Source organism: Pyrenophora tritici-repentis, chromosome 6 (assembly GCF_003171515.1).
Source record: "Pyrenophora tritici-repentis strain M4 chromosome 6, whole genome shotgun sequence".
In the NCBI taxonomy this organism is placed as follows: Eukaryota; Fungi; Ascomycota; class Dothideomycetes; order Pleosporales; family Pleosporaceae; genus Pyrenophora; species Pyrenophora tritici-repentis.
In genome coordinates this window covers 1380783-1600854 of record NC_089395.1, presented here as the reverse complement: position 1 = coordinate 1600854, position 220072 = coordinate 1380783, and the positions used below count along the sequence as shown (strand labels likewise).

The following is a 220072-nucleotide window of genomic DNA, read 5'->3' as shown; positions in this document are numbered from 1 at the left end:
TACATGTATCAACAACTATACCGCTGGTCGGACTGAGCCGCGAAGTTTTCATCTCCTTGACGGTGCAATGATACCCATCCCCGGCGTACCAAACTGAAGGACCGTCGGCTAACCTCCCCCGCACAGATGTCAATGAGCAAGCTGAGCGAGCTCAGCCAATTGGCTTGCTCAGCCAATTGAGCGGAGGCCAGCAGCTCGCTCGGCTCGCTCGGATTGGCTGAAACAGGGCTGTCAGCTCGCTCGGCTTGATGGGCTCAGTCCCGATTAGGAAAGTTATATAGAAACCTTGGTGTTGAGTTTCTCAGCTAATATCCCACTTATGTACACCGTATTTCGCGTCCATCTCCTCATCGCTGATAACCCCCTTTACAGGCACCTCACCACTGCCAAATCCAGCTCTTATCCATCGTCGATCGCACTGTATTGCTGCTAGAAGTTGCGGAGAAATGCTGCGCCGACGGGGCTCGAGGAGGTCACCCAGCTCGCTGAATAAGCGCTCACACTCACAGCTTGAGCCTGGGATTGATAGCATGTCGATAGCAAATTTGCTAAGGCTAGGGTGGCGATCGCGGAGTTCTACCCAGTATTTTATAGGGTCGACGCCCTCGCCAGCGATCGGTTCGCTGCGTTTCCAAGCCTCATATTCATCTTCCTCGTTCTCCGTAAGCCCTGCAGGCTCAATAAAGTTGTTGATAAAGTTGCCGCGATTTCTGGAGCATTAACGCGTGTTCTTTTTGCTGGCATTATAGCAACGGCGAGGTAGATAGTAGCTGCAAATAGAGACGCGTTGATGGAGTATAGATGAGTGTGGTGGGTGATAAGTAGTAAGTGAAGTGTCGCAAAAGGAGAATATTGTTGCCAGGCGGTTAGCCGGAAATTTAGTAGCTTATTTGCTAGAAATATAGCAAAAAAGAGTGTATTTTATGTTATAACTAGGTTTCGAACTTACGCACTACACCTAAAAATCATCGTGAGATTGCCCCTCCACCAAGTCCTTCAGCCCCAAGTTTCCAACCGCCCCATCTAACCAAGCTAAGCAAGCTGACTGAGCGAGCGCCTATCCCTAAGCTCGCTCGGCTTGCAAGCGCGCATTGCGCGCTCAGCTCATTCGGCTTGGTCAAAACGTCCAAGCCGAGCGAGCTGAGCGAGCCGGCTCGCTCGTTGACAAGTATGCTCCCCCGGACCAAGCAAATCGACACCCCGCACGCCCAGCCATAGTGCCTAGATATTTGTGTCGTATGGACAGATTGCTCAGGTGGGCGGTCAAGTAGCTGACCGCCGCCTTCGGGAAATCTGTCTCGGCCAACAAAGGGACCCCCCTGGAGCTGCGATCATACACTGACTAAAGGATAAAGCTATAATAGCCCCTTAAGTATCCGTTTCAAAAACAGCACTACTAAGATTGTTCTTGCTTATATCATACAATTCCACGAGAATCCTCTATATTTTTACCGTCATATCCTCCTAATACATCACAACCTTCACTTAGCTCGCAATAACTATTACAACTATGAAGCTATTTATCGCAATTATCGCGACAGCACTTGCGATACTCCCTGGCTCGAAAGCTCAGGCTACCCAGGAAATATGTGGCATATGTTACCAAGAGGGAAACAAGCTCATTGGGTGGACGTGTTTTCAAGGCAATATTAAAAGGAGCTGCAATGCCCAATGTTACAAGGAACATGTTGATGCCGGTAAAGAAGTCTGCTGCGTATGTCGTGTTATTTCTAAAGTTAGATATTTGGTTATACTAATACATGAATACAGGATATTCCGCTTTGCACCTAAGCGTATGCCCCTGAACCACTACTATAGGTAGCGACGCCAAGAGATCAGAATCCAAACCCAGTCCTTCCCCCCATCTCGCCTCTCCACGCCCATGTTTATCAAGAAATCCGACTTCTTAGAACATCACACAGTCAAAAGCGGGAAAACAAAAGCGTATTGGTGGTTTATCAAGTAATAGATTCCGATCAGCTAATCTACCATCTACAAGAAAACCCTTTTCTAATCACTCACACTCTCTCCCATCAAATCTATCTTTCGTGTATCTATCTCGTGTACAAAAAAGCCGAAAATCTCTAAACTCTAAACGCTATCAAAGAAAAAAGATTGGACCCGACCAAAAGACAGCCAAAAAAGCAAACAAGCAAACAAACAAACAAAACCAGAAGAGATGGAAAAGCTCCAGTAGAACCAGCTAACTCAAGGCCTGATGTCCCAGCTCACAGAGGTTGAAGATCTGCTTTTCTGAAAACATTGCTAACCCGCATGGAGAGAAGAAACCCCCATGTTCCGCTCTAAGATTTCGTGTGTATGTATGTGTGTGTGTTGTTTTTGATGCCGGATGGAAAGGTCGAGAAGACAACGACCCGTTTACGGGGCGCACTTTCCCTTGCAGACCTGGAGGCACTTGGTCTGTGCGAGAGCGAGGACGGTGGAGTTGCAGGCAACATCGCAAGCGATGTTGCAGACCTGCTGGCCAGTGACGCGGGCAACGAGCATGTCGACGTGAGCCTCAGGGTCGGCTTCAGCCTCGGCCATGCGGCGGGCGAGGTCGGCTTCAGGCTCGGCGGAGCGGGCGGCGATGCTGTAGATGTCCTCCTCGTCGCCAGCCTCGAGGTCGCGCTTGAGGGGACCCGCTGTGCAGGCCGCGTTGCAGAGTGTGGAGGCAATGCCCGCGGTGGCAACGGTGCAGGTGGCTTTGCAGGCTGTCTGGCAGACCTTGAGGGGAGTGCCGGTGAGGGTACCGCAGGTACGCTTGGTCATCATGGCACCCGGGTTGGGGGTGGCAGCGGCGAAGGTAGCGGCGAAGACAATGGCGATGATGGAGAACTGCATGTTTGCGGTGGAGTTGGTTGGTTGAGTTGGTTTGTTGGTTTGGTGAAAAGTGTTTAGAGTGAAAGTAAAGACTTGGAGATTATCAAAATCTGAAGACTTGAGTGATCGAAGTGATGATTGTTGAGTGGAGGAGTGAAGTGAGAAGCTGATGATTGTGATGCTCTTCAAACTGAGGAGAATACTTGTTCTCTTATACAACTCTGCCTCTCTCTCGATGCAGTGAGCATCGTCAGTGGCTTTGCGTCCAAGTGACATTTGGTCCCTGAACAGAGTGGAGTCCGGCATGGCCCCAAAGTGGTCCCCGTCATCTGCTCCATCCTCCCTCATGGTTGCAGTTTCATGCGTTCCTGTGTAGCGCCGAAGAACTAGAAACTTGTGCGTGGTTTGGATGGTTCGTTGCCCGAATGCATGTAGGCTGAGGCTACCGTTTCTCGGGCTGGGACCACCAGATGGACTGAGCGTCTAAGGCGTTCGGTAGTGCCTGGGCGCTAATCACTCCCGCAATATTAGCTGATGGCGGTATTCAGGTGTTGCATTAGGCCGACGAATGGTAGTGAAACAGTTAGGGCATTGTGAGGTAAAGCCTTAGGGAAAAATTGTGCTCGAGCACTCTAGCACATGCAGTTATGCGACCCCAGACACAGGCTCGTGATGTTCAATGTAAGCCAACAAGAATTTTGGCAATATTCCTGTTGTTGTCCGGGTCCAAATTGATAGTCTTACTGAGCGCATGTTTCGTCATGCTATGAATAGAGAGGCGTCGCCATTATGTAAAAACTTCGGGCTTCTACAACTATCAACATGTCAGACTACGTAGATACTTTCGGAGGTCAGTATAATTGGAGCTGTATCTGAAGACACGGAGAGCAAATGCTCCCGCTACGATCAGATGCGGCAGGAATCTTCGGCCTTTCCCCACATATCCACCGAGGCGGCCATAGGCGCCCGACATCTAATCATTGTCAGGGACATTGGTAGCTTGAACCTGGGCTTGTGCGTGCACCTGATGGTATTTCCATTTACAAGGCGTCCTGCTTGACACTGCCGTTACGTGCCGTGACGTACCTGGTGTACCTAGCCCAGCATGGATTCCAAAAGTGTAGCGTGTAGCAGTCGACGTGTGCTAGGGTAAACCACCTGGGTACGCCAGTGATAACAGCAATGTTTGTCGGTTTGGCCTAGATGAAAACAATGCACAAAAGTCGGTACCTCTCCCAATCTTCCAGCCCAATGGTGCGAGCAGCACGTGGATGATAGCTGGGGGTTTCCAAGGGGGAAAAGTTGAGACAAAATGAAACCCCAGGGTTGACAATTGATAGTTGACAATTGGTGTGAGGGGGTCCTACAACGGCCAATTGCCCGAGACAAGCGTTTATTCCTCTTCCGAATTAGCTGGACCCTTTTTCTCGTTGCGGCCCCTTAGTCACCGAGATTCGCGGGTCCAGCGCGCCTCGAGATGGCAGCGGGTAAGTGTCAAACCGCGCCAGATCCGCATGGATGACAGCATCGCAATCGCAGTCGGGGGGTTCCCTGCAGGACAACGTGAAAGCACACAATTGGAAACCGACGGCGGCACGTGCGTCTTGAGCCTCACGGTGCGAAACTCCAGCATTAAGGTCCCGGCTAGTCAGTTTCCAAGCGCTAAACTCACGGAAAGGAAAAGGCTCAACTGTTCTTGGGCAAGTCTCAAAATGCAGGCACAGAAGCGCATGCTCGCACTCGCCTCTTGGAACAGATGCTTGGGGTTGTGGCATGGGTGGTGGTTGATTGATAGTTACATGGACCGGAAGTTCGGCACGTGGATCAGCACAGGCCACCGATGGTTGTGCGACGCCGTTGACGACTACCAACGTGATCGCCATCTTTCGGAAGCCGAAGCCCATTTTTCTGCCATCCTACCTATTTTACTTGTTACCCCGCCAAGCCTAGTGCTTATACATTCCCCACAATCCTCTTGAACATGTATGCATTTAGCATGTTACCAGATTGGCGATCCTAATTTGGTAGTGCTTTCCACTTTTGGTGGCGCAGCAGCATAGTGTAGGAAGTGGATTCAGAAAAGAAGAAAAAAGTGGCTTGTCGCCCCCCCGGCTGGTGAAAGCGGTCGTTCGTGCAAAAGCCGCCGTGATGATACGATGCATAATGCGAATAAACCGCTCTACCTTCTTGTTTTAGTTTTCCGGCACGTTTCCAGAACAATGACAAGCCACACAGTGCATCACGCCGGTGTCATATCCCATTAACGTTCGTTTCAACAACCGGCCGGGCTACGAAACCAGCGACGAGAAAATTCCAAGCTTCGCAAAATTACCAACCACAAGAGGTAAGCTACGCAGTCGAGAGAAGCTTTTGCGGCTCTAACCTTAGGCCACCCTTTAGGGAAAGCTTAGCAGGTAGTACAGACCAGTCACACGATGTGGGGGGGGGACCTCCCTTTTCTGAGGCATTATCACTAGCCACCTGCACGGCTAAAACCAGCTGAAACTGACCATTGGACGACGACAGACATCTCGCCTCCCGCTCATGAGTAAGCCCATGGAATCCCTGGTTTGCGGCTGTGCACTTGCGCCCGGGGTTCGGGAAGCTCACATGCATGTTGACGCGTTTGAGATGCTTTCCCCCCTTATGTATGTGGCACAGATCACACATCCGCCCTAGGAAAGAACATGGCCCCCATCCCGAGATCTACCTGCAAGGCCTAAAAGGGATCCACTCTGTTTTGAAAAGTCGCATATGCGGCATCGCAAGTCCGCCCCAAGGCTGACAGCGCTGACAATCTGGATGTAACGTCATTGTGCTGGAGGTTTGAGAGATGGGCAGCCTTGCGCGCACAAATATTTGAGCGCCCCGTCTTTGCGTCTGCATAAGTTTTGTTACCTTCCAGCCACTATATCTCTTACTCGCTCTCGCTCTCGCTCTGTCAGCTTCTTCATCGCACCACTTCTTGAAACTGCTGCTTACTGCGTCGCTTTCTACTCCCTTTCATCTCTTTGCACGCAAGCGAAAATGTCACACGTTGAGGCTATTCAGTCGCTGCGGGTTTCCCAGGGTATCTTCACGGTTGTTAATCTTGCACTTGCAAGCTATCGTAAGTCCATCCTCCACCACCCTTCTTACGTGGGATGAGCAGAGTTCTAACCCGATGCCGATTCAGTCTTCAACTACTGTACCCCTACAACACACCCCTCAGCTCAAGTCGCCATCTCTCTCTTCGCAGCCTGCGTATCCACCATCGGCGTATGCTGTGCGCCTGTCCAGGGAACCACCCTATGGCGATGTACGTTCTAACCCTCCCCCATCGCACAACTCGTCGTCAACATACTAACTCCCCCGTAGCACCCAAACTCTTCTTCGCCTTCGGCATTGACTGGCTCGTTGCATTCGTCAACCTAGCCGCTCTTATTGCCTTGGCAGTACTCACAACAAAGTCAAAGTACTGCGATGCCAGCACATGCACCATAGTCAAAGTCAACGCTGCCTTCACCGGCTTCAACTTTGTTAACTGGGCAGCTACAGCGACGTTTCTGGGCATGCAGTTGTCGAAGCCGGTCAAGTGTGTGTATCAAGTTGTGCCGACGACTGAGAAGGGTAGTTTTGTGTGAGGGGAGCGGATGTGTGGAAATGATGTGATGCATTTAGCGAACTTGGGATTTGGGATTTGAAGACTGGGTAGATGGTCAAGCTATGGATTAGATAACGATGTACATGATGGATGGCTGATCGGGATACGTAGACTGTGTCGGGTTTCTCTCTAGTGTTTAAGACATGATTATGATATTTTTTGAATATGTTGGAGAATGCGTGCGATATGAATTTGACCAATATAGTGAGCTGCTGTATTCTAGTGACGTCTCCTAGCCTGGTGATGCAAAGGTATTTTCCTTATACCACACTGTCAGGACATGTCCGCCACATCATGACTATATAGCACGAAGTCACACAATGTATCGTCCCATCCCCAAGCCCAGCATCTCAACACTCAGACTCCAGTCAAAATCATCATCTCTACCCTTTGACCACAGCATTGTGTTACTACCCAAGTGTTAACAAGATTCCGTAATAAATCCCTAGCTCTTCTACTTTACCATCCCAAGCTTACAGTGTCTCCGCCGCGTGAACGCACAACCCCTACGAAAACCCCTCTTTGTCCCTTCACAAAGCTAACAACCCTTCCTACAAAACATACCCCTTTCTTTTCCCCTGTAAAATCCTTAGACCCAGCGAGTATCTCTCACACAACCACACCTACAACAACAACAATGTCTCCCTTACCCCTCCCCCTCACCCTATCTACCCTCACCCACGCCCTCCCCCTCCCCCCCCAAACCGTCCTCCCCCATCCTCCACCTACCCCACCCCCCACCCCCAATCCAAATCCAGCAAAGAATACCTCGCCTTCTTCTACCTCCTCACCAGCTTCTCCACTGCCGGCGCCCTCCTACTCATCTGGGTAGTCTGGGTAGCGCTATCGTCTTGGCTGGCTGAGCGCGCGACACCGTTTCATTCTGAAGAGACGGTCGATCGCATGCGTGGGGAGCGGGATGAGCGTATGGAGAACGGCGAGGTTCGGGTGGATGGGAGGTGGCGGATAAAGGGGGCGGAGGTTGATCTGGTCTCGTGAATACCATTGCGTACATTAAGCTTCCAATAATCTGTGAATATTGTGTGGAGTCGATTCTGGCGTCTTCAGGAGTAGCAGGCTTTAGGTGTTCGTAGTCTGCAGCAGGGATCTTCTTTGACTTGTACTTTGCTGAGGTGATACCGTACTTATCTAGGACTGTCTCTAGGTACTGCTGTTGATCGAGGTAAATAGCTTTGTTATCTCTATCGCGGGTGACTCTAACTCCAAGGATCTTTCGAATCTCCCCCAGGTTCTTGGAGTTGAATCTCGTAAGGAGCATTTCGTCGAACCAGGCTAAGTCTGAAGTGAGTTTCGCGGCAGCAGCAATGTCGTCAACATAAACCAGTAGTGAAATACCTCTGCCTTTATGCGTGAATAGGCAGGGGTCTGCAAGGCTCTGTGTAAAACCGATCTCAGTTAAGAACCCCTTAAGTAGCAGGTTCCAATCTCGTCCAGCTTGCTTAAGTCCGTAAAGACTCCTCAAAACCTTCAGAACGTTGCCTTTCTTAACTTTTACCCCAGCTGGTGTTGTGAGGTAGATGTCTTCTTTTAAGTATGACTCAGTGAATGCGTTCTTGATGTCCCACTGCCAGCATTCCATGCCCTGTTTGGCAACAGTAGCAAGGAATAACCTTAAGGTGTCCATTCGTACTGTCGGGGCGAAAGTCTCGGTGTAGTCAATCCCGTGTTGTTGACTGAACCCTCGAGCAACAAGTCTGGCCTTGAACCTCTCAATCGTACCATCAACTTTAAGCTTGACAGTAAACACACATTTTGTGGTGACGAGGTTTGCACCCTGGGGTGGAATAAGCTCTTCCCAAGTTCCGTTCCCCACAAGAGTCCTGATCTCTTCCTCAATTGCCTCTTTCCACTTCAGTGCGTTCTCTGGGTCGCTTATAGCTTGTTTATAGGTCTGAGGGATTCTAATGCCTTTAACTTCTGTTGCTGCGAAAGCTTTGCCGCTAAGTTCTGCTCGTCCCGTGACATCGAGGTTTCCACTTACAATCACCGTATAGAAGGCTTTAACAATCGTCTCGTGTGCAGACTCTTCATGGTGGTGCGTAGATGTCGGGATTTCAGTTGTGGGGTCTTCGTCAGCTCGGCTCTCTCGTAGGACAGCTAGCATAGCTTTGACAATTTTGGCTTGGCGATGTTCATCCTCCATGTCGTCAAATGTATCTCGCTTTCTCTTTTGGGTCCGAGTCCTGAAGTGATACCTAGCTGATGGTTCGGCTGCTACTGGGTTGGTAACTTCGTCTACCTCCATTTCTTCGCTCTCATCCTCTACTGTTGGCGCGGGTGGAGTGATGGTAGGTGATGGGTGCGCAGGTGCTGGCGTAGGCGGCGATGGTGGCGGCGGTGATGGCGGCGATGGTGGCGGCGATGATGGCGGCGGCAATGGCGGCGATGATGGCGGCAGTTCAATATCAACATCCAGGGCGTCGGGTTTAGTTAGTTGATTTAGGTTCTTCTTTGGTCTTCCTCTGGCTTTCCGTGGGATGAGCTCATTAGATGTGCCCATTGGACCTGATTTGACTCTCAAGTTCAGGTCTATCTTTCCCCCTGGCACCTTCTCATTAGTTTGGATGACGCTAACTCTATGCGTATATCCAAGGTCAGGAGAGTAGACTTTGAACTGCTTGTCTGTAGTTTCAGAATATCCCATAAAGACGCCTGCTCGACCACGGTGCACTAACTTGTCTAATCTCCCTTTCGCTGGCAGCGTCTTTGGATTGAGATAGGTGTAACACTTGCTCCCCCAGACTCGTACGTGGTCTACGCCTGGGCGTTTCCCTGAGAATACCTGCTCTGGAGACGTGGGTTTTCCCTCGACCAGCGGTCCTGTTGGCAGTCTATTGCGGATGTAGGCGTCAGCCTCAGCGGCCTCGTCCCAGAACTCAATAGGAAGTTGTGCATCATCGAGCATTGCCCTCATTGCGTGTTCGGCAGTCTGGATGCTTCGCTCCACTGGTCCATTTTGATTCGAGCTCGCAATTACGGTGTAGTCGGCCTGAACCCCGTCTTCAGTTTCCCACTGGTTTATCACAAGCTTTAGTTCTGGCGCATTGTCTGATCTGCAGGCCTTCACCTTCTTCCCAGTCTGGAGCTCTACCTTTGCCTTCCATCTGCGTAGCTCTAGGATAGCCTGGTCCTTGGTTTTCAGTGGTATCGACCAGTTCTTTCGGGAGTGGTTGCAGATTATTTGCATAAGGTAGTTATTTCCGCGGAGTGATGTAGGGAACGGTCCAGCTAAGTCAAGAGATACTAGTGCTAGTACCTCCTTTTTGTGTTCTGCTAGGATTTTGTTCATCTTATTCCTCATCTTGCCTTTAAGGCATGGGTCACAGAAGCGCCTGTGGGCTGGGGGTACTTTAATCTTTTCAATTGTCGTTACCTTATACAGGTTTCGTAGCATTGCTGGGCCGTAGTGAGCAAACCGTCTGTGCATTAGCCTGTAGTTCCGGCGATCTTTCTTCGTGGACTTGTCTGGGTCCTGGTCGGATTGTGTCTCGGGTTGTGTCTCCTGACTTTCCTCCGCAGTGCTTTGATCGTTGCTGTCGGTCCGAGTCTTGCCTGCAATAAACGCCTTTCCTGAGTACTTGCTTGCAATGTGGCTTACGATGTACAGACCGTCCTTCTGTGCTGCTTGTACTGCGATTCTTGATTTGTCCTTAAAATACATGTTCTTGTCATCAAAAGTGCCTTGAAGTCCCTCCCTACACAACCGTCTTGCTGCGATTAGATTCACGCCGAGCTTAGGTACGTAGAGAACCTTTCGGAGTAATCCTGTTGTCCCATCCAGTGCCTTCATCATAACAGTACCACGTTGGGTAGAATGAAGAAATCCTCCCCCAACCTGGATAGTGGTGAGCGGCGTGCGCTTTAGCGGTCCTCTAAACAGGTTTCTCTTGTCAGTCATGTGTGATGAAGCACCAGTATCAGCAATCCAGTTCGCCGGTGTGCTTTTACTAGCTTGTTCCGCAGAGATATGGCAGTGTTGCGTACATTCTGTTTCCACGGATGTAGACTCGTGGCTGGTCTCGCTGTCCGTGCCTGAGGAGCCATTGTCCGTTCCAGAGTCAGAATCCTGATTCTTGGCTGCGTACCCATGCTTGCGCCTCGAGGTTGTCTTGACTGTAGGCTTGACAGGTTTGTCAGATCGCTTCTTGTTCTCATTTCTAGAAGGTCTCTTCGACTTGGCTGCGCGTCTCTCAGCTCTTTCGTCTTTCTCTCGAAGTTTTCTTCCGAATTCCTGAATTTCACCCTTGTATTTGCAGTCTCGGGCCCAGTGTTCTCCCTTACAATGGAGGCATCCTGTGGATGGGCCTAATTCAGGCGATGTAGAACGGGGGCGGTCGCGCATCGAGGAGTCCGAGCTTCTATGGTCATTCGGGTGACGGTACTTCGGGAATGCTACATTTGCATGCTCAGCCGTGTCGTTCAGTCGCAGCTCCTTCGTGCGGAGTGCAGCAATCTTTTCGTCAACCGTGAGAGAGGTCTGGACATCGAGATAGTCGATTACTGATCCGTAGCTTTCTGGAAGAGCGCGTAGCATGATCTGGAGAAGTGCCTCATCATTGTAGAGTCCCTTGGCAGCAGGCTTAGCTGCAATAATCTTGCGGCGGTATTCTTTTAGCTTTGCCCACGTGTAGTCGACATCCTTCTCGTCTTTCCAGGTGAAGTTCTGAAGCTTGGTCATGATGTTGTTGGCTGTCAACTGATCAGTCTTTGAGTACTTGACCTTCAGTGCGGTCCAGAGGGCAGATGCAGTCTCGTACTCGTCTGCGAGAGCGTCGTCATCATCAAGGAGACTGTTTGTGATGTAGAACAGTGCCTTAGCCTCATCCTTGTCGTATTCCTTTGCCTTTTCAGCGTTCCATGTACCTCCCAGTCGTTCGAAGTCGCTTGTCAGGCCTAGGACGCTTGCTTGTTCTGTAGGGTTGACAGTGCCGGCCGGGTCTTGAGAGGTGTTGGCAGTTGATGTGGAGGTGCCAGCTCCATGTCGTGCAATCCAGGCGTACGCGTGCTTCGTGACTTCGATAGTGTAGAAGATTCCCTTTCCCTTCAGCTTCAGTTTGTTATTGCGGAACCATTTCTCGTGATTCTCCTTCGTCAGCTTTGGGATCTTAGGCTCCTTATCGTATCTGTCGTCGCTGCCCATCTTCGCGGTTGTGCTTTTGACTGTCTGTGACGCGTCAAATGCCGTAGTTGTGTGTGGTTTCGAGGTGTAGGGGGTGTTTAGTGGGTTTGTAAACGTTTTGGCGTCTGCGCCCTTCAGCTTTCTCTAGCTGGAACCGTATGCTCGTTTTCGGTGTGCGAGAAGCTCGTCTCGTCTTCCGTGTGCGAGAAGCCCGTCTCGTCTTTCGTATGCGAGAAGCCCGTCTCGTCTTTCGTATGCGAGAAGCTCGTCTCGTCTTCCGTGTGCGAGAAGCTCGTCTCGTCTTCCGTGTGCGAGAAGCTCGTCTCGACTTTCGTGGCTTCAGATCACCTTGATCTGGTGGGTCGCCGAATCGTAGAGCACCGAGCAACCGGGCTCATAACCTATTGAGAAGCTGGCACTATTAGTAGTAGTATGACTACCTAATAGAGCGCTCTCTAAGGCACAACGGTAGTGGTGGTACAGATTCGTATTGTATTGACTAAGGAGCTATTCACACGTTCGTAGATCCGTGTTGCGTGCAGCTGCGTCCAAGCTCCCCGCTAGGACCCACCTGCACGTGTCACCAATCATGTGACTACTCCTCCGCTTGATACCACCAAGTCACTTACGGACTGTATTCTCAACAAAAAGTATGTTTTTTTGCAAATTAGAGAATACACACCAAACAAAGAAAAGAAAAAGGATGCAAAAGGGTTTACACGTTCGAATTCTGCAAAAGCTCACCTAACATTACATGGACACTAAACATTGTGAAGTGAAACTTACCATATATTTACATGTTGTTAAGAATATGTTAGGTTCAGTCCAGGTCGGCGAGGTGAGGTTCGTGGAGTAAGCCCGAGCAGAAGGACCGACGCGGAATGATGATCTGTCATGTACGTCCTAAGATCATCATAACAACAAGTAGATAGAACAATAGCTCTTAGTGAAGTTCAATCCAATACAGGGTTACCTTTCGTACCTCTACTCGGTCGCCTATGGTAGTCATACCACCAGAGGAGACCTTGTTCTAACACATGTTATATTATCTAATTGTTGTCACTTTGAATCCAACATCCCACTACTGTGACTGACTGTCAACACGGTTGAATCCACCAACACACATGATCGATTCGGATTATCGTATGCAACATAACGATGAGTCTAACTCTCAACGTACTCGTAACACTCGATCAAATTTTAAAATACCTAAGAAGCGCCATTGGCTCACAACGTCGCGTTCTGTGGTAGTATGAAACCACCAAAATCGCATCTCACTGTTTGCATAAAAACCACTTCATCACAACCGTAGTCCGCCCGTTGGATCTCCACAATCACCCCAGACTATTTCGCTTGCATCCGCTCCGCTGTCCACAATCAGCTGGAGGACCGTGTACATAAACCGACATGGTTGTGTTTCGCCTTCGATCCTCTCCGGTAAACCTTCCATCATCTACAATATAACACAAGCATCTCCACTATCCAACATGCCTCTCAAGTCAGATGGTGCCATTGTTGCATTATTCATGAGCAGCGTTCTAGGCACGATGGTAGTCATGCACACATGTACCCCCACGCTGGCTGTGAATATCAGAAAACATCTTGACGAGGAAAAGTGTCGACGGGTGTTGCAAGAAGTTCGCGAGGGAAATAAGTTGATGGCGCGCAGGGAGAAGACTAGGCTGCGAAGACAGAGACAATATGAGCAAGAGTGTCGAATATCTAATGGCGAGTATTTTGGCTGGATGTGAGGCTCAACTCAGCTCAGCCATGGTGGGGTGCCAAGCCAGCGCAAATCTGGAGGGGAAAACAAGAAACGCCCACAGGACCGTTGTTGCATGAGAATCTCAAGACGAGACGTCTAAATCTGGTGAAGCAAGGTGAAGTAAGTAGTGACATTTGGCCGATGGATGAAACTTGGTTGATAGCCGAGGAATGGCAGTGTGGATGCGGGTGCGATCGGTTTGTCGCACGAAGACGCCCGCGGCCGGTGGAGCTTTCTTTTTCTGTATCCGAGCTTTGCGCAACACCTCCGCCGTTCGATTACCAGCCTCAACCTACCTGCTACAACCAAAGCGCAGTCCAATTGGGTAGCACTTGCACTCTTACACCCTCACCATGTTGGCTGCTCGCTCCTTCGCCGCACCGTCGCGGCAATGTCTGCGCCAGGCGACCCGAGCAAGGTGGGCGCCCGCGCTGTCACAGGTGAGCTTGCAGGGACCATCTGATAACACGGCCAGCGTGCTCTATGCTGTCAGACAGATTGTACCAGGCAACATGACTAATGCCGTCTAGGTCTCTGCCCGCACCTACGCCTCGGAAGTTGCCAAGTTCCACGGCACAAAGGGCAGCGATGGCAAGTACTCGGTCACGCTCATTGAGGGCGACGGTATCGGTCCCGAGATTGCGCAATCGGTAAAGGACATTTACTCTGCTGCCAATGTGCCAATCAAGTGGGAGTCGGTCGATGTGACGCCGCGCCTCAACGAGGACGGCAAGACGGTGATTCCCGACGAGTCGATTACCAGCGTCAAGAAGAACTTGGTTGCCCTCAAGGGCCCGCTTGCGACACCCATTGGAAAGGGTCACGTCTCGCTCAACCTGACGCTCCGCCGTACTTTCAACCTCTTCGCCAACGTCCGACCCTGCAGATCCATCGCCGGTTACAAGACGCCCTACGACGACGTCGACACTGTCCTGATCCGTGAGAACACCGAGGGTGAATACTCTGGCATTGAGCACATTGTGGTGGACGGTGTTGTGCAGAGCATCAAGCTCATCACCCGCGAGGCCTCTGAGCGCGTGCTGCGATATGCCTTCCAGCACGCCCGCGACATTGGCCGCAAGAAGGTCCGCGCCGTGCACAAGGCCACCATCATGAAGATGTCCGACGGTCTCTTCCTCAGCACCGCCCGCGAAATCTCAAAGGAGTTCCCCGACATTGAGTTTGACGCCGAACTCCTGGACAACACCTGCTTGAAGATGGTCACCGACCCCGTCCCATACAACGACAAGGTGCTCGTCATGCCCAACTTGTACGGAGACATCCTCTCCGACATGTGCGCTGGTCTCATCGGTGGTCTTGGTCTCACTCCCTCGGGCAACATTGGTGACAACTGCTCCATCTTCGAGGCTGTCCACGGTTCCGCGCCCGACATTGCTGGAAAGCAGCTCGCTAACCCCACGGCGCTCCTTCTCAGCTCCATCATGATGTTGCGACACATGGGCTTGACCGCCGAGGCCAGCAACATTGAGCAGGCTATCTTCAAGGTGCTCGCAGAGGGCAAGGTACGTCAGATTTTCCAGACATTGAAGCGTCTGCTAACCCCACTACAGACCATCACCGGCGATCTCGGCGGAAAGGCCAAGACGTATGAGTATGCCGATGCTGTCATCAAGGCGCTCAAGTAGATTCCCCAAGTAGATTAGCTTATGGATTTGACGAGCATTGAAACCATGTATGGTAGCGATTGCATATTGTGGATATGTCCCTGTACTATAGCTGCCAGTAAGCTAGATTATCTCTATCTTGAGTTTGTTATAGTTTGGCAATGCATGTGTATGAAATTGAACATGTCGCAATCGCACGTCGATCGCCCTGCATGACAAGGATTCGCCGATGCGCTGATCTCGGAATCGGAAGCCACAATCTTGACCTTGCACCAAATCCTCCCAAATGCCACCTAAACCACCGCTCCGTCTCCCCACCAAACCGCGCACAGCATCCATCCCACGTGTCAAACCAGCTCTACCCACCCGACCCGTAAAACCCCTCCCCCGAGGTGCGCCGCCGCCGCCTTCACGCTCCCCCACCAAGTCCAGCGCACCACGACAACCTCAATCGCAATGGCTTGACCAACGCGCCCTCGGCTCCCCCCACCGCTACTGGCTAAAATGGGGCATCAACGGCATCGTCCTGTGCTCTGGCCTCCTCTTCATCCGCGACTACTTGTTCGAGATCCAAGCCGTACGCGGCACCTCCATGTCACCGACGCTCAACCCGCACACGCACGAGACAGGCTCGTCAGAATCCGTGTTCATACGGCGCTATATACCGGGTGCGCGAGAAAGAAAGACCGCAAGCGAGAAAGATTATAAATGGAGCATCCGCCGCGGCGACGTCGTAACGTTTTGGAAACCGCATAAACCGGGTGAAATGGGGATTAAACGCGTCATCGCCGTCGAGGGCGACACTGTGTATCCAACGCGGGGCTACGCGCTTGACCCTGCGGCTAGGGAGGGTAGGTTGGGCGGATTGCCGGATGGGTTTTTGGATGAGGATGTTGGGTCGGTTGTGCATGGAAGGGAGGAGGAGGTGGCTAGGGTGGTTGTGCCGTATGGACATGTGTGGCTGGAGGGGGATAATGCGAGGAGTAGTCTTGATAGCAATTTCTTTGGGCCGGTTAGTAAAGGTCTTGTGCAAGGGAAGGCGGTGAGGGTTTGGAGTGGGTGGTTTGGGTGGAGGGATGTGGGGGATATGAGGGGGGAGGCGGAGAGGCGGTTGGGGAGTAGGGTTGTCGAGGGGAGGAGTGAGGTTCCTGCTGCGTTTTTGGAGTGATGGTATAAAGGTATGGATTGTATTCTATTGTGTCTACGTGGCTGCATGGCTCACTCGAGTTTGCAGATCTTCTCGATTTCAGCGCATACGGCATCTGTCACGGTCTTTGTATCCGCGCTTCCACCCAAGTCCTTGGTCTTGATACCTGCTGCGGTGACGTTTTCAATCGCCTTCATCAGCCCGTCGGCGGCTTTGTCCTCGCCTAACCATCGTACCATTTCCGCTGCACTCCAGAAGGCGCCCACGGGATTCGCTATGCCTTTGCCCGCAATATCAGGCGCAGAGCCGTGGATGGGCTCAAACATGCTTGGGTTGGCACGCGCAGGGTCGAGATTACTCGACGGGGCAATGCCAATGGATCCGCTCAGCGCTGCCGCAAGGTCGGACAAGATGTCTGCATGGAGGTTGGTAGCAACAATCGTATCGAGCGTGGAGGGATGCAGCGTCATGCGCACCGTCATGGCATCGACGAGCATCTTGTCAATCTCGATATCCTCGTACTCTTTCGCAACCTCATAAAACACCTTATCCCAAAGTACCATGCCGTGCCTCTGCGCATTGCTCTTCGTCACCATGGTCAACTTCTTCCTCGGCCGCGACCGTGCCGTCTCAAACGCATACCTCATCACCCTCTCAATCCCCACTCTAGTGAAGATGCTGACTTCAGTCGCAACCGCATGCGGCCCATCCTCATGCGACACACCACCCTGACCAGAATACTCGCCCTCGGAGTTCTCGCGCACAATAACCCAATCCAAATCCTCCCTCTTACAGTTTGCCAGCGGCGACGCGACACCCTGCAGGATGCGCGTCGGCCGCACATTAACGTACTGATTGAGGCATTTGCGAATCGGCAGGATCAGGGACCAGAGCGAGATATGGTCTGGAACGTCTGGCCAGCCGACCGCGCCAAAGTATATGGCGTCGTAGCTTTTGAGCTGCTGCAATCCGTCGCTAGGCATGTACCAGCCGCGCTCGAGATAGTTTTTGCTGCTCCAGTCGAAAGTGTAAAAGTCGAATTCGAAACCACCGGATGTGGTGGCGAGGGCGTGGAGCACGTGCTTGGCTGCGTCTGTTATGTCGATGCCGATGCCGTCGCCCGGGATGCAGGCGATGCGGTGGATTTTGTGCATGCAATGGATGTGTGATGGCATTTTAGCAGGGAGTTTGTTCTTGTTTGCTTGTTTGTTTGTATGGGGTTGATGTTGGATTATGTTGGATATACTATCTTGGTGTCGTCATCTACAGCTCCGCAAACTCAACTACACCTACCGGACATAGTTTCCGGGCCCAGGATTCCATCTGCGGGTAACCATCAGGCTCCCTCGGCCGGTGAGCATCACCAAAGGTAAATCGGGTTGGCATACGTCGAGTTCATCACTAGCAATGCGCGGTCGATGCATGCCCCTCTTTCCCAGACCCTGATGCGTTGCTGGTCGCGCCTTCCCCGCGCTAGCTCACACGAGCTGCATTGCCCCACCAAAGCCACGCGTGTTGAGCACCATAGCTCACCGCTAGGGCCGAGACCACCTTTCCCATAATAACCTTCTATCCTCTTCATCTTTGACTTCTCCATCTCTCAATTCAATCCAATTCAATCCATCTCCAATCCCTACCTACGAAAACAACGACCACCTTTCACAATGACAGCTGAAATCCCCCCCGGCGGCACCTTCTTCGACACGCTCAAGAAGAGCTTCGTAGACGTTCCCATTGACGAGTCAAAGGATAGTGCTATTCCCACGACTGAGTTCCTTGAGGCGGCGGAGAGTCTGCTTACGCTGTTCGATGTCTTGGGCTCGGCGGCGTTCAAGCCGGTCAAGAGTGACATGAGTGGCAACATCAAGGTTCGTTTTAGAAAGCTGCGGGAAAAAGAAGACGACGCATACTAATTCCAATGGCAGAAAATCCGCGACAGGCAGCTTGAAGCACCCGCCCAATCCGAGACTCTCCAGGACCTTGTTCTCAACGAGCTCGCGGAGAAGAAGCACACTGCCACCGAAGGACTCGTCTGGTTGAACCGGTATGTTTCGGACGTGTTCTGATTCCACGCCTTCTTATACTAACAGCCTACTCCCAGTGGCCTCGACTTCACCGCCCAAGCCCTCCGCCACAACATCTCCAACAACGAAAAAGAGCTCGCAGACTCGTTCCGCGACGCCTACGGCAACACGCTCAAGCCCCACCACTCGTTCATCGTCAAGCCCATCTTCAGCGCCGCCATGAGCGCTACACCCTACCGCCGCGACTTTTACAACAAGCTCGGTCAAGACGATGCAAAGGTGCAGGCGGAGCTGGTCAAGTGGTTGAGTGCGCTGGAGAAGGATGTCGCTGTGCTCAACACGTTTTTGGCCAAGAAGGAGGCTAAGTGGTAGACTGGATGGGACGGCATTGCTTTTGAATGGATGGATGACGATGAGTGTATATGAAAATACCATGATGAATTTGTAAGCGGCTATGACGATGCTGCATGAACAAAACCACCAGCCTAAGATGCTTCCACCGTGACAACCTACTTCCTCTGAAACACAAACAAAGCATCGTCCTTGCCCGCAAAACTCGGCAACGGCATCTTCAACACCATCTCAAAAGCGGGTAAATGCCTCTCCACCCAAGCATCAACCACTACATCCGTAAACCCCGTAAACCCATTCCCACACTGCGTCCCCGCCACGACAACCGTATCACCCTCAAACGCCCTCATCACCGGCCCCGTGAAATCCGTCGTCGCCTGCGGATAAACAAGCAAAAGCACACACCCCTTGCCCCCCTCATTCTCCTTCAAATACCTAACCCCATCACTAACAACCGTATCACTAACCCAATAAACCCGATACTCACTCGCCATACTATCCACAGCTCTAACATCCAAGTTCTTCGACACACTACCCCCGCCTGTCAACCCACTGATATCAAACGTCCGTAGCATATACGACCAATACCCGTTTCCAGACCCGATGTCGAGGATTGGTCGCACGGCCTCTTTTGACGGGCGCGCGGGAAGGCTGAGTTTCGCCAGCGTGTGCAGCGCTGCGTAGGAGGGAACGACGCAGCCAAAGTGGTGGTAGAAGACGGGGAGGATGTGGTGGCTGAACCGCGTTTTGGCCGTGTTGAGGTGCGGGCCGCACCATTGCAGGGCGTGGCAGGTGTAGGTCCAGAGGGAGAGGTAGGGGTTTTTGTGATGCCGGGTGGGTCGGGCTTTGGGGAGGAGGGCTGGGGGCGGCGTGGTTGTGGTTGTGGTTGTGGTGGAGGAGGGGGAGGAAGAGGGTAGGTGGAGGTGCGAGAGTAGGTGCGTTCCGACGAGGTGGCGGAGAGTTCCTGGTTTGGCGTTGTGGGTGTAGGAGCGGAGGGATGAGGGAAGGGAGGCTGTTGGGGCGAAGATGTTGGTGTAGGCAGTTATTTCGGAGGGGGTAGGGTGGGGTGGTGTTAGCTGTGGGTGGGCGTTAGCTAGGTTTAAATGGGGTTGCATAGAAGTTGTAAGATGGGAGAGGGAAGGGGTCTGTTGGATACAAAAGACGGCTATATATAGAGATGGGGTAGTTGAACATGGGGAATAGTTTATTACACCAGGTGTAATATGAAAAGTATACGGTGATGTTGGACACTGGTGAAGAAAAAAACCAAAGAAGTTGTGCACACCATTAGACGGTGTACAATCCCAGGTCATTCCCAGCCAATACAAGAAAACCCGATACCAGGCCCAAGGAAACAACATTGAAGAATAACGTCTGGTCAAATCACGTGAAACAAACCCGCCACCCAACTTACCCATCTATACTACAATTCAAACACGCACAAAAAAAAATCAAGAACATACCAACTCCCCCTCACTATCATGATACCAATCAAGCATCTTATTCTGTCCCCCCGCCGCAATTGCCCGCTGCATATGCAACAACGTCGTCTCAGCCATGGCCCGGTAGACATAAGTATCTTTGGGGTCGATGCCGAAGGACTCGCAGAGACATTGGTAGAGCGTCTTGTTCGTGTGGAGGGGGGAGTACTTTTCATCGGACCAAGCGGCCATGAAGGCGTCTGGGTCGAAGGATTTGAGGGACATGGTTGGTTGTGTTGATCGGTGGTGTTGTGGTGTTGATGATGTAATAACGTAGTTTTCGGTGTTATGATGTTGAGGGTTTTGGTGTCGAGTTCCGCAGGGCTGCAATCCTATCAAATCCCACGCTCTTTCTTACTTCACAATTGTAGGCACGTGTTCTACTCAAACAGGTACATTTCAGTACTCTTGAAAAGTCGTTGCCGATTAGTGGTAGCGGCGTTCGGCACGTTTTGCTCGGCAAGCAGCGAATGACGTGCAGCTGATCAAGAAGCAGGGATGATTCCGTCATGCATTAATAATCTGCTTACTTGCATCTTCAACGCCGCCTCGTACTAATTCTTTCGCGCGTCTTTGTCACCCATTGTAAATGCACATGTTTTGCGCGCGAAAAATAATCGACTTGGACGATGCACAATCCACGTATAAAGCGGGCATGCTGCAACTGCTTCTCTAATAATGACCGACAACGCCCGCCCTGAAGATCCTCACACGCCACATTCGTCCTATTCATCACATACAAAGACGATTGCAGCGCTTGTTTGTGCTTTTGCTGTCATCCTGGCTTTCTCAAGCACGTTTCGCAATCTCTTTTTGTCCTCGTCGTCTCTCGCTGTCAAGCAGAGTGCGCGCGCAATGTCGACGGCTGCACCTACCTCGATGAAGGTTACCAAGCGCCCATGGTCGCAACGCGGACACGCGGATCACGACTGGCTTTATACCTATCACACATTTTCATTTGCCTCGTACTTTGACCCCCAGCATGAGAGCTTTGGCCCGCTCAGGGTGATCAACGAGGACAGGGTCAAGGCAGGCACCGGCTTTGGTACGTGTGCAAACTGTGGCGCCATTTTCATACGCTTTACCAAAAAACTAATGCATTACCGGCAAAATAGGAACGCACAGCCACGCCGAGTTCCTCATCTTCAGCTACATTGTCAATGGCGTGCTCGAACACCGGGATAGCATGGGCAACCTGGAGAACCTCAAACGCGGCGAGGTGCAATTTACTAGTGCCGGCACGGGAATTCGCCACTCTGAGTATAACCGCAATAAAGAGTCCGAGGTGCATTTCTTGCAGATTTGGGCCAAGCCGAATAAGAGGGGGCTGAAGCCGCACTACGAAACTAAGCAGTTTACCGATCAAGACAAGACTGACAAGCTGGTGCGCATCATGGAGTCGACCGACAGGCTTGAGCAGAGCAAGGGCGCTATTGGCCTTCAGGCGGATCTGAGCATGGATGCGTGCATTTTGTCAAAGGGAAAGAGCGTCGTGCATGATGTTGTTGCCGAGGGGCCGAGGAAACTGTTTGCGCATGTTGTCATGGGTGGACGCACACAGCCAAAGCAAGGGGGTGCACAGATCAAGATTGGCGATTTGGTCCTAGGTGAAGGCGATGGCGCGTTTATTGAGGGTGTCAAGGGTGGCGAGCAAGTCCGGGTGGAAAGCGTGGGTGACAAGCCGGCTGAGTTCTTGCTGTTCGATCTAGGTATGGACGATGCGTAGGTGGGATTTGTTTCTCTCTTTATTCTCTGTCTGGTCGCGAGGTAATAGTAGAGCCAGAATTCCTACCGAATATTTTCATGACAACGTCTTCTCTCTTATCTTCGTTCAACTGTTTCGGCAGTCTTATTTCCTTGTCGGTGCCCTTCTTATACGCGACGGACTCTCGCGATGGAGAAACTGCCGCGTTCCTATCCGACACTGGCTCGCTATACACGGAACTCGCTGCATATGCATAAGGCATTGAAACTACACTTGTCCGTCTACTACAGTCTCGCTGTACTGAACATGAAGGAGCTAGAGTATGATCTTCTTCGTCTATACGGCGGATGGGTGGGGTGGGGTGCAGGGATATGAGGAGGCGAAGGGTGAGGATGATTTGGATGATGAGAATGAGGAGGATGACGATGCAGAGTACTAAGATGATTTCTTGATCCATTGAAGAGGTGTGAAGGGACTGAAATGAATAGAAAGGTAGTTGACCTATTTCACATGGTAAGTTAGGATTGACACATCATTGACAAACGCTGACAGTGACGATGGCATCTAGATCTCGTATTCATCGATACGTGTAACCGCGCTCGTATCGCGCGACGCTGACTAAGTCCCAAACTCTTATCTCCACTACTCTGCTTTTTTGTATCATCACTGAACATCTCGCGTTTGTCTTACACCCATCTCCTCTTTCTCCTCATTTCTTCCCTGCTTCCTCCTTCATCTACACCACCTTCCACACGCATACGTACCACGACATGCGCCACACATCTCGGCCGTCCCCGTCCGCCTTGTCCCGTCTCAGCATAGGTAGCACGTAGAGACTTTCGAGTTAGCACCCTACTATATTCACAGCTGGGCGCCATGAAGCTGTACGACTGACGTCGAGCTACTCGCACGTGGGGTTAATCTATCTCGTTCAGTACAAGACCGTTTGCGCAGCGTGCGGAACGGGTCTCCCTTCCCAATCCGGCCAGCTGGTGAGTCTTAGCGTTTCACGTCCCGTGGGATGGACCTGGCACTTGGGATTTTGCCCGCGCACGGTGCGCCCAAACACCTCGTCTCAAATGCGACAGCCACGCTACATGCGCGCTACGTTTGCAATTACCGCCGCCCTTTGTACCTTCTGTTCGTTTCGCTCATGCGGTAGGTCGACAGCTTCCTGCTATTGACCACTTAACTATGCCAGTCGTGTTCCTGTTTTGCATCAACATGTTCCCTCTGAGCTTTTTCTAAAGCCTTTGTTTTGGTTTTCTTTTGCGCCGGTTGGCATAATGCATCTGGCATGCGCATGTTCTATTGCGATGTTGCGTTCGCAAGAACTCTATTTGTTTTTTTGTCGTGTGCGGCATTCTAGCGCCTACGGTGAGTTGTTGTACGCCTATCAAGCTGGTAAGGCTATCCCAAGGTAAAGCGTCTACTGTAATTGCTGCCTGTTATATTCCAGCCTGTGGGATCGTTCTGGTGAGGTACCCGATCGGTAGACAGCGGCCGAGAGCCGATCGGAAGATACTGACTAGTAAGACGTCTTCGTTCCTCCAAGCCTTTATGCTTGGGAGGACTTGGCGGCCTCATTAGGAAACCAGCGACCCCCCGGTGGGGCGCTTGATCTAGAACATCACTTGTCCGTTTCCTCATTTCACGTACACCAGCTGGGCTTGTCATTGTGCAGCCCTCATTACAGCAACATGGGAAAAGGGAGTAAATGAGTCGCCCAAGTCGAGCTCGCGCTATACATTCGGATATTTTGTCAAGACTATTAACTACCAGCAACAACGGGCAGCTAGGACGTCATTCCTTTGTGAAGACGTGCACATCAAACGCTAGGTACCCTAGCTCGGACGTGTGGTTCTATGCTGTGCATGCCCTGGCTAACAAGGCTGCATGAGCCTCATCCACTCTCTACACCAAACAACTAGAGCAGCCGCAGAGCCCCGCTGGCTTGTGTCCCACAGGCAGCTGGCCGCGCACCCAAGCAGGCCAATGCCATGTTTCAACGGGCGCCCCCATTTAGCTGCGGGAATGCATATAGGTCCCGCCAAGTCATGATCACCTTTTGATTCCATGAACCTCGTGGTCCGACCTCATTGAACCTTTCCTTCATTATTTCGCCTCTGTCCAAAAAGTAATTTCCTCATGTCATTGCCGCTAGCTCGGTCTTCTTGCTGCTCGTCGATTTATTGTCTTTGAGCAAGTGCAGTGCACTTTGATCTATCCAGTTCGACTTGAACACGCCCAAAACAAAACAAAACTGCCAGACGTTTTCACGTCTGATAAACATCGTTTCCATATCGTCATCACATATATCTAGCCATGTATCGAGCTTCATGGCGGGCCTCACGGTTCCAGGACATCGAGGGCAACAGACGTCACACATTATGGCCGTCAGCGCAACCCGGAGACCACGTCGACGCGCTATATATGCCATGGGCAGTCGAGTCTGATCAGCGCGTCGTCAGCGTTTTCGATACAGAGGGTCGTGCGGCACGGATGAGTGCCATGATGGACTCGTCACTCTTCCCCCCTCCATTTCCACAGGCGGGGGGTGCTCGACATTCAGCCTGGATTGGACAGGGCAAAAGAGATACCTGGCTGGAGCGTGACCTTTCTACCAAAGAGCGCGTCTGGACGGGCGAGTTTGACGTGGAAAGACGGCCCTCATGGCAAAGCCATCGGTTTGATGGCCAGGTCACTCTGGCACAGTTGGCCCAGGAGGAGGCGAGCAAGGTGGTGAGCATGGAGACATTTGCTGTCAACTGGGAAGTGGACGATGTTGAGAACCCACTCAACTTTACCGCGGGACGCAAATGGTTCAACGCCATGCTTCTCGCATTTGCTTGCTTCATGGTTTCTATTGCCTCGTCGGGCTTCTCTCAAGGTATGTATGAGGATATTCGGTTTTGTTCGGTCCATCATCTAACTATCTCACAGGCACAGAACAGCTCAAGACCGAGTTTCACATCACTCAAACTACGGCTCTCCTCACTACCTCAGCATTTGTGCTTGGCTTCGCAGTCGGAGCCCTCATTCTCTCTCCTCTGAGCGAGGTCTACGGCCGTCGCGACCTCTACGTAATGACCTTTGGTGCCTTTGTTGCCTTCAGCGGCCTCGTCGGTCTCTCATCCTCGATGAACGTCGTCATTGCCCTGCGCTTCTTCGGCGGCCTAGCCGGATCCTTCACCCAAGCCGTCGCGCCCGCTGTAGTCGCAGACATGTTCTCCGCACAGGACCGTGGCCTAGTCATGAGCATCTTCACCCTCGCCGGACTCGTAGGCCAGAACCTCGGACCCATTGTGTGCGGCTTCCTCGTCAAGGAGTACGGCTGGCGCGCCATCCCCATGCTCATCTCCATTGTCTCGGGTCCCACCTGGTTCGTCCTCATCCTCACATTCCCCGAGACGTACGCCCCCGTCCTCCTCCAGCGTCGTGCAACCAGGCTCACCGCCGAGACGGGCAAACAGCACGACGTCGCTGGCATCGCACCAAAGTCGATTGCGGTGCAACTCCGCGTTGGCGCGCTGCGCCCATGGATCATGCTCATCTACGAGCCCATTGTCACTCTTCTGTCGCTTTTCCTTTCCGTTGTTCACGGCACGCTGTTTCTTTTGTTCGCGGCATACCCCATTGTTTTCCAGCAGGTGCGCGGTTGGCCACAAGGCGTGGCATCTCTTCCTTTTCTCGCCATCATCGTTGGCATCATGATTTCGCTCGTCTACGTCGCCCTCGTCGACCAAAAGCGCTACGCAAGAGTCGTGTTCCGCTGCAATGGCGCTGCACCACCTGAAGCCCGTCTCCCACCCGCCATGCTGGGCTCCGCCGCCCTCCCCATCGGCCTCTTCTGGTTCGCATGGACAAACGCGCCCGAGCTCCCCTTTATGATTTGCGTCTCCGCCGGCACCCTATTCGGCTTCGGCATGGTGCTGCTGTACATGTCGTTGACAAACTACATTGTCGATGCGTACCAAGGTTACGCCGCCTCCGCCCTGGCCGCCAGCACCGTCCTGCGCAGCATCGCAGGAGCCGTGTTCCCCTTGTTCGGCGCAGATCTGTACAGGAATTTGGGAATTCACTGGGCGAGCAGTTTGCCTGGTTTCCTGGCGCTAGCGTTTATCCCTTCGCTGTTTGCGTTTTATAAGTGGGGTCATGTTTTGAGGGGCATGACGAGGTTCGGCGCGGAAGCCGCTAGCATGGCGGGAAGGTAGTTTTAATTTTGTTGCTGCCGCTACCGCACGCACACATAGACAAGCATTTTACGTCATGTTGTGCGTGTGTGTTGTTTTCTATTGTATATAGATGTATGTATATAAAAAATACTTTCTTCCGGATCTTCAAAAGAATTTCTTCTGTTGAGCTCTCTTTCTGTCTCCCCCTTTTTACCTGACTAATTTCCTTGATGCTTGTGCACGGGGAGATCAACTATGAACTTCACAACTGCGGGCCACCTCGTCTCCCTCAACCTCACTCTCGCCAAAGACTGCCAGGATCACCGGTGCGATAGTTGATCAAGGCGTTTCTTGTTTCGACAACGAGACATCCCGTCTGCAATTAATTCTCTTGCCCCACTGCTCTTGTTCGAACAAACGAACTCCTTGGACGGTCAAAGTAGAAGGTCAAACGCGGGCGCGGTTTCGCGTTGAAGAATGGCGTAAGTACAAGAGGTCCTAGTGTAGCATAACGGGTTTGATCTTGTGTGCATGTTTCGAAGAGGTAGAGGGACGTAGAGATCTTGTTTCCGACATAGTGGCTTTCTGGAATACCCCCTCTGCTACCTCACAAAGATACAAAAGTCGCTCAATCTACTTCCAAGCATCTTCCCCCAACGTGCTTGAACACAGGCCGGAAACCGCGTGTACCCAATCTATCACAGACAAATACTCAGGTCGACAAGGTAGGACAAGAGAATCGCATCACACCACAAACCTCTCCCCCAGCGCATAAGTATACCGCCCTCTCTTCTCTACCTTGACTTCCTCCCTACACTTGCCATCTTCATCGAACTTTTCATACCTTGGTAGAATAGAGTTGGAACTGTTCTGTCGTGTTACCGCTGTTGCGGGTCTTGTAATCTCTCCATCACTATGTCTCTCCCTAGCCCTGGCATCGTCCCACCGTGGGGTAGTTGTTGATGAATCGACAGCGTCACCGCCCAACGGCCCTGCGGTGGAGACGCGGGCGTGAGTGTTTTCCCAGCGCCGGAGTATGCAGCGTGTGATTTTGTACAGTATGTATAGGGCGAGTAGGGTACCGATCACGATGACAAGGATCCAGAGGGGTTTTGCTTTTTGCCAGGAGTAATCTTCGGATAGGGGACTGTCTGAGGGCATGGTAGGTTGGGGGAGGGGGTTGTGCGGATAGGAAGGAGGGTATGGGGAGGGGACAAAGGGGAGGGAAGGATATGGGGCAGGGGTTGTTGATAGCGTGAAGACGGTTGTGTTTGCCGCAGTAGCTAGCGAAGTGTGGTGGATGATGGTTTGCTAGAGATTGATGAGGCAATCGGGGATGCTGCTTCCGTTTGCACAAGTGATGTGGGGTATTGATGTAAGTTGGGTATCTTTGGATGCAGCCTCCAAGTGGGAGATTTTCGCCATTCCCGTACAGTGCTTATTTGCTTCGTCATGCAGCCATTGAAGGGCCCGGAGATGATACTAGAGGCCTAAACAGTACTACTAACGTAGGGTTAAAGTTACATTTTTCTAGACAAAAGAGGGTCAAGCGTAAGATATAAAGAAAAAAGATGCTTGCCCCCAAGGGCAAAGGATAAAGCGATGTGCATGTTGCGGGCATGTATTGTCCGGAAGTCGCATGCAAGTTATCGACATGTTCCGTGTAAGTTGTCCGCAAGCAGAGTCCGCAACAATCAAGCGATAGGCAGATTGATTACCGGATTAGGCCTCGAAAGATCACTATCTGGTCCGTGACAGACCTAATCAGGTAATCAATCTGCCTATCGCTTGATTGTTGCGGACTCTGTCCGCAAGTTGCATACAGGTTGTCCGCAAGTTGCGTGTGTGTTATAGACAAGTTACTGGAAAGTTGGCGTTGCCTGGGGGCAAAGGAAGATGCTTGCACAAAGTATTGCCCTCTAGACACCACAGTATACCCCAGCGCAGGCTGTATTATCCCTAAACTAGGCCCTAATGCGCCACTGCCTCTCTTTATCGCTTATTCGGTTACCTCGGCTATATGGCTACTACACTATACCCTTCCTAAGAACACAATAGCACCCTAGCAGTGGAGAAAGTTATACCGTGCTATTAACCCAGCGTTGTGGAGCGCACTAGAATCAGAGGCCGGCGAGGAGAAGGCAGACTTGTCAGCAATCAAGCCGATCTACAGGCTTGATTCCTAATTAGGTGTGCACGTCCCTACAGTAGGCTCGTGTCAACCCTAGATAGGAATCAAGCCGCCGATCGGCTTGATTGTTGACAAGTCTGGGAGAAGGACAAAGAGAATAGAGGAGAAAAGCAGGATATTACTCTAAATGTTGGTTGGCTTTGCACTAAGTGCGGAAAGGGAAATAACGATAACTAGGAATGCATTCTGTTCGGTGGTTCTTCTGATTGTCTACGAACATAGCTGCTACGAAGGTATACCTAAGCTCTGCGCAAGGTGGGCCGAAGTCGGGCCGAAGTGTCAAGCAGCCGACGTCTCTACCGATACTCACGATCCGACACTAAAAACCTCTCGCTTCTTATGCGTGGGGGCATATTAGTTGCATAAGCGCCACCGGCTGTCCCCACTTACAGGGGGTGGCACAGAAACCTTGAAATTTCTCTCGTCTGTTAGTCCTAGACTATTGACTTTTTTGTGCTACCCCCGTGTGCTGTTTTTGTGTGAGGTTTAGGGTGCTGCGTCTTTGCACGCTACGCTAGCGTTAGCCCTAGTAACATAATATATGTAGTATAGTAACGTTAAGTATAGATGTAACTGTGATGGGCTAGAGCCCAGTTGGTGAATCCTCGATGATATCTCGGTCCGAACGACGCTTAGACCATCCGCACAGTCCATAGGCAGAAGGTTATTCCGAGCCGCTCTCCGAATAACTACGCTGGCAAATGGGTTGGGTATACCCAGTCTTGGGTTGGGGTTGGGTTGGGGTCGCACAGACCATGGGTTAGGGTTGGGTTGGGGTCGCACAGACCATGGGTTAGGGCTGGGCTGGGGTCGCACAGACCAAGTGGTAGGGTTGGGCTTGGGTTGGGTTGGGTTGGGTTGGGGTTGGGTTATATTTTTTGGGTACTTTAACGGAACAACACTTAATTAAGATAATGTGTACACGTTGATGATATATTAGATACATAAAACGAGATATATTAACACAGCTAATTATCACGGTAGCGCTGAGGACGCTGGCGCTTTCGAGGTGGCAATTGACGCTCCTCCTGGACCTCTTCCTCCGACTCTTCTTCTGTAGTCTGGTTCTCCTCATCTATATCGAAGGTATGCTCTAACGAGGCTGGAAGCTCAAAAAGATCATTAACCTCGTCAATTGGCTCTCCATCCTCCCCTAATTGAGCAACTAGGTAGTCTAGACCCTGTTCTTCCTCTTGAGATATTGTATCCTTAAGAACCATTATCTGCTGTATTGTCCGGGCAGATAGTCGGTGCCTCCGACTACCAATAACATCCTTAGCAACATTGAAAACTCTTTCAACCCCAACCTGAGCAATTGGTATTGCTAGTATATCCTTCGCCACTTGGGATAGTCTATTAGCAGATGTCTATGATAAACAGCTGTGATAACTTACCAGACTTTTTCTGGGTAAACCGCTTCTCTGAAAGTATATCCCACTCTTTCTCTAGCAGCTTAGCCTGTCTAGCACTATTTGCTAATTTATACTTAGGCTGTTGCAAAAGCGATTTCTTCAGTTGGTACTTCGCGGAGCGGTCGGCTGTTCTAACGCTTTCAAGTACCTTCTCCTCTTTATCGAAAAGAGCTTTGCGTTCACGTTGAGCAATAGCACGGGCGCTACCACTCAGAGAGCCAGTATAGGGGACGCTCAAATTGATAGGTCGGCCTTTTCGTGAACCCCCACTACCTCTTTGATCTAAGATACCGTCAATCTCGTCAGCTTCACACGCAAATCCCTGCTTATATTAGCATAAGCTGTGATAAATGGCTGTGATTATTACATCGGTAAGCTGCTCCCACTCATCTTGTTCGAACCCAGGCGGAGGTTCAAGTTTGATGGCTGGAACTAGGCCTTCAGGTACGTCGCCGACTTGCTCTTTCGCGACAGGCATGGCGGGGACTGTGATAATGCGCTGTTGTAAATGGGGTGTTTTCAATGTAGTAAAGAGAGTTATTAGGTGTTGGGAGTTACTGGGCGTCAGGGGCTGGAGAAATGGGTAGACAGCATTATGCTCACCTAGAAATGGTCCGTGCGCTGCTGCCTGCGCTAGCGCGAAAACGCGGAAATTACCCAAAATGATCAACACATCGATGATTCCTTCATTTTTGGGCTGTACGCATGCGCGAGCTCGGCGTTTATCACAGCAGTTTAACACGTTTGTATGATATGCTCGCTACTGATTTTGCAACAGAAATGGTTGTATGCGATCGTGAAACAGCAAATTACGTCATGCAGTCCGTGCGCTGCTGCCTTTACTAGTGCGGAAATCGGGAAATTGCCGTCGCCCAAACTTTCCAGCTACCTAACTCTTTCAGCCTACTACTTTCTTAATTGTCGACCACATTTATCACAGTAATTAATCACATACGTCGCCTACGTTCATCATCTACTCTACTACGCAATGGCAAGGACAAAACCACGGCCTAAGGTCACCGGTAAAGCCGGCCGGGGTGGTCCTGATGGCAAGACAGTTACTGGCGGCAAGCCGGCTCAGAAGGCCCTTGCTAGTAAGGCTAGACGTCAAGTAGCAGGAAAGTCTACGCGAAAGGCACCTGTAGCTGTTAAGAAGAAGCGCAAGTTTAAGGCAGGCAGTAGGTTATCACAGTCGTTTATCACAGCTATTTTCTAATTTAGCTTAGCTGTCGCATTACGGGAAATCAAGAGATACCAGAGAGGTTTTGAACTACTCTTGCGAAAACTCCCCTTTTCCCGCGTAGTGCGCGAATTTGCACAGGTGCACAAGGCCGATATCCGCTTTCAACGATCTGCAATCGAAGCTCTTCAGGAAGCTACAGAAGCTTTCTTAGTTGGTTATTTTGAGGGTATAGTCTATCTACCCTATACTATTTTTCATTTAATAACTTTTATAGACTGCAACATCAATGCTATTCACGCAAAGAGGGTTACTATTCAAGAGAAGGATTCTCAATTGGCTAGGCGCTACTTTGCGCGCGAGTTACTAGCTTTTCTCTAGATTATAAGATATATCTAGATACACGTGCTTAAATGCTAGCTGGCGAAGCCTCTGTATATTATAAATGAAACTAGTTAATGCTACACTGTGTTAATCTACTGTGATACTATATAAACTTTTCTTTTATTGAAATCTATATTATACATCTTGCAATTTTTTTACTATAACCCAACCCTAACCCATGGTCCGTGCGACCCCAACCCAACCCCAACCCAACCCTAAGCTTGGCGCTGACAAATGGGTTGGGGTTGGGTTGGGGTCGCAAAATTTCTAACCCAACCCCAACCACACCCCGACCCATTTGCCAGCGTACGAATAACCTTCAGCACGAGATAGCTTGTGGTTCTCTTCCCCATCGAATACAACTCCAGTATACCTGTGCGATAGCTCCCCGAGCATTGCCCCTTACACTGCTATTGAGCATGAAATTAGCCTATTGATTCGTCAGAGTAGACTCGTGCGAGGTGCTGGGTTAACTTTTCAAGCGCATGTGGGGAGCTAGACAGATCTAGGTCTTATGCATGTTCGGTTAAGCATCGCGGCATATTCAACAAGTCGATAGACTTCCGTCAAACTAGTTCAAAGCTGGAACAAGACGCTCACCTCTTAGTAAAAGAGCTTCACTGGCCGGTAAGCGGCTCAATATTTCCTCCGTTGTAGTGTCTTAGTGTCGGCGTAGTTAACAAGCTACACAGTCCAGAGCCTCGCATCCCGCATCCCGCATCTGTAGTACTGTACAATCCCTCCGGATCCGCGTGCCAAACCGTATAGTATGTACATTAGTCCGCTGGCTGAGGTAAATCTGAATCGGCAGTTATCTCCGGATTACTTTGGCGCACTTCGTCGAAGGAAACGCCCGAAATGGCTCTTCGCAAAGACTCTCTTACTTCACACCTTAAGTATAGAGCTCTCCTTGCGCAATAGTACTGGTTGCTTTATCTAGTTTCAACTAACTAAATCAACCTCTTATTCAATTGGCTGATAGCTGTCCCGAGCTTCTTCAACTCTACTTCCATCTTTATCTGTTGACCTGCTCAACAAATTCATGGCTATCATCTTTCTTCGCAGCGAAAGCATATCGCGCTTTGAAGTACTTAGCTTGGCTGTAGTGCTAAGCGTATGCTATATTACGTTCTTTGTAAGGCATTATTTCCCTTTCGCCTTAGCGCTATTGCACGCGCAACTAACGCTTTGGCTAATGCATGGATTGTGTATAGCTTCTGCGATGTCTGCTCCTCAGTCCATTAAGACACGTGCCCGGACCTTTCCGGGCCTGCCTTTCAAAATGGCCAATGGCCATACAGGGATTAAAGGGCCGTCGTGTCGGATCGTGAGTATCGGTAGAGACGTCGGCTGCTTGACACTTCGGCCCGACTTCGGCCCACCTTGCGCAGAGCTTAGGTATACCTTCGTAGCAGCTATGTTCGTAGACAATCAACAAGAACCATCACCGAACAGAATGCATTACTAGTTATCGTTATTTCCCTTTACGCACTTAGTGCAAAGCCAACCAACACGTCGAGTATATGTGAGTTCACGAAAACCATCATGACACTATTTCTAATATCTGACAACGCTTCTTGTATAGGAACTTGAGCAACTCCATCGCAAATACGGATCCATTGTCCGCACCGGCCCCAATGAAGTCTCCGTTGCAGACTGGAGACATATACGGACGATGTATTGCAACCTAAAGACGATTTTAAAAGACCCCTCGTTCTACGACGGTGTTAAGATGATCGGAAAGCATAACCTTTTCCAGATGACGCAAGTACGACCATGGTCATAACCAGTAAAGGTTCTAACACTTGTATAGAAACCCTTCCGAGCACGCAGCGCGCCGGAAACTAAGTAGTCCACCATATGCACTTAACTCTATCGCCAGATTAGACCCTTTGATCCAAAAGAACGCGGATACTCTTGTACATCGATTGATTTCTGAAGCTGGTTCTTCGACCTCAGGAACTGCCGATGCATATAGGTTGTGTGCTTTGTTCAGCCTGGAAACAATCTGCAAAGCCGCTTTCGCAAAGGACTTTGACGGGATAGATGGTATGGGGGCCTCGTTGGAGCTCTTGCGTGCTATGGATGGGAGTGCTCTCGTCTTTCTCCCGCAGAGTTTGTTTCCTTTTCTTGGGTCAACTGGTCTTGGCACTAAACTACCAGGCTTCATAGGCAATGCCTATCGCAGTCACCAAATCTGGGAACAACTATCCAGGAACATGGTAGATCACTTCCTGGAAAAATCATCCGCGGACAACAAGTACTTATTGTCTCCCGTCGCTACCGATATCGATACTTTCCTTGGTCGCCGACTAAGCCATGAGGAGCTCATTGAAGAGGCGATGGGCTACATGTTTGCTGGCAGTGGAACTACCTCATCGACGTTGACTTACCTTCTATATGCGCTTTCACTTCCTGAAAATCTTCATGTTCAAGAGCGGTTACGGGACACGATTAGAACGATTCCCGCAGATGACGTTACCGCCATGCGACAAGATCCATACCTGAATGTCGTCATCAAAGAAACCTTCCGGCTCTTCCCAACTATCGTGTCAACACTTCCCCGCATTCTTCTGGAGCCACTTCAATTAGGCGAGTATAGTTTGCCTAAAGGAACGATTGTTGGTATCAGACTCCGCAACAATCAAATCAATCAATCTTAAGGTTGTCGATTGGTTTGATTAGCTTGCGGCGACGCTGCTGATTGATTGCGGATTGATTGTTAGGGTTTTTGAGCAGATTGATTGCGATTGATTGGTTGATTGGCTGATTGATGCTAAGAAGTAGTATACAGGGGGTTATGGTGTTGTACTCCAGCCTTCTATATCGTACTGTTGTACAATCTCCTCATCTTTGACGTCACTCCACTTATCTTCATCATCACCGTTGTTGTACAAGCCGTCAAAGCCAGCTCGTCTCCACGAACGTACAAGCTGAAGGGCAGCAAGTAACTCGCTGCCAAGAGCTCGCCGGCGCGGCTCAAGTAAATCGCCAAGCTCGCTAAAGAGCCTCTCGCAGTCGCAACTAGATGCTGGTATCGTGAGTATATCAATCGCAAACTGGCTTAAACACGGGTATTTTGAGCGTAATTGAATCCAGTACTTGACTGGGTGGCCATCGCTAAGATACTGTTCGCTTGTCCACTCTGGCTCTTGAGTTCTCCAGCGCTCGTACTCATCGTCGTGGGCAGCCTCTACCTGAGCCTTGTTGCGCCGTACGAGGGCGCCAATCACATCATCTATTCCTCTATGCCTTGGTTTTGCAGTTGTTTGAGATAGAGGACGTGTACGTTGAGGCTTATACGACTGCCAGAGCTGCAGGAAGCCAGCGTTGGCTGATGTTAGCCATTCTGGCTTATCCACCCAGCTGTTCTCGCAGTAGTATTTGTAGTATGGATGGAGGCAGGTAGCAGCGTAGTATGCTGGCGATCGATCGAGCTTGTTGTAGTAATCGTTGGCCTTACTCCAGGCGGCGCGGAGGTTAACAAAGAGGTGATCTTCAGGCGCATCAGGTGGGTTGAAGTCAACTTGCTCGTACGAGCGCGTACGGGCTTCGAGCGCGCCAAGTACGTATTCAAATACAGGAATAGTCTCATATATAGCGCCGTATTTGCCTGCCTTTCCGCGACCCTCAAGCTTCTCCGTAGCAAGCTTAAGCGGCTCTAGGCAGTCCTGATACTCTGTTATCACCGCCCAATCAGCAGCTGTAAGTCCTGTTGATCTCATCCAACTAGGTGCTTCAGGGAGTTTATTGCCACGTTGACAAGCGCGGCGATCTTCAAGGGAGAGTGCGTTAATGTAGTGCTCAGCGTAAGAGTTGTATGCTGCCTGGAGTTGAGTTGCGCGTTTGAAGGCAGCGTAGTAAGAGTTCCAGCGTGTAACAACAGGCTTCACAGGCTCAAGTACGTGGAGGCGCTCTCTAGCTGGCAACTCGGCGTTGGCGGCGGTTTGGAAGCTTCGGAAAATTTCGTGTTGTTGAGGCGTTTTTATATGGTTGATAACGTCGATAAGTACACCTAAGGGCCCTTCTTGACGCCACTCCTGCATGTACACCTCCTCTGTTTGGAGCTGCTCGTCGTTGTTGTTGTTATACGCCTCTTGATTGCTGCCAAAGATAATTGCCTGGCCAATAAGGTTAAGCGTGTGAGGGCCGCAGCGGAGGCGTCGGTGAGCAGCGTTGAAGTCGTACGCGTGGGCGAGCGAGGAGACTGCAGTATCGTTGTTTGCAGCATTGTCGAGGACGAAGTAGCCGAGTTTATCACTCCCAATACTGTATTCTTGGAGCGTCTTTTTAATTGTATCAGCGATAGCATCACCAGTATGAGAGCCTGCGAGATGTGGGAGGGCGATGGGGAGATCTTGTATCACTCCAGAGGCGTTAGCAAAGTGTGCAACGACTCCAAAGAATCCACGCTTGCCACCCTTTGTCGTCCAACCATCAAAGCTTATGTGGATCTTGCTTGCAGCTTCTGACAGAGCGCAGACAATCTGTGGCTGCATATATTGGAAGAGGCGCATTGCGTAGGTAGCTACACTGCGAGGACTTACCCACAAAGCTGCCTCTGCCTCTGGGTTTGCAAGGCTAATCATCTCGCGAAAGGACGGCCTTGCAAGTAGCTCCATTGGCAAGTTGTTATCAAGAAGGCAGAACACTGCAACTTCACGAAACTGCTGGATGTTGAAGTTGCCCATCGCGTTGGCAGCCTCTTGAGAGACTGCAACACCAGTCTCCAGCGTCTGTCGTAGAGAGAGTTGCTGCCCTGTTCTTCGAGGCTTCAGGCCGTCTTTTGTAAAGCCATGGCCTCGTTTCTGAGGGCCAAGATGAGCTGCAGCTGAGGAGGTGGCCTTTGATACGTCAAAAACTCCACTGCCGCCAGTGTCAATGACCTTGTGGATGTGGCAGTATTTGCATACAAACCACACTCGATTCTGATCGTAGAGCTCAACAACGCGATATCCATGTTGAAAGATCCAACTCTTGACGCGCCGCCCAGTTGTAAGAGGCTTCATGAACCGAGGGAGGCGATCCCAGTTAATGCCGTCAAAGTTATCGCCATTATCAGGCTCTGTATCAACACTAGCCTCTGTTGTTGCTGCTGTACCAGCCTGGCTGCCCTCAGCCGCACCCTCCTCCTCTGTTTGCGACTCGAAAAATTGCGACTCAAACGTTGTGGCCTGGCTTACGGCGGCGCCAAGGGTTTCCTGAGGCGACAGCGATCGCTGAGATAGGACAGAGGGCCTTGATAGGCGCGCCCGTTTGGCGGCGGCGGCGGCGGCAGCAGTATTGGTGGGAACTCGAGAGCGTTTGGCCATCGTGGGCGATACTAAACACTAAAGAAAAATGTCTGTATAGGTAGCTAGGCAACTAGTGTTGTGTGTAAGGGATTATTAGGGAACTGAGTGAGCGAAATCGTTGTTGTATTAAGAACAGCGAAGGACTAGCTATATAGGTGCGGGGTGAAGCCTAGAAGAGGCTAGCCCCTAAGCAGAAGGAGCTAGTCCTATAAGAGGAGAGCTAGCTGGTGAGAAGTGAATGCATAGAGACTGGCTTGCCCGGCCGACAGGGATCACAAGCTAAGCGAGATAGGGGTCCAAGATAACTATCTTCAACACCAAAAACCTTCTCTTAATACGACACTACTCGCCTTACAACTCGTTAATAATAAATCAATCTAACTAATCAAATCAATCAATCTGACCTTCGCAAGTTGATTTGATTAGCTATTTTGAAAAGCTTAGATTGAGTTGATTGAGTTGGTAAAAACTCCAAATGACCAATCAAATCAATCAATCTGACCAATCTGGATTGATTGTTGCGGAGTCTGGTTGGTATGCAAAATTGGCTACACCACAGGGACCCTACTATTTTTCCAACCCCCGATCGGTTTTTGCCTGAACGATGGATTCTACCTGACTCTGCTTCTCATGCTCAGGCGATGGAAGGATCCTTGACTCCTTTTAGTGTCGGTCGTCGAAATTGCGTTGGGCAAAACCTAGCATGGGAGGAGCTATATATAGCAGTAAGCACAATCATGCGTGCAGGTCTAAAGCTGTATATTGGTCCAGAGATGCAACCATGGGAAATGGAGATTGAGGATCGGCTCAATATTGCTCCAAGAGGGCATAGATTAATGCTTCATATTACTAGAGATAAGTAAAGAGTTAACGTACCTGACTACTAAATAGCGCATACTACTGAAATATTATAATGTAGTTGATTATCGCGTAGGTTACGGCGGATGAGAGGTGAACGACACACTCGGGATCTGTGCACTGACCGACAGCGGCGGACATTGGTGTAGGTAGCGGTTCGGGCACCAGGGTTTCGCAGCGCATAGCCGCTTCACAACGCTACGCCACTACAGAAGTTCTGCTGAACTGCAGTCAAAGACCCATAAACCAGCTGGGTTCATAGGATGTGTTCACTAGGGTCGTAGACCGATATGGCATCTTGTCCTGCTAACGTGTTGAGCTCCGTGTGTAACAACAGAGCGATTGCACTGATGCCCACAGCAGACACAGTGTACTGTAGCTGAAAGATTGACGACTGTATCTCACTATAACACCAACTCTGCTGCACCTACCTCGCTCAGGCGCTGCCATCGTACGAAAAGCTTAGCATGACACACTTTACAGATGTGCTTTCCCCGGATATTGGGCCGCGGAACGACTAAAAATCTACCTGTACATCTAACGTCTAACTTCTACCTCTAAAGCCTAAAGTCTACCTCTTCTACAACTGTATCAACTTACAGGCCGCGCCCTAAGATGTCCTTGGACGCCGTCACCACAACACATGTGGTCCCCGTTTTGCAGCGCTGCAGATCACGAAGTAGCGGTCGATATTCGGGGGCACATCCATTTTACCACTCTTACATGCATGTGGCGTGAGTACGAAGATGCAACCTCACACTCGTGATAATGGGGAAAGACGCTTTTCTCGTCGCGACAAATGGGAAGTGGCGGAGCCTATGTCAGATGGGTACACAATCTTTACGAGACTCGGTAGCTCATTATTTTCCAGTTTTTACCCACCATTGCCTCAAAATAGCACAATATCATCTTTGCCGTTCGTCTGTCACCCCATAATGATTGTGCTATGGCCGTGGGAGTTATGGGCGCTTTCTTGGTCCACTGCAAGAACTTTTATACCGATATCGCGACTATCCGAGCTTGAACTGATCTCACACTTGGGTGTACTACATGTTCGGATTATCTAGGGACGTTTTATGACAACAAAATGTTGACGCTTTATACAGAAATGTAGCTGGTCTATCAATCTACGCTTAACAGGCAAGACAAACAAAAAAGGATCATAAAAGGGAGACCAAACGGTGGCTAGATCTGTAGATTATTGGAGCTCGGGTAGCGTTAGATAATTGACTATGCAGACTGTCATTTTCCCCCAAAGGAACTGTGTTGATCAGGGACAGTAGAGATGGTGCATGGCCCGCTCTGTACCTATCGGATTCAAGGGCAACGCACTCATGAACTTTGGCCCCGTAGTGCCCAGTGCAGCTCGTATGTCTTACCAATCCTGCAGATCAGTGAGACGGTAATTCGTTGGGACCAACGAGGTATTTGTCGACGGCAGCAGTTGCTCCCGAACAGCATATGGGTAAGCTCGAATTGCGTTTCGTCTTGACAAGCGGTGTGTGCCCGGAAACGTGTATCGTCGGCTGATTTCCAATGTGTCGGTATTCACTCAGCGCGCCGGCTGTAGCGCGCAGTCATTGGTGAAGTCTGGAGAAAGAAAAAAAGCTTCTTCAAAAACTTGTATAATGGCTCCTGTAAAGTTGTAATTGATTGTTTGCGAGTGACGTATGAGGGGTATTTATAGTACACAACGATCATGAGTCAAGTCTCTTCACATCGTATACGAGTTGCGGATACGAGATATTTTGGGGCCTCAGAATTGGATAGTGCGAAGGCCCAGGCCACGATGGGAGAGTGTAATGAGGTTTATGCGCAATTGCGAGAGACGCTCTAACCACAAGTGTGGTCGCACATGCGATTCTAAAAATAGGCTAACGTCTGTCGGGGGATTTAGCCGATGTCACGTTTACTGCGGTAGCATCGTATTTCCGCTTCCCCAAAATTAATAATTGGGGCTTTGCAGGGTCCTAGCAGGGGCGACCTAACCCCTACAGTGCGAGATCTACGGGCAGCACCTACCCCTCTGAACGAGCGATTTCTGGTTGGGTCTAGGTACACTTGTCACAAGGCCGAGATGCCGAGATGCGACCTTATACGAATCGCGCATGGGCCTTTCACTCCGTCATCGCACTATGATGAAGTAACCTGAAGCATCGAGGAACGGTATATAAGGGAGGCACTCTACGGCTCCCAAGTCGACATCCAACCCAATCTCACCTCATTTGCCTTATACTCCTTTCACTCGCTCTCGCACCAAATCCAATCACCATCCTAACAAGATAATTCAAGATGGTTTCATTCGTCGCTCTTCTCGCCCTCTCCGCGTCTGCGCTCGCATCACCCGTCGCCCTCCAGGAGCGCGATACGAACATCCCCAACAACTGGTACTGGAAGGTTCTCAAATGGGATGCTAGCTGCATCCGCTCTCTGTGCACTTACCGCTTCGACGTGACAATTCCGTCTGCGGACAACATCGCAGGCGTCTCGGCAAGATGCTCAGGCTATGAGAATGGTGGTTACAAGCTCGAAAACTGGTACGCGGACTGCGACATCGTTTCGGGCCCCAAGAACAACGGTGTCGCGGCCAAGCTCAGCACCAGACTCGGGGACAGCGACAGCAACCCCTCGCAGATTTTTGTCAGCTTCGTACAGGTTGGAGATGGCAAGACAAGGTGAGTCGCACTTTTGCTTTATTTAGTTCTGTTTGTGAATGGCCTGCTGACAAAATCTAGGCCTACATTCAACTACACCGGTAGGGCCGACGTTATTTACCCCCATAGCCTCTTCGATGTGGGCGAGTTTGATATCGTGGCCGAGAACGCCACCGCCATATTGTAAATGAGGCATACGCAGAAGACATGGATAGGAAAGGCGCAGATTGTGTAAATATAGGACGCGCAGCGGACGTGCAGACAGGGGATGCATAGAACATGTGTAGATAGAGAATGCCTGGAAGTTGTACTTACCTTTCTTCTTCGAACTTTAATTAAAATTTGGTGACGAGGCGAATTACTCTGATTCTCTTACGAAACAGTGCCTCGTGCAATATTGAAGCGACTCCCACCCACCAAGAAAGTCGATCTAAGAAAAGCGACGTACTTTGAGCATGACACGTTCGGCCCGTGCCATGGTATACACGTAGGCTATCTTGTTGTCCACGATGGTCATTAGGAAAGGCGATGGAGCCTGGATTGGTACGCGTTAACGATCACACGTAAGTGGCAAACATCGCCAGCGCCTGTGATGGAGAGCATCTTCTGGTAATCGCGGCAATGATGGAGCACGCGCAGACTCGTTGTTCTTTCCGGGGCTGTTATAGAGGCTGTCCAATAGCCACTAGCCTGGATGTGGAGCAGCCAGGACCTCAGGGATTTTACGACGCTGCGACAAAAATAGCTCAATCGGCATCGCGCCACACCACATCAGCTCGCAAATCTCTGGGGACAAAAAGTGTGGGTTTCCAAGATGAAGTGGAGGTGGCCTGAACGCTCATTCTGAGATTCATTTGGGGTTCAATTGACATAGCACCTGGGTGTCATAAAATACTGGACAGTGTGGGTAAGCACCTAATAGACGTGTCTGGCGACTACAGTGGCTTTTTCACACTTGTATGTCCAGTATTTTATGACACCAGGGTGGTGGTAAAGTAGGGGGGGAGCGCATCAGGAATGGTGGGAAACGCGACAGGTGTTCGCCAAGCCCGCCGCCCCTCTCGGAGCAATAGCGGCTCAAACCGAGCAATCAGTCACCCACTCAACCGACATAACCTACACCCACCTATCGCCCTTCATTCTTCGAAGAAGGCGCTTACAAGTCATTTTCTGAATACGATCGCACAAGAATTCAAACAAAGTATCATGTATATCTAATGATTTTGGGAGCTCTAGGGATTAGGACTAAACTATAGTCCTAGCAGTAGCCCGTCCGCCTTGGTACTTTAGTTTGGGGGGTTTGATACTGGTCGACCAGCACGCTTCTCAGGGAGAACACCAGCGCGTTGCGCAATCTTTTTCCCTGCATCAGATATCTTGGAAATATCCGAAACAATCGTATTGCCAGAGATAGTTGGCCCAGTCTTGCCGAAATTACCAGTAATGGTGTTGTTTGCCGTGTTGACGCCGTTGCGTGCATACCAGATGCCGTTTGAGAGGAAGATATTATCTTGAATGAGGTATGAATTAGAGCCTTCGTCCGTGTAAGCACCGAAGCCGCTAGAATCAAAGCCATAGTTCTCAACGATATACGTCGACGGACTCTTTGAAAGAGTGTATATTGCGCCAAGGTCAGTGTGTGAGTACCCGTAGCCGTGGACCAAGTTACCCTCGATGCGGTTGTTCATCGACGTTGTCGGAGTCGTGTACTTTGGTTGATAGTTGTATAGTCCGCGGTTTTGGTACTCCGAGCTACCTCCAGCATCGTTAGATCCCCAGCCGTAGCCAATGCAGATGCCAGTGTAAGGAGTCATGTAGATGTCGTTATGCGAGATGAGGGAGTTCTGAACATATGTGGCGAGAATTGGCACTGTCGAACTGAATAGCGACGAAACATTGTAAAAAATGTTGCCGGATATCTCAATGCGCGAGTTCGTCATGCGTGCGTCGCTTGGATGATGTGCGTCGGCTCGAATACCGCCGGCAGTAATGCTGTTGCCCATTACCTGCGTAAAGTAACCGTCTTTGATCGCAATATTGTTTGCTCCAAGCCCAGTACCAGTGATATGGGCATTGGCATCGTTGCCAATACCGATACCCCCAGCGCCCATCATTGCGTAGTTTCCACCAGAAAAGACAATGTTTTTAGCTGCGCTGATCTGGATTGCAGATGGCATTTGACACCAATTGGGACGGGTAGACTCAAAGTTGGAGGAGTCATACGTCTTGTCTTCACAAATGCTGCCTCCCGTCTGCTGATCTATATATCCGATGTTGGCAGGTTGCAGCCATGTGGTATGAGCCTGTGATTCATGTCAGAGGTGACTCTATACAGTAGCCTGGGCTCAAGCTTACAAAGTTGAGATCCTGGAACGAGATGTCGTGAACGGGATCCGCGTAAGTTCCGCCAATCACAATGAGCGTTTCAGAAAGACCCAAATACGTGTCTACACTTGCCATGTTCTCCCCAGAGAGCGGTTTGTAGTAGATCTTGCCAGCAGCTGAGTCAAGATAAAACTGGCCACCCTCTGTCAGGAGTGCCAAAGCATTCTGCACCCAAACACCAAAGTCCGCATTGTTCTTGTTAACAGTATCATAGCCCCAAATCTGGTTGTACCATGTGTTTTGCTTCATGATCAACTGTTTGTTTCCAACCGATCTGATAGGTGCGTAGCGGTCTGCGAAAGAGTTGATAAAGCGGATCTCTGCACCACTTATCCCTGGGGTAGAAGAAAGCCAGTCGTATGTGCTTGAAGTCCATGTCATACCAGTACTCGTGTAAGTGAAGTCTTTTCGGTTTGCGATCTTCTTGCGTGCGTAGTTGGAAGCTTTCCCATTGACGTACAAGTTTCGCGATTTAAGGCCCACCGGAACGTTTGCGGAGTAAACGCTATTCGATCCCGCTGCCCAGTTGGTGATCTTGAGTCCACCTGATATGGTGGCACCCGTCCCAACCCATTTGACAGTGACACCATTTTTGCCGGAGTCTTCGGATGTGAACTTGAGGGGCGCTGGAAGCGTATATGTACCCGCACCAACGTGGACAGTGATGTTTTCGTTAGCCGTCCTAGCAATCTGATTACGAACAGCTTGCTGCGCTTTAGTGAGGGTTTTGAAAGGCGCGGCTGCTGTTCCTGCATTATTGTCCGAGCCATTCGGAGAGACATACAAGTCCACTGCGTGCGCAGTGTAGGCGCAAAAGGTGATGCAGAGCAAAAGAAGCTTCGAGTGCATGACTGGTCAAATTCTAGCCACTGAAACTGGGTATAGGTTGGAGCCATCAACCTGACTCTCCCCGGTTTTCATACATTGCGCCGGCAAAATTTCGTATTTTCTTCGTCAATATACCCGTAGTCATACGAATTCTTCCTGATTGCGATGATCAGAAGTGCGGGGAAGACCAAAGTACAGTCATGACCAAAAAGGGGTCACGGCAAAATGATAGCTAGCGTACGGATATCGGAGAGTTTTGACGTGACGCGCATGGCGGAGGAGTTCGTTGCGGGGTAGGAGGCGTAGGAGGCCCGCGCTTGCCCCAAAGCGAAGTTGATTGGTGGTAAACGCTCAATTCTCGTACATCGTGCGCAACGCTTTAAGCCGGAAAGCCGCTATACCTTTGCCGTCTACTGGCTAGGTATCAGATCTAGAATAGAAGGGGTGTTTTGCGATCTAATTACTTCTGCGAATAACCCCTGAGGGCACCAGAGGCTGGATAAATTATACGCCCCACACACATATGAACAAGCATCCTTGATGGCACATAACGATAGTTACTCTCTTGTTTAGTGCGACCCTGGTTCCACAACTTGTTTTACCCAAACAGCCATCGTGGAACGCGACACAATGAGCGAATAGCACTTGTCGATTTTTTGAGAAATATTGAGCACTTGTAATGAGCAAGTAGAGAGCTTAGAGTGGTTGTAATATCGGATATGATGATGCAAACGATCATGTTGTTCTAAATCCACAGGTATTGGGCGTATATAATATGAAGTCATCTCTTACAAGTAGCTGTGGTGTGTCAACGTTCTTGACAAATCGAAATGTTCTATCTTAGATCTCTCACTGGTGCCGTGCTCTTGGGTGTAGCCTCGGTGTTGGGCGCACCAGGATATTACCAAGACTGTAAGTCTTACTACCAGACAACCTATATGAAAGGATGAAACGCTCATATAGCTTTTCTTCCTTAGTTTCCTAAACTCACCTCTATAATCGGGCCTCTGTACGTCTTCCTACCCCTGACGTAGTACCAAAAAATTGCGAAAAGAACAGTGCCCCCAAATGTGACTGAGCTGAAATTCATAGACTGTGCATCGACCTCGACCGATCCTGGCCAGAAAGAGAAGAACCAGAGGACAAGGAGGTAGCAGCATGCGAACAGGTTGTTGGCCACCCCGAAGATACCCGGCACCTTCCAGGGACCCCATTGCAGGCTATCTGGCCCCACCAGCGCCGCGTGCGCGTTGTATGCACTTATGCCCTGCAGGCGTCTCCCGAGAAGCAAGGAACACACAATGAAGTAGGATGCGTAGAGGCCACCAATGCTGAGGTTGACGACATTACTGAATGCGACGTATGACCCGAGAGCGATAAAGGATAGCAATATCGAGATTGCAGCTGTGATGAAGATGGCTGTGACAGGAATCCGTGTCTTGGGGTGGACCTGTGCGGACAATCAGCTTCAGCAGCGCTTGTGAGCTCAGCGGAAATCATACCTTGGTCACCTGCGACGAAAACGGGACGGCATTGTCTCTTGCGAAAGACCACATCTGTCTGGAAGTAGCGGCCATGAGACCGACAAGGCAGCAAACACCCAGAAACCACATGAGCAAGGCCATGGTCATAGCACCACCAGGCGATCCGGTGCCCTTGAGGAACACGTAAAGATACGCATATCCGAGGGTCACTGAGTTCTCCAGGACGTCTTGCAGATTGCCGATACAGAAAAGATAGGCCACCATCATGGCAAGGCCGAGAGCACCGTTAAGGAAGACGCTGATCAGGATAGCTCTTGGTACTACCCTCGACGCATCCTTGACTTCTTCAGCCATCTGTGTTGCGGTCAGTATGTACATGATGTACTTGTTCATTGTTTGGACGGCTTACATGGACACATGAGTCAACACCGACAAGCGCGAACACAGACGATGGTAGTCCGACCATGAAAGAAAGGCCTTGAGTTGACCAGCCACCTGAGTTGACAAATGTGGTGAAGATTGATGCATCGCTGTGTCTGGTTCGCGGGCAAGTAAGTTAGCACATCATTCACATGTCTCTTAGGCGGATGTTTGCTTACGGTGCTAGATAAACCAAGGGAATGAGAATGGCGAAAAATCCAAGGACGTGGAGTATCAAGATCAACCCTTCAAAGTGAGCAAGCGTCTTGCTACCAACGGTATTAATGATCACCGCGAAGGCGAGGACTGTCCATCCGAGCAGCATAGCCTGGTACGGCTTGGGGGAATAATCAGGGTGCAAGATCAAAACAACGCTCTGCAATATTGATCCACCAAGGTACGCCGACGAGGCAGTTGTGGCTTGCCATCCAATCAACGTTACCCAACCGGTGATGTAACTTAGAAACTTCCTGGATGAAGGTGGAGCCAACATGGCAACCCAGCTGCGGACGGGTCAGCGGCAAGAAAGGATTGATACACGGGTTCAGCCGCTCACTGGTATTGTCCACCTGCGGTTGGTGCCATGGAAGCCAGCTCGGATAGTACCGTATAGACTGAAATGGAGCCGATCCATATAAGGAGATAACCCCAGAAGACACCAGCTGGACCACCGTTCAGTAGACTTGGCGTAGAAACACTGAGGCACAGTCAATGAGCAGGGTCCCTATTGTCTTGGCTTCATTGCCTAAACTCACGAGAGGATGCCCTCCCAGGTCACCAGTACGGTACACGAGAAGCCCAGGATCTGCATGAAGCCAAAATTGCGCTTCAGAACTGGCTTTTTGCCCAGGCGAACCAGGTCTCTCTCGTCTCGAGTGTACCCATCCTGGTCGGCTTCTACGACAGAAGCGTCGATTGCTTCGGCTTTCCGGTTACTGAGTTCCATAGCTACAGTTGCTATGCGTAGAGGGAAGGAAAAGGACTGTCAAAGACAAAGGGGTAATTTGCGACTCGTGCGAGGCATAAAGAAGGTATACCCACTGTGTGATGAGGGGGAACTAACCTCTTTCATGCTGTCAAAGTGGTGCCGTTACCGACGTCGGATGTGCGATGACCAGTCTAGATTAATCCGCCAAACGCATCGTTCAGGTTAGATGCCGTGCCGCAAAGCTGCAGTAGTATGCTTGATAACGTTCCCACGGAGTTGTAAACGGAAGACGCCATTCTGCATGGCCGCGACTGCATCCACATCTCGTGACAATCTGCTGTTATCATGACTGCGACATGTTCCCTGGAACTTGACAGGATTTCCACCCCTTGCATGTCAACAGTCGAATCCTTGAGCAAACGGAGATCATTTCCATTGTCGCATCCCACGGGATGATAGTGATAGCCAACCGAGATGGCGCGGCCACGACGACAGTCGGAGTGGCGGCCATGTTCGCACCGAGCCGCGCGCTACGTTAGCCTAAGTTAGGGCCAAAAATGCGCCGGCGCTGGTTCACAAGCCTCGACGCCTGATGCATGTCATCTTTAGACACTATCCTGCGGGTTTTCTGCCAAAGTTTCAGGACACCTTCTTGTGCGAACTGGTGTGTGGGCAAGACGATTCCGCGGGGATGCGACACAAATCTCCTACTTAAGCGACATCCCCGCCGCGTATGCGAAAGCGGTTGCATGCGTCTGTGCTATTGCGGCGTAGTTAATGGGGGTCATCTCAAAACTCCAGAACGATGATCTATTTGCACTTGTGGACGTACACCCGAAGGCCTATGCAGCGTTGCAGCGGAACTCTCGTTGCACATACCTGGCTGGGGGTAAATTCAGCTAAGAATATGCAGAAATACTTGCATGGAAAGTCTTGCGGAAGATGATGCCAATACCCAGCTATACGGTCACTCGCAAAGGGCTCAGGTTATAGTGTGATGAGCATGTGTTGGAATGAGGCACAGAGATAACGCATGGGAGGTATGGTCTTCGCTACTACCTCGTTCTCACGGACTGCACTACCATCGTGTTCGTGAATACCAAAGTTCCCATCTCGAAACTACCACCATGCTACTCACACGAGGTCCAATGGACGTTGGGAAGCCTCCAGCCTTCAATGAGGAGCACGCGTCGCCCTTGATCCAAATTCTTGCTTGGTTGTTTCTCTCCTTCTCGATATCGGCTGTTGTAGCGCAATTTGCGACAAAGACGGCTATGTCGAAGCGTCTTATCGGAGCCGACTACGTTCTCCTGGCTGCATTGGTAAGCCGTTGGGCGGCAGAGTAGTGACCTACGATTGACACGCCATATTAGGTATTAGCTATAGGACAGTCCGCGGCTCTGCTTAGTCCTGCTGGCCAGGTGATTGGGAACACAGAAACTGGTTTGTCGAGGGAGACAGTTCTTCGTGCTTGGAAGGTGAAAACTCCTCTTCTCTGTCCGAGCACCACGCTAAGAGTAACAGGCATTATACAGCGCGGAAATCCTCAGCGTGATGTCGCTAGTTGCAGCAAAAGGCTCACTACTTATCCTTCTGGACGCTGCAACCCCCTTCACCACACATCGGCGGATGCTGTACGGTACTAGCGCCATCACGGTGTTTTGGGGGTTGAGCGCCGTGTTTCTCATCGCGTTCCAGTGTCCATCACAGCATCGTTCAAACATCACCAACCCGCAATGCATCGACATAGTCAGTCCCGTTACGCACGCCATCGTTATCTCAGACTAAAAAATGGCAGCGTGCAGTACGAATCTTTATTGCCTCTATGAACATAGTCACCGACCTTGCCCTTGCCATCGTACCGACCTTAATGGTCCTTCCGTTGCAGCTTTCTCCCGAGAAGCGCCTTACCCTCTTGATAGGCGTCTGGTCTCGTATAATGTACTTCTCACGTTTGCACATCTACTCAAAGAGAGAAACGTCACTGACTATATGAAACGCAGCGTCATGTTTGCTTGTGCGGGCCAAGTTTACTACATCTACGCATTGCCGCCGAACGGCGACCTTCTCAATGCAATATGGCGCGTAGTTGTTGCTGGACAAGTTATCCAAGTCGCGAGTATAATGGCGTCTACAGTACCGTTCCTCAAGCCGTTCATGATGAGTCTTGATTCAAGCCTGCTTGGCGCAAACCGTGCGGGTGTCACAACTACTTAGCTCGAAACCCGAAACATGATCGGCATAATTATTTTACACCGAACACCTGTCAACATGTGGTTTCTATATCATGCAACCCAAAGTTGCTATCGTCGCTAGTATCTTTGATGCTGTTTAGCGCGCATTGAGATGCATGGGCGTCAAACTGAGGCAAACCTGGGCAGAGCCTCAACCTTCTACGCCACCGCGCCTTAATCCACTCGAAACAACAACACCGTGCTGTCAAAGCGCCTAGAGGCAGTATCAATGCAACCATCATGACTGCATTCCTCGCGCAGGCTTTCAGAAGTATATCAGGCGACCTGATGTCTGCTAGAATTGGAGCATCATCCAGCATCACTTCTCTTCAACAATCCAGCAGTCTGTGACTCACTTCTACATTCATCCAAGTTTTCATTTCCACAACAACAATTCCCATCTCTTCACTACCATCAACATGCACTGTAAGCTGCCCTCTTTGTTTCTTCGAGGCAAACATTCGATAACTAACATCTTCTCAGTCTCCACCGCTCTCACCGCAACCGCCCTTTTCGTTGCTGCGTCCGGGGCTGCCATTTCTGTCGATGGTTCCGTCAAGCTTCCCAAAATCCCATCCATCCCCAAGATCCCAAAGGTTGGGGTCAATGTTGGCAAGCGAGGCTCAGCTTCAGTCTATCTTGATGCTTCCGTCGACCTTCCCAAGCTTCCATCTCTTCCCAAGATAAACATCGGCAAGCGGGACCCGGCTTCAGTCTATCTTGATGCTTCCGTCGACCTTCCCAAGCTTCCATCTCTTCCCAAGATAAACATCGGCAAGCGGGACCCGGCTTCAGTCTATCTTGATGCTTCCGTCGACCTTCCCAAGCTTCCATCTCTCCCTAAGATAAACATCGGCAAGCGGGACCCGGCTTCAGTCTATCTTGATGCTTCCGTCGACCTTCCCAAGCTTCCATCTCTCCCCAAGATAAACATCGGCAAGCGGGACCCGGCTTCAGTCTATCTTGATGCTTCCGTCGACCTTCCCAAGCTTCCATCTCTCCCCAAGATAAACATCGGCAAGCGAGACCCTGGACTAACCCTTGTCGACGAAGACGGCAACGAGATCCGCGCTAAGCGAGACCCTGGTCTCACCCTCGTCGACGAAAACGGCAACGAGGTTCGCGCTAAACGAGACCCAGAGGCTATTTCCCTCGAGCTTCCCAACATCCCCTCCATTCCCAAGATCCCCAATGTCGACATCAATGTGTCCAAGCGTGCCGTCGGCTTTTCAGCATGATTTGAATGAAGGATCAAATAGCTGCCTGCCTCATCTACATCTTTCACTACAGCATCGCAAGAGACCCGGGGCCGTGCGACTGTTGCACAGATGACGGTGCTTTTCAAGGGATGGCAGCTTCAAGTAGATCGGTGAATCTATTCCAGCTCGCAAAGTGGAACAAGTCAATTGTGGTTAAGCTTTGAATGACGCATCAGGGCTGTGCTGGCTCTCAGCTCTCGATAGCTTTACGAGATAACGTCTGAATTACGTAGCCATCTAGCGAATCCCAACTCATTATGACCAACTTTGACTATACTTGCCTGAATACTCTGATTGTGCGGGAGATCTATGCATTGTTTCATTATGCGAGGTCTCACGATCTTGCAGGGGGGTGGGGGGCTGTATTCATGGCAATGCTCGGCATATGACGGCAGCATTTGGCGAATCCGGAAATAGCGTCATAGATCTTAGATACGTTAGCCTTATAATGTTAAAAGATAAGCAACGTACCGAAATCTTGTAGGTTACGTCAGCATCGTAGTATCTGCAGGTCGTCCCATCCCATTTTCCCTTAACGTCGCGAGGATAGTCAGGGAAGGTGACTCCCGTGTGAGTCTCGCAACAATCCTGAATGACACCGTGCGTATCTTCTTTAGAACCTGTACCGGTACAGTAGCAAGAATTCCACTATACGTGGTGAGTTAGTCTAGTAGTCATATATTATTATATATGTCGGATCGTGAGTATCGGTAGAGACGTCGGCTGCTTGACACTTCGGCCCGACTTCGGCCCACCTTGCGCAGAGCTTAGGTGTACCTTCGTAGCAGCTATGTTCGTAGAGAATGAATACTGTGGTGTAGTAGCTTGTCACGTGTTCGGCGTTAGGTAATCGGCGCTAGGGTTGAGTATTTTAGGACGACTCCGCGTAGAGGAGCTCGACAGTTATCGTACACCATTCTTAATACTACCGTTTATTGTTCGGATACCTTCTTGTTCTCTACTCTCTACCGATTGCGGGTCGGCAGCCTCTCTTCTGACTATTGAGGCTATCCCTCTACCACATTTTTGGTGACCTAACCAGGGGGACACGACGGTCTATCGGTGGAGTAGTAGAGAAACCTCTTTGTTTTACCTGTTTTCGAGGAGAAGTCGGAGGGGCAGAGACCCACGACGAGTTTTCGGGGACCCCATTGAACTCTGAGCGCTTCTCGATAAAGTTTGCCAAGGCGGCGGAACTCTCGGGGAGTCTCTACGGTGTCAGCGGAGCGGTGTGGTAACCTGCAGAAGGACTGCAGAACCGGCACAACGTACAGCCGAATAGGAGTAGGCGAGAGCGTAACGCCCAGTGCTAAGGAGGCACTTTCACCAAAGCGGTGAAGGGACATCGGAAGAGAGGGAAGGAACCTGTCTCAGAGAGGCAATCGGGAGTCCGGAAGCAGCGGATCTGTATTCAGAACAAGAGAAGAGGAATAACGTTTAGTGTCCAAGACACAGTCAGAGCAGGTCTCTTTTATCGAATAATATGCCGTCCGAGACGTCTTCAGCACAGAGCGAGGAGCCTGTGTCAATCCTAATGGCAGAGCCTGGACAACCTGCAGCCCGTGACTCTTATCGTCAGTACCTAGGCAAGCTAGAGCCTCACGATGTGCACGCGCCACGCTTTGATGGAGAGAACATTTCAGAGTTCTTAGACGAGTACGACTTCGAAGCTGATCGAGTGGGCTGGCCAGAGGAGCTTCGGAAGAAGCAGCTACCATACTTCTGCACACAAAAGTATAAGGCGTTTATCCGAAAGTTGCCAAGCTACTATGGGATAGAGAGCTACCAGGAGTACAAGGAGGAGCTTCGAGAGCTGTATGCGGGGCAGGATGAATTTCGGCAGAGAGGTACCCGAGCTTTCATCGAAAACTACGTGAAGGAGGTGCAGCGACGACAACCTGCGGTCCGAATTGTCGAATATTACCAGAACTTTGTGACCTACTTTGCAGCTGCGGAGAGCCGAGGACAAGTCGCAAAGCTTGAGAAAGGACACTTCTTCTTCCGGGGCCTGGCTATAGAGGACATGGAGCGAGTAATGCACCACATGCCGAAGGATGATCGGCCGCGTCTAGACGACGTCACCTCGTTCAAGATTGAGAAGATCTACCAGTTTGTCCGTGAGCACCAAGCGCAAGAGGAGGGGTTGAGTGCCCTATACTCTGACTACAGTTCGACAAGCCGGAGACTAGCCCGCCGCGATGCAGGAGTAGTAGAAGAGTCTATCCCGACATTCAAGAGACCTTCAGAAGCCCCTCGGCAGAGTGTTCCGGGGATTCTTCCGATTGCTGCTCAGCCCGACAAGGCAGCTGCTCCGAAAGTTGATCAGGCTGTGGAGGATCTAATCCAGCGTTTCCAAGGACTGTCGATGACTATAGAACAGTTCAACGAGATGGCTGAGGGCAATATTGGGATCCGAAGACTGTTCGCTAAGCCAGAGAATTACGCAGAGGCCTACAAGCAGCTTGTGCTAAGACCCCACCGGGTAAGCACGGAGATACTAGAACGCAATGACGGGAGCTTCAAGTCAATCTACCCACCAATAGTCAACCCGCAGGTAGGCGTACATTACGCAGGCAACCGAGAGCCGCAGCGTGCTCGCTGCAGGTGCTGTGGCAGAGAAGGGCACATTATCGCGAATTGTCCGGACCAGAACCTTCTGAAGAGTAATCGGTGGTGCCACACCCGGAGCGAGGAGCAACCGAATGGCTGGAAGCAAGTCCGGTACTACTTCGGACCCTACCCGACAGACATCTGGGGCATGTTCCCTGGCGGAGGCATTGCGCCGAAACCCTTTGGGAGTGAGGTTCTCGAGTGGCTACTTCAGTCTTTAAAGGAGCGTTTCAAGGTGACCGATGACCAACTAAAGCGGCCCATGCAAGAAGTTCTCCCAAATTGGTTCGACGCAGCAGGAAGGCCTATTAAGGTTGAAAAGACTGGTAACAGCGGCGAGAGCTACACAGTAGAGTCAAGCGAGGAAGCGGAGCTGATGGCGAGGCAAACGATGGCCCTTCGGTCAGCTGCGCAGTTCCTTGAAACCGTGTCTTGTAGAGTACTGCACCCCGAAGACGACTCGGAAGTCAACGCCATAGATGGGCGCACGAAGGCTGGTCGACTGGCGAAAGAACAGCGGGAGCGTGAAGCTCGCCTTGGTAAGAAGCCAGGCATGCCTCGGATGAAGAGCAGTCGGACCGCGAGCAGCTATGAAGACATGGACGTCGAAGAGGAGCCAGAGGTGCTAAGGCATAGAGCCCAAGTAGAGATCGACGACTCCCAGGTGCCTGAAACTCAGGTTCAACAACGTCTTGACACTCCGATAAGCAACGGGACGCGCGAGAGAGACAGTCGGAGCGCCACAGTGGACTACGATGTTATACCTGCACCAGCGCCTGTTCCGAAAGCCTCTCGAGCCTTCGCACCTGTGACCATACCGACGACCGAAGACCTTGCGGCGATGGCCCAGAACACAGCACCGACGGTACTTGCAAAGGCAATGTTAAACCAGGAAGTCCGCGGGATCCGGCAGCTCGATTTATTAGCGTCTCCCGAAGTAGCTGCGGCAGTGACCAAAGCACTCGAGGAAGCGCGTAGGCCGCGTGTGCACTTTCAGGTTGACGAAACGCGCTCAGGAGAGACAATGGAGATCCAACAAGCTAATAATAATAAATCTGATGACGAAAAAGCTGATAGTGATGAAGATGGTTCGATAGAAGAGGCAGTCCAGCGATTATATGACTGGGGTTCTGGAGATACTTGTGTGGTGGAGACTGAGAGCTCTCAACCGGAGGTTATTACGAAAGGTATTCTGACGCAGCTGTGTCCGAAGATGGATCGCAGCCGAAAAATTGACCGAGTGGGAGTCGGGGAAGCCAATGAGCTCCACGATTTCCAAAACTACGAGATTAGTGACGAGGAAGACGGCTACGTCGAAGCGCAATCGAGAATGCCCTCCGAAGCGCGACTAAAGGGCGAGTTACAGCAGCAGCGGTATTCGGTGAAAGGACAGTTGCCGACATGCTGGGTGTCTCTCCACGGTGGTATGGGTCGAGCGCTTATTGACACGGGCTCGCAGCTGAACGTTATGCGGCTTTCGACAGCGAGAGCGCTGAATGTCTACATTACTGAGCTAGATCAGTCGGGTCTGCCTCCCGAATTGCAGCAGGGCATGATAACCGCCGATGGAGGGATGGACCCCTTTGTAGGCACAGCTTATTCGGTTCCAATTGCAGTTGGAGGGATTATAGTGCCAACGCACTTTCGGATTGTGAGACGTTTACGGAGAGCAATTCTTCTTGGGACACCATGGTGCGCAACGGCGCGTCTCCAGATACAGTTCGACACTGTTGGTCGGACACTTTGCTACATCAAGTCGATGGACGGTCGGCGTGAAGTTTCTTTTATAGGGTGTGACCCAGCGCCTACAGCCAACGCGGCGTCGATTGAGCATCAGGGAAAAGGATAGCGAGCGCGCTTACTGGGGAAGTGTGCTCGGCGGAGGAGTATTGCCCAGAACTTATACCGAGTGACATGCGGGTAGCGCGCTGGTTTGCGCGCATGCCTGAGTACAGATGGTTGTTCGGGGAAGAGCTGGACCGCCGGGAAGGGGGAAAGTCGGGGCAGGTGTTGTCAGCGGAGGAGCAGAGGTCCTTCGAGGAGATAGTAAGGCAGCAGTTTCGTCTGTCGCGTGACAGGTTATCGGGGGAAGTAAATACCCTGTACAAGAGAGTCGCCGATAAAGTAAAGCCTGTGGACATACCGAGAGAAGACGCACCGATGGATCTCGGGCGTAAGGACTGGAAGGAGCGCGCAATAGCTCGTCAAGCCGCTCGAATAGCACTCAGAGGACCGGACATTGGCCCATTTGATCACCTTTTCTATGTCCGTACAGCAACGTTTCCGAGAGGGCATCGGTTAAACCCGGAGCGTCTTCGAAAGATGAATATTGGCGAAGATCTCCGTCCGAATGAGGTTCACTTAATCCAACAGCTTATGTTCCAGCGAGAGGATGCGCTGGCGTGGGAGTTTCAGCACATGTCGCAAATCCACGAAGATGTACAGCCTCCGTACAAGATTCGGACTATTCCGCACACCGCGTGGCAAGAGAAGAACTTTCCGTTACCAAAGAAGCTTGTGCCGATTGTGAACGCGATGGTGGACGTACGGGCAGAACGAGGGACATTCGAGCATGGCGACGGGCAGTACCGCAATAAGTACTTTCTTGTTCCGAAGATTGAGCGACCAGTTAAACCAGAGGACTTTCGGTTCATTAACAATGCTGTACGATACAACGCCGTGACTTTAAGGGACGCCTATATCCCGCCATCTGCTGATGAGTTCTCGGAGAGGTTCGCAAACAGGAGGACTTACGCTCTGTTTGATCTGTTTTCGGGTTATGACCAGATACCATTGCACACGTCTAGTAGGGACATGACAGCCTTTCAGACGCCAAACGGACTATACCGACAGTGCACGCTCCCGATGGGCGCGACAAACTCTGTGGCGGTCTTTGTTCGGGCGGTGATGAAGATCCTCCACGATCACCTTCCGGAGACAGCGCCTTTTGTAGATGACATTGTAGTGGCAGGGCCTCGAGACGACTACGGAGGAGAGGAAGCTTTCGATGGTGTGCGTCGGTTTGTTCTCGAACATGCTTTGCAGATGGATAAGGTCCTTACGGACATCGCTCGGGCCGAGGCCACAGTCTCAGGAAAGAAGTCGTGGTGGGGAGTTCCCCGAATGGCTATTGTAGGGTATGAAGTTGACAAGGACGGTCGCCATCCTGCGAAGGATAAGGTCCGAAAGATCCTTGAGTGGCCGGAGTGCCGAACCGTAAAAGAGGTCCGACAGTTTGTTGGCATCGTTGTCTACTATCGGCAATGGATCTTTTGTTTCTCGCTGAAAGCAGAGCCGCTCTTCGTGCTCCTTCGAAAGGACGCTAGGTGGATTTGGGGAGACGAGCAGAGGCATGCGATGAAGATTCTGAAGGAAGCGATTACCTCTCCGCCAGCGCTTGTGGCGATTAACTATCGGGGCGGTCTTTTGATTGTCGGCGTGGACGCCTCAGTTCGCGGGGCAGGGGCTCACTTGGAGCAAGTTGGTCCGGATGGCCGTCGCCACACAATAAGGTTTGAAAGCACGCTGTGGTCCGAAGCAGAGTCGAAGCTCCACTCCACAAAGCTCGAGTGTAAAGCGCTTGTTTGGGCGCTGAAGGTCTTTCAGGTCCACCTTTATGGACACCCCTTCCGAGTGGAAACAGACGCAAAGGTGCTAATTGCGCAGCTCAATCGGTCGTCTCCAGATTTGCCAGGCTCTGTGATGAATAGGTGGCTTGCGACTATCCTTCAGTGGGAATTCGAGATTGTCCACGTGCCAGGAAAGAAGAATGTTATCCCCGATGCTCTATCGAGGTATCCGCAGCCTGAGGGGTGGACGCCGCCAAAGGAAGACGAGGATGACCTAGAGCCGTTTATCGATCGGGTGCTAAACAGGTATGAGGAGACAAATTTAGTTATGGCTACTGAAGAGACGATTGGGAAGCTGCTCACAGAGGAGTACGATGAGAAGTCGGAGGAGATTGCGGTGTTCCTGCGGACGTTGAAGAGACCAGATGGGCTTCGGGGTCAAGAACGGCGAAAGTGGACAAAGAATGCGGCGCGCTTCTTCGTGCGAGACCGACACCTGTTTAGGAAAGCTACCAAGGCTATGCCAGTCCGCCGAGTGGTAGACGGAGAAGACCTACAGGCAGCGTTAATCCAGGAAATCCACGAGCGGTTAGGCCATAAAGGGATCCAGACGACGTTCGGAGCTGTATGTCAGCGGTATTGGTGGGACGGCATGTACAGACAGGTAGCGAAGCAGCTCGGGCCTTGCAAGGTCTGCCAGACGATGAGAGGCACTCGGAAAGAAGCAGAGCTTAACTCGACATACTCTCGGGCAATGTGGTCTTGGTGGACAGTCGACATTACGCACATGCCGAGGGTACGCGGCAGGACCTACCTGCTAGTTGCAAGAGAGTATCTTTCGGGCTGGCCAGAGACTCGTGCGCTCTCGACAGCAAGTTCCGATTCAGTTGCGAAGTTTATCTTTGAAGAGATCTGCTGTCGTTGGGGTGTGCCCGAAAGGATTTCGGTAGACGGCGGAACCGAGAACAAGTCAGTAGTCCAGTCGCTGGCTACGCTCTTTGGTATTCACCGGGTTCAAGCCTCCGCGTATAACTCGCGCGCGCAAGGGCTTATCGAAAGAGGTCATCAAGGCTTTATCCATGGGCTGGCAAAGATGCCGGGCTTGTGGATAGACAACTTGTCAGCAATAACGTGGGCCGAGAGAGTGTCGCTACGAAGACCGCTCGGGTTCTCACCTGCGCAGTTGGTGCTTGGTCAAAATCCGGTCCTTCCGATTGAACTTGTAGTGCCAACGTGGCAAAGCCTACCGTGGAGCGAAGTTCGGAGCCATGCCGATCTTCTTGCGGTGAGAGCTACGCAGCTGCAATTCCGCAGAGAGAACCTGGAAGAAGCAGTCCAACGTACGAGAAGACTTCGGAGAGAAGCTGTGGAGAGCCGCAACGCTAAGAAGGACGTGCCGAAGCCCTTTCAAGTAGGAGACCTAGTTTTAGTTTGGGACGCGATTAAGTCCATCGACAAGAGCTCGGATAGGAAGCTCGATGACAGGTGGAGAGGTCCATACAGAGTTCGGGAGGCGCAGGCAGATAAAGGGTACTACCGGCTAGAGGATCTAAATGAGGTTGCTTTTCCGAATACAACTCGGGCTGATCGCCTAAAGAAATTCGAAGAACTGCCGGAGGAGCTAGAAGATAGCCTGCTGCGAGGGCGCTTGCGGTTGTATCCCGAGACCGAGAGATTGCCAATGGCAAGGCCTACGGCGCCAAGACAAAGGCAAGCGACGCCAAGAGCTGACCAGACAAGAGATGTTCAGGCTGGGGAGGACCGCGAAGGAGAGCAAGACAGGCGAACGATAGTCGGAGGGATAAACCGAGGAAATATCGTGGAAGGTTCAAGAAGGGGAGGGCAAAGCCGGCGCCTCCGGATAGCGCGCGGGGACAGCGACACAGAGTAAGGGAGACAGAAGAGGCTGGGGAGGTTAGCATCACCGAGCAGCTATTGGGGAAGAAGAGAGGCGATCGCTGCCGTGGTTGTAAGGTGAGAGAGCAGTTGAAGGCAGCGGTGGGCTTGCGGAGGGACTTTCAACAAGAACCTCTGGCCTGGACTAGTTAAGAGCGCTTCGGAGGTGGAGGAGCAAACGCGAGTGTTTGTCAGGAAGGCAGCATGGTTGCAGGTTGCGGCAGGCATCGCGAGACAGTCGGAGGAGTCGTCGAAAGCGGGTCGGATAGTTTTGAGAGGCATTCGGCAGCTTGAGGGGACCAAGCTGGAGGCTGGGGAGGAAAATGTGGTGTAGTAGCTTGTCACGTGTTCGGCGTTAGGTAATCGGCGCTAGGGTTGAGTATTTTAGGACGACTCCGCGTAGAGGAGCTCGACAGTTATCGTACACCATTCTTAATACTACCGTTTATTGTTCGGATACCTTCTTGTTCTCTACTCTCTACCGATTGCGGGTCGGCAGCCTCTCTTCTGACTATTGAGGCTATCCCTCTACCACAATACCAATACCAGTCACCAGAAGAACCTCGTTGTTGTTATTCACCCGTACGATCGTACAAGGCCTACCAACAATATAACACTCACTCTCTGCTTTCCAGGAATACCGAGCTGCCCGGGGCAATGCCCGCTCACCAACACCAAAACAATAGCTTGATTTGAGGCTATTGAGCCACGTACGATCGCTATTATCGCGATATTTTTTAGAGTTGAGTTCTAGAGGCATTGGTTGATATATATAGCTATCTATATTTTGCTGGGAGCTTGATCGCCCGGCCGTGTCGTGATTGAGATGGTGGTGGGCCTGCTGCAGCACCCGAGGCCTCACCACTACCCTGAGGCTGCGCAGCTGCTCTATTTTTTAAACCTGCCTTAGTAGCTATATTAAGGCGGCTCCTCTTGCCTCTTTAAGTAGTTTTTTGAGCTTGTTGGGGTCGTTGTTAAGCCTTACGGGCTGCCTGTCGTGAGGCTTAATTAGCAGCCTTACGAGCCTTCTCCTCCTGCCTTATTATTTAAGCTGCTGCTCTTACTGCACACTTCTGTTGAGCTGCCTAAAGCTTCTCCTGCTTCTTCACTTTACGTAGGCGAGCTGCCTTAGCTCTCTGGTGTTGTAGTCGCTCTTCTTTAAGCCCTTATTGGAGCTGGCGATCAAGTGCCTCCTTTACCTTCCTTGGAGACCAGAATACAGCCCCACCGTAATAGTCCTCGCCTGCCTCTAGAGGGAGAGTCTTGCCTCGCTTTCTACACTGCCTCTCATTAATAAGAGCCTGCATAAGGCCTTAAGCCTCGTGTTTAATTAGTGTTTTTTGAACTGAGATAGAGTGGAAGGCTCGGCTGAGCTTTTAAGCTCATGGATTACTCTTATTACCTACTACCTTGCGTAGAAGGCGCTCAGTTTTCCGCTAGTCTAAGGCGCTTAAGGCTAAGGAGTCGCTATTACTTAAATGGCTGGATTGAGCTAGCTGATTGAATCGTTTAAGTATCACCTCTAGGTTGAGAGGTAAGAGGCCAGTTACCTTAAAAGCCTTGATTATAGTCTCCTCCTTGAATAAGATCTCCTAGGCAGCCATAAACATAGGATAGAAGTCCCTCTTGCTTATAGATGTAAGCCCTTGGCACCTCTCTATGAACGCAGCTACCTAGTTTGAGTAGGCTGTTGAGAATGGCTTGAACATGACGACGTCAAGCGGCTAGAGCGTGTAAGTTGAATAAGGAGGGTATACTGCAAGGAGGATTCTATTCCGATCGCAGTACTTAATAAAATCTATCGTGAGATGAGATCTATGGCCATTAACAGACTCCGCAACAATCAATCGATTGACATGATTGATTCCTATATAGGTTAAAGAATTACTTCATTAGGCAGCCTTTAACCTAGATAGGAATCAATCATGCCGATCCGATTGATTGTTGCGGAGTCTGGCCATTAAGGATGAGTAATTAATAGCTTCGCCCTGCCTTCTCCTTCGTAAATTAATTAAACACTTGTTTGAGCTAGGATAGTCCTATATCGTTGTTCGTCTAGCTAGAAGGTGAGGAGGATGTATATACTTGATCCTTAGGTCTTAGAGCCTGCAGCTAGGTGTCTTGTATTAAGCCTAAGGCTGATTAATATATTAGGGCAGGCGTAAGGGCTGATCCATTAGCGCATATGCAGGCCAGCAGGGTTATCTACTCCCGATTACTATCCTAGATGTGAGCCTTGATCTTCCCCTCCTCATATAGCCTCCTGCTGAACACCCGCTTTAAGCGAGTAAGTATTCCTAGCATACAGCCCTTCTGTTGGAAGGTCTATAGCACTAGTGCTGAAAGGAAATAACGATAACTAGGAATGCATTCTGTTCGGTGATGGTGATTGATTGTCTACGAACATAGCTGCTACGAAGGTATACCTAAGCTCTGCGCAAGGTGGGCCGAAGTCGGGCCGAAGTGTCCAGCAGCCGACGTCTCTACCGATACTCACGATCCGACACTGGAAGTCTTTTCTTTCTGGGTAGCTAGTAACTCTGCTTGTATCGGTAGTGACAGTATGTGTTGATGGTAACTGTGTGTAGCATCAGCCATCAAAGCTTGTCGGCCTCTGCACCCATCCCTCATTGATCCAGCGGATCTCCGTGATCTCGCGACGCTCATATGATTGGCGCAGCGCCATGATGTCGATCATGAGACGCTTTTCCTTCGTCGTCCCAAGCTTTACTAGGCACTCGTACAAGGAGTACGAGTCTGTACAGATAACCAAGGGAATTGCAGGTAGTCTAAGTCGTTCTGTAACTATCCTCAGCGTGGTTGCAACTGCAATGCCTATGTCAAAGCCGTTGACCATGCCGTAGATCTCTGAGGCCAGTACGCTCCGTGTGATGCGCTTGCATTTTGTAGAGCTGTAGTGGATCACGTTGCCCTGTATTGTGAAGGTGTTGACGTCAATAGACTCGTTGACGAGCATAAGGACAAAGCCTAGCTGTGAGCTGAGGTCCTTGTTGTTGGCAAAGGAGCCATCCACAAAGACCATCAACTTGGCCTCCATAAGATTGACAGTGACGTAGCGCAGGCCACGATCAAGATTCTCCATCTGCCATTTCAGGCGTTTGTTGAGTGCCTTGATGTCCTCGTCTGATGGTTGCTGAGCTTGAGCAGCGACGGACAGGTCAAATGACGCCTCTGGTTGGCATGTTGATGCGATGTACGCTCCGCGGGCGCGCTGCTCGGTGTACTGTTGCGCGCGGTCGGGTGCCCTGATATTCACAAGCCTGATCCTTCCTCCTTGTCCTTTCTGCCTAAGGGTCAAGACTCTGCTGGCGTCCATCGTGAGTGTACATCCATTGAAGTCTAACTGCACTTCTGGTGTCAGCCTTGCTTTTGGCTTTGACCTGAACTCTGCCTTCTGGATCTTCTTCTCTTCACGTGACGAGAACGCTGGTGTCCCGAGCATGAGAGTGTCGTCTGTCTGCATGCCAACGATGCCGAAGATGCCTGCGTCGTCGCTGTTCGTGATCAATAGGCATGGGTCGTACGTCGATGTTGCCATGTCCAGTTCCTTGCAATGGTGTCCGTGATACGTTGTCCACCAGTGGACTCCTGCCTCAGCGATTCCATACAGCGGCTTGATCACATGGAGTAGCGTGCCTTCTGGATATCGATGGACTAGCTCAGTAGGAAGATGTGCGAGTATCGTCCTCTTCAGGGTTGTCTGCGCCTGGGGATACGCCTGCGTAATGTCACGGAGCTCGATGTTCATTCCGCGTTGTACCATCTCGGGCGCCAGCGACATAATCAGGCGCTGGCTACATCGCTGTATGGTTGGAGATTGCGTCAGAATAGTCTCCTTGCCGTGGTCCTGGTAGCCTTGGATAACTAGGCGGGATTTCTCATAGGGCTTGGTTGTCTTTCCCTTGACCTCACGTACTAGGCGTGACTTGAAGATCCGGATCTTGCTGTGTAGCCTCTCGTCGTATTGCTCAAATTTAAAGACTCCACGACCTACGAGGTCGCTGATCTCTTGGTCATCAGACGCTTCAAAGGGGGCGCCTGAGGTTGTGATCACTCCATCGTTACGTAGTTTGATAGCTAGCTCAAGATCGTCCTGCTCCTTCTTGGTGATGTACGCGTGCGCCTTCCGCTTGTTCTTTGACCCTGGAGGGCGGCCTCTCCTGCGTGGTTGCACTGCCGGTGGTACTGCTACCGGCTCATGCGGCTCATTCGGCGCGTGTGGCGCATCGGGGTCGCTCCAAAGGTGGTCCGGTCTGTAGTATGGCTTGACGACAGTGGATCTGAATGTCGTTGGACCATTGACCATGTCAACAGTGACGTTGTGGCCATCTGTACTGGCGATCTTGTACGGGCCATTCCAGCCATCACTCTCTCTCCATACTAAGACTTCGCTCTGGAGTGGGAGCGCGAGCATGTCTGCAGTGGCTGGTCCATTGCGGGTGTTCAAGGCGTCTGCAACTTGGCGCTCTGCCGTGATCTTGCGTAGGGCTTTCGTCGCCTTTTGAATAGCCTCGCTGCGCTTAACCATTGACGGGGATGGCGGTGACTCTGCAGTCATTCGTGGGTACGCTCCAAAGACTAGTAGCGTCGGGACTAGTCCATCGGGGCCAGCAGTATCGTTGACAGCCTTCACAGCCATCTGGAGAATCGCGTCGTCGGACATAGTGTCAGTGAGTTCTGCATAGAGTATGTCCCATGCGCGGCGTAGAGGTGCATGGTACCTCTCAGTTTTGCCGATAGACCAGTGCGCCTCCGTAGGTACTTGCTTGCATGTGACTCCCATGATCTTTGCTTCTGCGCGGAACTCTGTGCTTGCAAAGTTAGTGCCTGCGTCATGCGTGATAATGTCTGGTGGTCCTTGATACGTGTCGATCCATAGTATCCGCAGTGCTTGCCATGTTTCTTTAGCTGAGATAGCGCTAAGGAACCTCGCGCCTTGAAACGCTGTTGAGGAATCGACCACATGCAGTACAGGTTTGTTGCTCAGGTACATCACATCCACCAGGATCTCATAGTTGAAGTGGTGATCATCCTTGAGAGTGAATTTGAATCGGCGCGGTGCGGAGCTGTGGAGCTGGCAGTGGTGGCAGAACTTAGTGACTTCTTCTAGGGTTCTTTCTTCGAAGTCGTTATAGCCAGCATCCTTTAAGAGCTTAACAAGTCGCGTGACAGCTGGGTGTCCAAATCGTCGATGGAGCCGTCGCAACTCTGTCTCTGTCAGGAACACAGTTGCTCTCTCTCTTTTGTTCAGATGGAACCAAGGATGTCCCCATTTGCGAATCACCGGGATGTGTACGTCACCCTGGACTAGCTCATCTGTGGTGTTGTTAAAGTAGACCTTTAACCTGTCCATGTCTGCAAGGCACAATAAGAATGGTGTAGGTGCGTCAAGCACCTCAAAGTTGATCGTCCCAATGTCTGTAGAGACCTGTGCAGTGCCAATAGATGATGTAGCCTCGCCCTTGCCGAATTTGATAGATGCCTTTCCTGCTGTAGACGTATCCATCCTAACTGTAGGATCTTCCCTTGTGAGTGCAAGGTACTGCTCCTTGCCAACTGTGGATACGTTGGCAGCGCCTGTATCCGGTAGGATCCCTTGGTACACAGATCTTGTGTAGCGGTCTTCAAGCAGGAACTGTGACGCTGGCGCTGATGGCGCGTCTTGGCGGTATACGTCGTCGCCAGAGATGTGGTGCAAGAACGCCTGATCTGCAAGGCATTGCTCCGTGAAAAACTGGTGTTCAAGGTATGCTTCCGCGACGTCGTCATCGTCGTCATCCTCGCAGTCTTCCTCCTCTCTCCAGCCTCTCTGATTGTACTGGCTAGTGTGCTCGATCCCTTCGTATTCTGCAAGATGTACGGAGAAGTCCTTGGGGGCTGTGTACCTGTAAAGTATAGCGTAGAGAAGAACTGTGTACGGGCAGCCTTGCGCTCTTCGTCTGTGTGGTTGGTAGACCAGCATCCTTCCTTCTGGCAAACAAAGCATTTCTTCCTCCAGCGTGGCTTGAATCCTCGTCCGTTGTCGTCGCGCTGCTCGCCTCCTCGATATGCTCCTCTGGATCCGCCTCTGAATCCTCCTCCACCTCGAGATCCACCTCGGATTCTTCCATTGCCGTTGTATCGGCGATCTAAGTAATATTGGTCCTCTGTGACCATCTGGGCAGTGTGTTGCCGTGCAAGGTGTGTCTCAACTGCAGAACGTAGGTCTGAGAAGAGTCCTTCACAGATTGTGGCTGGTTTGAACAGTGCCATCTCAAGCTCTGGTACTCCTCGGCAGGCATTGATGACAGTGGTACGTAGGGCATCCTCGCCCTCAAAGTTCTTGCCAAGGGCACGCTGGCATAGCTGCAGCTTGTCAAGCAGGATCTGCAGAACCTCGTGTAGTCCCTTGTCGGGGTTCTCTGTGCGGGTGCGAGCGAAGGTTGTAGTCGTCCAGTCTGTGTAGTAGTGCTGGTGATGGACGTCATGGTCGAAGTGGTTTTTGATTGCCATGTACGCATCAGCAAAGCTGTCATCTCTCTCTACAACCTGTATGTAGAATGTCTCTGCACGTCCGGTAAGGATACGGGGAAACACTGCGTGAAACTGCTCTTCTTGGATATCTACCTGCCAGCAGATGCTGAAGAAGATCTTGATCTTATCGTCTAGGAGATCGTACGCATTCCCTGTATACTTGTTGCTATTGTCCCATAGCTTAGAGAACTGCGTGATCGTATTAGCGTCGAGTCGATCGTTGCGGGACCATCGCGGCGGTAGCGTCTTGTACGGGTCGTATGGTAGTTCGGGTGGTCTGTTAGGGACGCGGTTCGTTGGCTGTTGCGGAAATGGCGTGACTTCGCGATATGCAGTCGCTGGCGGCCGTGTCTGTAGTTGCGCACGCCCTTGTTGCGGCTGCGCGGCCTGCTCCCACAGTTGTCGATGCTGAGGCCCTTCCAGCGTACCGCTCATGTGTAGCGGCTGTTGTGGCTCTATTGTTTGGGAACGGCTCTGGACGCCTTGTCTCACTCTATACTGCTCTTGTTGCTCGCCCTGCGACGGTCGTTGTAATTGCGACGGCTGTGGTACTTGCGGTGGCTGTTGTAATTGCGGCGGTTGTTGTAATTGCGGCGGTTGTTGTACTTGCGGTGGTTGTTGTACAGCTGGATAGACTGTGTGCTGAGTGTCCTGTTGGCGTTTATTGCTCTGCTGGCGCTGGTACGCTTCGGACTGTTGGTCGAATTTCATGGCTCGAAACTCTGCTGGTTCCCATTCAAGAGTATTCTCTATACCTAGAATGTTGTAGAGAGAGTCCGCCACCCTGGCGTGATTGTTGCCAGTGTATACTCCCCGGTGTCGTAGCACACTCTTAAGAGACCTTAGTGTACCACGCTCAACCTTGCTAAATAGCTCCTTCGTCCATCCTTCAAAGTCCCATTTGTAGTCAATGAAGAGGTCATCGTCCCAGGCCATTGACACATTGTAGTCGTGGATAGCTTTAGCGACCCACGTTGTTGCGTGTGTCTCATTTGCGTCCGCCGGTGCGGGTACACCCCAGAGAGCTGTATTGATGACCTTGAGTGCAACTGTGTATGGACAGTTTTCCATAAGTTGTTCCGCGGTAAATTTGGCCCATGGTGAGTCTAAGAGGTGTTCTGATTGCTCATTCTGTAGTTGATTCTGAGCTTCAGCAGAGTCTGCAGAGCTTATTTCGCTTTGGTTATCCGCCATCTTGCTAGCGGGTGTTGACGCGTTGTCGGTGTTGTTGTCTCGCTGGTTGGTCGTGCCAGCGCTTGTTGTTGTACGTGATCGGATCGTCCGGAGACGCTCGTACGGTTGAGTTGTATTGCGTTGCTGACGCGCTCTGTGTTCGCGGATTAAGCTAAACCAGCAGCTGTAGAGGGAGGTTAAGAGTGCTTCGTGTTATCTCTGCCTCGCTCTGTTCTTAGCACAGAATCTTCTCCCGGGAGTATAACGTCGTGCGTCAGGGAGTTCGTCGAAGATGCGGTCTGTCTCTTCTACCTTGCTGTCTGTGATCGCCTTAAGCAATCACTGATCAGTGTTGGAAGGTCTATAGCACTAGTGCTGAAAGGAAATAACGATAACTAGGAATGCATTCTGTTCGGTGATGGTGATTGATTGTCTACGAACATAGCTGCTACGAAGGTATACCTAAGCTCTGCGCAAGGTGGGCCGAAGTCGGGCCGAAGTGTCCAGCAGCCGACGTCTCTACCGATACTCACGATCCGACACCTTCTCATCTATATTGTATATATTGTGAGGCTCAAGATCGTATTAGCTGAGCTTACTGCGTAGAAGCTCGAAGTAGAGGCTATACTTTGATATAGAGTCAGCCTGGTGGCGTGAGCGATCGATCCTAGTCACCCAGCGTGAGATGAGATGGACGTCGTGGCGCTGGATAAAGCGATCAACCTAGCCTTTTCCTAGCTCTTTTTTCGTGATATCTGAAGCAAAGCGTCGTATTATAGGCCGTGAGGGAGGCAGGCCTTGCCTTGTAAGGCGCTCTATATAGCGTACGAGCTCCTTCTCTTGCTGGGGGTGGAGCGCTTGTAAGTTTTGAGCTTAGGCGTCTCGTGAGATTGTAGCGCCTTGGTGTCTGCGCGCGAGCGTTCTGCGATCAACACCATACTTTGCTGCAATTTGAGTATATATAAGCATTTCTCCAGGCTTTAGCGATTCTATAGCTGCAAGCGCAGCCTCGATTGAGCTCATATTGATAGTTATCGCGTGTTGAAGTTTTGGTGTTGCATCAGGAAAGCGGGCATTGCCTCGGGCAGCTCGGTAAGTCCAGGATTACAGTAGGGTTCACTCGCGCAGCGAAAACCGCAGGAATAAGCAGGATAGTAGCGATAACGAAAATATTCTTCATATTAGAAAAGAGGTAATCTGTAAAGGACTGTTTGGTTGCTTGGTGCTATAGAAGGCTGTTCCGCTCATATTTATGGTCAAGAATGTGGCATAGTGTCAGATTGTGATGGGTTATCAAAGACGGGGATAATAGTATAATAATATGATGGGGATCGATTGTATTGTTCTGGTCTGATGTCGTGTTGTTCTGTTGTCCAACGCTGTTCGATCAGTTGGGTCGCGGTGGATTGTGCGCGCTGACTAATTTAACTGATCCACAGAATCCACAGCTCCGAACACCCGGATTTTGTCCACCACCCAAAATATGCCCATATTCTGACACATAGTTATTATGCATTACCTGGGCTGCAGGTACGTAAAGTAAGATGGTTCAAGGTGGAAGTCATGTCGTAAAGTTCGTAAAGTTAGTCTACAATCAACCATTAGCAGCAAGGCATGCTCGCTTCTCAGATCTGCAGATAAACTCTGTCTTCTTGGTGCTTATTATAATTGTCGGTAGTAAGATGCTCTAAGCATGTTGCGGTGATTATCAAATGCCAATCCTAGCGATGACGTGAGATAGGCTGTATAGCAATGAGTAGTTCACCCAATCGTGCGGGTTAAGGTGCATCGTTAACCAAGTGCACTATTCGTGTCAGAGGTCTGGAAGGGTCTAATGCGGCATCACTCGGGAATAATTGAGATGCAAGATCAAAACGACACTCTACAATATTGATCCACCAAGGTATGCCGGCGAGGCAGTTGTACATGTTGGTACTGCACTCTAATTACAAGGGCCCCAAGATGCTTTTATCAGCTAGGAAGCACATAAGAGATCTCGAAAGACTGCGGCTCCAGTGCACAGGGCTTCGTGCTGGATAGAACCCAGAGATGTAGAATTTCGCAACTCGGCTTAGCCTTCACAATGCACCCTTGACCCTTGTCTAAGGGGCCGTTGATGGACTTCTAGAAGTTTAATGCGGGGAAGCGCGACACCTTTGGAAGATACTCTGCAGGAATCTGTTGACAACAGAAGCTAACAAGGATACTTCTCGGACACGATTAGCCAATGCCGAAACCATGTCTTTTCTTGCGTAATAGTTGGTGATCGCGACACTGATTTATCTGGACGATATGAGAGTGCTCGATGGCTCTGAATCGCTGTTGGCTTGCCACATGTTCAACTGTCGAGACGCGGTGAGAGCCTTCACTAGTATTCACGGTGAATCAGGCTTCCCGTGCTCTGATTGGCCAGGCACTGATTAGTCAGCTGCTCCGTGCGCGCACCACAGATATTCTCCCTTCTCCCGTAGCTCCAATACAACAAGTTCACGCACGTTTCTCCACCTTCATCATCAACCTATCGCAACGGCTGCAACTAACATGTTACATAGAAGAATGCGACTGCATACTGACTTGTTGTATTTTTTTTCAAGTACGTATTCAATAGGAAGATTGCATGTAATAGAGTATACAGAATGTGCGCATGCCACAACTATATTCCTAGCGATGCTCGACGAAACCCGGATAAAACGCTACAATCCGAGATTTCGGCTGGACCGATGCGCTGGGTGACATTCCACAAGACGAAGCGGTTTTTGAGAATTCTTTCTACTGTACAGTGATATGCATATGTTAGAGGGCTTGATCGCCGCCCGTCTGTTACTAGTGGTTTGTTTAAAGGAATTTGTGAGAACTGGCGCCTTGGTGAACAGTTAAGCCTCTCTTGGCACGACGCGCTCTATCTTGTATATCTAACAACTGGTGTACCTGCGTTAATAGCGTCATTGATATGTAGTTGACGGGCTCTAGCTTTACATTCTATTCATAGCCTTTCCATTGGTAGGCTTCGTATAGCATTCTGACTAGCTCTGCGTGCACATCGTCCCCCATCTCGCTAGGCAATATCGGCCCGCCGCCACAGTTGCTTCCAGCTGGACGTCACCGTCTTTTGCGGTGGGATGAGCTCGGTGCTTACGGATCAGCAACTCAACCGCGAATCGCTCGCGTAACTTGACCAACACGATCCAATACTTGCACCCATGTTCAGACACGAGAATCTCGCATCTTGGCGCTTACGCCAGGCACACTCACGGCAGATCTCTTCGCGTGTTCAGATGATTTGCGCCCGGTGCTTCCGCCCCTTGGGAGACGCGAGACAGGTGCTGCGAAACACCCACGCATCGCATGCGTGTCGTCGACCGGTTGTTCCATAGTTTAATAGAGTCCATCACGAGAAACACGATGCCACTGTCTAGACAATGTCCTGTATCCATGTTGATTGATTGTATGGAGAAGAGAATGGTTGGTGTAGAGTATCCGATGGTGATGCTGGTCCAATCTCGACACGATCAAATCCAACTGCTCCGTCGAATGCCGCTATGAACTCGAGTCGCCTTATCCAACTAGATTCCACCGAATTCACCAGCATAACCGCAAGCGCAGGTGTAGCCAGGTGTATTCCTAGGTTCGTTAGTAGTCGTACCTACAGGTTCTACATATAGAGAAACGCTTACGGCATAGGGACATAACCCTCAACATTATAGCCCCTTTGAACCGGACAGTTATTTGTACAACTGTTCGATGAAAGACATACAGGGTTCTGAGGACCTGGATAATTGTATGACGGTCTAAATGCGAGTTAGCGAGGTATATGTAGACGTCGGATTGTACTTACGAAAGAATTTGACAACTCTTAAAGCCGATTCCCCTACTTGTGGCATAGGTTTTGCAGAAAGTGACTTCCTCGGGCGAGCAATTGCGCACGTTCTAGGCAATCCCCGGGGTGTCGCGCGAATCCAGCGGCACATTCATAGCTTGCGCAATTGCCGTGAAAGCGACAAAGGCAGATAGGACTTGAGATTTGGACAACATGGTGTGAGTTGAAGAGAGACTGAACAGAATGTTGATTTTGTGTGGACTGAATTCGCAAGTTGCGTTGCCTGAACTGAGAATCAATCGGCTTCTTAAATGCTCCGTCCCCTTCTCCAAAGCTAAGATAGTTCGGTGTAATCAAGGGACCACTTCCCTCCGTGCCCATGCTGACATAATGTCACCAGCGTACGTATACCAAACATTAGCTTACTTTCTAGCCATGCCCTGTTCGGAATCACGGATGACAGCCGCACTGGAAACCCTCTGTATTGCTTCACTTCTGTCAGTAATTGTAGCCACAAAACGTCTGGGTATAAAGAAAATGCTTACCTCGCAAGCCAAAGACCGGAGCGACCACTCGAACATAGACAATCTACTGTATCCCTAATTTCCTCGCATATAGGTCCGATCAATCTTCCGGCTGGCTTGTCTCTATTTGTAGGTTAACAAAACGTTCAATGTAGAGGTTAGATCATGCTTGCGTGTAGACTGAACACTCCATATTAACGACTCCCTTCTTCGGCCACTGTGTCTCTAGTGTTTTACAGAAATTCAATTCTACAGTGCTGCACCCGCCCTTAATCCATGCAAGTTTGAGTCCCTGGCGTGCATCCAGTGAAACACTTGCGCCTTGCGCAACTGCCGCGAAAGCGGAAAACGCAAATAGACCCAGAGATTGTGGTAGCATAATCAAGATAGGAACACTAAGATGTTGTTGTGATTTGGGAAAGTGTTTGATTTGGATTGAGGAGAAAGAGAGGTAGGAGACGGACAGGTGTACGTTAAACACCTTGGCCGACTCAAAGCCAAGATAGTCTAGGTCAATAGGAGTCTAGGCCGCGTATACTGTGACATGGTTACCTTCTTCACTAATGTAAGCCACGAATATCGGTGCAAGTATGGCTTAGTTGCTCCGATCATTAACGCATACAGCGGCAAGCTATGAGCGTTTACAGCTAGCTTATGCTTACTAGCTGGGAGGTACAAGATACCACCATCGAGCATTGCGTTGAACGTGTGGGCCTACAATTCTGCCCTTGATCCTCGAAATCAACAGACACAGTCATAACAACATCTAGAGCAGAACCTGAGAATAGATAGTTTGAAGAGTATATATTTAAACGGCTAGTGTGAACTAAGAGAGCGCATTCCCAAGTTGTGGCTGACTTGACGGTGCCGCTATTTTGTCCAAATGCTTGATGGGATGTCGAGATGAATATCGCATCGTCTTGTCGGATGATACAAAGGGTCGAGTAGTTGAGGAAAAGCAGGTTGGCTATTTAACGCAACCGCAATCATAACCGAACCGATTACTACTTATGTTAGAGATTATAGCTACAGACGGGGGATGTAAACAAAAACGTACGCTTCGAGGACCCTACCATCAAAGCCCGTACTGCAATCGTGACAAATCTGAAGAACATCCATGCATATAACGCCTGCGTTTCTAAAATTGCATTAGTCGGATTGGTGTAGACAATAGAATGTACCTACTTCCACCTCCAACACCCATATCCTTTTGTTTTACAACCGGCAATCTCATCTGAATTGCAAGGACCATCGGCTACAACGCTCTTCGCATGGATAACTGGAGCAGCTGCCAGAATAGCGCAAAAGACGAATGCAATCTGCGATTGAAGCAACATCGTATAGGTCAAAGAGTTGAACGAGGGTTGTCTTATTGTCTGATCGGAAGTACGAGTTTTGTTGCAGTTAATGCAGTCAATTAAAGTGTAACCGCGCGAGGCAGTCATCAGAGTATATTGTGTTCTGTTGTTGTTGTGCTGTCATGGCCACCTTATATGTAGCCATAATCAGGGTCTATTTACATGACGTATCTCTGATGCTGGTGAGGGGAGAAGGTGCTCATGGAGGGGAGGGAGGAGCGCCAGGACAACGCACGTGACATGCGCAATACCCTTGCCTCACAAACCGCAACAAGTTTAGTGGCGAGGCTTGAGCAGAACGCGGGAATGATAGAGAGGCTTATTTAACTTCAATCGGGGCAGACCCCTTTCATGTGGCTTGGCCAACAACTATGCTCACGCTGACGCAGACTTGGGAACAATCAATACACTAGCGGTTTTGTTTCCTAATTAAGCATGTCTCAGATCACTCCAAGGTTCGTGCCACCCTATATTAGGAAACAAACCCGCTAGTGTCTTGATTGTTCCCAAGTCTGCGCTGACGAGCCACCAGCCTACATATGTATGCCATGCCAGCTTGAAGGAGTACAAGATCGCCCGCCTGCTTTCTCGGAGATATTCGGAAGGTTACGTGAGGCTCGTACGGTAATTAATTCATGGTGGTAGCACGTCCGTAAGTGTAATGACAGTGGCCCAAGCAGAGCTCTCTGACGCTTGGTAGTCCAGCGACCCATTATGTGATCGCAGATGCAAGTCCTTCCAACGCTGAAATCCTAAAAAAGCGGTGTCAGGAATGGCTAGAAACCGTTGTCAATGCACGAGGCATTCTCGATACGTGTGCGACGTCAAAACAGAATCTAACGAAAAAGGCAAAGTCGAAAACGGACCGGTAGAGCCCATGGCAGACCACGGGCCCCGAGAGATGGTGCCGTGCTGAGAAATTAGACCGCGATTTCATACCGGCTGCGCGACGCGGAGATGGGAGGTGCACTGTCTGCAAAACGCTACCATTCTTACACGTGAGTCGGGCAGGGTGTTTCAATAGCTTTACATGGACAAGGAAAGCTCGGGGAAGAGAGGAAAATCTGTGATATGTCATAAAGCTCACTCAAACAATGTTGTCCAAAAACAGGAAACGTATTGCCCTACTCACCCTTGATCATAGTTGATATCTCGAAGGGCGTGGGTTAGGTCTCGATGGTCAGTCGTTATCTCACCCTCCTCTGGCTCACTATCATCTCCCTAAGTTCCATCAACTGCATCGTAGCCGTATTCTTCTTCATGCATGCTCGGAGACAACTCTTTGTTATTATCAGATCGGGTATGACTGCGATATAAAGGGTGCAGTTGCAGGGATGAGAGCTTTTCAACAGGTCTCGTCTGTTGCTCTACTTGCACCAAAGCCTCATGTCGAATATGCGTAGTGTCTTTGCCTTGGGAAACGTTGGTTTTGCTGCAGTTGTCGCTGACTGATGTCTGTTCATGTGTGACGATAGGCTCGTCGCCAGCATCCACCGTCAGCAGTGAAGCCTTTCGGGATATGTAGCCGTGTACTGATGCACGTTACAGGATTGTACATAAGCGGCTGAAATAGCTCACAGTGTCGCCGTCTGGCTGCGCATGCTTGGTCGGCACCGACAATTGCCACTTGGGATTCGCATGACGTTTGGCTGCAATAGCAGTACAGATTTTCGTTAATTGCGTCTCCTGATCGAAGACAGGTCTCTGATGCTTTCTAGCTGGCCTGGCTTTGGGTGAAGGCATCGTCTGGCTAGTACCGTGGTTTGGGCCCTCAGGCTTCAGTTCGACATGAAGCGACAAATTCAGCTTACTAATACTAATGGAGTCTGAAGTTGGTGGGCCCAGTCGTTTCCTCATTGGCAGATATGTGAGACTAACACACACACCTAGGTAACATAAAAAACTAGATATTCTACTTTTTCTCTATCCCTATAACTATACAATAACGCTGTTAAAATCTTATAAAATTAAAACAGCTTACTCTTTATTAAGAGGAGAGTAACTATACTTTTAATTTTTTAGCTTTTTTAAATAGGTTGTTGTGGGTGTATAGTACTGTAAAGATTTGGGGGTGTTGAGTTTGTTATGGGTGTTTCTCGAAATACCTTGAGCCACCTGGATCTGGTTGGCTTGGTGGCCAAGAACATCAACTCCTATAGTAATTTGTTAGTAAATCGATGCAGCCACGCTTTCTAACACCCACAACGTATTTGAAGTTCATTGTTTGCTGCGATCGCCTCTACTGACTCGCGTTTTTGGTGTTGCAATTTTCTCGAGCCCATCTCATCGCGATGCCAGGCACCGGCCACCGCTTGCAGCCCGCTGTTCTCCAGGCTATCCTCGACCGAATTGCTGCCTGCGAAAGTGATCGAGCCATCTCTAGAGCTACAGGTGCGAGCCGTAACACAGTAGCAAAGCTGAGGTTGAGCTTAGAGTTTTGGGGCGTGCCTTATCCGCCGCGCTGCGTTCGACTTGGGCGGCCATCTATACTCCGGCAAGCTCAGCGCGAAGGCCTTCAGGCATACCTCAATGGCTCACCGGGCGCATACATGGATGAGATGAGGGACTTCTTGTACGACGAGTACGACGTTAGGATAAGCCTTGCGAGCGTTTACCGAGAGCTAGAGAAGATGAGATGGTCTCGCAAGCTTGCAACAAAGCGGGCAAAGGAGCAGAGTGAGCCACTCCGCCGCCTCTATCTTGCCAGGATGGCGCAACACTATAAGGCGGAGCAGATCGTTGCGTTGGACGAGAGCGCCTGCAATGAGCGTACGGGCGACCGCAAGTATGGCTGGTCTCCAATCGGGGAGCCGGTGGAGCTATCACACAGCTTCAGGCGATCAGAACGGTGGTCGCTGCTGCCAGCCATGACGATAGATGGCTACATAAGCTATAAGATCTTTCAAGGCGCGATTACATCTGAGATCCTAGAAGACTTCTTAGAGTTTCAAGTGCTGCCGTTCTGCAATCCTCACCCAGGGCCAGCCTCAGTAATCGTGCTTGATAACGCCTCCATCCATCGATCAGAGCGTGTACGGGTGCTTTGCCAAAGTGCTGGAGTACTCCTTGAGTATCTGCCGCCATACTCACCAGATTTCAACCCCATCGAGAAGAGCTTTAAGCAGCTCAAGGGGTGGATGAAAAGGAATTCAGCGCAAGCGGAGAACTTCATTGACTTTGGGGTCTTTCTTGAGTATGCAGCGCAGCTGGTGTGCTGTAATATTAACTGCAGAAGCTGGTTCCATAGGTGTGGCTATCCCTATTAATTGTGCTTTTAAATGGATGCCACAGTACGTTTCTATAGGTAGATGATACCATACAAATGCGAACGATTACACCTTAATGCGCAACCCACAAAAGCGATTTAATAATTCTAAAAAAATAAGAGCTATTTCTATACATATAGAACTATCTTAGGAAGTTAACCTGTTATAATCGCATAACGTTGTAGTGTTGTACATAGGGCTATCCAAATAGACTATTGTTGCAGCGCATTTGAAACGCCTGAAAAACCTCAACACTATAGCGGGCACGGGCCGCTGTCACCAAAAACGCTCAGGCCACTAAGCTTCAAGCATTCTCGCCATCATCCTCCACAACACTGCTAGACGGTTCAACCACCAATTTCTTGCGCGCAATCTCTTCTCTTTTCTTACAACGTTCGACTCGTCTCCAGTTACGATCTGTGAGACCCTGGTACCCAGCTTGCCATTCTTTTGCAGTGTTTTGTAGCGTGAAAAACCAGCCAGGAGGCTGCTTGAAATGCTGCGTCCACAACTTCAAGATATCACCAGATGGCTGCATCAAGAGGTTGATATCCATAGCTCCGTCAATAACAAGAGTCTTATAAAGCTCGTTAATGTCCTCTCCAACTGTAGGAAATTTTAACTTAAGGTAGTTAAAGAAATTACTAGTATGCTCGTTAATCTCCTGCTCATGATCATATCGGATAGGCGCCCACTGAGATGCACTAGATACCTCAGCTCTTGTTATCGTTGGTGCAGCTGCCTGCAAGTTAGACTCCTGTTGAGGTTGCCTGTTCATCCGCTCAAGCTGTCCAACGATGAGCAGTTTTGTTAAGCTTTTGATATCATCGTCGCCATCTCCAGCCGCCCGCAACTTGCGCGTTTTCTCATGCACCCGCAGGTCCTTTGCTCTCAAAATTGCAAGCCGTACATCATCAGATGGCTCATCGTACGTTGCCCTTCTCGCTGTAATTGCTCTTGCCCACATGGAGATAATGTTGCCGTTGACAAAGAGGTGATCTTCGAAGCGCGCTGGCTGCCTCGCTGTTGGCGCCATCCAGCAGCAATAAGGATAGTTCTCGCAATGGGTATCTGTACAGCGCCATCTATCCCGGATAGCAATAGCATGCCCGCTACCTGCTTGTTCAGCTGCTATTACACCAGCAAGCCCCTCCTCTTGAATCACCGTTGCGGTGCGTCGACGAGGACCGTCGACAACCGTTGGCAACGGCTGCTGCTCCCCTGGAATTTCAGCCAAGATGAGCTCGAAATCGACGTTTACTGGCTCGCTGACATAGTTATCAACCTCTACAACAAGGCGCTGAAAGCTATTCCACGTTGCATCAACACCTCGCCGCAATCGCTTTATCGCGCGCTCGCGTTTGGCCTGCTTAGCTGGGTAAACAACAGTGCAAACAGATGAGATCTTCGCTCTTTTTGGCCGTAATTCTGCAACAACGTCATCTACCCACTGCCATAGGTCGTCGAAATGCAGCGAGTACAGCCGTACGCCGTGCTCGCTATCGGCAGCTTCAGGAATAAAGTGTTTCTCCATATCACCACCAAGGCAAGCCCTCCACCTAACGCGCAGTACAGGATTAACCTCATCCTCTAGCGCTTGCGATGAGCGAGGCAGCCATGGAGTGCCTTCTTGACGTCGGTACGCTGGCTCTCCCTCATCCTCAACACTACCGGCAGCGCCCTTAGCAGCGATCTCATCCTCATCCTCAGGCAGCGGATCGCCATCTCCATCCTCGAAAGTATCCTCATCCTCGCCAACGATATCTTCAGCTTGCGCGGAGGCAGCTGTTTGGGTGGCTTGCAGCTCAGGCTCGGACAACGGGCTTTGACGGCGCGGCGGAGCAGTCGCTGGAGGCGACGGCAGCGCCTCACGGCGGACACGTTTAGGCGTTAAATGGGTAGGATTTTGTCTAGTTGCTGGCGCTCTACGCTTCTGGGAGGACGGGTTAACGCCTTGATCGAATGGCTGCTTCGGCTTACGCTGGCGCTTGGGCGGCATCCCAACAGCAGCTAGATTGAGCTCGCAACAAGCTCCACACAAACAAAACGCTATACACGAACGATTTAGAGTACAGGACTAGCTTCATGGGCTTCTGGAGGTGGGAAACGGCTGCTGCATTAATTTACTAACAAATTACTATGGGAGTTGATGTTCTTGGGCACCAAGCTAACCAGATCCAGGCGGCTCAAGGTATTTCGAAAACCACAATATGTCACGTAGGTGCACAGCTCGACCTATCAAAAATTACCGCGTACACACGCTCGGCTCTTCTCTCACTCACGTTTCTTGTGCTTCACCACTGTCCAGACAGTCCTAATTCTAGACCATACTCAGCTTTCAACGCCAATGTAAGTCCGCGCGCGAGCTGCGATAACGGGCAATTTGCTGATAACAGGACTACACAGACCAGGACCATCACGATGACTGGAGTCCGCGACGTCGACGTAAGTGTGCAAGTGTGAGGGGCCTGAAAAGGCTCTGATGACGGAAATCTTTGCTGAAAGGGGGTCGATTTTGTAGGCGCAGCTGTTCATACAAGCGTATGCTCAGTTTCTGAAGCGCCAAGGCAAATTGCCTGTTCCGGGTATGTTTTGAGCAAGAATGAGAAAATTCATCTACACACGCGATGCAGCATGCGATGAGAGAGAAAGGTATTAACGTTTTTTGCTGCAAAGGCTGGGTCGATACAGTTAAGACGGGTCATGCAAAGGAACTTCCGCCCTCGGATCAGGATTGGTTCTACGTTCGCTGCGCGGCTGTTGCCCGCCACCTCTTACCTGAGGAAGACTGGTAAATGATGCACCACCCTCCCGGCGCTTCATTCATCCCAGACTAACAACATGTAGTCGGCGTCAGTCGCCTCCGAAAAGTTCACGGCACGGGCAAGAACCGCGGAATGCGCCCTTCCCATCACTACAACGGTAGCGGCAGCGTCGACCGCAAGGCCATTCAGGCGCTCGCCAAGCTGCAGATTCTGGAGCTGGATGATAATACTGGCGGTCGTCGCATTACGGCTCAGGGTCAGCGCGATCTCGATCGCATTGCCTTGACCGTTGCTGAGGCTGCTGCCGACGATGACTCGAGCGACGCCTAAACGCTACTTGTCTGGCGCGACAACATTGGCGCAAAAACCGGCGGCAGCATGGATTTGAAATGCAATTCAATGCATGATAGCACGGATTGCTGATGTTCACACGCTCAGCTGGGTATTTCGGCCGTGGTATGAGATTCTAGAGAGAAATACGATAAAATCTACAAACTTTGCCACCAAGCCGTATTCATCCCCATACTAACTTGTGCTATTTTTTTTCATTCGCTTGAGTAACTTACAGTAATTGACTTTGGAAAACTAAGTGTGATGAATAACAAAGATAAAGTACCCATCCTGTAGATCCTGTAGGTAAGCGCTAGACTACAGGGGGAAGAATGAAGAACCATCAATTGCATAATTGTGAAGAGAGTAACTGCGGAGCTTTTTCACTCTTATTTTATCTATACCGTCATCACTAGCTCGCACGGAACCACGCAGGCTTACAAAGGGGTATTTACTACACTGCGCATGGAGAGGTGTATAAGTTAGGTAGTATGAGATTCTCAACATGATAGCCCTATCTGTTGGTAGAGCTGTAGCACTAGTGCTGAAAGGAAAATAACGATGACTAGGAATTCATTCTGTTCGGTGATGGTTCTGATTGATTGTCTTAACTATGGAAGAGCTAGATATAGGAGGTCTGGTCTGAGCGCTGCTCGGACGCCGCGATCAGTGCGCCTGTCCGCGTGACTGATGCCAGTGCGCCTGCTCGCGTGACCGAGATCAGTGCAGCCGATCGCATGGCTGAGATATCGTTGATATCTGTGATCCGACACTATCTGCATCTCCTCCGTTAAACTCTCGCCCTCCCCCTCCCCCTCACACGCGTCATCACCCCCGTCCCTACCCTCCATTCACCCAGATGAATCACCGAAAAGACCTGACAGACAAAAGATTCATAACTCAATTCTCTCATTCTACACTTCTACAATGCTCTACTAATAAACCCCCTTGTACCCATACCATCGCTCTTATCCTAACTTGAAAAAAAAGAGAACGCACACCTGAGTAATAGCTATGCCATATCAATGTCCCAGCCCATCCCAAACGCAATTAACAAAACGAACAAACAAACGGACAAATAAGAAAAAGACGGCAGCATGTATTACCGGTAGCCACCATGGTGTGTACGATGAATAAACAACCGTATCCAGAACGAAAGAAAAAAGAAAGCAGAAGCAGAAGAATCCACCCTAGAAATGAGTATACACCCACGCCTATTCTTACAACCCACAACCCAATCTAACCCTAACACACTAGTGAAAAGAACATAGGAAATGCCCACCAAACCCCCATACACACCAGGCAAACCCCCCCCCCCCCCCCAAACAAAACTCAACACGGGAGAAACCAAACCAAACCCAAACCAAACCCCTTACAAATCCCTACCAAACAACCCCCTCAACCCATGACTCCACCTCCTCTTATGCTCTTTTCCATCAACACCCACACCCCCACCAAGTTCATCACCCACACTCTTCCTTCCAACAAGTCTACCCCTAATACCATGACTCGTCCTTGGTCGATCAGGCGACGACGACGACGACGCCGCCACCGGGGTTTCAGAGTAAGGAGGAAAATGATAACTACCATGTCTATGATTTGACTTGGGGGAGAAGCCGAAGCCGTGGTAGGATTTCCGGCGCGTAGGAGTTTGGGGTACGATGGCGATGGCGGTGGAGGTGGCGGGGGTAGGCGAGTTCAAGGGACGGCTTTTTTTGCGGAGGAGGTTGGGGGTGTGTTTGCTGTGGGGGTGTGTGTGTTAGTTCAAGTTTGTGTCATAAGGAAAGGGGGGGCGACTTACGCTTTGATATCTTTTTCTAGACGATGGAGATGAGCGTCGGTGTCTCGCAGGGTCTTTTTGAGGTTGTCGCGGAATTTCTTCATGCCGCTGAGGAGGAGGGCTGCTTCGTTCCTTTGCATGCGCGCTTCTTCTATCTGTCTGGTCCATGCATCGTCTTCGTCGTGGTGTGATATGGTACTAGCACGTGTCACAGGTCTATCGTGTTGCCCGCTGATATGTAATCCCAACCCTATAGAACTCCGCGTATGAGCTGACATGGGGCTTGACGGAGCAGTGTCGTATGGTTCATCTTGGATGGTGATGTGGCGTTGTGAGCCAGCGCGATTGGTTTCGCCTTGCTCGGTCCATTCGTCTAGGACGTCTAGGTGTCTCATCTTCTCGTAAAGCGTCGCGACTAGCTTCTCGAAAGCCCTCTTGTCGTTTTTGAGGTTTTCTACTTCTTTCTCTAACGCGGCAAAGGAGGCGACGGGTTCTTCTTGGTTGTGATGCATCTCTTCAATCTCAGTCATCTTCTTCTCTAGCTCTGCTTCCAGGCGAAGGGCGGTCTCATGGTCATCATCCAACCGCCGCTGTTGGCTCTGCTGTTCCTCAAACTTCTGTCTGAGACCGTTGTACGCAGAGTTCATCGACTTCAGCCGCTTCTCCGCAGAAGAACCGAGTTCCTCGATGTACTTTTCTTTCTTGGATAGCTCCTCCACCAGCTTTCCCTTGCCCACCTTAAGCGCACCCAGTTCGCGTGTCTGGTCACCAATCTGTTGGTGAAGGTCGGAGTTTTCGTTTATCAACGTCTCAAGCTCGTTGTTTCGCTCCGTCAACCGGTCCTTAAATCGTAGTTTGGAGCTCTCCGCGGCTTCGAGCTTGGCTTGTGCACTTTGCACAAACTCATGATAGCGCTTCTCCGTCTCTTCAACTGCAGTCTGAGCCTTAGTCATGTCTGACTCCACACGTTCTAGGAAGGCTCCGAGTCGGATATTGTTCTCGCGCGCAGTATTCAACTCTTCCTCTGCGGTTGCAAGGCGGGTTAGCAGTTCCTTTCTAGACGTGTCGAGCTTTACGTTTTCATCACGGAGAGAGGCTAGCTCCTTGTTGGCTAAGAGGAACCTGTTCATCGCTTCGAGACTTTCCGCCTCAGCAATACTAAGCCGCATCTGAGCAGCGTGCAGTTCAGTTTCAAGATAACCGCTACGGGCGGAAGCAGTTTGAAAAGAGCTTTCAAGAAGAGCGCGTGATGATCGCAACTCTTCTAGTTCCTTCCCACTTGCTGCAAGCTGAGAAAGCAAGGTCGCGGTGTTAGATTCAAGTTCGGCCATCCGTGAGCGCATGCTGGAAACATCGGCCTGAAGAGATCCGGTGTTGTTTTCAGCAGCATCAAGTTTGCTTTCCAACTCTACTTTGGTCTTTGCCAGGGTATCCATCTCCGCTCTGGTTTGAGCCAGCTCTGCAACCATGCGAGAGTCTCGTGATTCAAGTTCTTCGAGACGGGCGCGAGTCAACGCCAGACTCTGCTCTGCATTTGTCGATGCTGCTAGCGCTTCACTAAGCCTCCCTTCGACATCGTCTTTGAGTTGGCGGAGAGTATCTAGCTCTTCTTCCGCGTCGCATAATTTCGACGTGAGATGGGTATTCTCTAGATCAATCTCTGCTAGCTGCGAGCGAGTCACGACAAGATCCTCTTTCAGATTTGCATTAGATGTTGTCATGCTGTCGAGTCGGTCTCGCATGTCAGCGTTCTCTTTACGAGCCGTATCCAGCTCTTTGTTCAGCTCAGCAGTGGCCTCCAGAGTCTCTTTCAGACGTTTTTCGACCGCCGCCTTGGCTCGGCACATAGCTTCAAGCTCTTCTTCGGTGGACGATAGTCTCGTTTCGAGCTGAGATACCTTTGCCTGGATTGCCTGCAGCTGAGACCGCGAGTGTTGTAAGTCCTGGTCGAGTGCATCGCGAGCAGCACTAACAACCTTCAAGTCTTTGTCGGCCTTCTCCTTGGACTGTCGCAGTTCCACCATTTCCTCATGAATGGTAGAGAGCCGTGAGCGCACATCACTGGCTTTTGACTCAACCTTTTTCAGCTTGTTTCGTGCGGACTGAAGTTGGTTTTCGAGATCTGATTTTGAGCGGAGAGCATGATAGAGACCTGCCTGGGCTTCTTGTGTGGCAGCTTCCGACTCCTCGATCCGAGCGTGGAGATCAGCCAGTTCTGTACCAGATGCCTCACCATCCATCTGAGCAATCGACAAGGCCTCTTCGACTTTTGACTTTGCATCACGATGGTCTTCGAGCTCCGTTTCAAGCTCTGACACGCGACATCTGAGTGACGCCCCTTCATCAGTGATAGCCGCGAGTTGCTCTTCAAGACTGGCTTGGGTGTCTGCGCTAGTCCTCAATTGCTCTTCAAAATTTGTAACATTCGCTTGTAGACCGTCGCGTTCGCCCGCTGTCGATATGAGCTGTGACTGAACATAGTCAACCCGATCTTGAAGCTCTGCTTTTGATCGCATAGCATCACCAAGCTCGCTTTCAACAGAATCCTTGGAGTCTCGCACAAGACGTAGCTCCTCTTGTAGAGACGCCTCCAGTTTCTCCGACGTAGCCAAAGCTGATTGGAGATTGAGAATTGACGACTCAAGTTCACGCAAATGTTCATCGCTCTTTGCCATATCCGCAGCATGCTGTTCGTCAGTTTTCCTCATGACAGTTTTTGTTTGCTCCAGCTCCTTTGCGAGAGACAAAACCTGCTGCTCTGAGTCTTGAAGCCTCTGTTCGTAGTCCTTTTTCGCAGACTGCAGTTCAGCAATCTCACTGTCTCTAGTCTGCACATCCTCGTACAGTTTAGAGAGTAATTGCTGTGTGTCCCTTAAATCTGCCTCAAGCTTGGACTTCTCAGCTCGGAGCGTTTCTGCTGTAGCCTGAGCAGTGGCATCGGCTACTTCCAGTGACTCAATGCGCCCGAGAGCTTGTACAAGACTAGCTTCGGCAGTATCGTACGATTTGCGCAGATCCTCCAGTTCAACCAAGAGCTTCACTTTGGCTGCTGCTTCTTGGTCCCAGCTCTCTGTCATGACACGTAACTCATCCTCCACACCAGTCTTCTCAGTCCGCATCGTCTCGAGCTCGGTAGCCAGGGCATCGCGTGCATCGCTTTCGGATTGCAACTTGGTTTGTAGAACCTCCATCTCTTCTTTCAAAGTTGCCAATGCATTTTCATTGTTCTGGTTCATGATTTGCGAATTTTGTAGTTGCTCGCGTAGCTCTGAAATGTCATGTCCATCGAGTTCAATCTTCCGCAAATGTTCCGCCGCATCGGCTTCATAGCCGGTGATCTTCTGCTCCAGACTAGCGACGTGCTGCCGTCCTCGGTCAAGTCGCTTCTTCAAGCCTTCGCATGTTTGTTCCTTCTCGGTCAGTCGTTCTTGCAGGGATGTCTCGTAGCATTCGGCAGCCTCAAGCTTGCTCCGACATGATTGTAAGCTCTCGTCTAGGATAGCTGTACGGATCTCAAGTTCTCTAATTTGAGCGCTTTGGTCGCGGAGGCGTTCGTCCAGATCGGTGTTCTCTTTCTGCAACGCATCAATCCTGCCTTGCATATCACCACCCCTTCCCTCCCAGGCAGCAAGCTCTTCGCTCTTGGCTTGCAGCTCCTGTATCAATCTGTCCTCTGAGTCTATCACTGTGAAAAGTTGAGACTTGGTGGACTGTAGTGTCTTTTCCACGGCAAACCTTGAGCGTTCCAGAACAGCGATCTGAGACTGATAATTCCGTATCTCCTGCTCTAGCCCCTCCCGAGTTATCTCGAGGAATCTGCTATCCTCTCTACTCTCTTCACATTCATGTTGTAGCTGTTCGATACGGCGTCGACATACGGCAAGCGCCCGATCCGACTCGCGTTTCGCTCGTATCAAACGACTATCGGACGTACGTATCTCAGCTACACTTCCGATGCGAGGAGTGAGCTCAAAATCGACATCGTTCCAGGGAGACGGAGACGGCCGTGTTGGGGTCCTTGGCTCGCTGATTGGACTACCTGGCACACTTGACCGCGTCGGTGGGGACGGAGGTGGTGAGAAGAAGCTGTGTTCTGGTCGGTGTTGAGGCTCATCTTGTGGAGTCGAGTCTATCATTTCAGTCAGCAAAACTAAGGCCGAGATCCGATACACTCACACTCAAGGGTCAACATAGAAGCCCTTTCCAATGCCTCTAGAATCTCCTTGTTCCGTTCCTCCTCAATCTTCAACGCCCTCTTTAGTTCATCCACCCTCCTCTGCGCACCTTTACCCTCGAGATAGCTGTTTGTTCTACTCCTAGCAAGGTTTCGAGCAGTGTTCGTAATCTGCTTCTCCTTGACTGATATGTTAACTGCCATGCGAAAGGCAAGACGACGTAGTGATGTCACGGATCGCTTCGCTTCAGCACCCGCAATCTGGTGTGCCTTCAGTTCGGCACGTAGTGTATTACGCTGAGTCTTCATGTAAGAAAGGTGCGCCCAGTTTGATATGACGGTGGGCGCATCTCCCGCTTTTGGAGATGGGACTTCCGAGTTCTCCCCGCCATCATGTTCAGATTGCAGAGGCTTTGTTGAAGGAGAGCGTCTACGATCCAACATGAAGCTATCTGTCATGGACGATACGGACCGCGATAGGCTAGAACCGGAGAGCGGGGTAGCAGACGGACGAGTTCGCGACATGGCACGCGAGGACGGCTGTGATGTGGCGTCCTTTGGAATATCGCCAGCACATTTCTGCATATTGATGAAACTTGCGGGGAGTATATTCTCCAAACCAGATGCGGTACGAATATTAGCATTTGGACGGTCCAGATCCTTAGTCTTGGATCCGGGTGCCATGGCGGGCGGGCTGTGGTTAGGTTATGCGACCATGAGGTGACCAAACGGCGTTTTAGGGCAGAAAAACGGTCGAAACTTAGTACCACACTGAGGAACTGCTCCAACAAGCCCGAGTGCGTTGGCGTCGATGATAAGAGACGGGTAGGGCTAAAGATCGTGGTGCGATGTGGGCCTGTCACGCGAGAAGCGGGACTGGAAGGAGAGGAGAGAACAGGGATGAGGTTAGGAATAGGCAAGAACAGGATTTGTGTAGGCTTCGTATTCGACTATAGGGTAGGACAAGAGACGCTGGCTTGGACGCAAATAAGCAGCCTCAGGCTTTTGCAAGCCGAGACAGCCGGAAAGATGCGAGACACACCCGTCACAGCAGCAATGACGAAGGAGAGACGGCGGCGGCGGGCGTCAGCAGTAGCAGCAGCAGCGAACAAACCATGGTTCTTTTCTGCAGATATTTCGTTCAGGGTACAAGCGTTAGCGGTGGATTCCAATTAACATGGATAGATCCTAGTCTTTCCAGAAAAGGCGCCGTTGTTGAGTGTTTTGCGCCTGCGGCCCGGCTGCTGGAATGATGCCAACGACGAGGTCAGTCCCGGTGGGTCGAGCGAAGCAGAAGGGTGGGGAGACATGGACTGATGCACCTGCACATGCACCCCATCAGAAGGTGGACTCCGCTCCAGCGCTGAGGCCCGTCGTTCCTGCGTGCCATAAGGCGCGCAGCGCGCAGTAGCTCAACTACCGGCAGCTGTCATAGAACACGGCTGCCGCCCGAGTCAGGCGTCGTCGTCGTCTGTCGTGTATCCACAAGCGATCAATAATTTCACATGTACATGCATGTTGCTGCAGCCCAGCGATGCGGCCGCGGGGCTAAACTACTTGCAGTCGAGGTGCGGTGATGGCATCATCCATCGATAACGTGTCTGTGCGCGTGATGCCCATAATCGCGTGCCGCACACCCCACCAATATCGCGACGACGGCAAAGTTGAGGCTGCGCAGCCACGTACAATAACTATTATCGCGAGATTTTCCGGTGTATTGATCTATAGACGTAGCTCTACAACTTTGTCTATCTATATTTTGCCGGAGTATTGACGGCCCGGCCGCGTCGGGTGGTTGTTGGTGGGGGAGCCGGTGCAGCCACCTCAGCCAGAGTACCACCGCCAGCACCACCCACGCGTCGTTTTTTTGGCTGTTGCTTTGCAGCGGGCTTTGAAGCCTTACGCTTGCCCGATTGGGGTTGTTGTATAGCCTTTGCAGCGTCGCGATCGCGTCGTTTGGCGTCAAGTTCGGCAGCCTTTACAGCCTTGGCTTCATCCCGCACCTTCTTTGCCTCCTCACGCGCCGCCCGCGCTGCCTCTTTGATCTTAAGTTGATAGATCCTGTTGTTCTCCTTTGCCTCTTTCAACTCTATCTTATCAAGTAGCTCTTTCTCCTTCTCCTTCTCCTTCACTAGCTGCCTGAAGCGGGCCTCTCGAAGCTTGCACGGCGACCACCAAACTGCCCCTGAATGGAACGCTTTTCGCTGCTGTAGATCTAGGGAGGTTCGTGCCGATTGCGGGGCTTCTGGTGAACGTGTAGCGCCGCGCGCAGTGCGTCCTTCTCGTACTCGGCGATCTCTTTGGCAGCCTGGAGGCGGAGGAGTATGTCTGAGAGGTTGTTGGCCGCAATAGAGCTCGGATCGTAGGCCTGATTAATGAGGTTCGTGATAGTAGCTCTACTCACGTTCACTAGTGGCGGCGGTGCTGTTAGTGTTGACTTTCGGAACTTTTTAAGTACTACTTCGGGATCTATAGGAGCTATCCCAGTGGCTTTAAATGCCTTCAACGCGTGCTTCTTAATGAAAGAGGAGTCCCAGGCAGGCTTGAAAAGACGGTAGAAGTCATCCTTCCTCACAGCTAAGAGACCGTGGCTCGCCTGGAGGTAGTGCTGCAAGCTGAGTGAGTACGCGGCTGCCAGAGGTTTGAACATTACCACATCGAGTGGCTGCAGCGTATGGGTACTATGGGGGGTAGTACGAGTAACATAATATTGTGGGCGATCGCGTAGTCAATAAACTCCATAGTAACGTGACTCCCATGGCCGTCAAGGATGAGTAAGCGTGTGTGATTGCCGGCCTTCTCCTTCGTATGGCGATCAAACACCTGTTCGAGCCATGCCAGGCCTACCTGATCATTGGTCCACCCTGAGGGACTTGAGGTAACGTAGACTGGATCGTCAATTGCGATATCATCAACCCATCTGGCGTACATGTTGCCCGAAGTAGCTTCGTATATAATCGCGGGCGGTAACGTACTCCCATCAGCACATATAGCAGCGATAACAGTGATCCAATCTCTGTTGCCGTCCTGTATCACTTTCTTAAAGCCCCCAGTCTCATATTTCTGCTTACTAAACACTCTCTTACTCCTCCCCGTCACTCCAATAAGGAATCCCTTCTCATCCATATTATATACATCCTGCGCCCGAATATGGTGCTGAGCCATTTTAGTAGATAGTAGATCAAAGTACGACTCGTACTTGTATACAGAATCAGCCCGGTGGCGATTGCGGTCCAAACCAGTTGACCAACGTGATATAATCGCGTCGGGATGACGGTGAAAGAAGCGCGTCACCCAGCTTTGGGAGGCAGCCCTTCCGGCTATAGCACTAGCAAAGTTCTGGATCATAGTCCTCGTCGGTGGTAAGCCAGCCTCAGTAAGCTCGTCAATGTGCTCTAGAAGCTGTAGCTCCTGGTGTGGGTGAAGGAGTTGCTGATTACGTGATTTGGCTTCATTTGAGCCCCGGATCTGTTGATGGCGTCGCGACAACGTAGAGCGATCAACACCAAAGCGGCGCGCAACCTCAGAGTATGTAAATTTATCTCCGGGATCACGCGATTCAATAGCTTCAATCGCAGCGTTGATACAACTCATAGTTGTGGAGTTATGGGTGGTTGAAGTGGTAAGGGTGGATTGGTGTTGATGTTGCGGGGTGTGCGGCACGCGATTATGGGCATCACGCGCACAGACACGTTAAGCACGTGCAAATCTCACGACTACCGGCCGTCATCTCCGAAGCTTCAAGTACACTCACTATTATCTTATTACCACACTAATTCAATAACTATTCAATCTAATTTTATAATCCCCTTTCTACGTTTTCTCTTCACCTATGTTGTAACGTCTTCTACCATCCAACTTGTATTATTATAGGAGAAGAAAAAAGGAAGAAAAAGAAGGGGTGTACTAACTAATGGTTCAGCCCTCCCCAGGACCAAAAAGTCTCCAGACCCCTAGACCCCACTACCTTATCTCACCCACACCACGCACGGAACAATGACATACACAGTAATCTGGTACACTACCGAGCTTTTCCGCTCTTACTTCTGATCTTCATTGTGTATCGGTACGATTCGACGACGGCACGACGGCCATAGAACCGAGATCTACATCTTACATATCTTACATCCGCCGTGCCGTGCCCTGGTTGAGGAAAAGATGAGCCTGATGTGCATACAGGGAGGGAGTATCAGCGATGATCGTGATATGTTTTGATACAAGTATATTTCAACCTTCCATGTACTTAGACACGCAGCACTCTTTCTTTTGAATGCCTCCTCCCCCAATCATCCACCCCTCCCCCTCCCATCCCTCACACTCTCTACTTCGTATACCTCTTCTGCAACGCCTTCCCAATCGTCGTGAGCTGAATATTACTCGTGCCCTCATAAATCGCGCCAATCTTACTATCCCTAAAGTACTTTTCCGCCAGCCCCTCGCGTACAAACCCCATGCCACCCATCCACTCAATCGCCTGGCCCGACACCCTGCCCGCCACCTGCGAGGCCATGAGCTTGGCCATGGCCGCGTCGGTGATGAAGTCCTCGCCGGCTTCTTTTTTGCGTGCCGCGTTGTAGACGAGGGCGCGGGCGGCTTGGATTTCCGTCCAGGCTTGGGCGAGTTGGTGTTGCATGGCTTGGAATTCGCCGATTAGGGTGCCGAATTGTTTGCGGTCGTTCCAGGCGTAGCTGTGGGGGGTTAGTTTGTGTGTGTGTGTGTGTGTGTGTGTGTGTGTGTGTGGGAGAGGCGGGGCTTACCTAGCGGCATTCTCCCATGCTCCCAGAGCTAGACCAGTCATTTGAGCAGCGATACCAATGCGCCCCTCGTTCAGCAGTCCAATCGCGTACTTGTAACCCTCAAACTCGTTGCCCAGAAGGTTCTCCCTCGGGATCTCGACATCGTCAAACGTGATGACGCAAGTGCTACTAGCCTTGATGCCTAGTTTCTTTTCCTTCTTCGCAATCGCAAACCCGGGTGTTCCCTTTTCCACGATGAACGCAGTGATGCCTTTGTACTTCTTGCTGGGGTCGAGATTGGCAAACACTATGAAGAAGTTTGCCTCGACACTGTTCGTGATCCACATCTTGCTGCCGCTGATCTTGTACCCAGTGTCTGTGCGTGTGGCTTTTGTCGCGAGGGCGAAGGCGTCGGAGCCGGACACGGGCTCGGACAGACAAAAGGATCCGACTGTGTTGGTTGCCAACTTGGGCAGCCACTCCTTCTTGAGCTTCTCGGACCCCCACTTGAGGATGGCTGTGTTGACGAGTGTGTTGTGCACGTCGCATAGCACGCTGACGCTGGGGTCTACTCTTGCCAGCTCTTCAATCGCGATGATGGCAGAGGTGAAGTTCATGCCTGAACCGCCGTACTCTTCGGGTATCTCAATACCCATGAGGCCTTGCTCGAAGAGTTGCTCTACTATAGCTGGGTCCATTGCTTCGGCCTCGTCCATTTCTCGTGCCTTGGGCAGGATGACCTCGTTTGCAAACTTGGATACGGAGTCGCCCATGAGTGTCTCCGTCTCGGAGAGATGTGTGATGGGCGTCGGCGGTACATCTGAGATATCGATGGCTTCTCTGCGCGGCATGGTCGACGAAAGACATCGTATTCTAGTACGGCATTCACATTAGTCCGCTGCACTGCATCGCCTACATTGTTGAACACCTACTGAGGCCCGGCGCGGACTGCTGGTCGTAGCGACCGTGACGAAGCAGCCGCAACGCGAGTGAGAGGTCGGAGTGATCTCGAAAAAGAAGCCATATTTGCGATAATGGATAATTGGAAAGAGATTGGCTATGGCATTCGTCTTTCAATATTCAATCGCTGGATTGTGCAAGGCCGGTCCACCGCAAGCAGAGGGGCCGAGGTAGGACAAGTTAGCCGGTGCTGGCCGTGCCACATGCTTCCAAGGTTTCCGGCGGAGTTCTGGAGAAACCAACCAGGCACATGCACATGTGAGCCTCGCATCTCCACCATTACGTAGTCATGCAACAGAGCCGCAATAGTCAAACATGACATCAAGCCATATCGCATTTGTCCACTAAAAAACTACGAAATAGCCTTTTGCCTGTGAGTAGAAACAGCAACAAGGGTATATATGTATGAAGAACAATCATAACGCGACCATGACAAGGAAAAACAGCAGGCTCGATGTATTCAAGAAAGCTGCCAATCAGAAAGAAACCCCCTCCAATTAAAGATTGTACACATGCGCAAAACATGACTCGTCCCACGGCTATTAGACGTTGTGCGATCCCATGCCGAACCGCCCAGCCTGCATCTGCGCCTTGTACTCGCTGAGCTCGGCCGCCTCTTTCTGCTCCTCCGCAAGCAGAGCCTGAGCTTCTTTCCTGCCCGCGCGCCTTTGCTTGATGCAGCAGAAAAGAATAATGACTCCAGCCAGCGCCGCTCCGCCCAAGCTACCGGCGATGATGCCAATCTTTGCGCCGTTGGATAGCGCCTTGTACCTGTTCCTGACGCCGTGTGGCGATTGGATTTCTTCAAGCACCTCGGATTTTCCCCTGCAGGTTTTTGTTAGCTTTTTTGTTATGTGCGTCGAGTGTTTCAGAACGCGTAGATGACTTACTTGAGCACTTTGACTTTTTCCCAGTTACCAGATGCATCCATGTCCTCCCAGGAGTACTTGGCGGCGCCGCTTGTGTAGTCTTGCGCGTAAACGGATTGGATCGTCATGGTGTACGGGCCTTGCTTGAAGTCGGTGATACCGCCAGCCCACTCTACGACACCGGGGTCGTTCTTGTTTGGGTCACCTGCAGCCCACGAACCAAGACGGACGTTCATAGGCGTTTGCGGGTAACGTGTTCCGTCGCGGGCCTCTGCCGGCGTGAGCGTCCTGACCAGCTTGTCGTCGACCCACCACTCGATGCGATCCTTGGTCCAGTCGATGGTGTAGTTGTGGAAATCCTCCTGTGGTGAGAAGTCGAGTATGTAATCCTTGCCACGGTCATAAGTCGATGTGTCGCCCTTTCCAAAGTAGTTTGTGAGGATCGAGTTGTTGTTGCCGCGGAACTCCCAGTCAATCTCATCAAGCGCTTCCGACTGGAGAATAGCACTGGAGATGATTCCCACTCCGGTCGCGACCTTCATGACAATCTCAAGGCGACCGAAAAGCATGTAAAAGGCAGAGTTCGCTGTGGGAGAGTCGCCTGATCGCTCAATAGTAAAGGTTGCGCCCTTCTCAACCCAGTCAATCTTGCCCTGGTTGGGCATCTTCCAGACCTTGCCGTCATTGGGAATACCCGTCTTGTTCCAGTTGAAGGTGGTGTTTCCACCAAGCGCCTCCATATCCGGACATCCTGTCGTGTTGAGCGGGTAGCCTACAGATGGACATTAGTACCTACGACATGTATATCTCATATAGAAGACATACAGTCAGTGTGAGTTTGCGCAGACGTCGTCGAGATCAGGCCAGCAAGAAGCGCCGCCGTGGGAAATACGAATGACCTCATTTTTGAAATACGAGATGGTTTGTGAGCGAGTGATTTGTGTTCAAAGAGCGTGGTATCGCGCGTAGACCAGACGCGCTGTTTGTGGTGTATCAAGGAATGACTGGGATGCTTGGGGCTGAAGGAGCGGACTCTCGCAACGAGAAAATGCAAACGAGGGGAAGATCGTTCAAGGGAGCGTCAGAACCGTGTTTTGAGACTCGGTGATGAAGAGCAATCGGGGTGCAGCCCTGCAAGATTTAAGGAGTTGTCTAGTGCAGGAATGCTCCCTGGGGATCACTAATTGGTCAACGAGCCTTAAACTACAAACGGCGCTTGCCGATTTCCGATAACCCTTTCTCCTGAGCGTCATTGGCTATTTTTGCTATTGTTGCGGTGCTTTATTGTACCGCAGCTTTTCGATGGGCCTTCGGCAATTGGCCTCAATCATCGTGTAAGAGGCGCCGATTGTCCGTGTGAGACTCTACACGAGAGCATTTCATTTGCTGTAAGCGCGGGAGGCTTTACGCCGCGCCGGGAGCCAAGATCGTCGTGAAACACCAGACACCAGCACTACAGCCTTCAGGCGACGAGCTTTACTCCATGCCGTCCGATATGCAAAGTGCCGCTGCGATAGCGACACAGTGGTGGAGGTATCTCGACATAGTGCATGAGTGGATCTGCATTTTTTACGCACAGCCTTCCTTCTCCACCAACGCCAGACGTGCGCCACCTTTCCGCGCCGAATTTGCCGTGTGCGTGTGCGTGTTGCGTTCCTGAGTACGGACCTGCGTAATGCCGAAACGAGCCTTTTACTTGTCTGCCTGCGCCCTGTCTCTCAGCATACCCCGGCGACTCACCTTAACAGAGGGATCCGTCGAAGCTCTCGTCGTCCAGATCGCTGCAAAGCTGCTCTTCATCCGTCTCTGTTCCATCCGGCACTTGTGTCTCTGGCTCGAAGAATTTACCCCACGCGAATGCCGGCCCGTCCGTGGCAAACCTGCCTTGCATTCGCCAGCGTCCCATGTACACATTCAGGGCCACGAGCACCTTTGCAAGTTGCGTCCAGTTGAAACCAAAGTAGAGGCCCGCTCGACCGTCAGAGGCGCAGTATCTGTCCCAAATTCCCCAGAGAATGAGCGACTTGGCCTGGTCTCCTATGTCTTGATCCTTGACCGTCAGTGCATGCCAGTGTAACAGGCCCTGCATGACCTCATTGCACGACTCCTTGACTTGGCAGGGGGAGCGGGAGTGTATCACTGCCAGAGCTTCATATCGACAGCCGCTCTGGAGGACCTGCATGCAGAGAAGCACCTTCTCCATACGGCTAACAGGCTGCGACTGTATGACATTACCCGTATAGACCAACCATTCCTTGAGGCATCGCAGCTCGTGAATCTTCATGTAGTGCAGATAAGGCAACACAAAGCTAGGATCTTGAAGACCTCTCATGGTCATCTCCGTAATCATGAAACCATTACAGCTGCCCCGTCGCACTCTGTCCGGATCGAGCAGCTCAAAGGATGAGTTGTCTTCTTCTTGTTGTAACCGCCTCTTTACCTCGTGCCTCGGTTGTGGAATCTGTTCCGGGTTTGTTTCTACAACGCTGAGGTTTCTTGGGGTTTCAGGAGGTAACTCGGGGGAGGAAGTGCGTGGTAGGATCGTGACAGCGTCTAATGGGTCAGCTTCTGCTGTTTGACTTGGAGCCGAGGTCGCACCATCTTCAATGGGAAGAGCACCAGACATGAGGAAGAGCTCTTCTACGTCTCTCTCAAGGTATCGTCGAGACTTGGCCGGCGGCTCCCGTTCACTTCTCATCTTCTCCTCACTGGTCGGGAGGCCAACAGTCTGAACCTCATTGTTCATATACCCTCTCTTGTCTTTTCCATCGCGAGTTCTACTGTCGCAAACAAGGTCATTTCTTTCCACCTTCCTGTCTTTTTTTATTGGGTCTTTGGTATTTCCGCGCACTTCCTGGACCTCCCGATTCCAACCCACCTTCTTGTCTTTGCCTTTTCGATCTCTATTGCCGTTGCGAACTTCCTGGCCTTCTTGATCCCTACTTACCTTTTTATCTTTCCTCTTTCCATCCTCGGCCCTGTCGCGTAAGAACAGCTGAGGCGAACCCTTACCCACCCCTTTCATCCTCTCCTCCAGCTTCACCGCGCTCATATACGTCCGCCAAGCATACCTCACCACATACCCAACCGAGGCCTCGAGTTCCTCTCCATGTCCCGGACACCGCTCAATATGCACCTTCTCCAGGCCCCGATGCGTAGACTTGAGCGCTCGCTTGATCTCGTTGACCTGCGTGATATCGGAGTTGCTTAGTTTGGCTAGACACTCCTGGAGCCATTGGATCTGTTTATTGGCTCCGCGCACGTAGTTTCGTATCTCGTTGGGTCCTTCGGGAAGCGTAATGTCGGACGATTGGGTACTGGCAGGTGGCGTGGGTAGCGCTGATGTGGGTGCGTCGGCCGTTGTTGCGTTGGTAGGCGGGACGCGATGCGATTGAAACGGGTTGGAAAATCGTCCCATTATAGCGTAGTCAGATGCCGGCGGGTCGTCGATGAGGTGGATGTTATGGAATTCGAGTGCTCATGCTGCCAAGTCTTGCGAGATCTGTGGGGGTTTGGTTCCATGGTTCGTTACGGGTATTGGGGACCCTTTGCTCGGCTCGCAACTTGCTGGTAACTGGCAAAGCCTGCATTAATGCTGGACTATTTTTGTCAGTTGAAATAGTTTCGTTACTATGTAGTGTTTGTAAGTATCTCGGTATGTGTTCAACGTGTAGTGTGGAGGTGACTGTCGTGGCTGCCGTTATGGACTCTTGGCAAACGTCATGAAGCCATGACTGTCACCATCGCGACTTCCTCGTCGGTATACTACTGAAATCAGGCATTAGGTAGGCGTGCCTTTGTGGGTGTCAGGGCAGTAACAATTTGCGGACAAGTTTCATAAGGCACTTCATTTGTGTGACATAGAATATATGAGACAAACACTGAAGAAACATGTCAAAGTATCCCATTCGTATCTGCCCGAGTTTCTCCCATGTCTAAAGTCTTCCAAAGTACGCACTACGTGCATGAGATTGAATCACACAACTTCTAGAGTTATCTGCCTTGGATTGTTTTAGATGTCTCCTGCTATGCAAGCAAATGTCTTCTACGCCATGAGACAAAGTTCTTTCACTACAACCAAGACATGCCAGTGTCTTCCATATCTTGACGAAAATGTCTCAGCTACTCAGAAAGATGGCCTTCCTTTCCTAGTATAAACCACCCTGATTACTCCCCCCTTGACTCATACAAATCCTCATCAGCACCAGGAACAGACCCGCAATGCAAGCAACACCCGGCGGCTCAAGTGCATACGATATCTCGAGGCGGTCCAACCAATAACCCCGCCGGAACAATGTTGCAGAATTCCATCTACTGATAGAAGAGCACGACCAAGCCTTGAGACACACAGGAACCCCAACGCAGGCCCATGCTGCACATGCTTGTATCAAAAATTGCGAGCGGCCCCTAGTCGAGTATCATGAGATAAATAACAAAAACCGGCCCACACATATACGGCGCCCATTACAGTTCAGAAGCCACCATGTGCTTGTGCTGAGCCAGGAGGTGTGGGAGACCCTAAATGAGCATTCCAGACACGGTACAAACGAGCAGTTGGAAGCCCTTGCCAGGTGGAGATCGACACTCAGAGACACTTCGCAGACAGCTGTGCTGCAAAGGCTGAGTCAATATGACGCTCGATGCGTAGAAGTGTGGGAGATGAAGGCTTTGTTAAGCATCTTTGCGACTATTTTCTTCATGATCACACCGGTCGATGAGATGCGGTTTGAGTTTTCCTGGACCGAGCTCGGTCTTTATCTCTACGGCAAGTGTAGTGAACCTACCGTAATTGGAAACCCCTCCAGGATCACGATGAATCCACTCGACGTGGGGCATGCATGCGACCCAACCACAACTAACTATGCTGGTCTAAACGGACGGGCTGTAGATCGCTTGAGCATGTTGTTTCACGAGCTGGTACACGCATATTTGGACCATTACGCCTGCAAATCTTGCGCGTCATACAATGAGGATGTCGGACAACTAGATGGGCATGGAGGAGCGTGGCAACGGATAGCCAAAGCGACCGAGCGTGCCACTGAAGCATATCTCGGATTTCCGTTATCAAATGACCGATTTACGACGGTGGCTGTTCGCTGGAATAGCTTGTTGCGATGGCCGACGTTGGAGGAGGTGGGGCGGTGGGGCTTGGTAGATGAGTGAAGCGCGCCTTAGAGAATGCGTCGAATGCGCCGAGTGTCGAATATTCCTGTACCAATACATCCCCTTCATAAATCCCTCTCTTAACTTCTCCCAGCCCGCCTCTCCACAAACTGCCTCTCCCTCTCCCCACCCTCAACAATCTGCCTCAAAGTAGGCATCCTCGTCTGCACATATTCATTCATCGTCTTCAGCACCCGATTGGGCGTCCGGTGCGCATTCGGCGGCCGCTTGCTCACATCGCTCAACCCAATGTGCGGCACAGACTTTGCCAGATCCAGCTGTGCCATGCTCTTCATGGGGTGAAACTGTTTCCAAAAGGGCTGACGTTCAATATAGTCCTGGTGCACGGCGCGCGAGCGGTCGATTGTGACTTGGAACCATTTTGTCGACTTCTTTTGTATGCGGGGGGAGAGGGGCTCAAAAGGCATGGGTGGGGGTGTCGGGGCGGGCTTGGTGTTGCGTGTCGTGGTTGAAGTGCGGTTTAGGAGCTTTGACGGGCGTAGGATCTCGTCGATGCCTTGTTTGGGAGGTGTTTGCGAGGTCGTCGATATGATGTCTTCGTCTTCGTCTTCGGTGGGGGTCACGGGTGTGTTCGTTTCGGATTCCGGGCTAATGACCTTTTCAAGGGCAAAGCGGATGGGCGAGGCGTCGAGGGCGCGCTGGGCGGATGCCTGGTCGCTGTAGATGGCAAGAGCGACGTTGTCGGCGGGGTTCTGGTATTCATACTGGCTTTGTCAGCCGTGCACTTGATACAGCTTTTGAGGAAATCATACACGCAGATACTTGAAGGTGCTAATCTCGCCGAAGCGCTGCAAGACGCGGAAGATCTCACGGCTCTCTGACAGATTGGCCGGGCGGGGGACAATGCGCAGATGAATTGAGCGTGGCGCCAGCGCTCGTCGGACAGACATGGTAGTCGTGGGTAGTGGGAGTGGGAGGATGCATAGAGCTTGTTGACGATCAGCAAAAGTCTCAAGTGGGTCGCTAATGTCGCCAATTTACCAGTGCTGAGGTTCGCGGTGACATTCATCACGTGGGTGCCCGCAGTGGTGGGTCAGTAAGCACGTCGTGGTAATTCGAGAAGATGATGATGATGTAATTATATTATATGTAGTTATACATGACTACTGTAAATAAGCCAACGCCATGCTCAACCCAAAGGGAGCTCCCATGTTGTCAAAGATCAAGTGGTATAGTGCATCTGTAGTAACAGCCCAAAACGCCTTCGCTATGCATGTAATCAAATGTCCAACAGAGGTGCCACGACGGCCGCCTACAACCGCCTCTTACACACAGCATTCTCCCTCGAACGCTTGCGCATGCGCACCGGCTTGGTGACGCGGATGCACGTGTCGCGGTATTCGCCTGCTCGCCATGCGGGCATGCTGACGAGCGTCTCAATGCCCTGGACGGGAATGTCGTACTCCATGTTGACGCCCTCGTCCTCGCCTGATGAGGCTGATGAGGCTGACGCACATGTCGACGCTGATGAGGTTGAAGAGGTGCGCGACGCCGACGCCGACGCCGACTCGCTGACTGTGCACTGGTCTTGGTGCTCAATCATCTTGACCAGCTTGGAAATGTCGCGCACGTGCGACGAGTTGCACTGCATGCGCGAGTTGCACTGGCGCTGCATGCGCAGTAGTGAGGCAGTGACGCGCGAGTACGTCGGTCGCTCCTGCGTGGGCGATGCGCACTCGTCGTCGTCGTCGCTGGCGGGCGTCAGAGGGCCGTTGGGATAGCATCGTGTGTTTGTGTCGATGCGCAGGCACTGCTGGTTGAGTTGGGCAGCGAGGTCGCCCATTGTGCACGGCGGCGTGGGTGGTCGGTTCAACATGTGTTTGGGCGACTCGGCTCTTGACGTAGGCGACACATTCATAGCAGCCCGCTCGGCCTCGTAGGCTGAGTAGGCAGGCGAGACGGGCGGGTTGAAGGAAAAGGCACGGAACATGGTGGCCATTGTGAATGTCGTGTGCTGGTATGGATGGTGATGTGTGTGTAGATGATTCAATCATCAACCTTTGTAAATTGTTTGGATGTTTGGACGTGTCCACGACTGATATTGGCCCCCCAAAGCGGGCGGCCAAAGGCTGCTATAAGGCGCTGAGCAATGCACAAGGCGGCTTGGGAGGCGAAGCTAAGGCGCCGGGACCACAATGCTGGTTCGCAGGCCACTTTCTTCAACCCCCCATGCTCCGCATCAGCCATCCTGGCACCCACATCCTGGCTCCGCCTGACTGCTTCCCTCCTGTTCAGGCTGTTCCCTGGCCTCTGCCCTCTGCATGCGCATCTCGTCGAGATTGATGGCACGTCACCACTCGTATCCATCACTCCTCTGACCTCACACGGCCAAGCCAAAAGCACCGCTCTCACGTCCGATGTAATTCAATAGCTTGCACCATGCATGCCGCTGCCGCGACAATCTGGAGAAGAGATCGACCACCAGAAGGCGCGACGGAACGTGCTAAGGGACCGATCGCTCAACCAAAACCCGGAAACGCCCAGTCTTCAGCTCGCATTTTTATTTCCATCCAGCCATGGCCTCTGGTTGCGCAACACTCGACGCCGTCAACCACAGCTAGTCCCTGGTAGCCCTAGGCCAGCAATGGTGCAGTGCACATGATGCTTCGACATGCCACGCACACGCAGTCCAGAGCCATAAAGTCTGAAGACTGCGTCGCCCACGGGTTTGGTGAAACTGTGCGCCGGGAAGTACCATCAACCCTCTTTGCCATGAAATTTGCGAAGCCGGTGTTTTCAACTCTAGGCCTCGCTGATCCTATCATCCTTTCTGATCCCCTACACCCAATGTCCCGGGTCGTGGCGGCATGCCTCAGTCACCACACCAAGCGGGTCTTGGGTCACATCCGCTTTGACGTTACATGCGAACGAGTGCTTAATCTCGGCTCTAATCCGCTTGCGCTGGTTTGCCACTTCCACGGTGGGTCTGCCCCGATTGCTAATTGGATCCCTTGATCGTTCCATTGAGCATCAGGGCGCACTCCCGCCAGACGTGGCTGACTGTTGCATGAAAGCCATCAACGCCACGGTTTGGGATACCCGGAGCCTTGGAGCTGCTGTATGTGATTGGACACCGTTTCAGCAACATTCCGAGCACACTTGATCCAGCTCCTCACAGGAATCTTCTGGACCCTACCGCAGCCACCCCCAAGCCAGCTCGTCCCCTGAAAGCTTCCATGCGTCTATTCCGGCTTCCCCGACATTGGCAGCCCCTGCGCCGCTGCCACGCAAACAGCGAGTCCACACCCGCCGTCCTAGCCTTACATGGCGCCGTCCATTTGTCCTAGAGCCTCAGCACCGGATGCGGGAACATGTAGCTTGCCTACACGTAGCCGAGGCCGTCTATTCGATCTGCCTTCACCGTACAGCACGTACCGCCTTTCCTAGGCAAACGTACGTATTCGGCCCGGTCCTGCTGTTCAAAGGGTAGCGTTGGAGTGTTGCGGAAGAAGAAAAGAAACGTACAGTACGCGTCTTTTTTCTGTTCCTATCCTATCGTGCCAGCAGCGGGCTCATGAATTGTTCTCATGGTTCTCTAGTAGTGTATTGGACTCGTTTACAGAACTTGAAGACTCACTCGAAAACCACAAAGACGCGTCATAGCCAGGCATAAGCTGATGGCCGATGGCCGGCCGCCGTAAGCATGAGAGATGAACTAACAACACCCCGATGAGTGAAAGATGACCCATCTGAATACACCGAAGAGATCCGAAATTCAGGGGAGAGGAGTACTTACACCGCATCACTGCCCTTCTTTCGTTCCATCTCTTCAACCAGTCGAGTGGTACCTCCAACAAGTACCACAATTCACATACACACACTTCATGGTTCCTAATCTAGACCCATATTATGCAGCTATCACCACTATTATTTGCCTTGTTCGCGTCTGCAGCCGTCGCGCAAGAAAAATGGGGGTTCAGGGCCGGTGATGGCTTATGCACAGCCAGCCAAGACCGTCGCTGTGCAAGCATGAACGCAAAATGTGGTAGATACGGGTAAGTAGCATACATTGCAGCGTCTACATGTATACTTTGTTAACTTGTGTTTTAGAGATGCCAAGGGCAGATACACGACCCAAGCATGCGAACTCAAAGATGCAACGTGCCCGTGCTTTCGCCAGATCTATAATGGTGCCCCCCTGGGCGTTAAGCTCTCTCCGTACGTCCATGTCTACATGTTGGCGCTGAAGTTTACTGATCAAAGATAGGAATAAATATGGTTACACTTGCGGTTGTTTAAACGCCTTTTGAACGTTGTCGTGATGGAAATGCAAGTTTGGTTTCACGGTGGTTGGAAGGACATGGACGGATGCATCTTTGAGGAAATCATGCTTGTCAAAGAAAAGGAAGAAACTCAATGTTATGTACCAACCAAGCATTTTCTATCGTGCGGGGCAAGAAAGGATACATACCTACATTCCCTCCAATAAACCAAGCCTTCAAGAAACGCAAGACATCCCTAGACTACAGAGAAACAAATTCATTGCCAAAACACCTGACACATTCTACACAGCAAGTCTAGTTTACACCTTCCCATTCCCCGCACCCTCAAACCCACCCTCGTTTCGTACAACCACAACAACAGCCTCGGGATGTACATAGGTGTAATCCACGGCTGGATGTAACACAACAGCATCTACGTCTCACTCCACCAAGTTTACTATGATTCACCCACACAAACGCATTGAGCTTGGCATGATAAAACACCAAACATGCATAACACATCCCCCATCCATCTTTCATCTTTCCCATGCCGCACGCGCTTGCGCCTCGTTTGGTAGCCCCAGCTTTCTCCAGTGCATCGCGAAGCCGTGCTCGGATTAAAGCCGAGTCAACGTCAAGTTAGTGTCCTGTCCCTGAAAAGCAGATCTCCGATCTCCGATCTCCTCAAGGTACACCATGCCTTACCTTAGCTTACCTTACCTACCTACCCTGGAAGTTGGTTTGTCTCAGAAAAAAAATACCTCAGCAGTAGGTAGAAATACCTGAGACAAGCAGGCATGTTTGACATGTGGACTGCGCCTCAGACTGCGCCTCACGAAGAAGAATCCCATGTCGTTGCTTGTTAGGAACATGGCTGCCATGGGATGTGGCAGTGCAGTGCGGTTACGTGTGCTTTATTTTCTTATTGCAGGAAGACACGCGCTGCGTTTGCCGAAGATGAAGGGTTTGGGAGTTTTGCGCTTGTGTACGGTTAACTTGTTATGGTTCGATATAACGGGCTTGCTCGCTTGTATAAGGAATATCTGCAATGTTTAAAACAGCGTATGTGGTAAATCGTCGCTATTTTTACATTGGGTTAGTTTGGGGGTTTGGGTATGCTATTTTACGAGTGAGTTGGTATAACTAGCTCTCGTCGTTGTATAGTTATGCGCGCCAACGCTGTGTCGACTATCTAGCCGGTAGGTAAAGCAGAGACGACAACCCCCACCAAGAGTCTACTTACTCTAACGACATGGCAATGTTTAGCAAGGATGCAGATGCAAAAGTTTGTTTGCGAATCAAACTAGTCTCAAAACCGTTCCAAGACGACACGACGCCTACCTACCTCTGGCGCGCGGGTTAACTAGATACGCGTTCCTCGCGTTTGAAATACCTTAGTCGTTATCAATAACGTGTGGGGATTAACTAACTAGCTAGCTGCGTAGAGTTGGTGTGGTGTGGTGTGTGTTAGAGCTGGACCCTTAACTTACCTTGCGAAAGGGGGTCCCTAGACATATACCGTTGGACTGGTAAGCCTCACAACCTGACGCCCTGCCTGATGCATGCCTCACTACCTAAACGCTAGCGGTTGGTACTTTCCACAACGCCCCATTGTCGCGTCGCGTCGCGTCGCATCCCCTTCAACCTTTGATCCTGGAACCTGGAAGGAACCCTGGAGCGAAGACGAAGAAAAAAGAGTTTTGCGGTTTAGTGAGGCCGATTTGCCACGGCGCGGAAGCGGGAACGAACGCGCATGCCGCGCACACTCGGGGGTGTGAGATGTGGCAATCGCTCCTCCTCCTTCTCCTCTTCCTCTTCCTGACGACAGATAGACAGACGATAAAGTTGCGTGCCATTTTCCGAACGAGCTGACTCGATATCGGCTGCATGCCGCGATTCCGGGTGCACGTGCACGACGTTTCACCGGGTCCCGGCTAGTAGGAGAGTAAGGTAAACGTCCAGGGCAACCCCCGAAATGCCAAGACTGGGTCTAAACTATGCACAATTGGGCACCTACCTGGGCATGGGCAAGACTGCAATCCACGTGGCTCCCTGCTGCTGGAATCCCAGATAATCGGTCCGGTGTGGCTAATGGCCGGTGTGGTCGTGGTTTGTACAATTCACGCAACATGGACAACGCATGATACATACAGCAAAACCACAACTTTCTCTCCTCAGCTGACTTGGAGATTGCCCGCAGGAGATTTCCAGATTCTGACGTGACAGGATAGTCGGAAAGTCTGTTGGAGTCGGGCTTACGCACAAGCATGCACCGTATCGATGTCCCCCCAAACCCACTTCTGAATCGTGTCTGTGCACGACGCACCCAAGGCTTTTGCACATGGACACCGACACGAAAGGAATGAACCCCTGTTGTCAATCCCCGAATCCTTCAATCTTATCCTCTTACCGCCTCTCGAGTGCCCAGGTGGGGATGGGGCTTTCCGGTGGAGAACGGCTATCATGACTCTGGTTCTTTTTCGCCTTTCCCATTCCTCTTTTTTCCTTCTTTCAATGTTTTCATCATAGCGATATAGTTCCAACTCGATTTTTGTTTGGTCTTGATTGCATTTGCGTATACCGTCCCCATGGGGAAATCATCGACCTTTACTGAAACGACGGCCACACACAATTGTGTGGAGAAGAAGAAGAGACGTCGTCTTCATCCCGTCCGCCGCATTGCGAGATTGTTGCTTGGTGGCTCGAAGTCGAAGAGGGAAGGGAGAGATACAACATCGGCAGATGGTGACAATCACGAAACAGAGGGCAAGACTTGTTATGGTGCCTCGCGATGGCAAAATGTCCTCCCGTTCCTCGAGCCACTCATTGCGCTCGATCCAAAGCTCTCTTTCATCGAAGACCGCATCCTCAAGCGGCCAACACCAACAACGAGCGAGAAAGTCCGACAACAACAACATAAACCAGAGCCACCCCGCACACTCCGTCATCTCCAACAAAGAGTCCAAGACGAAGATGTATTCTGCAATTGCGACGAATGCGCGCCGAAATACTACAAAATCAGCACCACAGCCTCCCACGGCACAATTCGCGACCTCCCACCACAAGACTCCCAATCCACCACATCCACCAAGAAAACAAGAAGTTTCCAAACACCACTCCAACTAAAAACCCCCACACCAATCCTCCCTACCCTAACCCTCCGCTTCCACGGCGGCACCTACGAAGCCATGACCCTAGTCCGACACCACATCGCCTGGCTCGACGCAACCTACCTGCACCCATCCGCCTCGCCCACTGTAGCCGTCAAGAAACTGCGCACCTTACTAACAGCCTGGCACCCGCACCTCAGCAGCGCAAACCTCCGGCACACACTCTCCACGCACCAATTAGCGACGCTATTCTCGCACCTCAACGCCGTCTTCTTTGCAGGCTGCGTACCGCCGCATAACAAGACGCTGAGCGCGGGCTTCAGCTATTTGAGTGAAGCGTGTAGCGATAGTTTTGGGAGGAGTAATTTTAACAGGGTGTTGGGGACACAGGTTTTGCTGCATCCGTGTTTATGGCGGGGACAACATTCGCACACGCATGGACACCGTACATCCACTTCTACAACAACAACAGCGGCGGCGGCGGTATCGTCACGCCTCTCAACCCTTCTCCACGAAATGTCCCACGCTTACCTCCAAGCCTACACCTGCGCCGCCTGTCCCACACACGCCTCCTCCATCGGGCCCCTCGGCCACGGCCGCGCGTGGCAGCTGCTAGCCGCGAAAATCGAACACGTGGCTTCTGTTCTCCTGGGTACGGGCATGGATCTCGGGCGCTTGCCGGCGTTGTTGCGCGATGTGGGTGCTGGCGCGGCGTTGCCGAGTTGGCATGATTTGGGGGTTTGGGGGATGCTTGCGGGGGAGAAGGAGAAGGAGAGGAGGGAGTTGGGAAGAGAGGATAGTGGGGTTGGTGGATTGGTTGGACTGGGTGGGGAGAGGGTGGTTAGGAGTAGAGGGGGGGGTAGGCAGTAGGGGGAAGAGTAGGGCGGGGGAGTAGTAAGAGTGGGGATGGGAGGTTGTGGTGGTTGATGGATGAGAAGGCCGAGGGGAGTGAGATTGCGAGGAGGAGTGTGAGGTTGGTTTTTGATAACGAGGATGGGTGAGTGGTGGTGGTCATCTATGCAGGGTTCACGACACGTGGTAGAAGGGGGGAGAGAAGTCATGGGGTTGACATGTACATGTCAGTGTAAGTGTAAGTATAACGCCAAGATGGGCGTTTTCCTTTCCCTTCCCCTTCACGACCATTGTACGAACGTACTTGGCCCGGACAACTAGTCAGCGCCGGCGCTTACGATCCGATAAATATTAGATTTGAGACGTTTATTTGTTTGTTTGATTCCGTCGAGATGACGTTGAATATAGTTGGCCATTTTTAATCTAGCACGATATACCCATTCATTCAATTTATTCATACACATACAACCACTTCACCTCCCCCGACCTGTGATTTCCATGCACTAAACAACGGAAAATGCCTCCGACCCTAACAAACAAACAAGACGAAGAAGCTACAAAAACATGTAAAAAACTATCATTCCTGCATTCTTGCCCTCCCCCTCCCCCTTGAGAAAGACAGAATATGCAGACGCAGACTTGGACTACACGACACGACCATCTAGTACATATCCCCTTCTATCACAAAAACTACATGAACGTCGTGGGTGGGACGACATGAAGGAACAAAACAAACCGAGACAATACCTACTTATCTACGCCCCCACTTCACTCTTGAGTAGTAAAATAAACAAACAAACAGACCAGCTACACACGCAGAAAACGCAGAACTGTTGGTTAATCTTAATTTTAATTCTTCTCTCGAAGTAACTACATCTACACACAACTCTTACCTCACCACACCAATTCGCCAACGAAAAAGCATTCAATATTATACATTTCCATCTTCTGTTGCTTGGTGCACGTACATGTCTAAATTAAAATCTTATGTGTAGGTTTCGTTCGTTCCCAAGGATGCAAGTATTACAGTAGGAAAGAAAGAAAGAAAGTCTAGAGGTGGATGAAATGAGAACAAGAAAAAGGAAGATAGGAAGGGAAATAATGAACCAAGGGGGTATATACACGTAACATGAACATGAACATCCCACCCATGAAGATGCCTGCCTGCCTGCCTGCATCAAAAACAAGAGATGATGCCCGCCCCGCCAAAAAAAAAATCAAAATGTACTCAAAACTCCATCGCACGCCCACCCATGCATCCATGCACCATGCACCTTAACCCATCCCATCCCATTCCATCCCAGCCCAAGTAAGCCGAGAAAAACCAACTTTTCAATCACACAAATCAATAACCTCAACATCATCCGGCACAAAACTCCTCTTCTTCTCCCTCTCCCTTTCCTTCTTCTCCCTCTCCCTCTCCCTCTTCTCCCTCTCCCTCTCCCTATCCCTATCCCTATCCCTAGCCTCAACATCATCATCACAAACCCCCTCCCTAACCTCCTTTTTCGGCTCCCACCTCCCATTCTTCTCCACCACAACCGCCCTCGTACCGCCCAACCCCCCTCTTAGGCAAGTCCTCACAAATCTCCTTTACAAAACCATCCACAAGCAGCGTGTGCGGTCTAGCGTCACCCCTGCAAATTGGACAACGCCATTGGTCCGCCACCGATGCGTCTGCCTTGCGCGTCCGCGTTGATAAGAAAGTTTCTAGGTCGAAGCAATTGTTGTGAAGGCAGGATTTTGCGCGGACGGGAATGTCGCAGAAGCGGGATTGGTAAAAGGGGTCGAAGAGGGTGATTGTGAGGGTGGAGTCTGAAACGACGGCGATGTCGTCATCGTCATTCGTGGACTTGGAGAGTTGGTCTTGTATGGCGGCGAGGACTTTTTCAGAGGGCACGTAGTTTTGGTTGGTCACTTGTCCGCGAATCGAGTCGTGGGTTGCGACGCCGACGGTTTCTACGCCGATGGAGTAGGCGTGGTGGGCTGTGTCATTGATTGAGGTTAGGACGGTGAATTCGAGTGTGTTTTCGCCTTCGGTGACAAGATCGGTAATGTCGATGGGCATGTCTTTGCCGTGGTGCAGCTTTTTACGTTGTTCGAGGTGGTGACCATTCAAGGAGAAGTAGGAGCGTGGGATCCATTTGGTGTCGGCGGCTGCCCAGGCGGCGTCGCTTGGGTCTTCGGGTTTGCCCCATTTGATGCAACGCAGACGGATGAGTTTACTGTTCTGGTCAATTTCCCTGGCCACTTCACCTCCGGCGCAGTTTGATCGTGGAAGCCTATTCATGTCTTCACGGCATACCGTAAAATTCCATTTCTCAACTGAAAGGCTGGGGTTCGATGGTCGCTCAGGACGCCTCATAAATCCATCTTGAAAAATGTAGAGAGGCGACGAAATGGTCTTTGCGCGCAGTACTGGGCTTTGAAGGTTAGCTTGATGAAGACTGAAGCGCACAGGGTTAGGTTCTCGCTGTAGAGGCTGTTGCCATCCTGCAGGTGGAAGTAAAGGCGTTCCTCGTGAATTTGACGCAACAGGCCGAGGCCGTGTACGGGACTGTTGGATGACGGCCAGCGGATTGAATGATGTATTGAGACGCGAAATTTCAGGGCGGTTGCCAAATGATGCTGGATAGTTGTGCTGAACGTGTGTGTTTGTAGAGACTTGAATCTGAGGATTTGCAAATTGTGGCGCTTGAACCTGGGAATCTGCAGATTGTGGCGTCGGAAGTTGGGGAGTTGCAGGCTGTTGAACTTGAAACTGAGGATTTGAAGTCGGCCACGGTGGAAGCCGAAGATTCAATGGCTCCGGTTGGAATTGATGAATCGGAGACTGTTGTTGCGTCTGCGATGGAAGAATAGCAGATGGAGGTGGCAGTTGTGCTAGCGGATAATTTGGTCGAAACACACCTGGAGGTAGTTGTTGCCGCTGCTCTAGTACTTGATGTTGTTGTTGTATCTGCTGTTGCTGTTGTCGTTCCCGCTGCAGTGGAGCTTGATGTTGTTGTTCCGTGCGTATTAGTTCCCCGCGTGCTTGCTCTTGTGGATGCTGTTGCTGCTGCAGCAATTGTTGCTCTTGATATATCTGTCGTAACTGCTGGTGCTGCTGCCGCAATTGTGCTTTACGTAACTCGTCTTGACGCAATCGCTCTTGATGTAGTTGTTGCTGTTGTTCCTGATACTGCCTCTGCCGCTCTCGTTGCACTTGGTACTGATTTTGCTGTTCCTGCTGTAGCTGTTGTTGTTGCTGCAGTGGAGACACACTATTTTGATGGCCGGCCAATGAAAGCGTTTCGACTAGCTGTTTTAGTGCAGAAGCAAATGCTTCGTACGTTTGACCTTCTGTCTGGTTTTGATGCTGTCCCAACGTTTGTCGGCGAAACGACATCTGGTTTTGCGAAAAGATGGCAAGCGCTTTTTCCTCAAATGGAGTCTTGATCGCAAGATCGTTGACGGGCCAGATGCGCCGCATAATACAGAGGAAGAAGAGACGCTGGAAGGTGAGAGAGTTCAGTTTAAGATTGATGGCAAGTTCTCGCGCAAGAGGGGGACACATACGTGTCTCACATGACTGCCTCAGCAATTCAAACATGGCCGAGTGATTGACAAAGTCACGAAAACATTCAATCTAGTGATTGAACATCTGTGGCCACTTGTTGGCAATGTGATTGACGTGGTAAGGAAAGGTTGAGAAGAATTGCAGGTAAAAGGGCGTCAGCGTCATGTTGTTGCTAAGTGCTTGGGCCATGACATCAATAGCAACCTCCAAGTCCGGCATGTTCCTCACCGAGTGTGGCAGTTGGTTGGGGCAATAAGTGAACATGCAGTAGAACTGGTGCATGGTAAGATAGGTCCAGTCAGCACTCTCGACAGCATCGCGTAAAACTCTCATCCTCAGCCCGTTGAGGTTATTTATTGGCGTTGCCGATGAGGGGGGACAGAAAGCATCCAATAGCCTTCGGCAGTCGTCGACAGTATACCATTCGTGGGGACTTATTGAGGGTATTTGTGGGGTGGACCGTGGCGTAGGAACAGTAGCATTCTGCGCAACGACAGGAGAGGGTGGGGGTAGCGATGGCCGGGACGAAGGCCGGGACAAGGGACGTGGGGGGGCAAAGGGCGGATGTGGCTGAGGCGGTGTTCTATTGGCGCGGGGGTCTTGGAACTGCACGCCTTGTGCCAACTGTGGCGACGGCATCTGGTTGTTTGCATGGCCTCCAACGGATGGAGTGCGCTCGACTATTGGGCTGCTGACGTGTGTTGACATTGGACGAACTGTGGTTGTAGAAGGCATATTGTCATGCTGGACATTCCCAAGGCTCTCACGGCGTGCTGTGTCGATGGAAGCGGCTTCAGTTGGTGTATCCGGCACGTACATTGGCTGAAACATGTCAGCTACCGTAGTCGGTGTCGCGGCCGCATTTCCCATGTTCTCTTCGCTTGGGGCGGGCGAGGGAAAGACACTATTAACTCCTGATGGCGCATGGCTGGCGCTGTTGTGGCGGACCGTGACGTTTGGGAGCTGGGGCGAGGTGGAGTTGGAAACAGATTCCGACTGTCGCCTGGATGGTGGTTTGATTGTGGGACGTTTGGGCAACTGCACGCCATGTTTCCTCGGCCTTACGCGACCGCGCACCTTGAAAGGAAGAGGGTTTGTCGTGAGTTCTGCGGGATCAATGGGTGAAGATATGGGCGCCGCGCCTCTTCCTGTTGCTCCGGGTGTTGTTGGTGTTGTTACTGTTGTTACTGCCACTGTTGATGCCCCTACTCCCCCTCCTCCCCCAGGCGGTAGCATCCAGCTCTTGCGCCGGCCACCGAGGTTGCCCAGGGCATAGTCGAGGGTCTGGGCCGTGGCATTCTTGTCCTGGGGGGGCAGTCGATTGTGTACCATAGCGCCGTCTTGGAGGCAGCCAATGCGCTATGTTGGCTGACGTGTATCGGGTTTGGGCACAGTCGAATGGGACGCCTTCATGTCGTATTCGAATAGGTAGTGGCAGTTTGTCGTATTGTGATCGGACAGTCAGTTCGGATCTTGGACGGGTAGAGTCATAGCGCATGACGACTAGGCGACTAATGCACTTGGTTGAGGGCAGGGCAAAGCAAAGGAATGCGGAGACCTTCTTCACCCTACGCACGGACATGTCAATCGACTGACGAATCTTCGCGAACAAAGTCGGGACAGTCGGATATTTGCTAGGCTGGGCTACTGCAATGGCCGCTGCAGCTAGCACGACTCGCACTCGGTGTTGGTGTCATTCGGGCCATTCCGCACATGAGGCTTTCATGATGATGGGTTGTCAGTGAGATTTAATCATGTGCTACGGTGGTTATCTGTGCAGTCATGTGCTGTGGTACGTAGGGCATACAAGGTAATTGGGGCGATGCAGTGTAATTAACGCCTGTCGCCTATTGAGCCACGGCCAGGCCAGCACTTTGGGCTAGTCATCCAAGGCTGGCTCCGCTGGCCCTTTACTCGCACCACCCAAATATAGCAGGCCACGATAACAGAGTCGTATACAAGCACCCTCTTTGCCGTCATCGACATTGACACCATCCCCCGCACCGACTGTTTCCCATCAGTCAGCAATAGGTACAGTACTTAACAGTACGTCCCTGCGCTCGGGAGTCCGAAACAGGCCCGCCCACCTGGCAGCCGACCGCGCCAACGCCGACGCCGACTCGTACAGGTCAACTACGAGATGAAGCTTTACTGACAGGTGACTGCCGCCCTTGGATGCGACCACCCACCAGCGTGCCTAAAGCGCTGCAACCACGACCGACCCAACAAGTCTTGTCCGTAGCTGACAAGCATGGCCCAACGCTCCCACACCGAGAGCTGCCGGCCCGGCGACACCCTCGTCGTAGTGCGTAGGTTCACCCCTCACCCCCGCTGTTGCATCACGATGCAGTACATGTTGCGCTTTCAACTGTTGACATGTGGTTGCAGATGAATTCCTGGCCCGGAGCCCTGATGAGCTGAGCCTGCGCCGTGGGGACCGCATCGAGCTGATTGAGCGCGACGACGACTTTGGCGACGGCTGGTTCCTAGGCAAGAACACGGAGACGGGCGAAAATGGCCTCTTCCCCGAAGGTATGTACATGTTTTCTACATGCACCCTGATATGTGCACTCCCTCATCATGTGCCCATGTATTCACTCGTCCTACCAGTCTACACGCGCCCGGCGCCAAAGCCCACGCCCGTTCCTACCATGCTCTCGCGCAATCCCTCGCAATTGTCTACGCACGACGACAAATTGCTGGGTCCTCCCGGTATGGCTCTCTCTGAACCAGCCGCGTCTCAGCCACCAGCTGCCACGAGTGCCCCTCCTCCCCTGAAGTCGGCACCCACTGAACCCCTTCACATTGCCTCGGGAACCGATGTAGCGCGCAGGGCGTCGGTGCAGAATGGCCAGCGCAGCATCAGCATGACGTTGAACGGGGAGCCTGCGCCAGACCCCGAGCCCATAGGAAGCCCCGTCATGCACGAGACGCTCAGCGTCATCGACGAGCATATTACCGGCATGAACACGCCGCGTCACAGCGCCGTTGGGAGGGAATTGCGCGCAAACGACTCTGGTAGTGAATACAGCAGCCACCACCGTCTATCCTACATCAACGGCCAGGAGACGGACGACGAGGAGCAAAACTGGCACACGGAAGAGGAGGTCAAGACATGGTCGCCTGCCCGCGTGGCAGAATACCTAGAAGATGTGGGCGTGGAGAAGAAGCACTGCAATGTCTTCAGGGACCAGGATATTGACGGCGAGGCGTTGCTGGGCGTCGACCGCAACTTCATCTTCATGCAAGAGTTTGAACTGGGACCCATGGGACCGCGCCTGCGAACGTGGATGAAGATCAATGCGCTCCAATCAGAGGTCAAGAGCGCAAAGGAAGCCGCCCAGCTCGCCCAAACAATGCCCGCCCTAGGCGACCCTGAGGACTCTCCCACCGAAACTGGAAGAAACAGAGCTGCATCCACGGGTGCTGTCCTCCCCTCGAATACCCACACTGCGCGAAGGCATGGGCTCTCGTGGCAGCACGAATCGCCAACACATCCCGCGTGCAGCCTCATCTGCCGGCCGATCTTCCACTATCGAAGCCACTTCTCCACTTATTCAGCATACTCCTGCCTCTCCTACCATGGGCTCGCCGAACCGACCCTCGGCCGCCTCTGTACGAAGCATGCATCACCAGCGCCGCCACTCGTCTATTGATTACAACCAGAACCAAGGCACCCAAGCCCCACATATGCACAAGATGCCCTCGTCTGCATCCCCCCACTTCGCATAAGAAAATGCCCTCGTTCGACCGCAACTGGACCATGGGATCCTCGTCTAAAACCCCACAGGAGCTAAAAAGACCGTCTTCGTCGCATCACGCCCATGCCTCGAGCACCAACGGAATCGCTTTGGACCAAAACGAAGCTGGGCTGGCCACGTCAGAGCTTGACAGGGGCTACTTCTCGGGCGGCGAGGTTGATAACCGAAAAAACAGGAACGTTTTGCGCAAGAAAGATAGCCCGAGTCATTCGCGGTCCGGTAGCTACGCCACAGATGCTGGACGACGTCTCTCCTACAACCGACGCCATAGCAGAATCGGCAGCGCAGACTCAGCCCTGCAACACAGTCCAGTCTCGTCCGCTGCCAAGCAATATTACGGCACTAGCATCAAGAGTGATCGCTCCAGTGCTTATGACTTTGTACGGCCTCTCAAGCCAGCGAGCGAAATGCATCCGACAGTAACCAAGCTCGCGTACGACTCACACAGCATCGACGCCATTGCAAACTCGCCTCATATGCCCGGTAGCGAAACTTCAAGTACAGGCCGCGCATCTCCTTCACCCGCTGCACAATCACATACTCGCTCCTTTTTTAGCAGCAAAAAAGGTTCACAATCCAGGGGCCTACGGGCGATATCAGACGCAATCACTGGTGGAGAAAAAGCCCACATCAGTACCGCAGACGCGATCTCTCCAAATAAAGACTCCCCAATGCAGTCGCCCTCGCGGACTGGCTCAAGTACACCGTCGGGGACTTCGCTATCAAAGAGTTTTGAGCTTGAAAAAGTCGACGCAAGCAAACGAGCCAAGGACGGGCGGAAAAAGGCCAAGAAACACGGCACAAGCGCATATCTCAAGGGTCGTTTGGCCATTACCCCACAAGAAGCCATGGAGAACTGCGACTACAGCGGCTGGATGAAGAAGAAGTCGTCGAGCCTTATGACGACGTGGAAAAGCCGGCTATTTGTGCTGCGTGGTCGACGTCTCGCGTACTACTACACCGAAAACGACACGGAAGAAAAAGGTCTCATCGACATATCATCGCATCGTGTTCTCCCCGCAAACAACGAGAGGATGGCAGGACTCCATGCTTCGCTAACAGGCGCAGCCTCATCCCCATCATCGCCTCAAAACGCCACCTTGCAAACAACCGCATCTACCGATAGCGCAAAGGGTATCCCTGGCCTCGAAGGAGACGTATCAGGCATGTTCATTTTCAAGCTCGTCCCCCCACGCGCCGGTCTCCAAAAGGGCGTCCAATTCACCAAGCCAATCGTCCACTACTTCGCCGTCGACAACCTCGCCGTCGGCCGCCTTTGGATGGCCGCGCTAATGAAGGCAACTATCGACCGCGACGAAGCTCTCCCTTTTACCACGACGTACCAGCAAAAAACCATATCGCTCGAAAAGGCGCGTGCGATGCGCCAACGGCCCCCTAACCTCATGGATGAAGATGACAACGCGTCTGCGGATGCGGCGGAACGGAGAAGCGCAAAGGAAAGTCTGCAGGAAAGCACCATTCATGAGGAAGAAGACGAAAAGGGGCTAGCGATATCGGGTCTTGATGATGCGAAAGCGCTGCTAGCGTATGCGGATACGTCCACGGAGCATCATCATCATCATCATCATGATCCGCATAAGCATGATAGTTCTGCTACGGCGGTTGCGTTGTGATGTGCGATTTCATTTCCATCAGCGTCTCTCCCCCGTTGCTTTAATTTTGGCATCTTTTTTTTTTGGTCTAGATAAAGTTTCACAAGTAACATTTGCATCATTTTACTCATAATTCCATTCGCTGATAGCTAGTCATGGGGGTTTTTGGTTTTCAGCGAACGTGGGGGTCGGTCCTGGTTGGACATTGGACATTGGACGAGGGATATTGGATAGGAGGATTAACATTGGCATCGGCATCGGCATTGAGTGGAGTGAGCGGTTCTGTTCTCTTTCTTCTTGTTTTAGCGATGGATGCGCATCTCTCTCTCTTTCTTTTATGGTTCTTTTGTGGATATATCTTTTTTTTCGAGGGGGGAGGAGGTTCTTGGTATGGTGTGGTGGGATATATATATGTACCCATCTCTCTCTCATCATCATCCTCATCATCATCATCATCGTCGTCTCTATTCTTTCCTCTGCCGCTGCCGCTGCCGTCTTTTTCTAATCATGGTTTGCATAGCTGTGCAGCTAGCTTGCATATGTTTTTGTATTCCGACTGATTGATGATGTCAACCACATATACACACAACATTTTTTTTCCATCGAGACGAAGATTTCTGCGCTGGGAAAAGCGGAGATCTATCTCCTTGTTCTTCTACGGTACTTTACTCTTGTATTTTGAACTTGCTGGTTTGACCCGTCTTTTTTGAGTTTTTTCGGTTCGTTTCTTTTGGCATCATGGATGGCATCAGGCGGGCAAGATGCGATGCGATGCGATGGATTATGTAAGTGTAATAGTACGATATTTTGGAAATCTAGAACTCTGCAGCTGGTGTGTGGTGTGTGAGGTTTGCAATCTTGACGTTGTATGTGTGTGGATGGGTGGAGGAGGAGAGGGGAGGAATGTAAGATAGCTAGGGATGGTGTGGTGTGTCTCTGTCTCCCTTGCTACTATATTCATCCATACAGGCATTCATGTCCCTTTCTGTCATGTAGGTAAGAACACATTTCCCACATCTCCCCTCCTACCCTCCCATCTTCCATCTTCCATCCCTCACTCCCTCCAACAAACCCCCGTACAAGCCCTGCAATCTCCAATGCAACACCACCGCATCTCAACAACCCACCCAACAACTATAACCGCACTCGCCCACGCAGCCATGTCTTCCTCTACCACCTCCTCGTCGACCGGAACATCAACGTCCATTTCTCCTGCCCCTTCTACTCCAACGCCGTTGTCGCGGAAATATATCCCGTCTTCTTCTTCTTCTTCTTCTTCTTCTTCTTCTCCGCGTGCGAAGACGGTTCCACCACTTCTGTCTTCACTGTCGCTTCCACAGCACTATTACGGAAAAGAAAAGGGAAGGGAAGGGGAGGTGGAAGTGGAGGCTACACGCGAGGCCGCCCCCGTTACCGAACAGCTTACGACCACGACTACGAGCGTGAGCGCGAACGGTGTCGTGAAAACAGCGGCGGAACGAGCCGCATACGGCGGACACTGGTTCTTGCTGTTGTGTTAGTTTTATGTGTCGTTAGTGGTGTGGGGATATTTCTTCCTCTTTTTTCGGTTGGAGAATCGGTGGCGTTTACTGATACAATGAGAGACTTGGGAGGAGGAGAAGGACGACCATCAGACTACAAATCCAACATCGGCGGTATGTGGGATTATGTTACTGCGATGATTGCTCAATTCCAGCTTTCACACCAAGGACCAGGGCAAGGACGGGGGTTTGGTCAGGAGAGGGTATGGCAGCAACAGCACGATGGGGGCGAATGGGAAGAAGGGGGGGAGAAACGTGTTTACGCTGGTGTGGGCGGTGGGGCGGTGATTAGACTCCAAGCCCAGGCTCAGGAACAGATGCAGAAGGAGGAACCGCAAACGCAGACATAGACACAAGATACAGGAAACGTGGGTGCAGAGCAAGACACGCGACATGTGGATATGGGTGCAGATGCAGAAACAGCAACCGCAGATCTACATGTCAACGACGCTGCTGTTGTGGGGGAAGGGGTGTTGTATACCGAAGCTATTAATGCCGACGCTCAGCAGCAAAACGACCAGAAACAAGTCCAGGAACAGCAGGACGACAAACAAGGAATGGACGTGGAAAATGAACAACAGCATTCGGAACAAGCAGCGGACACAACGAACGCGAACGTGGATGTGGATGTGGGAACAGAAGGAGAAGGAGTATACGGTAATGCGGAAGTAGAAGTAAACGCAGAAACTCCCGCTCCTACTCCTATTCCTACTACTGCAGCACAAAGCTAGTCACAACACACAGATACACACACAAACAACTAGCTAATCAAAAATCTTGCTTTATACGCTACACAAATGCTATGCTATGCTATGCCTATGCTATATTGTCCACATAACTACAAGTGATATATATATATGAAAAAAAAAATGCTAGCGAGTGTTATAGTTGGTTAGGGGGGTATCACATGTCTAAAAGTGCAGAACAACAACAAAAAAACTCCTCAAAAACCCCCTTTCTCCTTGTTAAAAACGCCGACCCAAGGTACCGTGAGTGGTAATGTTGGGTGTATGATGATGATGCTTCGTACTTGTCCTCGCCGACATATTTAAATTTTCGGCGCAGGTAAACTCCTCTTCCTCCTCATCTTCAACTCGCGCTGCGTCTCTTCCTGCGGCGCCCACCAATCCCGCATACCGCACTGCGCCTCGAGCGTCTTGAAAAGATCGTCGACACGATCGAGCATCCATCCGCTGCGGAAGCGCGTGTGCGGTTTAGCGTAGCCGAGCTTAAAAGTAGTTGAGATACCACAGCTACCCTCGTTGAAGGAGAATTGGATACAGTCGGTTTGCTCCTCGCATAGGGCGTGGCAGTGGTCAAAAGACTTCCACGCGTTGCGCTCGAGTTCGTTGTCTACGGCGGAGTGGTCGTGGGCGTTGTATTCTTTATCGGCCGACATGTTGTTCCATTCGAGGACTGAGGCGCCGATTTTGGGGCGGACAAGCTCGGTGAAGATGTCGCGGTGGCGGAGGAGGATGGGGTGGCGTTGGTACCAGTCTTGCTCAAAGGCCCAGAGCTCTTCAATTTCCGCGGGCGAGACGTGGTGGTAGGTTATGGCCGGGTAGCACCACAGACCACGGTCGATCTTGGTGATGGCTGGGTTGAGCGTGGCGGGCGAGTCGCTTTGGAAGTGGGGGAATGCGCGGTATAGTGGGACCTTTGCGTCTTCGAGGACCTTGCCTAGGGCGCAATCTCCCACCCAGTGCGTAGCGGTGAATTCCTCGTATTCGCTCACCTTGGTCGATCGTTGTTGCGACACCTTTCGTATAGCGGGGTTGGAGAGGGCGAAGCCGGCACCTCCGTAGGCGAACTCGACGTCTTTGATGAACAGATGCTTTCCAATGTAGTAAGGCTTGCTGTCATCAAACTGACTAAGGTACTGCAGGAGATTGTTCCAACCCAGGTAAGTGTCCGTCTCAATAAAGACATACCACTTCGCATCGGGCTTCTCCTTCAGCGCTTGGTCCACCATGGGCAGAAACTTCCACTTGTCTAGTTGCCAGCCGGCATTGTCCGTGCGTAGATAGTCGCCCTGTGACGATCCAGACATGGATGTCTCGACTTTCTGGTGCACTCCACGTCGTCCATGCTCTTGTAGTTGATGGTAAAGCTTAAAGTCATCTTGTTTCTTCTTCGTCTCTTCCGTGACATCCTTCAAAACGTCATGTACAGCATGTCCCTCGATTTCTTCCTCCAAGTCCGAGTGTACGACGAAGTGGGGAACACATCTTAAAGTGGTACGAAAGTGCACGGGCACTTTTTCCAGCGACTCAGTCGCACCCGTCCGCAGGACGATTAGAATGTCATCGGCGAGGTCGGAGTGTGGGCAGAAGAGTTCTTCGGTATGCTTCTGAGCATACGTCCTCCCGTCTTGATGGAAGAACGGCGAAGAGGCTCTGGTGAAAATATTCAGGACCGAGACGGAAAAAATGGCGCAGAAGAGAAGTCGGCAGAGGACGGAGCGGTGAGGCATCTTGGTAGACCGGAGCATGAATCAGCGCCGGGCTGTATCCGGACACAGTCTAGCGATGCAAAAATGATAGTGGTCGCAAAAGATGCAGAAAGATTAGAGAAGGAGAGTGTATATATGTTCGCTAGTAGTCTGATAGAGAATGTGAGAGCAGTGCCGTAGCCATCGGATGATGACGGTCTGACAAAGCGGGGTGCAGTAGTCGTTCGTATAGGATAAGGAAAGATGTCAGTCAGAAGAATCAAGGGAGAAGGTGTGCCTTCTTGAGTGACTTGTAGCCTGCGACGATCATCGCCTGTTGGCAGTCTGTGTGCGCAAGTCTCCGAGACGGCGCGGCGATCAATGCCTTCGGTGGGGATTCCATCCTACGCCGGCCCCTTTGCGGCGTGTCATGACCGTACAAGAGGGGTTTATCATAAACCTCAGGAGACACTTTACATGTCTATGCTTTGGGACTGGTTCTGTGTGTTGGCACAACCAAGCGGGCCGCTGCATAGCTTCACTGAGAGGCGTGGTTGCGTGTGGGGTGCATACCGTCTGGTCCAAAGTGAGGTGACGGTTAGAGAGCCGTCGCAGCGGTAACCTGGGGCACGAGTTGTGCGCTTACCGCATCGGACACGTGATTAGCTCGTCATAGCGTGACGTTACGTCATGGTTGTTTCACGCGGCTTGATCTGGCAACATTGCAAAATGCTGATCTTCTTTTGCGCCCTCTTTGTGGAAAGTTAGATTCAGGGTCCAGCACCATGATTGCTGGAACGCGCGTCGACAAATGGGGTATCCTCTCTCACTGCTCATCCGAGAGGTTAGTGATGCTTGTTAGTGCGGGAGGCGGGGATATGCATACAAAGCACGGGGCCCCTTTGCGACACCTGACTGCCGTTGTTTAATGCCCAAGACGTCGAGGACCAATGCCATCTTCTCTTGGTTCCTGAGACCGGCAATAGCTGCAACCTTGAAACCTGAGTCGTGGTTTGATTGACATGACAATGCTGCCGCTGCACTTGCTCTCACGCAGCGTCGCATTGTCCGTTTACCTTCTCGTACTTTGAGTTGGCACGTGGTGTCACTCAGTTGTCACTCAGTTGTCACTCGGTTGGACATTCCGTGTCTATCAATTCCTGCTTTCGAGATAGCGGAGATCGTGCTCCGACGTCAGACGGAAAATACAGATTCCACGCTTAGCATGTGCACGCTTACGTGAAGGGTACGGTGACATGACGAGTTGGAACATACATCGCGAGCTCGTATTCGTAACGGAGTTTGCCTAGGAAATCCTTCTGAGTAACTAGAACGAAGACTTCACACCGACTTTCTGGTCGCCAGACACACGGTCACCCATTTCTTTGCTTCCAACCTCGATGATCCATACACATTTACAACATGGCTTTTTGTGAGAACTATATACAACGAAACACGAATTCATACATATAGACGTCATACGCCCGGGATTTAGCTGATCCCCTGAAGATCCATCGCATCGACATGTTTTACTTCCTGATGCAGCCAGTCCTGGACGTCAACGCCGATGGACATGTAACCTCCTTGAACGACACGCTCGGGTTATCAGCATTCTTGAACCAATCGAACCTCCACTGGCAACCCGCCTTGAGCTTCGCGGGGAAGCTATCGCAGTCGGATCGCTTTGAGATACCGCCATACTGCTGTCCCCAACCGTTTGGAGGTGCGCCCCACTGGTTCGTGCAGGCGTTGAAGATGCCAACGCCACCACCCGGCATGGCGATATCGAAGTGGTTGTCGCCAAGGTCGCCGCCAGTGTTGGTGGTTTGAACAATCATCTTCTTACCCGAGACAGGGCCAGATGTAAAGGTCAATCTAGAGAAAGGCGAATCAGCATGATACTTTATAAGAATCTAGGGGAGTGTTGACTTACTCATAACAAGCACAGCACCAATCAGCCTCAGACTTGCCCTGGAGCTTCACAGCCGCAAAGCCGTAGGCGGTGTTGTCGTCGACAGCCCATGGCATCTGGTTTGTGCACATGTATGCCGAGCCACCATTGTCGCAGGCGTTCTTCGCTGCCATGTCGGCAATGGGGTTGTCGCTCTTGTCGCAGCTTCTAATGGGCTGATTCACGTTGGCCTTGCCGGACCATCCGCATGAACCTTTGCAGCAGTCCCAGTACCGGGTCGTTTTTCCGGTGGATTGGGCGTCAACGGTTGCGAGACCGGATGCCAGGGCAAAGAAAGCGACTTGTTTGATCGACACCATAATGGGCAAGCGAGTCTAGGGTAGCTTTGCTGAAGGAGGGTAGTAAAAGGAGGATCGTAGGGAGCGTGATAATGGCAAGACAGCTGTGGGATATCAATTTATATCTCCAGGGTGTCTTCACAGCCCCAGTTGTTGCAATATAACGTAGATGCACCCCACACGTTGTTGCTGTTGGGCCTGGCCAGTCCAGCCATGGCGTCGCCGCAATATCATATCAGAGATCAACGGTCTCAACTTGGTCTACCGGCTTGTGGCTGCAGTACCGCACATGAACCTTTCATCTACTTCCGCCGGTTGTACGGCTTCCTCTAACCGAAATGAAGACTGGATCCACACCAACGCCCACATACGTAATCAACGCCTTTACAAACGCGGACGCAGCTCGAACATGTGTGGCCACGGCAAGAAACCCGCCCACATCCAACTGACTTGCTTATAGTGATTCTCGGTGTTGCAAAACATGGCTATCTAGATTGACTTTCATATATGCGGCGGCTTTGCGGCTGCTTACATGCTGCAAAGCGTACTAGGGTTCGCTCAAAGCCGAGTGGCGCGGAGATTTGGCAAAAGGACTCGGCAGCGGGGTGCACAAACGAGATTTTAATAAAAGCTCCGCAGGAAAGCTTGAGTGTGCCAGCCTGCGGGCTGGGGTCAGCTGTCGGTACAAAGAGATTACATGTCCTATGGTGGTACAACAGGTGTCGTCAGCCCTCACACCCTAGAGATTAATGATGTTGTTGGAAAAAACGACGATGGGGCACAATGGGGAATGTTTAGCGCGGTTTCAGAATCATACCGATATTCATCACTAGCGAAGGGCGGAGAGCTTGGATTTCCTTGGGAAAGGAGCGCTCATTGGTTGGGGTGCGATAATTAATTTGTACAAGTCGTCATTCCTTTCGGTCCACCGTCGGGGTTATCGGGAGGGAACAACCAAACTACCTGACTGCTGGAGATCGTGCTGGCATGCAGATGAAGTCAATCTCAGTCTGCGCAAATCGTCTAACTAGAACCTGTTGTCTACTCCGGCCGTATTCGTATGCATTGATGCGAAAAGGGAGCATGTAATTTAGACATGTAAGATGGAAAGAGAAAGTAGATGAAGTTGCTACTTGGATATCCTTGCGTATGCTGTCTCCAAATAGGGCTTCTAGCGTTTCAATTAGTAAGCCCCACCATCTGTCCGTCCCTTCCGCCGTCCGCTGCTCGCACCAGTTGTGGGAACCTGCCTCGCCGTTTGTCCAGCGTCCCGGTTCTTGTTCACGGGCATGCGTTAGGCGCATGAGGTGTATATTAATACGTCCAAGTGTTGAAACATTTTAGTACCCATTTGGACGGTTCCGCAGTTCTCCTGCGGCTTACTATTTGTAGGACGGAGCTGGATACGAGTGTGATCAATGTTGGAAAAGCCTGCCGAATGGCGTACAACATACATTTAACTTCCACCATGTTTCGATCATGTTGTGGACGGCATAGAAAACCCTGCTATACGTGGCGTCGTGACATGTGCGTGTTTTCCTTTTGCTCATAAAAGAAGGCGCGCAGCCATGGACGCCTGTCTGCGACATGAAACTCGACGATGACGTAAAGTCTACAAAAGCCGCCTCCAATATACGCTGCATAGGACAATGGCGGACGCGAACGCCTCTTCGACCCTTCGAATCTCCCTATTCCTTTGAGGTTCTCGCCTCTGATCTTACGAAGCTCATCACCATTATTGTTGACGCCTCGTCACGCCATTCACGATAACGCGAAACAACATTGAGGAAAAAGTCTATGCTGGAGCTGAGGCTGATGCGACGCAAATCTATCCTGTGATAATTTCAGCCAGCCAGGTCTTCTAAGGGGTGCTAGTATGAGGATCTTGAGGCAGTCGTCCATGACTTCTGGAAACATGCATCATGGTGAAAAGACAAGTGTGTATGTATTCAAAAGATATACGTATATACCACCCATTTCGTCCCAGCCTACTCCTGTTTGGTGGTAAACTCCGATTTCTCAAAGCTTCCAGAGCTGGTATTTGCCAGCTTACTATGCACATTAGCTATAGCACTCTCAACAGCTGCCGGCACATCGATGTGGAAGAACGGCCTATTCTGTCCATGAACAGTAGTGACCTTGACAGCCGCCGAGCGCTTCTCTGGATCGACGGTGCGAATCTCGTCTTGTGCCTCTGGGTCATGCACTCTGGGGGTGGCATTGACCAAAGGTGCGTAGCTGTAGACTGGGTTCCAGTGTTGGCGGGCGGCAAAACGTTCGCGGTCGATGTATCCAAAACCCGCCGTCGTCAACGCACGCTTTGTCCAGCGGTTGTTGACAGATGCAAAGTGCCACTCTACCGTTTCAGGCGCGGCATGGCGATCCAGTTGTGTGCGTACGTCAATGAGACCTTGAATTGATGTGACGTCGACGTGGTTGACAGCGCTGAAATCCAAAATGATGGCGCGGAGGATTGGCCGGTTATCATCTGTGTTGATAGGCTTTCCACGACGCGGACCTTGGCGCATGAAGTCAGTATTGTATAAAAGGACTAATCAATTCAAGACGACGTACCGGGATCATTCCAGGGCCGGTCACCAATTTTGGAGTACCGGTCAAGCGTAGTCGGGCGGGAAATCGTTTGCGCGTGATGTACGAGCTCGTCCATGTAGCCCTGTTGGTTGAGATATGTGAAGCCCTCGGTAAAGCGGTAGATCAGAATACCAGGGTATGGAGACTCGATATCGATGAGAGAATTTGAGCCGTCTTTGTGACTAACTGGGATGAATGCTTCGCGAACAGAGGAATCTGGTCCCAGTAAGAAGTCGCTGCCCTCTCTGTTGGCTACCGTGTCTGGGGTGGCACGCCAGATCTTCACCTTTCCGAGTAGAGTTCCATGTGTGAAAAGCATGCGCCATAAAAGTAGGGCGAAAGAAGCAGCGATCGTGACGTAAATGCCGTTTTCGATGTTCGTGAAGATGGTGACAAAGACACCCGCGAAGAAGATGACGACCTCTAGAGGACTGGTTTCCCAGTATTGGTAGATGACATTGGGCTCGGTGATGAGATCTCCAACAGCATGGATGATGACGGCTGCGAGTGCAGCCGAGGGAATGTAGAAGAAGACAGCCGTTAGGGCGTACAAGGCCAAGAGGACGATGACCGCTGTGAAGATTCCGGCAAGCGGAGTACGAACGCCTGCTTTCGACTTGATAGCAGTACGCGAAAACGATCCCGTGGCAGGATAGGCTCCCAGGAATGGCCCGATGACGTTGGTGAAGCCGACTGCTACAAGCTCCTGCGAAGCTAAGGTACAGCATTAGTACTCGTTAAGATACAGATGTTAGAACAACTTACGATTGATGACATAGTTGTTGATTCGTCCGAACGATTTCGATATGGCAATGTGCTCGAGAATCAGGACGATGACTGTGACTGGGATATCAGGAGCAATGGCAGAGATAATCTTGGTATCCATGTTCGGCACGCCAGCATGTTGAAAGCCTCTAGGCACGTGACCCAAGATCTTGAATTTCGCGAGCTTGACACCGTTCTTCCCATCATGGAGACCTCTGATGTCTTTGTTTGCAAGCCAGCCGATCATGATGTATAGCATAATAACAAACGCCATGCGCAGCGTGCTAGTCTAGAAGAAATTTTAGTTTGCAAGCTGCCATCGGATGCGCGAAACTTACGAAGAACCATATCTTCTGCTTGGACGGTTGCTTCTTCGACATGAAGTTGCAGAAGAAGCGTATGCCGTAGAGCATTACAAGAGCACTTAGGCCTACAGCTGCGTCGAGTTTTGTGCGTCCAAGGCCTTTGAGAGTGTCTATGATCACAAGGTACGTAGGTCCACGAGTGTTGATCCCAGTAATGCCCATAAGTGCTGGGACCTGACCAGCTCCAATGGAAATTGCGGCCCCGGTCATGAATGAGCTGATTGCGACCAGAGGAATGATTTCGACAATTCTGCCTAATCGTGCAAGACCAATGAACAGCAAAACTGAGCCAGCGATGACGGATAGTGCTCTAGCAATGTCCACGGCTTGAATCTCTGGTTGTTTTTCTTGGACCTTGGTGACAATATTTCCGACAATGGTGCTCATGACGGCAACGGTACCGATGGTGATGTCCTTGGACGTAGCGAATGCCCAATAAAGGATAAACCCGACAAAGCTGGTGTATAAACCATATTCAGGAGGCAATTTCGCTAGCAAAGCGTACGCCATGCCCTGAGGTATTACAACAAATCCAACTGTAACGCCGGCGATGAAGTCTCCGAACAGCCATGTCAGATTGTAGTGGAATATCCAGTCGAGGAATGGAAACAAGCTCCTTGTGTAACGCTTGATGGCAGCTGCTGATGGCTTGAACTGCGAAAGCCATTCCCGTGCTGTCGGCTCACGCTCTGTATCTGTTCCTTTCTTCAGTTCTGCGTATCGATTGACGGTTGTGGTACTCACAAGTCTCCACAAAGGTGCTTGAACCAGCCCTAGGAACCTCGGGCTCGTTTCGGTAGTCGAGGCTTATCCCAAGGATCTTGGCGGCATTCTTACCAGCTGCTGCCATGTCAGGTAGTCGTGATAGTGGTTATACCCTAGTTTTTGGAAGGCTTGTATTCAAGACAAGCCAGCCTTGCAGTATCTCCAAGCCGTGTCTGATGCCGAGCAGGGTAAGGTGGCGTGCAGAGGGAGGACAGAGTTGATGATATTTGAAGGGAGGTCCCTGACCATCAGCTGACCGGCGTTTCTTCGGGTTGGTACGCCGATGGGACAGCACTGTAAAGAAGAAGGTGAGGCAATTTATGGATTCGCCTGCAGGTGGTTAGGTGTTGGGGGTGCAAGAATCATGTAGAATCATTGAAATTTGGAGCAGTCTTATAGGGTGTTGTATGAAAAATCCCGTGGAGAAATGGTGCCATATGCTGAGATGGCGTAGAAGGACAGACTACGCTATGATTTTCGAATTCAGGCGGAGATACAGCTGTAAAGGCTGTGGCTTGTCGTATTCCAAGAAACAACCGACCGTCAAGACGGCACATACAACTTGGCAGGGACAATGCTAGTTGGTGAGGCACGCCGTGCGAATCACAACAAAGAGCTGACATCGCTGGAAACCACCCGACCATGGCGTGCTTATGTTGAGCGAGATATTTGTTATCGGCAAAGGGAGACAAGGACTTGGTAATGCTGGGACGAGCAAAGCGCTGAGCTTGTTAGGGCTGGGCTGGCGAAAGCTGAGAGATATCATCCAGTCCCGGCGATCGCAGATCGCGTGGGGTGTTGGACTTGGCCGGGTGGTTCCGGTTGCAAAATGCTGTATTTTGTGAGTAGTCTTCGATATAGAGTGCCAGTCGATGGCTCCAACGCTATATCAAGTTGCTCATGTCGTGCGGATATGGAACAGGACGATGTGCGTCTATACGCCTGTCTTTTGCGTGCACTCAGTTCTGATGTGTGAAGTGTGGCTAACATTCGTAATCGATACCAAGAATTGCGACATCCGTTCGGCGGTATTGGCACGTCCCAGGAGGCGTCCCTAGATGCCGTAGCCGCATTAGCGCAGTGTTGTCTGTCCCCACATCGATCCCAGCGAGCATATCCCAGTCTGGTGCGATATCCACACACACACACGTGCCGAACATGCCATCGTGTCCTACAACTCTCTCTTCACAAATTCTCGTCCGCTCGTCAAATAAATTGCTATTTTGTACTGTACCATGTACTCTACCCCCGGAAACTCTCACTCCAAACTATCATGAATTTCTGATGATAGGCGACTGTCGAAATTAAGTTGTAGGACGTGGCACTAGACTTTGGAGTTTGGATGAGAGGGCAAGGTAACCCACAGGCTGTCACTTGCCTGGTGTCGCCTCACTTTTTCAGTCATTACCATCGCACATTATCATCATGGCACACACGTATCCGGTCTCTTCCCCCGCATACCCTCGGACTGATACAAATCTACACGCGCATACAGATCAAACGCTGCGAAACCTCACCTGGTAGTGAAAATCGGCCAATGCCTGAAAGAAGAGAACATGTACAAGAATGTAATGAGAAGACACAACAATGTTCTAGTCATACAAACAAAACGGAAATACTAGAACGAGGTATCGCATAAAGGTGAATATCGTCATGTTGGACACTGAACCTATCGCCATCTAGCAGTCACGCTTGTGTCGAGAGCCTTGACAAATATCACACCTCCTCAGGTAGCTGGGTCGCATCTCATATATCGCAGCAACAGCAGGCTTCATTCATCATAACGATGCACAGCCAACACTCAGTTGTATCAAGGCGAGACCCTCATACGCCACAAGATCAGCATCCCGCACAGCAACACATGCAAAACGAACAGTTGCCACAGCTACCCACATATCCTGCTTCAGAAGCGCAACAGTTGAAGCAGAACCCACAACTTTATCCGTACCCAAACCAGTATTCTCAGTCCTCCTGCGGACAGACACAGCAGCTACTGGGGCTGCTAAACTACGCGCCTTTTGGACACCCGCATGACGCTAAAACCCCTGTATCGCAAAATTCAGTGCATATGCCAGTGCAAGTACAGCACGAATCACAGTCACAACATCACCCGACGGCACAAAACGGCAAGGAGAACGTCCCACATGATGAATGGCATCTGTTGCTGGGTGTCGTGCCGACCGACCACGTAAGCATATGTAAAATTTTACCTGAACACTCATATTGTACGGTTTCTAATATCCTACAGTGTACTGGAGCCGAACTGTAAACGACTGGGTGGATAAAAAGCTCGAGAAGTGCCGAGTCGGTCAGCTAGAACAGGGATTCCATATATCCCTCGCCGCTATCAGCTTTATGCGATACAGAGCAGATCCAACGCAATCCGAAGAGTTCTTTGAAAAGCTCGAAAGAATGCAAGGTGAAGGGGATATAGCGACAATCGCGCAAGACCACCGCCACAAAGCTCCTGCCCTGAATGCACGCGCAGCTACATATACCCCCACGCCTGAAAAGAAAAGGAAGAATGAGGACGCTACATTGGTACTTAAGTCTCAAGACAAAGTCTTCGTTGCAACAGCCCCAATTTTTAGGCCTTCAGTCCAGCGTCACACCCAGGACGTGCCCCCGAAGCAGACTGCCCAAACTACGCATTGCAAGTCAGAGGTTGAGCCGCCGTATTGCCATTTCATCCCATCATACGCAACAAAGGAACTACTGCTTGTTAGCAAGTACTCAAGCCGATTAGACAGCGGTCAACCTCCACCTCCACCCCCGGCCGCTACGCCCCGACAAGTTCTATCCCGCGAACTTCACATAGGAGATGAAGTTCCCAGAGACAACACTCACCGACCGAAGGGTCCTCCTTTCAAGACATATCCCAAGCCCGCGGACCTTCAAAGCAAGTTGCGACTAGCGCTCGAAAGCAGCGATTCGTTTGACCATCTGCGAAAGATGTGGTTTGAGCGAGCTCGAGGCCAAGACAGCAAGGATGACAAAGCTACACGTTCACCAGACAGAAAGGACGAGGTGGCTAAATAGAGAGACGCGTTTGGTGGCCTCGCTACCGATTATCGTACTGACATTCGTCTTCATCCCTTGTATAAATGCCGGCTATCCGATGATCATGGCAGTGTGTTCAATGAGAAGGATAGGCTTATGTATACGGATAGACAGGGGTGAGAGTAAGCGATGAAGGGTGGTGGGAGACATCGGGTACGGAAGTAGGTTTAGAAGTCATATATGACGTTATGGCGGTATTCACTACAATTAGGTTGGTTCTCGAGCAGGTGATCAACGTGTATTTCCTCCTTGTACATGTGTGGTGTCATGTGTGCTTTTAGACGTCATGTCTCGCTAGCATTTGCTTATCTAGACAGCTGCGCATCGACAGGGTGTTAGCAATTCGGCCTCTACTACAAGTTCCATTGCAATTGACAATGGGAATAGTTCGAGGTGAGCACACCCACAGAGGCGATTGGCGGGTGTGAGTAAGATGAGTTCATCGGTGTCGATGGTATATATTCCATGGTATCAGGAGAAGGAGTGGCTTTCCCGGGTCATGGGTATCCTAATGCCACCATGAGATCCGCAGATGGCGTGGGAATGCTGAAACGCGGGATCGTTTACATGCTATATGAAAAAAATGTTGATGTAGTTCCCAGCGACGCGATGTGGTGAGAATGAGGGCATCATTACATTTTGCAGGAACATTAGACGCCAGGACGCAGTTATGCAAGAACGCCTTTAGCGATGAGATGACGTAACATGGATTGATCCCTGGGAAGTGAGATGTGTGCCCCGGTCCAGATCCAGATCCATATTAATACAAGATTCGCCTGGTAAATTTAGTTAGGGCACTCATCCAAACAACCAAAGCCATGGGAAGTGGACGGATATATCCGATGCCTGGTGCGAGATCCTTTCCCCAACCTCTCTGGCTGTTAATCAACAGGCAGGCAATAATTGCCTAAGTGTGTTTTGGTGGCGCACGCCTAGATGCAGGATAAATTGAAATGTTGCTTTTTGGTATACCACATGAGGAGATACGTAACAAAAAGCAAAACTGGATGTAGAGCAAATTGCGCGGGTTGGCTTGATATAGCCAAGGGAATTTGCTGAACCCCGCCCAGCGCCACCGCCTCCATGCAATTAGCGTAACATCGATGCATGAAACGCCTGTCTAAACTTTTACTTATGAACGGGATCCGAGGTTGCTATGGAGACAAGATACTACTTATCACGAAAACCAAATGGGCTGCTGTGACCATCATACCCACCCTCGATCTGAAGTTGGGAGTGCACAGCTTTACTCCTCAAGATGGATAGTCTCACGATGGATGCCGCGACAATCCGTAAGTGGACATAACTCTTGAAGACCTCGGGATGACATGCGACTGACGGCAACAGAAAAATTCCGGGATCGATGGTATAAGGATATGGTGGGCCTTAGCACCTGTTTGTACCTACCTGCATGGCTGGAAAGCTACTACTTACATATCTTAGATTTGAACATCGATGGGGTCGCTGTATCCGATGATGCAGATCGTTACGAGATCTTTACCATTGCTTTGCGAAGCTATCAGGAACTCAAGAAACGCAAGGACATCGAATCACCACTCGCCAAAAAGCTTATGGAGTTCACCATAGTTTCATCGATCTATTTTACTATAGCTACTTATAATATTCCCGAGCTAGATCGATTGTTTTCAGAACTACGTCGAATACATCACCACCAAGCTCCACCAGAAGGAACCTCAAATATCCATGACTACAACGAGCCTCGCAGCACAGCATCTGTTCAGAATCAAAATCCCGAGCCTGATGAATATGCTGAGGACAGCGACAACATGTACGCCAAATACGACAACAACGATTCGTCGCAGTCTCGTGTTGCTATCGCCCCGGGCGACGAAGATAGTGATTCTGATTTGCTAGACGAACCTATAGACGATGACGATTCTGATTACCAACTCGAGGCGACCTATAGGCGAAAGTGCTCCTACAAGAAGCACAAAGAGTACTCGTCCAAGGGTAAAGCAATGATCAGCTGGCTTGAAAAAGTGATCGGGGAGGGCGAGGATCTATCTATCCAGGAATTAAAAGGCGACTGGCATCTCTACTCCACCGATTATCTCAAATTCCAACAAAAGATGTGCGGACATCCAAATGAGGTCAAATTCAATCGCGGAAAACTCTCCATCACCCATCATGACGAAAAGCACGGGACGGGATATGATGGCTTCCTTGGACAAATGACGTTTTACGGAATGCCCGATGGATATGTCTGGAACGTGTCTGGCTATACTCCAAGCTCGGTTTCTCCCCACTCCAGACTACACCTCGCCGAGGCAAGTATCAACGGGAAACGGACTGGGGCAACCATAATGCTGAAAATAACCTTCTGCGGCAATGGATACATGACAACAACTTCTCCTGCAAAGGCCGTTAATGGGGCGGAGGTTGGGGATTTCACTTTCACTGGCGTCTTCAGCGAGAAGACCAAAATCGAGAAAGAGGATGAATGGGCAAAGAAGAAGGGCAAATGGATCGACTGCGGACAGTATTATGACTGGGACGCACCTGACAGGGGTCCTTTTCGTTCCGCGACTCACAACAACAAGACATGCTACGATGAAGATTGTGAAGGGCATATTGACGGCGACCGCACTCCCATGACGCACAGCAAGAGAAGCAGGATGCCACGGATACGCCCCAAAAAGGGGGAAATAGATACGGATAGTGAGGAGTCATATTACTCGGACACGGAGGCCCATTACCCATTTCATGCTTGGGACATGGATTACTAGATTTTCCTGTACAATAGCAAGAGAAAGAGAGAGTTTCGCAAGTCTACCTTGCACCAAGACAATCCCAACCACCCACCAAATTCACCAACCACCTCAATACCTCAAACCGATTCAATAAATCTTGAAACATCCCCCCATATCAACTTCTTACTATGAGCGCGTGATTGACGCGTATATATGTAGGTCTCCTTCACGCGGGGCCAGCATGTACGCGTCATTACCTTTCATCTTACCTAAGACCCGACTGAACTCACGAGCTCGCCATCAAAACAACATCGCACGACCCAATGGCTCCCATGGCCCCAAACAAGCGTAGGTGACGGGCTAAAAAGAGTAAGCGCATTATATAGCATGGCTAGGAAGAATGAGGTATTTAATCGCTTGCAGCAACAGCAACAGCAACAGCAACGCAGAAGTATGGCGACCTGAGGACCTACTTCCCCACCATTCCAAAGCAGGTGATTCCTGCTCCCGCGACCAGTCATGACATTGACACTGTACGCCATGTTCAGCATTACCAGAAAGCGCGCGCCTTCACGCCCGTGAAGATCAAAGAGGAGGAATTGAGCGAGGCAGATGAAGACGACGAGGTTTAAGGAACTGACACCGAGGCCCCTCGTGATATTGGCACTCCGCTTCGTACTCGGTATCATCAGAAGTCGCGTGCCATCACGCCTGTGCAGATTAAAGAGGAGGAGATGAGCTCCGCTGAAGAAGAAGAGTATCAGGATAACAGCGCCGATACCGCATCGAAGAAGAGGAGCAAATCAAGGAAGCCGACTCCACGACCGAGAGCGAAGGCGAGAAAATAGTCGTCACCCAACCAGTACGCACTCCCATGCACGCCTTCCACCGGGCCCACGCAAAAGCAACAAAGTACTTCGACGAGTTCATGTACGCCCTAAATAATCTCGCCCAAACAATGCAACCACAGATCACAGACGGCCCAGTCATCGACGTGCCGCAAAACATAGTTCGCGGCGAGTACACCCTGTACTCACCAGACTGGATGGTATTCCACAAGCACAACTATTCACACCTCTGGACAGAGCAATTTGCGGCTACGTGGAGCGCTGGTACTCTGCGACTAGGATATCGCTGGGGCCATGACGGAAGCCCAGTTGGCCTGGAGTTTGCCATAACGGGGATTGACCATGAGTTTCGTACCGTCGTCGACCTGGATGGTAGAGAGGCGGGACAAGTTTACGAATTGGGTACGCATACTGAGCTAGGGTTTGTTCGTGGCCCGTATATGGGATTGAAGATTGCCAAGGCATATCTGGGTTGGGAGGTCGTGGCTGGAGAGTGTCGTTTTGTTTTCTTCCATGGGATTCTGGATAGGACCGAGGAGGATATGTATAAATGGGGGGCGAGAATGACAGAACGGAACATGTATCCGTATTATAATGCGCCGTTCACGCCTACACTTCCTCAGGCCCAGGTCAGGTATTGAGTTACGGGGATCACGTGTAATGAGAAGGTGAGAGCTGTGGGAAGGCGGGAAGACTTTGCACGTCAAAGACCTCAACTGGATCGGGACGCCATGCTGAATACGATTCTGCGCAGAATGATGGATTGATTGGTTACCTTTTGTGGATTGAGGGGAGTTACCAAAGCGATCGGCGTCGGCTGCATTATCTGAGATCTGAGATGTCACACTTGGCCCACGTTTCCTGTGTAGCGGGAGACAGTCCAAAGCGGTCTGTGATGTGATTTATCGTAGCCTTTAATTACTACAATTACCGGGAAGACTTACTCGGCAATATGTAGAAGATTTGGTCGACTGACCCGCCCAACCATGGTTCACAATCCCGCCCTCCGTACAAAACCCATGAGCAAAATCACCACCGTTTCACTTCAACATCCTATCCGCAACATCCAAACCCCAATTCACCATGCACCCACCCGCCGCCTCTCCCGATGAGGCCAACGTGTCTTATTTCTTCTCAGCAATGCACGCCCTCGCAGTCACCGTCTCACGATTTGAAATCGACACCCTGCACATCCCGCCTTCCCTAAGCTTCTTTACCGTGAATGCCCGAGACGAAAAAGCGTTCATGGAAGGTGTCATGTTCTTTGCTGCTTTGATGAACTCTTTCGTCACTATACCCCTGCTTGACTGGCTGGGGGATAGGTACTACCCTAAGCCGCGGCCACGATATTGGATTCGGTCTTTCGGATGGTATTCGCTGTTCTTCGTCACATTCTACGTGATTAATGTTACTGTAAGAGTATTTCCAAGCAGCGCAAGATGAATTGTGCTAACAGAATGGTAGGGTCGCTTTGGGAATGGATGCGAGGGACTTCGTGCAGCGGGTCATGTCTGTTGACGAGTTGGTGTGCTCATGAGCTGTCAGTCCCTGGTGCTTGCTTCTTCCAATGTATGCTTTTCTACTAGGCATCATGAAACTATCATAGTAGACTGAATGGGAATATCTATCGCTTAGACGAGTTGTACCTACAAACTTTGATTCAATAACATAGTTATTCCGCATGCTGGTTGCTAAGATGAGGTAGGACTGTAATACACGCGGTGAGCTAGAAGTTATTCACGGTGTACCTCATCTTCGAGTGAAACGCCGTCGAAATGATGCTCTTGCTTATAGGATTGGGGAAAACGTTGGAACTTCTCCGTTGAAGCCTCTTTTTGTTTGTAGAATACTCCAGTTGTCTAAAAAGTATGGGCGGTCGCTATCACTGAGACTGACCAAAGCACCCTCGACACAGTTCTCTCAACGAAAACCTGGCCTAATTCGGGTTGAACTAGAAGCAACGGTATTAATAATTGGCGAGTTGGAATAGCCTGCATGCTCAGTATGAGATCAGTCCGAGCTAGAATAGACTCAGTAGTATTAGTGGTGTGCTCATGAGTATCACGTTTTGTTCTGAAGGTATACAATCAATCAAAAAGTCGGTGCATGTTGAGTCGAAGACTTTTTGACGTATTGCATCTGCTGGTTTGAAGTCTTGTTTTTTGTTTTGTGTTGATGTAGTCTCCTAGTGAGACCAATCGAGGAAGCCGACCGCGCCGATCATCAGTGGCGTCGTCCGGGCCGTGCCTGTCGACGAACTCAAAGACCTCTTATTCCAAATAAACACTTCCAATTGCACCACAACACACCACAACGCCCCTGAAGGACGCGCATCTTTGCTCTCGAATCCATCGCCCTGAAAAATAAGCTTGGAATCACGCCGTAATCGTTATCCATCGTCAAGGAGTCGCCATGGACGTCAAGGAGCCGCTACTCCCGTCGGAACCTCCACCGTCGTATGAAGATGCACGAAAGTCACCACTAGCACACAACAGATCAGCATCACAAGCCAGGAGACCACCACCAGGTCCTCCTCCTCCGCTGAACTTGCCCGCATTGAATGAGTTGAGAGGATCCAGAGTTGTGCTTGCGAGCGCATCACCAAGGCGGAGACAACTTCTAGCACAGGTACTACTACCCCTGGTGCTTCAGAGAAGGCGCAGCTAATTCCAGATAGGTCGGGTTGACAAAGATCGATGTAGTCCCCTCCAAGTTCGCAGAGAACTTAGACCACTCTCTCGGCGCCCTGAACTACGTGCTCCAAACCGCATCCGCCAAAGCGCACGATGTCTACAGAACGGAGATCAACAATGCAGAGAGGGGTGAACCGGGAATCTTGATCGCTGCAGATACAATAATAGTATCACACGATGGACGGATACTGGAGAAGCCACGGAGCGAGGCGGACCATCTGTCCATGTTGAAGATGCTGAGAGATCAGGGCGAGCACAAGGTCATGACGGCTGTTGCGGTGATGCGACCGTTGGAATCGGCTGTCGAGCCTGGCTATGCGATGGAAACCCATGTTGAGGAGACGACGGTCCGATTTGATCCTACTGGTAAACATTCCTCCCGCAATGGCCTTGAATGAGGACTAACATAACCTAGTTACCGACGAACTTATCCTCGCATACGTCAAAACACGCGACGGCAATGACAAAGCAGGCGGCTACGGCATTCAGTCTGGCGGGTCCATACTCATCGAGCGTATAGAAGGATCGTATGATAATGTTGTTGGGCTACCGCTACGGGCTACTTTGAAGCTCATTGAGAAGGTCATGGTGCCCGAGGAAGAACAAGGGGACGACTTCTTTGTGGATAGCACAGAGGGCGATGAATAATTGTTCGGTACTGAGCTTCCCAAGCTCACTAAGCAGGTAGAAGATTTTTTTCATGGTATATGAAGCGTTCAGCTGGCGTATTAGACAGGCTTAGTAGGATTAACAATATACAAACACATCAACAGCATTACATGGGGAGTTGAACAATCGGCCGAGGGTGCTTGCGGTGCGTCCGTAGTGTTTAGGGCCGAATGGTAAGCAGGCGCCGAAGCCTGAAACAGATTGGAAATGCCATGTCGACTAGAATAACTAATCTCACCATCACATCAAGCTTTCCATTCAGCACTCTACCTACCATAGCTGGTTACCGCTGAGAAATGTAAACTCCCCTCCATTACCAATCAACCCCACTTACCTCGGCATAGTTTCAGCTTGGCGGCCGCCTTGCCCGATACGGCCCACTCCCGGCGCAAACCTCGTCATGGCTTCGTGTTGTTCAACGTTGTCGCGAAGGTTCTGCATTTGCTACAAGATTTGTGCTCCGTGTTGAGATATCCGACCGAAGCATGGCTTCCACTCCCTTCCAGAACCGGACGGATTGCACACTTTGCCCGTCATTGCCCGACATGCAGTGTTACGACTAGCCTTTGCCTGACGCCTCCTTCGCCCCTTCTGGATGATGCAATCAGGGTCTTTCTCTCGGCGGTGAAATCACAATTTTAACTAGTTGCTACATGCTGGAGTATATCTAGGTGCTCGTTGCTGCCTTTTTTCAACCTTCATCAACCCAATTCCACTACCCTTTCAACATTGTCTTTTGATACCCAATTGCTTCATTTTTATACCCAAACACACCAAGCACATAATTCACAATGGTTCAGAACAAGGGCCTCATCTTCAAGCAGATTCCCGAGGGATGGCCAAAGCCGGGACAGGACCTCACCATTGAGGACCGACCTATCGACCTCGACCAGAGCCTACCAGAGGGCAGTCTGCTAGTAAAGAACTTTTATGCGTCCTTCGACCCTTACCAGCGTGGACGCATGCGTGCCCCAGAATCAAAGTCGTACTCTCCTCCCTTTGAGCTGGGCAAGCCCATCACCAACCGATCCATCTTCAAGGTTGTAAAGTCCAACAGCGACAAGTTTAAGGAAGGCGAGACGCTCATCACAACCGGCGTCACTCCGATCGAGGAGTACTCTATCCTCAACAAGGACCTTGTAGCCGGATGCCGGAAACTTGAGAACCCCTACAACCTCGACCCCAAGTACTTTCTCGGCCCCCTAGGCATGCCCGGCCTCACCGCCTGGTCCTCATTCTACGAGATCGGCCAACCCAAGAAGGGCGAGACAATCTTCATCTCGGCCGCCTCGGGAGCCGTCGGCCAGCTCGTCGGCCAACTCGCAAAGCACGAGGGCCTCACCGTCATCGGCAGCGTCGGCGACGACAAGAAGCTCGACTTCATCAAGAGCGAACTCAACTTCGACGCGGGTTTCAACTACAAGACGGAAAAACCCGCAGATGCCCTCGCCCGCCTCGCCCCCAACGGCATCGACATCTACTACGAAAATGTGGGCGGCGAACAACTCGAAGCCGCCATCAACGCCATGAACAACTTCGGCCGCATCATCGCTTGCGGTATGATCTCGCAGTACAACACTAAGCCCGCAGAACAATACCCCATTCGCAACCTCATGAACGTGGTTGCCAAGCGCCTCACTATTCGCGGCTTCATTGTCGCAGACGAGAACATGGGTCCCAAGCACGCAAAGGAGCACCAGGAGAAGCTGCAGAAGTGGTTGGCGGACGGTACTTTCAAGGCCAAGATTAGCGTGACGGAGGGTATTGATAATGCGATTGATGGCTTTTTGGGTATGCTGGAGGGGAAGAACTTTGGTAAGGCTGTGTTGCAGATTGCGGATTTGAGTAAGGAGTAGGTGGATGGGTTGGCAAGCTTTTTTGCTATATTGTTTAGCGATTGCTTTGACTTGAATGAATGAATGAAATAATAAGATTCGGTCTTGCTTTTGATGTTTTTGGTGTCATTTCATGGGCCATTCCAGAGTTTTTTATTTGGTACCGGATATCTCCATGCAAGATCATCATACAAGACGATATACAAATAATGATCTGACAGCACGTCATCTTTACTTCTGCCGGCTACAGACGAACCATTTCTTTCTGCAACCTCTTGTGGTGGCACAGCCTCCACCAACATTCAAAAGTCTGTCATGACGTCATGGACACGTGATCGTAGGTATCCCGGTGCTGTCGCACTTTGCGGGTGCGCCTTCTTCACCACCTCACCATTATGTAAGCCGATTATGTAAGCCGATTATTTCCTCAGCTCACTTATCTCAGCTCGACAAGCCTTTTTATCAATCCAACAAGGATACGCATTATCAAGCGGGAAAGTAATGATAGGTTGCGAACACACCCGATCACACAGGTGCCTTTTGGTGGCTTCGATATGTATGCGGTTCAGCCTTCGGGTGTGTTCGCTTGAGAAGGCTGAGAAGTCGTGCGCAACACATAGCTGAACCACTGCCGGTACAAATGGTTCGAATATCTTCTGCTTACAAGAGTTCTGACGGCCTTACTCGTGCAACATCTTTGAGCGTTTACCGACGCCTCCTGTGACCTCCCTTTTGCTGAGTTCTTGTCTTTTTTCAGACTGGCTGATCTACTTTTGCCGGGGGCCAAAACGCTGTCGCTTCATCTTTTCGTCCATCTATTCGAGTTTGAAAAGCACAGAGAAGCTCATCAAAGTGCCTATTCAGAAACAACATAACACCAAAAACAATATGGGTAGCTGTGGAAGTTCTCTCAACTGTGAAAAGTGCTACTCCAGCGAACCGATGGAGGGTTGCGATACCGAAATTGACATCAATCCAGACATCGCTGGCATCGGCGTAAGTAAATTATATAGAAACTTACAGTCTCTCTACTAAGTTGATACACAGGTCCTTGTCTCCTTTCTTTTCTCAGCTATCGGATTCTTCGCTGTCGTCATCTGGGCTTACTTCCAGGAAAGCCTGCCCCTTGACATTTTGACACCTACTGACCACTACGTACTACGACTCCTTAAAAGGCGTCTTGGACCTTTCGACGAATCCGACCTTTTGTTCGAGTCAACCGCGAAGCAGAAGAGAAGAACAAGGATCGTCACCGGCCTTGCCGTCGTCTTGGGTGATCAACAGCTTATGACTGGTATTGCAGTCTTGATTGCGGGACTTGCCAGTCGCTGTCATATATCCATCTATGAGTTTAACATTGTCGTTTCCCTTGCTTATTTAGCTGTCATTACGCATGCAGTCTCACTCAAAGTACTGCGAAGGTATCTCTTTGACCACAAACTTGTGAGAAATTGCCGAGTCGTCCTCACTATTGGTTTCCTGGTCCTCTTCGGCTTTGCTTTCGTTGTAAATACTAGTACAAAAGAAAACAGTTCAGTCGAACTTCAAAAGAGACTCAATGTTGGAAATAACCTACAATGCATCTTCGAAGCGCCGCATATAGGCAAGACGGTCAAATTCGGATGGTTTAAATCATTCACGCTCCTTTGGGCCCTGTTCTGGCACCAATCTGAAGCTGTTATACATCTATACCTCATTTCCGCGAAAGACAACCTGTTCAAGGCTGGATCCACCTGGTTTATCCATTACTTCTACCCAAAAGGCTTCTCAGAAAACGAGGTTTATGAACAAGCTACCGCTTTAGAAGAAGATCGGTACGATGGGCGTGAATCATGGAAGCTACGGGTCAAAGTGTGGCTTACCTTGGAGTTTCTGTCTCTGAGGGATTATTATGATGCATTCTTACATCAAATACCCAGAATGTTGATGGCGATCGCTTACGGGATTAGCCGTATCATCAAGGCTGTATGGTTTGGTGGACTAAAGCCAACAAAAAGTTTTCAGATCCTTGGATTTGGACAGATTGTCACCGTAGGACTGCTGGGTTTGACATTGTTGGCGGCTGTCGAGATGTCGGATGGTAAGCAAACATGATGTTTACGTGTCACAGCACACACGCTAATGCCATTACCTTGTAGAGCAACTCTCGCGACACGACCATGAGCCCAGGAACAACACAGCATCCATCCGCGAGATTAATGGTCAGGATAATAACAATGAAGAGACCAGTAGCGACGACACGCATACATCTGACGGACCCCAACCGGAACAAATAGTAATCGAGGACAACTCGTCCTCTACTCATACTCAACCAGCCCACGAAATATCACACCCTGGAATCGAACAAGTAGTCAATCCATTAGAGTCCAATTTGGAGTCAGATGCACCAAAATTCATCACCACGCCCATTGACCATGTCAAACCACGCATAGCAAAACGAATAGCCAAACACACATCCATATACTGCCTAACTGAGAGCTGTCTGCTCGTCTTCATAGGTATTGGCGTGAACATCCCGGAGATGAGAAGAACGGCCGGAAAAACGTTCCTCGTCTACATTATCTATAGCAACTTTTATTACGTAATGTACAAAAACGTCAATATCGTATCTCTCTTCATGAATTTTATAAAGACAAGGAGCGAGCGGCTGCGAAAAGACTCATTGGTATCTCCGCTGGTGGACAGTGGAACTGTTTCGCCATCTTCCGGACAACCAGCTTCTTCTGCCATATCACTGGCATCGATTCAGCAACCTCCTCAGCAACCTGGGAGGCTCGGCAGACATTTTCCATCTAGTACAGTACAGGAACAGGCTCAGTTCAGTCCACCTGCTAGAGTGGATACAGAAGCAGATATTGGACTCGCTCGGGTGACGAGGAGAGAAACGTTTACCTCCACCAGCTCGTGAGGAGAGATTGTGTCAGGGTTAGTCATGGACAATGCTTCGCTTTGAAGCCAGCAGTCTAGTGGGCGTGCTTGTAGGGCTTTTTATTATCCTTTAATTGTATACCTACTTCATCTTCGGGTGATGCGTCGTAGCGTGGGTCGTCAGGGGGATTTCATTTTTTTCGTCCTTTGTCGGACGAAACTCGTACTACGGAGCTGCCTAGGTACCTAGGTACTTTGAGATATCATACTCTTTCCAGATACCAGCGGTATTGAATTCACCTATACTACGCTCGTGCCGAGATGAATCTGATCGTTAAGCTCACCACGCCACTTGTTCGGACGTTCTCCCAACTACCTAGGTATGTTCGTCGGAGAGAACCTCGGGGACCGGAGTAGATACTATAACGGTGTCAAAGCCGACAGCGAATAAGTTGAGGGGAATAATAACTATCGTAAACGTATGTGCCTACGCAATCCCAAATTTCAACGTCTTACCAAGGACCATTTATCGTCAAGCTGGGGTAGAAAGCGGGAGGTGGGCCTCGTGGTGCGCCTTGTGGCTGCGTGCGCAAACTCAGCCACACGTCCCACTTTTTATTGGCGCTAGCCTTGTTAGTCGCCGCTGCGCCCTTGCGAAGTGGAAGGGCGGTATAGTAATTTAGCGCTCTCGCGGGTGCGGGACCTTCATTCTCATCCCATCCGCTTCGAGAGGGAATTCCAACTACTATCTTCAAGCACACGACTGTGGCGAAAGTGTAAGACTAGAAACATTTGTTTCACAAAAAGTATTATGCTAGTCTAACAATTAACAGTTGGAAGCCACCTTTATAGACCGCCGTCGCTCCTAGAGAAGCCCGAAACACCGCCTTGGCGGCGTGGTAAAGTTATAGCGATTCCCCACTATTGGCCTGACCGGTGGCCTGAACCTTGGATCTCCATCAGCCCTTCAGCGCCAAAGGGCTGCATGGATGACTCTGACCTGCGAACGCAATCATCTCGTGGGCGCAGCGCCCTTTGATCTAAAATACCAGACAGGGCCTCAGGCTCGGGAAGACTCATACTCCATCATACTCGCTCACTTTTGGTGCTCGTGATTGCTAAGCCCACGACACAAAGTATTGTTGCGTGTTGACCATAACGCCGCCCTTGACGGAAACTACTACATTCTATACGACAGAGTAACTACCTGGTCATGGATCATCAGGGCGCAGGTTTCGCCTTTGACCCTAACATGGATTTTCCGGCGTTCAAGTCAGTGGATGACACTGCTGGCTTCTTTTACGGCGACGAAGCGATCGACACATCCGCGATCGCGACCGCTGCGTCTTCTTTCGCTCCCGCCATGTTCGATACTCAGAGCTCATTTGATATGCAACATAGTCTGGTGAGGTAGTCCTGGGTTATATACTGCACGTATACTAACTAGGCAACAGTCCTTGGATGATACCTCGGTGACCCCAGCATGGAACACACAGCTCACACCACACATGCAGCCTGCGACAAATTCCTTCCTCTCTACACCCATGCAATCTTTCAACAGCATGCCTGGCGAGTTCAATGCGCTCGGCAAGCGACCACTCCAACTTGAGGAGACACACGAGTACCCTCAGGCCAAGCGACATGCAGGCTTCGACTTTCCCCTATTCCCTACACCGTCGACAGCAATCGACTCCTGGTCAATGGAACCGACTCCACCATCTACATCATCAGAGGGCTTGACAGACGAGGCGGCAGATGTTTGCTCAATTTGGTTCAACAAGTACAATGTCCTTCCGAGGCAAGTCAAAGTCAAAGTATCAAGAGGTTGCAACTAATGAATATAGCGACAAGCATATTGACTCTCTTAGCCAGCTTACCGGAGAGTCCGAAGAAGCCATTCGGAACTGGTTCGGTCGTCTGGTGAAGCAGGGCATGGACGGCAGTCAGAGCGACTCAGCTTACAAGTCACAAACATTTCTCATCCAACAGCAGCCGTTGGACAACACATTCTGGCATGACCCCACTTACCAGACAGAACTCACCCAAGTGTCGCCTCCACAGATCAATATTAGCCCTGAGATGTCACCTAGTCTTGACGATGTAGCCACGACGACTGTGCAGTCAGTCACTACTTCGCGAGGCAACAAGAAGCGCTGCACGCCTACCGATGATGTGGAACTGCTCAGAAGGGACCCCCAAAAAATCTACCAGTGCACCCGAAAATGCGGCAAGCGATATGGCCGTAAGAACGACTGGAAGCGAAATGAGGAGGAAGGCTATCCGGTATGTACTCTCACCCCATCCATTGCGAAGCAATCATATTATTACGTTGGTTAAGTTTTCCTCAAGAACACCAGCGTATCACTCTCGAGTCTGGCTTCTCCTATTCGTATCGCAACTTGCTGATTGTTTGCGGTACAGTGCAAATCATGGGTATGCAGCCTGTGCACCAGCGAGGGTGTCGAGCACGTCAAGCCATGCTACAGAAAGTACCATTTCGTGCAGCATTTTCGGAACATTCACTCCGGAATGAACCCAGAGGACTACGACGAGGCGAGCACCGTTTACTCAGAAACCGAGTTTCCACGCAAGTGCGGCTTCTGTCGCCATCGATTTGAGTCCAGACAAGAGCGAATCGACCACATCGCCAACCACTTCAAGCAGGGCAAGTGTATGCTTGACTGGCGCGATGAGGAGGATGACGACAACGACGATTCTGCCGGCGATGACGACGACCATTCAAATGGTGACGGCTGCGGTGGTGCGCCATCCTCCCAACCACCGCGCTTTGATCCACGTGGCGACAGCTCCAAATACTTTGGCAACAACGGCGGCAGCAGCGGCTCTAGTGGCCAACAACCACAAGGCGGATTCTTCCAATTCCAGCTCTCACAGCTTGGTGAGAGCCAGTTGTATTGTGCGGACCGACCTACCAAACCCATTACACTTTCGCCGAACATTTCTCAGTCATCGACCTCACCTGAGTCCAACGGCATTGTGTCACAAGGCGAACGCGTTCAAACAGAGGACAACGACGCAACTACTTTGGCCCGAGATGCTATCGCCCAGCCCATAAAGGAGGAATACGAGTCCTCATCGTTGGGTCGTCTTGCAGAACATCCCCATTGGAAGTATTCCAGGGCTAGTACAGAGCCCGAAGAACCGCTTCTTGGCGCGAGATTGCTGAACTTCCCAACCCGTTCAGAGGAAGGCCTTTCAGCGGGTAGAGATACCCAGTGTCCTGAATCTTCGACGGAAATCATCCCTAGGGGAAGATCGCCTGTTGGTTTACATATACCGCAGATTCCCAAGAAGTCACGATCGTTCCTCAGTGTTAAGCTCCTGGGCGCCGGTGGCTTCAGTACAGTCGACGAAGTCATACATCAACAAACGGGCCTACACGTCGTGAGAAAGACACTCAAGAATCGCGATCGTACGGCTCTCGAGGAGCTCAAGAAGGAAGTGAGTGTTCTCCAGAAGCTCCGTCATCCACATATTATCCGCTTGATTGGAGCCTACTCAAAGGGCGACAAGATGTCGATATTGATTTCACCTGTGGCCGAGACGACACTTGCCGGTTGGCTTGAACGACCCTTGTCGAAGAGGCCTGCCACACTGCTCCACACGGTCGTCAAGATGTTCGGCTGTCTTGCGTCGTCTGTGAGGTACATCCATGAGCAACGCCCTGTTGTCAAACACATGGACATTAAGCCTCAGAACATCCTCATCGTCGGAAGCGATCAAGAGATTCCACATGTGATACTTTGCGATTTCGGTGTCAGCTCTGCAGAAGATCCACATGATCATGGGTCGAAGCCGCTAACACGCCAATATGTTGCACCCGAGGTCTTTGAAGGCTTCGTTCGCAAACAAGCGGCCGATATTTGGAGTCTGGGCTGTGTCTTTTCAGAAATGGCATCTTTACCATTGAGTCAAGACAACACAGACTGGACAGCTTTCCGCAAGGAGTTCAGCGGACGCTCAGGCAAGTACTATTGGCAAGATGTGCCTGGAGTACAGCAGAAGCTATCCTCCTTCCTGGACGCTGCAAAGAATGCGACAGAGCAAACGGTTGTGCGTACGATTCAGTCGATGATGGATGCCAATCCGGACAATCGGCCTGACGCAGCATCGCTAACGCTGGTCTTTACTCCAGCGCCATGCTGTCTCAACTGGCCAAACGACAAGGCGACATTCCCCGGTCCAGACGAAGAACATGGAGGGATAGAAGCATTTGCTCATGAAGACATCTTCGAGCAGTATAGTCATGATAGGGACCCGACTCCCTATAGTGACAGTCTTTTGAGTGCAAAGACGTGGTTACAAGACTGTCTGCACACGCACGACGCTTGTCACCATGTGCCAACGAGCGAGTTCAGCGCCCTACCTACACGTCTCATTGACATGCTTCCTGATGGCCAATCCGGGCCTTACGTCCGCATTGTCGAGAGCGACATGCTCCAACCTACTACGGAGCAAGTAGAATATGTGGCATTGAGTCATGTCTGGGATTTCAACCAGCCAGTACTTTCCAGCAGCTCATTACCGGATATGCAGAATGAACTCGATCTCCAGAAACTGCCCAACACGGTACGACAAGGCATATCTGCCGCCCAACGCCTCGGGTACAGATATTGTTGGTTGGATGCACTCTGTGTTCTCCAAGACTCATGGCAACAAAAGGAACGCGAATGCAAGAGCATGTCTTTGACATTCCGTAATGCCGCACTCACAGTCGTACTCGATCAGCTAGGCGCCGACGATGATGACGACGACGAGTCTGAGAACACCGAAATAGGATTTTCAGGCACGACTCCTCACCCTGCTCCGTCTTTATTCAAGGTAATAGCAGGCGAGACCACGAGCACAGTCCGACTACCAGCTTCGGCCATGCTCCCATCAAGCATCCTCGCCTCCCCAAACTTTAGCTGGGATACACGCGCCTGGGTCCTACAAGACCGGCTACTGAGCCGACGCTTCCTGCATCTCGGCAAACAACTGTACTGGGAGTGTAACACGCTCAAAGCCTCCGAGACCTTCCCTTGCGGTCTATCGCCTCTTGTCTGGGAGAAACTGCATACCCTGCAATCCAGTCCGCCGGACTCAATTTCTCGCCGCCGTCGCACTGTCAACCTCGCGACGGCGGATTACCATGCGACGGCAGCTATTCAGGACAGCCTCGCACTATCAGGTGCCGATCGCCCGCCCCAATTTAACTATCCCCTGTTCAACTGGCAGGACGGGGACTGGTCAGCCCCAACCCCAACCCCCGATACAGTAACACCAGCTGCCTCGTCAATTCCCCCCCACCTTCGCCTTCACGTCCGTCGTGGGATACCAACCAACAAGCGCACTTTTGCCACCGCCCCCCCGTCAGACGCCCCCATGGACCACGAAACCCACTTCTCGGGTCTACATGTGCGCGGTCGATCGAAGATGCTTGTACGAAATCAACCTACGTCGGCTGTTGTCAAGCACAAGGAGCAAGCCTCATCGTGTCCTATCTGCTCTTGTTTGGGTGGTTGGAAATTGAGTAGTCTGGCACGGCACCGTCGAGATGTCGATGTCGATGGCGATGCAGATGCAGATGCAGACCGGTATATGCGTTGTGGTGTGTGTTGTAGTGGGTCGCCTGATGGCTGTATGAGTAGGAGTAGGAGTAGGAGTATTGGGAATAGGATTGGGAATGGGAATGAAGAAGAGAATGGCTGTACGGAATGTGGTATTGGGAATGGGATTGGGAATAAGAATAGGACTGATGGGAGTGGCACCATCACGGATCCGACTTGCATCCACGACTTGCTTGGTTGTGGGATGACCTAGATTCATCCACATCCACGTTCCTACGACGATTTTTCCTTTTTAGTTGGGATGGAAATGGGTATGCGAGGTTCTTGATGTCTTTGCTCTTTTCGGTTCGGATGAGAATGAGGCGTGTTAGTCTGGGAAAGTTTCATGTTTTGCTGGGCTCCTTAGTTTCTTGTTCTCTTAGGGAGTTATTGAATGGATATTTTCACGTAGGCTGTAATTTCTTTCTCTCTTAGGGAGTTATTGAATGGATATTTCTCATCTTCACGTTCTATTGTTTCATGTGTGCATGTGCATGTGCATGTAATGTCAACTGAGTGCAAACCTCATCACCAACAAACCCACAACAACTAAACTCCAAAACGTATCATTGTAATACCCCAAATCCTCTCCTCCCTACTTGAACCAGGGGTAGGAATCCTATTTGTAGAATGTCTGGCAGACAGGACTCTACCTATCTGACCATTTCCATGATGAACGTGATGAATAGAGCGAACGACTCGTCAGACGGACGTCCAATCATCACGTAAGCGAGGATAAAGAACCGCGTCTTTGGTTGTTTTTTTCTTCTTCCGAAGGAAACTGAATGGATATCTCCATCTTTCACATAACACTACAATCCATCCCACCGCTATACCATTTTAACCTCAAACGCGCATATACCATAACATCCTTCATAACCCACTCCCCTCCCCCTCCCTGCCCAAACCCCCAACCCCCTCAAACTAAATCTCCGGCCTCACAACCCCCCTCCTCCCCCTCATCCCCTCCACCCTCCTCCGATCCTCCTCAAACTTCCTCTTCAGTTCCCCCTCCGCCCTCTTCCTCCTCTCCCTATTCTGGAATCTATAAAAGTCATCCGTAGCCCTATGATTGCGTTTCCTCTCATCCAGCTCTGCTTTCTTGCGCTCTGCGTCTTCCAGTCTAGCGGGGCCGGCGCGACCGCCGCGGACAACGGCGACGAAGCCATCTTCGTCGGGGATGGAGCGGGCTGTTTTGCGGAGTTTATTGCGGAGCGTCTCGAGGGCGTTGAATTGGGTTAGGTAGGCGTTTAGGGAGGGTTGGAGGAGGGTTGGGGGTGGGTGTTGGAGGGTGAGGTGGGTTTTGTAACCTAGGGGGGTTAGTTGGATGGGGATGGGGATGGGGATGGGGACGTACGTTCAACGCCTAATCCTTCTCCTTTACTCTTCCAGCTCACGGTCTTGCCTTCCTTGACAGCTTTTTGTACTTCCCTCAACGCTCCCCTTGCACTCTTCTTATCTACGAAGACGACAACGGCTGAACTCCCGCTTTTCCTCACCTCGCGGTTCCACAGCTGGGGAAGCGCTGACTCTGCGTCTTCGACTACACCCTCGGCGATGACGGCTGCGTCGTCGTTTCTTTTCCGCTTCTTGCCCCGCTGTTCTGCGTCTTCTGTAGTAGCGGCGGGCTGGGAGCTCTTCCACCGCTTGTGTATGGGCTGTGCGGGTACACTGGCGTCGAAATCCACGCGCTCGACCATGGAGCCGCCTAGTTGTTCCTGGAAGAGCGCGCGCATGTTACTTTCGGTTGCGTCCATGGGTACGTTTGTGATGAAGAGGCTGCGCTCGTCCGAGGCGGTCGGTATGCTGGGTGAGTGCGGTTTGACGTAGATGTAGTGTTTTGCATCATTGCAGTGCGCGAGGAGGCCGGGGAGTGCGGTGAGGGTGAGGGGAAGAATGGTGAAGTCTGCGACGGTTTTTGGTGTCGGTTTCGCCTTGCGCGGCTTGGTCGCCGCTGAGGGTGCCATTGCGATGTCGAGTAGGCGGGTGGTGCGAAGGTTGCCGTTAAGTCTACAATGAGAGCAAAGGTGACTTGGGTATATCACGATCGCAATATTTGATCAATATGTCGAGGCTGGAAAATACAAGCAAGCAGCAATGCTGTGTGTGTAATGGAATCGTCCACACGTATGCGCGCAACTGAGCTGGTGGGGATTCGGGTTCACGAAATTTTGGCAGGGATGTCACGGGCCCTGAGCTCAAAAGACACCAGTACCAGACTGAAGGCGCATCACATGACAAACACGTCCTCAACTTTATTAATTCAACCACTTGTGTATGAATGATTTTACATTTGATTGGTGGTTAAACCGAAAAGAAAATAGATACATTATCCATAAAGAATAGCTATGCGTAAGCCAAGCGTAAAGCAAGAATGCTATACAGGAGCCAAGCAAAAAGCAAGAATTGGTATCAGGGGAATCATAACTCGTAACGACTGTAGAAGCATGGCTGCACGCAGCCCAGGTGAAAAGTGTTACAAAGCAGATGGCGCCATATGCAGTCATCCAATCTGAATCAGGCCGTGGCGGAAAATAGTGCTGACTGAGCAATGCGCGAGTAAACTGCAAGTCAGCCTTGAGATGAAGGAGTCAAATCTATTCAAACCCGCCTGGAATGCTCCTCATGGGAGACTCTGGAAGAGCATGGACATCTTCCTTCTCTTCCTTCTCGTTTGGAGGCGATTGGTCGTGCGACTTCTTCGGCTTGAGTCGGTTGCCAATTTGCTCCAACCTGCTGTCTTCTACAGAGGATAGAGAAGAAGTCGAATCACCGCGCATAAGCGAAGGGATCGAGTCGGGGCTGTGCTTCGCCACGGTAGGGGAGGGTGCAGCTGATGTGTTCAACGATCCGTCCGAATTGGTCGACATGCGGTTGCGGAATGGGTTGCGGACTGGTAGGGCCGGAGCAACCGGCTTCGCGACCTGGATCACGCGCGCGCGGATGGCTTGTGGGGCTGGGGCTTGGTGAATCTCGTGAACGACTGGCTCTTCCTCAATCTCCTCTTCATCGTCATCAGCGTCATCTTCGTCATCGCTTTCTTCGTCCGACTCGGAGTCGGATTCGTGGTGAATCTCCTGCGCTATTGAAATCCGGGGCGAGCCGGTGGATGGGGTTGTAGCGGGGCTGATCGTCTTTACCTCGCCAGAGGTGGGTGTGGCCTGTTGAAGTTGCTTTTCACTAGTTTGCTTTCGTGGCGGAGTAGCCGCCTCGATCCTTGTCTCTGGTACCTCTGCAATGGGGGGAGTGGGCATGCGCGCGACGCTTGTTCTCGGAGGTAGTGAGGGTGTCGCCCTCTTGACAGTCGGAGGAGGTGGTAAGTCGTCAGTCTGCGTACTCATGTCGACCGTTGGGGTTCGAGGAGTCGTAGGAGTTTGAGGATCAAGCATGCTACTAATGGTGCTCATGCGCCAACTCGACCGCTGACTGCCGCCATAGCTCGATCGGTCTATGCTTCTTCTGAATGTGGAATTTCTGAAGGTGTTGTAGATGGGACTCGTCGGACTAGGTTTGAACTCGAATTGTTCGCTTGTGGGTCGGGTATGCGTCCCTGCTTCTCGAATTTCCAAGCCGGCTTCTTGCAGCGCTAGTACACCATACGGGTCAGGATCGACGGCGTCCGGAATACCAAATGTCTTGTCTTCAGGACCTGTAACCTCAAAATCTGCTGGCGGTGCTTCATCTGGTATCAAGGATTCGTCCACATCCGTGTCGCCTTGAGCCGACTTGAGCGTCGCCATGAGTCTCCGTATCTCGTACGGTGGATGACCTACTTTTCCAGCCAAAATGTCCTTGACTCCTATTCGCTGTCCGTAGAAGCGCTCGTTCTCGTCGGTGCGTTCGATGATGATGGTACCGTCGAGCTGAAGACCAGCATAGAAACCTCGCGATTTAATGTATGTGAACAGTGGTGATTGGCGCTTGTGGATCTCGGTGTCGAGCATGCCGCCAGTGCCAGCTGGACCTGCAGTTGCGCTGATTTCACCTCCCAGCGTACATCGAATCTTTTGGAAAGCCTCTAATGCGGTTTCGTTGTTGATGACAATGACACAGTCGTAAATGTCGACACCCGCCAAGAATCCCACACCGACAGTGTGCATCATGATACCCGAGGGCGGCGACCATGAACCATCTTCTGTGCGCGCAACTAGAATACCGGCGCCACCAGATCCAGAGATCCATAAGCCTGAGCGCATGGTGGTGAAGATGCAGAGGCCCTTTGCATTCTGTATCACCTTGGTTGGTATCTTCTTGAGTACCTTTTGCTTTCCTTGAGGAATACCCGCAATTGCGGGACGATCTTCTTCTTCATAAAATCCATCCTCTGCGGGCGTGTTAGTAGCATTTGGCGCGCATTCAGACTTGACGTACTGCAAAAACTCTTGAGGATTCTCGCGGCCTTGTCAGACTCAATGTCGAGCGTTGTAGGCCAAAAAGCCTCTGAGCCGACTTTGTTTGATAAGCGATTGACGGGCGCACCGAGTTTATCGACCCAGCCGTAGACCTTGTCAAAGCCAGTCTTGGATTGGGTTTTCGTTTTGGCCCAGAGCGCCATGTTCGCGGGCAATGGTAGGGTGTGGACGCACTACGTCACAGGTGGGCAGAATACTACGAGGGGGCACCGGCAGAATTATACATTAGGAATTCGGAGGCCGGGAGTACGAAAACTCGTACGGAGGCAAGGCGGAGTGTGGGATGAGGTCAGAGAACGGAAGCGGCGGGTGGTAGACTGGCGGGCTGGCACTGTTTTTGAGTCGGTCGGTACGTCAGCTGCTTGTAAGCTAGGCTGGACTCTGCTGGCAAAGGCTGGCGACGGCGCCCTCTAGTATCGGGTACCTTAATAAACCTTGAGCGTTACCGAGCAAACCACCCCTGTCTATCACGCCTCGGATCAAGGCTTAATGACGGTGCCCAGGTGATGATATATTGATTTACCACTTTCAGTCCATAGCGGGGTTGTGGGATGGCTATGGTCTGATTCGACGCGACTGTCTACTTGCGATAGTGGCTTCAGGAACAAGCACAACTCAACTACGGTCAGGAGGCGGGATAAATCTGGCATGCATGGGCATGGGTGTCGTGAAGACAGGACGCACGTGTGTCGCCGACTAGAAGGCGGTGGGCGGGTCTGCAATCAAATTGTGTGCAGAAGCAAGCAGGCAGCAGGCAGGCTGGGACTTGCTGGGACTTGCTGGGACATGCCCCGGCTTCCCGCCCTCCCCGGAGCAACAGTATCGCCGCTCCGATGCTAGCACGCGCCAAGCCGTGGCTGACTCAGGCGCGTCGCTGCGAGCTCGTCCCCAGAATGTTATGTTTTGCATGGACCGCGACGTGAGCTAGACAAAGAACAATCAAACGTACCCGCTATCTCACCTCGACACCGCATCGTAGATGAGGCGCAGCCTGTGATACCAAAATAGGGCGCCGAAATTACAAGTGCTCTTGATATTGGTTTTGCCCAAACATCCCTACCACTTGTCCAACAGCTGGAGGAAGCAGAAGCAGAAGCAGCACGGCAGCAATGTTTCGCAACAGCGGTCCACCTTCCACCCCCGGTCGCAACTCCTACGACAGTCAAAAGTTCTGGGAGGATGCGCCATCGACGACACCTGCAGGTCCTCCGCCCGACAAATCAATCTACCCCACGCCGAGGGGAGCGCCGCCGGCAATGAGCAAAGGTCTGTTCAGCACGACTCGCCCGACATTCGACAAGCCGAATAGCTACGGCTTTGGCGCCACCTCTCTGTTTGGAAGCTCGCCGCCCAAGTCACCGCCCAAGCCCATTTCCTTCGAAGGCATTGGATCTGGCTCAATAGGCACTTCCACCTCAGGCCGACCGCCAGTCCAGCGAGGCCGTCCCACGTCGGGCACTTTTCGCGTACCCAGCGTATCATCCGACGATGGTCCAAACGGAGACGCAGAGGGCGACTCCGACGAGGAACTCGACATGGACGACCGACGCCGCGACCAAGATTCAGACCAAGACTCTGAAGACCCGCCCTCTGCATCACGGCGAAACAAGACACAGAATAGATTCGCACAGTCCGTCGCCTCCATGACAAGCGCAAACGATGATTTCCCTGCACTAGTACAACCAGGCGCAAAACAGACACAATTCGATCTCCAGGCACTTGCCAAGGGCCTCGCGTCGAACAATGGCAAGCCAGCCCTGCAGGAATCGGATCAGGTCATACTGGAGACAGAGACCCTGATCGAAAGGGCCATGGAGTCGCTTCACTCAGACACACCCGCACAGCGGACTGACGTGCTCGCCTCGGTCGCCCAGGAGCTGATCAAAACATGGCAGACAGCATCCAAATCAAATCTTCGGGCTACCACCACATCAAGCCGTTCTGGGTCTGCAACAGAAATCCTGCACGCTAGTCGACTAGCATCGCTTCTCCTGACATTGCACCATCCACCGCAATTCGACTTGACCCAACGAGCCTCAGCCCTATCACTCGTGCCTGCACGCCCCGAGTCGAAACACTACACTGCAATCCCAAGGATATTGCTCAACTGGCTGAATAGCACATTCTCTGGTGTTTCCGAGGTGGACGATGTACTGAAAGAAACGCGTGGTTACTCCAGGCATCCTTCATATTGGGAGGCTGTACATATCACTGTCGTCCGGGGCAACTTTTCACAAACCTTGAAGCTACTACAGGGTGCCGAGCTTCAGCACGCCGAGACGGCGGAACTTGATGGGCTGGGTGGCACCGGATACAGTGGGAAACATCTGCAATACGCAAACCATGCAGTTCGTCAAGCACTTGACCTTCTTCGCGAATGTCCAGCTATTACATCAGAGGACTGGGACATCAAGGGACACGACTGGACCATCTTTCGACAGCGTGTGCAACAGACTTATGTCGATTTGGAAGAATTTTCAGAAGGAGAGAGCGCAAGCCGGCACGCTATGTCGCAATCTTTCCAGGCCGCACACTTTGGAATCTCACAAAATCAGGCAAGCTTCCAACTCAGCGTGGCCAGTCGCAAAGCCGAAAGTAAAGTACCTTGGTCCATTTATGAGAACCTTGGGAAAATGTATCAGCTCCTGCTAGGCAATGAACAAGAGATTCTCGAATTATCAGCAGATTGGATTGAAGCGGTAATCGGTCTCGGCGTTTGGTGGAACGGAGAGGAGGAGGATCAACCACAAGGCAGTCTTGCAGCCAGTCGTCGTTCCATTATGCGGTCACAACGAGTGCGCCAGGTCGATGTCACTCCGATCAAAGCGTATTGTCAACGACTGTCGGCTTCCTTGGCGGCGGTAATCTCCAATAGTGATGAGGATTTTGGTGTCAATATTGTAGACCGGTTCGAGGTTGGTGTAGCCTGCATTTTCGACGACAACATGGAAGGAGTTCTCCAGATCCTCCAGAGTTGGTCGCTCACCATAGCTACCGCAGTCGCAGAGCTTGCCAGTGTCGGAGAGTGGTTTTCGAACGCAAAAGGCCTGATGGATCAATTCGACCAGAGCGATTTGATGGTTCTGAGCTACACCGAACAGCAAGAACCAAAGGGCGTGACAAAAGACGATTTACTTGTTACCTATGCAAATCTACTAGCGTCCAAGGAGCAATTGGTTGGTCAAGAAGGGCAGGACTCAAAAGAAGGATGGGAGATTGCCGTACAGATTCTAGGAAGACTAGATGACAGTATAGCGGCAAACGAACGCATCGAGCGGATACTCAACGACTTGCCTCTTGAGTCGTCCGCACGAGTCGACAAGATCAGCCAGCTGTGCCATGACCTTGGTCTTGCGCAGCACGCCGTCACAATCGCCCAGGTAAGCTTTTGCGTGTAATTGGTGAAAACAAAGACTAACCTTGATAGAAATACGCCGACCACCTCCGCGTAAATACCGAGAGCTATGGCGAGACACTTCTTTACTATGCCCGCGCTCACGACGCCCAAAAGATCCAAGAGGTGCTCCGTGTACTGGTCGCGCATTGCTTAGTCAAGTCAATAGCCTACCCACCCCTAGATGAACTTGACGAATCTTTGCATTCGCTCATCACCTCACCTAAGCAGACCTTGACAAACCTCGCCAATATGGACCCGGATGCTGCCTCACTTCTGTCCAATCACCTCAGCGGTTACGCGACAATACGCAAGTACTTTGACCTACGAGATGAGGAGGTTCTGCTGAAGGCTGGGGAAAAGTCGGCCCACCGACCAATGGTTCGGAAACGGGCTGCAGCCAATGCGCTCATGGTCATAATTGCGAGTGCCGCATCCAGCATCCGAGGAGGATTGTACGACCCCGAGATAGAAACCGTAGTCCAAGTCGACGTCCTCCTACCTCTCCTCGGCGAAGCCCTCATCTTTGTCAACCAACCCAAACGCACCCTTACCCTCCGCCACCTCTACGACCTCCTCGCCGCAGTCGAAGACTTCGACACCGCCCCCGGTATGATCCGCGCCCAATGCGAAGAAGTCCTCTCCACCACCCTCCTCTCCGCACATGATCCACACTCTTCCCAACAACTACCGAACCCGCACCACCTACTCTCGAAATCCACCTCCAATCTGACAACGGCGTCGAGCCAATATTCGCTGATAGGCTCAACGGACTTTGGCTCCCAGGACGGTCAGAGCATGGAGGGATCGACTGTTTTGGTTAAAGACGGTCATATCGACGATAGCAAGCGCGGTTGGGATTGGCGGAAAGGCTTTCCCAAGGGCGCGAAGAGTGGGGATGTTATTGCGGTTTTGAGACTGGGTGTTGCTAGGGAGATTGGGAGGGCGTTTGCTGAGGGTGAAGTCACTGCTTGAGCGGAGCGTAGTGTAATGTAGTGTATGTAGGAAGCAAGGAGGGGGGAGTTTGTGGTGGCGGCGATTTGATACCATTTTCACTGTTACTGTAAGATTAGCATAACCCTGCGATTTTGAATTGCAGTCAAGGAGCCTGGGTTTGGATCATGGAGGCAAAGACATCAAAAACCTGAATCATTCGTGGGCGTTGAAAATTTATAATGAAATGCAAGAATTCGACCTTTTCGCTACTTGTGTTGCTGTGCTCTCCCTCACACACTCTCTCTTTTTCTGAGATATGTAGTTATAAACACGACAGTCCGGAACTATCGATTATATGATATTGACCGAGCTTTTTCAAACTGGCTTCACGACAGACAATACCACACCAACCATTCATCCATCCCCCCCAATCTACACATACAGATAACAAAACGGCCCCGCAGTCGTACTAAACAAGTCCCTGCTTTTCATAAAATCCTTACCCGCCGGCGCCACAACACTCAACTCCTGCTCGTCCTCTGGTGTACCTCTTCGGCTATTCAGATCAAACCAATTCGTGCCGCCTACAAACACAGTCTGTCGTTAGCACTGACTCACATCGTCATGGTTCCCCACCCCCTCAAACAAATAAACAAAAAGAAAAGGGATAAGGAACTCACCCTCATACATCCCCGTCCTCTCCTTCACTTCGCCCTCCCGCCACATGGCCCACATCCACCAATGCCGATCCACCTGCGCATGATGCAGCCAAAACACAGGCTCACCGGGACTAACAAAAACATCGCCGCCGGGGTCGCCCCAGACGCTATAATGCCCCGCTACATGCAGCGCGGCAAAGCTGTTCGACGGGTTTACCTGGAGTGTATCCTGGAAAGTGGAGATGTTGGCGTTAGACGTGATGTGCTCGACGAGGTGTTGCGGTTGGAGATAATTCGTAGTGAGGAAGTTTGAAACATCTCGACGAAGACACCGCGGGTTGTCGCCGTAGCCGGTCGCCAGCGGGTTGGCGGGGATGTTGAACTTTGTATCTACGGTTGGGAAAACGGGACCGAGGTGGATTGTTAGGTTTGCAAAGGGGCCTGTGGTTACGCATCCGCCGCCGGGTCCTGCTGGTAACGATTGTCCCGGTCCGAGAGTTAGATTCGCGTGGGGACCGACGGCTTCCCCGTTGCCGCCCATGCTGTATTCGTCGCCAGAGTAGATGGGGCTGTTGTTGAGCAGGTCCGGGTACCGCGACCAGTCCCAGTAGGGTTGGTAGCCGGTGTATGCGCATTCTGTGCGCAGCGCGGATTCGTAGGCCCAGATGTAGTAGCGGTGCCAGTGGAGGAAGTTTGCGGTTGAGTGGATGGTGGGCGTCATATTCATGTGGACGACGGTGAAGTCGTCGTAGCGGGATTTGGCGCCGGGGTAGAGTGTGGGTGGGAGTTTGGAGGGCGAGGTTAGGAGGCAGTTCACGGCTGTTGTGTAGGCTTTGCGTTCGGAGGGGGGTGAGATCGCCGCTGGGGTGGGGGTTAGTTTGCTGTTAGGATTTGGGGGAGGGGAGAGGACAATTCTTTGCGGATTGCGAGGGTGGCTTTGGTGCAAGTTGTGTTTGGGGAGCGGGTTAGGCCGTCGGATAGGGTGCCGTCGAGGACTTTGTAGGCGTTGGTGAGAGCATAGTTTTGGATGTCTTCGAGGGTTGTTGCGGTGGTTTGTGGGGGGGCTGATAGAGTTGCGTGAGAAGATACGTAGTGATACCACTAGGGCTTTGGAGAAGATGTTGCCAATCATGGTGTGGTTTTTGATAGCTCAATTCGCCGTGAAATCCAAAGCTCTTATGTTGTATTTGATGTCTATTACTCAGTGCTGCACATTGACAGTGGATACCAATACCACTGTATTTGTTGACCTGTCTATTTAGACAGAAGCGGAATGCGGGGCGAATCCATAGAAAGTATCTTTGCAATAAACATTGGTATATAGTATAGGATACTTGGCGAGAGACCACTGTTTAGGAAACGATGTTCCGCCGTCTTTGCCATTCATATCGAAAAGTGACCATTTCTGTGTAGTACGACAGGCCGTGTGCGATTCATCGACGCTTCTAAGTGGTAGGAGCATCAAAGTTCAATGGTCAGTAGCCTTGGGACAGCGTTTGCTGGCTCCGGTGAAGAACAGTCAATGAAGCAATGTCAGTGTCCCCACGTATCTTAATTGCCATATAGAGCAGGGAATTTGAATCGAATTCCGAAGGAACCATTCAAGAATCGGCCCGTGCGATCAAAACGTATAATACTAGTCTTCAGAAGATAAAAGTAGCTGTGCTGTGTTACTTTGAGGAATGTAACAAGCGCCGCAAGCTGGATGCATATCAAGAAACGCACACATGTCGCAAAAACCGTCTTTTTCTCAGTCAACCAAATGTTCAGAGAGCCGGGAGTGAAGATTGTTGAAGTTTCCAAGCCTTTCAAATGACATGCCAGAGTGTGGAGTCAGCAATATAGGGTTTGTAATAACGGCAGTGACACCCCTGCAGTCGGGCACATTGTGCCGGAAACAAACGACAGTTGCCAAGACCGGATGTATGTGAATGAAGCCTAATTAGTCAAGATTGACCGTTTGCCGTTCTAATGAGAGTGGCTGTGCAAGTCAGTGGCGCCACAATCGTATGGAGGTTGCAGTGAAGGAGGTATCCAATGTTTCATATGTAACGACAGAGCGGGGTAGCACGTTACCCGACAGCATCCGCATGCACTCGGGCGCACAGCATGTGTTAGAACTGCATACTGCCAAGAGGGACGATAAATGTCGCAGTGGGTACGATGCGGTGCCCGGTGAGAAGCGTGAAGTAGATACAGTAGTGAAAAGATTTACAATGAATATGGGCTGACATTGATCTTACAACAGTTGCGTATGTGTTGAGAGCTAGACTTAGTTTTACTCATGTTCGGAGGTCCAGAGAAATGAGCATACAGGTTGAAAAATATAAGATGGAAAATAGTTGGAGGGCGTAGCGCGATAATCCGAGCAGCCCGGAATCCGTCTGTATTCGTGAACACTGCGAGTATTCATTCCAACGAATTCCAGGAGCAAGTATCGAACGCAGTTGGGAAGGACACAAGCGCGATTGTTAGTTGATCCGTAATGCTGGAATACAAGGCTTAGCCCCCAGCAAAGATGTGAGAACAAAGGACTGTAGCGATACGCCTTCAGTTATCGTCTCATCTTGGCACTCGTATGAAGTACGTGCGGCGACAGGTCTAGCGTATTGGCGGGTGAACCTCGCAAGGGTAGCTGAGTACGGGCAGGATCGAGGGACCTGGGTTTAATCAACTGTCGCATATTGTGAATTGCCACATGCGCGCATTCAAGCACGTCTGCAACGGATTGTGTCATAGCTGGAGCAAAACAAAAACACAAGGACGAGGTTGTAGTAGCTGAGATGAGCTGCGGATGTGTACAACTGCGAAGCCGTTGGGCGCCAGGTGGCGTCACGGGTTAAGCCGGATTAGGGGCTAATTGGTAACGTGAGGACGCGGCAGAATCGCGATGAGGGGTGAATGCCTGGTCGCGACCCACCCACTCAACTCCTCGCATCCCCGAGGCTCAATGGATCAACGACGCATAATTTCACAGCATCAGGCACCGTATCATGAATGCTGAGTTGGCTTTTTTCCAGCCGCGAATCCCATGAGTGCGCGGAGACGGATCGTAGTCTCCTTCTCAGCTTCTACGTCAATCGGGCCTACGACGCGATATTGCCCCTCAGGGGAACGGCAGAGGGTGTCTTTGATGGAGCCTGTGGAGGCCGGACGCATCTCCATGATTCGTCCATGGTGGCGATGAACGGCCGCTGGCTGTTGCACGGCGGCGACGTCGCTTGCTTTTCTCCAAACTTTTCTGGGTTGCCCTGGCCAAAGCTTCGGCTGTACCGAGAGAAGAAGCAGCCTTGCGCAAGGGATGCGACCAGTCATCTCATCACTCCGTCATAGTGTGTGTTGGTGTCGACATTATCCAGCAAAAGCATCGCGCAACATGTCCCAAGTATGGTTGTGATTTATTGACCGTCAGTCTCGAACAAGTCCAGTTACTCGACTGCCAACGCCATGCCATTCCGCCCACGCCAATTTAGCGACATTGATTCTTTGTTCCGCCCTTGTTTCACAACCTTGCACAAGTGCTACTTGGACCATGTCTTGGGCTTAGCCTCCGTCCTCCGGACTGACTCTTACGTCTCGAATGAGTTAGGCAAACATGTGATATCGCGTTTACGCGTTAGGTCAAATTTACGCGTCCAATCGCGTCTTAATTCACACCCACCCCAGTAGAGGGCCAGATAGCGGCCTCCTGTGAGGAGTCGGGTATATATACACGGCTGCAGTACACAGTACTTGCCTGCTATCGCCCAGTTTGCCTTGTTGCCTTGATCTCCTTCTGTTATCCGGTTGCCTACATCATTGCAGGTATAAGTATTTACGACACCTCACCATCAACACGTTCTTTCTATCTAAACGGAGACCCGTTTCGTTTATTTCATCATGTTCTCGTCATCCAACCGTACGCGACACCAGGAAGGTAGCTTCTCGAAGCATCGCGCAAGCAAATCAAAATCGTCCAAGAAGAACCCATCGTTCAAGGAATCATCAAGAAGAGCAGAGAGACTGGCACAACATGCTCAAACATCATCACCACAGTCCAACCAAACATCGCCGTCATTGGGAAGGTGAGTTTAACATATCATAACCGCCTTCCACACTCTACTGACATGCATAATAGCGCGATCATCACGATATCAGTCGGTCGCGAACAACGTTTATTCGCAGCACACGAAGATGTCCTTTCCCACTCTCCCTGGTTCCAAGCCCTCTGCAACGGCCAATTCTTCCAAACCACCAACAAGCGCATCGACCTTCCCGACGAAGAACCCGAAGTCTTCTCTTCAATCCTCGAGTACCTCTACAAGGGTGACTACTACCCCCGTATGGAGTACAACAAGAAGCGCAACAGCTGGAACCTCGAAGACAACGGCACCGCCACGCAAGAAGCAGTCATCCAATCACCAACCGGTCCCGTACTAAAAGACACAGTCATCTACTGCCAGGCCGACAAATACGGACTCCAAGAGCTAAAGAAGCTGGCTCTCAAGAAACAAGGTCTTCAGTCTGGTGTCCAGTGTTCTACCGTCTTGACATCTGCTCGTTACGCCTACGCCAATACTCCAGACACCGACTCGAAGCTTCGTGCTCATTATCTTGCGCTCATCATTCGAGCTAGACACACGTTTAAGCGCAGTGGTACGATGCAGGTTGAAATGGAGAATGGTGGCAAGCTCTTCTTCGATCTCTTCGTTGCCATGGTAAACCACATGGACGACCTCTCTGCGCAGTAGCTGCTGTCGACGTGTCTCGATTGTTCTTCCTACTCATCTCTTTTACCATCGCATCGTCCCCAATGACTTTGGCATCTAACGCACCTGTACATGTACTCTCCCCGATGAGCCTCAGGGCTACGTCTCTCCCACATCGGTTTCGTCTTCTGTTTACGTCTTTCTTTCCGCATGGCATTTTGATATCCCTACCTTTCTGGCACTCGTTTCCGCCAAGTGTTTGTACTATACTTATATCCTTTTGCTTTGCAGAATTTCCATCTTCTTCTATTCCCTTTTTATGGTTCGGCCTCCAAGATTGTACGAGTGTGCAGGCCTGCGTCAATTCCGGGTTTTCTCTTCCTTCTCATATCAAGACACGAAAAAAACATCGCACTTGCTCTTTTCTTAAGTTGAAGTTTTCCATTAGATTGTCACAGCTGCGCCGCTGAAAGTTGTTTACCTTGGGCGCTTGCTTGGTTGTTTTGTCTGCGATATCGCGGCCTCAGATTGTATCGAGATAGTCTTGATCTTCTTCCTTCGCTTTGAACGCGGTTTAATGATAGCCTTTGATGCACGAACGAATAGAAATTGCATTCAAGAGAGCATCTCCCATTTACACGTCTTGCCGTCTTTTGGGTCCTCATGGTGATGTTTGTGATTTATGGAGGACTCAAATACCTAGTACGTTACAAGGATAAAGAGCGGCCTTCTGAAGCTCACAGAGTCCGTGTGAACCGCCATGCTAGCATGCATAAGTTTAAGAATAACAGCATCGTTCTGAGCCGTTCAGCGCCCCCATTGTCGACCAAAATTCGTTGAACTGCATATACCCACACACATATCTTACCCAACACCCCTTCCCCCTTCACACACAGGTACCTCACAATAAACCCCACCCACCTACCTTCCACTTCCCACAGCACAAATCTCACTTTTCCGTTGTGCTGTTAGACAATTTATCCACAAATGAAGCAGCGATGACCATGACCAACGGGAATTAGGAGCCTACAACGCGACATCAGCTGAAGCGGCGACGACGCACCTGTAGCTTTTGACCGCGACTAGAAGTTCTACGACATAGTCGGTCTCTTACAACACACGCAAAGAGGAAGGCATGAATAACAAAGAGCGCAGACATGGTGTACATTGATAGGATTTTTTAGACTATCGTTTCCGTTACATCACGCTACGCTAGCTGGCTGATGAGGTAACAGCCACGTGAATCTCGATCGCACTTGTATTGCTACGAGGCTGCGTGCACATGCATCTGTAGCCAGTGAGAAGGCTTGGTGGGTAGGCAGCCGAAGCTGGCTGATGGGTGCTACATTTGTAAGGATAGGCAGAAGTTTAGGCATCAGACACCTGTTCCGGGGAATGCACCCTTTTTGTTCATGACGACCATGTTGTGCTCGCGTGAGATGTAGCCTTTCATGAGGCCCTGGCGTTGTTGTTAGCAGGTGTTGATAGTTTAGTGGTAGACTGCATGTACCTTGTAGATTTGGTTCGCCAATAGACACTCTACCTCCTCATCCTCCAAGACCTGGCCGCTGCCTTCGCCTGCGGTGCCCATTCTAAGCGCGGCCGCAAAGTTTGCTATCGGGACGCGTGACTTCCTTATTCTTTGCTGTTCTGTTTGTCCCTCTTTTAGCTCGTCGTAGCCACCGGCTAGGTAGACTTTGCGGAGGAGATTGCGCAGGGTGATGTCGCGACTTCGCTCCATGGTGAGGAATATACGCCGTTTGACCAGTTCGGGTTCGCCGTCTGCGAGAGCTTTGTCAAAGCCTGTAAGATCGCCTCGTTTGATACATGATACAATAGGGCCGAATATGCGTGCTAGACGAGGGGCTTCAGCGAGAAGGGCGGCGGTCGGGAGAATGTGTTGTGTGATGAGGCGACAGGGTATGAGGTATGTGAGAATGAGTCTGGACATGTCAGCGTTCGGTAATTCTCCTCTTGAACAATGAAACGTACGATTTGTTATGTTGAGCACTTGGCAAGCAAGACCGCCATGCTTCTTGCAAACTGATCTCTGCCTGGATCTTGTTAGTCCAAGTCGAATGCTAGCCAACTTGCCAACATACCTTGACATAATCTTCCTGCAGAAATGATAATACCCCTAGATAGTATTTGTAAGTCACTTGGTGCGCTCGCGGATAGTCTTTAAAGGGAGGTAGGTCGGACTGTGCTTCGATCGATCGTACGACGTTCTTCGACAGGCTAATGGCTTTCAACTGCACACGTACATGTTAGTCACTGTCAAAAATCACTAGGTTCTGCCAATCTTACCTTAAAGTACGTCTTGAACTGGAGGTTGGCTATGCAGTAAACACCCCACTTGCGCGTCTCTACAGGGTGTGGGTTCCTATGGGCAAGTAAGAAAGGCTCAAACAAGGGAAACGGGACTATGCACACCTGTCACCTAGGCAAAGGGCGAATATCCTGTTAAACACTCTGGCTGCCTCCTCGAGCTTCTGGTTTTGAGGAACCGTGGTCACGATATCGTCTGAGAAGCTGGTGTTGAGTGTTGCTGATTTCGATTTGGCCAAGTGCTCATCTGCTTTGATAGCTATCTTCCTAAGATGATTTGCGGTGGAGTACAAGACGAATATGGCCCATGATGGTAGCACGCCAGCTGTTATATGCTTGATGAGGTTGCTGGTCAAGTCCTTCCATGTATCATATACAGCAATGTATTGATGTTCACCAAGTCTTCCCTGGTTTGCTGCCTCATCCGCCTTTATAACCTGATTGATGGCGCGCCAGAAACAGGTAATAATCTCAATCCAAGCACCGCTCTCTTTGTTGGTCATACGCGTGTTCTTGTTGTACCTGAACCCATAACGCACGTCGCCTTCGACCTTGTCTTCGCTTGATGCACGGTAGAATTCATATAGTCGACCGGGATCTTGCGACGGCGGAATTGGACTAAAGAAGGCTGAGACATGCTCTACCAGCCCACTGGCGTAGGCCTGGTGGAAGGGTTCGAGTGCGGCTTGCATGTTCGCTTTCTGGGTCGCGATTACAAAAGGTTGATATCCGTTATCGCGAGGCGTCTGGTAGTTTTACGCAACTCCAGGTATAATTTCAGCCTTTTGGCATGTTGCGACAGGTCCTTGCGGGCACGAAGATGTGTGTTTGGGTTGAATGCGAAGTTGTCGGTGTTTGGGTTGTTTGTTCGCCGACGTCCCTAGCAGCTGCCGCCAAGTTGCTGGTGGGTCCGTTCTCGGCTAGCGCCCACAAGCTGGACTGGATTTCGGGCATCCACCACGACAGACGATCTGAACTTCTCAACTCAAGGTACTAACCTCACAGCACATTCAAGGTCAGTTGACGTCGTCTAAACAGTAGTTTATCGTTTACTAACAGATCGCAGATGGGTAAGCATTTTTTCTTCTCCGCCGCACCGTCCAGCAATTGCAGCCGAGCCGAAGGAATTTTCGAACGAAGCGAGCGCAATCGAATCACCGCTTCCGCAACGACAATGCACGAGATGGGGATCTGTAGAGAGAATAGGAGGGCTACAGGGCTGTTTCAATCGGCGTAGGACAGATTGAGGCTTTGAAGACTCATGATGACGGCGGAGGTCGACTCGCTCAAATATCGCATGCGCCTCCTGCTACCACGAACATTTTCCAACCATTTCAGACCGTCCGACCACGCTGACGAATCGACTGCAATTGCTGGAATATGGATCACTTGACTTGTAGAAGCAGCACTGACGAGTATCAGCACGCTTCCAGGAATACCAGATTATCGGGCGCCATCTGCCTACCGAGAGCAACACTGCGCCCAAGATCTACCGTATGCGCATTTTTGCGCCTAACGAGGTCGTCGCCAAGTCACGGTTCTGGTACTTCCTTGGCAAGCTCCGCAAGATCAAGAAGGCCAACGGTGAGATCGTCTCGGTAAACCAGGTACGCAAGGATAGGCAAGCACGATCAAATACACCACTGACTCGCTTCAGATCCACGAGAAGAAGCCCCAGAAGGTCAAGAACTTCGGTATCTGGATCAAGTACGACTCGCGCTCCGGTACCCACAACATGTACAAGGAGTACCGTGAAATGTCCCGTGTCGCCGCTGTCGATGCTCTCTACCAGGACATGGCCGCCCGTCACCGATCGCGTTTCAGGTCCGTTCAGGTATGTCACAATCAATCCCTAATATGAGTGTTACCTAACATCCTTTCAGATTCTCAAGGTCGTCGAGGTTGAGAAGTCAGACGACATCCGCCGACCATACATCAAGCAGCTCCTCACCAAGAACCTCAAGTTCCCGCTGCCCCACCGTATCAACAAGAAGGCCGGCAAGAAGGTCTTCTCCGCCACCCGACCTTCCACTTTCTTCTAAGCGTGTTTCTCATTACGGAGTGCGGTCTGGATGGGTTGGGATGATATGGGTTTCCCTCGGTTATGCATGCTTCACGAAAAGAAGTACACTAGGAACGAATGAAAATCCCTGATACCTCCATTCGAGTCGTCGCGGCGTGATGCTGTTCAGGGTGCTGGTCAGAGCGGGAGTGAATCTCAGAGAGCCATGTCAGATTACAGCAGTCAAGCTGGTACTAGATGGGCAATGGGAAATGATGTCATGCAAACGAATGGTTGTCGATGCTACACACATGCTGTCTAGATCTTTGGCCTCCCTGTCGGTGCTCCCCTTGGCCTTGCCGATGTATCCAATGGCATCCACCAGGGATACCCAGTCACGTTAGTATTCTCCATTGTCCCAGTAAACACCGCAGGTCTCTTTTCCATGAACGACTGAACCCCTTCAGTGTTATCTCTGTCTTTTATTAGCTCGCACCATGAAATCTCCACAGAAAGAACTTACGGCGACCCAAACAACTCATAAATCACCCTACTATCCAACAAGTGCTGTCCCTCGGCACTCCCCTTATCCCTAAACATCATCTCCTTCATCAGATACGTACTAACCACACTCGTATTCCGCACCACATCTTCCGCCAGCTCCAGCGCCCTGGGTAACACATCCTCGCTCTTCTCACACGTCTCGGCAAACAAGCCGTCCCACACCCGATGGCTCGCCGGGTATGTAGCCCCCGTCGTCACCGCCTGCATGGCGCGCGAGTGCCCGATTAGCCGCGGTAAAAAGTACGAGCTGCAGGCTTCCATGACGAGGCCGCGGCGGGCGAAGACGAAACCGATTTTCGCACTGGAGTGCGCGATGCGCATGTTCATGGGGAGGGTGAGTGTTATGCCGATGCCGACGGCGGGGCCTTGGAGGGCGGCTAGGGTGGGTTTGGTGCAGTGGTGGATGGCGAGGGCTGCGCGTCCGCCGCTGCGTTTACTACTGTATCAGCTTCTATCCATACATACATACACCTACACCCACACACACAACATCTCCCACTCACAACAACAGAGAAAGAAAAAAACCTACCCATCCCTATGCTCCTGCACCTTCTCAGCATCAGCCCCCCCATGAACCCCCTTCCCAAACCCATCGTCCAGATCGGCGCCCGCGCAAAAGATACGACCATGACCAGTCATGACGATGCATTTTACGCGGTCGTCGGCGTTGAAGAGGGTGTAGGCGTGGATGATTTCGTCGCGCATGGTGGGGGTGAAGGCATTGTGGTTGTTGGGGCGGTGGAGGGTGAGGATTATGATGCTGGGTTCGGGGGCGTGGTGGCGGGTTTGGATTTGCGTGAAGGGGAGGTCGTTGTAGGATTTGGGGAGGGTGAGGGGAGGGGTGGAAGACATTGTGCGGGGGATTGGGTGGGGTGGGAGATGGGAGATGTGGGAGGAGGAAGTAGGTAGTGGATGGTTTGGCTTCAATTGAAGCTCGACGCGCTCTTTGTTTACCCCATACTTTGGGATGGGGGATGCGATGAGGATGCGGGGAGAGGGGGGACCGAGGTATCTTTGGGGTGGATAGGCGACGACTCTAGGGCTCGGCCTAGTTCAGGAACCACCTCTTAAACCCACCGCTTGTTACAATGCACTCCATCAATTATGGTACATAGCATGAAAGTCAAATTATTACTCTATCATTACTCAGATCTCGCGCAGAATTGACCGACCGTTGATCCTTACAGATTATTTGCATTACTTCATGTCATAGTTGTAACAACATGTAAAAGCATCAGTCCTTCAAATTCATACCCCTCTTGATCACCATAGATAACACCTCATAGGTGGATAACGGCGAGATCGTTACATATCTGTTATACCTTCTCCGGATCGTTGATACCTCCGTTCGTGATGATATACGTTGCTTCCTTCTCTGGCATGTCTGATTTGGCATTAGTGATGCGAAGGGAGACAATCAGCAATAATTGACATACCCGGAGAGTCCTGTATCTTTGCGACACGCTCCTCGCCTCGGCCCTTACGAAGTAGGATTCTCGTAGCAGAAGCATGGGCGAGAATGTGACCACCAATCGGCTTGCGGCCATCAGCACCAGCGAACAGAGCGCTTGCTCCTGGATCACTTTGGACTTGATTTGTCAGAAGCACGGCGACGTTGAATTCTGCTAGAATTAGTGGAATTACTACATATCCGACTTTATCGCCTACCTTCAGCAACGTGCGTCAGTTTTGAGAGGAACTGATTGAGTTTTTGTTGACGCTCGTTGAGCTCGCCACGGCCAGTATAGTCGACACGGAAGAGGGCCATGATGCTGTCGATGATCAGGAGCCGGTACTCATTGCTGACGAAGAACTCGGCGACTTTGTTGAGAAGCTCCATTTGGTGCTCTGAATTGACTGCGCGAGCGTATGTGATGTTGTCTTGGGCTATGAGTAGTTAGTTGATGAATTGATAATGTTGTAGGGCTGCATACCAGTCTCTGGATCAACACCAAATCGCTCTGCAATCTGAGCTATCCTCTCTGGTCTAAAGGTACCTTCCGTATCTTGTGTTATGGTCAGAAGAGTTCTTCGGTAGAAGATGTCACCTACCAATGTAGGCAACTTTGCCCTCTGCACCACCCATATCTTTGGGTAGCTGTGTGATGACAGACATGGTATGCGAAAGTTGTGTCTTTCCGCAACGAAACTCGCCAAAGACTTCGCTGATACTCATCGTCTGGAAGCCACTGTAGTGTGTAAGTACGCGGATATGGTGTGCGTAAAGTATAGACTCACCCTCCGAGAACAGCGTCGAGTGCCTTGCTGCCAGTCGAGATCTTGATTACGCGCTTCCGATGCTGACCAAGCTCATGCGCAGTCTGAAAGCCACCTCCGGAAGGCTAGATGAAGCGTCAGCATGATATGTCGAAGCAGTGTCACAGTGCAGTACTCTACCTGACATTTGCCGATAGCATCCTTGACCTTGTCGACTTTGATCTCACTGAATCCCTTGATCTTCAGCAAATTGCGACGAGTAGCTGAATGCACGGAAGCAATTGTGTAGTAGCCGTTCGCCTTGAGCTTCGCAATATCGACAGCACCGATGCCATGTGCTTGGATCGCGTCAATGTCAACGATAAAGCCGTCCTAAGAAGCTAATCAGCTTATGGTTCTCGATTACCTGGCATGTTACTCACGTCGTCGATTATGTCGTCGCTGGCAACTGATGAGGGCATAGTAGCTGTAGGTGATAGCTGATGCGATGTGAGATGAAGAAATGCGACACAGGCGAATACAAATGCTAAGGAATGTGAAAAGAATGAACGAGAACGGTGTGAGATGAGCGTTGAAACAAGGTTTGCGAAGACGAAGATGACGAAGAAAGCAAATGAGAAGGAGCGCTACGCGACAATCCGTGCATGGTGGAACTGGGAAGGAAGGAAGGAGCTACCACCATCATGCGACTGCCTATGATTGACACTTTCATCCTGCGAGAGTGAGCTAAACTGTACTGTTTCATACGACATTCAGTGGTACACATCCACCGTGTACACACATCTTCCCAAAACTCACTTTCATAACACTTTCCGTCAACGAATGCACAAACAAGACACAGTTCCAAAGTGACTGCATATATTCAGATAGATAGCACTAAACATATATCCTATGCAGAGCCAGGATGTGTAAACATGCTGGATCACAAGCAGAATTGCCAACTCAGCTCCCGGCAATCACAGTCTGCTTCGCTCTTCCTCCTCCATACCACCTCAATCCCTCCAACCAAGCTTTCCACGCCCAACCACCACAGCCGCCTTCCAGGTACATAGCAAGCCCTACCCGTCTATCCAAGAACTTTAGTACCCCAAAGTACATGTATACAGGTAGGTGCGCCATCCAAATCGCCAAGCCGTCGTCTGTTCGAAAAATGGTAGAAGGGTTGAAGTAAGGGATAACGTTTGTGGGTATCAGCGTAAGAATCGTGAAGAAGTTCTCTCTTATCCGTTGGAGACTCGTGAATGCGTGAGATTTGTCGAAAGATGCTGACAAGCGTAGAAACAGTTGTAATGAAATAATGGATAAATGAAAAACATGTGATGGCCCGCCACAATGTCACTCATGGAGGGCCTTGGCCGAGCTCTTTGGTCGTCGTCTAAGCAACGGCAGCCGTGGGAGCAGGCGCAACAACAGGTGCAGCAGCGGCAGCAGTGGCAGCATCGCCATTCACCTCAGGCTGGGTGCAGTCCCGGGAGATGTGGCCAGTCTCGCCGCAGCGGTAGCAAGTCTTGCCGGCAGTGTTGAGGGGTCCGCCGTTGGGAGCGGTGCAGTCGCGGGAGATGTGTCCTATACAAATCAGACATGAAATGGTCGATCATCAGGCGTGTACTCACCGAGCTTTCCGCAGGCGTAGCATTTCATAGCCTGAGCCTGGCAGTCACGGGCAAAGTGGTTTGGTCCACCGCACTTGTAGCAAGTGGCAGGGCGAGCGCCGCCAGCGAAACCGCCCCTGAAGCCTCCTCCATAGCCGCCACGGGGAGCACCGGCGCCGCGACCCATTCCTGGGCTGGGGCAGTTGCGAGCAAGGTGACCAGCGAGACCGCAGCTGTAGCAGCGTCCGCTCGTACCAGCCCCACTCAGGCGCAGAGTTGGGCAGTCAGCCTGGACGTGTCCGACACCCTGGCAGTGGTAGCACTGCTTAGCTGTTCCTCTGTCAGTCCTCATTCGTTCCATGTATATGTGATTGGTCTTGGAGATTGGACGAGCGCAATCCTCAAACCAAGTATTGGAGCAGCAGAAATCTTGTAAAGTTGGAATGACGTACTCTCGGTGGTGCGGGGGTGGGGGCAGCCGTTGGACTCGTGGCCGGGCTGCTTGCCTATGGAGATATCAGTGATTGTTCGCATATGGTCCTCGGACTGGTCTTACAGTTGTAGCAGAGCCTCTCAGACGAAGAGCACACCTCTATAGATCCACGTTAGTCGCGTACATTCAAAGACATGACTTGCGCAGTCCCTGTGGTCGCGCTCTGCAAGTGTCACTCTGGGAAGTGGCATTTGGCGACAAAAGCCCCCCATAGTGCCATGGCAGCGGGTGCCACAGGTCTGCGCGCGACCGAGGCTTACCGGCATAGTGCCCGACATTACCGCACTTGAAGCACGCACGGCGAGATAGAGAAGACATTTTTACTGAGTTCCTCCACAAATTTCTGTGTTGAAGTGTGAGTATATATTGGCGGATGTGGGAGGATCGAAAGGGGGTGGGTCGCGGACGAGGGGTGGCTTGGAGTGGAGCAGAGCGTTTGTAGCCTCGTCTGCTCTCTTGGTTTGTTTGCAAGAATGCGCACGTGGGGTCGGTAGTAGTAATAGGGCGCTAGTACCTGCTGCGTTCTTCTGATCGTTTTCCTTCACCTGCGTTTTTCTGTCAGTCGCAGAATTTTCGAGGGGCATGTCGAGGGGTAAATGCAGCACCGACGAGTATGCGCCTGGTGGGACCAGGGCGCGCATATGGACAAATACGGGGGCTTCAATGGGCACAAACCTACTTGCAACTTCTCAGACCTTCCCTCTGCGACACTTCTGCAACCTTCCTCCGAATGTCTATGTGGTTTGCGAGTTCAATGGTTGGACGACGGGCGGGCAAACGGGCGAAATCCACATTGTTTGCCCGTGCTCCCCTGCTGCATCGGTTGCGCTAGCGGACTACCGACTGCGGACTGCGCAATTTGGCCCCATCCCGAGGTCAAATGCACGTAAGAATGCTAAGCCGCTCCTGTTTGCATCACGCCATGTGATGTAGCTGCATAAGCCTGTCCCCTTTACTCTAGGCACGTTTCGTACGAGTCTCATGGAATGAGTGGTCCAAGTTTCCATTGCCCGCACCCTGCCACGTTTTCGAGTAATGGTCCAAGTCGACTATGCAAACTACGTGTAGAAACATTGAATGTTTTCATCTCCAGCCAATCAATGTCGAAACGAAGCATTGGTGTAATACTGTGTCCATCTTGTGCTATTTGCCGTATCCAGTAAGAGCCTATCACCAAATTGCTATACGTCACGAAGCAAATAGACATGTTTGATGCATACAATCCACATTGTAGTCATGTATGAATAATCTTCGCCAAGTCGGCAATTTGAGAAAACGTTTAGCATATGTCTGGAGCTACTCGTGTCCAAAATTATCTCAGCCGCATGCCAAGTATACAATATGAGCGTTACATATAGTAGAGCCGGCATCCACCCGAACAGGCATATGCTACTATTACGTAGTCTGATGAGTTTTGTAGAAACAGCTGCTCATTGAAATGTGAAGCATCTGCACCACGTGGGATAAGTATTCAAGAGCGTCTTATTGTGATTGTATGCTATTATTATTATTATATTTCCATTAGAGTCCTGTATCAGTCGGTGACTATGTAGGACTTTGGCTAAGCCGTTCTATGTATGTTGTTCAATATGGAGTTTCTATAGGTCTTGTACAATTTGGAGGATAGTTGCGTAGTCCAATTTCCGAGCTAGTCTTCCATTGGCGCGGGTGCTAAAGAGCAGTGTGGTGAACAGAAAGAGATGTAACAGCGAGCTCTTTGCGAAAAGAAATATTGTTTGTAGTTTTATACAGTGTCTGTCTGTTGTTTTGTGTAGGCGTCTGTATATAGGGATCTACAAGAGAGAGAATAGATCTATACAGCTATTGCCTGGTCGATGTTTTGCTCGTGCGTGTGCTAGTGAAAGCAGGTGCTGGAGCGGTTCGGTATATGGGGTCGGTATATCGAGTCGGTTTAGGGCGTTCGGTAGAGAGGGTATTTGGTGTAGGCGTCTGTATATAGGGATCTACAAGACAGAATAGATCTATACAGCTATTACCTAGTCGATGTTTTGGGCGTTTTGGTGTAGGCGTCTGTATACAGGAATCTATTATAACCTAACAATAATAGACCTATACAGCTATTGCCTAGTCGATGTTTTGCTCGTGCGTGTGCTAGTGAAAGCAGGTGCTAGAGCGGTTCGGTATATGGGGTCGGTATATCGAGTCGGTTTAGGGCGTTCGGTGGAGAGGGTATTTGGTGTAGGCGTCTGTATATAGGGATCTACAAGAGAGATAGTAGATCTATACATCTAGTGCCTGGTCGGTGTTTTGCTCGTGCGTGTGCTAGTGAAAGCAGGTGCTAGAGCGGTTCGGTATATGGGGTCGGTATATCGAGTCGGTTTAGGTCGTTCGGTGGAGAGGGCTTTTGGTGTAGGCGTCTGTATATAGGGATCTACAAGAGAGATAATAGATCTATACATCTAGTGCCTGGTCGGTGTTTTGCTCGTGCGTGTGCTAGTGAAAGCAGGTGCTAGAGCGGTTCGGTATATGGGGTCGGTATATCGAGTCGGTTTAGGTCGTTCGGTGGAGAGGGCTTTTGGTGTAGGCGTCTGTATATAGGGATCTACAAGAGAGATAATAGATCTATACATCTAGTGCCTGGTCGGTGTTTTGCTCGTGAGTGTGCTGGTGACAGCAGGTGCTGGAGCGGTTCGGTATATGGGGTCGGTATATCGAGTTGGTTTAGGGCGTTCGGGTATAGGTAGCATCTAGATATATAGGCCTATTACTTTGCAGCAATAGAGATATATACCTAAGGAAGAGCCGTTGCTCTGTCGGTTTCGTAGAGGGTGCCTTCGATCGAACATCTAAAATCAGTTGGCGCACGGGCCATTTGCAGAGATTTCTCTCAACTAAGGCCAGGTAACAACTCTGTCAAAGTTGCAGCGGCCAGCGCGCCCGCCACAACGCCTGCACGCAAAAGCAGACGTTGGAAACTGATTCTAGGAAGGCATTTCAATGGAATTGAGATGAAAAAAGGGTAATCCAGGACCTTTTTGTCATCTCGAAAAGTTGGTGTTCGATGTGATTGTATGCTAGCATAGCAGTGCTTGTATGGCATTTGTAGGATGTCTAGAATGACATCTAGATCAGAAGTAATTGAAATCCCACCAAAGTAGCAAACAAGCATCCAACCGCTGTTTTACCTGAGAATCTCGCTGTCAGCAAAATAACACTGACTTTGCATGTAAAGATGTGAAGTTGAGAAATCTCAGCCCTGCATACCTTACCCGCAAAACGGCAGCGGCGGCGGTGGTCCAAGCTCCAGAATTCTTACCTGCACGACATCATCGCCGTCACCAAGCGCCTCCAAAGCACAACCACCACACTAACAACGCACGACAAACACCACCACGCATACACACCAATTGCGCAAACAGCACGCCACCACACAAACCAGAAACCGTCAAAACACCCGCCAAAATGTCAATGTTCTTCGGTCAAAAACCTCAAATCTCCTCGGAGCAAAAGATTGCACAGGCCGAGGCGGAAATCGACATGGTTTCTGACATGTACAGTCGGTAAGATGCCTTCTTCCTTCCTTTACCTACCCCAATTCCTCCCACATGCTTTCCTCCCTCCCTCACCAAACTAACACAATAACAGCCTAGTCAAATCCTGCACGGCAAAATGCATAGACACATCGTACCGCGAGGCCGACCTGAACAAGGGCGAATCCGTGTGCCTGGACCGCTGCGTATCCAAGTTCTTCGAGGTCAATGTCAAGGTTAGCGAGAAGATGCAGGGAGAGGCGCAGGGGAAGCAGGGCGGTGGGGGTGGGGGTATGTTTGGGGGTATGTAAGAGTTTGGGTGTGGATATGGATGATGAAGACGGATCTGATATGAGGGTGGGGAATTGGGTCGAAAGTGGTGGCTTGGGATGCGACGACGTGTCGGGCTGTACTTGGACGCCTCTGAGGACGATGGATCGGACTTTCATGAAAAACTCACCTCACTTCCGGTATGCGTATCATGGAAATGGGCATAGTGAAGGCATGGTATGGAGACATGTGTACAATACGAGGGTTATGATTTGAATCGATCGGTCTATGTGTCTGGGTATCTTACTTCATTGCACTGTACGTCTTGATACGTAACTGCAGGATATCCACTCCCCTCCATCCCACTTCTCATATCCAGTACTCTAACCACAGAAACCCACGCAGTCGTAGAATCGTAAGTCGTCAATCATGTAATTTCAAACCAGCGTTCCATCACGGATGCTCCCCACCCACACTCACCTACCCCAACCGTGCAGCCTCATCAGCAGCCCAAATCATCTCATACAACCGAGTAACAGTCTCATCCTCAATCCCCACAAGTCTGGCCAACTCGGCGATCTTGACCACTTCCATTCTCGCCGCTTCCGCACTCTGCCCCGCATCTTTGGCCAAGGCCTCTGTGTGCTTTGCGCTGATGCTGGCTTGCTTATAGCACTCTGCCGCTCTGAGTAGACACTGTTTCGTAAGTTTTAGTAGGGGGTTGTGAAGGAATAGGTGGAGGGGTTGAACGAACCTGGAATATTTCCCCCTCTTGTCTGTTCTCCGTATCTACCTGTCCTGGTCGCTCGTCTACGGCGGCAGTGACTGCAGGGCTGTTGGATTGCGGTTTCGACCCTCCGCGTATGACTCGCGCTAGGGAGTCTTTGGTGGCACCGAGGAAGCTTTTTTTGGGCGGAGAGATGGGGTTTGGGGTTTGGTTCTTGTCACGCTTTGGGAACAAGTCAAGAATGCTGCGCCTGGGCTTGAGTGGGTTTGTTGGGGGTTCTTGGTGTGTGAAGCTCTGTTTGGATGGGATTTCTTGGGAGAAGGACAGGCTGGTAGGGTCGAAGATGGTTGATGGGGCTGGAGCTGCATCTAGGCGAGCGGTTTCCTGTGATGGTGTGTTAGTGGATGATTGACAGGAGGTTGAAGTCTATGTACCTGGTGGGCTTCCAGTTGGTTGCTTAATATCCCCTGGTATGCCATGATTTCCGAATTGCTCAAACTCGGGCTGGCAGCATGTTCTGTGCCATCTTCAGAGAATTCGGCGGCGTTCTGATCGTTGGTTGACGAGGGACTACGGCGAGGAGATTGTGTCGGTACTGGTATCCTGCTCGGACGTACGGAGCTTCTTTGACGTGGCATGACTACCGACGACATCTTCTTAGGTGAAGAGTCTGCTCCAGCTACCATATTCTGGTCGACACAAATAGTATCGTTACTGTCTGTAGTGCTCACGTTAGTATGTGCTTGGGGCTTCACCAAAGTGTCAGTGTGTTATGGGCAAGTGTCGAGGTTGATGGTGGTGAGCAGTATGGTCAAAGTGTTGCAGGCAAAGGATAAAAATTCTATTTGTAGCTCCTAAATTAAGGGTCCAAGACACAGCGTGTTTGCTTCATGGAGAGTAGTGAAAGCGGATCAGAAACTTGGAGAAGTAACCGCGTGCACCACGATCCAACTCTTTCAAGTCCCATTTCACAAGTCAACGGATAAAAGAATGCGTATATAATAATACATGTTTCCAAATTTTGGCCTTATCGGGTTATTTGTGAATGAGGCAGAGACATGAAAGTCGCGATGTGTGAGGTCATCAACGCTTGGACCATGTGTTCCACTTGACGAGAGGCCAGCTTGACGCGTCCACCCCATCGACAACCGCAAGGCCGACGACCAACTCGATCAATCGCTCCGTGGAACCATGGCGAAAACATATAAGCAAATGAAGGAGGCCTGGGTGTCGGGGCACACCGGGAGCTCCGTAGCAGACGTCAATAGCGTCTCGCTCGCAATGCCTGTACCGTACACATACCCGCTACTCTAGCCATGACCGCCTGCTAACTATGTATATAGTTGAGCATCTTACTATGGTCTGTGATACAATCACGTATGCGCTTGTTTACACCGTACACATTACCCGCCTTTTTCATCGACTTCCTGCTCAATTGCGGAGCGACGTTGTTTGCAACCACCATTTACTCGCCCTCCCCGTGGACTTTGAACCTGCTTCTTCTACTACCGGCAATCACCATATACGCCCTTGAGAAGCCAGCGACAGCCAGGGATCCCCCGCGGCCACCCAAGATTGATAAGGCGGAGAAGGACTCCAAACTAGATGCACTCCCCGTGAAGCCATTCATTACGAATTATCGAGGCGCAATGATGGTCATCACTTGCGTTGCTATCCTGGCGGTCGACTTCCGTGTTTTCCCTAGGCGCTTTGCGAAGGTGGAGAACTGGGGTACGTCACTCATGGATATGGGTGTGGGGTCTTTTGTCTTCACTGCTGGTGTGGTTTCTGTGCGGTCGTCTCTTAAAGAAGGTGCAGGCCGTCAACCACTAGCCAAGCGGCTAACGGCGTCACTCAGACATGCCGTTCCCCTCCTCATTCTTGGTACTATCCGTCTCATCTCTGTAAAGGGCCTGGACTATGCCGAGCATGTCAGTGAGTACGGGGTGCATTGGAACTTCTTCTTCACTCTAGGGTTCCTACCACCCTTTGCTGCCCTCTTCCAAACAGCATTTGACTTGGTGCCTTCCTACGCTGTTCTCTCCTTTGCGCTCGCAGCAATCTATGAGATTGCTCTAGACTGGACATCGCTGGGATCCTTCATCCTGGTAGCCCCGCGAACTGATCTCTTCTCCCAGAACCGCGAGGGAATCTTCTCCTTCTTCGGCTATCTCGCCATCTTTCTTGCAGGCCAGTCACTGGGTGCTTCCGCTCTACCAAGACAACAGCAAATCCCAAAAGATGCATCAATCACAGACAAAGTCCGACAAGCTACTCTTGGCAAGCTTGTCACTACATCTGTGTTCTGGACTGTATTGTTCTACTTCTCAACCAGCTATTACGGTCTACGACTACCGGTATCGCGAAGACTCGCCAATCTCCCCTACTTCCTCTGGGTCTCGTCGTTCAACAGCTACCAAATCACCATATGCTGCGCGATCGAGACCTTCCTTTTCCCGAATCTCTACAAAGCTATCACTAAAGACGAAGAAACTCGGAGGAGTCGAGATGCTACCAGCACCGTTCTCTACGCTTTTAATCGCAATGGTCTGGCTGTTTTCCTTGTTGCAAACCTGCTTACTGGATTGGTCAACATGACGATGCCGACGCTGCATATGAGCGTTCTGCAGTCTATGGGGGTACTTGTGGCGTATATTGCTGCTGTTGCATGTGTTGCTATTGGGTTGGACTTTTATAATGTAACGATCAAGCTTTGAGCATAGTGTATATGTCATACCTTGCAGCGTTCGTAATGATAGTTGATATCATCCATCAATAGAGTTCTTGCTTCTTGAAATGACAAATACCATCTTTCAACTAGTCTTTCAAAAGTCACGGGCTACTCTCGGTGCAGCTACCTAATCGTACCCCGAGGTGCTCCAGCCCACATGTATGATAACCTGAAGTTCTTATACCCAAGAGGAATGGGTCAGCCTCATAGTCTCAGACCTACATCAAACACCACACCCAATACTTTGTAAAGTTTGCCCTAGCACTCACTCTCCGCCTCTTGTTTCGTATTTCTTGTAACGATTACACCTGCTCCTGCGTTCACTCACTTTCCAGATCATTCCCAAAGAGTCACTTGTACCACTCACCCACCCACTATACATATAACCCCCAAACTCAGCCACGAAACCAACATCCCACAACCAAAAAATCCCAGAAAACCATGCCCTCTCCAACCAACCCATTCGGACAGTCCCCAATCCCATGTTGGTACCCCTCCCCCCAAACCACCAGCGTAAGTCCCTCTTACTCCTTACACCCCCCTCTCACAAACACTAAACCCCCCCCAACCAGCAACGTATACGACACCCCCATCACCATAATCGTCGGCCACCCCGGTTCCGAAAAGACCTACCACATCTACCGCAGCCTCCTCTGCCACCGCTCACGCTACTTCGACCGTCTGCTAAACGGCCCCTTTGCAGAATCCGGTGCAAACACGCTGCGTCTTAAACACGTGAATAGTGCTACATTTCAGGTTTTCTACGATTGGATAAACACTGGTGTTGTTGATTTTACAACTTCCATAGCACGCACACTCACTGATAGACCCACAGACGGAGCAGACGCAGACGCAGACGCAGCAACACCCCTCCTCATCCTCTCCGCCTACACATTCTCAACCTACCACCTCATCCCCCTTTTCTCCACCGCCCTCCTCGACGTCTTCTACACCCACACCATGCAAACCCAGCGCCTGCACGCATGTCTGATACCGGTGCTGTATAAATACACTACCGAGGGCGATGCGATGAGGCGGCTTTTTGTTGATCTGTGGATTGAAAGTAGGGGCGCTGAGGGGGTGGGGAAGAAGGTGTTGGAGACGTTGGAGGGGGAGTTTTTCGTGGATTGGGTGGTGGGGTGTAGGGAGAGGGGATTGGTGTTGGGGGGGAAGGGGTGGGAGGAGAGGATGAGGAGGGTGAGGAGAGGGGGGTTTTGTGCGAGGTATCATCGGCATGGTTAGGCGGGTTGATAGGGTTTCTTGTGCGAGAGGGGATGTCACGCAGGAATTGGTGAATGTGTTTGATGGCCGTTCAAAGGGGTAGTAGATTATAGGAAGGAATTAGCTAATCGCTCGAAATACGTCCTAGCGTCATTCAACGACATGTTCGCTCCTTTCCGTTGCTCCTTTTCAGTAACTTCTGTTCCACGTGCCTCTTGTAACTCCCGGAACGTCGCCTCAGGATTGGGCTGATTCACGACCTGCATATTAACACTGCCAGTCTGTACCTCGTTGCCACCAACAACGATAATATGATTGTACTTTTTCGATCTAGCCTCTGCAATCTTCTTCGCAAGCGGACGACTACTGGTATCAACATCAACAGGAAGTTGGATTGTTGATAGAGGTAGAGGCTTTGGCGAGGATGTTGATACTTGTGATGGTGGGTCTGCTGCCTTTAGACCTGATAGCACGGACTGAACGCGAGACACGTGTTCAAGGACTTCAGCATTATTGTTGAGGGAGAGAATGATTGCGGGACGAGGTGAGAGCCAGAACGGATACTTGCCGACGTAGTGCTCGATCAGGAGAGCCATGAAGCGCTCGATGGAACCGTAGATGGCGCGATGTACAATGACCGGCCGGCGGAGTGTGGGATCAAGGCCCGCATCCATGGACGTCTGTGATCCTGCCTCTAGCTCTTCGGGTGATGCTTGGTACTGCAGATCAAATCGCTGCGGCAACTGGAAATCAAGCTGTATGGTGGCCGTCTGGTGCTCTTTGCCGTTTGAATCTTTCAAGATGATGTCGATCTTGGGGCCGTAAAAGGCACCGTCTCCTTCGTTGATGGCCCACTCGCTTCCGATATTGTTCAGTGCTGTAGTGAGCTGCTCTTCTGCACGATCCCATTCCTCTACTGTGCCAATGAAGTTGTCTTTTGGCCGGGTCGATAAGAGTAGTTTGTAGGGACCCAGACCAAACGTCCTATATACCATAGCCACAAACTTGAGTGTCTGCTCAATTTCTGCCAAGATCTGGTCTGGCCGACAGAAGATGTGCGCATCGTCTTGATGAAAGCGTCGGACCCTCGTCAGGCCCGTAAGTGCGCCTGAGATCTCGTTCCGATGTAAGGCGCTGAAGTCTGCGAGCCTGACTGGCAAGTCCCTGTAGCTCTTGATCTCATCCCTGAACAGCAAGCAGTGGCCTGGGCAGTTCATTGGCTTCAGCCCAAACTCGCCATCCTCGCCGCCCTCTGCTTCTGGTATTTGCGCGGTTGTCCCTCGTCCCTGGACACTGAACATGTCTTCAGCATAGTTCTCCCAATGTCCCGACTTCTCCCATAGCGACTTTTTGTATATTATCGGCGTGATGACTTCTTGAAAGCCGAACTGTGGGTACTGCGCGCGAAGAAATGACTGGAGTTTCTGGAACACGTAGGCGCCATTTGGGAGGATCAGTGGCGAACCGGGACTGTACGGCGATGTAATGAACAGATTATGGGTCTGCGCAAGCGTTCGGTGATCCGTGGGAGGTGCGGGTGGAGCAGCAGTCGTAGTGTTCAGTTGCGCATTGGTGGGTGGTTCAGATGAGACAGTCACCGTGTGCTGCAATTGCTGCAGCGCAGAGCACGAACAGCTCCTAACAAAAACACGAGCATACTTGCGCGTCCCTGCTATTTCTATCGGCCTTTTTCTAAGGGCTTGCAGTACAACGGAAAGCTGGCGCAATGGCGGCATCGAGAAGACTTTCCAATTTCGACATGTCCACAGGCCCAAGATGCATCTGCAGACTAGCCGTCTTGGCAGAGGGGAGCCCTAACATGACGTCGACGCGTCTGCAGGTCAACACCAACTCGCGGGGAGTTGCTGGCACCCCAAGATTGCGCTAGAGCTATGTTAGGGCTTCTTTGTGAGTTCGAGCTGATGATGAAGGCACCCAGCGTCCCGTGACGCACTTGGGCCAATACGCCCCGCCTTCTGACTGGTCGCGATTGACCCCACGTCACACTTGGGAGTGGCGACTTGTTCTACCAGCCTCCTACACATTCATAGACAACATGAATCAAAACAATTGAATCATCTTTCGCATTGGGCTCCCCAACACTACAATTAACCCCCCTTGCTTTTGACCTAGTTCATCCAACGACTTTACCTCATAGCTGCATACTATCAACCCTCATTCCACCACGCCAAGTATGAGCGCACATGCCCGGCGACTAGAACACAGCCTAGGGAGCAGCTGGGGCGAAGCCGACTACGTATCCGACGAAGGGGGTTCCTTTGATTCTGGAAGCGACGGCGCTAGCGAATTGGACTTGGAAGATTCGGACAAAGAAGTTGTACAAGAGCGTCGAGCGCTGCCAACACCAAGACGTCATCGTAACCAACAGAGTCCACCAGTACCTACAGCGCAGACAAAAAGCACACCAGTCAGGAAGCCGACAGAAAGAAAGAAAACAAGCCAGTCCCAGCATCTGCACTCTGACAAGAAGGGCCCCAGACAACATCCATTTGAGCCGAGCTTCATCATGCCTTCCATGGACAACTCATGGAGCGGGTTTAACCTGCCGCCCGCACAGAAGCCTCAGCGGCGAAAGCGAAGAGACACGGTACCGGACCGTCTATCCAACGCTTCAGGTATTGCTCCTACTTCTTTCAAGGAACGCCGTGTCGATAGCCACCAGGAAGTGAGCCCATGGCACTACGTAAGCCTCTTTTGGGAGAACGTCCTTGCGCCGTTGATTGGCCACTTTCTTGATGTATTATCCTATGCCTTGCGATACTTCATAAAACCCATCCTAGGCGTGCTGCTGGGCCTTGGTATTCTAGCCTTCAGCTTCAGGCTAGCCTCCGGCATGCTTCGCTTCACGGTTTCCAACGTAATCATGGGTCCAGTGTGTGCGATACCAGGCTCTTCATACCTCATCACAGCATGCGATACTTCTTATTCAAGCCACCACGCCAACTTTGAGGAAGTCACAAGTGTGCAAAGTCGCTTTGAAGATATTGTCCATGCAGCCAAGGATACCTACTCCCTACCTGCCACGATCAAAAATTCCGAGCTTGCAATCCGCGACCTGCGCGTCCTTGTCAGGCACTCTCATTTGCCAAGCCGCGAGGCATTGGAAAACGAATTTAATTACTTTGTTCTCACAGCCAATACAGCCTCTAGGGAGCTTTCTCGCTTCAATACCCAAATAGGCGGAGCTTCGGATCGCTTAGTCGCGGCGAATCAATGGACAATGAATGTTCTCTCCGGCATCAGGGATCAAGACGCATCCACTGGCATCGCCTCGCGGGTTATCGACCAGGTCGTTGGTACATTCGTAGCGGGACCACCAACTCTTCAGGAACGCATTTATGATCAATACATTGTCCACCTCGGCAGGAACAAGGAGGAGATCACGAAGCTCATCAGCAAGGCACAAGCTCTGCTCATTATCCTCAATAGCCTTGACGATCGCCTAGAGGCTATTCTCGAGATTGCGACACGCGACGACCAAACCGTTACACGCAATCAAGAGGAACTCTTGGCCTCTCTATGGACAAAGCTAGGTGGTAACCGGACCAACGTCGCAGCCAACGCAAAAGCCTTGAATCTTCTTTCCAACATTAGCGCTTACCGCAAGAAAGCTGTCATGCACGTTACTCAAACCCTGCTCAAGCTCCAGGAGATTCAGGACGAGTTGGAGAATTTGAGGGAGGGTGTTGCAGCACCTGAAATCCTGGGGTTTAGGGGTGATTTGCCGTTGGAGTACCATATTAATGCTATTGGAAAGGGCATAGAGAGGCTGCAGATCAGCCGAGGCGAACATATGCGTGTGGAGGCTGAAACATACAAGAAGCTCATGCATGCAGGCGAGGAGGGGGATGATGAAAGGAGGGAAATAGGCGATGGTCCGACGACTATTACCGCAAAACCTCGATAAAGGACATGTTGTCTTCGTCTCTTGGATAAACGACGAGACCAAGCGTTTGATTTTTGATTTGGCTTTCCCATAACCCAGTCCCATCCCCCCAACATTCCTACCTAGATACCCTCGCCTTTTCTATAGTCCCCAACTCATTCTTTCAATCAATACATCTGCACTTCAACCAAACATCTCCGAACCCCTTCTTCCAAACCTTCAAACTCCACTTCAACACCCACACACCCCCTCCTCGCACACTCCTCCCTAAACCCATCCACACTGCCCCCAACACCGAAATACACCCGCTTGGCCGCCACCACCGTCTTCCCCATCCTCACCCTACCCATGAGTCCCACAATGGCATCCGTAAACGCCTGAAGCGACGCTGGACTGTAAATCGTTTCAGAACCCAGGATGAAAGTGTTCATCTCGGGTGTTGACGGGATCAAGGGAAGTAACTCCGCAACTGGGGTCCAGGATCCAGAGATCAGTGTTATCGTAATACCCCTTTCCTCCAAACTCTTCTTGAACGCGGTGAGTAGATGGGGGGTTATGCGTAACTCGCCTTCGTCCTCCCACTCCCCACCGTCATCTCCAACACCGTCATCCCCCTCCTCACCAGCAGCAGCAGCAACCACGCCCCTCCGCTCCCCTAACCCCAACCCCGCCCGCCACGCCAACACAAGATTCGGCACAGTAACCAACCTCAACACATCAGCATTATAATCCGTCAGCGTAAAATACATGCCCAACCCGTTCCTGAGCGCGTACTGGAAAAGTAGTAATGAGGGCAAGGCGCTCCCGCAACCCATTTCTACAACGTGGTCGACGCGCACGAGGTCGTCGAGGTCTTTTCGGGGCCCGCGGTCGAGAAGGTAGCGCACGAGGTCTAGGCTGCATTCCCAGGTTTTGTAGCCGCCTTCGTAGATGTTTGGGCGGAGGTCTGTTGTCTGTGGGTGTGGGTGTTAGGGGTGGTGGTTTATGAGAGGAAAAGGGATGATAAGGAGAGGAAAATGGATAATAAGAGAGAGGAGGGTATATATATACATACATCCAACCCAGCCAACGCCTCCTTTCCCACCTCATCGTCGTCATCCTCGGCCATAATCTGCACCCTTACATCGAATAACTCTCTTCGCGGTAGCTTGGCCGTGAAGCCTTTTGGACTGGTGATGCTGAGGGTTGAGTAGGATATTTTTTCTGGGAGGGATGATAACTATATTTTACGTTAGATTTCGTCTCTACATGTTCACATTTTCACATTTTTTTCTGATTAATGGTCTTGGGGTTGGGTTTGTGTAGATATGACTGGTTACAATGAAATGGGTTGTGGTAGACTTGACTTACTAGTGCATCAAAGTCATGTGCTTTGGCTGGGATGGGCGGCGCTAGTGTGTCTGCATTTGCGTCTTGGTTGCGTTGGGTTTGGCTTTGGTCTTGCTGGGTGTCGTTTGGGTCTTCTTCTATATCGTCGCCTAAGAAGCCGAAACTGAAGGCCATTTTCTTTATTCTTCTTGTTTTGGGGATTTGCGTTGGTAGGGCTTGAGCGGGGGTGTGGCATGTGAAAGATAATTTTGGGGATTTGGCTTATCGATAAGAGGTGGTATGTGCGTGGGTGAATACATGGGATGTGGGAGAGGCGGGTGGTCGTATGATGTGATGATATTGGGTTATGGGTTTTATTGTAGGGGCTTGACAACAATATTCTGAAGGATGTCGGGTATCCATGTCATGTGTATCCAGCACGCACTATGCGATATATACTCGGCATATGTACACGACCCCGCGACCAGCACGTCACTTATGTTATCACCCCATATCACTCCCTCTTGATCTCTGCGTCCTTCTCTTCTTGTCGGTCCTCTGCAAGCGTCCTTTCCATTTGCCGAGCACACGCCTCCATCGTCTCCTTGTCCAACTCCCACCCCGTTGTATCCACACCCTTTGCCTGTGCGTCTGCAATAATCTGCTGGCGCTCCACAATCTTCTCGCGCATGAGTCTTATAGCACCGCCCAGTACGACGGCCTCGCTACGTCCTTGACCTTCGAGGCCAGGCACGATGGAGGCGAGCCGGTCGAAGCCTTCTCTAATGGCTTCGCGGCGTTTTTGCTCGGAGCGAATGTGGTTCTCCTTCTTCTGGGCTTCGGTGAGGCGGGGCCGGTCGGCAGGGTTGGTAGGGCTTTGAGAATCGGGCATCGTGGTGGGGGTCGTGGTGGATGCGCTTGTCTTGCGCGGTGGTGGCTGATTCGTGAGGTTTCAGACGCGTGAATTGTTTACGTCGCGGCGTCTATGGATGAGGGTTGTATGTGTTGTTACATGCCGAAACTGTGCAGGGCAGTGGCGACTTGGTGATTCTAGATGGAAAGGTACGATGGAATCACGCTACCCGATTTCGTTGCAAGTTACCTAGGCATCATGAAGTTTGTGCATTTGCCATTCATGTGCGGGCCCAGGTGCCGAGCTCAGAGGTACATTGTAAGCATATGGCACAGGCAAGTTACCTCAGGCAGGTATTACAATCATGCGATGAAGTGACATTGGGTGACTGGAAAGTCGCATGTGACGAAGGTCGGCTATCGATATGAGGGTGACGTTTGCTGGCATTTGCCGGTAGTTAGCTGACACGGTAGGTGCGCAAGTAGGATAGCTCGGGAAGACATGGCGCCATAGAACAAGAATCGTACGGGTAATTAAACTAAGGAAAGCTTTGTTTCAATGGCGACGTGAGAGACCCAGTCAGCAATCTAGGGCTCCGGGCTCCCTGCAAACCATCAACAAGTGACGCACTGCGGTGGATCTTCGCGCCACCAGCAGCCCGTCAGCCACGAGCCACGAGCCACGACGCGACGCCCAAAGATACTGCCGACAACACCAAATCTCGGTCTAGGACCAGATTCAGACAACACCGTGAAAGCAGACGTCCCGGTCTTGCGGACAAGTCACAAGAGAAGGCACGACCCCACCAAGTCATCCCGCTGGGCAGCTGCAGCCCCCCGAACACGCATAGCACCACGACGGCCGTGATATGCGCCCAACTGCGGCCATACTCCTGCACCCACACAATTGATCCCCAACACGACCTCTGCAATGGAGGGCACCCGGGGGGAGCAACCGTCGCATAAACAGCCTTGCTTCGCGAGAGGGTCTGCAACGCCAGGGCTCCGCGACCGCCCGTGGGAAGCGCCCCGTATCCGCCCAAGATGCCTACCTCTACGCCCTCCGCGTGGCATATCTGGCATATCTGCTCCAGCCTCGCCAGAAGCGAGTTCAGCATGTGCCTGCCGCGCCCAAGCAAGTCCAGCGGTCCTCGACGTCCATCAACGACCTCATGAAGGACTTCTCTCTAATAAGAGATTCCAAGAGCACCCGCTTCCCTCGCGACTTCATGGCCGCCCTCGATAAGCGGATAACAAAGGTGCTGATGGGCACAGAGCGCATGCCTGAGTTTCAGGATGCCACGGTCAAGCGGACGTTTGCCGTCTTCTTGAACGCCTTCAAGGATCCGTCTTTTAGGAAGAACATGGACAAGGACAGGAGAGTTGAGGATTTGCTCTTGATCTTCTACTCAAACGCCACAAAGGAGCTGGGCAAAGGCAAGGCGCCAGGAGACGACAGTTGGAAGCTCATGGTGGACCGACATGTTGCTCTCTTCCTACGACTCGTTAGCTCTATCCTCGTGCACTACGATTGGGCCAAGGACCGCCCAGAACTCGCCCATCGACTGGCCACCATGGAAAAGAAGCTTTTGGTACATGATCAGGATCTAGCAGCCGAGAATCAGCGTAATGGCGGGTCGGGAGGCAAAACAGTCGAAGTGGAAGTCCCAAGAAGCTATGAGGTCAAAGATATGCCACTGGTCCTGGTGGTGTCACGCATCTTTGCTGTTGGGTACTCCGACGTGCAAGCCGATATCGATCGATATAAGGCTGTATGGACTGAAAAGGCTGCTTTGCAGGATCTCAAGACCTATCAGGCACATCTGAGTCTCATGACAAAGAAGACGCTCAACAGCGACGACTTTGATACCGAAGAGGCTTATGAGGCGTGGAAGAATCAAGAAATACCAGACCTCTCGCAGATGATTCTAGCCATCATCCAGTCCAACCCGGAACTTGCAAAGAGTTCTCCCGGGTCTGTACCACAATTCAGGCCAAAGTCAACTTTGGACCCCCTCTCTAGTGGATCCAGGCAGGGTTCTGTGTCCTCTGAGAACAGCTACGTCATTGACCAGCCCGTGGACATGAGCGGGCTCAACATCTCAGACGACCCAAATGACACGTCGTCATATACCTTTATACCCACAGATCCACGTGCCACGTACCGTGCGATCCTGAAAGAAGCATTGACGTACGACTTGGCGGATACCGAACTTGAACCAAGCGAGGCAACTAGCGAGGACCCGCCTGTCAAGCTACTGTCAAAGCACTCGGCCGAACTCTTGAACGAGATAGCCGTCAGGTGGCGGATTCCTCAGTTTTCGCGTCTTGTATTGTTCCTGGATGTCATCCGCGACAAGTACATTGACCAAGAAATCAGTCTAGATACTCTCGACGCAGCCTTTAACTACGTCAAGGAGCCCCCGCCAGTAGACACCAAGTCACGTCGAATGAGTCAAATCCCAGTACAAGAATCCTTGTTTGATCGGTCCAAGTGGACAATTCAGGACTATGCACTTAATCAGCAGATCTTGCTAGCGTTACACGACTGCTTGTTGCGTGAACTGTATGAGCTGATGATGTGCGTGTACGACCCCAAACCGCCTGGGCTCGGGCCAGTCATGTACATACTCGAGAGCCACATCTACGACGATCCCACGTTTCCTGGCACAGAGGAAGACATGGACAAGTTCACTGAGCAATTACGCCAGGGCTTGAGACAGAAGGCTGGTGAAGTGTATCGTGAGCTTCTCGCAAAGCATATCCCCGACACCAAAGAAGAGTGGGAATTCTTCCATGTTATCGAGCTTGGACGCGCCGTGGTTAAGCTCTGCGAGCGTATACAGAAGCGGTATCGGAAGAACCCTGAAGTCATGGGCGCTAGCCCTATGATGTGTCTTGTGGAGAAGATGTTTCCTGCGTATGCTGCCGATGCGCGAGACCTGGTTGCGCGGATTATGGATGTTGCGCATAGCAAGGGAGAAGATGTGCCAGTACAAGATGGATTCGACTTGTACAAGGAGCTTGTCGAGATTCGTCGCATACACAGCGATGCTCTACCAGACAAGAGCTTTGCATTTAGCATTGAAGATCAGCTACAGGACTTTGTCTGGAGATGGATTCAAATGACAGACCAAAACTTGATTGGGTGGGTCGAGAACGCCTTCAAGGCAGACCAGTTCCAGATTGAGTCGCAGAATCCCATTCCTATGGACGATGAGCGCCACAGCGTCTCAGTTGTGGACATTTTCCGGTCGTTCAATCAGAGTATCGAGCAGATTGTTGCCCTGAACTGGGATAACGACGTTCAATACGCTAAGTTTATGACAGCCGTGTCAAAATCGATTGGTATCGCACTTGCAAGATACTGCGAGCTTGTGGAGCAAAAGTTCGCCAAAGAGATGGACCGCCTTACGCCCGAGCAGGAAGCTGCTGCTAATCAAACAAGACAAGAGAAGTGGTTGTCTACGGTCAAGGACTTTTACAGCCAAAAGGAGAATGTCGAGCCGTTCCAGTTTTACCCAGAAGTAAGTAATGAGTTTGATGTATATGTTCGAAACTAATGAGTCTAGTCCCTTGTCAAACTCAACAACATCGAGTATGCAATGCAGCAATTAGATAAGCTCGAGCGCGAAATTGGTGTAGACGCTTGTGCAGAGGTTATCCAAAAATACTCTCCGCCACCAGCTCAACGCCCGCGAAACAACAACTTTGTCTTTACCATCAAGATCATCGAGGCTGAAGACCTGAAGGCGTGCGATATGAATGGACTCAGTGATCCTTATGTTGTTCTGGGTGATGAGTACCAAAAGCGTCTGGCAAAGACTCGGGTAGTCTATCGCAACCTGAACCCACGCTGGGATGAGACAATCGACATTACCACCAACGGTCCGCTCAACGTGGTTGCCACGATTTGGGATTGGGATGCCATGGGTGATCATGACTGTGTTGGTCGTACATCACTCAAGTTAGACCCATCGCACTTCCGAGACTACATGCCCCGCGAGTACTGGCTCGATCTGGATACACAAGGTCGCCTGCTGCTGCGTGTGAGTATGGAGGGAGAGCGAGACGACATCCAATTCTACTTTGGCAAGTCATTCAGAACACTTAAGAGGACTGAGCGTGACATGACACGGAAGATTACGGACAAGGTAGGCAGATTGTTATTTGGTGTATGGTTCCAGCTAACATCATCAGCTCTCATCCTTTATTGGATACAAGCTCTCTCGCCGGTCGCTTGATGCCCTGCTCAACAAGGGTGTTGCCTCAAAAGTAACGAATTACTTGGGCAACTTCCGATCCGCTCGACCCATGTCGGTTGTCCAAGGTCCTACACAGCACGACATCGCGTCGGCACTTGGTCCTTTGTTCACCTACTTTGACGAGAACTTTGCCATCATGAAGCAAACACTGACTGATGCTGCCATGATCATGGTCATGACGAGATTGTGGAAAGAGGCCTTGGCAACAATAGAGTCCCTACTTGTACCACCACTTTCCGACAAGCTATCACAACAGCGCCCGTTGACTCAACAAGAGCTCGACATCGTTTTCAAGTGGTTGAAGATGTTGTTCGACTTCTTCCACGCAGTTGATGAGGACGGTAACGTTGAGGGTGTACCCATGGACGTTCTCAAGTCGCCGAAATACCACGAGCTCCAAAACCTAAACTTCTTCTACTTTGAGGCGACGGAAGATCTCATCCGCACATCTGAATCCATGGCTGCAGCCAGCGCACGAAGACAACAAGAGCAGACACAACGGTTGAACCGCATGTCTGCACCACCCACCATGGGTCATCAATTCGGTGGTGCTGCGGGACTTGTTGGTATGCCGACTAGAAAACACAAGACTGTCATGCTGTCACGTAACCTGGGTACAATGAAGAAGGCCAAGGAAGAGAAGAGAAAAGAAGCACAGGCCGAACCCAATGACGATATGATATTGCGTATATTGAGAATGAGGCCCGAGGCGGAACGCTACCTCAAGGATCGAAGTAGACAAAAGGTATGACATTGATCCATTTGCGCGTCCTGAATCCTGCTAATAATACCCCCACAGGAACGTCTTGCCGCCGCCCAAGCCGCAGAAATGATAGTCCGCCAAAGTCTCAACTCTGGCGGTGGACGTATGACAGGCCCGTCGAGACGTTAAAAAGAGTGTGCTTTTTGTTCTCTCTTCTCTTCTCTTCTTTTTTTACTTCGCAGATGTTCTTCTTTCTCTTCTTCAACACACTCTACTTTGGCGTTTTTTAAATATCTTCCTCTTCGTCTTCGTCTGATACCTCTGCATCATTATAACTGGCTGATCAGGCGTCTTTAGCTGGGGAGCAGGCGAGTTTTTTTTCTGTTGTTCTGTCTCGGCGTTTTTTTGGTGGGGGGTTGTGAGATGGATGGTGTCGTATGTCTTACTATTGCGTTTTTATATTTTTCTGGTGATGATGGGGTATGTGGTGATGAGGTGGGGGGTGAGGCGTATGGATGGGGGTATGGGGAATGGGGGATGGATGGGGTAAGGTTGTAGGTAGATAGATGAATATGTATGATGTTTTAATGCAAGGGTTGGTGTTTCTGTCGGGGCGTTTTGTGGGTGTTGACGGTGTGTGATTCAGTTTACTTGCTTTTGCTCTCTTCGTTCTGTCTCTCGCTCACTCACCATCAATTGAAAAATCATATCTCTCGTGTATCAGTACTTGATCAAGCGCCGACCGTTCGCGCAAGTGTAGGCTGACATGTACAGTGGCAAATTTCCGGCAGTGCAGCTTCCAGGTGCCTCTCCACTAGATCGTCCCGATTGAGACAGCTTGAGCATCCGTTTGCTCTGCCAGGCAACCGTAGAGGTCCTACGCACGGAGCAATGTATGGGACTAATCGCGCTAGTCTATTCGTTGCCTTTTGGCTACTTTGGATCTGTTGACCCCTCTTCTGTTGTTAGCTTCGCTACTCTTTTCAACTTCACCGGGGCCGCACAATTGTCGACTCGGCACTTTGTACAGCACATCTCTCAGCGCTCAGCGCGCGACACGCAGCCTCAGGGCACACTGGATCGAAATGGGCGCCCAGCCAGTCGCCGCTGCCGAACGCATACCTTGCAGCCACCGGCCCTCTAAGCTCCCGCCTAGCACCTACGACAGAATCTTCGCATTGACTGTCGAGAACGACTGTGACGACTTCGAAGACAAGGTCTTCCATGTTTACCGTGAGGTCTTGAAACATTCTTCTATCTGGTTCAGCAAACGTTTGGAAGATGAGTGGAAAGGAGATACAGGCTCTATGAACCTCCATAAATACAAAACCCCTTTTTGCTCTGCCGTGGATATTTTCGAACTCTTCTTCTACTGGCTGAACACAGGAGAGCTTGCCATCTCAACCTTCGCCGCGCACATGGTATTGGAGTCTCTGGCTACGGCTTACGAGTTTTCGAACGAGTATGATATTAACGAATTTGGTAATGCTCTTTTAGATGCCTTCTACCTCCATCTTGTTGAGCTGGGCGTGATGATTCCGTCTACCATCGTGGCCATCTACAAACTCACAGAAGAAGATAGTGAGGTGCGACGGATGTCAGCTGAATGGGTCTTTGAGAATGGCGATACTGCTATGTCAACATCTCGTCGCAAAAAAATTGACAGGGATATTCTGTGGGAAACTATCAACATGTCGTACGAGCATAAACAAGGAGTCGGCTATCTGAAGCGCCTAACAAAGGGCCAGCGCCTTGATCATATTCAGAACGCCAAAGATCACCTCTGCGAGAATTTTCACGATCATGACTTGGAGTCAATCAAAACCGATGAGGATTAAGGCAGCGCATCACCTCGCTGTTCCGATTTTCACGGCTAAGAGCGACGGATAACGGCGTGGAAGCATCCGAACACAGCATCAATGCACTGGCTTTGCTCCAGGGAGAAATGGATACTACATTTGGGATGGATTCCATACTGGTGGAGGACCGGAACTACGTGTCTTGTTCAAAGCCGTAGAGAGTTCACACCCTTGGAGGACTGTAACTACTTGTTCAAATCCGTAGAGAGATACTACCGATCGAACTCAACTTCAAGTTCAAATCTAGTTTACAAATCACATGCACCTCGTGAACTAACCCACCCCAAGCGTAGTCCTTACATACATGGCTCTTCCAATCCCTAATCTAGCACATGATTTTCCTTTCTAGTCACAGTGACCATCTCATCACAAACTCTGTATATCCCATGACGTAACCCTGCTCCCCCCAAGTGCGCACATGCGCTTGCTACACTGCACCACGTGCACAATACCGCGAGATATAAGATCTTCCTTCCAGCAAGACTTGGGATGCGCGATATTTACATCTCACCGGCAGGCACCTGAGTGTCATGGAATACTTCACATACTAGTGTACAACGGCTACTGTAGTCGCTAGACACGCTTGTTAGGTGTTGCTTACACACACTTTCAGGTACTTTATGATATCTAGGTGCTGGTTATAATGTGTTGTATAGAATGTTTTAACTGCGGTTGCTGGATACATGCTTGGGGTGAAGTGCGTGTGCTTCTTCACTTTCACTTTCATTTTCACTTGTTTGCACGTGCACTCTGCAGCTTAAGCCGCTTGGGTATATAGCTTGAACTTCTCGCCGCCTACACCACAAACCCCTCTATACCAGCACTCACCCACCCACTACCACCCGCATATCGAAGAAATGCCACCCATTACAGTGCCATGCTGTGCGCCATACGTCCCCCCAGTGTTCACCACCAACAGCAAAGACGTGATTTTCAAAGTTGGCCATGGTAGTGAATGTAAGGAGTTTGAAGTGGAAGCGGCGCTCGTGCGGGCTTGTCCTGGATGCTTCCGCGATTGGTATGTAACTGTCTTGTTTTAGCTTTTTTTGTGTCAGGGCTTGATCTGAAGATGGAAAAGGGGCAAAGGATGTGATATTAACAATGGCATAGGCTTAAAAAGAACCAGAAGAACCCAAACAAGGAAATGGCATTACCAGATGAAAAGCCAGCAGTGTTCTCGGTTTTTGTTGCGTTTCTGAAGACTGGCACGATTGTCATCCCCTCCGACGACCATGATACGAAGGACGACACGGATGAAGGCAGAAGCGAAGACATAGATAAAGACATGAATGATGACGTATACGAAGAGAGAAACAGCGACACGGACGACCCACACACCAACACGTATATCGACGAAGGCACACAAACCCCCGCCATCCACATGCTCATTCCGCTATTCACCTTCGCCAAAGACCATGTCATCCTCCCCCTTCATAACGCCATTCTCTCCACCATCATCACCACCACGTCCATAACCCCCCTCCACACCATGTACGCATTCAACCGCCCCGCATACGACGCTACATCGCACCCCTCCCCCCTCCGCGATCTTCTCATCTGCACCATCCTCGCGATCGGCAGCGCCTCAGAAATGCAAACCAGGCTAGACATTGTCCCCAAGGAATTTCTGGCAGATTGTTTGGGATTGGCGGCCGAGGTGGAAGGCGTACCTTTTCAAGAGGGAGGCAGACTGGGGAAGCAGGGATGGTTGGCGGATAAGGCGGAACGAGTTTGTGCCCAGTACCATGATCATCACGACAGGGATTCGGATACGGATACGGATGATGGTAGGAGTGGAAGGAGGCATAGTCCTAATCCGAGGGTTTGGCAAAGGTTTTTAGGAAGGGCAAGTATGAGGAGAGGAAAGGGGTGGCGTAATGGACCGAGGCCTGGGAGTGGAATGGTTGGAGGACGAGGTGGGTATGGAAGAGGTGGGGGGAGGGGAAAGAGCGAGGAGGACGAGTGGAGTTTGTCTGACGAAGTAGAAGACAAAGAGGATGATGAGGGGGTTAGGGAAATGAAGAGGCTATTCCAGGAGGAGTCTGATGCGAGGATGAGGGATTTGCTAAAGCCCTTGCCGCCGAGAGAGCGGTACTAGAGGGGTCATTGAAAATGAGGGGATGGGTCTATACTTTTAGATTGTGGCTTCACGATTAGAATCGAATTAATGAATTACTTGATCAATTAGCTCTAGGGTGAGTGTACTTCTAGGTTGTCTGATTGGCTTTGAAGCTGAAAGATTGAGTTGCTTGATTCAACCTTGCTTCACTACCTCATGTCTTAAACACGATAAAGATAGTCATACAAATGTAACATGTGCTTAACATAGAAACCCTACAAATTGAACTTGATAGCTTACAGTAATTCTACCCTCATGTGTTCCGTCCCTTGAGATGAAAATTGAAATCCCTGTTCACCAGCTTCAAACCATGCAGCAAATTCAGATATATCGTATAGTAGCCAGGATATATTCGGTTAGATAGTACATAACCGTCTCTTCCTTGATCACTCCCTGTAGTTATCTGGAGTCCTCAATGTCATCTACTTCCTGCCATCCATACTCTTTGTATACCGTCTGGGGTCGCTAAAAGGAGTGTCCACGTCTGCATTCAATGGCCTGAAGTACCTGTCGATGCCGTATCCCTATCACTACAGTGACGTTGTGGGTACTGATGCTCTTGTCGAGTCACTCAGTCTATATGACCCTGTTATCTTGTAAGCTGTTGTCGACAACAATCGGGAGTTATCACTTACCTGAGAGGAGCCGTAGGGTCATGTGCGTCAGACTAACGACCACCGTGGTTGTGACACATATCACAGAAGGTGTCCTTGGTAGTCTGCATGTTTGTCTCAACCTCGGCCTCGAGCTCGGCCTCGGACGCCCATTCAAGATATCCCATTGCTTGTTGTTGCAGAGACGACAAGTCGAACAGGTCCGACATAAGGCCCCCGGGAATTTTGTCTTGATCTTGGAAGATTGCACGGCCGTGATAGTGGAGGTTGAAGACGTAGCTAGCGAGCAGCTTCCGCAGTTATGAAGTGCCGTCGGTCCCGTTGTAAACGATTGTCATGGCATGAAAGCTGATGTATGGTGCCTTGCTCAGGGTAGAGTAGAATGCGTCGAGTACGCGGTTCTCAAAATCCTGGATACCGTAGACCTTGGCGAACTCGTGAGCATCTATGAAAGATTGCCATGTGTCGTCTAGCGCAAGGCTGGGAATGTAGATGTTACTAGTATTAACCCAGTCGATGAAGATGCTGAATGTATCGGAAGATACATCTTTGAGGTAGATGGTATCTTCCGACACGCCTTCGGGTTCCACGAGCTTACCGAAAACCGGGGCGTAATGGCTCAGGACCCCACGGTAGATGCGGAGGACCATCTTCTTGCCTTTGACCTTGTCCAATGAAATTATGGCAACTGGTTCGCCGTACGCGGTAGGTAGGGGTTTTGTTGGAGGCCAGCGGCAAAGCATAGGCTCGACGTAGATCGTGCTGGAACCCATGTTGATCATGTATAGCCGCAAACCTGAAAGTTAAGAGCTAGCAGTTGAAAGTTGCGTGGGGTGCAGAAGACTGGAAGAGTTCAACAGGTGTAGAACTTAAGAGAGGGAGGGACGACTAGCGCGAACGGTGGGTGCTCCGTGTGTAGTGGTGACTAACAGGTAAACACTGAGTGAAACTGCGCCACGCAGAATCCGTTGATGTGCATTGCATAGGCTGGAATAAGAACCGTATATACCGCTGTCAAAATATTGGCAGCTATATGCATTTGCATACTTTAAATGGGTACTGCTGCTTGGGCAATCACAGGCACGTGACAAAACTCGTCTTTTGCTCCTCCTGAAATTCGCTCGATAGCTTATGATGTCACAGTATATTGAGAACGACGATTAAGAAAAGTAGACACTGAAATTGATGATTGAAAAAGAGAATTGTAATTCCGGTAGTATGTACGTCTTACTTCATTTATATACATCTACCAAGTCTCACCTGACTTCCTAGCCTGTTGATTGTTAGCAACATGTCAGTTATACATATCATCTGACTTACTGGTACAGCGCCCTTGCCTCCCAGCTCAACATCAAGGCCACCTGGGTAGGTCTTTGGCACACTGATCTTGTCGGGGTAAACGGTGCTTACTGCTGCGCAGAGTCCAAAGACAGTCGCAACGGAGATGCCCAACAGAACGGCACCCCATCCAGGGGTGAAGTGGTTGTAGTCATGCAGCGAGAGGACTCCGAGGATATCGTTATCTTCGTGGCAGGGCTCGCCGTAGTTTCGACGCTCCTGCTTGTCCCACCAATCGCCGTACGGGTCGCGGTTTCCGCGCTTCTCTGGGGGAGGGTTGATGTAGCCGCCATTCTGCGACTATCAGCATTGCATCGCTCCTTCCTTCAAAATTGGCAGCGCACCTGGTTCGGGTCTGCGAGCTCCTGCTTCTCAGCGGCTGTGAGGGCTGTGCGGATCTGGGTGAATTGCGGGCGTGGGCGGGCTGGGACAATGGTGCGAGCCAGCGGGCGTGCCGCTACAATGCGCCTGGAGAGCATGCTACGGCGCTGTGAGTATCTCTAGGATATACAGATAGGGAGTCTTCGTACGTGGCGGCTTGGATGCGGGGATTTGTGGAATTGCGGTATCGTGTGTCGTTCGTGATGAGCTCAGTTGCGGCACCCCAGTATGGCTTGGCGGAGAAGTGGGTCTTCTGCAGCACGGCGTATACTACTACCACATTGGATGTCACACCAAAGCCGTGTACATACGCGACGGATTAGCTTGACGCCTGGCCTAAGCATCTGGCGGGGATCCTGGACAGCCACATTCATATTTTCAGCCAATACTGAATTTCTCATCTTTGCACTTGCAGTTGCACTTGTTCGCGTCAAAGGGATGATGCGCGCCCGTGCCGGTATTTAGCGTGATCCTTTACCAAACATTATCGACGGCTCTCTTTTTATCTCATCACTCGACATCACAGTGCATCAAGCCAACGCGCTGCCCAAATCAAATTTCGACAACACCACCGTCTTCACCACGCGTCAGGCTTCCTTGCGACACCGGATTTGAGCTGATATATGTCGATTTGGCCGCGCGCCGGGTGGTCTCCAGGCTTCCCAGGCCGCCTCTTCGCCCTTCCTGAATGGAAGAAGTTACCGCCGCGGATCGCGACATCAACTCCATCCCACAACGCGACTCGACCGACATACCCACTGCAGCCGACACTGCAAGCAATGGAGACGGTTTCCAGCGAGACGGTGCATCTGAAATCAACGAGGAAGATGATTCAGCGCCTGTAATTGGACATGATGGTGGCGTCATCGAGAGGCCCGCTAAGCGGCGGAAAGTTGAAGACAACACACCGCGTCGCTCGGCATCGCGGGCTGTGTCGCCGCCCTGGAAGTCGTTTGTGGCAGATGGACCGACGACGGTATTCGAAAATGGTATGCGAAAGTCGTCGCGAGTGAACAAGGTGACAGCACCACCGACACCAGAGCCTGTAAAGCGGACCCCGCGACCAAGCAAGACAACGCAGACGAATGGCACACCAAAGACCGGCATCAAGCGTGAGGCGCGCAATGGCTCAGGGCCCTCGTCTATCCCGAAAGCGAAGGCACAATCGACCCTAATCAAGAAGGCGTCCACGCAATCCCTGGTTACGCCTGCGCGCAAGTCGGAACGCCAGAGAAAGGGTCCTGCAGCTGCGACAACCTCCCCTCTTGTATCGCCAGCATTGCCAAATGGGTCGCCCGAGGCTTCGCGCAAGCGGTGTGGGCGACCTAGGCGGGGTGCCCAGACATTGACTGATGATATAGACGCTGAGCCCGAATCGAACGAGCATGATCCTTACGCCAGTCTGTACGGATCCCCCGACGACTCCAACCCATCCATGCCAGCACCGCGCCTCCGCTTGCGGCTACGTAAGCCCGATCCCCCCAATCGCCATCCCCACCATGCCCCGCCCAAGTCACAGTACGCATCGCTGGAAGAGTGGTTGGGACAAGACGATCCACTGGATGGCGAGGAGGCATTGCGGATAACAGAGGAAAAGGCTGAAGAGGAGGCTGAGCGTCGGTTGCAGATTGTTGAAGCCGCCGAGCATGGTGTGTTGAGTCAAACACGATGCAGCATCTATGCGCCCGAGGCCGCTCCAGAACCTCCGCCACAGTACGGTCATTGGGATCATGTAGTCGCGCACACTGTGCACTTCAACAAGCTGCTCAAGGAAGAAAAGGCTTTTCATCGTCGGACGGCCAAGATTCTGGCCAGGGAGGCATACGATTTCTGGAAGAACAAGTTCAAGCGCAAGAGCCAGGATGAGATTGAGCAAGAAGAAGCTGAGCGACAGGTGACAAGGTACAAGCAGCTTGTGAAAGACGTCAAGGATGCGTGGGGTCTGGTCAAGGTCGAGATTGACAAGGAGCGTGTGGCAAAGTGGGAAGAGGAGCAGTTGCAGCTGGGACACAAGGCCATGGACGACATGTTTAACCAGGCGCAAGAGATTCTGGGTGGCCGCAATGTGGGCGATGGAGCATCCTCCTTGATCAGCGAAGACCGGGACTTTGATGAAGAATCTCAAAGCGGGGCATCGAACAACTTGGAACTACCTCACGACGACGACGTCATGTCTTCAAGCTCAGATAGCGAACAAGAGAATGAAGAGGACGACGATGCTAATCTAACGGCCGAACAATTACGCGAAAAATATGGGGAACTGCCTGATCTCCCGGAGAGCAGCTCAGAAGCCGAGCCAGACTCTGATGAGGAGAATGCGGAAGATGAAGAAGGCACTCCCGCGCCGACGCCCGACCCCGAACTCGATCTTGTCGCTCCCGATGAGTTGCCTGAGAATCCATTAGTCCATACGAACGGCTTCCACGATGACGATGAAAATGAGGATGAGAACAAACCTGGTTATATTGATCCTGCTACAGTGGAGCTTGATCAGGTTGATGAGGCTTTACTGGACTCTGACGACGAAGACAAGGGCTCAGAGTCGGGCAGCGAAGCTTGGTCGAGCAATGAGGGGTCCGAGACTGATGGCAATGAGCAGGAGGCAGATGAATCTGAAGAAGATGATGACGAAAGCGGGGAGGAAGATATGGGCATGATGGGCTTCCTGGCCCCCAAGGACATCAAGAAGCTCAAGGAAGCTGCCAAGACAGCTGTCGAAGATGAAGAACCGGACAAATCGGCAGAACAGACGAACGGTCGGTCTCCATCGCCAATGGACGTTGATGAGGAAAAGCCCCACATCAATGGTCATGATTCGGTTGCTGAGGATCAAGAAGCGCACGTCAATGGAGACACCACGGAGCCTGCCCCATCAGTCGAGGTTGCTGAGCCTTCAGCTGAAGTTGCAGAACAGCCCAAGAACGCACCCCGATCTCGCCATTCTTCTCCACCACGGACCGAGGTACCATTTCTGCTGCGTGGTACGCTTCGGGAGTACCAACACGACGGTTTGGACTGGCTTGCGAACCTCTACGAATCTGACACCAACGGTATCTTGGCAGACGAAATGGGTCTCGGTAAAACGATACAAACTATATCGCTCTTGGCCCATCTGGCTGTACGCCATGAGATATGGGGACCACATTTGGTTGTGGTGCCCACCAGTGTCATGCTCAACTGGGAGATGGAGTTCAAGAAGTTCTTGCCTGGTTTCAAGATTTTGACATACTATGGTGATATCAACGAGCGAAAACGGAAACGCTTGGGTTGGCGCAACACTGGCAAGGACATGTACAACGTCGTCATCACCTCGTATCAGCTCATTCTGCAAGATGCAGCAGCATTCAAGATGCGCCCTTGGCGGTATCTCGTGTTGGACGAAGCTCACAACATCAAAAACTTCAAGTCTCAACGGTGGCAGACCATGCTTAACCTCCGGACAGAACGACGACTGTTGTTGACCGGCACACCGTTGCAAAACAACATTGACGAACTCTGGTCCCTGCTTTACTTCCTCATGCCAGCTGGCTTTGCTGGAGAAGGCCGCATTGCTGGCCTGGACGAGTTCACCCTAGCGTTGAAGAATCCCACATCACAGATTCTTGACCAAGGTCGCCAACAACTCGATGCAGAAGCTCAGAAAATTGTCAAGCGACTGCATGAAGTGCTCCGCCCATACCTGCTCCGACGACTAAAGTCAGAGGTCGAGAAGCAAATGCCCGGCAAATATGAACATGTCGTCTACTGCAAGCTTTCCAAGCGGCAGCGACAGCTCTACGACGGCTTCATGGGTCGTGCCTCGACAAAGGAGATCTTGTCCTCCGGCAATTACATGTCGATTATTAACTGTTTAATGTCATTACGAAAAGTCTGTAATCACCCCGACCTGTTCGAGACGCGAGCGATCGTGACGTCGATGGCTATGCCCAAGTCGGTGCCTGCAGAGTACGAGATTAAAGACCTTCTCATTAGAAAGCGCCTGCAAGAGGGTATGGAAGACAAGCTGGTAAACCTGGACGCTCTAAATCTAGTGTTCGCACGACGCGAACAAGCTCAGCTAGGCCATGCAAGACGTACATATAAGATCCGTGCCACACGGCCCTTGGAAGACCTCCTGGTTGAGTGCAAATCACGGCGTCTCAAAGATCTAGTTGAACCCGGCACGTCGTTACAGTCGACCATGGCAGCTATGAGGAAGAGGGAGGAAGTGGCCGTCCAAGATCACCTACAAACGTGTCTCAACCTCACTCGCGCTCGTACCCAGTTTATGCCTATCTATGGCAAGGATATCATAGACGCACTCACCGTCGACTGGCACGACTACACCTTTGGAGGTATCACGGAAGGAAAGAAGATACCCAAGCCCGTGCCATACCGACCGCATCATACCCCATATCCAACCTACCATGGCTTTGGTCAAGCGCAGATGCTACCAAAACAAGAAGAGGCCGTTCAATACGATATTGTCAAGCGCCGTCGCGGTGTTCTTGGATTTAGGTCTCCACGATCTGATGGTGTCATCTCACAATGGCATGATCAACAAATCACACACTTCTACGACATGATCCCGACACTGGAACAGCGTGCTGAAGCTTTCGAGCCTCTCATCACTCGCTTTACATGCGTTACGCCTGCTGTTGCGGCTGAGGAGCTGGCTCCACTAACGTTGTCCAAACGTGGTGTCGATCTGATCAGGACGTCAGAACTAGTACATCAACCAGACCCCTTCCATGCTTCACGCATCCGTCAATCTATCGCCTTCCCCGATAAGCGTCTTCTCCAGTACGACTGCGGTAAACTACAACGGCTTGCCACGCTTCTGCGGGATCTACAAGCTGGTGGTCACCGTGCTCTCATCTTCACACAGATGACAAAGGTTCTTGACATTCTTGAGCAGTTCCTCAACATCCACGGGTATCGGTATCTGCGTCTCGATGGGTCTACCAAGATCGAACAACGTCAGATCCTTACCGATCGTTTCAACACCGATCCACGCATCCTGTGCTTCATTCTCTCTTCTCGATCCGGTGGTCTTGGTATCAACCTTACGGGTGCTGACAGCGTCATCTTTTACGATCTTGACTGGAATCCAGCAATGGACAAGCAATGTCAAGACCGTGCCCATCGAATTGGTCAAACGCGCGATGTGCACATCTACAAGTTCGTCAGCGAATACACCATTGAGGCCAACATTCTCCGAAAGTCGAACCAGAAGCGTCTTCTGGACGACGTCATCATTCAAAGGGGTGACTTTACTACCGATACGTTCAACAGGGTCACCTGGCGCGATGCACTCGACGAGAACATGGGTATTGACACAACCGACGAAGCAGGTGCAGCAATGGAACGCGTTCTTGGTGAGAAGATTGGTCTTCTCGGCGATGCTCGCGTAATGGGCAGTGTAGAAGACACGGAAGATCGCACCGCCGCTTCCATTGCACAAAAGGAGATCGTCGACGAGATTCAAGTAGATGAAGTCGACTTCAACGAGAGTCTGAATGCTACCAGAGCCGCCTCCGAAGCCGCAGCCGCCGCGAAAGAAAACGAAGATCTTGACATGGACGGCAATGAGAAGGAGAGGAGACATGTCGACGAGTACATGCTTAGTCTGTATCGTGAGGAATATGGCAAAGAGCCTTATCGACCACCAACCGACCGGCAGAAGAGGAACCGCAAAGGTCAGGATCCTCATGTAAGGCATCGGAAGAAGAAGTACTAGTAGTAATTTTGTAGTTGGGCGGATCATCACTATTGCATTCTTAGCGAGCGGGTGTGGTTGGTGAATATTGTGGAAGGGGAAAACGAAGGACCTGTATTAGTAAGCTTTGTATGAATGTCTTGTGTGTATAGAAAGAGTGGCATATGCATGGTCTGGCGTTGCATTCAGATGAGAAAATACGAGGAGTTTTTGCAATGATCTTGCGATGGCGATAATCTCGACGCGTCGTTCTTTCATTGTGTTTGCGGCCATTTACCTGATTCACTCCTGCTACTTACCCTGAAGTCTCAATGTTGGGGTTTTGGAAATGTTGCACTTGACTCGTCGTGCATCCTACCCTCCATGTCTACTTTTCGAGGCATTGTTGCTGGTAAGTACACTTCTACCCGTTTCCCGCCGGCCTGTCGGCTGCCGCATAATTCATTGATGTCAGCGCACTAACGGCTTCCTGCAGAATTCCCCCGGATCAGGATTGACTACTTTCGACAACAGCCAGAGTACAAACCGCCTCTTACGTGCTTCTTGAGCCACGTTCATTCCGATCATTTGGCTGGTCTTGAGTCGTTGCGCGCACCATTTGTATGCTACTCTGCTGCAACTAAAGAAATACTCCTACGGCTAGAAAAATTTCACTATAGCATGAACTTTACCAAAGGCATTCTAGAGAGTCGGAATGTCACCTATGACCGGAGTATGCGCAAGTTGGCCAAGGCACTTCCTTTGGATACGCCAACAGAGATAGAATTAGCGCCCGGCAACACCATCAGAGTCACTCTCATCGATGCTAATCATTGTGTTGGTGCTGTCATGTTTCTCATCGAGGGTAAAGGCGAAATAGTGCTATACACTGGCGATATTCGAGCAGAGACGTGGTGGGTGAACTCATTGGTTCAGAACCCAGTGCTACTACCATACACACTAGGAAATCTTCGACTGGACTGTGTGTATCTGGATACGACTTTTGCTACCAAGAAGATGCCATACCGCGAGTTTCCGAGCAAAGCAGAAGGCATCCGCGAGTTACTCAGTAAAGTGGATGAGTATCCCGACGACACCATCTTCTACTTTCACTCCTGGACGTTTGGGTATGAGAATATTTGGGTAGCACTATCTACTTACTTGGGGTCACGGATCCACTTGGACGACTACCGAGCACGCATATACGGCTCTTTGTCCACGTTGGACAAGCGAGGTCTCCGAGAAGCTGGGCTAGACGTCCCGATGTCCAACAAGTCACTTCGGGAGTCTGGCCTTGAAATCCGCGAAGAACCTGCTTTGTGTGGTCTTCGAAATGGAAACCGCATACAGCCAGGCTGCTTGACATCCAAGGAGAATGTTCGCATACACAGCTGCGAGCGCAGGATGGGATGTGACGTTATGGACAAAGAAAAAGACAACAAAGTCGTGCACATCATCCCGATAATCACCCGTGCCGATGGGTCTGAGATTGCCGAAATTGGTGCAGGAGGTGGCAAGGGCGATTTGGATCAGAAAGAAGAACTTGAGACAGGTGGGACAGCCGAAGTAGGCAAACTGATGGAGCTTTGCGCTGCATCTATTAGCGATGAGAACACGCTTGGCGAGGTTCTCGCATTACTCCAGCAAGCCCTCGGTGAAAATGGCAAGTTAGATCTGGACGTTCACTTACAGAAACAAAGCGAAGACACTCAAGACGACTTGACGCTGCAGAGCCTCGTTTCAGTACTATCAGGACACGCTTCAAACTCAATACCGGAGCGCTATCCAAACAGGACGATTCGGTTCCCGTATAGTCGGCATTCTTCGTATTCAAAATTACGTGAGCTCATCAAGGTTTTCCGCCCCATATACATCCTTCCATACACTGTCGATGAGAAGACATGGACACCGGAAGTCAGTATGGAGAGCCTGTTCGGCGACCTTTGCCATGTCCAGCTCTTCCGCCACGATGCCGAGATGGTAGAACTTCACAAGACCAGGATAGCTCGCGAAAGTAGGAAACGAAGCAGAGATGACAGCCAAGTGGACACACAGACTACTGAGGACGAGATAACGAGTCCATTCGTGACAGGAATGTCTACCTCCATCAAGAGTCTCGAATGTGAGGGACCAGTTACACCAAACGTGATCACTAGTGCCGTGGACATGACTGCCAGTTCAGGAAGACAGGTCTCGACCACTTTGCCTCCGACGGTGACGGTTCTAGAGCCTGAGCACGTCCCTAATGACGAAATGGTTACTGAAGACCCAAAGCCCACACCTGTCCCCCTCTTATCAGTATCAACTACACCAATATCGAAGGATCTCTCAGTATCAATATCTGTTCCCTCCATCACGGTTACGCCGACGCCTAGCAAAGGGAGAAGAAAGAAGCTTCAGAATAAGCAAATTGCCGGATTCGCTGCCAGGAGAAGTTACGGCCTTAATTGGAGCGACATAGAATTGATATCGACCCGAAGCAAGGCCGACCAAGAAGAGCTAGAATTGTGAAAAGGGAGCATGTTTCTGTGATCACATTCACTGCGCCAAGTCCCTAGTATTATCATACGAAGTAACCATGTTATCTTTGCCCTGCGCTTACGGTCGGTAAAAGCATAATCAAGCCTCGCTTTTTCATGCGTGGGTGAGCTTCCCATGGCATGTGGGAGGTCACGAATTGTAAACGTGGAATGTTCGTCGCGATGGTGGACATGACGAGCTAGGAACGCGAAAGTAGCGCGTCCATCGTTACACAGCCCTTGCCCCCTCCAATTTTCTGTCCCCAATATTCTTATGTCCGTCCACCTTTCATACAAATTAATTACCCAGCGAGTCGGGTTGGTGGTGCTAGGTCGTTTTGCCAGTTTCCCATTCCTCCCTGGCCGGCCGCCTTGCGGTTGTCGACCATCTCCCTTGCTTGGCAGGGCATATATACCAACACTATGCGAATATGATGGTATATCGTCAACACGCTTACCCAGTCACTCGTTCATACAGTTCTCGCGTCAGGAGCAGCAGTCATGTTTCACTCCAGCTCCGCGCTGCCCTTCGCTTGCTTACCACGGCACTGCTAGCCGCCAGCATCGCCAATGCGATAGCACTTCCCGCCCCAGATGCGTCAACAAACGAACTCCCATCTCCATCGGACATTGAAGCAGCTCTGGCAGTAGCTGCTGAGCCCCAGGAGAACTACTTTGACGAGATGGAAGACGGTCTCCGATCGCGTACCGGATTGCAATTAGTCAAGGACTTCTTCGCTCGTCTCTTCGGCTTCGACCCTGATAGTAGTGATGCCGCAACTACCGTTACCGTTACCGTCTCTGTTACCCCCTCTTCTTCCATCGTCACCCCGCCTGGTCCTCCATCAAGCAGCAGCAGCACAGCAGACGTCAGCACCCCAGTAACTTCTTCGAACCCAGAGACAACCCCCAGCCCAACCAACGATATCTACTCCATCCTCCCCGTCGGCTCAATGACAACCGCAATTAACATCTCTCTCCCCCGAGCCCATCTTCTCCACCGCCTCCTCCCCCGTCCCCATACTACCCCCCCTATCCCGCAAACACCTCTCTCTCCCTCACCGGCCCCTCCGCCACCGCCGCAACCATAACCGGCTACTTCAGCACCAACGCGCTCGAAACCGCCATCCCAATCGCAGTAAATGCCACCACAAACACCACCGTAACCCTAACCTCCGAATACACCTCCATCATCCTCGTCACCGGAACAGGAAGCGGAACTGGCCTCCCCCTCCTCCCCACAGACGCCGCAGCCCCTCTATGGACAAACTCCACTTCCGCACCTACACCGCTCAGCACCGACGCCGCACCTTTGGGCACCGGTATCCCAATCTACCCCAACACTACCCTCGTGATGCCTATTGTGGTAAACGCAACAGGTAGCCCAGGTACCGTATTAAACGTCACGCTCCCGCTTACCCTTCCTACCTCGACGTCTACTTCGTTCGCTAGTGCTTCTGGGACGGCGGCGGATACAGATGCTGATGATTATGGGTACGGCGGATATGGTTCCATGACTATGATTCCGCCGTATGCAAATGGTACTGTTGCTGCGCCTACGGGCACGGGGGTGGTGGGAACGGCGGTTAGTACGAGTACGAGTACGACGACGACGACGACGACGATTGTGGAGGTGCCGACGGATGTTGCGGTGCCTGTGCTGCCGGTGCCGGTGGAGGGGTTGAATGGGAGTTTGGTGGGGTTGGGGGAGGAGTATGAAGGTCAGTCTTATTAGAGATTTTGTGTCTCTTGTTTTTCGTATCGTTTGAGAAGGAAGAATGTGTGTGTGTGGAGATGTGTCAAGAAAGAAGAGATGAGAGAGTGTGTTCCCTGTTTTTCTCATTATTTGTCTGGTTATCTCATGACACGAACGAAGGTATGCGTAATGATGGTCTCTCTGTTTTATCCCAAAGCACTGCACTGCACTTTTCTAGTCTGATTTAGGATAGCAAATATATGTTATACGCCCCCCATCATGTGTTCGTGTCATCTCTTGTATACTGTGCTTTCTCCCCACAAACACGTCAAAGCTAACACACAAACCCCACACAGATCTCACCCCCCTCCTACGCATCTGCGCAAACCCCCGCATCCTCTCCCTCTTCTACTCCCTAAACGACCCTTCCTATCCCGTCCTCGCTCCCTTCCCCGGCTGTATCCCCTCCCCCCTATCCTCCTCCACAGCCCTCCCCAACTGCACACTCCTCGGCTCCACCCTCCAAACCTGCCGCTCCCAATCCCCCACCCTCCGCATCCTCCTCAGCATAAAAGCCTCGCCCCTCTCCTCCGTCGCGGGAAACGCCCTCTTCGGCGACCCAGACGCTGGCTCCGAACCTTTTGGTCATGTTTTCGGCACCGCCTCCTCCTCATCTTCTTCTTCTCCCACAGCGAACGACGACGACGATGACGGATTCCCGAATCTGTTCGATACTAAGCATACCCCGGATACACTCGCGGAAACGCTTGTTTCGCTCTTCGGACCCATTGTCGATACGGCGTCTTCTTTGTCGGCGTACCCCCGTCCCTTAGGTTCAGATGTCGTACTTGGCTTCGATGTACAGGTTCCGGTGCAGTGGAAGGGGACGTATCAGGATGGGCGGTTTCATGACCTTGTGGATGAGTTGAAGGAGAGGATTGGTGGGAGTAGTGCTGTGTTTTGGGGTGGGTGGGGGAGATGGTTGGTCGGAGGGGGGTGGAGATGGGGGGTAGGGAGGGGTGGGTTGAGTGGGATGGGATAGGGATGTGATGGCTGGTTGAGTGGGAGGGTATGGGAACAGGAATGCTGGTAGACGAATAGAGAAGATAGGGGATAAGGAATATACTGATTTTGGTACGGATGATGTTTTATTAAGTCTTTGTAGTCGTATCTAGGATGTGGCTGTAAAATCTTACAGGTATAGGCTAGTTTCGGATAGAAGATAGCTTCTCTTGGAGGGTGTCTGAGTCACTGACGTATTCGATGTAGGTCCAAAACTGTTAGTTCAGGATTGTGAGAGCTACATGGGTCCTGTTCCCTGCGAAAGTCTTCAATTCTCAATCAAGACCTACAGATCCAGGATTGCACGTCTCACAGAATTTCATGCATACGCGACATAACACATTTTTACTCGTTTTCATTTCTGAATAATTCGCCCCAAGTGACGAGTACCTAGCTGTACATGACCTTGCTATGCTCCGATTGGGTGCAAGTCCGTAGACTGCCTCCGAATCTTAACCGTAATCTTTTTGCTCTTATTGCCTCAAATTGAGACTCATACCATTAAAAAGCGGTCAAAGAAGTCTCGTATGCTGGGCGATGATAGAATATCCCCCTGCAAGCACGAAACCACTGGAGCAGCTTACCATGCAGCAGCGTTGTCATCCGCCCAGTTGCTAGTGGATGCAGCAGCGGCGTTACCACCAGCGTTGCCCCAGTCACCGGCAGTAGGTTCGGCAGGAGGCAGAGGGCAACGCTTCTCACCGTGGCCAAATTCGTCGCAGTTGCGACACTTGACTCTGCTCCAGTCGCGGGGCTTGTCACACTCTCGGGAATGGTGACCCTCTGCATCGCAATTACGGCACTTCATGACGCGGGGCTTGTCGCACTCACGGGAGATATGGCCTTCTTCACCGCAGTTGTGACAAGCGCGACCTCCACCGCCACCGCCAGTAGGAGCCTCGGTACAGTCAGACTTGTTATGGCTGAATAAGTTAGTAGATGCATGAAGTCAAATTGAGAGAAAACATACCCGGGGAGATTGCAGTTGAAGCAAACACGGTCACTGCCGCCCATGAGCTTGCGAGGTGCAGTGCAGTCTGACTTGCGATGACCAAGCTCACCACAGTTGAAGCATGCTTGTCCTCCAGATCCCTGAGGGCAGTCGCGCTTTTGATGTCCAGTCAAACCACAGCCGAAACAAGCACGGTCGTCGCCGCCGCCACCGTTGTTCTTGAACGAGGATCCGTTGGTAGCAGTCGTGAAGGCGTTACTGGAGCCAAATCCGGCGTTGCCACCAAACTCAGTGCTGCTCTCGAGGCCAGCATCGCCGCCAAAGCCAGTGGGGTTCTTGGCCTTCTCAGCTTCCTGGCGCTCTTCTTCTTCAGCAGCGCGATGCTTCTTTGACGACTTGTGACCATGAAAGTCCTTTGTGAGGATTTGCCGATCACATAGCTCGCAGATCGTATAGCGAGGAAGCTGCTGCTTCGGCGGGGGGTACGGGTTGGAGACCAAGGTCGACTGGATAACAGACGCACCACGGGCCATGATGAAGAGTGAAGATGAACGGGAGGAGTCTGGGCTCGTACAAGGTTAGCTGTTTTCCACGGCGAGGTGAGAGTGAAGCCAAGCAAACAGATTGCCGTTAAGCCTGAGTTTGCCAGTCGAGTCTGTGTATCAGCCGCTGAGCAGTTTGCTGGCACTCACAATCGCTTGTGTGCTCATGCAATTTTGCTAGCAGCTGCTCAGGATAGCAGAAGGGAGTATAAGTGTAGAGATGAAGAAGACTTACGTGTTAAGGCTTTTGAGGCCGTCGTAGGCAGTTGCTGGTACAGCTGCTGTTGGCTGACCTCGTTGTTGAAGTGAGGTGAGGTGAGGTGGAGAAGCGGTGGTGCTGATTAGAGGTGAGAGATATATGGGCAGGCGCGAGGCACCGTGCGCTAGCAACAGCAAGCACACCACGCGAGGCCGGGGCTAAGCGGATATGGTATGGAAGGTACTGGAATGAGAAGGCGGGAGGCGTGTATGCATGGCGGATAGCTGCAGAAGAAATGAGAAGTCGCCAACAGAGCGTGGCCTGGAGCCTGCACACAAACATCTCGCACAATGTTCCTGCACCCAGACAATATCAGAGCCGTCGAAATGCATGGTAATCGGGTTCAAATGTGGACAAGGACTGAATTGCAGGTATTCGCAACAAGGGCGGGCGAGGTAAGGGCAGGACGAGAACTGTACCCAACGTCTTGATTGAAATATGGGAGTTATCGAAGACAAAGTAAAGGGTCTATATAATTCAGCCTAACATGCACTTGCTCTACATACGCCATATGGGTGTCGCTCAAGCGCCGACAGGCACGCCGTCTTCTTCTTCGGCCTCGTTGGCTCTCTGCTCTTCAGTCTTCTCAGGCTCCCTCCAGCCCGTGCATGCTTGTACAAACACTACAATGACTGACAGTCCGACAGCACACAGAAACAATGCTTTGAGTGCATCCGCGTAAGCCCCGATGGCGACTTCCCGGTCCTTCCCCTCCAGTTGACCTACTAACGCAGGACTTCCCAGTAGTCTTCGGGTGAGTTCGTCGCGATTCTTCAACCCGGCTCTCGCAAAGCCATTGTCCAAGGACTTGTGTAGCACACGAACAAAGTATCCGCCACCAATCGCCGAACCGAACGAACCGGAGAAGCCACGAAAGGTCGCAAGGAGAGAAATGACAATCGGATGCATCTCCGGTAGTGTGAGATGAAGGAGGTGGACGAGCGCGTAGTTCATTGCAGCACCAGTGGCAAGGCCATTCACAAAGACCATGACGACGTACAGACCCCAGGGACTTGAAGGCGTTGATATGAGTGCGAGTACGGTCATGGCGACGGGAAATACTGCCATGGCGATGACGGTGTGCAGGTAGAAGCTTCCGGTTCGCTTGATGTGGAAGACGCCCGCAAGTAACCCACCAGTTGCGAATCCCGCATTTGTTGGTATGAGAATTGATCCGGCAACTGCGGGCGCCCATCCTCGAACAGCAATCGCGTACACTGGAGTGTAAAAAAGGATACTCCAACGAGCCATCATGAAGCCAGTCGTGGCAAGGCAGGTCAACAAGGTCCCACAAGACCGTAGAACGGAGACTGGGATGACAGGATCGCTGGCTACGTAGGCTTCATTAAGCACGAAGATTGTTAGAGCGAGTGCTGATAGTATGAGAGGTAGGGCAAGAACTTTCGGACCTGACAGACCGAAAAGGAAGAGTACAATCGTGGTAGTCAACAACACCGATCCGGAATAGTCGATACGGGTAAGTTTGTCGCGAATCGAAAGATGGTCATACTTGATATTCTTGGATGTATGGCTTGCTGGAATCGAAAACAAGAGACCAAAGCCGGCGATGAGACTCAACGGTGCCTGGATGCCGAAGAGTGGTTTCTGCAGACGTCAGCTGGGTCTTGGCAAGATCTATCAAGAACAACTTACCCATCCGATTCTAGGTTCAAGGGCACCTGCAATTACGGCTCCAAGCGAGACGCCGACTGTCATTGCAGTATTGGCAAGACCCATGTACAATCCTCTTCGTTTGGGACTTGTCATCTGGATTGCCATGATACTAGCGACAATGAAGATGCCCCCACCACCCGCTCCAGTGATAACTCGGCCCAAGACGAAGTGCCCGAATGACACCGAGGTAGATGTAATGATCAATCCAATGCAAATCAACATGGTAGAAAAGAACATGCACAAACGTGGGCTGAATATTTGACATAGTCTGCCCATCAAGGGAGCTAGCGATGACATGGCAATGAGATATGCAGACGTAAACCAGCTAGCATTCTCAAAAGCATCTAAATCCGCAGCGATGGATGATTGTGTCGTGGTGAGTATAGATATGTTGGTAGCTGATGATGTCAGTCTTGGTCTGACTACTTTCTCACTTGATAGTACAAGACGCGTGAAATGACGAGTTCAACGCGTAGAAAAAGGAGATGTATGACATGGATAGATGAACATGACTGGAGATTGGAGCCTACCTTGCAGGAAGATCAATAAACCAACATTGACCACGATAAATGCTCCTCTAGATGTTGAAATGGCTGATTCTTCATCCTTGGCATCTCTAGACAGGGGTGGCGATGACAGACGTTGGAGCAGAGGGTCTCGTTCTGCCGAGTCATTTGAGACGGTCATAATTTGAAGATGTGAAATAAACTACAAAAGCAATTTACACGCCAGAAATGATGTTAGAGAGAGAAAGCGAGGATAAGTCATAGCACGATGATACGTGCAAGGCTGTTAGTGCATGCTCGGATTACAAATGCGGGATGAGCTCGCTGGTCGGGTGGCCCAGGAGCCCGATGGCTTTCGTCCGCAAAAGCAACAAGATATGAATCATGACATATGCAGCGCGTAACAAAGACGATTAAAAGTGAAGCTTGGCAGTGGGCTCAAGAGAGGAAGCCGAGAAGACCAGGACGAAGTTGAACGCGCGGGCATGCGACAGATGTGACGTCAACGCTCATTGGCTGCTCAGGCCACGCAGGCGCAACTGCCACCGGGCTTCATAGTGGAAAGCTGGCCTCTACAAACAATATCATCAGGACCGTCCAAGGCCTGTCGCGCGCCTGCTTACTCTTTTTTTGCCATGACGCCATGAGTCTCTTTCTTTCCACGACTTTATATTTCAACAAATACCCACAATGAGGCCACCATCGCAGCGCCTCGTGTCGCTGATCTTCGGTATGCACTTGCGCATGTGACTGCGGTAGCTTCTGACTGACTACTAGACACATAGTTTTTCTTTCTCTGCTCTTTTGCGTCTCTTCACGAGCGTATGCCGAGCACGAACAAGACCATGCGCACCAGAAACCACTTGGAGGGGGTCAAACTTCGGGCAACCGGGGCTCGTCAGCACAGGGTCGAGAGGCGTGGAAGTCAAGATGGGGGAATGCTGATGGAGGTGTGAACCCTCACCAGGGCGTATTGGCCTATGATGAGGCTATGGCTTTGCTCCACCAGATCAAACCGGCAACAGCGCCATGGTGGAATTTCGAGAAGAAGTCTGGCATCCTGGGCACGAGCGCATACTATGCAAAAGAGGTCTTCTTCCTGCTATTCATGAACGGACCCCCACAGCAGGAACTCTTAACGACGAACCCGCAGCCGAAGAAACTTGGTCAATCGCTGTCCCAGGCCGTCACGCTGCTGGAAGAGGCAGCCACGCAGAAGAACCCCGATGCATTATTCACCCTGGCCGAAATGAACTTTTACGGAAACTACACGCACCCGCGCAACTACTCCGAAGCATTCCGACGATACCACGAACTCGCTACGTTGACCGGAAACGCCTCGGCACAACACATGGTTGGCTTCATGTATGCGACTGGTATTGGTGGGGCAACCAAACAAGATCAAGCCAAAGCCATGCTTTACTACACTCTTGGTGCCGAAGGCGGCGACGTGCGGTCAGAAATGGCCGTTGCGTACAGGCATTCGGCTGGCATATCGACCCCGCGTAACTGCGAGGAAGCCGTGTATTTCTACAAGGAAGCTGCGAAAAAGGCCATTGCCTACCTGCGTTCTGGTCCACCGGGTGGCCACTCAATGCCGCGGGAATCATACAATATCGCCGACGATGTAGGCGGGGTATATGGCGAGGGTGCAAGCGCAAGCAGTTCGGGACCAAACGCCAAGGTAGCAAGCGCTCAATCGGATGCCTTTTCTTCACTCGACGACGTGTTTGAATACATGGATCTCCAGGCTCGGAAGGGTGACGCGAGGGCGACATTCAATCTTGCCAAGCTCAATTACGACGGCGCGCGGACGCTGAAACGAGACCTTCCAGCGGCCAAGAAGCGATTCTTGGAGCTCGCTCGCATGTACTGGGCCCCAGGTGGAAAGATCAACGCCAACGTATCACCCACCACCGAGAAGTTGGCCGCGAAGGCTGCTGGCTACCTTGGCCGTATGTTCATGCGAGGTGAAGGCATGCCGCAGAGCTTCGAAATCGCAAAGACTTGGTTCAGGCGTGGCATAGACCTGGGCGACGCACTCTCGCAGTACTCCATGGGTATAATGTACCTCAATGGTCTTGGAGTGCCAGAGGATCCCGTCAAGGCTGCAGAGCTCTTTGCTGCAGCTGCAGATCAGGATTTGGCAGTAGCTCAGGTTAGACTCGGTGCGCTGTTCCTGGACCAGGGAGACATTGCAATCGCTATCAAGTACTTTGAGCTTGCCGCTAGGCATGGACATCTCGAGGCCTTTTACTTTTTGGCTGAGATGACGCACAATGGCCTTGGACGCGACAAGTCTTGCCCTGTGGCGGCTGCTTACTACAAGCTCGTCGCAGAAAAGGCCGAGCTTGTTTCCACATCGTTCCCAGAAGCCAACGAGGCTTACACAAATGGTGATCTCGAGACGGCACTTGTCAGCTACATGATGGCGGCTGAACAAGGTTTCGAGGTCGGACAAGCCAATGTGGCCTACCTACTTGACCAAGTCAAGCCTCGCTTTACCCTCAACTCGCTCATGCCTTTTATGAAGCAAAAGGCTTCGCTGGCTAGTGACGCTCTCTTGGCTCTTATCTACTGGACACGCTCTGCCGAACAGAAGAATGTCGACTCCATGATAAAGATGGGCGATTACTATCTCATGGGCCTTGGCACGTCTCCTGACCAAGAAAAGGCTGCTGCATGCTATCAAGCAGCAGCAGAGACTATGAGAAGCGCCCAGGCCATGTGGAATCTAGGCTGGATGCACGAAAACGGTATCGGTATCGACCAGGACTTTCATCTCGCCAAGAGACACTACGACATGGCTTTGGAAACCAATCCTCGCGAAGCCTATTTACCGGTAGTACTGGCGCTGTACAAGTTACGATTCAGAAGCTGGTGGAACACCTTTACAAACGGTAACATCAAGTCCATCCAAGAAGAGCCAGGCAAGTCCCACTCCCACTACACCATCTCCAACAAACCCCCTTAACTAACATTTCCCCGCAGTGGTCAAAGAAAAATGGACCTTCTTCGAATGGGTAAACGCCTTCCTCGAAGCAGAATTAGCCGTTTGGGACGACTACGAACCAGAGGACTACGACGACCACGGTGACTACTACGGCGACGGCTACCACGGCGATGACATCGATTCTGATATCCTAGAGTCCCTCATCATACTGGCGCTAAGCGGCGCTTTGGCCTTTTTACTTTACTACCGCACGCAGCGCCAACGACGGCAGGAGGAGGAGAGGAGACGCCAGCAGGAGCAGCAGCAGCAGCTTAATAATCAGGGTATACCGGTGCCTCAGCAACAGCAACCGCAGGTGCAACCACAGGTGCAACGGCAGCAGGATAGGGGATTGTTTCCTAACCCTGATGATCCTGAGTTTATGAATTGGGTTGCTGGTGGTGTGGGTCATTGAGTGCGTAGAGCATGGATTGGCGTTTTTCTACTTTTGGGTGTTTGGGAGGGTTAGATAGGTATTTCTGTATTGCAGGATATCAGAATGTGAGGGATGTTTGTTACGTGTATAGGGTGTGAAAGGTGTATATTCTTATACCTTTTAATTCAATGCTGATAATTGAACTCTTCCTGTTCGTCGTACATATATGTCGTATCATCCATCACCAACCTTCTCTCAAACATTTGTCACGCAGAGGACCAAGAAAATACAATTAAAGTTTTCTTTTGTTATAATTTCCAACATTTGCTTGCGGACAAGGGCGTGAGTCCATCCCGGGCGCCACTTTGCTACTTTTAGCCCTTCCACCAACAGCACTAGCCTCTACCAGGGCGTATGCGCTACCTGCTTATTAAACATTACAGCCTCGTATTATGTGTATGTATGACTCAACCATTAAACACTTATGACTTTGTAATCGTAGACCCTCCCTTTGTTTATATCTTGCCTTCTCCCCTGGGATCAGGAAAAGAAAAGATGGTATCCACAGACTGCGAGTTTCATCCTTTGTTGCTGCTGCAGACGTCATGGCCGAAAACGCAAGTACCACCACGACGACGACGGCTACGCCGCCGCCGCTGCCGCCGCGCATAGCATACATCCACACGACCTTAATGCCCGACTGGAACGAACAAGACTTGCACAAAACACTCGGAAAGTGCGTGAGGCAAGAAGACCCCTCGCTTCTACCACCGCGTCCACGCCACCACTTCCTCATCGGCGCGTGCAACGAAACCGACGAGCGCGTCCGCAATATCATCGTCAGCTACCTGCCCCCAGGTAACGAGTTCTACTTCCGCCACGTGCGGCGAACGAACCTCGAAGTACGTATCTCGCGCTCGCGGGCCGTGACACCGGATGGCAGGCGTTTCCTCCAGCGGTGCACCGACGATGGTGTTCCGACTGTTCTTCGCGGCGAGACGGACGAGGAGTGCCATGAGAGTATGCTGGCGGACAGCGACTACATCATCAATAAGGCGACGACGTATGACAAGGCCTGGTTCCTGAACAATGCGCGCGTCGGTGTACCGCAGGATAGCATGTTGACGAATGCCGAGTACGATGTCAGTAAGCACGACGCCTCCAAACACCGGTTGTGGCAGCGGTACCAAGGACGTGGGTGGAGAGCTAGCTCCGGTGCGTTCCACGGGAATTACGATTGGAAATGTCGAGGATGCGGGGGCAAATGTAAAAGAGGTCAGTGCAAAACGACATCCTACGAGCCACCGGTTTACGCAAATTATTACTTATTGCCGGAGAGGGGGGGTCGCGAGTGGGCGCGATTAACGGCCTATGAGGTCATGGATCTTTATATGCTGCAGAAGGCGCATAGTAGACATGTGGTGCAAAAGGAGTTGCGCAATAGCGTCGACACTTTCAGCGGAGATTGAAGCGTGAGTTGTCGTCGATGACTTCGCGGACGGGGCCGGGTTTCTCCGTCGACAGCATGAGCCAGTCTGAGCGTTCGGAGAAGCCGGGGACGGGCCGGCGGAAGTTGGATCCTTCTTGATCGTAGCCCGTGGCGTTTGAGATGAGGGGTGTGCTGGAGGAGCGGCGGAGGAGAGAGGCGTCTGGGACGGCGGAGCGCATGGTTAGGAGTTGCGTTACTAGCATACCGAGGACAACTGTGGATATTATTAGCACTTGAAAAAGAATGCAAATCAATGTGTGTGTACTCACCATCAGTCAGGCACATTAGCAGACAAGCATGCCCCATCTTTGCGAAATTCCAGTTCAGAAAAAGACCGTTGTTGCAGAGCGTGACAATCAACATGAATCCAGACCCAACTACATTCCTAATCAACATGACCCTGAAATCGTTCTGCGACGAGCTACGGATAAACTGATGCGTCCTCTTCATCCAAGGCTTGGATCCACGAGCGGGGAACTCGGTTCGCAGTCTAGGTGTACCAGGCGCACTCGACAACTCTGGCAGGACCGAGGCGAGCGTAGGGCGAATCTGCCATACAAAGATGCCGGTCAGACCAAAGTTAATGACGGTATCCAGGACGATGATTGCAATAGCCGCGCGGGGTTCAATGCCGATTCTGCATTGGCCGTCGTCAGGTGATATTACAGCCATCGGGTTCACAAATTGGTAGCCCATTATGCCGAGGAAACCGCCGATTGTCAGTAGTGATCCTACAACGTAGATGGGGTCGCGCTGGCGGTCGACAAAGGGAGCGCGGACAATGTGGACGCGCTCGAGGAGGAAGAGGTAGCTAATAAGAGGTTAGTATGAAAAGTGGATAGGACGGTGTAGTGACGTACAGTGGGATCTTTGCAGCAGCATACATGGCGATGCAGACACGTATCGCAGCGTAACATTGAGGCTCCGTGTGCAGTCCCAAGCCTGCAACTATCATAGCGGTGGCGAATACAAAAGCAGTACAGACGAAGCCTTGGACGAAGACGAGAACATCTGAGAATTGGGTTTTGGTAGGTGGTTTTCCGGCTATGCGACCAGCGCGATATCCTGTATCGTAGTTAGCAAGATGCAACCCAATATGTTGTGAAAAGACTCGACTTACCCTGAACCAATGCAAGTATAAAAGCATACAATATACACACTACGACGACGATAGTCCTCTGTAGCGGACGCTCAACCCTTCCCACATCGCGCTCCTGATACTGCACCGGCGACGCCTCAACGCACACCACCAGCGTCAAGCAAAGGAAAGCAGCCAAGAAAAAGAAAGAGGACATAATTATCGACTAATACAAACAACACAACACACACCCCAGAGATAAGGATAAGGTAAAAAAGAGCGTTACGGGACAACGCACATATATGGAAGGGGGGCAAGTCGCACAACGTAACGTAAACGTCAACGTGCCGTAACAACCATATAGACAAGTCTCCTTTATTCTTCCTCTCCGACAACCGCAGCAGCAGCCCAGCCAAACCCTACACGACGCAGCCAAACCAACCGAACCGAACGATCAAAACGCTCGTTACGAAACCGGGCCGGGCCCCGAGGGCGAACACACGTTAGTTGCGGGTTAAGCCAAGGCTAAACTCGGGCTGGAAAAGAGAGAAAGGCTGATAAGCGGATGATAGCGAGTGAGCGTAGGAGAGAGAGAGAGAGAGAAAAGAGAGAGAGACAGGCCGGAAAAGCGGCTTGTAGCAGAAAAACAGGTAGGTTGACTAGGTTTGGGTAGCGAAAGTTTGGTCGAGCGTCGTGTGTTGTGTTGCAAAACGGGGAAACGTGGGCTAGATTAACGTAACGTGTGTGAAGTGGGACGGGGTTTTGCGAATGACGGAAAACGGAGTAAAGAAGGAAGCGCGCGCACACGTGGCTTAGGTGCTGCGTGTTGGTACTTCTTGTAGTGTGGAGTGTGTCAAACCTTAGCTGGGGTCCTCTGATGTTGCGTGCACCTGGGTGTCATAAAATACTGGACATATTAGTGTAAAATGGCCACTGTAGTCGCCAGACACGTTTGTTGGGTGCTTTACCCCACTGTCCAGTATTTTATGTCACCCAGGTGCGTGGGCAGGTACGTATAACCACACCCTTACCCTACCCTCTTCGCTACCAGTTGCCCTACTTTTCATGTTCCGTACACACCGCCCTTGCCCGAAGCTTATTACCGGCTTTTTCCTTCTCCCTGCTGGCTGGTGCTAGCTGGTGCTGGGTTGACAAGAAAGAGGGATGGAATTGCCTGGGGTCCTTGCATTGTTTGCGGAGCGCGCCCGCCTCAAAGCTAGGCGCTGCTGTTGGACTGGGCTGGAGTTTGCTCCGTAGTGTGGTTCCGGGGGGAGTGAGTGATCGGCGGCGACGTGCGAGCGAGGTCGGGGCGGACCAGGGGGGGACGTTTGCGCTAGGGAGGACCGCTGGGCCGCACATCTGTGGTTGGGCGGATGCAGAGTTCTGACCGCTGCTTCAACGGCGGACAAGGTTGAGGGTGTGATTTGTGAAATGTGTATATTCAGCTGATGATGCGCTTCTGTGAAGTTATTCTTTCTTCTTTGCCTGTTCTTTCCTGGTTACTTCGTCACGAGAAACTTAAATTGCGGAGGTTACATTAGAACACGGTCTCTCTTGGTCGTGCACATTCGCTATCTGCTTCAGCGTAAGACGTCGTTGTTTCGGCGCTAGGTCTTCAGGGGTTATCCCTCTAAATCCCTATTTTCGGGCAGACAGAGGAAGGGTTTTGCCAGTGGCTGGTTAACATCGGATATGGGCTAGGCCGGGCTTCAGTCATGTTACGGCGTCTTCTTTTCCCTTACAAAACATGATTTGCCCTCTTCTGTCTCTTTTTCTGTCAGGTGGGGTTTTAGGCTTCTGCATATCTTACGAATAGTAGACTTATGCATGGCGTTTGTTAGTATCTCCGACCTGTTGAATGGTCTGGTACTGGCAGATACACGATCTTGCGTTTCTTCCTTCCATCGCCTTGCTCGGTTTGTTTGATTCCAATGCGCATAGTCCTGATAGAGCATGCATCTCGACTTCAGAGACCCTGAATATCCAGCCTCACTTCATTTCCCATGCCTTTTTCAAGCCATTGATTATACGTTGGCAGCATTCAATAGCGGCTTAGTGCTTGACCTATGGTTCGGTGGCGGGTGGCGTTCCCCACGATGCGCTCGGTCGTTGATACAGTTTGGCTGCCACTGCACAATGCTGCCTAAGGCTATAAGATGAGCTGGTTTCTGGTGCGTCTGGCCTGTGTTCCAGATCTCGACGACCTGTTTTCCGCTCGCTTCCTCCCATCGGCCGAGAGATACACGGACATGTACGTTCACGGCGGAAGTCCGTGGGTGCCAAGCAAGTGTGAGACGGTAAGGCTTCCTTCGTCGCGAGTCGCGTCGCGGAGTATCTGATCCAGAATGACGTGGGCGAGTACTGGACTATGTGCGGTACAGTGACACATGTGTTTTCTGCATAATATTATGTTGTCAGCAGTCATCTCACAAGATCAAGTTTCCGATCATCTACGATCCTATGATACAGAACCTTGTAGCAATCTAGGACGCTTTCAGTTCGTATGCGCAACTCAAATTCCATGAGTATGGAAGCCGTTAGGCATCTTTTGAATTCAACTGGCTTCTTGGCTCTACAGTAGGTAGCTACTGTATAAGTTGTGGATCGCCACCCTGAACCGGTAGTTTCCTCATTGACATTCGGATACACTTATCTCTTGCCACCACGTGTGCTCTATCCTGTGGGTCTAGAACTTAGTGTCGATGGAGAGACGGAGGAAGACGCTACAATATGGCCAGACTACCGCGTTAAACGCCTATCAAGCCTAAGTCTGACAGTAGACTACCTAACCCTAGGGGCCGTAAGTAAACAATAGATTGACTGCGGGAGGCGTTGAAGCGCGAGAGCCGGATCGCGATGGGCCAGAAGTGGATATTTTCCGGGTACTATAAGATGGCGATTAGAACCAGCGGGCGGTTTTTGCGTAGGTAGACTGCGTTCATAGCAGATAAGAGCGAAAACAAAGAGTGGACGGAAGAGAGCACCGTTTAAGAGCGAGGCAGTCAAGGCGACGGTGGATTAGTAGCAGCAGCTAAGGAAGATAGACGCGAGCGGGCAGCTAAATATGATAGGCGAGGAAGCCAAGTTCCGCGGAGTGCAGGAGGCATCAATCAAGGCCATGAGCGCAGGTGAGAATTCCGTAGTGGCAATCATGCCGACGGGAGCAGGCAAGGGTTTGTTATTCATGTTACCGGCGTGAGCAGAGCAGGAGGGCACCACCGTGGGAGTGGTAGGGAATAGCATTTGCACAGTCTGAGCTTGAAAATCTATTATTACAAAAAAAGAAATCATCGCCCCTCCTAAGGCTCTTTCCCTTTCGCATAGATTGAATACGTCCATGGAATGCGACCTTTGATGCGGTCTTCACCAAAGACGTAACTGAGAACCCTGCTTTGCTTCATCCGCGGACCGACAATATATGTTTGCACAAACCATTGGAAAACATATAAAGGCACGAGAAACCGGTATAAGAACCAGTAGATTGGATTTGCCCAGGATTGGCCACGAATAGCGACAGCTGATAGGCCCCGGTCGAATTCGAGCACTGCTTTTCGTTCGGCCTGGTACTTCTGGAAAATTTCCTGAAGAGTAGGCTCGCTAATTTCGGGGTTTTTGCTCGCTTGCACAGCATCGTGGAGCAGGTTGCAGATCAAGGCTATGTCTTGGATCCCATTTGTAAACCCGAGACCTGCGTTAGGTGTGAACTTGTGACAGGAATCACCGGCGAGCACGATCCGTCCCAGGCTCCAATGCTCGAGTATGCCCTCTTCCAAGTTCGCCATGCCTGCCGTTGAGCTGTTGTAGACATCCTTGATCTTGAATTTATCATTGACCGGCCAGTCTGCGAAGCTATCTGCGAATTCATCCATCTCGGACTGGGTATATCGCTTGGACTCCGTGGTAGGCTGTGGCAATTTCTCGTACAGGAATATCCAACCACGGTCACGGCCAGTGATCCACATAGTGCAGCGGTCTTTGCCTTGCGTATCGGTAGCCTCCCCAGCTTCGCATGGTCGAGGAAAGTTGGACCATAAGCATCGGTAGTTGGCGGAGAAGGGCGGTTCTGGATTCCGGCTCGCTGAGAATTTGCTCTCGGCTGAAAGCCTGTGCATTGCCTTTCGCGTTTGACTATGCACGCCATCGGCTCCAAGTACCATAGATCCGGAGTAAGTTTTTCCGTTGGCGCAAACAACGACTACGCCGGTGTCGCTAGTGGAGACATCCACGACTTTCTGACTGAGCAGGTATTTATCCCTTGCGCTCTGTGGCAAGGCGTCTAATAAGGCTCGTACAAGGTCGGCTCGATGGAACGCGAGAGGTTCGAGGCCAAAGCTAGAAAAGCAAGTCAGTCAACATTCAGACGACCTTGGGTCAGTTGATGGAGCAGGCAAAGAAGTCGACTTACTTTCCCCGACTTATCTGGATGGCTGTACTGTCTGTGAACTTTTTGCCTTCCTTCGTAAATGATTTATTACTTATTGCTTTCTGCCCAATCGAAAGCAATTTGTCGAGCAGGCCCAGCTGTTGCATGAAGCGCATGTCTTGAGGCCCAAGCACAAGACTAGCTCCAGCATCGACAGCAACATCATCATTTCGTTCCAGGACGAGGAAGTCGATGTTGGCCAGATGTAACGCGTGAGCAGCGGTTAGTCCGACCGGTCCACCACCAATGATGATGACCTTGAAAGAGTTGCTTGGCATTGTACTTGGATGTTTTGGAGAAATGAGATGCAGTAAAGTTTTGTTCCACCTCCGACACTGAGCTTATGGCAGAATATATACTCCTGCAATGCGGTATCACGGCTGTGAAAGTGCCGGTGAGAAAATAATCTGGCTACCCAGGTCTAGCGCTTACGTGTCGAAGCCGGAATGCATCCCACCATATGAGGATACATTCGATCCCTGCACATATAAAGGGGGCTCGACGCCGGAATGGGGTCATTACACGGCGGGGAAAGAATACGCATGAAGAAGTTGTAAAGTAGGCAAAAAGAGCTAACCTTCTCCAAAGACCACGATGGCAAAATCCTGAACATCTATCGCGAAGGCATGTTATGCTGCGAAGAATGGTGGACGCTTTCTTCTATTTTGGCGTGGCATGTCTCGATGTTGGTATTAAAGAGGTGCTGCGGGTTGTTTATGGTGAAGAGCCTTATATTCGGCATTCTATTGGTTTGAAACCAGGTCGAAGTGGGTTCTTTAACGCAACGGTATCCCGCTTTCTATAAGGGCGGACCACATATAGGTTGTAGACGAGTGCGATTAGAGACCGCAGATAGGCACATAAGATGGAACAACCTTGGAAACAATGGGTTTTACAAAGATTCTGCATAGGTACTGAACATTGTTTTCTCAAGAAGTCTTTATATGCTTGAGAAATAAGAAAGATCGTCGCTGCAATTACCTATTTAGTACGTTCCATCTTACGTGCGTACCTGCAGCAGCTCTTAAGGTTCCGGAAAGCTCATAACCGGCATCCGAGAGGCGACACACGTAGGGCTGATTGGTCTCCTATCTATGGCCAAGGCTGAGCTCTCCCGCGAACTTTCGACCCTTAAGTAACGCAGGCCGTTTTTTTCGTATTGGACTAATGCGACCGATAACACGATACCTACGTCTAGTTATGGCGCATAGGTATCATAGTAATTGACTTGTAAGAAGAGATGAAAAGTACAATAGTGAAGAAGGATAATTAAGTCAATGCGTAGGAGTGGAGTATTGGAGTCCATGACCAGAAAACAGCTCCAGCCCGAATAACCAAATATAACTACAGTAAATAGGCCACTCACCGCGAGCAACCGACGAGAAAAACCTCGTGTATATATCATGTTCATGCAGCGCATCCAATGGTGTAGAAGGCCACGAGTCCCTTTAGAGTACATTTTCGTCCGAGTAGAATGTCCGCAGAAGAGATTAGTCAGGGACATCCGGAGCTGCCGTGTACGGACGTAAGTTAATGTCATGTCATAGCAACCCAGGCATCTTGGATACATTTCGCTCAGACTGCTGCGCATACTTGTAGAGACGAATGAGACAAAGTTGGTTGTAACAACTTTGGGAGTGCGATGACGCCAGCTGACATGGCATCTAATGTCACTTTCCTGTATTATCCGAGCGTCTGGCAAGCATCCCCATACACAGTATCTTCAACGTCCCTCAGACCGGCAACGACATGGCTGTTGGGAATCTCACAAACTATAGTACAGTACAAGACTAAGGCACGATAAGGTGACGTCTCAACCAATGCTACAGCTACCGAACAAGTATAATGCATTTTCCACCTCTCTAATTAAAGAGAAGAGTGCGGCTAGATTGAATAACGTTTGTACCGTGTCTGAATTGGCTGCAGCTGGTCCAAACCTAGATGCTGCAGGCGGGACTTTTTGCTTCCCTTTGGCAATGCCGATAAACGACGTGATTACGAGAAGTTATCATCTCCGCTATCTCTTTTCCTAGTGATCCTAGTGGCGCACATAGCGTTGTTTTTGCTTTGAATAGCGTGCAGTTTTTTTTGTTATCTAGTTACTTGGACTCTCGGACTGCCTACGTAGGCAATCGCTCTTAATCTTCCAAGTCGCTCAGCGTTAATTGCTCGATTACTTTCCAACAACGCACAGGTCATTAGCGGATAACGGCAAATTTAAGAGCCAAGATTTGGTACCCTTCTGTGCCGCGCAAGGATGCCTGTGTCGTCTGCGACACCACTATGGACGCGCAGCTTAGACGCCTTGCCTTTCTACATCTGCTACGAGGCTAACGATTACACCACACCATAGGTAAAATCATTGAGGGCAATCTGCCTGTAAATACTGCAGAACATTGCAGGTAGAGTCTATTAAGCTTCTACGTGTCAGTGGTCTTTACACAATATCGATCCCGTCGGCCGCGGCCGTGGCTGCGTATGGACGCGCAAGCGTTGGGGAGGCAGCCTGTATATTGATTCTTTGCCGCCGTCGTGAACTATTACACGATATTGCAGGTACATGGCGCGCCGTTTAATTTGCCAGGTCTAAGGTGCGAGATGACCAAGACAAGCCAGAAGCCGTCCTACCTAGAAGGTTTGTCGGGCCGCTGACGTCTAAGTCATATGTCTAAGAGATGGTGTTATATCTAATACTCTGTTGGCGGACTAAAAGGCTTAGAGT

At 51.1% G+C, this 220072-nt stretch overlaps 89 protein-coding genes across 89 annotated transcripts; 44 read left to right on the top strand and 45 right to left on the bottom strand.

Moving 5' to 3' along the window:
- Positions 1-301: 301 nt before the first annotated feature.
- Positions 302-2844, bottom strand: PtrM4_118310 (Dimer-Tnp-hAT multi-domain protein; the record flags this gene model as incomplete). The annotated part of the gene is made up of 2 exons (XM_001935161.2): positions 302-710; positions 2393-2844. 2 exons carry the CDS (start codon positions 2842-2844, stop codon positions 302-304), a joined length of 861 nt encoding a protein of 286 aa, XP_001935196.2.
- A 3006-nt stretch (positions 2845-5850) lies between these two features.
- On the top strand, positions 5851-6446 carry PtrM4_118300 (MARVEL domain containing protein; the record flags this gene model as incomplete). The annotated part of the gene is made up of 3 exons (XM_066108299.1): positions 5851-5932; positions 5999-6121; positions 6181-6446. 3 exons carry the CDS (start codon positions 5851-5853, stop codon positions 6444-6446), a joined length of 471 nt encoding a protein of 156 aa, XP_065961484.1.
- Positions 6447-7344: 898 nt separating this feature from the next.
- PtrM4_118290 (uncharacterized protein) lies at positions 7345-11627 on the bottom strand (the record flags this gene model as incomplete). Its single annotated transcript, XM_066108298.1, has 2 exons — positions 7345-7453; positions 7480-11627. The coding sequence occupies 2 exons, from the start codon at positions 11625-11627 to the stop codon at positions 7345-7347; spliced, it is 4257 nt and encodes a 1418-aa protein (XP_065961483.1).
- A 2097-nt stretch (positions 11628-13724) lies between these two features.
- On the top strand, positions 13725-15017 carry PtrM4_118280 (LeuB, Isocitrate-isopropylmalate dehydrogenase; the record flags this gene model as incomplete). The annotated part of the gene is made up of 3 exons (XM_001935158.2): positions 13725-13811; positions 13902-14894; positions 14943-15017. 3 exons carry the CDS (start codon positions 13725-13727, stop codon positions 15015-15017), a joined length of 1155 nt encoding a protein of 384 aa, XP_001935193.1.
- Positions 15018-15282: 265 nt separating this feature from the next.
- PtrM4_118270 (DUF1421 multi-domain protein) lies at positions 15283-16164 on the top strand (the record flags this gene model as incomplete). The annotated part of the gene is made up of 1 exon (XM_001935157.1): positions 15283-16164. One exon carries the CDS (start codon positions 15283-15285, stop codon positions 16162-16164), a length of 882 nt encoding a protein of 293 aa, XP_001935192.1.
- Positions 16165-16214: 50 nt separating this feature from the next.
- On the bottom strand, positions 16215-17318 carry PtrM4_118260 (LeuB, Isocitrate-isopropylmalate dehydrogenase; the record flags this gene model as incomplete). The annotated part of the gene is made up of 1 exon (XM_001935156.1): positions 16215-17318. One exon carries the CDS (start codon positions 17316-17318, stop codon positions 16215-16217), a length of 1104 nt encoding a protein of 367 aa, XP_001935191.1.
- Positions 17319-17807: 489 nt separating this feature from the next.
- On the top strand, positions 17808-18539 carry PtrM4_118250 (glycolipid transfer protein HET-C2; the record flags this gene model as incomplete). The annotated part of the gene is made up of 3 exons (XM_001935155.2): positions 17808-18011; positions 18069-18187; positions 18245-18539. 3 exons carry the CDS (start codon positions 17808-17810, stop codon positions 18537-18539), a joined length of 618 nt encoding a protein of 205 aa, XP_001935190.2.
- Positions 18540-20854: 2315 nt separating this feature from the next.
- PtrM4_118240 (Pirin-related protein) lies at positions 20855-21725 on the top strand (the record flags this gene model as incomplete). The annotated part of the gene is made up of 2 exons (XM_001935153.2): positions 20855-21044; positions 21115-21725. The coding sequence occupies 2 exons, from the start codon at positions 20855-20857 to the stop codon at positions 21723-21725; spliced, it is 801 nt and encodes a 266-aa protein (XP_001935188.2).
- A 2304-nt stretch (positions 21726-24029) lies between these two features.
- PtrM4_118230 (AraJ, Arabinose efflux permease) lies at positions 24030-25918 on the top strand (the record flags this gene model as incomplete). The annotated part of the gene is made up of 2 exons (XM_001935152.1): positions 24030-24594; positions 24648-25918. The coding sequence occupies 2 exons, from the start codon at positions 24030-24032 to the stop codon at positions 25916-25918; spliced, it is 1836 nt and encodes a 611-aa protein (XP_001935187.1).
- A 3120-nt stretch (positions 25919-29038) lies between these two features.
- On the bottom strand, positions 29039-29960 carry PtrM4_118220 (Dimer-Tnp-hAT domain containing protein; the record flags this gene model as incomplete). The annotated part of the gene is made up of 3 exons (XM_066108297.1): positions 29039-29412; positions 29465-29804; positions 29850-29960. The coding sequence occupies 3 exons, from the start codon at positions 29958-29960 to the stop codon at positions 29039-29041; spliced, it is 825 nt and encodes a 274-aa protein (XP_065961482.1).
- A 510-nt stretch (positions 29961-30470) lies between these two features.
- PtrM4_118210 (HHT1, Histones H3 and H4) lies at positions 30471-31043 on the top strand (the record flags this gene model as incomplete). The annotated part of the gene is made up of 3 exons (XM_001935150.2): positions 30471-30660; positions 30709-30891; positions 30940-31043. 3 exons carry the CDS (start codon positions 30471-30473, stop codon positions 31041-31043), a joined length of 477 nt encoding a protein of 158 aa, XP_001935185.1.
- Positions 31044-32328: 1285 nt separating this feature from the next.
- On the top strand, positions 32329-33709 carry PtrM4_118200 (CypX, Cytochrome P450; the record flags this gene model as incomplete). Its single annotated transcript, XM_066108296.1, has 4 exons — positions 32329-32373; positions 32632-32814; positions 32860-32894; positions 32929-33709. The coding sequence occupies 4 exons, from the start codon at positions 32329-32331 to the stop codon at positions 33707-33709; spliced, it is 1044 nt and encodes a 347-aa protein (XP_065961481.1).
- A 135-nt stretch (positions 33710-33844) lies between these two features.
- Positions 33845-35737, bottom strand: PtrM4_118190 (uncharacterized protein; the record flags this gene model as incomplete). Its single annotated transcript, XM_066108295.1, has 1 exon — positions 33845-35737. One exon carries the CDS (start codon positions 35735-35737, stop codon positions 33845-33847), a length of 1893 nt encoding a protein of 630 aa, XP_065961480.1.
- Positions 35738-39490: 3753 nt separating this feature from the next.
- PtrM4_118180 (uncharacterized protein) lies at positions 39491-40039 on the top strand (the record flags this gene model as incomplete). Its single annotated transcript, XM_001935148.2, has 2 exons — positions 39491-39873; positions 39934-40039. The coding sequence occupies 2 exons, from the start codon at positions 39491-39493 to the stop codon at positions 40037-40039; spliced, it is 489 nt and encodes a 162-aa protein (XP_001935183.1).
- Positions 40040-41138: 1099 nt separating this feature from the next.
- PtrM4_118170 (Beta-helix multi-domain protein) lies at positions 41139-43086 on the bottom strand (the record flags this gene model as incomplete). Its single annotated transcript, XM_001935147.1, has 2 exons — positions 41139-42155; positions 42208-43086. 2 exons carry the CDS (start codon positions 43084-43086, stop codon positions 41139-41141), a joined length of 1896 nt encoding a protein of 631 aa, XP_001935182.1.
- A 952-nt stretch (positions 43087-44038) lies between these two features.
- On the bottom strand, positions 44039-45915 carry PtrM4_118160 (PotE, Amino acid transporter; the record flags this gene model as incomplete). The annotated part of the gene is made up of 6 exons (XM_066108294.1): positions 44039-44515; positions 44568-44903; positions 44959-45079; positions 45149-45472; positions 45526-45666; positions 45725-45915. The coding sequence occupies 6 exons, from the start codon at positions 45913-45915 to the stop codon at positions 44039-44041; spliced, it is 1590 nt and encodes a 529-aa protein (XP_065961479.1).
- A 1109-nt stretch (positions 45916-47024) lies between these two features.
- On the top strand, positions 47025-47283 carry PtrM4_118150 (uncharacterized protein; the record flags this gene model as incomplete). The annotated part of the gene is made up of 2 exons (XM_066108293.1): positions 47025-47219; positions 47278-47283. 2 exons carry the CDS (start codon positions 47025-47027, stop codon positions 47281-47283), a joined length of 201 nt encoding a protein of 66 aa, XP_065961478.1.
- A 1267-nt stretch (positions 47284-48550) lies between these two features.
- Positions 48551-49369, top strand: PtrM4_118140 (uncharacterized protein; the record flags this gene model as incomplete). Its single annotated transcript, XM_066108292.1, has 2 exons — positions 48551-48557; positions 48615-49369. The coding sequence occupies 2 exons, from the start codon at positions 48551-48553 to the stop codon at positions 49367-49369; spliced, it is 762 nt and encodes a 253-aa protein (XP_065961477.1).
- Positions 49370-50873: 1504 nt separating this feature from the next.
- PtrM4_118130 (uncharacterized protein) lies at positions 50874-53849 on the top strand (the record flags this gene model as incomplete). Its single annotated transcript, XM_066108291.1, has 1 exon — positions 50874-53849. The coding sequence occupies one exon, from the start codon at positions 50874-50876 to the stop codon at positions 53847-53849; it is 2976 nt and encodes a 991-aa protein (XP_065961476.1).
- Positions 53850-54160: 311 nt separating this feature from the next.
- Positions 54161-57460, top strand: PtrM4_118120 (uncharacterized protein; the record flags this gene model as incomplete). Its single annotated transcript, XM_066108290.1, has 1 exon — positions 54161-57460. One exon carries the CDS (start codon positions 54161-54163, stop codon positions 57458-57460), a length of 3300 nt encoding a protein of 1099 aa, XP_065961475.1.
- Positions 57461-60055: 2595 nt separating this feature from the next.
- PtrM4_118110 (uncharacterized protein) lies at positions 60056-62992 on the bottom strand (the record flags this gene model as incomplete). Its single annotated transcript, XM_066108289.1, has 1 exon — positions 60056-62992. The coding sequence occupies one exon, from the start codon at positions 62990-62992 to the stop codon at positions 60056-60058; it is 2937 nt and encodes a 978-aa protein (XP_065961474.1).
- Positions 62993-63308: 316 nt separating this feature from the next.
- PtrM4_118100 (Med15 multi-domain protein) lies at positions 63309-65193 on the bottom strand (the record flags this gene model as incomplete). Its single annotated transcript, XM_066108288.1, has 2 exons — positions 63309-63614; positions 63679-65193. The coding sequence occupies 2 exons, from the start codon at positions 65191-65193 to the stop codon at positions 63309-63311; spliced, it is 1821 nt and encodes a 606-aa protein (XP_065961473.1).
- Positions 65194-69676: 4483 nt separating this feature from the next.
- On the bottom strand, positions 69677-69892 carry PtrM4_118090 (uncharacterized protein; the record flags this gene model as incomplete). Its single annotated transcript, XM_066108287.1, has 1 exon — positions 69677-69892. The coding sequence occupies one exon, from the start codon at positions 69890-69892 to the stop codon at positions 69677-69679; it is 216 nt and encodes a 71-aa protein (XP_065961472.1).
- An 802-nt stretch (positions 69893-70694) lies between these two features.
- On the bottom strand, positions 70695-70850 carry PtrM4_118080 (uncharacterized protein; the record flags this gene model as incomplete). Its single annotated transcript, XM_066108286.1, has 1 exon — positions 70695-70850. The coding sequence occupies one exon, from the start codon at positions 70848-70850 to the stop codon at positions 70695-70697; it is 156 nt and encodes a 51-aa protein (XP_065961471.1).
- Positions 70851-71506: 656 nt separating this feature from the next.
- On the top strand, positions 71507-71743 carry PtrM4_118070 (uncharacterized protein; the record flags this gene model as incomplete). Its single annotated transcript, XM_066108285.1, has 2 exons — positions 71507-71523; positions 71572-71743. The coding sequence occupies 2 exons, from the start codon at positions 71507-71509 to the stop codon at positions 71741-71743; spliced, it is 189 nt and encodes a 62-aa protein (XP_065961470.1).
- Positions 71744-73162: 1419 nt separating this feature from the next.
- Positions 73163-74137, top strand: PtrM4_118060 (DDE-3 multi-domain protein; the record flags this gene model as incomplete). The annotated part of the gene is made up of 1 exon (XM_066108284.1): positions 73163-74137. The coding sequence occupies one exon, from the start codon at positions 73163-73165 to the stop codon at positions 74135-74137; it is 975 nt and encodes a 324-aa protein (XP_065961469.1).
- Positions 74138-74441: 304 nt separating this feature from the next.
- On the bottom strand, positions 74442-76136 carry PtrM4_118050 (uncharacterized protein; the record flags this gene model as incomplete). Its single annotated transcript, XM_001935141.2, has 1 exon — positions 74442-76136. The coding sequence occupies one exon, from the start codon at positions 76134-76136 to the stop codon at positions 74442-74444; it is 1695 nt and encodes a 564-aa protein (XP_001935176.1).
- Positions 76137-76276: 140 nt separating this feature from the next.
- PtrM4_118040 (RPS19A, Ribosomal protein S19E (S16A)) lies at positions 76277-77232 on the top strand (the record flags this gene model as incomplete). The annotated part of the gene is made up of 3 exons (XM_066108283.1): positions 76277-76486; positions 76534-76582; positions 76985-77232. The coding sequence occupies 3 exons, from the start codon at positions 76277-76279 to the stop codon at positions 77230-77232; spliced, it is 507 nt and encodes a 168-aa protein (XP_065961468.1).
- A 1797-nt stretch (positions 77233-79029) lies between these two features.
- On the bottom strand, positions 79030-83870 carry PtrM4_118030 (Myosin-tail-1 multi-domain protein; the record flags this gene model as incomplete). Its single annotated transcript, XM_066108282.1, has 2 exons — positions 79030-83141; positions 83189-83870. The coding sequence occupies 2 exons, from the start codon at positions 83868-83870 to the stop codon at positions 79030-79032; spliced, it is 4794 nt and encodes a 1597-aa protein (XP_065961467.1).
- A 1064-nt stretch (positions 83871-84934) lies between these two features.
- On the bottom strand, positions 84935-86780 carry PtrM4_118020 (Trichoplein multi-domain protein; the record flags this gene model as incomplete). The annotated part of the gene is made up of 3 exons (XM_066108281.1): positions 84935-85393; positions 85441-85867; positions 85924-86780. The coding sequence occupies 3 exons, from the start codon at positions 86778-86780 to the stop codon at positions 84935-84937; spliced, it is 1743 nt and encodes a 580-aa protein (XP_065961466.1).
- Positions 86781-87507: 727 nt separating this feature from the next.
- PtrM4_118010 (uncharacterized protein) lies at positions 87508-87819 on the bottom strand (the record flags this gene model as incomplete). Its single annotated transcript, XM_066108280.1, has 1 exon — positions 87508-87819. The coding sequence occupies one exon, from the start codon at positions 87817-87819 to the stop codon at positions 87508-87510; it is 312 nt and encodes a 103-aa protein (XP_065961465.1).
- A 120-nt stretch (positions 87820-87939) lies between these two features.
- On the bottom strand, positions 87940-88773 carry PtrM4_118000 (uncharacterized protein; the record flags this gene model as incomplete). The annotated part of the gene is made up of 1 exon (XM_001935138.2): positions 87940-88773. One exon carries the CDS (start codon positions 88771-88773, stop codon positions 87940-87942), a length of 834 nt encoding a protein of 277 aa, XP_001935173.2.
- Positions 88774-89424: 651 nt separating this feature from the next.
- On the bottom strand, positions 89425-90655 carry PtrM4_117990 (glycoside hydrolase family 16 protein; the record flags this gene model as incomplete). The annotated part of the gene is made up of 3 exons (XM_001935137.2): positions 89425-89707; positions 89773-90523; positions 90577-90655. The coding sequence occupies 3 exons, from the start codon at positions 90653-90655 to the stop codon at positions 89425-89427; spliced, it is 1113 nt and encodes a 370-aa protein (XP_001935172.2).
- Positions 90656-91492: 837 nt separating this feature from the next.
- On the bottom strand, positions 91493-93169 carry PtrM4_117980 (uncharacterized protein; the record flags this gene model as incomplete). The annotated part of the gene is made up of 2 exons (XM_066108279.1): positions 91493-92729; positions 92835-93169. 2 exons carry the CDS (start codon positions 93167-93169, stop codon positions 91493-91495), a joined length of 1572 nt encoding a protein of 523 aa, XP_065961464.1.
- A 1825-nt stretch (positions 93170-94994) lies between these two features.
- Positions 94995-95825, bottom strand: PtrM4_117970 (Atrophin-1 multi-domain protein; the record flags this gene model as incomplete). The annotated part of the gene is made up of 2 exons (XM_001935135.1): positions 94995-95639; positions 95688-95825. 2 exons carry the CDS (start codon positions 95823-95825, stop codon positions 94995-94997), a joined length of 783 nt encoding a protein of 260 aa, XP_001935170.1.
- Positions 95826-96187: 362 nt separating this feature from the next.
- On the bottom strand, positions 96188-96874 carry PtrM4_117960 (uncharacterized protein; the record flags this gene model as incomplete). Its single annotated transcript, XM_001935134.2, has 1 exon — positions 96188-96874. The coding sequence occupies one exon, from the start codon at positions 96872-96874 to the stop codon at positions 96188-96190; it is 687 nt and encodes a 228-aa protein (XP_001935169.2).
- A 1910-nt stretch (positions 96875-98784) lies between these two features.
- Positions 98785-99142, top strand: PtrM4_117950 (uncharacterized protein; the record flags this gene model as incomplete). The annotated part of the gene is made up of 3 exons (XM_066108278.1): positions 98785-98930; positions 98986-99093; positions 99139-99142. 3 exons carry the CDS (start codon positions 98785-98787, stop codon positions 99140-99142), a joined length of 258 nt encoding a protein of 85 aa, XP_065961463.1.
- A 2583-nt stretch (positions 99143-101725) lies between these two features.
- Positions 101726-103117, top strand: PtrM4_117940 (Tymo-45kd-70kd multi-domain protein; the record flags this gene model as incomplete). Its single annotated transcript, XM_066108277.1, has 1 exon — positions 101726-103117. One exon carries the CDS (start codon positions 101726-101728, stop codon positions 103115-103117), a length of 1392 nt encoding a protein of 463 aa, XP_065961462.1.
- A 1477-nt stretch (positions 103118-104594) lies between these two features.
- On the bottom strand, positions 104595-105389 carry PtrM4_117930 (zf-MIZ multi-domain protein; the record flags this gene model as incomplete). The annotated part of the gene is made up of 1 exon (XM_066108276.1): positions 104595-105389. The coding sequence occupies one exon, from the start codon at positions 105387-105389 to the stop codon at positions 104595-104597; it is 795 nt and encodes a 264-aa protein (XP_065961461.1).
- A 1338-nt stretch (positions 105390-106727) lies between these two features.
- Positions 106728-107489, bottom strand: PtrM4_117920 (Atrophin-1 multi-domain protein; the record flags this gene model as incomplete). Its single annotated transcript, XM_001935131.2, has 1 exon — positions 106728-107489. One exon carries the CDS (start codon positions 107487-107489, stop codon positions 106728-106730), a length of 762 nt encoding a protein of 253 aa, XP_001935166.2.
- Positions 107490-108909: 1420 nt separating this feature from the next.
- Positions 108910-110314, top strand: PtrM4_117910 (SH3-1 multi-domain protein; the record flags this gene model as incomplete). The annotated part of the gene is made up of 3 exons (XM_001935130.2): positions 108910-108967; positions 109047-109190; positions 109269-110314. 3 exons carry the CDS (start codon positions 108910-108912, stop codon positions 110312-110314), a joined length of 1248 nt encoding a protein of 415 aa, XP_001935165.2.
- Positions 110315-110394: 80 nt separating this feature from the next.
- Positions 110395-112185, top strand: PtrM4_117900 (PH domain containing protein; the record flags this gene model as incomplete). Its single annotated transcript, XM_066108275.1, has 2 exons — positions 110395-111965; positions 112182-112185. The coding sequence occupies 2 exons, from the start codon at positions 110395-110397 to the stop codon at positions 112183-112185; spliced, it is 1575 nt and encodes a 524-aa protein (XP_065961460.1).
- Positions 112186-113629: 1444 nt separating this feature from the next.
- On the top strand, positions 113630-113923 carry PtrM4_117890 (uncharacterized protein; the record flags this gene model as incomplete). The annotated part of the gene is made up of 1 exon (XM_066108274.1): positions 113630-113923. One exon carries the CDS (start codon positions 113630-113632, stop codon positions 113921-113923), a length of 294 nt encoding a protein of 97 aa, XP_065961459.1.
- A 51-nt stretch (positions 113924-113974) lies between these two features.
- On the top strand, positions 113975-114304 carry PtrM4_117880 (Keratin-B2-2 domain containing protein; the record flags this gene model as incomplete). The annotated part of the gene is made up of 1 exon (XM_001935129.2): positions 113975-114304. The coding sequence occupies one exon, from the start codon at positions 113975-113977 to the stop codon at positions 114302-114304; it is 330 nt and encodes a 109-aa protein (XP_001935164.2).
- A 317-nt stretch (positions 114305-114621) lies between these two features.
- Positions 114622-114972, bottom strand: PtrM4_117870 (uncharacterized protein; the record flags this gene model as incomplete). The annotated part of the gene is made up of 1 exon (XM_001935128.2): positions 114622-114972. The coding sequence occupies one exon, from the start codon at positions 114970-114972 to the stop codon at positions 114622-114624; it is 351 nt and encodes a 116-aa protein (XP_001935163.2).
- Positions 114973-117533: 2561 nt separating this feature from the next.
- Positions 117534-118275, bottom strand: PtrM4_117860 (glycoside hydrolase family 45 protein; the record flags this gene model as incomplete). Its single annotated transcript, XM_001935127.2, has 2 exons — positions 117534-117879; positions 117938-118275. 2 exons carry the CDS (start codon positions 118273-118275, stop codon positions 117534-117536), a joined length of 684 nt encoding a protein of 227 aa, XP_001935162.1.
- Positions 118276-120242: 1967 nt separating this feature from the next.
- PtrM4_117850 (SUL1, Sulfate permease and related transporter (MFS superfamily)) lies at positions 120243-122826 on the bottom strand (the record flags this gene model as incomplete). The annotated part of the gene is made up of 5 exons (XM_001935126.1): positions 120243-120772; positions 120829-121560; positions 121612-121900; positions 121950-122671; positions 122721-122826. 5 exons carry the CDS (start codon positions 122824-122826, stop codon positions 120243-120245), a joined length of 2379 nt encoding a protein of 792 aa, XP_001935161.1.
- A 1701-nt stretch (positions 122827-124527) lies between these two features.
- PtrM4_117840 (PAT1 multi-domain protein) lies at positions 124528-125780 on the top strand (the record flags this gene model as incomplete). The annotated part of the gene is made up of 2 exons (XM_001935125.1): positions 124528-124939; positions 124990-125780. The coding sequence occupies 2 exons, from the start codon at positions 124528-124530 to the stop codon at positions 125778-125780; spliced, it is 1203 nt and encodes a 400-aa protein (XP_001935160.1).
- A 1279-nt stretch (positions 125781-127059) lies between these two features.
- Positions 127060-128548, top strand: PtrM4_117830 (uncharacterized protein; the record flags this gene model as incomplete). Its single annotated transcript, XM_001935124.2, has 3 exons — positions 127060-127093; positions 127149-127196; positions 127245-128548. 3 exons carry the CDS (start codon positions 127060-127062, stop codon positions 128546-128548), a joined length of 1386 nt encoding a protein of 461 aa, XP_001935159.2.
- An 838-nt stretch (positions 128549-129386) lies between these two features.
- On the top strand, positions 129387-130001 carry PtrM4_117820 (uncharacterized protein; the record flags this gene model as incomplete). The annotated part of the gene is made up of 1 exon (XM_001935123.2): positions 129387-130001. The coding sequence occupies one exon, from the start codon at positions 129387-129389 to the stop codon at positions 129999-130001; it is 615 nt and encodes a 204-aa protein (XP_001935158.2).
- Positions 130002-130443: 442 nt separating this feature from the next.
- Positions 130444-130878, top strand: PtrM4_117810 (uncharacterized protein; the record flags this gene model as incomplete). The annotated part of the gene is made up of 2 exons (XM_001935122.1): positions 130444-130773; positions 130825-130878. The coding sequence occupies 2 exons, from the start codon at positions 130444-130446 to the stop codon at positions 130876-130878; spliced, it is 384 nt and encodes a 127-aa protein (XP_001935157.1).
- An 894-nt stretch (positions 130879-131772) lies between these two features.
- Positions 131773-132701, top strand: PtrM4_117800 (Maf, Nucleotide-binding protein implicated in inhibition septum formation; the record flags this gene model as incomplete). Its single annotated transcript, XM_001935121.1, has 3 exons — positions 131773-131988; positions 132038-132419; positions 132469-132701. The coding sequence occupies 3 exons, from the start codon at positions 131773-131775 to the stop codon at positions 132699-132701; spliced, it is 831 nt and encodes a 276-aa protein (XP_001935156.1).
- An 812-nt stretch (positions 132702-133513) lies between these two features.
- On the top strand, positions 133514-134578 carry PtrM4_117790 (putative NADP-dependent oxidoreductase; the record flags this gene model as incomplete). Its single annotated transcript, XM_001935120.1, has 1 exon — positions 133514-134578. One exon carries the CDS (start codon positions 133514-133516, stop codon positions 134576-134578), a length of 1065 nt encoding a protein of 354 aa, XP_001935155.1.
- Positions 134579-135445: 867 nt separating this feature from the next.
- PtrM4_117780 (uncharacterized protein) lies at positions 135446-137465 on the top strand (the record flags this gene model as incomplete). Its single annotated transcript, XM_001935119.1, has 3 exons — positions 135446-135553; positions 135605-136637; positions 136696-137465. The coding sequence occupies 3 exons, from the start codon at positions 135446-135448 to the stop codon at positions 137463-137465; spliced, it is 1911 nt and encodes a 636-aa protein (XP_001935154.1).
- A 1173-nt stretch (positions 137466-138638) lies between these two features.
- PtrM4_117770 (HOX domain containing protein) lies at positions 138639-139831 on the top strand (the record flags this gene model as incomplete). Its single annotated transcript, XM_066108273.1, has 4 exons — positions 138639-138830; positions 138880-139205; positions 139270-139708; positions 139775-139831. The coding sequence occupies 4 exons, from the start codon at positions 138639-138641 to the stop codon at positions 139829-139831; spliced, it is 1014 nt and encodes a 337-aa protein (XP_065961458.1).
- Positions 139832-144088: 4257 nt separating this feature from the next.
- On the bottom strand, positions 144089-145001 carry PtrM4_117760 (RRP7 multi-domain protein; the record flags this gene model as incomplete). Its single annotated transcript, XM_066108272.1, has 3 exons — positions 144089-144100; positions 144187-144344; positions 144392-145001. 3 exons carry the CDS (start codon positions 144999-145001, stop codon positions 144089-144091), a joined length of 780 nt encoding a protein of 259 aa, XP_065961457.1.
- A 630-nt stretch (positions 145002-145631) lies between these two features.
- Positions 145632-145904, bottom strand: PtrM4_117750 (uncharacterized protein; the record flags this gene model as incomplete). The annotated part of the gene is made up of 1 exon (XM_066108271.1): positions 145632-145904. The coding sequence occupies one exon, from the start codon at positions 145902-145904 to the stop codon at positions 145632-145634; it is 273 nt and encodes a 90-aa protein (XP_065961456.1).
- A 1361-nt stretch (positions 145905-147265) lies between these two features.
- On the bottom strand, positions 147266-147589 carry PtrM4_117740 (uncharacterized protein; the record flags this gene model as incomplete). The annotated part of the gene is made up of 1 exon (XM_066108270.1): positions 147266-147589. The coding sequence occupies one exon, from the start codon at positions 147587-147589 to the stop codon at positions 147266-147268; it is 324 nt and encodes a 107-aa protein (XP_065961455.1).
- A 1113-nt stretch (positions 147590-148702) lies between these two features.
- Positions 148703-151815, top strand: PtrM4_117730 (Nucleopor-Nup85 domain containing protein; the record flags this gene model as incomplete). Its single annotated transcript, XM_066108269.1, has 3 exons — positions 148703-148937; positions 149013-150826; positions 150874-151815. 3 exons carry the CDS (start codon positions 148703-148705, stop codon positions 151813-151815), a joined length of 2991 nt encoding a protein of 996 aa, XP_065961454.1.
- A 393-nt stretch (positions 151816-152208) lies between these two features.
- PtrM4_117720 (Tyrosinase multi-domain protein) lies at positions 152209-153162 on the bottom strand (the record flags this gene model as incomplete). Its single annotated transcript, XM_001935114.2, has 2 exons — positions 152209-152360; positions 152457-153162. The coding sequence occupies 2 exons, from the start codon at positions 153160-153162 to the stop codon at positions 152209-152211; spliced, it is 858 nt and encodes a 285-aa protein (XP_001935149.2).
- Positions 153163-156314: 3152 nt separating this feature from the next.
- Positions 156315-157165, top strand: PtrM4_117710 (putative btb poz protein; the record flags this gene model as incomplete). Its single annotated transcript, XM_001935112.1, has 2 exons — positions 156315-156499; positions 156553-157165. The coding sequence occupies 2 exons, from the start codon at positions 156315-156317 to the stop codon at positions 157163-157165; spliced, it is 798 nt and encodes a 265-aa protein (XP_001935147.1).
- Positions 157166-158498: 1333 nt separating this feature from the next.
- On the bottom strand, positions 158499-158864 carry PtrM4_117700 (COP9 signalosome complex subunit 12; the record flags this gene model as incomplete). Its single annotated transcript, XM_066108268.1, has 2 exons — positions 158499-158582; positions 158634-158864. The coding sequence occupies 2 exons, from the start codon at positions 158862-158864 to the stop codon at positions 158499-158501; spliced, it is 315 nt and encodes a 104-aa protein (XP_065961453.1).
- Positions 158865-159204: 340 nt separating this feature from the next.
- Positions 159205-160143, bottom strand: PtrM4_117690 (COP9 signalosome complex subunit 12; the record flags this gene model as incomplete). Its single annotated transcript, XM_001935111.2, has 3 exons — positions 159205-159375; positions 159431-159506; positions 159557-160143. 3 exons carry the CDS (start codon positions 160141-160143, stop codon positions 159205-159207), a joined length of 834 nt encoding a protein of 277 aa, XP_001935146.2.
- Positions 160144-160517: 374 nt separating this feature from the next.
- PtrM4_117680 (60S ribosomal protein eL20) lies at positions 160518-161493 on the top strand (the record flags this gene model as incomplete). Its single annotated transcript, XM_001935110.2, has 4 exons — positions 160518-160521; positions 160874-161058; positions 161109-161285; positions 161335-161493. The coding sequence occupies 4 exons, from the start codon at positions 160518-160520 to the stop codon at positions 161491-161493; spliced, it is 525 nt and encodes a 174-aa protein (XP_001935145.1).
- Positions 161494-161771: 278 nt separating this feature from the next.
- On the bottom strand, positions 161772-162344 carry PtrM4_117670 (CaiD, Enoyl-CoA hydratase-carnithine racemase; the record flags this gene model as incomplete). The annotated part of the gene is made up of 2 exons (XM_001935109.2): positions 161772-161928; positions 161977-162344. 2 exons carry the CDS (start codon positions 162342-162344, stop codon positions 161772-161774), a joined length of 525 nt encoding a protein of 174 aa, XP_001935144.2.
- Positions 162345-162542: 198 nt separating this feature from the next.
- Positions 162543-162722, bottom strand: PtrM4_117660 (CaiD, Enoyl-CoA hydratase-carnithine racemase; the record flags this gene model as incomplete). Its single annotated transcript, XM_066108267.1, has 1 exon — positions 162543-162722. The coding sequence occupies one exon, from the start codon at positions 162720-162722 to the stop codon at positions 162543-162545; it is 180 nt and encodes a 59-aa protein (XP_065961452.1).
- A 611-nt stretch (positions 162723-163333) lies between these two features.
- Positions 163334-164695, bottom strand: PtrM4_117650 (RecA, RecA-RadA recombinase; the record flags this gene model as incomplete). Its single annotated transcript, XM_066108266.1, has 8 exons — positions 163334-163401; positions 163454-163639; positions 163686-163904; positions 163952-164023; positions 164070-164206; positions 164256-164359; positions 164415-164606; positions 164657-164695. The coding sequence occupies 8 exons, from the start codon at positions 164693-164695 to the stop codon at positions 163334-163336; spliced, it is 1017 nt and encodes a 338-aa protein (XP_065961451.1).
- A 914-nt stretch (positions 164696-165609) lies between these two features.
- PtrM4_117640 (AIR1, Arginine methyltransferase-interacting protein, contains RING Zn-finger) lies at positions 165610-166637 on the bottom strand (the record flags this gene model as incomplete). Its single annotated transcript, XM_001935107.1, has 5 exons — positions 165610-165800; positions 165848-166156; positions 166279-166332; positions 166383-166418; positions 166580-166637. 5 exons carry the CDS (start codon positions 166635-166637, stop codon positions 165610-165612), a joined length of 648 nt encoding a protein of 215 aa, XP_001935142.1.
- A 3105-nt stretch (positions 166638-169742) lies between these two features.
- Positions 169743-170491, top strand: PtrM4_117630 (mitochondrial import inner membrane translocase subunit tim10; the record flags this gene model as incomplete). Its single annotated transcript, XM_001935106.2, has 3 exons — positions 169743-169840; positions 169926-170046; positions 170486-170491. 3 exons carry the CDS (start codon positions 169743-169745, stop codon positions 170489-170491), a joined length of 225 nt encoding a protein of 74 aa, XP_001935141.2.
- Positions 170492-170560: 69 nt separating this feature from the next.
- On the bottom strand, positions 170561-171445 carry PtrM4_117620 (uncharacterized protein; the record flags this gene model as incomplete). Its single annotated transcript, XM_001935105.1, has 3 exons — positions 170561-170776; positions 170835-171191; positions 171242-171445. The coding sequence occupies 3 exons, from the start codon at positions 171443-171445 to the stop codon at positions 170561-170563; spliced, it is 777 nt and encodes a 258-aa protein (XP_001935140.1).
- A 553-nt stretch (positions 171446-171998) lies between these two features.
- PtrM4_117610 (GWT1 domain containing protein) lies at positions 171999-173524 on the top strand (the record flags this gene model as incomplete). The annotated part of the gene is made up of 2 exons (XM_001935104.1): positions 171999-172094; positions 172151-173524. The coding sequence occupies 2 exons, from the start codon at positions 171999-172001 to the stop codon at positions 173522-173524; spliced, it is 1470 nt and encodes a 489-aa protein (XP_001935139.1).
- A 1342-nt stretch (positions 173525-174866) lies between these two features.
- Positions 174867-176495, bottom strand: PtrM4_117600 (ThrS, Threonyl-tRNA synthetase; the record flags this gene model as incomplete). The annotated part of the gene is made up of 1 exon (XM_001935102.1): positions 174867-176495. The coding sequence occupies one exon, from the start codon at positions 176493-176495 to the stop codon at positions 174867-174869; it is 1629 nt and encodes a 542-aa protein (XP_001935137.1).
- Positions 176496-176953: 458 nt separating this feature from the next.
- On the top strand, positions 176954-178687 carry PtrM4_117590 (Nucleo-P87 domain containing protein; the record flags this gene model as incomplete). The annotated part of the gene is made up of 1 exon (XM_001935101.2): positions 176954-178687. The coding sequence occupies one exon, from the start codon at positions 176954-176956 to the stop codon at positions 178685-178687; it is 1734 nt and encodes a 577-aa protein (XP_001935136.1).
- A 146-nt stretch (positions 178688-178833) lies between these two features.
- On the bottom strand, positions 178834-180169 carry PtrM4_117580 (PAT1 multi-domain protein; the record flags this gene model as incomplete). The annotated part of the gene is made up of 3 exons (XM_001935100.1): positions 178834-179619; positions 179721-179885; positions 180017-180169. 3 exons carry the CDS (start codon positions 180167-180169, stop codon positions 178834-178836), a joined length of 1104 nt encoding a protein of 367 aa, XP_001935135.1.
- Positions 180170-180488: 319 nt separating this feature from the next.
- On the bottom strand, positions 180489-180866 carry PtrM4_117570 (HLH domain containing protein; the record flags this gene model as incomplete). Its single annotated transcript, XM_001935099.1, has 1 exon — positions 180489-180866. One exon carries the CDS (start codon positions 180864-180866, stop codon positions 180489-180491), a length of 378 nt encoding a protein of 125 aa, XP_001935134.1.
- Positions 180867-181998: 1132 nt separating this feature from the next.
- On the top strand, positions 181999-185983 carry PtrM4_117560 (Ca2+-dependent lipid-binding protein, contains C2 domain protein; the record flags this gene model as incomplete). Its single annotated transcript, XM_001935098.2, has 4 exons — positions 181999-184353; positions 184399-184980; positions 185027-185836; positions 185891-185983. The coding sequence occupies 4 exons, from the start codon at positions 181999-182001 to the stop codon at positions 185981-185983; spliced, it is 3840 nt and encodes a 1279-aa protein (XP_001935133.2).
- Positions 185984-186879: 896 nt separating this feature from the next.
- On the top strand, positions 186880-187632 carry PtrM4_117550 (BTB domain containing protein; the record flags this gene model as incomplete). The annotated part of the gene is made up of 1 exon (XM_001935097.1): positions 186880-187632. The coding sequence occupies one exon, from the start codon at positions 186880-186882 to the stop codon at positions 187630-187632; it is 753 nt and encodes a 250-aa protein (XP_001935132.1).
- An 878-nt stretch (positions 187633-188510) lies between these two features.
- Positions 188511-189638, top strand: PtrM4_117540 (BTB domain containing protein; the record flags this gene model as incomplete). Its single annotated transcript, XM_066108265.1, has 3 exons — positions 188511-188671; positions 188764-189070; positions 189636-189638. 3 exons carry the CDS (start codon positions 188511-188513, stop codon positions 189636-189638), a joined length of 471 nt encoding a protein of 156 aa, XP_065961450.1.
- Positions 189639-190685: 1047 nt separating this feature from the next.
- On the bottom strand, positions 190686-191159 carry PtrM4_117530 (BTB domain containing protein; the record flags this gene model as incomplete). The annotated part of the gene is made up of 1 exon (XM_001935095.1): positions 190686-191159. One exon carries the CDS (start codon positions 191157-191159, stop codon positions 190686-190688), a length of 474 nt encoding a protein of 157 aa, XP_001935130.1.
- A 473-nt stretch (positions 191160-191632) lies between these two features.
- PtrM4_117520 (uncharacterized protein) lies at positions 191633-192203 on the bottom strand (the record flags this gene model as incomplete). Its single annotated transcript, XM_001935094.2, has 3 exons — positions 191633-191659; positions 191707-192018; positions 192069-192203. 3 exons carry the CDS (start codon positions 192201-192203, stop codon positions 191633-191635), a joined length of 474 nt encoding a protein of 157 aa, XP_001935129.2.
- A 590-nt stretch (positions 192204-192793) lies between these two features.
- On the top strand, positions 192794-197824 carry PtrM4_117510 (HepA, Superfamily II DNA-RNA helicase, SNF2 family; the record flags this gene model as incomplete). The annotated part of the gene is made up of 1 exon (XM_001935093.2): positions 192794-197824. The coding sequence occupies one exon, from the start codon at positions 192794-192796 to the stop codon at positions 197822-197824; it is 5031 nt and encodes a 1676-aa protein (XP_001935128.2).
- Positions 197825-198166: 342 nt separating this feature from the next.
- On the top strand, positions 198167-200293 carry PtrM4_117500 (YSH1, exonuclease beta-lactamase fold involved in RNA processing; the record flags this gene model as incomplete). The annotated part of the gene is made up of 2 exons (XM_001935092.2): positions 198167-198194; positions 198279-200293. The coding sequence occupies 2 exons, from the start codon at positions 198167-198169 to the stop codon at positions 200291-200293; spliced, it is 2043 nt and encodes a 680-aa protein (XP_001935127.2).
- Positions 200294-200732: 439 nt separating this feature from the next.
- Positions 200733-202118, top strand: PtrM4_117490 (uncharacterized protein; the record flags this gene model as incomplete). The annotated part of the gene is made up of 3 exons (XM_066108264.1): positions 200733-201138; positions 201441-201886; positions 202113-202118. 3 exons carry the CDS (start codon positions 200733-200735, stop codon positions 202116-202118), a joined length of 858 nt encoding a protein of 285 aa, XP_065961449.1.
- Positions 202119-203639: 1521 nt separating this feature from the next.
- On the bottom strand, positions 203640-204544 carry PtrM4_117480 (AIR1, Arginine methyltransferase-interacting protein, contains RING Zn-finger; the record flags this gene model as incomplete). The annotated part of the gene is made up of 2 exons (XM_001935090.1): positions 203640-203982; positions 204030-204544. The coding sequence occupies 2 exons, from the start codon at positions 204542-204544 to the stop codon at positions 203640-203642; spliced, it is 858 nt and encodes a 285-aa protein (XP_001935125.1).
- A 790-nt stretch (positions 204545-205334) lies between these two features.
- PtrM4_117470 (AraJ, Arabinose efflux permease) lies at positions 205335-206591 on the bottom strand (the record flags this gene model as incomplete). Its single annotated transcript, XM_001935089.2, has 2 exons — positions 205335-206417; positions 206466-206591. The coding sequence occupies 2 exons, from the start codon at positions 206589-206591 to the stop codon at positions 205335-205337; spliced, it is 1209 nt and encodes a 402-aa protein (XP_001935124.2).
- Positions 206592-207682: 1091 nt separating this feature from the next.
- On the top strand, positions 207683-209966 carry PtrM4_117460 (TPR repeat, SEL1 subfamily; the record flags this gene model as incomplete). Its single annotated transcript, XM_066108263.1, has 2 exons — positions 207683-207722; positions 207778-209966. The coding sequence occupies 2 exons, from the start codon at positions 207683-207685 to the stop codon at positions 209964-209966; spliced, it is 2229 nt and encodes a 742-aa protein (XP_065961448.1).
- A 1086-nt stretch (positions 209967-211052) lies between these two features.
- On the top strand, positions 211053-211735 carry PtrM4_117450 (uncharacterized protein; the record flags this gene model as incomplete). Its single annotated transcript, XM_001935087.2, has 2 exons — positions 211053-211575; positions 211641-211735. The coding sequence occupies 2 exons, from the start codon at positions 211053-211055 to the stop codon at positions 211733-211735; spliced, it is 618 nt and encodes a 205-aa protein (XP_001935122.2).
- An 80-nt stretch (positions 211736-211815) lies between these two features.
- On the bottom strand, positions 211816-213144 carry PtrM4_117440 (uncharacterized protein; the record flags this gene model as incomplete). The annotated part of the gene is made up of 4 exons (XM_001935086.1): positions 211816-212063; positions 212119-212660; positions 212710-212914; positions 212970-213144. 4 exons carry the CDS (start codon positions 213142-213144, stop codon positions 211816-211818), a joined length of 1170 nt encoding a protein of 389 aa, XP_001935121.1.
- Positions 213145-216226: 3082 nt separating this feature from the next.
- On the bottom strand, positions 216227-217628 carry PtrM4_117430 (UbiH, 2-polyprenyl-6-methoxyphenol hydroxylase and related FAD-dependent oxidoreductase; the record flags this gene model as incomplete). The annotated part of the gene is made up of 2 exons (XM_001935085.1): positions 216227-217259; positions 217333-217628. 2 exons carry the CDS (start codon positions 217626-217628, stop codon positions 216227-216229), a joined length of 1329 nt encoding a protein of 442 aa, XP_001935120.1.
- Between the last annotated feature and the right edge of the window lie 2444 nt (positions 217629-220072).